Below are 288,358 nucleotides of genomic sequence, written 5' to 3'. Positions count from 1 at the left end.
GTCCATATTTCAACTGTCCACAGCAAATCAGGATGGCTCAGCAGATACCCTGTTAGTGGGGCCCAGAAATCCTTAGGCTGCAAGGCTTCGGGCTGTTCCTCTGCATAAGCCTCCAACTCGTCCCTACAGTACAACAGTTCATGGATCCATCCTTTCACCGTTGGGCGAGTTCTAGCCCCCCCAGCATTTCGCAACGGCCCTCTTGGCAAATAAACTGGAGATAGCTTTGGGTGTGCGATTGCATGGCTTGAAGTTTTTGGCCCATCCAAGAAGACAGACATCAGGCGCACACCTCACATCTTCCAGCACCACTTCTGCGAGTACCTTTGTGACTTTAACCCAGAAGGTCTGTACACCAACACAGCCCCATGCAAGATGCGAAAAGTCTGCATCATCCTTTCCACACCGCACACAACAAGCGTTCTCTCGCAAACCAAATCTATGCAAATGTACTGGTGTATAATAGAGTTGATACAGGTATTTGAAATGAATGATGCGTAGGATGCAGTTCGCTGTCAACCGGCCTGTTAGCTCACAGCAAAATTTCCAAGCCTCAGCGGACATGATGGCCCCTAGTGTCGTGTTCAATTTATTGTAGGAAGGGCTGTCAATTGGATCCGCTCCCTCAAGGATGCATTATATAGTTGTGTTATCAGTCTTCCACGCTTGTCGTTTGTTAACACCGCCTGCAGTGCTCTGAGCGCTCTTGGCTCGGATGGGTAGCCGGGGTATATCGCACGTACAGCTTTCCTTACCCGCATGTATGTGAATCCCCGCACAAGGACCTGCCTCGCCCTTTCTGCATATCTGAGAGTGGTCGGAACTTACCCTGCTGGTAAAGGTCACCCGGAGTTGTAATACCCACTTTTTTCAGTGTGTGCAACACAGTCTTTTCTTGCGCAGCAGAGATATCCAGATGTGCAGAAAGTGGTAGCGCCGAAGCATGGATATAATCTAGTTGCACCTTACGAGCCATTGCCCTCCACACCCATGCAGTGCAGTGCATCGGGTTGATTTCAGCCCGTGGTCCACCATGCCCACCCAGTAGTGCGTCCGCCTCCAGTGAACAGGCAGTACAGAGTCTTCCTCAATGGCAGTATGTGGTTGGAATCTTTGCAGGTGATACCAGAAATGCGCAAACTGCACCTGGGCGCATAGATAAAAGAACCTGAAATCGGGGGCCTCAAAGCCTCCATGCTCAAACGGCTGCACCAATACTTCCCAGCTACAGCAGGGTTTCCTACCACCCCATACAAAGGCAAGTATAGCTGATTGCAGTGTATGAAATAGTGCAAGATTCAGACAAATTGGGATTTTAATGAATAAATAGAGTAGCTTAGGGAGGATCGTCATTTTAACTACTGCTATTCGATCCCCTAAAGAAAGTGGCGGTTTAGCCCATCTTGTCGCCTGGTCTGTGATTTTAGCAATAGTGCGGCCATAATTTGTGGAGATCACCACCTCTGGGTCTCTATGCAGCCACACCCCTAGGTACCGAACTGGGTCGATTGACCACGCAAGTGGAAAGTCTAGTTCCACCTCGCGGGTGCCGGCCGTCAGCAGAAACACTGTAGATTACACCCAATTGATACCCAGGCCAGAGTACCCTTCGAACTTCACATATTCACTGAGCAGTTTTGATAAATAGGTTGCCGGCTCTCGGACATATAGGAGCATATCGTCCGCATACAGAAAGACCACCAATGGACCCTGATGGAACTGCAACACCGCCTTAGCATGCCGTTGGCATAGTCTACAACCCAGTGGCTCTAGTGCGAGTGCGAACAGTATGGGCGACAGGCGGCAGTCCTGTTGCGTGCCTCTGTGTATTGCAAAAGCTTCTGACAGCAGGCCATTCACCTGTATGCGCTCCAGGGGTGCGTAGTACAGCAAATGGACCCATTTCAGGAAGAAGGGAGGCATGCCCATGCGCAACAGCACCGTGAACATGTACTCCAATCGCAGAGAGTAGAACGCCTTTGCGGCATTGAGTAGTACTGCCACCGCCTGAAAGCCTGGTTCAAAATAGTGTAGTGTGGCAAACACAGTATGTAAGTTGTGCATAGTCGATCGAGCTGGCACAAACCCTGACTGATCCGGGAGCACTAGACTGGGAAACAGGGGCTGTAACCTGCTCGGAATCATCTTTGCCAGTATTTTGGCATCTATATTATTCATGGACAGAGACCTATAGGAATCACATACATTGGCTTATTTACCAGGTTTCAGGAGCATTACGATAAGTGCCTCTCTAAGTGCGGGTGGAAGAGTGCCAGTCTCGTACGCCTCTGCAAATACATCCAATAGCCGTGGGACTAGGTCATCGACATGCGCTTTATAGAACTCGCTCGGGAGTCCATCCAGGTCCACAGCTTTACCTGTCGGGAGAGACATTATAGAGAGTTTAATGTCCTCAATGTCAAATGATATTCTCACTGGCCCTCCGACAGCCAGCCCAGTGCGATATCTTCCAATTGTTTGTTAATGTCTTCTTATCGGGCGTGCACCCTCTCTCCATACAGATCGGAGTAGAAGGCAAGTACTCGGCGCAAGAGATTGACTGGGTTTTTCGCCCACCCCATAATAGCGTGCCATGGTATGGCGCGATCTATGTGCCATCTCGTGGTCTTTGGTCTCCTGGTCTAGGTCCCATATCGCAGTTAATTTCTCTGGGGTGGGCTTCCGCTCATACTCATGCTCCAGATTGGAGATATCCACTGCTAGTTTACTGATCCGATGACGTATATCTTTTAGAACCCCAGCTTGCGCACCTATACATACACCCCTTATCCTGACCTTAAATGCTTCCCACAGTACACCCGCACTATTGACCGTGCTCTCATTCCCCTTAAAAAAATTGTTGATTGCCTATCCCACTATGCACCTGAAAACCTGGTAAGTCAATGAAGTCTGTTGAAGTCGCCAGGTGAACGAGGGTCCATCACATTCAGGGACACACACTTCCAGCTGTACTGGTGAGTGATCTGAAAGCGTCTTCGCCAGGTGCCTGACATTAGTCACCCATGTGCAGACAGTTTCCGATATGAGCCAGTAGTCCAAGTGAGACCAAATGCCATGCACTATGGATATAAATGTGCTTTTCTAGCCTCAGGGTGTCGCATCCGCCACACATCATGTATGCTCCCAGCTTCTAGCAAGCCGATCAGTGCATCTGTCGGTAATCTGTGTCGTGGGGCCCGCTCCCCAATCTGTCAATATCTACATCTAAGCAAGTGTTGAAATCCCCTCATCAAAGGATCTCGACAGGAAGAAACTTGGAGATGTGCCTCCATACATCAGTAAAAAAAGAACGGTCATCCACATTCGGGTCATATACATTTGCCAAAAGCACCCCCACACCTCCAAGCTTACCATGCACAAGGGCCAGCCTACCTTGGTCGTCTGTCTCTGAGCTGATGACTGTGAAGGGGACTCCCTTCTTAACCAGAATCAGTTACCCACAGGAGTAGGAAGAGTATGAGGAAGCAATTCTCAGCATTCAGCTCATCGCCCGCCCATGTTTCTCTCAGACTGTGATGTGAGATGCGTTTCTTGTAGGAATGCTACTTCAACATAGAGCCTGTCTAAGTAGGCCAGTACTGTACGGATTTTCTTGGGGCTGTTTAAACCACGCAAATTCCATATAAGGAACTTTATATTACCACCAGTGCCATGTATCAGTAATTATATACATATGACTGACTGTAATGACTAGTTGCAGAGGTATGTTGCCTGGATGCGAACTTAGTGCAAGAACATAGTGCCAACCAGTTCCCCCACATCCCCCTCCACCCCCCCCACCCACTTCAGCAACCCCAACATTCCAAAGCCATTCCTTCTCTGTTTAAACATTCCCCAACATTCAACTCTAACAGTGTGCAACATGTGGGTTACTCCCATGTGGGGCTTCCAGAGAGCTACTTGCCTCCCATAGAGTAGGAGGAGGCTGATCAGGTCTAGGTGTCTGTGCTAGAAATGAAATATCATGAGAAAATGTAGACTGCATCAAAGTCAGCCATTCAGAATGAACCTGCCATGCTACAACATTTCTGAAGCGGTGAGTGGTGACACCCCAGAACTATAAATCCAAGCATATCACTTGTATGACACATCAATCGAACCAAAGCTCAGCATTGCACTCTTGATCATTGTTCTTCCTCATCCGAAACATTCTGGCCTCTTGTCACCGCCGCTTCAATTTTTTTGCATGCTCCATCGCCGCCTTCAGGGGTGGTGAAGATTTTAATGTGCCCCCCTGGCCCACACGTAGGCGAGCGGGTACAGCATGGCATAGGGAATTCCCGTGGATTGCAGGAATTTCTTAACAGGGCCAAACTTTCGCCTTGCCGCTTGAACTGTAACAGTAAAGTCTGGAAAGAAGGATAGCAAATTCCCTTGATGGTTCTCTGGCCAGCCTTAAAACAAAATCACAGTCCCTGTAATTTAGTAATCTGGCAATTATAAGGCGAGGTGGGGTGCCCTGCGCAGGTCTCGCTGCCAGGGAACGATAAGCCCGCTCTATTGTAAACATGTTGGAGAAGCTCTCAGTGCTAAAGAAGTTTTTGAGGAGGGCCTCAATGAAGGTCTCCATCTTCCCAGTGTTGGTGGCGTTTGGAAGTCTCGTGATCCTTATGTTTTTTTGGCGAAACCGGGCCTCAAAATCCTAGTTCTTTGCTTGGATGAGTGCCAGCACCTTCTCCAATATGAGAGCTTTATCTGCCACTTCACTTAAACCCTCCTCTGCAGTGGCGACCCGTTGTTCCACCTCCCCCATTCTTGTGTTTTGTTTCTCGAGTTGGGGGGACATATGGTCAAGTCTATGGTTTATGGCAGCCATGTTGCCTTTTATGGCTTGGAGGCTCTTCTGCATGGCCAGTAGCGTCAGTTCTATTGTGGACAAGCTATCTCCCTGGGCGTCGGCTTCAGAGTGGGATGCCGCCTTTTGCGGCTTTCCAGTTTTTCATGCCTCGAATGTAAGCTGAGGCTGGGATCTGTCCGCTTTCCCCATAGTTGTTTTAGGGCAATATACATGAGAGTTCCCACCACCTCCAAGCAGAGGCAGCATGTTGACCCCAGTGGTCGAGTGAGGCGCAGATCTACAGTCTGGTTATGTGCACTACAACAATAATGGCATCCCACGTGCAGCTCCCGCAACGCCTGAGATTCTGCTGTTATGTGCCCAAGTGATAGCCGAGCCTGTTTGGCGCTGGGTGTCCACTAACTAATGTCGTTGAAGGGGCCCCTGCACCTAGGGCATTGCACTGCTTGGGAACTGCTATAATTCAGCCAGCAATAGGGCCCAGTGGGCATATACTGCTGCATGTGTCTTGTGCACTCCTCTGCGTGGCCCGTTATACCCCACTGTTCTGAGCAATGGTACACTAGACCGGCAGATGTATGGTGTGGTGGTGCACTCTGGGGTTCCAACAGCAAGGCCCGAGTAGACAACTATGACCAAATGAGTGTGTGGGCGGTATCTGGATTTGATGCACAGCAGCACGTAGGGATACACTGGAGTTCCCTGAGGTGGGCAGAAAGGATGCAAGGCCCCTCGGTCTACTCGATCCACAGTCGCAGGCCTCTCTCCAGAGCTCCACAGCCAGACGTCCTCCGTCCGCATTATTGCCAATGGTGGGTGAGAGCACTCAGGAGGGCCCCTCCGCAATGCTCCGGTTCCTTAAAGATTATGCCAGGCAAGGGGGTCGACAGGATTGGCCGCACGCCGGGTCCCCACAGCGCCGGTTGATGTCACAGCCAGGCCCCAGCAGCACACATGCACTGCAGCCGGCCGCAGCTCGCAGGGCACGGCACGGCCCGGCTCCCAGGCCCACACCAGCCCCAGCTGCCAACCCAGGTCAGACCGTACTCCACTTACCGCCACCGGCACCAGACACCGCCGGCAGTGCGATGGTCCACAGCTGTCCTCCTGGTTGCTTGCTAGTGGCAGTGCTCAGAACCTCAGAATCTTTGCTTTTACTGGTTTCAACCAGCCCCCTGCCGGGCGCTTCACATAGCTCCGTCGCCTCATCTCTATGCCACCTGGTCTGTCAGCACCCCGCTGTACATGCGCCAGTGGGGGCCTCAGCAAACACAGTCCTCTCCTGTATCGTGCCGAGACATTATTATGAGCCAGCTCACAGCTGCGCTCCAGCAGCCGCCATTTTGTTCTCCCTGCAACGAGGTCGGCCCCAGCCGGCAGCAGTCGAATGTGGGGGTGCTGTCCATCTACAAAAGCACCATTACATGCAGGAATGTTATTAATTGCAAGTCTATGGAGTTTGACGCCAGGATTCCGCATTTTCTAGCTTATATATGCGGCATTGATGATCAGCCGAGTGGAGCTGCACTAAGGCGCAGCCATCTTGCTTTGCTCCCTGTAGCGTCCTCCTTTCAGGGCTATTTTGAAGGTCTATTTTGGCTTCTTGTTTATTTCTAGAGATTTCTTAGGCAAGAATTTCTTTCTTATCTTAAATTTGACATATTCTTTGTCCAAATCTTGAATGGGGGACATGTAGAAAATATGAATAGGGATGCCTTTAGTTAGTTTTGATGTAAATGAAGATTTGGTCCTGATTTTGCTGTTTAATGTAGTATCTAGTCCAAGTTCATCTGCAGATTGAGATGTCAGAGGATCCTTCATGGCTCAATCAATCAAAGACATTTATAGAGCGCACTACTTACCCGTAGGGTCTCAAGGCGCTGGGGGGAGGGGGTGCCGTTACTGCTCGAACAGCCAGGTCTTCAACTTCTTCCTGAAGGAGAGGTGGTCTTGGGTCAGGCACAGGTCGGTCGGGAGGGAGTTCCAGGTCTTGGCGGCCAGGTAGGAGAAGGATCTTCCTCCTGTTGTCGCTGTTCGGATGCGGGGGACGGCGGCGAGGGCGTGGTTGGCTGATCGGAGGTGGCGTTTGGGAGCGTAGAAGTTGATTCGGTTGTTGAGGTAGCTCGGGCCTTGGTCGTGTAGGGCTTTGTGTGCGTGGGTGAGGAGGCGGAAGGTGATTCTTTTGTCGACGGGGAGCCAATGCAGGTCTCTCAGATGTCCGGAGATATGGCTGGTTCGTGGGATGTCGAGGATGAGTCTGGCTGAGGCGTTCTGGATCCGCTGGAGTCTCTTCTGGAGCTTGGCGGTGGTACCGGCGTAGAGGGCGTTGCCGTAGTCCAGTCGACTGGTGACGAGGGCCTGGGTGACGGTCTTCCTGGTCTCGGTGGGGATCCACCAGAAGATCTTCCGTAGCATGCGTAGGATGTTGAAGTACGCCGAGGAGACGGTGTTGACTTGCCTGGTCATGGAGAGGGAGGAGTCCAGGATGAAGCCCAGGTTGCGTGCGTGGTCTGTCGGTTTGGGTGCGGTGCCCAGGGCGGGAGGCCACCAGGAGTCGTCCCAGGCGGAGGGCGAGGAGCCCAGGATGAGGACCTCCGTCTTGTCTGAGTTCAGTTTCAGGCGGCTGGTCGTCATCCACTCGGCTACCTCTTTCATCCCTTCGTGCAGATTGGCTCTGGCGGCGGCGGGGTCGTTGGTCAGGGAGAGGATCAGCTGGGTGTCGTCGGCGTAGGAGATTATGCCTGTATTGGATAAAGTTGAAAGTATGTGGATATCCCCCAAGCCCTGAATGGTCAGCTGGCTAGCTGTTGTGCCTCCTGTCTCTTGTATGGTCTTCGGCGGTTTATCAAGGAAAAAATGAAACTTCAATTTCAGTTTTCTAACTAACATGAAGAGGTCTAGCCATGTATCTACCATGTTCCAAAAGAAAGTGGGGCAAAATGTGAGGCCTTTATTCACAATTTAAATCTGATCTGGAGAGAAAATTGGTGGTCTAGTAGATTCACAATGTGTTGGTTGTCTATTTTCGTTCCTTCTTATGTTCACTTTTTTAGACAAATTATCATCAAATCATAAATTACAAAAAGAAAGATTAGTAGTCTATACACAAATATGTGCAAAGCATTTTTCTTTGAGGTGTGTACACAGCTAAGCAGCCTGCCTTTTTACTTTTTTTGATGACAGAACATCCTTTTTGCTCACAAACATTGTCACATGGCCTCATGACCACCTTTTCATTACTAGATATCAAATGTAATGACTTGACCACATTACCAGTACAAGTAAATCCCAGTAACACTATTTTAGGAATACCTTTAAGAACACTGGGAATGATCTTCTGACACATTGCAACCACCATGTCATCTATCACTGTCAGGACACACGCAGCGCGATTGCACTGACGACAGCTGCGGCAACGATCGGAAATGAAAACTACAATTCCCGTCATCCGCTGGTGACGTCAGAAGGACGCAATGACGCGGCACGCTGGTGACGTTCCATTCCTGGAAATGATTATCTGGGGAAAGCGCTGTAGAGAAGACGCCGATTATTCTTCAGACGTCTTGTGTATTGCAGAATGGTCCTGGTAAGGGTGCGATACAGCACCACTTTAAATCTTGATTTAGCACTTTGTGGTTTTTGGAGCAACGGAGGCTTCCGCTGCTCACAACCTTGATTTCTCCAGTTGGAGAGACCAGCATCTTCCGCAGTCTCATGAGGGAGGCAAAGTAGAAACTTGTTGTGTTCTACGCTGTTGTACCAGTGATTCCTCCCGTTGGAGAGACACGCATTTCCAGGCAGTCTCATGCGGGAGGTGTAGTAATACCTTGGTGAAGCAATAACCAGGGCATTAAGACTGTGACTTTTCCTACGCCCTCTCTCAGTATCAAGAGTGGGAACCTTTGTGTTTTCTTTGCACTGCTGATGCAACATATCATTATTACTTTGACACCAGAGTTATGCTGTCGCATTGAATCCTGGAGATAACAGTATTTGCTTGAATGCTTATCTAACATTTACGGATACATACATGGATATTTAACATTGGTATCTACGTATTGTCTGCAACAAACTGTGGCTTGCGGGTGTTGTATCATTATCCTTTTTAGGGGAGATCTGTTGAGGGAGTCTGGTAAAGGCAAGCACCTTCTCTGACAAAAGGTAGGAGAGATATAGTCTGGAGTATAAACCTATGTACAGAGGATGTATCGCTCTATGGTAAAGGAGACTCAATGCTAACCATACTTATGTCTTTAATAGAATGAATGTGCTTTTACCCTGTACTCACCGTCACAACTCGCCTGATAGAAAGCCCTCTGTATTTTACTTTACAGGCAGAGTGGGTCCTCCTTACCAAACATCTATTCTGACTACCAGCCTAGAGACATTGAATTGTGTTGTTGTATTGTTCTCTCTCTCTTTTCTCTGTTCTCAGGTCTCCCGCCCTGCTGTTCCTACCCTTTCCTTCTCTCGCTTGACCATCTCACTAGTCCGAGGGGATTTATTCTATCCAGACTTGGGGCTGTCAAGAGGTGGACCCTATTTTGGCTTCAATCCAATCCTGAGGATAACCTGGTGCCCGTGACAATCAGATGGTTTCCAGTGCATTGCCCATTCCAGAGTTTGCCCATACTTGGCTGGGTTTCTCTCTATACACCTCACAGAAAATTGTTTTGCGTATCACAATTATGTATAGACTACTTATCTTTCTTTTTGTCATTTATGATTTGATGATAATCGGTAGCCTTGAGAAAGCCACCGGCCAGCTCACCACGAAGGGGCAACGTGAGCATTGGTTGTTATTGTTCAGCTTTTTGAAGAACTTGGCATAAAATTAATCTCAACTTACATTGAACCCTAACTACTCTGAGTGGATGAATGTCTTCACACCTCTACATTGAAATTTTGCTTGTTTTCTACGCATTAATTGAGGAATATAGGGGCATATTACCAAGCAATAGCGATAATTATCGCTATTGCTTGGTTAGAGACAAAAATTTACCGCTGAGCTGCGGCGATTTTTATCGCAGATAAACCTTGGTATTACCAAGGTTTATCGCAAATGCGATAAAAATCGGCCGCAATGCATGAATATCGCTGAAAACTCAGCGATATTCATGCATTACCGAGCTAATGCTCTTAGCCATGTTATCCACCTCCCATTGGATAACATGGCTAAGAACTGCTCAGGGCAGGTGTTAGCTTTTGGAGATATTCGCGCTTAGCGCGAATATCTCCACAAGTTGGTAATAGGAGATAGCGATGTTAGCGACTGTTTCCAGTCGCTAACATCTTGGCACGCCCACTTTGCATGTCATTAGTGATAAATATTACTGACATGCAAAGAGGGGCCCAAGATGGTCGCTATCTCCTACTAGCTGTTGCTAACTGGTGTTAGCGACAGCTAGGTAATAGGGAGATAATTTTATCTCTGCTTTCTTGGCTTTTAAAGCCAAAAAAGCGGAGATAAACCCCCTTGATAATATGCCCCATAAATTCTGATTGTATTTAAATATTGATTTAAATTTTGTATTATTTACCCTTTAATATATGACAGAGGGTATTTTATTTTTTACAAGACTTCGCCACACCATAGGCCTTTCCATGAACTGCTTAAATCCTTGGTGTCCTGCATTTTTAAATAAAGTGATTGTATGAGAAATGAAGGAATAAACAAAAAACTATAGTGCAAAATCAAACACTCCAAAAAGCAGCTATTTGTTGCACAAGGATATTAGAATCATCTTATGTATGTCAGAATTTAAAAATTCTGTTTATCTTATGTATAAATATGCAGAAAGATTCTGTAATTACCCACAGAATGAATATTAAAAAAGATCATCTTGTTTAATCTTCAGCTGCAATAATGCCCCATGGCCTGACTTCAGGCCTGGCTGCTTCTGGCCGGAGGAATCATGACATCGAAATTCAACTATAATAACTTATTACAGTTGAGGAGCTTTGTCATTTCATTATTATAGCTGACTAGACATGTCAACGGTAATATAGAAATTAGGATGGGCTTTTAATACAAGGATTGCAAAGGCCTATGTATTATATACTGCTATTTGTAGGTCTGCTAAAGTACTGACCTCTACTTGGTGTGCCCCCAAGGAGCTGGGGAGAGCTTTGCTGGTCTATGGGAGAGATTGCTATTAGTTAAATAAACTACACTGGATTTTTGGTAGTCACCCCCCTCTCAAATGTTTTCATTGGCTTAGATTGTTGGATTTCATCATGTTCCTTTGCTTTTAGACATATAGTATGGCCTATTGTCCTGATTGGACAGATTAATTATTTCTTGAAGCTTAAGTCTCTCATATGTTTGTCTTAGAATGATTATTATGTATATGAAACTGTTCAGATATTCAAGTGTTGTCTGTATAGCTATTAGATGGAATTAGGCTGCCCATTAAACCTTTGTTTGAAAGCTGAAATGAAAACATACATTCCGGATGTCACTTCTGAATGGTCTCTTCCACCTTCCCTGGTGATGAGCAAATAGTTAAAGGCATCTGATTAAAGGTGATGCTGTCCTTATAAAAAATAATTGACAACCTGCGCGGCAGGGGTCCTGTCATGACGCATGCATCAGCACCTAATATAGGGAGCACCTGACAGATGTCTACAGCACCTTCCGTCCGTCATAGTGTTCATTAGCCTGAGTTCCACCAGCTACTTTCCAGAGATCACAGCGGTTACAGTAAGAGAGAGGCTGAAGGCCTACAATGCACGACTGTCCTTTATACTTTGGAAGGCAGGACAAGAGCAGACATTTGAAAGACATGTACAAACATGCTGGAGAGGCGTGGTGGCATGATCTTTCAGGAAACAGCACTCGCAGAACTGCCCTCGATCATCCTCCATATCAGGTCTGACACAAAATTCACACGTCTGTACTTGGATTTTCATGTGTACTGCAAATAGCTTCAAAGCAGGTGCAAAGTTTCAAAAAGTAAAACATAGCCAGTGATACTAAAGCCATCAATACAACTGGAAAGGTATTCCCCATTACCTGCCAGTGACTACCGTTACCGGCCCTGTTGGAAAACACAAGGGGCCTCATTTACTATATGTTGACGCATGGCAGAACGGCAAGCATTTCTGCTGTGCAGCAGTGCCTCAAAATAAAAATTCCGCAATGAGCCATATCTACAAGATAGGGCACATTACTGTCCTTTCTCCCTGTGCCAGCACACAAACAGCAGCCGTGCGCCAACACAGGCATGCCATGGTGCAAAGGTGCCTGCGTTGCAGGGATGATTGCTGTTGAGCAAGGAGGTACACTCTCCTGCACAAAAACAATAACTAATGGTGTTTTGCTCGTTCTATGTGTGCTGCAGAATGCATAGAAAGGGCAAAAAACAAGGAACAACTCTGATAACTTCCCCTAATTTATCTACCCCTGCCTTGTCCCTTGTCTCCTAGTTACATGTGTACATTTCTCTGGCTAGAGAGTCACAAGTGATCCTGTTGATCAAGGGAAATAGTACAGGGCAGTATACAAGAGATATATAGGTACATAAAGAAGGAGAAGAGGGTGTAGACAGAGATGATTTGGAAAGATTTATGAGACAGGGAGAGAAGTAAAGCAAGCAAAGCTAGGTGACCTAGCTAGAAGAAAAGATAAGGAGTGGTGAAAAGAGACAGTCTAGGTGGAAAAAGAGAGTCAGTGAAATAGGTGTGCTTTTAGGGTAAGGTAGAGAGAGATGGGTATAGGGAAAAAGAAATGTAAACACGAGGCAGAGAAGTACAGTACTCAAAGAGGTGAGATAGAGATAAAGGGAATATAGACAGGGGTGAATTAGAGAGAGGTGAAGGCAGAGAAGGGCAGACACAGACAGAGACGAGCAAAATCCAAGAGATGAAAGGTAGAGAGAAAGCAAATTTAGAAGAGATATTAAAAAACAGCTCAGGAAAAGTGCAGAGCAGAAGTGAGAAAGGTAGAGCAGGGTGAAGGAATAATGCGGTGTAGAGCAAAAAGAGAAAATTGAGAGACGTACGTCAAATATCGAAAAAAATGAGTATTACACAGCGGTAGAAAAATGTGAGACAGAAAAGAAGGAAGTGATGGTGATGTAGAGAGACCTATTAACTCCTTCCACGCTTCATGAATTTTCACGCTGTTCGGGGGTTTTATTGAGTGGGCGGGATTCGGATGGCTCCCGGCCATTGTCAGCACACGCCCATCGTGACGTTGGATGGCCGGGGGCCATCCAAAGCACACAAGTGGTTAAGAAAGGTTGAGAGAGACTGTTGTGGTGGCGGAGTGAGTTGAAATGGAGAAAGAGGTCCAGAGAGAGATGGAGAGAAGGTGAGCACTGGGGCTCACGGTAAAAAAAGAGAGGCAGATAAATACAGTTAGCCAGGATGGAGTATAATACTTAGGTTTTGGAAAAGGGGGTGGTGATGGACAGAGTTTCTGAATGATGCAGAATACTCCTACCCAGTCAAGAGATCAGGGCTTAATCCATCACCATTTTTGAGCTCACTGCACCATCCCAGCTCAGAACTTGGCTACATGCAAATTAGTCTGTTCCTGTCCCAGTGCATGATGGGAACAGGGCAAACCAAACTACCAAGCCAATTCTTATACTGGGAAGGAAACAAGCTTCCGGGGACCGGTTTCTGGCATTTTAGCCGTCGTCGGCCCGGCTTGCTTGAATCCTGATGGTGCAATGAGCAAGGGACTCACGTCTGAGTATACCCTCCCACACTAAGTGTGGACAAAATCGATTTTGGAAAAGGGGGTGGTCGGTCGCTCCCCCAGCTCCCTGCTCTCACAACGGAAGCTTCTCCTCGCTGCCTGCCTTGCCTGCCCTGATACCTGCTGCCTGCCGCCCCGTTACAGCGCACTGCTCAGTGATCAGCGCTTGGTATCGTTTTTTGCCCTCTTAATTCAATGTAATTTGTATACAGCCACGAACTGCATAGCGGCTGAGATAATTTACTTTAAAAGCGTCTTTGTGTACTTTTGTAATATTATATCGAGTTGAGCTCCGGCTGTGCCCCAGTTTCTGTTTATTACCAGGCGGCCATTTCACATTGTATTTACTTCCACCCGTGTCTCCTCCCAGACCCGCCTCCCAGCTGACCCTCCCACACACTGTCGACTACACTCGCCCCGTCCTCTCCTATCCTGTGACCGTCTGGATTTCTTCCACTACGGTCGCTCCCCCAGCTCCCTGCTCTCACAACGGAAGCTTCTCCTCGCTGCCTGCCTTGCCTGCCCTGATACCTGCTGCCTGCCGCCCCGTTACAGCGCACTGCTCAGTGATCAGCGCTTGGTATCATTTTTTGCCCACTTAATTCAATGTAATTTGTATACAGCCACGAACTGCATAGCGGCTGAGATAATTTACTTTAGAAGCGTTTTTGTGTACTTTTGTAATATTATATCGAGTTGAGCTCCGGCTGTGCCCCAGTTTCGGTTTATTACCGGGTGGCCGTTTCACATTGTATTTACTTCCACCCGTGTCTCCTCCCAGACCCCGCCTCCCAGCTGACCCTCCCACGCTCCGCCCCCTTCCAACTTCATTTATGCCCAATGTCCCAACGCGCAGCGTCCACGCGCTGCGGCCGCGCCGAAGGTGCGCCAAAGGTAAGCCCGTCTACGCCCGTCTGCGCCAAGACCGCGCCCTGCGCCAGACCCCCTGGCCCTCGTACCACCCACCCCACCCGCATTACTTATGACACATCCACCCTCCTAGCCCTAAACCCCGGCCGACCCCCAAACTGCACCCAAGCCGCTCCTGGACACACCCAGGGACCCTTCTCTTTCTACTACTGTAAGTACAACGGCTCCAAGACCAACTCCCCATCCACGAACACCAAACTGAGCTCCGACACTAACCACCTTAAATGCATCCTGCTCAACACCCGCTCAGTCCACAGACACGCCATCGACCTTTGGAATCTACTAGACACCATCTCTCCGGACGTCGCCTTCCTAACAGAAACATGGATGAACGCCTCATCAGCCCCAGACATCACCATTGCCATCCCGGACGGCTACAAGATCATCCGTAAGGACCGCATCAAGCAAACTGGAGGAGGCATCGCTACAAATCCACCATGGGAGGAAGATCCTTCTCCCACCTGGTGGCTAAAACCTGGAACTCACTTCCCACTCACCTTCGCCTCACACAGAACCACCTAGCTTTCAGAAAACCTGGATATTCGACAAGTAACTCCCCACCCTTCTCCAAGTGCCTTGAGACCCTCTGGGTGTGTAGCGCGCTATATAAATCACTGAATTGAATTGAATTGAATTGAATTGAATTGATGGACAGAGTCTCTGAATGATGCAGAATACTCCTACCCAGTCAAGAGATAAGGGCTTAATCCATCACCGTTTTTTAGCTCACTGCACCATCCCAGCTCAGAACCTGGCTACATGCAAATTAGTCTGTTCCTGTCCCAGTGCATGATGGGAACAGGGCAAACCAAACTACCAAGCCAATTCTTATACTGGGAAGGAAACAAGCTTCCGGGGACCGGTTTCTGGCATTTCAGCCTTTGTCGGCCCGGCTTGCTTGAATCCTGATGGTGCAATGAGCAAGGGACTCACGTCTGAGTATACCCTCCCACACTTAATGTGGACAAAATCGATTTTGAAAAAAGGGGGTGGTGATGGACAGAGTTTCTGAATGATGCAGAATACTCCTACCCAGTCAAGAGATCAGGGCTTAATCCATCACCGTTTTTTAGCTCACTCGACCATCCCAGCTCAGAACCTGGCTACATGCAAATTAGTCTGTTCCTGTCCCAGTGCATGATGGGAACAGGGCAAACCAAACTACTGAAGGACTGGGTTTTTCTAATACCCAGCGGTGCCAGGGGACAACACCTGAAACCTTCGTGGGTAACCTGTTCCGGCATACAAATGACAGAGGCACGGGACACTTCCTTCGGCGTCAAAGATTTGAGGTTTATTACTGCAGGGAACACAGAAGTCACAAGAAGTACAACACGTGTAAGTTCTGGGAGACTGCTTCAAATTGCTACTGTGGGTCGCTCCTTTTATACACATTTCTCTCATAGATTAACATGATACACAAAGGTTTACAACTTGGTTCCCATAATAAACGCCAGAAGGGGTTGCCTTCATGTATTCAGGGCCCGGAACATAAGTACGGAAACATTTGGTGGTTCCCAACTGTAAAAACCCATCTTCCCACCATTGGTACATTCCAATTGGCAGTAAACAGATCGAAGGAAGAACAGAAACAGGTGCAGAGGAAGGCAGAAACAGTGGGGAGATCGGAAAGGGTGTAAAAGGGGTGGTATCGGGAAACACGAGTTGCAAGCATCAAAGGGACGCGCCTAATGAGATGCGCGGCTAAGACAATAGACCGGCACGGCAAGATGAGCCTCGAGCGGGGCCATCTGCCTTACAGTATCATCCCCCTCATCATAAAGACACTTTCAAAGGAAACGTGTCTTCCGCAAGAGTCTTGGGAATCCCAGGGTCGCGAAGCGGACAGCGTCCGTTCGCTGGCTACTTGAGGGCAAGAGACAAAATGGATGCCGTATCTAAGGTGGAACCCGTGGGCTCGGATGTAGAAACCCACGAAACAACCGAACGGTTTAGGTTAGCACAGCGAAACTGCGTACACCCACTAAACTCGTCATTTGCGGTTCATAGATACCAGACTCGACCATATTCGTGCGAGTCAAAAACACCACTTACGATCATCACGGAACCTCACTACCAAGCCATTTATACTGGGAAGGAAACAAGCTTCTGGGGACCGGTTTCTGGCATTTCAGCCGTCGTCGGCCCGGCTTGCTTGAATCCTGATGGTGCAATGAGCAAGGGACTCACGTCTGAGTATACCCTCCCACACTTAGTGTGGACAAAATCGATTTTGGAAAAGGGGGTGGTGATGGACAGAGTTTCTGAATGATGCAGAATACTCCTACCCAGTCAAGAGATCAGGACTTAATCCATCACCGTTTTTTAGCTCACTGCACCATCCCAGCTCAGAACCTGGCTACATGCAAATTAGTCTGTTCCTGTCCCAGTGCATGATGGGAAAAGGGCAAACCAAACTACCAAGCCAATTCTTATACTGGGAAGGAAACAAGCTTCCCGGGACCGGTTTCTGGCATTTCAGCCGGCGTCGGCCCGGCTTGCTTGAAACCTGATGGTGCAATGAGCAAGGGACTCACGTCTGAGTATACCCTCCCACACTTAGTGTGGACAAAATCGATTTTAATACTTAGGGCCAGATGTACAAAGGCCTTTTGCATTTCTTAATAGTCTGAATCACAATTTCCATCCATTATGAAATGCAAAACAGCCTTTTGCTATACACAAAGGCCTTTAGGGAATCGTAAAATGTAATTTCTATCCAGTTGAAATCACATTTTGAGATTCCCCAAATTGGAAATTACAAATAGAGATTTCCTATTTGCGATTTCTTAGCACAGTTCCCAAATCCAAAATGAGCTTCTAGGAAATGCAACTACCATCGACTCAAAGTTAATGATAACCATGTGAAATTTAAAAAAGCACCACAAGATACTATTTTAATGTGCAATAGAGCACCCACACTGCCTAGGCCATATGTGTACTCTACATGTACGTGTACAAAAAGAGGGAGAGCGGTAGAAGGGCAATTTCCACTCACCAGGAATGGTAGGTCCAGCTACAGCAAGTGCCCTCAGTGAGTAAATTGTACAAAAGGAGCTGCGCTGTTCCTCAATTAGGGGAATGTACGCATCACCGGGTTGTCTGGATGCTGTTGGTCTCAATGAGTCCTACAGTTGGCCATCTATTTTGTTGGATGTAATGCCCTCACACACCCTTTCAAGTGTCATGCTTCATCATCTGGGCTGCTCCTCGTTGGGTCGGCGGTGCAATACCCAACGGGCGGCACCTCAAAGAAGGGCACGTTGGCGGAGATCTTTTATCCAACAGCCGTTTGGTGAAGTGTAGGTGTGGGGCCAGTAGTGCGTAGACTTATTGGTGAGTTAAAATAAAGCTGGGAGTACCAGTGCAAAATTTATTCTGGGGGTCTCCTGCTCTAGTTAGCACTACAGGATTACTACAACCTCTTAGGTACAAGAACTTATTAGACTGTGGTATTACTGTATACAGATCTGTACAGGGTGGTTTGTTAGTAATAAGAGATGGTTGTTCGTATATAGGATTGTAAAAATACCCCAATGGAACACCACCAACCCAATCCACTCGTCTTATCATAATTATATTCTGGAAGAGAAGATATATATTACAGTTGGAATTAGAAGCAAACCAGTGACCGGTCCTATTCTCTAGAGTCTTCCAGGTCTCTATAGACTTATCTATCAACTTCGGAACGTTTTTTTAGAACAATTACATATGGGGTAGCCTGAGGAGGTAGGTGTAGGGAGTCTGGGCTTCATTGGCCTACAGATTATATCGAGTTGATTACCATGATTATTACCATCGGATATTGCTCCTGCTTGGTCGTGCTGACTTTCCACTGGCAGTAGAGTTCACAGTAAGCTTCCTTTTGCCCATTGATAGGCGACTTACTCACCTATATAATGGTTTACAAAAATGGAAGATAGATTTCTTTCTTACCCGTGTTTTTTTTAGTAAATTCATGGGGGGTGGCCCAGCCCAGCCTTGTTCGGCCTCAGACAGGCGCAGATGGGCCTGCCCTTTGCCTGGGCACAGCCCAGGCAGGCCTGCATGCATGCCGCACTGCAGGAGTGCGCGGCTGATGTTATGTCGTCGGGGGGAGAAGTCACCTCCCACCCAGGGACTGCTGAGGGACTGAGTGCCACCCCAGCGGTTGGTAGGCTGTAGTGGTGGAAAATGCTGGGGGCCTCAGACGGCCTATGGAAATGCCCCTCCACTCTGTACGAAGAGCAGGCAAGCAAAAATCAATGTTGGGGCTAGAGCAACCCTTGAGGCAGTCCCCCTCAAGATCCTGTAGATAAGTAAGAATGCAACTTAGATGTTACCAAGACTCTTTTCCAATACAGGCCTGACATAACAGCAATTCCCTCAGTAATGGACCTAAGCCCCATATCCATCTGTATAGGGAGCAAAGGAGTGCAGCCTTATGCCTCCATAGCTGAGCACCATAAAGTGAATCACCAACTGCTTGGTATGTATAAAACTGTATTACCAGGGAAATAGGTCTAAAAACGAGGCCTGATGGAATTTCGACCACCTCCCCACAATAATGGTCCATAGTAGGTCTGCACCCAGAGAAGTGTGTGACCCAATCCATGGCCCATTGAGAGTAATCCCAAGGTATTCAAAACATTGAACCCATTCTAAAGGTATATCTTTTAAGGTGGGGTTTGATCTCATTGTGCAGGATGGTTTAAACACCATTTACTTTATTTCTGACATATTCATTTTCAGGCTCCATCTGCTTGTAAAAGCTACTGAATTCATCAAGGAATTTCTGAATTGCCATGGATGATCTACATAAAAGGAGTGTATCATCTGCTAACATTAGGGTGGTTACGTTCATGCTGTCAAATCTTGGGGTATCACTCTCACACATATTAAAAAGGGCAACCAAGTCATTAAAGTACAGCATGAACAGAGTTGGGGCAAGCAAACAGCCCTGCCTAACACCTGCCTTTACTGAATATGTGGCCACATTGACCTGGGCAAAGTTCTGCTCATGGTGCCTTACGATAATTGCAAGGAGGTAAGGTGGAACTCCCATGTTGGCTTGCACTTGCCACAGCATGTCTAGGTACTAAATTAAAGGCCGCCCACCGGTCTACAAACACTACATACAAACATTCACCTTCTAGGACTACCAGTTTCCAAATTAACAACTGAAGACTATTGGTCAATAGATGTGCATCCCCAAACCCCAACTGCAAGGGAGTTAAAACGTCATTAGCTAACATCTACTCCTGCTATCTTCCCAAAATGACTCTACTGAAAAATGTGTGTGTAGTGTCAATAAGACTGATAGGTCTATAACGTGTTAGCAGAAGAGGGGAGCCCTTTTTGTGTGTTAGTATCATTTTGCCCACGCCCATGATGGAGGAATGGGCATCCCTTTCATAATTGCACTAAACAGTACCACAAAATATGGACCCCAAATGTCTGGCTTGGCCAAGAATAAGTCACCCAAGATCTGTCAATCCCTGGTGGTTTGTGGGGAGCAATGTTTTTAAGAACCAAACTCACTTCCTAACTTGAAATGAGAGGATTCGCCACATATTTAGGTGTTTCTCTAAAGCCAACATTAAGGGGACCCAACTGATCTGTTGGAAAGGGGCTGGTACCTGTTATTGAGAAATACAAGCTGGAGAAATGCGTAATTCATACCTCTGCAGCAATGTCAATGGGGGCACTGCCCTCCTTGCTCCATGTGGCCACTAAGTTCCAAAAGGTACTAACTACAACATTGCTAGGCTAGACAGGATCTCCAACAAAAAAGGTGGAGGCATTGCCTGCATCTACCGATCCTCCCTCTTGGTCACGGAACTCCTAGCTGACTCCACTGAATCCTGCGAATACCTCAGCCTCTCCATTTCCAGCAACTCACCACACCTTTGCAATTTGCACATCTTCTACCACCCCCCTGGCTCGAATGACTCTTTCACTGACCTCCTCTTGGATATCAGCACAACCAATATACCCTCCAATATGAAAGAAATCTTCCTTGGTGACTTCAACCTACATTGGAATGACCCTAAAGACCCCCACTTTAACGCTATCAAAGACATCCTCTCTGATCAAGCCCTGTCCTAGGCCTGCTCGCTGCCTACTCACTCAAAAGGGGCCACCCTCAACTGGATCATCTCTAAAGAATCCGCAGTCAATATTGTCTCCTTAGACCCATGCGACTGGTCCGACCACCACACCATCTCCTTCGTCCTTCCAGGGACCCGTAAGTCAAAGACACCGCAATCGGTGATCCCCAAGCGCTGGATCAGAGACACTAAAAACCTTGACCTTATCAAATTGGAGAAACAAAGGTCCTAAGCCTAGAACATTATTTCAATTCAATGTTATATAGAACACAATAGGAAACTATATATTCTTTTCCTATACCCAGCCGGGTAAGGAATTTATTTGTACAATATAACAAGTATTTAGAGTTTGAAATGCAATTTCACAACAGACATTTTCGTGTGAAGTAAAGCACAAGCCTGTGCCGTACTTAGAAATACGAGAAAATTAAAGGAAAGGATATAGAAGAAAGAACAGTTTACTTCAGGCAAGAAGAGGTGAGCGAAACTGGGTACTGCTTTACATCAAAATTGACAGTAATTCCCAGAGTAGTACATACATACAGGAGTATTCACAAATTAACTGTATGTCTACTGAACAAAGTCGACGGCGTTTCGATCCCGGCTCAAATTATTATGAGATCATCATCAGGACTTAATATTTATATTGCCTGGTACTACAAAATTATATACGCCTGTAGGGAAAAACAGGGAAGAATCAGAGAAGCAATAAAGATTTAGATTACTAGTCTGCGGCAAGAATTCGAGGTCAACCGAGTCATATTCAATACTTACATTATTCGGAATCGCGGTGCCAATAGGGGTTTTATTTGCCAGAAATTATCCGTGCTCGGTGCCAATGGTTGTATGGACACTCAGGTATTGTGTATACGGTCCATCAGAGATAACTGGTTCTACACATGGTTATAAGGACACAATACCTGAGTGTCCATACTGCGTGAATATCGCTGTATTCTCAGCGATATTCACGCATTTCGCCGCTATCGCCGGATGTTTTATCACTTTAGAGATAAACGTTGCTAATAGCACGTTATCTCTGCGATAATATCTGGCGATGCTTGCCGATAAAAAAAACCTCGCTAAGTCCATTTAGCGATAAATATCGCTAGTTGTTGGTAATATGCCCCACAGTCCTTTGGGAACTCACCTTCACATTCTAGTGGAATAGTAGAGCGCCCTGGCACTGGTCGTGTAAAAATAAACCTGGGCACAGATTGCTTGCAGAAATGATTGTCTCAAGGACAGACAATTTCAGTGGTGGGTGCAAGTAATTAAACCTATTCCAAGCTTTAGTCTAGCATGAAACTTGGGGCATTTTTATGTTGAGGAAAAGCACCTTGCAGTGGCCGAAATTAGATCAAGTTTTCTCAGTTAGTATTTTTTTCTGTTTTCCGAATGGTTTACTGTATAATCCAACATACACCTTTCAAACACTCTAAATACATAGGCTCTGATGTCACAAAGAGATACTGTTTTGCTGATACATATTTAAAAAATAATGGGGCATATTACCAAGCAATAGCGATAATTATCGCTATGCATGGTTAGCAGCTAAAATTATATTGCCGCGTTCCGACGATTTTTACCGCTGAGATACCTTGATATTATTAAGGTTTATCGCAAAAGCGGTAAAAATCCTGCGAAATGCTGAATATCGCTGAAAAATCAGCGATATTCATGCATTGTTATGAGCTGGTTTTTTTAATTAGGCGCCTTGACGCCCACTGGGCTAAGTTTGCGCACGACAAGACTCCTTTCATCATTTCACAATGCTCTTAGCCATGTTATCCCCCTTCCATTGGATAACATGGCTAAGAACTGCTCTGGGCAGGCGTTAGCTTTTGGAGATATTCGCGCTTAGCGTGAATATTTCCAAAAATAAGGCTTTGTTGATAATTGGAGATAGCGATGTTAGTGGCTGTTTCCAGTCACTAACATCTTGGTACGCCCACTTTGCATGTCATTAGCGATAAATATCGCTGACATGCAAAGTGGGCCCCAAGATGATCGCTATCTCCTACTAGCTGTCGCTAACTGGTGTTAGCGACAGCTAGGTGACTCCTGCCCTTATGTTGCAAAATTTGTCTGGATTCCCATAGCTGCAGGAGTATTAGAAAGAGTCACAAGATGAACCTGCAAATACATTGCTAAAATGGCTTTTTCTAAACAAGAACTTTCTCATTTCAATGCCAAATAATATACTTCTTTCACACAGGGTGGGGTGGATTGGGCCAGGACCTGTAGATCACCCAGGGGATTGTGTGATCATTAATTTGAGAGACCTGCAACTGGTATGAAGGTTGGTTTCTGGTTAAGTGACCAGTCGAGAAGGTGGGGTTAAACATTGTTCTTCTGCTTCTAGGGTACTTTTGCAAACACAGGCATGTTGCCAAACATGATCGCCTAGTATCGGAGCCGTACCCCCCCTCCTGTTACACTGCCAGCTCAAATCAAACAGCAACACAATATAGTGGTATATAGAGTTTCCGTCTTGAACCGCTTCAATAGGCTAGAAGGGGTTGAATGCTTAATGATAAAGGGGATTCAGAACTTACCCCCTACTCCATGGCAACTAGCAGACAGCAATGTAAACTTTGGCTCTGCCATAAGGTAGGAGGGGGAAAGATCACTTCAGAACACCAGGTCATTAGAGGAGATGGGCCCCAAGTTGAACATTACCCTGAGCCTCAGGCCAACACTGAGATGAGAGCTGGGATAACAACAGAATCAGACTGCTCAACTGATCTACCCTCAGAAGTGATTTCCTTAAAACAAGGATATGAGGGCAGTGGCCTTAGTGATCTATTCAATCCATCCATCAATCCATAAATGCCTTTAGGCAGGCCTAGATCCCATAATCTTATTAATCTAGGGAGGAAAGGGAGTTCCAGCTAAGTGCCCATCTCTTAGACCCTAACCTGTCGATGTATAAGGTGTCCACCCAGGGAAGGTTCCCGAAGGTGTAAGGTGCAAATACATTTTTATATTCTGTTAAGTTGCTCTCGTGGAATGTTGCTGGATTGGGTTCTAAAGTAGACTGCACAGACTGGGATAATTGTATAAAACTGTTTGATTTTTGCCTCTTTCAAGAGGGCTGGCTTACCACACAGGTGAAATGAGCCGCGTTTGCAACTTTTAGTAAAGAGGCAGCTGTAAGTTGTTGGGGTAGACCCTCAGGGGGACTGGTGACCTGGGCTAGTTCAGTTACTTCATTCTGTATGTATATAATGTCTATTCAAGACCTATGGGAAGCAGATTGGAATCACCAACCATTGATTTCCTTACTGCTCGTGGCTACTCTGCCAGAAGGAGGATTAAAAGTTGTGAGTAGTGATTTCAATTGCCATTTTGAGCCCCTAGATGCTAGAATAAATGATTGTGCGCAGTAGGAAGATAAGACCTTGGTCCGTACCGGATCTGGTTATCCCTCCCATTCAAAAATGGTCTCCTCTGGCCATCCAGATCATGGCCCTAGCCCTAAATCAGCCAGTCCACACATGTAATGGGAGAACACCATCTGACATTGAAGGGAAGCACACTTTTAATCATGGTTTAAGCACCAGTCTGATAAATTATATAATAATAGATGATAGACTTTGGCCACACCATATTGCTATGATGGTTGTGCCCAGACATGACAGTGACATTAAAGTCCTACCTCTTGTCATGGTTCTCCCAATTTGCAGAGAGTCAGCTAGTTGACCTGAATCACTTGACGGTAGGCACAAACTAACATCACATCGGCGCAGATAAATGGAGCGCAGTGACACATTCCGTGGAGGTAGTTTAGTTGATATACAAACTAGTTGAGGGAAGTTTGGGGGGGCCTGCTCAATTTAGACCCAGCTATGAAACATGATTCTTGCCTAGTGAAGATAGGGGAATTAGATACATAGCTCTTTGAGGGTCTTAAGAACCATTTCTTTGAGGAAGTCAAACCTGTGGGAGTCGAGAAAATCCCTCTTTTTTGGTTTTATAGTAACCCTGGGCGAAGAACTACGCTCCGTTTGCGGAGTTTGCGGAGTTTGCGGAGTTTTGGCAACTCCGCGTTCCGCGGAGTTCGCGTAGCTGCCGATAACGCCGCTATCCGGTGCAGAGCGTAGTTGTCGCGCGCTAAATAACATTGTCGCGCGCTAAATAACATTATCGCGTGCGCGGCAATGGCTTACCTTGGTTCTGCGTTCGCTTTTTCCCGGTCGCGTCTGCCACCATGTTTGTAAACCCTTCCGTGCAGCTGTGCGAACACGATAACGTCATTGGAAGCGCGATAAAGCCATAAGGACGCGCGAGTATGTTTGTTGGTAAGATTGAGTTGCCGAACACGCAGAACCTGCAATCTTGCACAGAATAACTCGCGAGCATGTTAAAAGTTAAACCATAATAATAAATTACCATTTTGGTTAGCAAACAAGTGAAAAACCCCTCAAAGTTGTACCTTTGGATGTATTTTTTGGGGGGAAGGAGTCCTCTTTCTGTTTCTACTCTATTTTTGAATATTAAGGAGGAAGGGCTCTGGAGTTTACAACTTCCTGTCCACCAGGCTCCTCCCAGTGCTTTGTCCATGAGGTGGTCACTTTCATTTGGATTTTGAGCTGGCAGGATCACTTTCTGTGTGTGTTGGCTGCATTACTGCTTTTTTTGAATCTTACTGAGGACTTTTGGATTTTGAATTCTCTTTTTCAAGTAAGTTCAGTAATGTATGAGTGAGTATGATGTTGTAGACTTGTGTTTGTTTGATTTAAAAAATTTTAACTACAGTATTCATTCCTTGATTTAAATTATTGATGGGTGCCTACTTTTATGAGGTCCCAACTTGTATTTCTTTTTAAATTTCATCCAGGCTACATAGAGGGGTACCCATGGGTAAAATCATAATTCTGTGTTTAAATTTTTATTCAAGTTTGTAAACAAACATCATGGCTGGCATTGGATTATGGTCATCATTATGCAATAGCAATGTCTGCTGTGGAATTTCTGTTTGTGTAATGAAAAAGTTTTTTATTTTTTTAAGCCAATAGCTGACCCTAGTACTCCATGTAGTTAGTGTGTAGGCATGTTTGAGTTCATTGTAATAACTTTCTGTGGTTGGCCTGGCCATGTGTTGTTGGCGGCCATTTTATGTTTCCCAGCCACTTTGGTCTTGCCATAGGCCTCCAAACTTGTGGCCTACTCTTCCAGTAGGCCAGAGGTACTAGTCATAGGGTCATGAAAGGTAATCAACTGTTTTTCTGGTGTACCTCTAATTAGGAAATCATGGATGGACTGGTTTGATTTAGAAAATCTTATGTTTATGTGTGGGGTATGTCAGGTTTCGGGTGTCTGTCAATTTCTGCTATTAGGTAACCCTAGGAATACAGCTCGGGTAGTTTTGGTAACGTCGCACCGTGTGAGAACGCGACCTTACCTTTTTTGTCTTGTTCGCGCGCTCAATGTACTGGCTCGGGAACGCGATAACGACTTTTTACTCAATTCGCGTTGCCGAACACGCCGATTTTGCATTCTCGCGAACAATATGTCCCGAGTTGCATAAAAGTTCCTCGAAAATGTTTAATGTGTCCCCTGTGCTACCAAAAAGTCCTCATTTTTGTTATTTGGTTGTAGTTTTGTCTTCCTGGAGCATGGGCCACTCCCAGTTCCTTTCTGTCCTCTATGTAATGATTTCTTGTTTATGGTTGGGGTGACCAATTTGGGGGGTGGTGTCTGGTGTGTCCATTTTGTGAAGCTAAGCATTGTCCCTTTGGCATAGGCATTTATTGTCTGTCCTCTCTTTCTTTTCATGTAGTGGTGAGGGCCATTTTGTGTGTACTTACTTCCTTTGTGATGATTCTGCTATGTTGTTGTTGGTGGGCAGGCCATGTGGTGGCGGCCATTTTGTGTATGCTTCCTTTGTGACTGATTTTGCCATGTGGTGGAGGCCATTTTGGGTGCATCCCCTTTCCATGTTGTTTTTGGGTGTCCCTGTCCTCCTGGCCCTATGGAGGCGGCCATTTTCTGTGTCCTTCCCTGGTTCTCTTCTTTTGCCATAGCCATCCAAGGCTTTTGTAGGTACTACCACTCACAGCCATAGGTGCATTCAAGTTAATCAACTATTTTTGTGGAGTAACTTTAATTACACCGTGTATGGCTTTGGATTGCTTCGCATTTTTTGTAATGGTGGTACTTTTAGTTTTTGGTTGCTTGTGTGTAGCTAATATGGCACTCCCTGCCAGTAGGTAACCCTAGGAATACTGTTCGCGTACTTTTGGTAACGTCGCACCGTGTGAGAACGCGACCTCACCTTTTTTGTCTTGTTCGTGCGCTCAATGTACTTGCTCGGGAACGCGATAACGACTTTTCACTCGATTCGCGTTGCCGAACACGCCGATTTTGCATTCTCGCGAATAATATGTCCCGAGTTGCATAAAAGTTCCTCGAAAATGTTTAATGTGTCCCCTGTGCTACCAAAAAGTGCTCATTTTTGTTATTTGGTTGTAGTTTTGTCTTCCTGGAGCATGGGCCACTCCCAGTTCCTTTCTGTCCTCTATGTAATGATTTCTTGTTTATGGTTGGGGTGACCAATTTGGGGGGTGATGTCTGGTGTGTCCATTTTGTGAAGCTAAGCATTGTCCCTTTGGCATAGGCATTTATTGTCTGTCCTCTCTTTCTTTTCATGTAGTGGTGAGGGCCATTTTGTGTGTACTTACTTCCTTTGTGATGATTCTGCTATGTTGTTGTTGGTGGGCAGGCCATGTGGTGGCGGCCATTTTGTGTATGCTTCCTTTGTGACTGATTTTGCCATGTGGTGGAGGCCATTTTGGGTGCATCCCCTTTCCATGTTGTTTTTGGGTGTCCCTGTCCTCCTGGCCCTATGGAGGCGGCCATTTTCTGTGTCCTTCCCTGGTTCTCTTCTTTTGCCATAGCCATCCAAGGCTTTTGTAGGTACTACCACTCACAGCCATAGGTGCATTCAAGTTAATCAACTATTTTTGTGGAGTAACTTTAATTACACCGTGTATGGCTTTGGATTGCTTCACATTTTTTGTAATGGTGGTACTTTTAGTTTTTGGTTGCTTGTGTGTAGCTAATATGGCACTCCCTGCCAGTAGGTAACCCTAGGAATACTGTTCGCATACTTTTGGTAACGTCGCACCGTGTGAGAACGCGACCTCACCTTTTTTGTCTTGTTCGCGCGCTCAATGTACTTGCTCGGGAACGCGATAACGACTTTTCACTCGATTCGCGTTGCCGAACACGCCGATTTTGCATTCTCGCGAACAATATGTCCCGAGTTGCATAAAAGTTCCTCGAAAATGTTTAATGTGTCCCCTGTGCTACCAAAAAGTCCTCATTTTTGTTATTTGGTTGTAGTTTTGTCTTCCTGGAGCATGGGCCACTCCCAGTTCCTTTCTGTCCTCTATGTAATGATTTCTTGTTTATGGTTGGGGTGACCAATTTGGGGGGTGGTGTCTGGTGTGTCCATTTTGTGAAGCTAAGCATTGTCCCTTTGGCATAGGCATTTATTGTCTGTCCTCTCTTTCTTTTCATGTAGTGGTGAGGGCCATTTTGTGTGTACTTACTTCCTTTGTGATGATTCTGCTATGTTGTTGTTGGTGGGCAGGCCATGTGGTGGCGGCCATTTTGTGTATGCTTCCTTTGTGACTGATTTTGCCATGTGGTGGAGGCCATTTTGGGTGCATCCCCTTTCCATGTTGTTTTTGGGTGTCCCTGTCCTCCTGGCCCTATGGAGGCGGCCATTTTCTGTGTCCTTCCCTGGTTCTCTTCTTTTGCCATAGCCATCCAAGGCTTTTGTAGGTACTACCACTCACAGCCATAGGTGCATTCAAGTTAATCAACTATTTTTGTGGAGTAACTTTAATTACACCGTGTATGGCTTTGGATTGCTTCACATTTTTTGTAATGGTGGTACTTTTAGTTTTTGGTTGCTTGTGTGTAGCTAATATGGCACTCCCTGCCAGTAGGTAACCCTAGGAATACTGTTCGCGTACTTTTGGTAACGTCGCACCGTGTGAGAACGCGACCTCACCTTTTTTGTCTTGTTTGCGCGCTCAATGTACTGGCTCGGGAACGCGATAACAACTTTTTACTCGATTCGCGTTGCCGAACACGCCGATTTTGCATTCTCGCGAACAATATGTCCCGAGTTGCATAAAAGTTCCTCGAAAATGTTTAATGTGTCCCCTGTGCTACCAAAAAGTCCTCATTTTTGTGTTATTTGGTTGTAGTTTTGTCTTCCTGGACAGGCCATGTGGTGGCGGCCATTTTGTAGGTACTTCCTTTGTGCATTTATCATTGGCCTCCCTGCTTTTGGTCTGATCTGATAGTAGGACAGAGTCCCAGAGGTGGTAGTTAGTTACTAGTTAGCGGGGCTGCTTTATGTAGCTGTTTCTATTTGGTCTATTTAATTACCATCATTACGGCATGTGTGTATGCCATTGCATTTCCAAGTTGGTTGTCTGGGCAGGGGGGGTAGGTAACTTTTTTGTCTGTGTAATAATTTTATGACTTGTATGTGTTTTTGCAGTGAAGTTTTACAAACTCTTAGCCATGGGGTATTTTGATTTTCCTTGCATTAACCTGTCATGACTCATGTGTAGCAGGCATCCTCCTTTTTCTGTCCATATTGGTATATGATAGGCCTGCTTGACTTTATTATTGGTTATTTCTGGACTTCATGTGGCTGGGAGCTGTGGTGCTCGTAGTATTAGTCTTCTTTTTTGTGTTTTATACATTGCCCTGTGTGTCTTTCAATTTTTCATGTGTTGGCTTACTGCTTGTTTGACTGACGTTTTCTGTCTTCTTTGCTTGTAGGTGCACAGAAAAAGACTGAGGAGGTGCTGGCTGTTTTCATCCATCGCCCGTTCAACTGCCAGACGGACGTCCTTCAATTGTACGCCACGTGTGGTGTGTGACTCATCTGACCACACATCTCTGCAATTTGTGCTACTGAGTGCTGCTGTGTGCTGCTGACATCAGAAGAAGATGGGTCCTAAGAGAGCAGGTACCAGGTCCTCCACCACCAAGAAAGTTGCAGAGAAGAAGGTACAGAAGAAGGAAGTGTCACTTAAGGCTGGTATGGACCCCCAAACCTTTTTTGGGCCCCCAAAACGTACGCCTGCAGCAGCGGTGTCCGTGGTGCAAGCTGGAGCCAGCACATCCGCATTAGCGGGGGCAAGCCACCAACCCAGGGCCAAGCACATGAGGGTCGAAGAGGTAGCCGGCCTAGTGTTCCCCACCGAGACCAGAAAGACCGTCACCCAGGCCCTCGTCACCAGCAGACTGGACTACGGCAACGCCCTCTACGCCGGTACCACCGCCAAGCTCCAGAAGAGACTCCAGCGGATCCAGAACGCCTCAGCCAGACTCATCCTCGATATCCCACGAACCAGTCACATCTCCGAACATCTGAGAGACCTTCACTGGCTCCCCGTCAACAAAAGAATCACCTTCCGCCTCCTCACCCACGCACACAAAGCCCTACACGACCAAGGCCCGAGCTACCTCAACAGCCGAGTCAACTTCTACGCTCCCAAACGCCACCTCCGATCAGCCAACCACGCCCTCGCCGCCGTCCCCCGCATCCGAAGAGCGACTACAGGAGGAAGGTCCTTCTCCTACCTGGCCGCCAAGACCTGGAACTCCCTCCCGACCGACCTGCGCCTGACCCAAGACCACCTCTCCTTCAGGAAGAAGCTGAAGACCTGGCTGTTCGAGCAGTAGCGGCACCCCCCCCCCCCCCCAGCGCCTTGAGACCCCACGGGTATGTAGCGCGCTTTATAAGTGGCATTGATTGATTGATTGATTGATTGTTACAAAGCAGTGATACTGAGCCTGAACTTAACTTATCGCTGTCTCAAAGTAGCACACAATCCACGCAAGATGAAAGTGCTGAACAACCGCCGCCAGCAGTAGATGTTCAACAACCACAACCACTTTCCGCAATAGTTGTTGAAAAACCACAACCACCGCCCGCAATAGTTGTTCAACAACAACAACCAAATCCCACAATAGTAGTTGTTGAAGAACCACAGCACGCTATAGTACTTCCTCAAGAACAACAACCACCGTCTCCGCACGCAATAGTGGAAGTTGTTCCTCCCGATGTCGGGGCAGTTCAGGAAGTAGAGCCTCATTCCGAGCAAGAAGAAGAGGAAGCCACTTCTGGAGGTGATCTACTGTCTTTAAATTTACGAAAGGAAAGGAGGGTTAGTGGCAGTGCATCGAGTTCTTCGCATAGCATCCCTTCAGATGACCTTGATAAGGATTGGCATCCACAACGAAGAACTGAGCATTCAAAGGAGAGGCATCAAAAGACCAGGCTGGGAAAAAGGAAGGATCCGTCAAGGCTTGAACTTCCGGAGTTCGATGTAGGTGAACAGGATACTGATGGTGATAAAGACGGGTCTGACACTGACAATGTCATCATCACAAGCGTTATTCCTGGTGCAGAGGATGTAGAGACCAGCATTTTTACCCTATCCAGAAGGGCTGCGATTAGTGATGAGCAGATAGCACGTGTAACTCCTACACACTCAGCGCCCAAAGTAACACCAGCTCCCATTTTTGCATCAGCGAAGGCCCGGCAGCGTGCGACATCCAGCGCAAGCGCCACCTCAACAGAAGGAGGTAGTGGCAGTACTAGTACTGAACTGTTACATAGGGAAATTCAACAAAAAGGCTCCAGTTCATCCGGGATTGGAAGTGGGTCCTCCTCTTCCTATGGCAGGAGACAAAAGTTTAGCTCCCCAGTCTGGGATTTTTTTACGGTTCACCCACATCAGGAGAACATTGCTATATGCACCATTTGTCACACCAATGTTAGTCGTGGTAAGATTGGTACAAACTATGGTACTGGAGGCCCAACGACCCATATGAAAAAAACACACACAATTGTATGGGAGAACCACCTTGCAAGCTTACAAAAAGATGTAAGCACTGGTGTTGGTGGGGAGGATACAGTACTACAAGGTCCACTCATGGAAGAAGAGGGAGACGATGACCTTCTATCTGGGAATGGTACACAAATGAGCCCTGTCGCCAGCACTGGAGTGGTGCAGTCCAAATCCTCAGCATCAGCAACTTCTCAGTGGCACCAGAGTCAGCCGGAGACACCAAGGGCAAGGAGTGAAAAGTCTGCGTTGAAAGGTGGTCCGTCTAGCAGAACAGACAGAATTACCAAGCAGCTTACCATTACTGGCATGTTTAGGCAGGAGGGAAAGTACGAGCGGAACCACCCAACAGCACGTTTGTACAATGCGAAACTTGCAAAAATGTTGGCACTGGACCTTCTCCCATTTTCATTTGTTGAGGCAGTGGGATTTCGGCAATTAGTGGCAACACTCGCCCCAAAATGGGACGTTCCCAGTCGCTACTATTTTGCAAGAGTTGCTATTCCAGCACTACACCACGACGTGCTGGGATTGATTGGGAAAGCCTTACAACAGAGTGTTGTCCATTGTATCCACCTGACAACCGACATGTGGAGCAGTCGCGAAGCCACAGCAGATTACATGTGCATCACCGCACACTGGATCTCTTTTGCAGGTGTGAAAGACAAGTTAACATCAGGCCTTCTTGACGTTGCTGGGATTTTCAATGACACTCGCAAACATGCAACTGTAGCCATGTTTGGTATGGAGAAAAATCATACTGCTGACAACATTTTGTCTGACTTTAACAGCAAGGTCTTTGAATGGCTGAAACCAAGAGGCCTTAAGATTGGTTTTGTTGCCACCGACAATGGCAGTAATGTAGTGAGGGCAATGAAAGATGGACAGTATTTCAGGGTACCCTGTTTGGCACACTGCATTAACTTAGTCGTGCAAGACTTTCTGAAAAATGAACTCCAAGTCAGCACCATACTGACCATCTGCAGAAGAATATGCACGCATTTTAACCATTCTTTCAAAGCGCGGAAGCTGCTACGCGTCATTCAGCGGGAGCATAATTTGCCAGTCAAAGCACTGATCCAGGAGGTCCCAACACGTTGGAACTCGACTTATTTCATGCTTGAGCGTCTCTTTGAGCAGTACATACCACTGAATGCTTATGTAATGTCAAGAAGATTAGTGGATCCTACTGTTAATCTTAAAAGCCTGACCGTTGAGATGTGGCAGTGGGACATCATTAAATGCTTGACAGAGATGCTACAACCTTTTGAGGTGTTCACACGTGCAGTTAGCAGGGAGGACTGTACTATGGGCCAAGCCATCCCATTGTTGTACATGCTCGAGCAACAGCTGAAGGAGGTCTGTGAAACATACGAAGGTGACGAAGAAAAAGTTGATGCATGTACCTTGGCCAAGGCCTTACGCAACCGCTTATCTGTAAATGCAAGGCTTAAAATGATTGTGTCAGATCCAAATTACATAACTGCAACAATCTTGGATCCACGGTACAAATTGTTTGTCAGCAGTAGCGCAGTCATTCCTTTTTCAGATGGGGATGTTGCCAATTACAAAAGTTCCATAGCTGTGGAAGCTAATGATTTCGAAACTGAACGGCTGTTACTTAAAGGCCTGACAGTGCCAGCCCAGGACAGTCAAAGTACTCCAGGCCATCCTCCTGAGGCAACTCAGGCAAGTTCATCACAGCATGAGAGCGGTGCGTCCGCTTCCCAGCAGGCACCAACAGTACCAAAAGCAGCACCTACACGATCTGATTCAGCAGACACAACCAAAAGCATAACTGCTTTTTTTCTACAGAAGGGGATGGGTAAGTCCGTTGCTGTTGCAAAGGGGAAAGAGGAGCAGCAAAGCCGAGCACCAATGAACACTGAGCGGATGGTTCAGGCCTATCTGGATGACACAACAGAGGTGTTCATGGAGCAAAGCCCATTGGTCTATTGGTATGAAAGAAGGAGACAGTGGCCAGTGCTGAGCAGGCTGGCGATAAGGTATTTGGCTTGTCCTGTAGCCAGTGTCGCCTCTGAGCGGGTTTTCAGTGCTGCTGGTGCCATTGTGACATCGAAAAGGACCAGTCTCTCCCCCAAAAGCGTCGAGAGGCTGACAATGATAAAAATGAATCAACACTTCATACCACCAGACTATACTGTACGTGAATCAGAGCAGGATGAAGAAAGCGAGCCCGAAGAATTCATCACTGCTGGGTTACATGACCTACTGCTGTCCGGACCCGCAGAGTTTGAGGACGAGCACCTCTTCCCTGACCAATAGGCTGTTAAATTGTGACTTTTTCCCTTCTTTTATTTGTGTTATTTATTTTCTTATTAAAAATGACTTTCTGGTGCAAAACTGCTAATCTTAAAATAAAAAGCTCAACCAAATCCATCCCCACCACTCATTCTTTTAATGTACCTACTGGAGTTGCACACCTGTGCATTTATTTTCGCTGTATCTTTTTTAGTTACCTCCTGGAGTTGCACGCCTGTGCATTTATGTTCCATGTTGACTGCACTCCTCAGAGTCTTGCTGCATCTTCTTGACTCCCACTCAAGTCAATACAATTCCATCTTGGCAGCCATACATTTGATGTTGTAGATGGAGTATAGTACAATAACAATAATGTAGCCTCTAACAGTCCCTCCATAATAAGTGAACCGTACATGACTACAGCCATCCTCTATTTCATTTGAAATCTGCAACTCATAATAACTGCCTTGCTGAGTCTTACTGTTAAGGCTACCACCTCTGTCTGCAGGCATTCAGAGACGACTCTTCTGTGTCAAAAGAAACTTGAGCAGGCATCCACAACTGAAGTCAACTTGTTGTGATGACTCGCATTACAAAGGCTCGGCAGCATCTGTGATCAATCTTCTGACAGTGAAAGAGAAGAAGAGCAAAACAGGTATAAAAATGAATGATGCCATGCATTGCATTGGATGTATTTTTTGGCTGACTCTGAGCTAATGTGCATGGAGTTGAAGTATACTAGTAACTTCAGTTCAGACTCACGTGATAGCCAATTCTTCCATGTTATTTACTAATAATAGAAATTATTTACGCACTTGTGTTCCTACTACTACAGATGCAGTCAGGACTTAATTTATCGTAGTCACTCACTACAGACTGAGTTGCTGATGATAATGATGGTGACCACCATATCTTTGCTGTCAGGCAGTTGGATCTGAGCTGATTGATGCACAATGTTTCTTGGAGTGGAATACAAGGTAATAAATAAATACAAATAAGAGTCACAGCACAGTAGACCCAGGCTACTACATGTTTGTGCACAGTGCTGTGGTAGAGTACAATAGTGGTATGATTGATGACTGAGAATGACGCATTGATTTTGTTGATTAATTTTGTAAATGCTAGGTTGCTTTTTCAATTTCATTCACCTTTCTGTGGCTCTGAAATTTTTAGGGAAATGCAGTTTGTATAACGGCCAAACCTGTGTCGTCGTGGGCCTGTTGTTGTGTGCTGGCTCCTGTCTTTTTTTGTACTTCTACATTAAAAATGATATGCAACTAGTAGACTTATACAAATTGTATCCAAGCCGCCTCAGTCTGAAAGTCCTCTCATACGACTACTCCTCTTGTATTGTTTTTTTTATCTTCACTGTATTACAATTTGTTTAGGTCATTCACATTCTTTTGTATTTGCCTTTTCTTTTTCAGGCTGGACATCTTTCACGGTTCACCCACTGCTTTATAGTATGAGCATCAACTCTCACCCTTACCACAGATCCTGACCACCATATCTTTGCTGTCAGGCGGTTGGATCTGAGCTGATTGATGCACGATGTTTCTTGGAGTGGAATACAAGGTAATAAATAAATACAAATAAGAGTCACAGCACAGTAGACCCAGGCTACTACATGTTTGTGCACAGTGCTGTGGTAGAGTACAATAGTGGTATGATTGATGACTTAGAATGACGCATTGATTTTGTTGATTAATTTTGTAAATGCTAGGTTGCTTTTTCAATTTCATTCACCTTTCTGTGGCTCTGAAATTTTTAGGGAAATGCAGTTTGTATAACGGCCAAACCTGTGTCGTCGTGGGCCTGTTGTTGTGTGCTGGCTCCTGTCTTTTTTTGTACTTCTACATTAAAAATGATATGCAACTAGTAGACTTATACAAATTGTATCCAAGCCGCCTCAGTCTGAAAGTCCTCTCATACGACTACTCCTCTTGTATTGTTTTTTTTATCTTCACTGTATTACAATTTGTTTAGGTCATTCACATTCTTTTGTATTTGCCTTTTCTTTTTCAGGCTGGACATCTTTCACGGTTCACCCACTGCTTTATAGTATGAGCATCAACTCTCATCCTTACCACAGATCCTCATCATCAAGCAATTGGATTGCGGGAAATCAAGAATCATATTCAGCGTGTCCTTTTCTTACGTCCATTGCTTACAATCATTAGCTAGCTGATCAACATCATAAATCATCGTCTTCATTGTTTTGCTTTTGTTGTCTCCAATCTCCATGCGTACTGTTTTTCTTTCTCAAACCTTTCCCAAAACCCCCGTACCCATCCATTAAACAATCCCTAACCCTCTTCCCCCGGGCTGCGTGGTTACATTGAGGTGTGATGTTTCTTACATTAAATATACACCAACAATTTGATCACGCGCTTGCTGGGGCAGATGTGGTCAAAGCAACAATAGTGAAATGTCAACAAGGCATGGCCAGGATCTTCTGCGGCTTCCCAACTCAAGCTCTGTGTATAACACCAAATAATTTACCATTAACATCAAACAACGAATGCATCTAATGAATTGGCGTAATTTTTTGGGTAACAAAGCATTATGATTTAGAAAAGTTTGACGTTGCCGTGAGTACTACAAGTAAAGTTGAACTTCTTATCTTCTCTTGCACTTTGTTTCCAGTCCCCAAAACCATTGTTTTGTTTCAGTTTAGCAGTTGCAATATTGGGTCACCCATGCAATGTACTGTACTTACTTATACTACCCCCACATTGTCTGTCACGCAAATGACTGTCTCTTTCTTTTTGTTGCTACTGGCAGGGTCTGTCTACTACTATCACAGAAGTTCTGATTCTGAACCACAGATTCTTCGCCATTGTCTTGGAAATCAAATGCAGCCCTTGCAGTGCCACACTTGATAAATCATCATCATCTCATCAGCAATCACAGGTAAGATAAGTTTGCAGTGAGGTATAACGCAAGACAGACTGGTCGTTCTTCTAATACTACAAATATAACTCGGTGAGGGTTTACTGCATCTATCTGTTTGCATGTTAAAGATGTGGGCAATATATTTTATTATTAAAAAGCACTGTCCGCCGACCTGCATGGCCAAATTAAACCTTGCGAGGTTGCACAACGTACATTATTTGGTGAAACACTCCCCCCTCCAACCCCACAAGAAACGCAAATGAACTTCAAATGTTTTCTTTTTAACATAACTTTGTGTCTCGTTTATTTTAACATAATGTAATATATAACTAAAGATGATACAAAAATAAAATATATATAAATCCTACACCAAGCTGTCCCCCTACCCGCCTCCCCTAACCCCAACCAAATTCCCACGCTCAATGTCATGTAAAAAAAAAGTAAAAACCCAACACCCAATTCCCACCCACCAACAAAAGGATTGAAAAAGGGGCAAACAGGGTCCATCTCATAGCCGGCGGGCTTTTAAGTGTTGATCCACCAGGATCTTTACACGCTCCTCTATCTGTTTTTTAGTCTGACTGCTTTGAGCCTCCAGCCTGGCTACCCGGAGGAGAATTTTTCGCTGGAACTGGCGGCACCTACATTGGCAGCCATGTTGTTGTGGGGGGGTGGACGATGCGGGGAAAATCTGGCGGCGGGCGGCTGCCTGAGCACGCCGACGTACTCCTGCAGGCTTGGGGGCCGGGGCATTGGAAGAGGCAGCAGCTGCTGCCGCCGCCTCCTCCTCCTCCTCCTCGGCCTGAGCCACCAGCCGGCGGTAGGCCTCAACGATGGCCTGCAGTTTCCGCTGACGGGCCCGGACTGCCAGCTCCTTCCTCGTTGGTTTAGAAGGAGTAACTATAAAGAAAGAGACAGAATTGTTGTAATCAAAAATCCCAGCAAATAAAGAACGCAAAATGGATCCAACACATAGTGGGCGGCACAGTACAGTAGCAATAGCAAGCAAGTTGAGTACCTAAAATGTTGTTTTATCTATCTTGAACATTCTACGCCTTATATACTTCATTTGTCTGCCTTTTTGGCACGGCATTATGCCTGCCCTAGTAACATAGCATGGGTGTACTTCAACGGTCACATACGAACACCTGTCTTTTTCATATCTCGTTTTTTTATATCATATACTCTGTGCTTCCGGGAAAAGTGACAGTCTCAAACTAACATTAAATTAACAGTGGCCAGCTAGTACTAGTAAATGTCTACTCTAGAGACTATCATTCTTTATATCGCCAACAAACGTTAGGTGGTTTGTGTTTCGCCAGCAACGACCCGGAATGCATCCAGTCATCCCCTCCTTCCCTTGCCTTTGTGTTTAACCAAAACACCGCTGCCAACACTAGTATCCACTATCCACTAACCACCAATATTGGATGTGTCTCCCACCCACGCAGGCAGCTGTGTTTTCCACTTTCTCTGCTTCCACAACAACCCACGCATCCAACTGCTCTCAAACACCTGCATTGCTGATTCCAAAGTATCCTTCTATATTATATGATTAGAGCTTTTTCCTTGCACCTTTCATCATACTTAAAATCAATCTCATGTTAATCCATCGCGGTCATGTAATGTTGTGGATAAGACTTTTTTAGTCTGCCACCAACCTTTCACAGCTGAGTTGTAGTCACATAGAAGAGGCATGTATAACTAATTTTATCAATTCTGGCCGGTGGTAATGCTTTTGCTAAGCTTGGTAATGAGAACAGTGGCGTCATATATTGTCCAGTAGAACTTCAAGTTCATTATAAATATCAGAGTACAGTGAGGAAGTTTTCCCCACCCACCAAGTAATGCGGATCACTATTGAATGTAATTTACCATCGCCCACCGTTGTTGTCTCCTCCCCCGCTGCTGCCGGTGCTGCTGTAGGTGCCTCTGGTGGTCCTCCATTCCCCTCCGGGATCGCCTCTGCTGACGGCGTTGCAGCGCCGCTGCCCCCGTCGGCACTGGTGGATGGTACCGGTTCTGCAAAAATAAAAATAAGTCATTAAGTACACCTTTTTAGATGGATGCACAGCCCCCATTGTACTTGTTCACCAAGAACGGAGTTCTGCAAAACAGTTAAGTACAACGTAATCACTAGTAGTCCACATTGCCTAGTACAGCAGAGTAAGTAACACACTACACATATCAGCATTTATTTGGTATGGTATGGTACCCAAGCTCATCTCATCTATACTGCTACTCTAGTCCTTGGAAAGTTAGACTGAACCATGTAACCTAACCAGTTTACTTTGTACATCAATGACATGTCTACAGTTTTGCGCATGCTACCTCACAGCTTGTTGCGCAGTACGAGAAGACGCCTTTGAGGCCACATGATAGTTCAAAGCATACACCTGAAGAGTTTGGAAAATAGAGGCCCGTATTTACTTTTTGAATGTGGATTGTGGAATCCAGTTTCCTTACAGCCTCAGGTTACACCTTTTTTTAGCATGACAGCTAAAAAGTTGAATAAATGTATGTAATGTTTTCATACTGTCTAACGTGCACCACTTTTGTCATTATCTTTCGGCAGATGAGAAGATTTACTTCTACGAAGCAAAGATTTGCAGAGCTTACCAACAAGAGGCATATGCAACCAGTATACGTTCAATGGTGAGGGGTCTCCGACATTTCCCACATTTCCCTATCGTGCACTGGTAGCTGTACAAATGTAGAATACTTTTTATTGAGCCTTTTTTAACTCTGGATTTCTTCTGGTGGCCCTGCCCTTGACGTATTTGACAGAACAACTTAAAAACATTGATGTTACTTACTTAGTTACTTCTAACAAAATAAAGGTTTTGAAGTACCACATTGACTCAGAAGTATATTTTCAGTGTCTGTTGTCTTGTAGACTTACACAAGAGAGTGAGAAAAAGGGGGTTACTTAGGTTATGGATTGTGTAATAAAAGCATTTGGCATCTTCATATTGGGGTTCAGGAAAGGGGTAATTGAATAATTGACCAATGACTGAGCCCATATAGGTTGTCGTTCATTGAATTGTGGGTTCCTCTGAGTTCTGTGACTGAGGTGTAAGACTGTAAGTAAGTAAGGTCCAACCTGCCTATCAACAACAACATCCAATTTTGGGGTGCATACATAGTTATGTATGTCACTGCATAGAAGAATACCCGCAAGAGTAGTAGTGGTATTCATTACTAACGCTTACAAAATAGTAGACCAACATCTGCATGCATACTTGGTTGGTGTCAATTGCCAAAGAAGAGACATTACAGAGGAAAAAGCATAAGACAGGAGTGGACCCTGTGCCTTCCGCTATTCGATCACAGATTTTTTGAAAAGATTGATACCTTAACTAAACAGTTAGGTGAAATGTCATTAATCGGTTGGAAAAAAAGCTCCGTTTGAAAGTTAGGGAAATATCATTGTTCCAAAAGAAAACACTGTTGGACTTACTAGGGACAGCAGCAGGATCCTCAGTAGAGGAGCTCTGTGCCTGTGGTTCACAATCACGTTCACCCGCCGACTCGGTCCCAGCCTTCTGCTTGCCCCTGGGTTCTGTGGTTCATGTAAGAAATAATAAAGAAAGAGAAAACATTGAGTGCTGTGAAACATAGACAGCAAGCATTTCAAAAACCACTGCTACAACATTAAAAGAAACAAACATTGGTCTACCAAATGACTACTGCCTTGCATGATTCACTGACTAGTGTACTTGGTGAAAACAAATCAAATGTTCCATAAACATTCTGATTGCAGATTACTAAGTAACACAGAGGCAGTAAAACCTGAACAACACCACAGATTCAAGAATGGGGTAATCAATCAATTATCTGTAAGTAGCCATTTCTTTTTCATTTTTTGCCAGCAAAATGCATAGATCGCAAGGAGGAGACATGCTTAACTTTGTGCATACTAACTAACACGGAATTGTACGTTCATGGCATCATATTTTGTTTTGCTACTGACTGAATGCTACTGCTGCCCTACCCACTCAATAAACAAACTACATCAGTTCTATGGAGGGCTGAGGCAGGGGCGGCTATAGGCTCATGGTGGTCCTGGACTCCTGGCCAGGGAGCGTAGGTGGGGGGCCCGGAAGAGGAGGTCGGGGCGGAGCACGGAGGCCAGTGAAGAGGGGGGAGTCAGGGTGTTTGGAAGTGGAACAGAGCCGGAGGCACCAAATCCCTGCCAGGAGCCGCCACGCAAATATGTATCCATCCTCTGAGGATTATTAAATTAAGGATATATATTGGTGGGGTGGCCCCTGGCGTTTGGTGGCCCTGTGCAGTTGCACAGCTTGAACATGCCTAAATCCGGCCCTGGCTGAGGTAAGAAGAACAAAGTAACTTTTGCATTCATTGCCAGAGGAGTATTATTCATGCAGAAGAGAAGGCCGTGAAAAAAAGATACAATATGCATTGCAAACACGTACAATTATCCATCAACGGCTATTTCACTGACGGACAAAGGAAGGACAAGACTCTATTAATAGCATTAACTAACTTCAGTTCTCTACAATAAAGAAAATCTCACACCAATAAACAGCAAAAGCTAGCGCCAAATTGAACACGCAAGAGTCAGTGAGGATGAAGAAGCGCAGCATAGACCAGTGTCATACAATTACAGTAGATATAATAACGGAATACATCGGAAATGTAACTAGGAGCACCAGTCATCGCGTTACTTATTCAGCCAAGATTTACAAAGATACAACAACAATACTTATACTACTATAGAGATATATTATACACACACTTTTTTTTTTGGGTAGCCACTCACCAAGACCCACGACCTCGACGCCAAGCAGGTCCAACAGGTCCTGCTCCCGGTCCAAAATGTCTGCCCAACGGTGGGTCAGCTGGTGGTGGGTACGCCGGATACCGGAGCAGCGGAAGACTGCCCGACGCACCTTCACCCACCGCCGGAGACGCTCCTCAATATGCTGGTAGCCGGAGCCGGGCCTGCCACCTGCTGCCAACATCAAGAGGAGGTAGCGCTGGATAAAGAAAACCAGGGCAGCCACCTCCTCCTCCCCAAAAAGTTGGCGGGGCCTCACCCCTTGGGGGCGCATTCTGCCGCAAGGCAGCCTAGTTTTTTGGGGCACTGGCGCCTTGCCCTTTGAGCCGCCGCTGCTGCTGGCGCCCTTGACCATGGTTCTGGGTGGAGGGTAGAAGAAAACTAAAAGTTCAAGACAAAAAGGTAGGGGAAAGAAGAAGCAAGGTAAAAGAACAAGAAGGAAGTAAAAAGCAATAGAAAAGTTGTAAAAGTAGAAATAAAATGAAAAATATAAACCTAGGCACAGAGAGAAATAGGTAATAACTAAAGAAAGTTAGAAAAAGTGGGTAAAAAGACAAGGATTAAAGAGATTTTAACAGGATGCAAAAGTAGGCCCAAAACCATAGCCAGAGTGTGTGATCCAAGATGGCTGCGCCCATCGCGACCGCATGGGTAGGTTCGCGCGATATTTAGCGCGATCACGCACTTTTGTAGTGCGAACGAGAAGATGAGTTCCCGAACATGTCTTGCACAACGCGACCACGTTAATTGTGACCCGGAACAGGAAATAAGGGAACGCAAGCAGGCGGGACAAACCTCTGGGGTAATTTAGCGCGCTAGCCATCCCGAGCATGCAGGCAACGCCCCGAACACGCGCACCGCGCTCCCGAAGACGAAAAACGGCGCGCGAACGGGCCCAGCAAGCAACTCCGCATGCTTGCGGAGCTACGCGTAGTTCGCGGAGTGCAACTACGTCTTCGCGTAGCTCCGCGGAGTCCGACTCCGCGAACTACGCCCAGGGTTATTTTATAGTCCCTGCAGAGAGACCAAGCGTGCCTTAATTGCCTCAGTTAAGGTGCAGAATAGAAGAATAATACAAATTAGATAGGTGGAATATAAAAAGGCTGTTAGTAAGGCAAGGAAGGGTTGGGAAATGGAAAATTGACAATTGCAGGAGAAGGCGACCATGGTATTTATTTATTTATTTTATTTTTAATGTTTTATAGAGCACAAACGTGACCCGTGAGGATATCAGAGCGCTTTACACAGTTACACGGTAAACAAAGCAACAAAGCAAGATAACAAAGCAACATAAACTTAAGTGCAGAAATATACAGAGTTTGGGGAGGGATAGGGTAGCTGGGGAGCATAGGATACAATTATAGTTGTCCAAGTAAAAGCAGAAACAAAAGCCACACAAATACATATCAGGGCGATTTGGTAGGCAGTGGGGGAGGCAGTAGTTATGTATTCGATGGGCACACTGCGGTAGGTGCAAGCAGGTCATTGGCCCAGAAATTTGCCCATGAGAAAGGTTTTGGTCACCTTCTTGAAACATGATAGAGAAGGGACTTTTTGGATGTCAGGCGGGAGAGAGTTCCATATTCTTGGTGCTGTTCCGGAGAATGCCCTATTGTAGGTTCTTTTTTTCTGAAAGCGAGCAGGTTGGAGCAGGTTGGAGATAGAATTATCACTGCTTAGCGGCCGAAAACGGCCGCTGAAGCGGCGATAATCTCTTATTTCCATCCTTGATAATATGCCCCCTAGTTTGTATGCAGAGGCCTAGGCCTATCCCATGTCGAGAGTGAGACCCCTTTACGTCTTGTGACCTGGAGGGGTGCACCTCGTGTGCCCTCATTGCCTTATCAGTGGACTACTGGCATAGGTTTTAAACACAGAGCAGTTGTGGCAGCATACCGTGTTCTGTTAATCTATAATTGTGAGTAGAACATTTTATCTGGCCCACTCATGTAAACTTCTGTTTTTATTAAGCATGGGCGGAAAATCCGTTCCGCTCGCGGATTTTGCGGATTTTCGGTAAATTCGCAATCCGCGAACTCTCGCAAATTTACCGAAAATCCGCAAATTCGCACGCAGCAGATTTTTTTTCTTGGTGATACAATATTGCGGCATGCGGCGTTCACTTAGCGTCATTCAGCATTTGCCGAGTTGTTTTTCTCGATATTTTGCAAGTGCTGCGCCATTTTGAATCTTGCTGCGAGATCCCGCGGGAGTTTGGCGACGCATCGCTAAAGTTCGCAATTGCGAACATGTAGGTGTGGCGGGCAGCAACAATCTTGCACTCGCGAAATTACAAAATTTGCAATTCTGCACAAGAAATCCACTAGCAAGCAGCATAGACCTTCTGAAAATGATGATTTCTATCAGAATAACTCCTCAGGTTGACATTTGCCTGCACTTTTTTGGATTTGAGGCCTTTTGACTTTCTTTGGATTACTTTTGGATTAGAAATCAACTTTCACAAGTAAGTTTGTTTGGGGCATTACAGTTGCTGTTCTGCAGAAAAACGAGTTTTGCAAAACTGAAAGCACTCAGCAGGTGCAAAAGTTCACTCATCATTAGTAACCATTCCCTGTAGTACATCCTGAGGGGCCCCTCCGGAGTTCAGTTGCCTATGTTTGTTTGGGGCATTACAGTTGCTGTTCTGCAGAAAAACGAGTTTTGCAAAACTGAAAGCACTCAGCAGGTGCAAAACTTCAAACTCATCATTAGTAACCATTCCCTGTAGTGCTTCCTGACTGGGGCCCCTCCAGAGTTTAGTTGCTAGTTGCTAGTTGCAACAATTCTATGACCCTGCTCTGACCCTCACAGCAGACTCATAGAATAGCTAAGTAGGCCACAAAGGTCCTGGGAAAAAAAATTGCACTGCAACAGAAAGCAAATTACAGATAAGGAAGCAGGTGCCAGACTGGAATTTTAAAACAGTGACACATTAATAAATCAACCCCAAATTAATTCATGTCAGTTGAAGCAGGGCAGGTGTGCTTGCTTTTCCCCCCCATAATCTACAGTGATGAACCAGAGGGTGGCATTGATGTACCAGAGGGTGGCATGGGTGAAACAGGGTGGCAGTGGTGAAACAGAGGGTGCTGTGAACCTGTGATGATGAACCAGACGTAGAAACAACATAGTCGCGACCGTTGCGAGTCGACAAGTAAGTTCGCAATTGCGAACTGGTACAAAACCCTCGCGAACTGGCAGAAACCCTTGCAAACACAAAAAAAAATCCGCAAATTCGCGAGAATATGCGGATTTTGAGGATTGCGAGTTCGCAAATACGCAAATTTGTGAACGCCAGATTCGCAAAATTCACCCATGCTTAGTTTTTATGTGCTCACCCATTTTTTAGAGTCAGCTGTGTATGCTGTGCATGTTTGCTAATTTGGCCTGCATGGTAAAATGGGTGTGCATTGGGTGTAGGAGTGAACCAGATTATTGGAGGGCACTGGGATCTATTTTGGATGCCTCAGGCTTGGACATGTGCACCAGATGGTGGTGAAGTTGCTTTGCCTGATTGTGAAACTGCATTGCAGACATTCCTGAGGTGTTTGGACAAAATATCGAATTAGAAATATTGCGATACATAAATATTGTGTCAAGAATATCCCGATGTCGAAAATATCATGGACATGTATATCAAAGGTAAGGCTGTTGTCTGAAGTGCTGTTTTAATTAGTGTTGTATATTGTTTATACAATATCGTTGTATGTTGTATCATTTTTAGGAGGTAATTTATAAGTGTCTTTTGTAAGATTTTCATTATCATTTACCAAAATATAATCCCATATGTGTTAAAAATCTGAAATCTACAACCAAAGGGACAATATTTTTGTTAAACGATATTTCTGAAATTAATTTTCTCCCACACAGCCCATCAGACAAGGTAGCTTAAAATTGGAGTCATAAGTCAGATCTTGCATATGGCCCTTAGAAAGTTTGTAGAATAAATCAATTGGACATTCCAATCCACAGTCCGCTCTTTCTGTGGACTGTGCTGCTTCCAGGTCTTTGGTTGTGTCGTTCCAAATTATTAATGAAATTCCACATCATCCTCGAAAAGTGGATGATTGTTATTAAAAATGTAAAGTGCTGACCTGTGGGAAACATTTGCATTCATGAGTAGGTTGGGATGAAGTGACAACATGTTTGGATGAAGAGCACTGCTGAAATGCGATGCACTCTAGTAGGCAGGTGCTTGGTATGGACACGACGAAAGCAGAATTGTTGATTTTAAATATGTTATACTAGCTGACAAAATAGTGTCATGTTATCAACCTAGACATTGTACATTTCTAATACGTTTATGATATCTTAAAGATCCTGGAATGTGGATTCTCTTCTGCTCAATTCTGGAATTGGGGATACTGACTTGATGCAATATTACTCTCAACTCAGAAATTCTGCCCCAGTTTATGAAAGCAGGAGAAACAATGGTGGCACCGGGCTTAATGTACACGGAGAAAGCGTCACATATGGTAAAATATGATGTAGACCTAGCTGACTGCAATATATACTTTAACCCTAGCCAACATATGCCTTAGCCATATATAACTGGGCCCTACCTTCAAATACTCTATTCTATGCAATGATATTACCGCAGGAGATACCACCCTGTACAATAATTATTTTGTCAGATGCTGACTTGCACAGAGTAAATACTCCTTCTTTTCTTCTACGATTTCAATGTGCTGAAGGCAGGTACAATATGGGACAACAAGACAAGGAATTTGAGAAAACCTGCAAAAAGAGCAAGGTAATTCTAGGTCCTGTGTGCTATTCCCTATTTTGTGGCTGAAAACGTGTGAGTGTCTAAAAAGGGTTTGGAATACTAGCCAGAAGCAGTAATTCCAGACCCAGCATTCTTGTGTACCCATGCTCGATGTCATGCCACTGTGATGTTGCCACCTCGTCCATAGCAAGATCAGTGCTCTACACAGCCACTGGCCTCTCAGAAAGCGAGACCTGGTGGGCAGGAAGTGGGAAGGGGCCTGTTGGCAGAGGAACAAGGCACAAAAGATAACTTGTACTTGTGGCAAATCGGACCATACACCAGTAAGCTCAAAGGTTTGCAAAGTTAGGGTAATGGACATGGAAATAAAAGAAGTCTTGTAAACTACCCTTGGTCTTAGAAGTATCAGTGTAAATGTTGTATACTTGTAAAGCGCACAGCTGCCCCACCAAAGGGGCGTCCCGGCGCTGTATACCGCTGGGGAACCCGTCCTGGCTTTCCCTGTGGGATGGTCCCTACTGGGAATCCCCAAGGTGGAGCCAGGCATCCCCGGCGTTGATGGGGCCGTTGTGGAGATTAGGCAAGCTAATGCCCAGAGTTGCCGAGTGGGACTGCAGGTTAGAGTAGGCACCGAGGCAAGATTTGTCGAGTCTGCCGACCCTGGTCCACGACCCTGCCGCATCAGGAATTGAACCCTGGTCCCGGGCCAACTTCTGCTCCCAGGTCTGCCGCCTCTAAACCAGTGAGCCACACCACTGTCAACCCCTGCACACATTAATCATTGTATTCGACGCCGAAATAGTTATGACCTCATTCATGAGGTTTTGGCATGGGGCATAGCGCAAGGAATCTTGCTGTGCTGCCATACTTCAAAACGAATGTCTGACATAATATCGACAGACAAAATATCTACATACAAAAATATCGGCCCAAAAATATCGAAATCAAAAATATCGGAGTCATATCTTCATAAAGGTAAGTACAAAAATATCGAAATTAAAAATATAGTTTTTTAAATGTATTAATAATAAGGTAAAAATAATTTTAAAATACATATAATTTTACAAATATTACATAAAAATATTAAAATATAATTAAAAAATTAAAACTAATACATATACATTTAAAATAAATTAAACACTTAATAATTTAATGTAATTTTATTTTTTTTAATTTCATTTAATTGATTTAATTTAAATTTATTTTATTTTTACCCTGTACGCCTGTACCCCAAAATCCCAAAAATGACCCTGAACCCTAAAAATATCCCTGTACCCCAAAAACCCAAAACTGACCCTGAACCCTAAAAATACCCCTTTACCCAAAAACCCAAAACTGACGCTGAACCCTAAAAATACCCCTTTACCCAAAAACTGAAAACTGACCCTGAACCCAAAAAATACCCCTTTACCCAAGAACTGAAAACTGACCCTGAACCCAAAAAATACCCCTTTACCCAAGAACTGAAAACTGACCCTGAACCCTAAAAATACCCCTTTACCCAAAAACTGAAAACTGACCCTGAACCCTAAAAATACTCTTTTACCCAAAATTAATTATTATTATTTAATTACCAATTAATTATTAATTAACAATAACAATAAAGTAAATATATTAGCACATTAGCTGTAATTTATTTAATTTAATAATTAATATTATTTTTTCCCAATTAATAATTAAGAATAACAAAAAATTATATATATCAAAAAATTACTCTAATTAATGTAATTAACTAATTAATATTAATTAATTACCAACTAATTAATAATGAAAAATATGTACAAAGTGATATTAATTAATTAACTAATTTATATTAATTAATTACCAATTAATTATTAATTAAAATATTTACAAACATATATTAATTAATTAATTATTATTAAATTACTTCCCTCCCTATTCCCCTATAAACCCATAACCCGCTACAGAACATATTTATCAATTAATCAATTAATTAAAATTAATTAAAAATTAATTCTCAATTAATTAATTAATAATTCCTACTATTTAATAATTAATTTAAAATAATTAAATTACTTCCCACCCTATTCCCCTATAAACCCACAACCCGCTACAGTACTAAAAGACAATATTTAATTAAATTACATTAAAAATTAGTAATAAAACATAATAAATACAATATAATATACAAAAAATGTATTTAAAAATTGATATTAGTAACATCGAAATTATTTATTTCGATATTATTGACATCGATATTTAAAACTTCGATATTACTAATATCATACTAATATCGATATTAAGACTGTCGATATTACTTACCTTCTATATTATGTCCCATCGATATTTAAACTTCGATATAATTGTATATCGAAATTTAAAACTCAATATTTTGTCTGTGTACCCTTCAAAACACAAGGGCAGGAGTGCACCGTATCTAGGTGATCCAGTGCATTCTTTTCCTTTTTTGCAGTGCCGGAACACTATGGGCTGCAATGCGCCAACACAGGCACCCTTGCACCGTGGTACATGGGTGCCTGCCTTGCAGGATTGATTGATTTTGGGCAGGAAGGGACACCTTCCAGCTCAAAATCAATCAATTCAGGAAATTTCCTCTTACTATGGATGCTGCAGAATACAACACACATAGAAAAAGGAAAAAATGAGGAGAAATAAAAATATTTCTCCTGGTTGCGCCTCCCTAACGCCACCCCTGGGGTGGCATTAGATTCTGACACATCCCAGGTTTACAATTTTTCATAAATCTGAGAATACTTCAGATTCCTTGGGTGCTGCGCGGGAACACCCACAGCAACACTCATGGAACGCCCCTTTCATGCAGTGTTTTGCATGAATGGGGCACATATTCACAAGGCCATGAAAAGCCATGTAAAGTGCCTTTGTATGACTTTGTAAATATGCCTGGGCACATTTTGCCACCGGAAAGTCAAAAAAGGGACATTCCGGTGCAGCAAGCGGCCTCCCTAGAGCTTGAATCATCCACGCCTCTGTTGCAGGTTCCCGCTTATTGTAACTGTCTGGACACGTAAGGCCAAGGTTTGGGTCTGGGAATTCCAAACCCACATGTTATTCTGCATTCTGGGCCTGAAAGTGTGTAATTGCCCTACACAGAAGAGGGCATACCTCCTGAAAGCAATATGCCACCAGTATCCAAGGGAGAGGTGTGGCGCTGCAGCTAGAGCGATTGACTCCGATATTTGGGGAGCACGGTTCGATCCCCCGCACCGGCGACAGATTAGCCCAGCACCATTGACTCTGGGCAATAGCTTTCTAAATCTTCCCAACAGCGCCAAGAGACCCATACTCTCTGGGCAATAGCTTGCTAAATCTTCCCAACAGCGCCTAGAGACCCTTACGGGTGATTGTGCGCTTTACAAATGTGGGTTATATCTCTGTGTGCTCTGCACCCAACCTTAAATCGTTTAAACTGGTGCCCTCTGCCTCTAACTGTTGTTTTGGTAAGCCGATTGCCTGCCACGCGCATGGCCAGGATTTTGGCCCGGTTATCAGCGAGAGGGATGCTCGTCAGGCACACACAGTTCAGTGACTCCTTTGGTTTTACAGCTCAGACACAGGCCGTGGTTTCGCGCTTCTTTATTTCCAGCCTCCAGATAGAAAACAAAGCCTTCCTCTGTCTCAGCTAATCCGAGCACTGTCTCGCGGAGCAGATACGTTTTTGTCACTTTCTCCAGCAGATAAGGCTTGTATTTAGATTGCAGGAGAAGAGCTTTGCCATTTTTCAATTTGAAGTGACTGCTCGTATCGTCTCTCGCTAAAACAAATCTCCGGGGAGCAGAAAGATAAAGTCTCCTCGATTCGTGTATTAAATAGAAAAAAAATGTGTTTGTCGTCGGATACTACAAAAAAATCCGAATTCCTTCCAGCCAGCTCTGATAATTGCTCGTTAAGTTGTACAATTAGCAGGCTCCCTCATCAATTTCGCTGACACATATGTCAATCTTTGCCTCTTGTTGTTAAACGGATGATGCTATGGCCCAGATGAGTGGTGTGCCTCGGATGACTCAGCTCCATTGTCTGAGTAGCCAAGATGGATGTGTGAGAGGCTGTTCCCAGTGGCAAGGTACGGCCACCTTGGGTTCGCTGCTGATGCCTTGAGCTGTTGCATGGTCAAAGGTGCCAAGGTGATGGACGGCAAAGGAGTGACATCAAACTGGGTTTAAATCAAAAGTGCTAACTGAAAAGAGAAACTTCTCAGGTGTGCTCATGTATGACAATAAAGCAGCCAAGAATACACGCTATGATCCCTGGATAGCCCTTCGGCACCCAGGGCCGGCTTTAGCTTTGGTGGCACCCGGTGCGACAATCATTTTTGGTGCCCCCACAGCCTTGACTTCCTCTTTGGATTTTCTCACTATCACAGAACAAAAGTGCCCCTCATCTCTCCAATCATAAGTTATTCCTAAACACAACAGACCCCCTGAGATCAGCGTCCCCTCCAGAGGTCATCACCCAGTGCAGCCGCACCAGTCACACTGCCCTAAAACCGGCCCTGTTGGCACCACTGGAGCTACCTTCACCACTCTTTTCATTTGCACTGGAGGGAAATTAAGGGCTTCACTTGGAGTTTGGGGGACACATTACTTTATCTCAAGTATATCGGAGTACTTCGTCTGCCAAGCGTATCACCCATCCACTTAATTTAGAATAGGTCAGACCATCATGCTTCTGTTGGCAGTGATCTTCACTGGCTTCACCAGCGGAAAGCTTACACTAATAGCCCAAGTGACTTAGGGGCATATTAACAAGATGTGCGTTAAAAAACGCACATCACACATTTCACTATCGCCGGCTATCACTGGATTTTTTTGCTGTGTTAGCGCGTTATTATCAACGTGCAACACGTAGGCGATAGTAAATCCTGCGATAGCCGGCGATAGTGAACATTAGCGCGTGAAAACAAGCGTTGTTTTCACGTGCTCATGTGTGCCTTGATAATATGGAGTGGTGGATTCAGCTTTATGATCCACACCCCCATGTTATCAATGCCCTAACACCTGGTCAGAGCAGGCGTTGGGAGACCTGCGATAAACAAGTTTATCGCAGGTCTTTTCCTCCCAACACCTGCCTTGGTGATAGGGTGTTCCCACCTCCAACCACATTTTACATGTGGTTGGACGTGGGAAGGCCCACTTTGCATGTCATTAGCGATGTTTCTCGCTGACATGCAAAGTGGGCTTGAGGCAGGCGTTGCAATGACCTTGTTAATAGGGCGCTGGAAGTATCGCCGCTTTCTCGGCGTATTGTGCCGAGAAAGCGGCAATACTTCAGCTTGTTAATATGCCCCACAGGGCCATCGGTGAACATATCTCAGACCATCCATCCAACTTGGGGCACACAGTCTGATGTTCTTTTTCCCTATTCAGGACCACTAGGATAACAAATTGACCCCCATACCCAGTGTCAAAGTCAATAGTTTGGAAATTTTTGTAAAAAGAAAAAAAGTTTGTTGAACGTAGATAATGGAACGTGGAGGCCACTAAGCAAACTTTCGGTGCCTTCAGAGGAGATGCCATGGTGGCGACTCCTCAAAGTCAGGGACCTCCGCCAGACAGGGGGAGCTCTATGAATATGCTGAGCTGAGACTGTGTGTAAGAGGGAGCAAGTAATCACAAAGTGTGATTCTGACTTGAATTGAGTGAGAATTCAGATGTCTGGCAGAGGTCAACTTTTTGGCCTATTTTGATAAACTCCACTGAGTTCAACCAACCTCAATGCAAGTGAAATTGGGGAGAGTTGCAGAAAACATTATTTCCTTAAAGGAATTGGCAAAAGGATTTATATTTGGACAATTTCAAGTTTCATACATATGAGCTAATCAATTAAATTCAAAACCCTAAATTTGGATTGATGTCCAATAATATACCATTGCAGCTACCATGTTCCTGGAGCTGCAATGCATGGCAAAGCCTATAGGATCATATAGCAAGTCCTCGATCTAATCTCAGAGGCCTACACATTCTAATAGGAAAAGAGATGTCCCTAACTCACCAAAGAGGCATGTAGAGCATGCTAACCAAAGAGGTGGTTTTGACCATCAACAAGGATGCAAGTACAATGAAGCAAAGAGAGGTATCTTTAACAGATTGATACAAAGAAATGTTCTGGTGACTATGTTATAGACCAGGGGTCTCCAAACCGGTCCTGGAGGGCCGGATCCATGCCAGATATGTGGGATATCCCCATTGAGATACATGTAGTAATTTTTAAAATCTGGCATGGATCCGACCCTCCAGGGCTGGTTTGGAGACCCCTGTTATAGACCATCCAATGCTGCAGCATTAACAATAGCTTGAAACGGACTAATATTAAGTGATTTATTGCATTGACATAGTACACACTGCACAAATTATCTCTTGGTGTGTTATACCTATATCCCAGAAAGAGACTCACTGAGGAAGCAGTAAAGTGGGTGAAGAGATCGGCATGGGCTTTAATTCCTTGAAATTGTATGATTGGGACCTCTTACCTAATTTCCAGAGTTGGGGCATTCCAATATCTTGGACCTAAAAAAGAGAAGCTCCTTCCTCTGGTCTTCTGACCTTGACATTTTAAGTGTTGGGCGCAGTTTATTTACCAGATGCACTAGTCATTTATTGTGAATACGATCTTATTCTTTCAACAAATGAGGATCTTTATCCTTCTTACACGATTTTATCTTATTAGAACTGTGGAGTGCAATATTAGGAATAATTATTGAGCTTGTTGATTCAAAACAAAGCTCAATACAGTTGTTCTCAACACGAACATTTTATTTCTAGAACAATATTTTTTAAATCAATGGAAGAATGCACCTGGCAAGAGAGTCAAAACTATTGTGTAGCTACCATCAACATAGAAACAGCTGGGAGTTGTCTGTGCATTATCACACATGGTCCCCAGGCTTCGCCTATTCAGTGCTATAGTTTTCCTGTGCCCCTTCCAGGCATGATAATTTGGGATGGGCGAACTCATGACATGTTTTTCACAGAATCATGTATGAAAAAATGCAATTGTCTAATTATAATACATGATCATATTCTGACCACAGCTTGTACTGGAAGAATGTTTATTTCGTGCATTTACTACAAATCTAAATATATTTGATGCTAGGGTTTACGTGCCCATTATTAATTTTACTAAGAATTTGCCAGCCCAAGTGCAAATGTCTGGTGGGAGATCAGGAAATTAAGTTTGGATTTTTATTTCTATACTTCAAGGGATCATAAAGTCCCAGTCCAGAAACTGGCATCAAAACAAACCTCTGTGAGCTCAAGTTGTAATAGTTACTTATGCATAAGACAAACAACTTGCTGTTCATTTTTGCATTGTACAATCAAGGATACTGCTCTGAATGATACAGTACCAGAATTTCATAATCACCTGCAAGTAATATCATGTTCTAAATATAGTTTACAAAAAAACACCCCTTTGGAGTGAATATTATAAGATCTTCAGCCAATTAGACATTATTTTAGCAATTATATTTAGGATGCAATATTTCAGTATTTTTGTTCATAATATTATGACGTCCAACTTTAAAAAGTAGTAGAAAAGCTGTACATACTGAGGCATATTTACAAACTGCTTTTTGTCGTACGGCTATTAGTACTATAATGGTACTGCTTTTACTACTTATATATTATAAAATGCTATTCACAAACTTACAAATGAAGATTTTTGTCTCTCCCTCTCCTATCTTTATGTGTGGAGATCTCTGCATACATAGGTATACAGTTCAGTAGTAAATGTGGGAGTGACTGAGTAGTGGCAGGAAAATGGGGGAAACTTACAACTAAAAGGGAATGGGGTTTGGGAGGATTAAGGTGTATTAAGGGACATATCTGGGGAGTTTTAGGAGGGTCATGCACCCACCTACAAAAGCACAAGACCATTGCTATTCGCAAACTGCACTTATGTAGTTACTATAGGCAAAAAGGACCTATTACAGTCAGAAATATACTCCATTTCAGAGCTGAAGTAAGTTCAGCACTACCAATAGCCACTCACAGGTACTGTAGCATCCTCCCATAGAAAATATAAGAAGCAGAGGCAAATGGCCTGATTCATAAAGATAATCCTATACTTTTGTCTATGTTTACTATTGTATTGATATTCACAAATCAGGAGTTTCATTTTATCAATTGTAATTTTACAACAGCAGAGATTCCACAGTCAGGGTGGAGCCGCACATATAAAGATAGGAAAGCCCAAACTTTCTATGTGCAGAGTCTTCACCACGAGTGCAGGGCCTCTGCAGTCATAACATTGAGGGTTGATAGGGAGGGTAGGTGGATAGTGGCTAAGCTCTGGGTATGTAGCTCGTGGTATGGTCTGGCAGGTTTTCATATCCCCAGTGAAGACAATCCAGGCCCCCTACAGGAGCTATATCACCTGCGATTGATTGTCAACACACCGATTTTAAGAGGTGATACACCGATTTTAAGGAGTGATTTCAATACTTTAGTAGATGCATCCCTGGACAAATGATGGTGAGGTAGACAGTAAGCTCGACCAAGGTGCAGGCATAATTGAGGATGAGGATTAAAGAACTGGCCTAATGTGATGTGTGGAGACAGAGGGAAGGAAGAGGCAGGGAGTATACTCGCCATAATAGGAAGTATGGTCACTTTTCCAGAATTTACTTCTTTTTTTAGTAAATTAGAGAGATGAAGTCAGTTGAAAAAGAGGACTCATCTACCAAAGCACCTGTCAGACCATTCAGCTTTCATGCTGGAGATTTTTGTAACTTAGAGAGATGCCTCCGAAGGTGGACATTGAGTAAAAAGCTTGAGTATTTGGAATGGTGCACCACTGAGCTTCTGCTCCACGATTCAATAATTCAAGTTTCTCCTTTATTAGAACAGAACAAAGTCTCTCCATCAACGTACAACATCCAGCCAACGCATTTCATTCAATTGGCATTGAACTTCATCAGGACTTTTATAGTAATGCGTAGGTCAAAAATCCAATTTGAGTGGCAAGAGTAATACCATAGCATATGTAACTTGGATCAATTCTCCATACACTCGTGTATCACAACCAGAGCTGTTAGGTTTCAATGAAAACCGGCCCCACGTCAGGACCCTTGATGTGTTGGCCCTTCACAAATAGCGTAGCGGCACAGCATGACGCCCAGTCACTGTCCGGCTAGAAAATCCGATTTTCTAGACAGACGGATATTGGGCGTATCGCTGTGCCGCTATGGTATTTGTGAAGTTCTAACACACCGGGGGCCCTGAAGTGGAGCCGGTTTTCATTGGAGAGAAGGAGGGGTAAAGCAGCTGTCCCCGATGGAGTGCCTATCGAGCTTTATATAGCCTTGGATGAGAAGATTCTGCTTGTGTTTACTAGTTTGATAGAGGACATATATACTGCAAACATGGGTGGAGGTGCTAATTAGTGTACTCGTAAAACCAGAATAAGGACCCAAAGCTGTGTAAATCGTAAAGGCCAATTTCGCTAATAAATTGTGATTATAAGCTCTTTGCACGTTTAGCTTATTTGGGCAATAGACTTGGCAACAGCAGAGTGACTCACATTGGCAGTATTAACTTTTGATGCTGGAAAAGCATTCAACAGCGTGAGCTGGCAGTATCTAAATTCTGTCCTCAAGAATAATTATCTGGGGGAGAGGTTTTTTCAGGCAGTACAGCAGATATACAGGGAGCAAGACGTGAGAACACATAACGTCGGTCTCACAACTTGCATCAAAACAGGGAGAGGAATGAGATAGGGATGCCCACTCTCTCCTTTCCTGCTCAATTTATACAGTGCACCATTAACCAGGAGGTTGCGAGAGAATACTGGTATCATGCCTTTTTCCTTTAACCCGTTGACCGCAGCGCGTATTCCGCCACTGATTTAATTAGTGGGGGTGGTTCAGAAGACCCCCCCGGCCGTCCTCCGCACACGCCCACTGTCACGTGGGGCTGTTCGCAGCACTAAAGGGGTTAAAGGTTGTGAAAAGAAGGTTGCATTATACGCAGATGATTTGATGATCTACACCTTGGATTTTGCAACTTCTTTATCCAACATACACCATGTAATCTTTGAGCTTCAGGAGATCACATGGTACAGTGTGAACACTGAGGACGTAGCTTGGAATACTTCCTGTGATGTCCCTTGCTAAAGAGCGAGATTAGATATCTGGAGGTGCTGATAATATAAGACCTGGATAAGCTGGCACAGTTTAATTTTGATATGGTTGTATCAGAGACAAGTGGGCTTTTAAGAGCTTGGATGAATCTTTCTCTTACAATGTTTGATAGGTCGAATATAGAGATGTTGTTTCTTTCCAAGTTAATCTTCCTTTTTAACACTACTCCACTGTTATTTAAACAAGCATTTGCAATGCAATAGGTCTCGCATTCGGAAAGTTTGAGCTATTGGTATTGTAAATGATAATTTTTTAATTATTGTGTTGGTTTTGAAAATAGCTAAATTAATAGCTTTGTCATTGACAATGCCAATTGTTTTAACTTTCGCAAATGTTACACCTATAGCATTTGTACTGCAATATGTGTTGTATTTACGTGACTTAGATGTATTGATATTACAAAAAACAATGGCTTTTAATTTTTTTAAAATAATTAATACTTAAATGAAAGTTATTGTAATTTATAATGCCAATAGCTTAAACTTTTGTAAATGACTTTTGTGAAGATTATGTTCAATGTATTTTATTGTGACAAAAATCCAAGAACAGAAGTGAAATAGTAACATCTTTTTGTGACATTTGTAATAAAGCTTGAAACATTGAGAGAACTTTTTTGAACCAGTTGTTGTTGAATGGTTGCATAGATTGATGCTGTGGTGGTGCTGAGTGATGCGATAGATAGATAGAGTGAGTGCGATAGATAGATAGATAGAGGGAGGGTGATAGATAGAGGGAGGCCGATAGTGGTGGCCCCGAGTGATGCTGTGGAGGCCCTGAGTGATGCTGTGGAGGCCCTGAGTGATGCTGTGGAGGCCCTGAGTGAAGCTGTGGAGGCCCTGAGTGATGCTGTGGAGGCCCTGAGTGATGCTGTGGAGGCCCTGAGTGATGCTGTGGTGGTGCTGTGTGATGCTGTGGTGATGCTGAGTGATGCTGTGGTGGTGCTGAGTGATGCTGTGGTGGTGCTGAGTGATGCTGTGGTGGTGCTGAGTGATGTTGTGGTGGTGCTGAGTGGTGCTGTGGTGGTGTTGAGTGATGTTGTGGTGGTGCTGAGTGATGTTGTGGTGGTGCTGAGTGATGTTGTGGTGGTGCTGTGGTGGTGCTGAGTGATGTTGTGGTATTGCTGAGTGATGTTGTGGTGGTGCTGAGTGGTGCTGTGGTGGTGCCGAGTGGTGCTGTGGTGGTGCTGAGTGGTGCTGTGGTGGTGCTGAGTGGTGCTGTGGTGGTGCTGAGTGGTGCTGTGTTGGTGCTGAGTGATAATGTGGTGGTGGTGGTGGTGAGTGGTGGTGTGGTGGTGCTGAGTGGTGGTGTGGTGGTGCTGAGTGATGCTGTGGTGGTGCTGTGGTGGTGCTGAGTGATGCTGTGGTGGTGCTGAGTGATGCTGTGGTGGTGCTGAGTGATAATGTGGTGGTGCTGAGTGATAATGTGGTGGTGCTGAGTGATAATGTGGTGGTGCTAAGTGATGCTGTGGTGGTGCTGAGTGGTGCTGTGGTGGTGCTGAGTGATAATGTGGTGGTGCCGAGTGATGCTGTGGTGGTGCTGAGTGATGCTGTGGTGATGCTGTGGTGGACCCAAAGATGTCATTAAATAGTGAGGAAAAGTAAAAGTAAAGGAAGAAAAACGACGTGTTGCACAATCTGCATGCTCAAATCAATATGTGTAAAGAATAAAAGACTTGATCACCACCACCAAGTGCACAATGCACTATAACATGTGTTAAAAACAAGGGCATATAAACCCATATGAATAAATATACCTTATGTGGCGCAATAAATCTCGGCTATCAAAATAGAAAGCTGTGGCAATATCCTAAGTGAGCAATATCTGCTGTAATAGCAGGGAAGTATATTAGTTTGTATCCTGGCCTTAGTTATTAAAAACCAACCGCTTTCTGTATGTTACAGCCACATTTCTTATGGGCAATTAAACCCAAAAAACAATTTCACCTAATGAGCATGAATGTGCTGCCTCTATTTACGAAGATAAAAACCAGCCGCTTCCCCAATTTAAACAAAAATGACCTCAACAAAGGGTTCTACAGCCTTAAAATTGCACCCCAATTAGGGAGTCGACAAGGTCACCAAAGCAAGAGCAGGAAAAAAAGATCGCCCAGCATGAAAACAAAGTCGATCTCACACTTGTCAAAGTTAGATGGAAGCTGCGTTGTCGTCAACATGCTGACGCACCTTACCGTTTGTGATTGGCAGGATCACGATTCAAAATGATCAAATTTTAGAAGCCACCTATAACATAGCATAGGTATGGTCTCTTCAGCGGGGGGAGTTACACCAAAAATACTTACTTAATGGAAAGAAGCATCATCCCTTTTGTGCAAGACCTCAATAAAGTCACTGGGATAGCTGTGACAAGTTTGAGAATGAGCCATGAAACTCCATCAAATGATGCGTTCAAAAATGGTAAAGAGGGAAATTGTTTTCATGCATCTAATTAGGCACAGAAGCTGGAGTGAGGACAGTGCACCAAGGAATGAAACCCTAACGAAGTCTATGGTAATAAGGAGGTAAAAGGGAGACAGGAATCAGAGATCTAGTTAAAGTGTAATGCGCCTTGATAGGAGTGAGACTGAGCGCAATGTTGTGAGCATTTATCAATGGCTGTTCAGGAGTGAGACTATGCACCAAGAGAGAGAGCTCTTCTTAAGGCTTAAGCAATGCAGTGAGTGCAGAAAAACAATGGTTTTTGTCAGGAGTCTGCTGTCTGTGCTGTCGAGTGGCAGGGTTGACGAATTTCAGTGTTGCCTAATCTCGATTCCACCTCATGCCTCCTTCTTACACCACCCTGCACTTCCTGCCTTGTATCCTTTCTTGCTCTGTTTCTATCCTTCCTTTCTTCTATCTTTTACCTTTTTCTGAATCATCTCGCTCTCTTGCTCCGAGTCACATTATGATGCTGGAAAGTGAACCCTGATTTCTCAAAGTACCAGTGCCCACCACCTGCATCCAACAACACAAATTAAGCACTATCTCAGGGGCCATTAAGCCAGTGCAGAAATAAGGCTCCTTAAAAATCAAGATGGCTGTTCAGGAGTGCAACTGTTCATTTGCATGAAGCTTCATAAAGCTCTCCGGGATCACTGAAGAAGGGATAAGATTGTGCTCCAAGCTCTGAATACCGAGTAAAGGTTACTGGTCTCTAGAGTAACTCCAGGTGTGAGGCTTATTTAAGGTCTCTGCAGCCATAAAAGCTGAGCAAATATCAGAATGTGACTGTTTCATATTATTTACATTTGTCTAAAATTACTCAGTTTCAAACTCAATTTATCATATATATTGTTTTCTTTTCCAACAAATTGATCTGGTCTCGAAAAGGGAGCTTAGTACTGAAGAATAATTCAATTTCAAAAACATTCAGTTTAATAACAAAAAAGGAGCAGACAAGCAATTTATCACATCAATAAACAACATGAGACAGTGAGCAAGTGCAGAAAAGAGATTTAGTCTCCTTAGGTTTAAGAAACAAATATGGGGTATGGAAAAGGAAGCCGGGGGATCTTAACATGGAAATCTTTTCGCAACCCTGGAATATCAAGCTATAGTTTACCATTTCAATGGGAAGAATACCATCATATAATAGACAATAACAGCAATAAGAGTGGATTTTGATTAGCTTATGTGATTCAATCAATCTAATATTGGTAGAACTGTAGTGGTTTCTTCTGAATAGGTCCTGAAATACCTGGCAGGATTTGCGTGGTATTCAAGATACGAATTTGGAGGATTCAGAAGCGTCCTTGTTAAGATGGAAAATCAGGGGGTGGAAAGAACGAAGAAAGAGTCACAAATAAGATAGACCCTTTGTGGGGAATCAAGACGGGCCTATCAGTGTTCCTGTCAGGTTGGGGATCAAGCTTCGAATAGACTATATACTCACCTATGCCGGTGGAAAACACATCCAGAATAGGAAGTATCTCGGTGTATGAAGAAGGCGAATGGTCAAAAGGCAAAGGGGGAAGAGAACTTACGAAAGATCTCATAATCCCTAGGTTTTAGGGACAAAAAATTAGTTTGACCGTCATTTCATATAATGCTATTACCGTTTGGTCCTACAGTGGAAAACGGGGTGTAAGCAATGCCGGCCTGAAGCAGTCACGAAATTAGTTTCCTGGCATAATATTTTAGAGCAAACCATAATAGTTAATGTTTTATGCCTTGCCGCAATCTAGTTACCTCAAGAGTTGGGCGCCATCCACACCAGGCAATAGGATAAGAAAGTCAGCAAGAAGATTCGGTATTTGTTCATGAGGCTGTAAATACAAAAAATATACATATCCAAATAGCAAAGTAGTCGAAACTGATATGCCGGTACAGGAATCTAAAGTCAGGGTATCAGGTGTCTTAGGAGGTGAAAGTGATAAGACACAAACAACACGGGTGGGGAGAAAAAACATCCGGTCTGTTAGAGCTACTCGCCAAAGATTAAAGGTGACGATTAATGCGGTCAAACAGCTACATCCATGCAACGGCGGTGCAAGTGTGAGCGGGGCCGAATGGATCCAGGACATATGGCCATAGAGCGTGCATAGGTGTAGAGAGAAGATCGAACATCGCGCCGAGGAGGTGAAAGTGATAAGACACAAACAACATGGGTGGGGAGAAAAAACATCCGGTCTGTTAGAGCTACTCGCCAAAGATTAAAGGTGACGATTAATGCGGACAAACAGCTACATCCATGCAACGGCGGTGCAAGTGTGAGCGGGGCCGAATGGATCCAGGACATATGGCCATAGAGCGTGCATAGGTGTAGAGATAAGATCGAACATCGCGCCGAGGAGGTGAAAGTGATAAGAAACAAACAACACGGGTGGGGAGAAAAAACACCTCCTCAGTCTCCTGGCCGACTCCTGGCCTCTCCAGTGTCTGACTGCACTCCGTCAGATCTTGCCCCCGAAAGAAATCACCGCCGCAGCCCTGCTCCGTGAAAACCGGAAGTCAGGCACTTTTGGCCGAGACGGGGGCGGGCCTGCAATCCGGCAGGAAGTTCCGCCCGCCGCTGAGGAAGAAGTGAAGCCGGCCGACTGATGGCCTCTCCGCAGCCCGGGGCTGCCAACAGCAAAACAGCCAGAGTGTTGCGGGGCTCCCAGATGCTGGAGGGAGCCCCGGAAGTGAAGTCCTGCCCCCTGGTGCCGCGACGAGACTAGACTGCCGCAGAGAGGAGCCTGATCCCCAGCAACAGCCCGGTGAGTGCCCCACCAGCGCTGCAGAGGAGACACAGAACACGCCGAAAGAGCCCGGTGAGTGGGAGGGGAGGGGGTGTACGCGCGTGTGTCTGTGTGCGCTGGTGTGTGTGTGTGGGGGGGTCTCTGTGTGTGCGTGTAGGTGCGCTAGTGTGTGTGTAGGTGCGGCGGCGACGGGGGTGTGTGTGCCTGTGTATGCGTGTGGCTGTGTATGCGTGTGGCTGTGTATGTGCGCATGCGTGAGTGTGGGTGGCGGTGTGGCTGTGTATGTGCGCATGCGTGAGTGTGGGTGCACGTGCACTCAGTCAAATCCAGCAAAGGAGAAGCGGGTGGCACTTTCTTGTCCTTCATTCCCCCGAGACAGGCAACTAAAAGTCTCCAGCCTGGACGCATCCTTCGGATGCTAATTCCAGGCGAGACCTAAAAAGGAGTGATTTAATAGCCTACATGGCAAACTTAGTAGCCTCTTTTGGTCTGTCAAAGGGGCCAGAATTATTTGGAAGAAGCTGTGAAGAAAAGGGAGAAGGGGGGTTAGCGACTCCTGAGTTTAGCTGTATTGTTGGGCATGTCAGTAGAAAAACTCTAGGTTGCTCTGATGGCCATGGATCAATTGCAGATAGGGCTCTTACTACAGGCCATGTTAAAAAGTGTCCATCCGGGAGAATCACGGGGAATATTACCAACAAAGTGGAGAAGAGAGGTGTTAGCCGCCTTGGCTTAACGCCTCTCTTCGCCACTTCGGAAACGCTAGGCTGCACCATATTACCAAGGATATGGTGCAGCCTAGCGTTTCCCCCTGAGATGGCGATAAGTTTTACAACTTAACACCAGCCCTGGCAGGGAAGGTTTGTTTATGTACAGGAAGGTGTTCCTTCCTGCACATAAACAAAGCTTAAATGCCATTTTGTAACTTACATGTGCGCTGCTTCATGCAGCACACATGTAAGTAACAAATTGGCATTTTTAAAAAGAGCTTTGTTTATGTACAGGAAGGGACACCTTTCTGTACATAAACAAACCTTGGCATTTTGCTTTTTCCATGTGTGCTGCACAAGGCAGCACACATAAAAAAGGCAAAAACGAGGAACAATGAAGCATTTCTCCTCATTTCGCCACCTTAAGAACAGGTCTTTCCTCTTCTTAAATTCCGCGCTGCCACCTATTATCGCCTCTCTTGATAGTAGGTGGCAGCGTCGAAGTGAATGGGTGCTGTGGTAGAACACCCACGCAACACCCACTGCACGCCCCCTTTCACGATGAGTTTATCGTGAAAGGGGCCCTATTACCAAGGCAGCGTTAAGTCAATTAACGTGGCTTTAAGCCACGTTATTTGACTTAACGCTGCCTTGATAATAGGGCGATGCAAATATCGCCACGTTATCGGCAGAAAAGTGCTGATGACGCGGCGCTAAGGGGCTTGATAATGTGCCCCCACATTTCTTGTTTACGTTTTACCACGAAAGAGGGTAAACATAACATAACCCAAAGTCCCAAAGTTCATGTTCCCCGGGAATATATCCGTGCTCAAGCACCAATCATAAAGAAAACTCAGACGCGGTTGGTTAAAGAAAAGGTTTCAATATTTATTCTACATTTTCATGAAAAAGAGAGCAACAGCTCAACCCGCGTCATTCCACAGGGCTCAGGTTCTCCTTTTCTGTTGTAACTAGAGCAGGGCTTGCCTCGCTGGGCGACATTTCTGGAACAGCTGGTGGCCTCATAATTCACTGGCAGCTCCCGAGCTTGGGGCTCTCTCGACTCAAAAGACTGCTATGAAAACCCCAGCTACACCCCTCAGTAATGGTTTGAACTGTTGTCGCTTCTCAGATCAAGTGAAGGTACTGATGACGTGCCATGTAGGGACAAAATGCATTAGCGAGGCCTTTCCTCTCTGTTTTTAATGAAGATGAAGAATAAAGATTGAAACCACTTTTTAACTGGCTTCATCTGTGTCTCCTTTATGATTGACACTTGAACACGGATATTCACTGGAGAACATGAACTTTGGGACTTTTGGTGATGCTTAAACACATTCTTAATTATTCCTAATAAGAGAACTAAAAATTATTCAGGTGCTCCCCTTCTTGTGGTATTTCTTAAAGGTGATTCAGGGGGTTGTTAGGTAGTTTGGCCCCGGGGATGAGGCCCTATTTCTATTGAGTTTTTGCGTTGACACTTTCGCAGTAAAGGTTAAACCATTTCTGTCAAGGTTGTTAGAGTTAATTTTGTATAAGTAAGGCGACTATAAACTTTTCAAGAAGGTGAAATTAAAAACGCTTCAAGCAGCATCTAGTCTTTGGGTGCAAATCGGGAAAATGTGTGGTATAACATATTACAGTGAATGTGCCCCTATATGGAACTAGCCAGGGTCTTCAGAATGCTCGAAGGACTGTCTAGCAATACCTCTGATGAATGCAGGCATAGATAGGTGTGGCCAAGTATTGCAGGGGGCAATCTTTTGCCGTGCCAAGTGATTCGGCGAGCCATGGGTAAGCTATCTCGGTCTAACCATTATTAGTTCACTCATTGGGTGAAGGAATTGAGACAAGGAGATCAAGATGACCCAGTTTGGGAGCCCCAACTACATGAAGGGACCCTTTAAAAGAAATGTATGTAAATGTAAATGTATTGGCATTTATATAGCGCACTACTTACCCGTAGGGTCCCAAGGCGCTTCGACCGCTGCGAAACCCTTCCTGGCTTCCCTGAGAGATGGTCCCTTAATGGGTATCTCCAGGGTGAGACCAGGCATCCCCGGCGGTCTGGTGGGGCCGTTAGTGAAGATGAGGCAAGCTAATGCCCAGAGTTGCCGAGTGTGATCGCTGATCAGAGTGGGCACCGAGGCGAGAGAATTATCGAGTCCGCTGACCCTGGTCCAGAAACCTGCCGCGCCGGGAATCGAACCCTGGTCCCGGGCCGTCCTCTGCTCTCGGGTCTGCCGCCTCTAACCAGTGAGCCACACTACTTCAAAAGAGGTCAATCTGTGGTATTGGGGACCAATGAAGGAAGAAGATGGAGACGTCATGCTGCCAGAGGAGCTATGGAGGAAGGATTTGAAATGGCTGGAGGTAAGTAACAAATGGCAAGTGTCTATGTGCACTTTATATGAAACTGTAAAATTTGAACCTTTAAGGAACAACCATCTGCTTACCCTGTGCAGAGTATATTGGACCCCACGAAGGCTGTTGGAACTGGGTAGCCGTGTGGTGAAGCTGTGTCAGAAGTGCAGGATGGTGAAAGCGGATGACATTAATATGATGGCATAGTATCCCAGCATACAGCCATTCTAGTCAAGTACGAGTAAGGCAAAATCTGAGATAATGAGTCAAGAAATAAAGGTAAGCCTATTGCTGGTCATTACCAATGAGAATGAGCTGACCTCTCAAGTACAAAGGAAGCACCTCTTCTTGCTTTTTTCTGCTATTGCTTGCCATGAGGTAAGTTTATGAAAGGTGGCCATGCTCCCCCCACCCCAAGCTTTGCAGAATGAACACTTTCACTTCTGAAGGTTGGTAGAGTATGTAAGACCTGCACACTGACTGAAGGGGTGTATATACGTGGATCCCGGTGGATGAATGTTCTGACAGGAGGAAGGTATATGCCTGTGGCGATACAACAAGAGGAAGTGGCTCTATGATTACACCTCTGGGCTGAATTGCTTAGACAGTATGTTGCAAGTTGGAAATTCTGATGAGGCTTCCCATCAGAATGGTGTGCGCAAGTATGCGGGCGCTGTAGAGCATTGCACTCAATTTGGTTGCTCACTAGCTGAGGTGCTGTGATGACTTAAAAAGAAAATAAAATTCACAAGGATAAACATGAATCTATGTCTGTGGTTCTTTTCACACTGTGTATGAACACATGCCCAGCTGCATTTATTATGATTCTTGGTTGAGTTTGATTCTGAGGCATCAATTATGTCTTCACAATAGAGCTGCTGTCATCTCTGGTAATTAAAGAAGAGCCATCAGTAGTGGGTGCAGGTTTTGTTTTCAGATGTAGCTATGTGCACCGCTGACATAGCAAGAGACAATTCCTGTATCTAAGAGGCCTAGTATTCGACCACAGCTTTGAATGTATTCATGACTTGCCAAATTTCCATGTAGAATCATATCTTGCGGTTGTCTCTCAGACAGCTAAGCAAAAAAGTGATGCATATATTGCTTGAATTAATCTCCATCACCGGTAAATACTAGGCGGCAATTATGTCCTTCATTATTTTTGCCCACTAATCGAACTCAGGTTAAAACAGCCCTGTGCAAATCACCTTTGGTCCTGTTCCAATAGGAACAGTCCAACCTGAACTGCAAATCCAGCTCCACTTTTGAGAGAGGATACAAACAAGCCCAGACCAGTTTCAGCCTATTTGGACCTCGTCAGTTGGGTGCTTCTTGATTCCTATGTCACAACAATCACAGGACCCACATCCTCTGCACACCCACTGCCAGGACACAACGAGACTGGAAATGAAAAAGTTTAAAATAGAAAAAATCAAAGCAACATGTCTTTTCCGTCTACGCATCTAGAATCACATACATACATACCACATACTTACATAGCATGAAATAACAATGGTATCGCTATTGACTTTTTTAGTGAGACCAACAGTAGTATTCTAGTTGAATCACCTTTGTTGATATGGTGCACAGTGTTTTTTCTAGGCCATGATGAATAATATACATACAAGGTAATGGAGTAATTGAAAGTCACCCCTTGGGGGAACCTTCTTTTTCGAGGCCTCTCAAATTTTTCGTGTCTCAAACACGAGTGAATTACAGATCTACAAGAGGAGGATGTAGAACCCTTCACAAAGTTTTGCCTAATTTGAATTTTTCACAGTGCTCATATAGTTATGCATGAGCATAATATGTATTTGCTTAAGGGTGTTATACTGGAGGTACATGCATTTAGAGGCATCTGGGGGCATATTACCAACAACTAGCGATAATTATCGCCATGTTGGCTTAGCGACAATATTTTTATTGCTGAGCTGCGGCGATTTTTATTGCTTAGGAACCTTGCTATTATCAAGGTTTATCTCCTAAGCGATAAAAATCGGCCAAAATGCATGAATATCTCTGAAAAGTCAGCGATATTCATGCATTACCGAGCTAATTCTCTTAGCCATGTTATCCACCTACCATTGGATAACATGGCTAAGAACTGCTCAGGGGCAGGTGTTAGCTTTTGGAGATAATTGCGCTTAGCGCGAATATCTCCAAAAGTTGGTAATAGTAGATAGCGATGTTAGCGACTGTTTCCAGTCGCTAACATCTTGGCACGCCCACTTTGTTGTCATTAGTGATAAATTTCACTGACATGCAAAGCTCGGCCCAAGATGGTCGCTATCTCCTACTAGCTGTCGCGAACAGGTGTTAGTGACAGCTAGGTAATAGGGAGATAATTTTATCTCCGCTTTCTTGGCTTTTAAAGCCAAAAAAGCGGAGATAAACCCCCTTGATAATATGCCCCATGGTTCCCTTCATTTGTATGTTTCTTTGTTTACATTGTTCATTTATACTTTATATTATTTTTTATTTTGTACTTAATTTATACAAAGCACCTTTCTATGCACACTTGCGCATGTGTATTTGCTGGGTCGCCCTTTTATTTTCAAATATTTTTATGGGTGGTAATTTTTTGTAGTATGCGGATCCACGTGTGATTGATTATGCTTACACCATGCAGAAGTCTGTTTAATTGTGGATTTGTTATGGTTTCTCGATCGCCTTTTTCAAGTCCTCGGTGATCAAGAGCACACTCCCATTTGATTGCTGTGATGTTCTGTTTATTACTTGGGTACTGTGGATTTAATGACTGTATGTGGGAAGGCAAGTGTGGGAAGACAAGTCTGCAATTGGACTTTTTGGCATTTCTGGCATTGCAAGATCACATCCACACACTCACATAATAAGAGAAGTCTCTTACAGCCTGATTCATCAAGGTGAGTATTTGCTATTCCTTAAAAGCGATTATTAAGGAATCGCTATTAAGGAATAGCAAAATGCTATTCACCAAGAAATCGCTAAATAAATTGCGAGTTCTAAGTATTCCTTAATTGCGATTAGCAAATTGCTAATCGCAATTAAGGAATATCTCCCCATTAATTCCTATGGGCCCAAAGGCCCATAGGAATGAATGGGAAGACATTTCAATGTGCGAATCGCAATTAGCGATTCGCATATTGAAATTGCGATTTCAAGGGTGCAGGGGTGTCCAAAGGACACCCTGTAGCACCCCTGAAATGTATGCTACATTGGTGTTGCGCACACACATGTCCCAAGGACATGTGTGTGTGTAACATGAAACTGCATTTATCTAAGTTTCCCCTATTTACCACGAGGTTTGACCTCGCGGTAAATAGCGGGAAATTTTTGCGAATTCGCAATTTAAAAATGTTTCAAGAATAGCATTTAAGGAATCTCTAATAGAGATTCCTTAAATGCTATTCCTCGCAAATATGCGAATTCTGAAATAGCGATTTTTTGCATTTGGGATGATGAATCCCAAATGCAAATATACCGCTCGCAAAGGGCCAGATTCTCAGAATCTGGCCCTTTGCGACCGGATTTAACAATGATGAATCAGGCTGTAAGTAACCACAGGAAATACGTTTGCCTTATGTTTACATCGGTACATGCCTAACGAGACAGAGTTATACGTGTATTTTAACTTAAAGTTGTATTGATTTTGGAGTCAAGCACATCTAGTAATGATAATAATTAAGAAAGAAACAGAAGAGTAATTCCCTGAAGTTACTTTCGGGGACAATGTTTTGCTGTGCATTGATTTTTATTTTCTCAAACATAGTCTTCTGTGACACTATGATAACATATACCAGACGTACTTCTGCTTTCTTCCTTTTTACACATTACTAGATGTGAATGTCAATTACAATACTGAACAAAGGATGACATTTAAATTACGTCAGAGTAATTTTCATAATTACGTAAATATCACATTTTGCTTGCTACATGAAATGTTCCAAAAGGACTTTATTATGCTGCTTCATGTAATTATGTGTCATTTGCGATAAAAATTAATGCAAAGGGCACCATCACAAATGCACAGGAACAGCAGAACGCAATAGGCTGTTGTTCGAGGTGCTTTTGTTTAAACGCATCCTTGCACCCAAAAAGGAAGCAATGGCACATTTCTCATTAAAACATAGTATGAAGTGACAGATTTGAATTTTGCATAATTAGATATAATTTTGCCATCATTTCACGTAAGAAAATAACACTAATTTCGCACATCCCTCCTAAACAAAAATGATTGATCCCCATTCACCTTTATCACAATATACTTTGGGGGATATTCTCAAGAATGTGTGATAATCATCGTCAAAATCGGTTAACGCAGTATTTCATATCGCTGTCTATCGCAGGAAAATAACTCTGTGTCAACATCATATTCTCAACTTGGCAGTAACATGCTATAGTATCCCGATAAAGCGTCAAATGTCTGTGATAAAAGTCCCTGGATGGCGATAAAAATCTAAACCCCAATGTGAAAAAACTTGAGATGGGCACAACTGCGATAAAAAATCCAGTGAGAAGCAGCGCCAGCCTGCAAGTCCCACAAGTCAGGCGGCCAAAGTCAGTATAAAAGCGGCAACCAAAAACACAAACAAGACCCAAACAACTCCGAAGCAACATGGAGGTAGCCGGAGCAAGTACAGAGGACAAGCAGAACCCCACAAGCCCCATGGAGGACCAGTCTGTGACAAACATTGGGGAGACGGTGGCAGGAGTTGGTGGACCAGACACTGCACAACATGACCTGAGCCAACAGCAACAGGGTGAGTAACGACAAGGGACTGGTGGGACGGGGGGGGTGGTCACAATGGCTCATATGCAACAGGAAGTATAGCACATCTGCAGACAAGAGATTCCCAAGAGTCACAACTCTGACCAAGAGCCCAGTTTACGCAAGTCTGCAACATCTCAGCACTGTATAAGCACAGAAGTAAAAGGCATACATCCTGAAAGGGATAAGGGCCAGCCAAATCAGAGCCGAAGGGGCAACTCACCCACAATGCAGCACACACACATAAGATGCAGAGCACCCCGACATTGACAACAATGTGGTACAAACTGCAACACTTTCACAATAGAGCAGAGGACACAACTGCTGCCGCTTGTGTGTAGGAAATGGCCATTCACACATGGCATTGCAAAAAACTGTGAGATGACAATGTCCAACTACAACCTCACATCCCTGATGGTGTAGAAATGGCAAGTGTCCTGCTTCAAATAGGCATCTCGTCATAAACGATCACAATGTACATTGCCATGCTGTCTGACAGTAAACTTGTACAATGCGTGAACATACATGTGAACACAATGTCAATCTGCTTTTCCACTTCACATTGCAGAGGGAGAATTAACACCTCTTGCAGAGCAGCCCCAACAAAATAACACAGCAGTGATGATGAAGAGGACCTTCCCAACATCTACACCAATGCACTTGAACAGCTCAGGGACAGCTCTGGCACCCCACCTCCAGGAGCAGGGCAGCCCAGCAGCATCCATGACACCCTACCCCCTGCACAGACCACACAGCAAGAAGCACCCACTACCACGGCTGTCTCCAAGGACCCCCACGAACAACACATGGCCTTCCAATGCTGTGTGTTAGGGTGCCAGGAGGAGATGTCTGACCAGCTGCGGGTGGGGTTGGACCTCATGGCAGCCAAACTAGATGCCATACGTGGGTGTCTAAATCCCATCAGGGACCACTCACAGTCCCTAATGGACGCCCACTGTCTGCTCCTTGCTCTACAACAAGCCATGGCTGACATCGCTGGAGTCATGATTCTGAGCCAAGAACAACTATCTAGTAAGAGTGGCTCCAGCGATGTCACACGGGAGTTGGGACACATGCAGAGGATCATGGAGAACATGGAGCGGATGCAGGTGGAAATAAATGTTGATACGTCTGCACACCAGTGAGATGTAGCTGTGATCTTCCATGCCCTGCAGATCCTCGTCATGGCATTGTCACCACAAGGCCTGGCACGGATGGATGCTGGTGCTACTACTACATCCACATCTGCTCCCCCTGAAGTGTCAGTGCCACACAGTGTGGCAGATTTTCCACCTCCCTCCCCTGATGTGTCACTGCCACACAGTGATACAGACACAATACCACTACCCACATGTGTGGCACCTGCCACTTCAGAGGATGAAGATGATGCTATAACTGGCTTTGTGGGTAGAATGAAGTGGTAGCATTCATCTCCGCCATATGGCCGGGTTCAGCATGGTTCTGCCCTCTACATCTTGCCCTGTAATAACACCTCAATCAATCAATCAATCAGAACATTTGTAAAGCGCAATACTCACCCATAGGGGTCTCAAGGAGCTGGGGGGGGGGGGGGGTGCTACTACTGTTCAAATAGCCAGGTCTTGAGTAGTCTTCTGAAGGTTAGCAAGTCCTGGGTCTGCCGAAGTAGGATGGTGAGGGTGTTCCAGGTCTTGGCGGCAAGATGGAAGAATGATCTGCCACCGGAGGTCGCTTTTTGGATGTGGGGGATGGTGGCGAGGGAGAGATTGGAGGAGCGCAGCTGGCGGTTGTGCGTGTAGAAGGTGAGACGTCCGTTGAGGTATGCTGGTCCAGTGTCATGGAGTGCCTAGTATGCATGGGTGAGGAGCTTGAAGGTAATCCTCTTGTTTATGGGGAGCCAGTGCAGGTCTTTCAGGCGGGGTGTGATGTGACTGTGACGGGGATGTCGAGGACCAGGCTTGCAAAGGCATTTTGAATGTGCTGTAGTCATTTCAGAAGTTTGGCCGAGGCTCCTCTGTAGTCCAACCTGCTGCTGACGAGGGCCTGGGTGACCGTTCTTCTTGTTTTGGTGGGGATCCACCTGTAGATCTTGCGGAGCATGCGGAGGGTGTTGAAGCAGGAGGACGAAATGGTGTTGAGCTGCTTTTTCATGGAGAGAGTAGAGTTGAGGATGAACCCCAGGTTGCGTAAGTGGTCGGTGGGTGTCGGTGCTGTTCCCAGTTCAGTCGGCCACCAGGAGTTGTCCCGGCCGAGGGGTGGAGCCAACGATGAGGACTTCTGTCTTGTCAGAGTTTGGCTTCAGGCGGCTGTTCTTCATCCACTCGGCGACTGCTTTCATTCCTTTGTGAATGTTGGTTTTGGCGGTGAGGGGGTCCTTGGTAAGGGATAGGATCAGCTGGGTGTCGTCAGCGTAGGGGATGATGTTGAGGTCATGCAGTTGGGCGATGTGGGTGAGCTGTGCCATGTAGATGTTGAACAATGTCGGGCTGAGGGAGGAGCCCTGGGGTACGCCGCAGATGATCTTGGTGGCTTTGGAGAGGAAATGGGGAGGCAGACACTCTTTGTTCTGCTGGAGAGGAAGGATGTGGTCCAGTCCAGAGCCTTGTCTCTGATCCCTGTGAATGAATGAATGAATGAATATTTTTATTTGTTTGGTTACTAAAAACCATTACATTAAACCAAAATACAAAAGTGACAACATTACAAAAGTTAAAATCAAGAAAAATTGCAAAAGTTCAGTTTATCTAATTGCTCCATGGGTGCTGGATGTGCGGGGGAAAGGGTTCCTGGGCCGGCAGGAGAATCTGGAATCTGGCCTGTGGAAGCCATCAACATTGCCCGTGCTTGAAAGATGAACTTTCCATAGGCTGCCATATGTTTTACCGTGGACAGGGTATAAAGGTGAGTGATCCCCTCCTCTGCCGTGCGTGACCCCGATTGTCTTAATAATGGCCTAAGATAAGACTACGGGCCAGGCGGAGGGCTGGGCAGCAGAAGAGGAGGTGGGCCAAGGACTCACGTTTATACCTGCAGAGCCTGCATTCCCGAACCCCTGAGCTGGCCTGACCACAGGAATACATCTCTTTGAGGGGCAATGGGTGTAGTCTGTAAGCCAAAATCTTGTGGAGGGCGGCACGGCCCACAGCCTGCGTGAGATGATGTTTAGGAGTGTGCAGGGTGTGCGGGAAACACAGGGTCTTATGCAAGTCTTTTCTTCTCAGAGACTCCAGATCCCTGTGTCATGGAGGCGTGTGCGTAGGGCATGGTGGCAGACAGTGTCGAAGGCGGCTGACATGTCCAGAAGGATGAGACAGCGGTTTTGCCATTGTCTAGCAGGGCACTGATGTTGTCGGTGGCGGCGATGAGGGCAGTTTCGGTGCAGTGGTTGCTGCGGAACCCGGACTGGAACGGGTCCAGGGGGCTGTTCTCTTCAAGGTAGCGGGTCAATTGTCTGTTGACAGTCTTCTCAATGACCTTCAATGGGAATGGGAGCAGGGAGATGGGCCGGAAGTTCTTGAGGTCCTTAGGGTCAGCCTTGTTTTTTGTTAGTAGGGCGTTGATCTCGGCGTGCTTCCAGCTCTCCAGGAAGGTTGCTGTCTTGAAGGAGTTGTTGATGGCTTTCCTGAGGTGGGGTGTGATGGTGGTGCTGGCTTTGTTGAAGATGTGGTGTGGGCATGGGTCTGACGGAGATCTGGAGTGGATGGTGTTCATGATTTTGATGGTGTTGTCATCACTTATGTTGGTCCAGGAGAGCTGGGGATTGGTGCAGATGGTGGCCATGGGGATGGGGTCTCAGTGGCTGTCGCAGCAGTCGTGACATTGAAGCTGTCTTGGATGTCTGCGATCATGAGATGGAAGAAGGTGGCAAGGGAGTCGCACAGGTCTTGCGAAGGTCCCCCTATACACTGAGCGACACTCACCTTGGACCTCAACTTGGACTGCCATATTTGGTTTGATTACCCATGACACAGCAATCACACTCGGACTGTGGTCTTCCACTCCCTATGAACTTGTCAATCCTGAAAGGACTCTGGTTTGCCCTCCATGGGCCCACAGTGTAAAATGGGGTGTGCATGGCCCTGTACTGGTTCAGCTTCAACACTCCACTGAATGTGAATAAAACATTCCAATACACACAGATGTGTCAAACCCATGATCAATCAAGAATGAAAGCATGGATGAATGTAGAGACAGTGATTTCACAAAAAGCACTCCCTGGGTAATGCTATCAATGTGCAGGTATGACTGTGACCCAGAGAGGCATTGAGACACACATTGTCATTCAAATCAATACTCATTACAATTGAATACAAATGAAGGTGTGTGGACTTTATTAGCATATGCTGTCAGTACGGGCAAGATAAGTGCCATAACATGCAGACCAATGCAGCAGTATGTCAGAATGAGGAATGTTGCCAAGTGCTGCTGTCCACTTTGGGGGAGTGGTTCACCTTTCGCAGGTGTGTGTTAAGCCACGTTGTTGCCGCTCATGTATTCAGAGTCCAGGTGAATGCAGCCATGTCCACTGTTGTCGTTGGATATGTGACCAGATCTCCAAGATGCAACAAGGTGTCGGAACATGTGCAATGTGTTCCAATCTGTTGTGACTGCAGGTACATAGTTTCTCGTCCATGAAAGCGATTTCAGCTTCGTAGGCTAACATTTCCAAAATGAGGTCGGTGTCGACTTCATCAAACAGGACGGCAAGTCTATCCATTTGCAGGTCCAGGCAGATGTGCTGCGTCTACCCCCTTACACCAATTTGCACTACAGCCCATTACGGGAGCAGTTCAATGTGGTCACTGCACATGAGGATTTGTGCAGTATCCCAGGTCCAGGTGCCAGCATGTATGCCAAGTATCAAAGCATCCCATAAACGGGTATCACTGTGACACTCCTGGTCATGGACCAACAGGGGGAGCACACACATGTCAAAATCCAGTTCAGCTCCCGACCTGTTGGATAGGCACGATCGACAATGCAACACAGGCTGAACGCAGGTGACGTTGGCAAGGCGGAAGCTTAGACAGTAACTGATCCGCATCACTGCCAATGGCAGTGCCCCGAGTAAATACAGCATACATGCACAGTACAGTTCCACGTGACAGGGGTTGTTCATGTTTCTAGGATGTTCTACCATTGTGTCCATGGCTCTGGTTGAAGCAGCACTTTTCTGACCTGCGCCAGTACTGTGGATGAAATGCCACAGCTCGGCTCAATGAGTTGTTTGAGTGTGCAACAGTTGTATGCTGGGTATGGTGTGGGAGTAAGTGTGAAGGTCATTCCATGCAAGATAACTTCGAGCAAGGACTTTTGTCTTTGGGGTGTATATACCATGTTTTTTCGTCGGGCTATGCGTAGTGTGGGAGTCATCATCAGCTGCTATGGTATCTGTCGAGGGTGCCGGGCACATGCAATTCCGAGGTCGAGGTGCAGATGTGCTCCTGCCTGATAGTTCAAACAAAGGAGCTTTCTTCCCTAATGTTAGTTTGTCATCTGCTTGCATTCAGGAAATGTAATGTGGCTTGTTGGGAGTGGGGTCTGGGATGTGTGTGACTTTGGGATTCATGTTTGACATGTCTTGCATGTGGCATGTGAGCGGCATCACTGTGTGTTATGTTGCCTCACAGCTGCTCCTCCCTCCCTGAACCCAATTACTTATGTGCGCTGTGCGATTGCATTACTTGCACTCCTACGGCACAATATTGTCATGCCTCTCTGCGCATGTCCACAAGCCGGACAATGAAACTGTGATGTTGGCTGTTGAGGGTGGTGGGACACTTGAGTGTAGGCCTATGGTAAGGATAGCATAGAAACAATGGCCCAACCCGAAATCGATTATTACCTCAATGAATCAGTACTCACAGTTAATCATTTTTTGTGACTGAATAGGTGTTTACAGTTAATCACCTCTTGTAGATTTTATCAAACAACTTAGAAATGCATCCACCTTGGAAAACTTAATTTATTCAAAAAAGGAGTTTTAATGAATTACTCCAACACAGCGAGGAAATTTCATATATACATTAATAAAATTATTTCAACAACGAACGGTAACAAAGAGAGCAGCGTGCTTCTATAAAGGTGCCGGAAAAACAGAAAGAAAAAGTGATTTTGATAGAAAGGGTGTAAGCCTCAACAGAATAGTGACATAGGGTTATTTATAAAATTGAAAAAAACACAATGCTGTACAAAAAACAGCAAAATTATGTACTAAGGCCACTGATTGCTTATTTCTCTTTTAACATTTATACATTCTTTTACTGGCATGTATAATGTTTGAAAACGGTAGTGGTCCTATTTTTAGGAGTTTCGCGTCGACGTTTCGACCCGTCTGGTGGTACTAGGGTAGCTGGGGACCTCGACCTGCGGGTCTTCCTCAGGACGTGTGTGGCACAAAAGAACTCCGTACCGTGGTTAGTAAAGCTGTGGGCCTACAATGAATTACAAAAGGCAATATTCAGGTGGGTGCATGAGATAGGTATTGAAGAAGAGGTGACCTCGACCTCAATTACTTCCTTACCCAAAATTTCTTTTGTGGGATGATCAAGAACCTCCTACACCTGGATGGTTATAGACGACTGATTGGTCACAGTCTCACTCCTTCAGTACCTAGGGAGGAGTATTATGTGTCAATCCTTCATATGATTAGATATCCATTAAATTAATTTCTCAAGTCTCATTTACAAAGGCTTACCGAATTAGTGGTCGATGGCCTTCCACCAAAGTTATTCAGTTGATGATATCAAGAGTAACATATACGATTTAATCCGTTACTGTAAGGGAACATATAATGCATGTATTTAAAATGATGTCAATCGGCGTATTCGTCTGTTTTTATGGAGAATAAGGGGGTGGTTCATACCTTTTGGTGTTCGTGTACAGGCATCTTAGTGAATCTAGAGGAGGCTCAATAAATGCGCCAGAATTCCTGCAAAAACATGCAGAAGTCGAATGTAACCTTTGCTATATTATTTTAAGAAGAAGGTACAGCGTGTATGTAAGTAACTGGTGATTTTCGATCCATTGTTTACCTTGCGGAGTGGCGGCTCTCGCTTAAAGTTGTTCGCAAAAGTCGAGAAGATCTCACCCGGCAGTTAAGGGCGCTGCATGAGAACACAAAAGGAGGGGTCAAGTCAGAAAACGGGTGCGGTTATCTCGCAACCTTAACGGACATTAATTAGGTTTAGGGAAATAGTCTAAGGGGGATAGTGTGTCTTACCGGGAGTGTGGCTTTCCTGGCGGCGACTGCTCAAGTCAGGGGGCCTCGTAACGCGGTGACGTCATACGGACGTTTTAAGCGTTCGAAAATGCGTCGACATAGAGAGCGGACTCAGTGGAGCTCTCGGTTAGATCTTAGAAAAATAATAGGTTTTGACCTATACACCAGGTATTAGTTAACAAAGAGAAGGGACTCGGTGTAGTTCTTAGTGGGCCCAGGGTCATGGCATCGGTGATACCGTGAATTGGCCAGACGTGAGCAAAAATAAATGTTATTAGGGCGCTTATTCGACGGATCAATTGTTGTTTTAATACTACTATTAGTTATTTTGTTTAAAAATTAGGTTGGTTTTAGATCGACATCGAGTGCTCTGAGTCAACAATTGTATGAGTTTATCCAATGCACCAGGGATGAGGCTCAGTGTAGTTCACAGTGCATTGGTAATACAGTATACCAGAGATTGGTCAGACATGAGCAAAAATGGAAAACTGTAAGGGCGCATCATCTGTTGTTTAACACTGCTACTTGTTTACTGATTTCTTCGTATTCGTTTAGCCCCCGTTTTATAGTGTCGAATAGATGGATAAAGCGGCACTCTCGAAGGCTCAATACATGACTGAAGTCTCCTCCTCTAGGGTTAGGTGTTACCTTTTCCAGGACACACCATTTGAGACTATCAGGAGTATGTTCAAATTTTGTGAAATGCTCCACAAGTGGTGCCCCCTGGGTCTTGCATTTGATACGACTTACATGTTGCAATATGCGACACTTTACTTTTTGTATAGTTTGACCAATATATACAAACCCGCATGGGCATGTGATCGCATAAATAACCCCACTTGAATTACAGTTACTGTGTTCTTTTATCACGTGTGTGTGGTTATTATGTTTGAAACTTTTAATTTCTTGAGATAATGGGCATGCTTTACAATTTCCACATTTCACGTGGCCCTTTACTGGTGGAATCCCCCATAGGACAGTTTGACTCGGTGGATTTTTGCTGGGCAGGAGAGCTTTCACTACATAATCTCTTATATTTTTCGCCTTCTTAAAAGCATGTAGTGGCAATGGAGCATTACCTATTTCATCAGCAATCATATGCCAGTGCTGATTGATTATTTTTTTGATCTTGTTACTCTTCGTGGAGTATGTAGTCACACACACTATTCGGTCTTCTTTTCGTTTCTGATTATCTCTCACTTCTAAGAGGTGTTCTCTGTGATTATACCAGGCACGTTTGCGTGCCTGTTTTAGAAGTCTGATCGGATAGCCTCTATCTATCAAACGTGATAGGAGGCCCGCTGATTCATTGAAGAAGTCCTCCTTCTTGGTGCAGTTTCTCCGCAACCTCAGGAACTGCCCGAAGGGGAGATTGTCCCTGAGGTTGCGAGGATGGTGGCTACTATACCGGAGTAAGGTGTTCCGTTCACTACTCTTACGGTATAGGCCAGTGTATAACACACCTTGATCAGCATTAATTGTAATATCCAAAAAGTTGATTTTTGACTTATCAAATTCTACGGTAAACTGGATGTCTGTGGACCGTGTGTTAAGCCATTCATGAAAAGAAATTAATTCCTCTGTGTTACCATTCCATACAATTAAAACGTCATCTATGTAACGACGCCATAAACCTATATGGTTTAGGTACGGGTTGATATCATTGAGGACATTGTGGGACACCCCCGCGCCGCACGGCCACCAGCTGCTGCGTGTGCCACTCCGCTTTGCCCTCTGCCTCGCTGCCTGCCTCGTGGCCGGCTGACGCCGCTGCCGTCTGTTTTGCTCTGTTTTGTTTAACCATTGTGCTTGTTTTTCTCTCTGCCTCGTGGCCGGCTGACGCCGCTGCCGTCTGTTTTTGCTTTGTTTTGTTTAACCATTGTGCTTGCTTATTTTCTCTGCCTCATTGCCGGCTAACGCCGCTGCCGTCTGTCCTGCTTTTGTATATCATTTTGTGCTTGTTTCTTCCTGTATTACCGTCCTGTTTTTGCACCTGTGCCTCTTGTTTTGGTAACGTTCGCCCGTTTTTCGCGCTCTCCTTCCTGTCTGCCCGCCTTCCCTCCCCGCTCCCCGCTTCCCGCCACCACCGCTGACCACGCCCCTTTTCCCTCTGCTCCCGCCTCCCAGCTGCCCCGCCCACCCGCGCACTTGGCCTTAAATGGCGACCGTGCGACGCAGGTGAGTGTGACCCACTTGTGGGACACCCCCGCGCCGCACGGCCACCAGCTGCTGCGTGTGCCACTCCGCTTTGCCCTCTGCCTCGCTGCCTGCCTCGTGGCCGGCTGACGCCGCTGCCGTCTGTTTTGCTCTGTTTTGTTTAACCATTGTGCTTGTTTTTCTCTCTGCCTCGTGGCCGGCTGACGCCGCTGCCGTCTGTTTTTGCTTTGTTTTGTTTAACCATTGTGCTTGCTTATTTTCTCTGCCTCATTGCCGGCTAACGCCGCTGCCGTCTGTCCTGCTTTTGTATATCATTTTGTGCTTGTTTCTTCCTGTATTACCGTCCTGTTTTTGCACCTGTGCCTCTTGTTTTGGTAACGTTCGCCCGTTTTTCGCGCTCTCCTTCCTGTCTGCCCGCCTTCCCTCCCCGCTCCCCGCTTCCCGCCACCACCGCTGACCACGCCCCTTTTCCCTCTGCTCCCGCCTCCCAGCTGCCCCGCCCACCCGCGCACTTGGCCTTAAATGGCGACCGTGCGACGCAGGTGAGTGTGACCCACTTGTGGGACACCCCCGCGCCGCACGGCCACCAGCTGCTGCGTGTGCCACTCCGCTTTGCCCTCTGCCTCGCTGCCTGCCTCGTGGCCGGCTGACGCCGCTGCCGTCTGTTTTGCTCTGTTTTGTTTAACCATTGTGCTTGTTTTTCTCTCTGCCTCGTGGCCGGCTGACGCCGCTGCCGTCTGTTTTTGCTTTGTTTTGTTTAACCATTGTGCTTGCTTATTTTCTCTGCCTCATTGCCGGCTAACGCCGCTGCCGTCTGTCCTGCTTTTGTATATCATTTTGTGCTTGTTTCTTCCTGTATTACCGTCCTGTTTTTGCACCTGTGCCTCTTGTTTTGGTAACGTTCGCCCGTTTTTCGCGCTCTCCTTCCTGTCTGCCCGCCTTCCCTCCCCGCTCCCCGCTTCCCGCCACCACCGCTGACCACGCCCCTTTTCCCTCTGCTCCCGCCTCCCAGCTGCCCCGCCCACCCGCGCACTTCGCCTTAAATGGCGACCGTGCGAACGCGCAGCGGTCACGCGCAGCGGGCGCGCCGTTTGTGCGCCGAAGGCGCGCCAAAGGTAAGCCCGTCTGCGCCCGTCCGCGACCGGATCGCGACCAGCGCCAGGACCCCTGGCCCACGAAGACCCCGACTGACCCGCCGGACGTACTCCGCCGCCACCCTCATCGCTCTCAACTCCGGCCGACTCCCTGAATGCCATCAAGCCACACCACGACACACCCACGGACCTTTCAGCTGCCACGCCTGCAAGTTCTCCTGCACCCGGACCTGCCTCGCACCAGCACCCGCCAAGTCGAACTCCAGCAGCACCCACCTCAAGTGCATCCTGCTCAACACCCGCTCCGTCCACAGACACGCCATCGAACTCTGGAACCTCCTAGACGCCACAGCCCCTGACGTTGCCTTCCTCACGGAGACCTGGATGAACGCCTCTTCAGCTCCCGACATCGCCATCGCTATCCCGGAGGGCTACAAGATCGTCCGGAGAGACCGAAACGCCAACCAGATGGGAGGAGGCATCGCCATCATCCACAGGAACACCATCCGTCTCACGACCAGCACCGACAACACCCTGACCAGCGCCGAACACCTGCATTTCCAGATCCACACCAACCCGAACACCACCCTCAGAGGCACCCTGATCTACCGACCCCCTGGACCACGCACGCAATTCAGCGAGGACATCGCCGACTTCGTCAGCCCGCATGCCCTCCCCTCCGCTGACTACATCCTCCTGGGAGACCTGAACTTCCACCTGGAGAACAACAACGACCACAACACCAGCACCCTGCTCGACAACCTCGCCAACCTGGGACTCAAGCAACTGGTGTCCACCCCCACCCACCTCGCCGGACACACTCTCGACGCCGTCTTCTCATCCAGCACAGACATCAACTTCAGCCACGCCACAGAGCTTCAATGGACGGACCACAGCTGCGTCCACTTCACCTTCAAGAGAACGACGACCCACCAACACCAGCAACACACCGCCCGCAGAAGCTGGAACAAGATCACAGCAGACCAGCTCGTCACCGCCCTGAGCCAACACCCTCCTGCCAGCTCAGCGAACCCCAGCCAGGCCGCCGATAACATCACGAAGTGGATCAGCAACTGCGCGGACGAACTCGCCCCGCTGAGGACCCCGCCCAGCAGACCCGGCAGCAAGAAGGCCCCATGGTTCACCGACGAACTCAAGAGCTCCAAGAAGAACTGCCGAGCCCTCGAGAAAGTCTGGAAAAGGGACCCGACACCGGACAACAGGACCTCCTACAAACTGGCCACCCGGAAACACCACCAGCTGATCCGAGCCGCCAAGAGAACAGCATTCAAGGACCGGTTGGACAACAACGCACACAACAGCAAGGAACTCTTCAACATCGTGAAAGAACTCTCCAACCCCAGCGCAGGAAACAACGACATCACCCCATCGCAAGACCTCTGCAACTCCCTCGCCTCCTACTTCCACAACAAGATCACGGACATACACAGCAGTTTCAACAACCAACCAACACACACCACGACCGACCAGCCACCCCCCCCCACCACCACCCTCCACGCCTGGACCCCGATCAGCACAGAAGACACCATCCGCACGATGAACTCAATCCACTCCGGATCACCAACCGACCCCTGCCCTCACCACGTCTTCAACAGGGCCGACGCTGTCATCGCACCCCACCTGCGAGACATCATCAACACATCCTTCGACACCGCCATCTTCCCCGAAAGCTGGAAACACGCCGAACTCAGCGCCCTACTCAAGAAGCCAACAGCGGACCCCACCGACCTCAAGAACTACCGCCCCATCTCGCTTCTCCCGTTTCCAGCCAAAGTCATCGAGAAGACCGTCAACAAGCAGATGGCCGCCTTCCTCGAGACGAACGGATCCCTCGACCCCTCACAGTCCGGCTTCCGAGCCAAACACAGCACCGAGACCGCCCTCATCGCCGCCACCGATGACATCCGAGCCCTGATGGACAATGGAGAAACAGCGGCCCTCATCCTCCTAGACCTCTCCGCGGCATTCGACACGGTCTGCCACCGCACCCTAATACGGCGCCTCAGCAACATCGGAATTCAGGACAAGGCGCTAGAATGGATCATCTCCTTCCTCGACGGAAGAACACAGCGAGTCCGCCTACCACCGTACAAGTCAGAGGCCTCCGAAGTCATCTGCGGCGTCCCCCAAGGATCATCACTGAGCCCCACCCTCTTCAACGTCTACATGAGCCCCCTCGCGGCCATCGTACGCAAACACCACCTCAGCATAATCTCCTACGCCGACGACACCCAGCTGATCCTCTCCCTGACCAACGACCCCGCCGCCGCCAGAGCCAACCTGCACGAAGGAATGAAAGAGGTAGCCGAGTGGATGACGACCAGCCGCCTGAAACTGAACTCGGACAAGACGGAGGTCCTCATCCTGGGCTCTTCATCCTCCGCCTGGGACGACTCCTGGTGGCCTCCCGCCCTGGGCACCGCACCCAAACCGACAGACCATGCACGAAACCTGGGCTTCATCCTGGACTCCTCCCTCTCCATGACCAGGCAAGTCAACAGCGTCTCCTCGGCGTGCTTCAACATCCTACGCATGCTACGGAAGATCTTCTGGTGGATCCCCACAGAGACCAGGAAGACCGTCACCCAGGCCCTCGTCACCAGCCGACTGGACTACGGCAACGCCCTCTACGCCGGGACCACCGCCAAGCTCCAGAAGAGACTCCAGCGGATCCAAAACGCCTCAGCCAGACTCGTCCTCGACATCCCACGATCCAGCCACATCTCCGGACATCTGAGAGACCTTCACTGGCTCCCCGTCAACAAGAGAATCACCTTCCGCCTCCTCACCCACGCACACAAAGCCCTACACGACCAAGGCCCGAGCTACCTCAACAGCCGAGTCAACTTCTACGCCCCCAAACGCCACCTCCGATCAGCCAACCACGCCCTCGCCGCCGTCCCCCGCATCCGAAGAGCGACTACAGGAGGAAGGTCCTTCTCCTACCTGGCCGCCAAGACCTGGAACTCCCTCCCGTCCGACCTGCGCCTGACCCAAGACCACCTCTCCTTCAGGAAGAAGCTGAAGACCTGGCTGTTCGAGCAGTAGCGGCACCCCCCCTCCCCAGCGCCTTGAGACCCTACGGGTATGTAGCGCGCTTTATAAATGTCACTGATTGATTGATTGATTGATTGAGGACATTGGCTTGTTCGAAGGCATCCATGAAGATTATGGCCAGATTGGGGGCAAAGCTTGCCCCCATCGCCACTCCCTTAGTCTGAACGTAGTACTTATCCAGAAAGATGAAGAAATTTTTTGTCATCGCCAAGGTTAAAAGTTCAATGATAAATTCTGTCGGTACCCGATGGGGTGCCGGACGTGAGTTTAGCACATGCTCAATCACTGTCAGAGCTTGCTTTTGCGGGATATTTGTATATAAGGATTGGATGTCCATTGTAGCAAGTAGGCTTGTTCTCGGGTCATATGAACGTCCATCTAGGAGCAAGATGGTTTGCATCGTATCTTTAAGATACGTACTTGTCTCCTCTGCTAAGGGTTTCAGGAATGTATCGATGTACTTACACAGTGGCTCCAAGAGGGAGCCACACCCTGAAATGATCGGTCTGCCCGGTGGATTCTGCATTCTTTTATGAATTTTTGGCAGAGTATAAATGGTTGGTGTTCTGGGATGTTTATTATTGAGATATTCATGCTCGTGTTTATTGATGAAGCCCAAGTCTAATCCTTGTGTGGTGATAGAATTGATTTTCTTTGTTATTTAATTTGTCGGGTCTCCTTTTAATTTTGAATAGTTGCCTTCAACTTCTAACTGGGCAAGAATTTCATTTGTGTATTGGTCATAATTTTGTACGACAATGGCTCCGCCCTTGTCGGCTGGTTTAATTACTATATTGGCATTTTCTTTTAGCGTGGTGAGTGCTATTCTTTCTGCCTTGGTAATGTTGTATTTAACATATTGTCTCTCTGATACGGTGTTCTCTACATCTCTCAATACCAGTTGTTCAAAAGCCAAGATTTTTGATGACATTAGGTGGGCAGGAGGGTTGAATTTGGATGGTGGTCTGAGACCACTTCCAGAGAAAACAGGATTGTGTGGGACTTTCTGAAAAAAATGTTTCAGTCTTATTTTTCTAAAGAAGTGGTGTAACTCCACTTTAAGATTGAAAGAATTGGGCATTGAGGTTGGTACAAAAGACAGGCCTTTTTCTAGTACACTCTGCTCGTCTTGGTGTAACTCATAATTTGAGAGATTGATTATTGGATTCTCTGGTTTTCGAACTACCATCTGTAGTGTTGTCTCCTGGTTTGTATCTCTCCGTGTGATGTCTGTTGGAACTGTGTCTGACCCCTGCCTCTGGTCTTGCCCCTGCCTCTGTTCCAGTTCTGTGATCTCGGGCCCCTGGGCCTCCCCCAGGGACGTCCTCGTCCTCGTGGTTCCCACCATTGATCCTGCTCTAAAAAATTGGTTTGGTCTGGGTATTGATTACCCGAGTTTGTTGTGTCAGTGCTAGTGCCTGCTTGTTCGGAATCACTGTCTGTGTTGCTGCCAAAAGAGGATCCTGAAAAAGTAGTGAATTGTCTATATCCTCGTCTACCTCTACTGGAATAAGTCCCCGGTTGTTCTCTTGTATAGTACCCTTCCTGTAGGTATGGGTATACCACCTTTTTATCAAAAAATTTGATGTCTTTGGCTACCTTGTCTAGCTTTGTGGCTTGGGCATATAGGTCAAATTCACGTATTGTTTTTTCCACACGTTCTAAGGCCTCTTTGGCATTGATTAGGGCTTTATCTTCGATGATCTCTTTTTTGAGGTCAGCTATTTCTTTTATTAACCTCTCAGCTTCTATCACAGCTGTCTCAATCCCCAACACCATCCAGTGGCGTGAGCATGTATTGGAAACAAAGCTGAAATGTTCCTTAAACTTGGGGTTATCAACAAAAATTGCTGGTTCGTTTCTAACTCTTAACCCTACTGGAATCACGTTTGCTTTAAGATATTTTGCCAAAATATGCCCGTGGAGTCTCGTTCTTATTAATTTTTTCTCCAGACGTTCTAACTTGGCAACTTTCTCATTTAATGTGATATCGGTACTGTTAGTATTATTTCCCAAGATACCACTGGCTCCCTCTTTGCTCAATAGCTGGTCAATATAGTCTTCTGTGTAAGACAATGTTTCTTTTTCAGACATGGTATTTTTAAAGGGGGGCACTCTGAGAAGGATTCCCAAACATATAATCATGTACCATGAACAACAGATGGACAAAAATAGTTCAACAATTACATACAACAGTTAGACATTTAGACAAAATAACCCTCGCAGGAATCCCTGCACAAGGTAACCATTATAGAAAATGGGGTAACCCAAAACGGTTTTGTTGGACCTGGGTAGTCAATATTAGCATAGAAACAATGGCCCAACCCGAAATCGATTATTAGCTCAATGAATCAGTACTCACAGTTAATCATTTTTTGTGACTGAATAGGTGTTTACAGTTAATCACCTCTTGTAGATTTTATCAAACAACTTAGAAATGCATCCACCTTGGAAAACTTAATTTATTCAAAAAAGGAGTTTTAATGAATTACTCCAACACAGCGAGGAAATTTCATATATACATTAATAAAATTATTTCAACAACGAACGGTAACAAAGAGAGCAGCGTGCTTCTATAAAGGTGCCGGAAAAACAGAAAGAAAAAGTGATTTTGATAGAAAGGGTGTAAGCCTCAACAGAATAGTGACATAGGGTTATTTATAAAATTGAAAAAAACACAATGCTGTACAAAAAACAGCAAAATTATGTACTAAGGCCACTGATTGCTTATTTCTCTTTTAACATTTATACATTCTTTTACTGGCATGTATAATGTTTGAAAACGGTAGTGGTCCTATTTTTAGGAGTTTCGCGTCGACGTTTCGACCCGTCTGGTGGTACTAGGGTAGCTGGGGACCTCGACCTGCGGGTCTTCCTCAGGACGTGTGTGGCACAAAAGAACTCCGTACCGTGGTTAGTAAAGCTGTGGGCCTACAATGAATTACAAAAGGCAATATTCAGGTGGGTGCATGAGATAGGTAGTGAAGAAGAGGTGACCTCGACCTCAATTACTTCCTTACCCAAAATTTCTTTTGTGGGATGATCAAGAACCTCCTACACCTGGATGGTTATAGACGACTGATTGGTCACAGTCTCACTCCTTCAGTACCTAGGGAGGAGTATTATGTGTCAATCCTTCATATGATTAGATATCCATTAAATTAATTTCTCAAGTCTCATTTACAAAGGCTTACCGAATTAGTGGTCGATGGCCTTCCACCAAAGTTATTCAGTTGATGATATCAAGAGTAACATATACGATTTAATCCGTTACTGTAAGGGAACATATAATGCATGTATTTAAAATGATGTCAATCGGCGTATTCGTCTGTTTTTATGGAGAATAAGGGGGTGGTTCATACCTTTTGGTGTTCATGTACAGGCATCTTAGTGAATCTAGAGGAGGCTCAATAAATGCGCCAGAATTCCTGCAAAAACATGCAGAAGTCGAATGTAACCTTTGCTATATTATTTTAAGAAGAAGGTACAGCGTGTATGTAAGTAACTGGTGATTTTCGATCCATTGTTTACCTTGCGGAGTGGCGGCTCTCGCTTAAAGTTGTTCGCAAAAGTCGAGAAGATCTCACCCGGCAGTTAAGGGCGCTGCATGAGAACACAAAAGGAGGGGTCAAGTCAGAAAACGGGTGCGGTTATCTCGCAACCTTAACGGACATTAATTAGGTTTAGGGAAATAGTCTAAGGGGGATAGTGTGTCTTACCGGGAGTGTGGCTTTCCTGGCGGCGACTGCTCAAGTCAGGGGGCCTCGTAACGCGGTGACGTCATACGGACGTTTTAAGCGTTCGAAAATGCGTCGACATAGAGAGCGGACTCAGTGGAGCTCTCGGTTAGATCTTAGAAAAATAATAGGTTTTGACCTATACACCAGGTATTAGTTAACAAAGAGAAGGGACTCGGTGTAGTTCTTAGTGGGCCCAGGGTCATGGCATCGGTGATACCGTGAATTGGCCAGACGTGAGCAAAAATAAATGTTATTAGGGCGCTTATTCGACGGATCAATTGTTGTTTTAATACTACTATTAGTTATTTTGTTTAAAAATTAGGTTGGTTTTAGATCGACATCGAGTGCTCTGAGTCAACAATTGTATGAGTTTATCCAATGCACCAGGGATGAGGCTCAGTGTAGTTCACAGTGCATTGGTAATACAGTATACCAGAGATTGGTCAGACATGAGCAAAAATGGAAAACTGTAAGGGCGCATCATCTGTTGTTTAACACTGCTACTTGTTTACTGATTTCTTCGTATTCGTTTAGCCCCCGTTTTATAGTGTCGAATAGATGGATAAAGCGGCACTCTCGAAGGCTCAATACATGACTGAAGTCTCCTCCTCTAGGGTTAGGTGTTACCTTTTCCAGGACACACCATTTGAGACTATCAGGAGTATGTTCAAATTTTGTGAAATGCTCCACAAGTGGTGCCCCCTGGGTCTTGCATTTGATACGACTTACATGTTGCAATATGCGACACTTTACTTTTTGTATAGTTTGACCAATATATACAAACCCGCATGGGCACGTGATCGCATAAATAACCCCACTTGAATTACAGTTACTGTGTTCTTTTATCACGTGTGTGTGGTTATTATGTTTGAAACTTTTAATTTCTTGAGATAATGGGCATGCTTTACAATTTCCACATTTCACGTGGCCCTTTACTGGTGGAATCCCCCATAGGACAGTTTGACTCGGTGGATTTTTGCTGGGCAGGAGAGCTTTCACTACATAATCTCTTATATTTTTCGCCTTCTTAAAAGCATGTAGTGGCAATGGAGCATTACCTATTTCATCAGCAATCATATGCCAGTGCTGATTGATTATTTTTTTGATCTTGTTACTCTTCGTGGAGTATGTAGTCACACACACTATTCGGTCTTCTTTTCGTTTCTGATTATCTCTCACTTCTAAGAGGTGTTCTCTGTGATTATACCAGGCACGTTTGCGTGCCTGTTTTAGAAGTCTGATCGGATAGCCTCTATCTATCAAACGTGATAGGAGGCCCGCTGATTCATTGAAGAAGTCCTCCTTCTTGGTGCAGTTTCTCCGCAACCTCAGGAACTGCCCGAAGGGGAGATTGTCCCTGAGGTTGCGAGGATGGTGGCTACTATACCGGAGTAAGGTGTTCCGTTCACTACTCTTACGGTATAGGCCAGTGTATAACACACCTTGATCAGCATTAATTGTAATATCCAAAAAGTTGATTTTTGACTTATCAAATTCTACGGTAAACTGGATGTCTGTGGACCGTGTGTTAAGCCATTCATGAAAAGAAATTAATTCCTCTGTGTTACCATTCCATACAATTAAAACGTCATCTATGTAACGACGCCATAAACCTATATGGTTTAGGTACGGGTTGATATCATTGAGGACATTGTGGGACACCCCCGCGCCGCACGGCCACCAGCTGCTGCGTGTGCCACTCCGCTTTGCCCTCTGCCTCGCTGCCTGCCTCGTGGCCGGCTGACGCCGCTGCCGTCTGTTTTGCTCTGTTTTGTTTAACCATTGTGCTTGTTTTTCTCTCTGCCTCGTGGCCGGCTGACGCCGCTGCCGTCTGTTTTTGCTTTGTTTTGTTTAACCATTGTGCTTGCTTATTTTCTCTGCCTCATTGCCGGCTAACGCCGCTGCCGTCTGTCCTGCTTTTGTATATCATTTTGTGCTTGTTTCTTCCTGTATTACCGTCCTGTTTTTGCACCTGTGCCTCTTGTTTTGGTAACGTTCGCCCGTTTTTCGCGCTCTCCTTCCTGTCTGCCCGCCTTCCCTCCCCGCTCCCCGCTTCCCGCCACCACCGCTGACCACGCCCCTTTTCCCTCTGCTCCCGCCTCCCAGCTGCCCCGCCCACCCGCGCACTTGGCCTTAAATGGCGACCGTGCGACGCAGGTGAGTGTGACCCACTTGTGGGACACCCCCGCGCCGCACGGCCACCAGCTGCTGCGTGTGCCACTCCGCTTTGCCCTCTGCCTCGCTGCCTGCCTCGTGGCCGGCTGACGCCGCTGCCGTCTGTTTTGCTCTGTTTTGTTTAACCATTGTGCTTGTTTTTCTCTCTGCCTCGTGGCCAGCTGACGCCGCTGCCGTCTGTTTTTGCTTTGTTTTGTTTAACCATTGTGCTTGCTTATTTTCTCTGCCTCATTGCCGGCTAACGCCGCTGCCGTCTGTCCTGCTTTTGTATATCATTTTGTGCTTGTTTCTTCCTGTATTACCGTCCTGTTTTTGCACCTGTGCCTCTTGTTTTGGTAACGTTCGCCCGTTTTTCGCGCTCTCCTTCCTGTCTGCCCGCCTTCCCTCCCCGCTCCCCGCTTCCCGCCACCACCGCTGACCACGCCCCTTTTCCCTCTGCTCCCGCCTCCCAGCTGCCCCGCCCACCCGCGCACTTGGCCTTAAATGGCGACCGTGCGACGCAGGTGAGTGTGACCCACTTGTGGGACACCCCCGCGCCGCACGGCCACCAGCTGCTGCGTGTGCCACTCCGCTTTGCCCTCTGCCTCGCTGCCTGCCTCGTGGCCGGCTGACGCCGCTGCCGTCTGTTTTGCTCTGTTTTGTTTAACCATTGTGCTTGTTTTTCTCTCTGCCTCGTGGCCGGCTGACGCCGCTGCCGTCTGTTTTTGCTTTGTTTTGTTTAACCATTGTGCTTGCTTATTTTCTCTGCCTCATTGCCGGCTAACGCCGCTGCCGTCTGTCCTGCTTTTGTATATCATTTTGTGCTTGTTTCTTCCTGTATTACCGTCCTGTTTTTGCACCTGTGCCTCTTGTTTTGGTAACGTTCGCCCGTTTTTCGCGCTCTCCTTCCTGTCTGCCCGCCTTCCCTCCCCGCTCCCCGCTTCCCGCCACCACCGCTGACCACGCCCCTTTTCCCTCTGCTCCCGCCTCCCAGCTGCCCCGCCCACCCGCGCACTTCGCCTTAAATGGCGACCGTGCGAACGCGCAGCGGTCACGCGCAGCGGGCGCGCCGTTTGTGCGCCGAAGGCGCGCCAAAGGTAAGCCCGTCTGCGCCCGTCCGCGACCGGATCGCGACCAGCGCCAGGACCCCTGGCCCACGAAGACCCCGACTGACCCGCCGGACGTACTCCGCCGCCACCCTCATCGCTCTCAACTCCGGCCGACTCCCTGAATGCCATCAAGCCACACCACGACACACCCACGGACCTTTCAGCTGCCACGCCTGCAAGTTCTCCTGCACCCGGACCTGCCTCGCACCAGCACCCGCCAAGTCGAACTCCAGCAGCACCCACCTCAAGTGCATCCTGCTCAACACCCGCTCCGTCCACAGACACGCCATCGAACTCTGGAACCTCCTAGACGCCACAGCCCCTGACGTTGCCTTCCTCACGGAGACCTGGATGAACGCCTCTTCAGCTCCCGACATCGCCATCGCTATCCCGGAGGGCTACAAGATCGTCCGGAGAGACCGAAACGCCAACCAGATGGGAGGAGGCATCGCCATCATCCACAGGAACACCATCCGTCTCACGACCAGCACCGACAACACCCTGACCAGCGCCGAATACCTGCATTTCCAGATCCACACCAACCCGAACACCACCCTCAGAGGCACCCTGATCTACCGACCCCCTGGACCACGCACGCAATTCAGCGAGGACATCGCCGACTTCGTCAGCCCGCATGCCCTCCCCTCCGCTGACTACATCCTCCTGGGAGACCTGAACTTCCACCTGGAGAACAACAACGACCACAACACCAGCACCCTGCTCGACAACCTCGCCAACCTGGGACTCAAGCAACTGGTGTCCACCCCCACCCACCTCGCCGGACACACTCTCGACGCCGTCTTCTCATCCAGCACAGACATCAACTTCAGCCACGCCACAGAGCTTCAATGGACGGACCACAGCTGCGTCCACTTCACCTTCAAGAGAACGACGACCCACCAACACCAGCAACACACCGCCCGCAGAAGCTGGAACAAGATCACAGCAGACCAGCTCGTCACCGCCCTGAGCCAACACCCTCCTGCCAGCTCAGCGAACCCCAGCCAGGCCGCCGATAACATCACGAAGTGGATCAGCAACTGCGCGGACGAACTCGCCCCGCTGAGGACCCCGCCCAGCAGACCCGGCAGCAAGAAGGCCCCATGGTTCACCGACGAACTCAAGAGCTCCAAGAAGAACTGCCGAGCCCTCGAGAAAGTCTGGAAAAGGGACCCGACACCGGACAACAGGACCTCCTACAAACTGGCCACCCGGAAACACCACCAGCTGATCCGAGCCGCCAAGAGAACAGCATTCAAGGACCGGTTGGACAACAACGCACACAACAGCAAGGAACTCTTCAACATCGTGAAAGAGCTCTCCAACCCCAGCGCAGGAAACAACGACATCACCCCATCGCAAGACCTCTGCAACTCCCTCGCCTCCTACTTCCACAACAAGATCACGGACATACACAGCAGTTTCAACAACCAACCAACACACACCACGACCGACCAGCCACCCCCCCCACCACCACCCTCCACGCCTGGACCCCGATCAGCACAGAAGACACCATCCGCACGATGAACTCAATCCACTCCGGATCACCAACCGACCCCTGCCCTCACCACGTCTTCAACAGGGCCGACGCTGTCATCGCACCCCACCTGCGAGACATCATCAACACATCCTTCGACACCGCCATCTTCCCCGAAAGCTGGAAACACGCCGAACTCAGCGCCCTACTCAAGAAGCCAACAGCGGACCCCACCGACCTCAAGAACTACCGCCCCATCTCGCTTCTCCCGTTTCCAGCCAAAGTCATCGAGAAGACCGTCAACAAGCAGATGGCCGCCTTCCTCGAGACGAACGGATCCCTCGACCCCTCACAGTCCGGCTTCCGAGCCAAACACAGCACCGAGACCGCCCTCATCGCCGCCACCGATGACATCCGAGCCCTGATGGACAATGGAGAAACAGCGGCCCTCATCCTCCTAGACCTCTCCGCGGCATTCGACACGGTCTGCCACCGCACCCTAATACGGCGCCTCAGCAACATCGGAATTCAGGACAAGGCGCTAGAATGGATCATCTCCTTCCTCGACGGAAGAACACAGCGAGTCCGCCTACCACCGTACAAGTCAGAGGCCTCCGAAGTCATCTGCGGCGTCCCCCAAGGATCATCACTGAGCCCCACCCTCTTCAACGTCTACATGAGCCCCCTCGCGGCCATCGTACGCAAACACCACCTCAGCATAATCTCCTACGCCGACGACACCCAGCTGATCCTCTCCCTGACCAACGACCCCGCCGCCGCCAGAGCCAACCTGCACGAAGGGATGAAAGAGGTAGCCGAGTGGATGACGACCAGCCGCCTGAAACTGAACTCGGACAAGACGGAGGTCCTCATCCTGGGCTCTTCACCCTCCGCCTGGGACGACTCCTGGTGGCCTCCCGCCCTGGGCACCGCACCCAAACCGACAGACCATGCACGAAACCTGGGCTTCATCCTGGACTCCTCCCTCTCCATGACCAGGCAAGTCAACAGCGTCTCCTCGGCGTGCTTCAACATCCTACGCATGCTACGGAAGATCTTCTGGTGGATCCCCACAGAGACCAGGAAGACCGTCACCCAGGCCCTCGTCACCAGCCGACTGGACTACGGCAACGCCCTCTACGCCGGGACCACCGCCAAGCTCCAGAAGAGACTCCAGCGGATCCAAAACGCCTCAGCCAGACTCGTCCTCGACATCCCACGATCCAGCCACATCTCCGGACATCTGAGAGACCTTCACTGGCTCCCCGTCAACAAGAGAATCACCTTCCGCCTCCTCACCCACGCACACAAAGCCCTACACGACCAAGGCCCGAGCTACCTCAACAGCCGAGTCAACTTCTACGCCCCCAAACGCCACCTCCGATCAGCCAACCACGCCCTCGCCGCCGTCCCCCGCATCCGAAGAGCGACTACAGGAGGAAGGTCCTTCTCCTACCTGGCCGCCAAGACCTGGAACTCCCTCCCGTCCGACCTGCGCCTGACCCAAGACCACCTCTCCTTCAGGAAGAAGCTGAAGACCTGGCTGTTCGAGCAGTAGCGGGACCCCCCCTCCCCAGCGCCTTGAGACCCTACGGGTATGTAGCGCGCTTTATAAATGTCACTGATTGATTGATTGATTGATTGAGGACATTGGCTTGTTCGAAGGCATCCATGAAGATTATGGCCAGATTGGGGGCAAAGCTTGCCCCCATCGCCACTCCCTTAGTCTGAACGTAGTACTTATCCAGAAAGATGAAGAAATTTTTTGTCATCGCCAAGGTTAAAAGTTCAATGATAAATTCTGTTGGTACCCGATGGGGTGCCGGACGTGAGTTTAGCACATGCTCAATCACTGTCAGAGCTTGCTTTTGCGGGATATTTGTATATAAGGATTGGATGTCCATTGTAGCAAGTAGGCTTGTTCTCGGGTCATATGAACGTCCATCTAGGAGCAAGATGGTTTGCATCGTATCTTTAAGATACGTACTTGTCTCCTCTGCTAAGGGTTTCAGGAATGTATCGATGTACTTACACAGTGGCTCCAAGAGGGAGCCACACCCTGAAATGATCGGTCTGCCCGGTGGATTCTGCATTCTTTTATGAATTTTTGGCAGAGTATAAATGGTTGGTGTTCTGGGATGTTTATTATTGAGATATTCATGCTCGTGTTTATTGATGAAGCCCAAGTCTAATCCTTGTGTGGTGATAGAATTGATTTTCTTTGTTATTTAATTTGTCGGGTCTCCTTTTAATTTTGAATAGTTGCCTTCAACTTCTAACTGGGCAAGAATTTCATTTGTGTATTGGTCATAATTTTGTACGACAATGGCTCCGCCCTTGTCGGCTGGTTTAATTACTATATTGGCATTTTCTTTTAGCGTGGTGAGTGCTATTCTTTCTGCCTTGGTAATGTTGTATTTAACATATTGTCTCTCTGATACGGTGTTCTCTACATCTCTCAATACCAGTTGTTCAAAAGCCAAGATTTTTGATGACATTAGGTGGGCAGGAGGGTTGAATTTGGATGGTGGTCTGAGACCACTTCCAGAGAAAACAGGATTGTGTGGGACTTTCTGAAAAAAATGTTTCAGTCTTATTTTTCTAAAGAAGTGGTGTAACTCCACTTTAAGATTGAAAGAATTGGGCATTGAGGTTGGTACAAAAGACAGGCCTTTTTCTAGTACACTCTGCTCGTCTTGGTGTAACTCATAATTTGAGAGATTGATTATTGGATTCTCTGGTTTTCGAACTACCATCTGTAGTGTTGTCTCCTGGTTTGTATCTCTCCGTGTGATGTCTGTTGGAACTGTGTCTGACCCCTGCCTCTGGTCTTGCCCCTGCCTCTGTTCCAGTTCTGTGATCTCGGGCCCCTGGGCCTCCCCCAGGGACGTCCTCGTCCTCGTGGTTCCCACCATTGATCCTGCTCTAAAAAAGTGGTTTGGTCTGGGTATTGATTACCCGAGTTTGTTGTGTCAGTGCTAGTGCCTGCTTGTTCGGAATCACTGTCTGTGTTGCTGCCAAAAGAGGATCCTGAAAAAGTAGTGAATTGTCTATATCCTCGTCTACCTCTACTGGAATAAGTCCCCGGTTGTTCTCTTGTATAGTACCCTTCCTGTAGGTATGGGTATACCACCTTTTTATCAAAAAATTTGATGTCTTTGGCTACCTTGTCTAGCTTTGTGGCTTGGGCATATAGGTCAAATTCACGTATTGTTTTTTCCACACGTTCTAAGGCCTCTTTGGCATTGATTAGGGCTTTATCTTCGATGATCTCTTTTTTGAGGTCAGCTATTTCTTTTATTAACCTCTCAGCTTCTATCACAGCTGTCTCAATCCCCAACACCATCCAGTGGCGTGAGCAGGTATTGGAAACAAAGCTGAAATGTTCCTTAAACTTGGGGTTATCAACAAAAATTGCTGGTTCGTTTCTAACTCTTAACCCTACTGGAATCACGTTTGCTTTAAGATATTTTGCCAAAATATGCCCGTGGAGTCTCGTTCTTATTAATTTTTTCTCCAGACGTTCTAACTTGGCAACTTTCTCATTTAATGTGATATCGGTACTGTTAGTATTATTTCCCAAGATACCACTGGCTCCCTCTTTGCTCAATAGCTGGTCAATATAGTCTTCTGTGTAAGACAATGTTTCTTTTTCAGACATGGTATTTTTAAAGGGGGGCACTCTGAGAAGGATTCCCAAACATATAATCATGTACCATGAACAACAGATGGACAAAAATAGTTCAACAATTACATACAACAGTTAGACATTTAGACAAAATAACCCTCGCAGGAATCCCTGCACAAGGTAACCATTATAGAAAATGGGGTAACCCAAAACGGTTTTGTTGGACCTGGGTAGTCAATATTAGCATAGAAACAATGGCCCAACCCGAAATCGATTATTAGCTCAATGAATCAGTACTCACAGTTAATCATTTTTTGTGACTGAATAGGTGTTTACAGTTAATCACCTCTTGTAGATTTTATCAAACAACTTAGAAATGCATCCACCTTGGAAAACTTAATTTATTCAAAAAAGGAGTTTTAATGAATTACTCCAACACAGCGAGGATATTTCATATATACATTAATAAAATTATTTCAACAACGAACGGTAACAAAGAGAGCAGCGTGCTTCTATAAAGGTGCCGGAAAAACAGAAAGAAAAAGTGATTTTGATAGAAAGGGTGTAAGCCTCAACAGAATAGTGACATAGGGTTATTTATAAAATTGAAAAAAACACAATGCTGTACAAAAAACAGCAAAATTATGTACTAAGGCCACTGATTGCTTATTTCTCTTTTAACATTTATACATTCTTTTACTGGCATGTATAATGTTTGAAAACGGTAGTGGTCCTATTTTTAGGAGTTTCGCGTCGACGTTTCGACCCGTCTGGTGGTACTAGGGTAGCTGGGGACCTCGACCTGCGGGTCTTCCTCAGGACGTGTGTGGCACAAAAGAACTCCGTACCGTGGTTAGTAAAGCTGTGGGCCTACAATGAATTACAAAAGGCAATATTCAGGTGGGTGCATGAGATAGGTAGTGAAGAAGAGGTGACCTCGACCTCAATTACTTCCTTACCCAAAATTTCTTTTGTGGGATGATCAAGAACCTCCTACACCTGGATGGTTATAGACGACTGATTGGTCACAGTCTCACTCCTTCAGTACCTAGGGAGGAGTATTATGTGTCAATCCTTCATATGATTAGATATCCATTAAATTAATTTCTCAAGTCTCATTTACAAAGGCTTACCGAATTAGTGGTCGATGGCCTTCCACCAAAGTTATTCAGTTGATGATATCAAGAGTAACATATACGATTTAATCCGTTACTGTAAGGGAACATATAATGCATGTATTTAAAATGATGTCAATCGGCGTATTCGTCTGTTTTTATGGAGAATAAGGGGGTGGTTCATACCTTTTGGTGTTCATGTACAGGCATCTTAGTGAATCTAGAGGAGGCTCAATAAATGCGCCAGAATTCCTGCAAAAACATGCAGAAGTCGAATGTAACCTTTGCTATATTATTTTAAGAAGAAGGTACAGCGTGTATGTAAGTAACTGGTGATTTTCGATCCATTGTTTACCTTGCGGAGTGGCGGCTCTCGCTTAAAGTTGTTCGCAAAAGTCGAGAAGATCTCACCCGGCAGTTAAGGGCGCTGCATGAGAACACAAAAGCAGGGGTCAAGTCAGAAAACGGGTGCGGTTATCTCGCAACCTTAACGGACATTAATTAGGTTTAGGGAAATAGTCTAAGGGGGATAGTGTGTCTTACCGGGAGTGTGGCTTTCCTGGCGGCGACTGCTCAAGTCAGGGGGCCTCGTAACGCGGTGACGTCATACGGACGTTTTAAGCGTTCGAAAATGCGTCGACATAGAGAGCGGACTCAGTGGAGCTCTCGGTTAGATCTTAGAAAAATAATAGGTTTTGACCTATACACCAGGTATTAGTTAACAAAGAGAAGGGACTCGGTGTAGTTCTTAGTGGGCCCAGGGTCATGGCATCGGTGATACCGTGAATTGGCCAGACGTGAGCAAAAATAAATGTTATTAGGGCGCTTATTCGACGGATCAATTGTTGTTTTAATACTACTATTAGTTATTTTGTTTAAAAATTAGGTTGGTTTTAGATCGACATCGAGTGCTCTGAGTCAACAATTGTATGAGTTTATCCAATGCACCAGGGATGAGGCTCAGTGTAGTTCACAGTGCATTGGTAATACAGTATACCAGAGATTGGTCAGACATGAGCAAAAATGGAAAACTGTAAGGGCGCATCATCTGTTGTTTAACACTGCTACTTGTTTACTGATTTCTTCGTATTCGTTTAGCCCCCGTTTTATAGTGTCGAATAGATGGATAAAGCGGCACTCTCGAAGGCTCAATACATGACTGAAGTCTCCTCCTCTAGGGTTAGGTGTTACCTTTTCCAGGACACACCATTTGAGACTATCAGGAGTATGTTCAAATTTTGTGAAATGCTCCACAAGTGGTGCCCCCTGGGTCTTGCATTTGATACGACTTACATGTTGCAATATGCGACACTTTACTTTTTGTATAGTTTGACCAATATATACAAACCCGCATGGGCATGTGATCGCATAAATAACCCCACTTGAATTACAGTTACTGTGTTCTTTTATCACGTGTGTGTGGTTATTATGTTTGAAACTTTTAATTTCTTGAGATAATGGGCATGCTTTACAATTTCCACATTTCACGTGGCCCTTTACTGGTGGAATCCCCCATAGGACAGTTTGACTCGGTGGATTTTTGCTGGGCAGGAGAGCTTTCACTACATAATCTCTTATATTTTTCGCCTTCTTAAAAGCATGTAGTGGCAATGGAGCATTACCTATTTCATCAGCAATCATATGCCAGTGCTGATTGATTATTTTTTTGATCTTGTTACTCTTCGTGGAGTATGTAGTCACACACACTATTCGGTCTTCTTTTCGTTTCTGATTATCTCTCACTTCTAAGAGGTGTTCTCTGTGATTATACCAGGCACGTTTGCGTGCCTGTTTTAGAAGTCTGATCGGATAGCCTCTATCTATCAAACGTGATAGGAGGCCCGCTGATTCATTGAAGAAGTCCTCCTTCTTGGTGCAGTTTCTCCGCAACCTCAGGAACTGCCCGAAGGGGAGATTGTCCCTGAGGTTGCGAGGATGGTGGCTACTATACCGGAGTAAGGTGTTCCGTTCACTACTCTTACGGTATAGGCCAGTGTATAACACACCTTGATCAGCATTAATTGTAATATCCAAAAAGTTGATTTTTGACTTATCAAATTCTACGGTAAACTGGATGTCTGTGGACCGTGTGTTAAGCCATTCATGAAAAGAAATTAATTCCTCTGTGTTACCATTCCATACAATTAAAACGTCATCTATGTAACGACGCCATAAACCTATATGGTTTAGGTACGGGTTGATATCATTGAGGACATTGGCTTGTTCGAAGGCATCCATGAAGATTATGGCCAGATTGGGGGCAAAGCTTGCCCCCATCGCCACTCCCTTAGTCTGAACGTAGTACTTATCCAGAAAGATGAAGAAATTTTTTGTCATCGCCAAGGTTAAAAGTTCAATGATAAATTCTGTCGGTACCCGATGGGGTGCCGGACGTGAGTTTAGCACATGCTCAATCACTGTCAGAGCTTGCTTTTGCGGGATATTTGTATATAAGGATTGGATGTCCATTGTAGCAAGTAGGCTTGTTCTTGGGTCATATGAACGTCCATCTAGGAGCAAGATGGTTTGCATCGTATCTTTAAGATACGTACTTGTCTCCTCTGCTAAGGGTTTCAGGAATGTATCGATGTACTTACACAGTGGCTCCAAGAGGGAGCCACACCCTGAAATGATCGGTCTGCCCGGTGGATTCTGCATTCTTTTATGAATTTTTGGCAGAGTATAAATGGTTGGTGTTCTGGGATGTTTATTATTGAGATATTCATGCTCGTGTTTATTGATGAAGCCCAAGTCTAATCCTTGTGTGGTGATAGAATTGATTTTCTTTGTTATTTAATTTGTCGGGTCTCCTTTTAATTTTGCATAGTTGCCTTCAACTTCTAACTGGGCAAGAATTTCATTTGTGTATTGGTCATAATTTTGTACGACAATGGCTTAACACACGGTCCACAGACATCCAGTTTACCGTAGAATTTGATAAGTCAAAAATCAACTTTTTGGATATTACAATTAATGCTGATCAAGGTGTGTTATACACTGGCCTATACCGTAAGAGTAGTGAACGGAACACCTTACTCCGGTATAGTAGCCACCATCCTCGCAACCTCAGGGACAATCTCCCCTTCGGGCAGTTCCTGAGGTTGCGGAGAAACTGCACCAAGAAGGAGGACTTCTTCAATGAATCAGCGGGCCTCCTATCACGTTTGATAGATAGAGGCTATCCGATCAGACTTCTAAAACAGGCACGCAAACGTGCCTGGTATAATCACAGAGAACACCTCTTAGAAGTGAGAGATAATCAGAAACGAAAAGAAGACCGAATAGTGTGTGTGACTACATACTCCACGAAGAGTAACAAGATCAAAAAAATAATCAATCAGCACTGGCATATGATTGCTGATGAAATAGGTAATGCTCCATTGCCACTACATGCTTTTAAGAAGGCGAAAAATATAAGAGATTATGTAGTGAAAGCTCTCCTGCCCAGCAAAAATCCACCGAGTCAAACTGTCCTATGGGGGATTCCACCAGTAAAGGGCCACGTGAAATGTGGAAATTGTAAAGCATGCCCATTATCTCAAGAAATTAAAAGTTTCAAACATAATAACCACACACACGTGATAAAAGAACACAGTAACTGTAATTCAAGTGGGGTTATTTATGCGATCACATGCCCATGCGGGTTTGTATATATTGGTCAAACTATACAAAAAGTAAAGTGTCGCATATTGCAACATGTAAGTCGTATCAAATGCAAGACCCAGGGGGCACCACTTGTGGAGCATTTCACAAAATTTGAACATACTCCTGATAGTCTCAAATGGTGTGTCCTGGAAAAGGTAACACCTAACCCTAGAGGAGGAGACTTCAGTCATGTATTGAGCCTTCGAGAGTGCCGCTTTATCCATCTATTCGACACTATAAAACGGGGGCTAAATGAATACGAAGAAATCAGTAAACAAGTAGCAGTGTTAAACAACAGATGATGCGCCCTTACAGTTTTCCATTTTTGCTCATGTCTGACCAATCTCTGGTATACTGTATTACCAATGCACTGTGAACTACACTGAGCCTCATCCCTGGTGCATTGGATAAACTCATACAATTGTTGACTCAGAGCACTCGATGTCGATCTAAAACCAACCTAATTTTTAAACAAAATAACTAATAGTAGTATTAAAACAACAATTGATCCGTCGAATAAGCGCCCTAATAACATTTATTTTTGCTCACGTCTGGCCAATTCACGGTATCACCGATGCCATGACCCTGGGCCCACTAAGAACTACACCGAGTCCCTTCTCTTTGTTAACTAATACCTGGTGTATAGGTCAAAACCTATTATTTTTCTAAGATCTAACCGAGAGCTCCACTGAGTCCGCTCTCTATGTCGACGCATTTTCGAACGCTTAAAACGTCCGTATGACGTCACCGCGTTACGAGGCCCCCTGACTTGAGCAGTCGCCGCCAGGAAAGCCACACTCCCGGTAAGACACACTATCCCCCTTAGACTATTTCCCTAAACCTAATTAATGTCCGTTAAGGTTGCGAGATAACCGCACCCGTTTTCTGACTTGACCCCTCCTTTTGTGTTCTCATGCAGCGCCCTTAACTGCCGGGTGAGATCTTCTCGACTTTTGCGAACAACTTTAAGCGAGAGCCGCCACTCCGCAAGGTAAACAATGGATCGAAAATCACCAGTTACTTACATACACGCTGTACCTTCTTCTTAAAATAATATAGCAAAGGTTACATTCGACTTCTGCATGTTTTTGCAGGAATTCTGGCGCATTTATTGAGCCTCCTCTAGATTCACTAAGATGCCTGTACATGAACACCAAAAGGTATGAACCACCCCCTTATTCTCCATAAAAACAGACGAATACGCCGATTGACATCATTTTAAATACATGCATTATATGTTCCCTTACAGTAACGGATTAAATCGTATATGTTACTCTTGATATCATCAACTGAATAACTTTGGTGGAAGGCCATCGACCACTAATTCGGTAAGCCTTTGTAAATGAGACTTGAGAAATTAATTTAATGGATATCTAATCATATGAAGGATTGACACATAATACTCCTCCCTAGGTACTGAAGGAGTGAGACTGTGACCAATCAGTCGTCTATAACCATCCAGGTGTAGGAGGTTCTTGATCATCCCACAAAAGAAATTTTGGGTAAGGAAGTAATTGAGGTCGAGATCACCTCTTCTTCAATACCTATCTCATGCACCCACCTGAATATTGCCTTTTGTAATTCATTGTAGGCCCACAGCTTTACTAACCACGGTACGGAGTTCTTTTGTGCCACACACGTCCTGAGGAAGACCCGCAGGTCGAGGTCCCCAGCTACCCTAGTACCACCAGACGGGTCGAAACGTCGACGCGAAACTCCTAAAAATAGGACCACTACCGTTTTCAAACATTATACATGCCAGTAAAAGAATGTATAAATGTTAAAAGAGAAATAAGCAATCAGTGGCCTTAGTACATAATTTTGCTGTTTTTTGTACAGCATTGTGTTTTTTTCAATTTTATAAATAACCCTATGTCACTATTCTGTTGAGGCTTACACCCTTTCTATCAAAATCACTTTTTCTTTCTGTTTTTCCGGCACCTTTATAGAAGCACGCTGCTCTCTTTGTTACCGTTCGTTGTTGAAATAATTTTATTAATGTATATATGAAATTTCCTCGCTGTGTTGGAGTAATTCATTAAAACTCCTTTTTTGAATAAATTAAGTTTTCCAAGGTGGATGCATTTCTAAGTTGTTTGATAAAATCTACAAGAGGTGATTAACTGTAAACACCTATTCAGTCACAAAAAATGATTAACTGTGAGTACTGATTCATTGAGCTAATAATCGATTTCGGGTTGGGCCATTGTTTCTATGCTAATATTGACTACCCAGGTCCAACAAAACCGTTTTGGGTTACCCCATTTTCTATAATGGTTACCTTGTGCAGGGATTCCTGCGAGGGTTATTTTGTCTAAATGTCTAACTGTTGTATGTAATTGTTGAACTATTTTTGTCCATCTGTTGTTCATGGTACATGATTATATGTTTGGGAATCCTTCTCAGAGTGCCCCCCTTTAAAAATACCATGTCTGAAAAAGAAACATTGTCTTACACAGAAGACTATATTGACCAGCTATTGAGCAAAGAGGGAGCCAGTGGTATCTTGGGCAATAATACTAACAGTACCGATATCACATTAAATGAGAAAGTTGCCAAGTTAGAACGTCTGGAGAAAAAATTAATAAGAACGAGACTCCACGGGCATACTTTGGCAAAATATCTTAAAGCAAACGTGATTCCAGTAGGGTTAAGAGTTAGAAACGAACCAGCAATTTTTGTTGATAACCCCAAGTTTAAGGAACATTTCAGCTTTGTTTCCAATACATGCTCACGCCACTGGATGGTGTTGGGGATTGAGACAGCTGTGATAGAAGCTGAGAGGTTAATAAAAGAAATAGCTGACCTCAAAAAAGAGATCATCGAAGATAAAGCCCTAATCAATGCCAAAGAGGCCTTAGAACGTGTGGAAAAAACAATACGTGAATTTGACCTATATGCCCAAGCCACAAAGCTAGACAAGGTAGCCAAAGACATCAAATTTTTTGATAAAAAGGTGGTATACCCATACCTACAGGAAGGGTACTATACAAGAGAACAACCGGGGACTTATTCCAGTAGAGGTAGACGAGGATATAGACAATTCACTACTTTTTCAGGATCCTCTTTTGGCAGCAACACAGACAGTGATTCCGAACAAGCAGGCACTAGCACTGACACAACAAACTCAGGTAATCAATACCCAGACCAAACCAATTTTTTAGAGCAGGATCAATGGTGGGAACCACGAGGACGAGGACGTCCCTGGGGGAGGCCCAGGGGCCCGAGATCACAGAACTGGAACAGAGGCAGGGGCAAGACCAGAGGCAGGGGTCAGACACAGTTCCAACAGACATCACACGGAGAGATACAAACCAGGAGACAACACTACAGATGGTAGTTCGAAAACCAGAGAATCCAATAATCAATCTCTCAAATTATGAGTTACACCAAGACGAGCAGAGTGTACTAGAAAAAGGCCTGTCTTTTGTACCAACCTCAATGCCCAATTCTTTCAATCTTAAAGTGGAGTTACACCACTTCTTTAGAAAAATAAGACTGAAACATTTTTTTCAGAAAGTCCCACACAATCCTGTTTTCTCTGGAAGTGGTCTCAGACCACCATCCAAATTCAACCCTCCTGCCCACCTAATGTCATCAAAAATCTTGGCTTTTGAACAACTGGTATTGAGAGATGTAGAGAACACCGTATCAGAGAGACAATATGTTAAATACAACATTACCAAGGCAGAAAGAATAGCACTCACCACGCTAAAAGAAAATGCCAATATAGTAATTAAACCAGCCGACAAGGGCGGAGCCATTGTCGTACAAAATTATGACCAATACACAAATGAAATTCTTGCCCAGTTAGAAGTTGAAGGCAACTATGCAAAATTAAAAGGAGACCCGACAAATGAAATAACAAAGAAAATCAATTCTATCACCACACAAGGATTAGACTTGGGCTTCATCAATAAACACGAGCATGAATATCTCAATAATAAACATCCCAGAACACCAACCATTTATACTCTGCCAAAAATTCATAAAAGAATGCAGAATCCACCGGGCAGACCGATCATTTCAGGGTGTGGCTCCCTCTTGGAGCCACTGTGTAAGTACATCGATACATTCCTGAAACCCTTAGCAGAGGAGACAAGTACGTATCTTAAAGATACGATGCAAACCATCTTGCTCCTAGATGGACGTTCATATGACCCGAGAACAAGCCTACTTGCTACAATGGACATCCAATCCTTATATACAAATATCCCGCAAAAGCAAGCTCTGACAGTGATTGAGCATGTGCTAAACTCACGTCCGGCACCCCATCGGGTACCGACAGAATTTATCATTGAACTTTTAACCTTGGCGATGACAAAAAATTTCTTCATCTTTCTGGATAAGTACTACGTTCAGACTAAGGGAGTGGCGATGGGGGCAAGCTTTGCCCCCAATCTGGCCATAATCTTCATGGATGCCTTCGAACAAGCCAATGTCCTCAATGATATCAACCCGTACCTAAACCATATAGGTTTATGGCGTCGTTACATAGATGACGTTTTAATTGTATGGAATGGTAACACAGAGGAATTAATTTCTTTTCATGAATGGCTTAACACACGGTCCACAGACATCCAGTTTACCGTAGAATTTGATAAGTCAAAAATCAACTTTTTGGATATTACAATTAATGCTGATCAAGGTGTGTTATACACTGGCCTATACCGTAAGAGTAGTGAACGGAACACCTTACTCCGGTATAGTAGCCACCATCCTCGCAACCTCAGGGACAATCTCCCCTTCGGGCAGTTCCTGAGGTTGCGGAGAAACTGCACCAAGAAGGAGGACTTCTTCAATGAATCAGCGGGCCTCCTATCACGTTTGATAGATAGAGGCTATCCGATCAGACTTCTAAAACAGGCACGCAAACGTGCCTGGTATAATCACAGAGAACACCTCTTAGAAGTGAGAGATAATCAGAAACGAAAAGAAGACCGAATAGTGTGTGTGACTACATACTCCACGAAGAGTAACAAGATCAAAAAAATAATCAATCAGCACTGGCATATGATTGCTGATGAAATAGGTAATGCTCCATTGCCACTACATGCTTTTAAGAAGGCGAAAAATATAAGAGATTATGTAGTGAAAGCTCTCCTGCCCAGCAAAAATCCACCGAGTCAAACTGTCCTATGGGGGATTCCACCAGTAAAGGGCCACGTGAAATGTGGAAATTGTAAAGCATGCCCATTATCTCAAGAAATTAAAAGTTTCAAACATAATAACCACACACACGTGATAAAAGAACACAGTAACTGTAATTCAAGTGGGGTTATTTATGCGATCACATGCCCATGCGGGTTTGTATATATTGGTCAAACTATACAAAAAGTAAAGTGTCGCATATTGCAACATGTAAGTCGTATCAAATGCAAGACCCAGGGGGCACCACTTGTGGAGCATTTCACAAAATTTGAACATACTCCTGATAGTCTCAAATGGTGTGTCCTGGAAAAGGTAACAGCTAACCCTAGAGGAGGAGACTTCAGTCATGTATTGAGCCTTCGAGAGTGCCGCTTTATCCATCTATTCGACACTATAAAACGGGGGCTAAACGAATACGAAGAAATCAGTAAACAAGTAGCAGTGTTAAACAACAGATGATGCGCCCTTACAGTTTTCCATTTTTGCTCATGTCTGACCAATCTCTGGTATACTGTATTACCAATGCACTGTGAACTACACTGAGCCTCATCCCTGGTGCATTGGATAAACTCATACAATTGTTGACTCGGAGCACTCGATGTCGATCTAAAACCAACCTAATTTTTAAACAAAATAACTAATAGTAGTATTAAAACAACAATTGATCCGTCGAATAAGCGCCCTAATAACATTTATTTTTGCTCACGTCTGGCCAATTCACGGTATCACCGATGCCATGACCCTGGGCCCACTAAGAACTACACCGAGTCCCTTCTCTTTGTTAACTAATACCTGGTGTATAGGTCAAAACCTATTATTTTTCTAAGATCTAACCGAGAGCTCCACTGAGTCCGCTCTCTATGTCGACGCATTTTCGAACGCTTAAAACGTCCGTATGACGTCACCGCGTTACGAGGCCCCCTGACTTGAGCAGTCGCCGCCAGGAAAGCCACACTCCCGGTAAGACACACTATCCCCCTTAGACTATTTCCCTAAACCTAATTAATGTCCGTTAAGGTTGCGAGATAACCGCACCCGTTTTCTGACTTGACCCCTCCTTTTGTGTTCTCATGCAGCGCCCTTAACTGCCGGGTGAGATCTTCTCGACTTTTGCGAACAACTTTAAGCGAGAGCCGCCACTCCGCAAGGTAAACAATGGATCGAAAATCACCAGTTACTTACATACACGCTGTACCTTCTTCTTAAAATAATATAGCAAAGGTTACATTCGACTTCTGCATGTTTTTGCAGGAATTCTGGCGCATTTATTGAGCCTCCTCTAGATTCACTAAGATGCCTGTACACGAACACCAAAAGGTATGAACCACCCCCTTATTCTCCATAAAAACAGACGAATACGCCGATTGACATCATTTGAAATACATGCATTATATGTTCCCTTACAGTAACGGATTAAATCGTATATGTTACTCTTGATATCATCAACTGAATAACTTTGGTGGAAGGCCATCGACCACTAATTTGGTAAGCCTTTGTAAATGAGACTTGAGAAATTAATTTAATGGATATCTAATCATATGAAGGATTGACACATAATACTCCTCCCTAGGTACTGAAGGAGTGAGACTGTGACCAATCAGTCGTCTATAACCATCCAGGTGTAGGAGGTTCTTGATCATCCCACAAAAGAAATTTTGGGTAAGGAAGTAATTGAGGTCGAGGTCACCTCTTCTTCAATACCTATCTCATGCACCCACCTGAATATTGCCTTTTGTAATTCATTGTAGGCCCACAGCTTTACTAACCACGGTACGGAGTTCTTTTGTGCCACACACGTCCTGAGGAAGACCCGCAGGTCGAGGTCCCCAGCTACCCTAGTACCACCAGACGGGTCGAAACGTCGACGCGAAACTCCTAAAAATAGGACCACTACCGTTTTCAAACATTATACATGCCAGTAAAAGAATGTATAAATGTTAAAAGAGAAATAAGCAATCAGTGGCCTTAGTACATAATTTTGCTGTTTTTTGTACAGCATTGTGTTTTTTTCAATTTTATAAATAACCCTATGTCACTATTCTGTTGAGGCTTACACCCTTTCTATCAAAATCACTTTTTCTTTCTGTTTTTCCGGCACCTTTATAGAAGCACGCTGCTCTCTTTGTTACCGTTCGTTGTTGAAATAATTTTATTAATGTATATATGAAATTTCCTCGCTGTGTTGGAGTAATTCATTAAAACTCCTTTTTTGAATAAATTAAGTTTTCCAAGGTGGATGCATTTCTAAGTTGTTTGATAAAATCTACAAGAGGTGATTAACTGTAAACACCTATTCAGTCACAAAAAATGATTAACTGTGAGTACTGATTCATTGAGCTAATAATCGATTTCGGGTTGGGCCATTGTTTCTATGCTAATATTGACTACCCAGGTCCAACAAAACCATTTTGGGTTACCCCATTTTCTATTATGGTAAGGATAGGGCGGACACAGATGTAAAGTACATGCCTGGCTGAACTGGCACTGTTAATGTAGCTAGGCATTTGGCTCATGCTGCAGCAATACAGATACACACAACACTTGGCATATAAGATCCTGGACCCCGAGCAGTCTTGCACTCCTTCATTACTCTGTTTGTGCGAGCCCGCCCTCCGGGTGCATGCTACATTGCAACATTGTTGCTTACAGCGGGGGACGACTTAGCTACATGCTCAAGCTCCTACCCACTGCCTGAGGTGACATAGTTGCTTCCGCTGTCCACAGCACAATGTAAAGTGGTAGGACCCGGGGCCATCATTCATACATAATGGACACACAGACACACTTGCATAAGTAGTGGAACAGGCTATAGGCATGTGCACCAGGCCGCTTTTCTTTACCAGGATCACATATCCAGTGACGCCTCTGCTGGATGGGTGTGGGGTGTGTGTGAGCCAGCCCTCAGGGAGCATTTGGTGCTGGCAACAACTTGAACAGTGATCACTATAAATGCAGAAACAGAAAACAACAACATAACACAAACAACTGTGAAGCATCGTGAAGGTAGCTGGAGCAAGTACAGAAGTCACCCAATATTCAATCAGAAGGGGCCATGACTTGTGGTGCACTGAAGTAGGGGCACCATAGCTGAGCATGTTCATGTGAAGAAATTGTCAATGATTGTGTCCCTTCGGAGTATTCCTGCTACAGCTGCAGTGGGGTGTGTTACACCTGCCTCATCTTAATCTTCCCAGGTCTTCCACACTGCCTGAGGTGGCATTGTAGCGTCCGCAGTACATAACTCAATCATAAAGGGTCCATGGGTTGTGGTGAACAGAGTTAGTTGCATCTGTGGTGCTCAGCGGGTGTGCAGCCTGCGTTGATGCGTCGTCCGTGAAGGTTAGAAATGGATTTGATGTGTGTGAGCCCTGCTGGCCACAGTGTAGGCTGGAGGCAGATGTCAGCATGGGCCCACAGCCATGTGGCATTGCCTTGTGCTGCCCAGAGTTAGTGGCACCTGGAGTGCTCAGGGGGTGCGCAGCCAGCAATGATGCGTCATCCGGGCAGGTCCCACTGGGAGCAACTTTTGCCTACTGAATTCTGCCTCAATAAGGCCATGTGACATTGACTCTTGGTGCACAGAGTTAGTGGCACCTGTGGCGCTGTGGCGGGGTAGGAGAAAGGGACCGGAGACTGGATCTAGGAAGGTTAGGTTTTATTTTTAAGAAATGACTTCTTTTTCTTTGACAGTCTTTCCCGAGTGGGCACAGCTGGATCCGTGGTGGCCTTGTTGTTTGGGGTCCACTGCTAAAGGCTACTTTCTCCGCTTGAAAGGCAGGAGCTCCGGTTCTTGGTGAGCAGGACATTCCCTCCGTTACAGATATGCAGGACACTCCCTCCGTTACAGATATGCAGGACACTCCCTCCGTTATAGATATGCAGGAGAGACACAAAAGACATAGGGGTACAATCAGATATCCGTCTGTGTTCTCAAATGCCAGGGAACCCGGGGAGCGAGGGAGACACCGGTGCTCTTGCAGAGTATACACAAGATTAGAGCAACTCAATTGCTGTAATGTGAGGGAGGTGAATTTAGGAGGGGGGGAGAAAGGGATGGTGGGTGGAATCATGGGGAGAGTGCTTCGGATTTAACTATGCTGGCACTAACTCTTTGTGTACCTGCCCCACTTCTCAACCCAGCTTGACATCCTTTGTCGTACCTGGGAGAGCCACACTCCTTTGTGAGTGTGGCTGGGTGGCTCGCGGGAACGTTGGCCTCCAGGAGGGTCCTCTTCTTCGATTTCTTCGCTTCTTTTTTCAGCTTCGCATCCTCTGTCTTCTTCTTCACGACTTCGGCACTTCTCTCCAACTTCCTCCTTGGTGTCGTCACACCCCGAGTCTAGGGCATCCTCCTTTTTCTCAAACCGGCAGGTTGCAATGTCACACCAAGGCGGTTCTTTCAGGTCGACACAGGGCCCCTTAAAGGAGTTACCCTTGTCCTCTTCCATGTGGCTTCCCCATAGCGTCTCCGTGACAGAGTTCCAGGCATTCTGGGTGGATTGGAAAGAGGGGAGAGTTGAGGTGTCAGCGACCCACCATTCCATTGAGGTAGCGTTATTTTCCTCCATTTGGGTCTCCCGGCTACAGGCGCTCAGCCTTTGCGCAGCCTCCGATGATGGGTGGTCCGGGTGGGCTGCCCTGGTAGCAATGTCTGTTGCCTACTGGACTGCATCATCTACAATCGCGACTCGATATGAATTGTTAGCCCTGCTGACTGCAGTGTAGGTCGAAGGCAGTAGTCAGCACAGACATAACTCCCTGGTGCTGTGCCGCTGGGTTCGCTGGGGGCCTGTGCCAAGGCACAGCGGCGGCCTCATGGCAGGCTGAGGAGCGCAGCCCTGGCAGATGCGTTGGCCATCCCAGAAGTGAACCACGCCCAGAGCCCCGGCCTATTTATTCACACTCCTACACTGGACTGGCATACGCTGGATCAGCCCACTGTAATTACGCTTGCAGGGGGGGCACAGCTACATGACCGAGGTCTTCCCCACTGCCTGAGGTGACATGGTTGTGTCCACTGTCCACAACAATACAAACACCAGCAGTATATGGCCACATGGACAGATCTGTGCTCTGCATACTGAGGTCTGGCCAGCACATCACCACCACACTTGGCATTGTGTGCATTTTTATTTATGGGTGACTTGCCTCCTTCACACATACTTGGTTCCTACCTCTCCCTACATTCTGCAATTGTGTGGCTGGGGGCCATGCCATTTCCGGAAGGTCAGCTGTCTTGTTCTGCGCTGCCTCTGTGGTAGTCCGGGGGGGATCCGCGGGGAGGCATTGGGGTGGTGGCGGAGGGTGTTGTGGACCTCTTGAGTCTCCGAGTTGCATGATCAGTAGCTCCATGACGTGTTGGTCTTCAGATGTGGCTCTGGGCTGGGCTCCCATTTCATACTGCAGGTTGTCGTCCTGCTTTACACCAGTAAAAGGCAGGTGTTAAATCCCTTCTGCTTACGCGACTTATCGCCTGTTTTTGGATCGCATCACAGATCTGGCTGGTCCTTGAGAATATCACAAAGTGGTGTTTTTGTGTTTTCGCACTGGAACGCATACTCTGCATATCATTAGCGTTAGTTGTCTCTCTCATCCGTGGAGATGTTTTTTGCTTAAACTATCGCAGAAAAACTGGCTGTATCGACAGTTTGCACAAGCTGAGAATGGGGGGAATATTCTTTCACCACTTTTGCTGCGCTAATGTGCAGATAACTCTGCAATAAGTCTTTGAGAATATGCCAGGTAGTATGTTGTTCTTTATTTTTGGTTGAGCAAAAGACAGGGGGAAAGCACATGTAAAATGAAACCAAACATCCACAGCGCATAGTCACTGTCCACATCCAGTCTGTCGATCCTGTCTCAGGTGCACCCCTCAAATCAACTTTATGAGAATGGCAGCAAAACGTTGAATCCATATCGTTTATAGAATTACCTGACGTCATGGTGTTGGAGCAGTATTTCTTGGTTGAACAACAGATGCACTACCATTTTCTGTTCGGGAAACATAATTTACTACGAAGGCATCCCCACGCATAACGTTTACCACGGTACACTTACCACGCAAACGTTTTTTCAACGTGGCTGCCTTCCACGACCGTCTTTACCACGAAAGTACGTTCAGCGTGGGTTGGGGGGAGACGTGGTATTCCGTCCAGTCGTGCTGGGGGGGCTGGGGGAGGGTTGGGAGGGGGGCTAGGGGGGCTGGGGGGGTCTCCCCCCCAAAAAATAACAACAATTAAGGAGCCAGTTAGATAAAAAAAAAAACGCTCTGTGGTATTAAAGAAGTAAAAGGAAAGAGCCTCCCCCAAAGACGTGCAGTGTACGTCAAAAAAGAAGTCCTTTTTTTATTTTGGAAGACGTGTTTTGACGCTTGTTTCCATGGTAGATGGAAGTAAGGGCTGCTGGAGAAAGACGTGCAGGTAAGACGTGGTACAATCCTTCGTTGTAAATTCCAGCGTGGTAAAGCCACTTGCGATGTAAAATTCGCGTGGTTATGCCATGCGTGGAACTTGAAATCGTTGAAAAATCATATATTCTTTCTGTTCTTACCACGGGCCTTGAACTTACATTGTAATAATATTCCAACACCTTTCAACAACGCTGTTCTGCCTCTGAATGTCAGGAGCACCTCCTACCGACGTTTACAGCACAGCAGTGAGTATTTTCCTTCAACAGTATTTCATTAAAAATCCATGTATGTTTTCACCACTGGGAAAACACGGAAAGAGAGACAAAGTTTAAGTACACACAGATTGAAGCACGTAATCGGTCACATCGGCAGGCAACAGGCCCACAGAGAGAGTCAGAAGCACACCAAGACCCACACAAGCCCACGATGGTAAACTAATGAAATATACTTATAAAGACACACTGAGAGGCACAGAAACACATAGCTGCTCTCACTAGACCATGAAAGCACTTTGGCACTTGGACACCTAGGTATAGACTCTAAAGCCGGAACTGTTCAGCACTGGACTGCCCTCCGCGTGGAGACGGCTCATACCTAGACAGACAGCTCTCTGCGAGGATGTGTTCAGCACTGGACAGCTCTCTGCGAGCATCTGTTCAGCACTGGACTGCTCCCTGCGAGAGCTGTACGGCACTGGACAGCTCCCTGCGTGGAGACGGTTCATCCCTAGACGGCTCACTGTGATGACCTGTTCAGCACTGGACAGCTCCCGGCGCAAAATCTGTTCAGCCCTGGGCGGCTCATCGCATGGAAAGAGGTATTTTACGTCATATTCCAAAAAACGTCTGAACACATTGCTTGGTAAATACCTGTTTTTCAGTTAAGAAACCTTTATTTTGGCAGTTTTATTATAGTGCGAACCTGGCCCAAGAGTACTACAGCGCTATGCTTCAGAAGGTGCACATTTGTCCCCATTATCTCGCTAGGCTCAGGCTGAGTAAGTGATTTGCCCAGAACCAGAGGATGAACCAACGACGGTATTCGAAACCAGTTCCTCCTGTTCAAAAGTCGGTAACTGTAGCCACTAGGTCATATACCCGTTCTCCAGCCCTTAATAAAATCTTAAAGAATGCAACAACGTATTTACAGAAAGACACAATGGTGTGATCCCGCTTTTGCACACGCCTCTGCTAACGAGAGCAGGGTTGTGTTTTTCATTGTGTAGCTCCTAGTTTGAGTACATGCACAGCTGCTTCGACGTACAACCAGTACTAACGTTATTGCCTTTTCATTGATACTTTTCAATGATAAACCCTTTTGACAAGAGGTATTCAGAGGCAGCATTCACACTGCTGAGCCTTTCTAAAGAGATCTTTCATTGGGGAGAATATCCTCTCTGTTTCTTTAACTCATTGACTTTTCGTGTCATGCTTTTATCTGTGTGAGCTGTCTGTGTCTTCATTCTGTGATGCTGTTGTGTGTCCTCCCGATTTTTGGGGCATATTACCAAGAATAAGCGATAATTATCGCTAAGCTTGGTTAGCGGCTATAATTTTATCGCCGTGCTTCGCCTATTTTTATCGCTTAGGAGCCTTGTTATTATCAAGGTTTAACTCCTAAGTGATAAAAATCGGCTGAAATGCATGAATATCTCTGAAAAGTCAGTGATATTCATGCATTACCGAGCTAATACTCTTAGCCATGTTATCAACCTACCATTGGATAACATGGCTAAGAACTGCTCGGGTCAGGTGTTAGCTTTTGGAGATATTTGCGCTTAGCGCAAATATTTCCAAAAGTAGGAAATAGGAGAAAGAGATGTTAGCGACTGTTTCCAGTCGCTAACATCTTGGCACGCCCACTTTGCATGTCATTAGCGATAATTATCGCTGACATGCAAAGTGGGCCCCAAGATGATCGCTATCTCCTACTAGCTGTCGCTAACTGGTGTTAGCGACAGCTAGGTAATAGGGCGATAAAATTATCGCCGCTTTAGCGACAAAAATTCCTGCTAAAGCGGTGATAAGGCCCTTGGCAATATGCCCCTCTGGTTTTCTTTTCAGTTACCATAGTTCCCCCTCACACAGTCCTCTGCTCTGTAAAACACACAAAATAGCGGTAAGATAGATAGATAGATAGATAGATAGATAGATAGATAGATAGATAGATAGATAGATAGATAGATAGATAGATAGATAGATAGATAGATAGATAGATAGATTGATAGAGTGAGGGGCGATAGATTGATAGAGTGAGTGGCGATACATGGATAGAGTGAGAGCAACAGATATATAGAGTGAGGGCTATAGATTGATAGAGTGAGGGGCGATATATGGATAGAGTGAGAGCAACAGATAGATAGAGGGAGGGCGATAGATTGATAGAGTGAGGGGTGATAGTTAGATAGAGTGAGGGAGATAGATAGTTAGATAGATAGATAGATAGATAGATAGATAGATAGATAGATAGATAGATAGATAGATAGATAGATGGATAGATGGTTCAATAGATAGATAGATAGATAGATAGATAGATAGATAGATAGATAGATAGATAGATAGATAGAGTGAGGGCGATAGATAGATAGATAGATAGATAGATAGATAGATAGATAGATAGATAGATAGATTTATTTTCCCTTAAAAATACAGCTGCAAAACAAATCTTAAAAACGCTTTAGTTCGATAGTTATGGTTATGCAAAATTGCCATCATTCATACTCTTGTCACGCTGTGCTTTAGACTTCACACATGACACAATAAATGACATCTATGGTGACATCACTGATTAAATCACAAGTGACATTGATGACATCACTGATTCACTGATGACATCATAAAAAGATACCACTGGTATGCTTATTGTGCATTAGGAAACATCATTTTATAAATATAGATGCACTCATTATTAATCTTACTTCACATACTTTACCTAAAAATACACCATGTAATAATTGCATAGCCACTAATAAAGAAAAATATATCTGGGTAATACATTATTGCAGTGATACATAAAAAGCAAGCTTTCTATTAAAAGACCTCCAGAAGTATGATTCAAGCTAAAATTTCTATGGAACACTAAACAAGAATGTTTTGACCACTGGGAAAACAAGGAAAGAGGGACAAAGGTTGAATACACACAGATTGAAGCACGAAATTGGTCACATCGGCAGAAAAAAAGGCACACAGAGATAGGCACACCAAGACCCACACAAGCCCACAGAGGTACACTAATGAAATATACTTATAAAGACACACTGAGAGGCACATACACATAAGCTGCTCTCACTAGACCATGAATGAATGAATTAATTAATTAAATTATATTTATATAACAAGTTTCTACCCTGAGGCCTCGTAGCACTTGTGGAGTGCTGAGGGACGATGGATCAATCAGGGCACATTACGGAACAGGTGGGGTTTGAGGAGCTTGCGGAAGGCTAGTATGTTTGGTTCACTGCGGAGAGAGGGGGAGAGGGAGTTCCATAATGTGGAGGCGTTCAGGTAAAAAGAGCGGCCACCCCATTTAGCGTGGCGGACTTTCCTGGTAGTGATGAGGAAATCTGTGCTGGACCGGAGGTTTCTCGAGGGTTGATAGGGCGTGATCAGGGAGTTTGTGATGGCCGGACCAGTGTTCCACATGGCTCTATGAGCCAAGCACAAGGATTTGAATTGGACTCTGGCCCGAATAGGGAGCCAGCGCAGCATCCTTAGGGCGGGTTTGGCAGATTGTCTCTGGGGAATTTGGAGCAAAAGGCGGGCTGCGCTGTTCTGGATCACCTGCAGTCTCTGTAGGGTTGCCTGTGGGGGGGCCAGGTACAGTGCATTCCCGTAATCAAGGCGTGAGAGGATTAGAGCCTGTACCATGATCCTTCTGGTTTTGAAAGGGAGGCAGGGGGAGAACTTTCCAAAGCATCCTTAGTATGCCGTAGCAGGTGGCAGCTAGCTTAGTGGCCTGGTGGCCAAAGCACAGCGAGCTGTCGAGCCATACGTCAAGGCTCTTAATCTGCTGCTTTGGAGGAGGCATTGGGTTGAGGCAAGATGGCCATAAATGTGTAGACAAGGGGGATGGCAGTTTGCCCAAGAACATGAGCCCAGTCTTGTCGCCATATAGTTTGAGGTGGGAGAGTTTCATCCAGTTGGCTACTGCCTCTAGGCAGCGGCTGAGGGAGCAAGATGATCCTTCCGGGTGGTTCAGTGATACCACCACCTGGGTGTCGTCAGCGTATGTTATGATATGTATGCAGAATGGGAGAACTACTTCGGCTAAGGGTGCCATATAGGAGTTAAAAGGTGTGGGGCTCAGGGAGGAGCCCTGTGGGACCCTACAACTGAGCGGCCAGGGGTCTGATGAGGCGTTCCCTTCAAAGACCTGAAAGACCCGGTCCTCAAGAAAGGATTTCAGCCAGGAGAGAGCTAAATGGGTCACTCCTAGACCAGTTAGCCGGCTTAGCAGGATCTTGTGATCTACAGTTTTGAAGGCGGCACTTAGGTCTAGCAGGATGATGGCTCCTGAGCCGCCCTGGTCCATGAGTCTTTGAGCCTCTTCTGTCACGGCCAAAAGGGCCGTCCCTGTCCCTAAAAGGTGGCGGAAACCTGTTTTGTGATGGGTGGAGTAGTTTGTTGGTTTCTAGGTGCTGTACTAGGATGGAGTTTATATGTCTCTCAGTTAGCTTACTTAGCCAAGGGAGGAGGGATATGGGTCTGTAGTTGGTGAGGTTAGAGGGGTCCAGGGAGGGTTTTTTCAGGAGGACCTTGACCTGAGCGCACTTCCAGGCTTGGGGGACCGTACCTATTAGGATGGAAGCATTTATGATAGCCAAGATGACTGGGCATATGATATTGGCGACTGAGGGAAGGTATCGGGGAGGAGCAGGGTCCAGAGGAGACCCCAAGGTCACCTTAGGCATAATTGCTTTCAGAGAATCTTGGTCTAAAGGGGAGAATTCTTGAAGGGTGCAAAAGGGGGAGGGAGGAGGACTCCTGGTGTCGACCTTGGAGGTGTCGTTCAGGGGCAAAGGGAAGGAGTTGGCGATTAGCTCAGTTTTTTGGTAAAAGAATTCTGCGAGCTTGTTGCATCGATCTTGTGCCTCATCGGGATTGAGTTCTTTCTGGGGTATAGAGATCAGGTTTTTTGCGATGCGAAAGATCTCCTTGGGGGAATTTGCGGCTGCACTAATTTTCTCCTCATAGAAGGAGGATTGAGCAGTTTTGTTTTCGGACTTATAGTTCCTTATTGCCTTCCGGTATATTGATTTTCCTTCTTCTGTTGGATTTTGTCTCCAGGTCCGTTCTAATTTCCTACAGGTTTGTTTAAGCACTTTGCTACTTGAACACCTAGGTAGACCCTAAAGCGGGAACTGGTCAGCACTGGACTGCCCTCCGCGTGGAGACGGTTCAATCATGGACAGCTCTCTGCGAGGATTTGTTGCACACAGGACAACTCTCTACGTGAGCCAGTACAGCACTGGACTGCTCCCCGCGAGAGCCAGTACGGCACTGGACAGCTCCCTGCATGGAGAAGGTTCATCCCTAGACGGCTCCCTGTGATGACCTGTTCAGCACTGGACAGCTCCCGGCGCAAAATCTGTTCAGCCCTGGGCGGCTCATCGCATGGAAAGAGGTATTTTACGTCATAATTCAAAAAACGTCTGCACACATTGTTTGGTAAATACCTGTTTTTCAATTAAGAAACCTTTATTTTGGCAGTTTTGTTATAGTGCGAACCTGGCCCAAGAGTACTACAGCGCTTTGCTTCCGAAGGTACACATTTGACCCCATTATCTCTTTAGGCTCAGGTTGAGTAAGTGATTTGCCCAGAACACGAGGATGAACCAACGACGGTATTCGAAACCAGTTCCTCCTGTTCCAAAGTCGGTAACTGTAGCCACTAGGTCATATACCCGTTCTCCAGCCCTTAATAAAATCTTAAAGAATGAAACAACGTATTTACAGAAAGACACAATGGTGCGATCCCGCTTTTGCACGCGCCTCTGCTAACGAGAGCAGGGTTGTGTTTTTCATTGTGTAGTTCCTAGTTTGAGTACATGCACAGCTGCTTCGACGTACAACCAGTACTAACGGTATTGCCTTTTCATTGCTACTTTTCAATGATGTACCCTTTTGACGAGAGCTATTCAGAGGCAGCATTCACACTGCTGAGCCTTTCTAAAGAGTTCTTTCATTGGGGAGAATATCCTCTCTGTTTCATTCACTCATTGACTTTTCGTGCCATACTTTTATCTGTGTGAGCTGTCTGTGTCTTCATTCCGTGATGCCGTTGTGTGTCCTCCCGATTTCTGTTTTTCTTTTCAGTTACCACAGTTCCCCCCTCACACAGTCCTCTGCTCTGTAAAACACCCAAAATAGCGGTAAGATAGATCGATAGATAGATAGATAGAGAGAGAGAGAGAGAGAGAGAGAGAGAGAGAGAGAGAGAGAGATAGATAGATTTATTTTTCCTTAACCCGTTGCATGCTTGTGACGGAACCGCTCCGCCACAAGCCACGGGTGAGCTGTGCTTGTGACGGAACGGTTCCGTCACGGCCCGCTCGCCGTGCCTGCGTGGCGCTGATTTCGCGCCCGCGCTGACGCTTTAATGGGCGGGCGGGTTCGTGACGGAACCGTTCCGTCACAAGCACAGCTCACCCGCGAGCCGTGACGGAGCGGTTCCGTCACTAGTATGGAGCCGCCGCGCGGCCGCCCCACCCCCTTAGCGCTGCGGTGGAATAGCCGCCGCAGCGAAGGGGTTAAAAATACAGCTGCAAAACAAAACCTAAAAAACGCTGAAGTTCGATAGTTATGGTTAGGCAAAATTACCATCATTCATACTCTTGTCATGCTGTGCTTTAGACTTCACTCATGACACGGTAAATGACATCTATGGTGACATCACTGATTAAATCACAAGTGACATTGATGACATCACTGATTCACTGATGACATCACATAGAGATACCACTGGTATGCTTATTGTGCATTAGGAAAAATCATTTTATAAATATAGATGCACTCATTATTAATCTTACTTCACATACTTTACCTAAAAATACACCATGTAATAATTGCATAGCCACTAATAAAGAAACATATATCTGGGTAATACATTATTGCAGTGATACATAAAAGCGAGCTTTATATTAAAAGACCTCTAGAAGTATGATTTAAGATAAAATTTCTATAAAACACTAAACAAGAATGTTTTCACCACTGGGAAAACAAGGAAAGAGGGACAAAGGTTGAGTACACACAGATTGAAGCACGTAATCGGTCACATCGGCAGAAAAAAAGGCACACAGAGATAGGCACACCAAGACCCACACAAGCCCACAGAGGTACACCAATGAAATATACTTCTAAAGACACACTGAGAGGTACAGACACATAAGCTGCTCTCACTAGACCATGAAAGCACTTTGCCACTTGGACACCTAGGTAGACTCTAAAGCGGGAACTGTTCAGCACTGGACTGCCCTCCGCGTGTAGACGGTTCATCCATGGACAGCTCTCTGCGAGGATTTGTTCAACACAGGACAGCTCTCTACGGGAGCCAGTTCGGCACTGGACAGCTCCCTGCGTGGAGACGGTTCATCCCTAGACGGCTCACTGTGATGACCTGTTCAGCACTGGACAGCTTCCGGCGCAAAATCTGTTCAGCACTTGGCAGCTCATCGCATGGAAAGAGGTATTTTATGTCATGATCCAAAAAACGGCTGCACACATTGGGGCATATTACCAACGATAAGCGTTATTAATCTCTAACGATGCTTAGCAACGAATTTTTTAACTTTAAGCATCGCCGGAAATTATCGGAGAGATAACTTGCTATTAGCAAGGTTTATCTCAGAAGTGATAAAAATCCTCACGCTAACTGCCAATTGAGAGATTATCGCTGGAAAAACAACAATAATCTCTCAAAGTTTGGCGTTACCTTGATGATAGGGGCTCACAAACTTAGCCATGATATCCACCTTCCATAGGATATCATGGCTAAGTCAGGAAAAAACCAGGTGTAAAAAAAGCAGTGCAAACCGCTGTTAGCGCTGCTTTTTTTTATCACTAACAGGGTTAGCGAAATCCTTGATAATAGGAGAAATGTCGCTTAACAACATTTCTCCTATTATTTTTCTCTGGATCGCCCCCTTTGCATCTCATTAGAGATGCAAGGGGAAGCGTAGAGAAAAAGGGTGCTAACATGCAAATTTACGTGTTAGCACCCTGTTGCTGATAGGGAGATAATTTTATCTCCGCTTTCTTGGCTTTTAAAGCCAAAAAAGCAGAGATAAATCCCTTGATAATATGCCCCATTGTTTGGTAAATACCTGTTTTTCAATTAAGAAACCTTTATTTAGGCAGTTTTGTTATAGTGCGAACCTGGCCCAAGAGTACTACAGCGCTTTGCTTCAGAAGGTACACATTTGTCCCCATTATCTCTTTAGGCTTAGGTTGAGTAAGTGATTTGCCCAGAACACGAGGATAAACCAACGACGGTATTCGAAACCGGTTCCTCCTGTTCCAAAGTCGGTAACTGTAGCCACTAGGTCATATACCAGTTCTCCAGCCCTTAATAAAATCTTAAAGAATGCAACAACGTATTTACAGAAAGACACAATGGTGCGATCCCGCTTTTGCGCGCGCCTCTGCTAAGGAGAGCAGGGTTGTGTTTTTCATTGTGTAGCTCCTAGTTTGAGTACATGCACAGCTGCTTCGACGTACAACCAGTACTAACGTTATTGCCTTTTCATTGCTACTTTTCAATGATGTGCCCTTTTGACGAGAGCTATTCAGAGGCAGCATTCACACTGCTGAGCCTTTCTAAAGAGTTCTTTCATTGGGGAGAATATCCTCTCTGTTTCAATCACTCATTGACTTTTCGTGTCATACTTTTATCTGTGTGAGCTCTCTCTGTCTTCATTCCGGGATGCCGTTGTGTGTCCTCCCGATTTCTGTTTTTCTTTTCAGTTACCACAGTTCCCCCTCACACAGTCCTCTGCTCTGTAAAACACCCAAAATAGCGGTAAGATAGATCGAGAGAGAGAGAGAGAGAGAGAGAGAGAGAGAGGGAGAGAGAGAGAGAGAGAGATATTTATTTTTCCTTAAAAATACAGCTGCAAAACAAAACCTAAAAAACGCTGAAGTTCGATAGTTGTGGTTAGGCAAAATTACCATAATTCATACTCTTGTCACGCTGTGCTTTAGATTTCACACATGACACGATAAATGACATCTATGGTGACATCACTGATTACATCACAAATGACATTGATGACATCACTGATTCACTGATGACATCACATAAAAATACCACTGGTATGCTTATTGTGCATTAAGAAAAATAATTTTATAAATAAAGATGCACTCATTATTAATCTTACTTCACATACTTTACCTACAAATACACAATGTAATAATTGCATAGCCACTAATAAAGAAACATATATCTGGGTAGTACATTATTGCAGTGATACATAAAAAGCGAGCTTTATATTAAAAGACCTCCAGAAATACGATTTCAGCTAAAATTTCTATAAAACACTAAACAAGAAAAAATAAAGAGATGCATATCCATACTACTTTCACTGTCACACATTCAGCAACTCACAATGAAAGAACAAGCATAATACATTATACAATGACTATAAAAAGTGACACTATTACAAGCCCACACTCATTTAAAAACAAACTCATGTGTCATACCAATCTAAGCAAAACTATACAAGAAAACATCACTTACTGAGCAAAATCTCTGAATAAAAATGTGTACACTCTGTAAATTTAGAACAAGCATGAACAGATATATCATAATGCACCCAATCACCTTCTCATATACAGTTGCATGTATACCACCATACACAGTCATTGTGTTAGACACCATTTCACCCATTTTAACATATATTCAAACACTATTCAATATTAACTTATATATAACTCTTATATGAACATATATGTTCTATTATTCAACAAGAAATGCATATTAATATTACAAAACACAGACATGTCATTTAACATATTATCAGTGATGTCATGTGTGAATGAGGTGATAATCAGGGCGGGTCCAGGGTGAAATTTATGATTTCCTAACCCAAATATAATTGATGCATTTCAGGAGGTTGTATGTGTTCTTGTGTAACTTTAACTTCACTTTTGCTGTTTTTCGGTGATTTTCAGAGGTCTGAAAAGTATCATTTTATATTATTTATGTGTGTACTAAGCTGTGATTTTTTTCAGTGAATGTTTGAGGTTTTATTAAATAAACCATAACTTAACTTTGACTTTGTTATTTTCAACGAACATATGCTACATAGAAGATGCATTTTTGGATTGCTACTAACATTGGCATTGTTTAGCATGCCAAATTATTATTATTATTATTATTCTGAGTTTTATATAGCGCCTGGTTACCAATAGGCATCCCAGCAAATATACTGCAGATTCATGTAGGTGGGGAAAGATTAAATTGGGGGGGCTCTGTTTTTCCCATTTTAGTTTCCATAGCAAATAGTACTGTCAGTTACAGTAAAAACATTCAAACAGTATTACAACAAGCATAGTATGATAGTAGAACTTTGATAAGAGGAGTTCCTTTTGTTTGTTTGTTAGTTTTTAGCATTAGTATACATTATCAGAGGCAAGATGGCGGCCGTAACCGCGGCCGAGTGAGTGCGATGTGCATGGTCCTCTGTGGTTCTCCCCCATCTGACCCAAATGAGCCGCGAGAAGCGGTGCATTACCGGGTGATTCAGCGCAGTGGTTCATTCTGTGGTAGCGGCACTGTGTGAGGATCCGCGTTGGATTTGGGCTTGGTGCAGCACAAGAGGCTGTCGTGGTTGGCTGATCTGGAGGGAGGAAAAGGCTGATATGGAGGGAGGAAAAGGCTGATCTGGATGGAGGAAAACATGGCGGCCGGCTAGTTAGCAGGTCGCGGATGTCAGGAGCAGTGGCGGTGCCTGGTTGGGGCGATATTCGGTAACTGACCGTATTACGAGTAGATTCAAGGAGGCGCTTACTTGTCTGAGCGTACGGGTTCTGGTTGCAAGAGCTTGCAGTGAGTTTTGCTGTAATTTTGGAGGCTGTTTGCTGGCGTTTCACAGTGTACGGCGTATGGCGGAGACCTCCGTGCAGCTGATGGCGGAGAGTGAGGAGGCGGAGTCGCGTCTGCCAGCGGGACCGCAGAGCGGGAGCTGGGGAAGAGCGGCTCAGGAAATCGGCAGAGGACGCCGAATGATAGCCAGGATTGGAACACAAACTAGCGGAGGTCGGGGGAGAGGAGAAGAATCTTTGGCAAAGTCCGTGTCCTTGGAGGTAAAAGGCGCCGAGGGTTTGTTGGTGGCTACACAAATATTGCTCCCAGAGGATACTGACTCGGAGCAATTAAGGAGTGAGGTAGATACTAAAAAATTGGTGTTGGGGCGTCCCAGGTACCTATTAAGGAGTACTAAGTCTGACAATAACGAACCTGTTCTGGGTAAGCCTAAATAATTACAAAAAAGCTTCAAAAAGTGCTCCATTAAAGAGGCCAAAACCACTAAGTTAGGAGAGTGTTCCTTAAAAAAAGATACGAAAAAAAGGAAAGCAAAAGGGGCCTGAACATAAGTTAGTTTCGACCCCATCGCTTAATTCATATTTTAAGCCAGTTCCCAAGGTATTGGTTTTGAAACCACACCCTGCACTGCCAGTTCAGAATCTCATCCCCGTCTCTGTTAAGGGTGGAGAGATAGTGCAGCCTCTGCTCGGAGGCATAGAGGAGCAGGATTGGTCTGCGCACTTAACCCCAAATCCCTTCCAGGCTTTGGCAATTGAGATGGAAGCAGAGGAGGGAGAAGTTATGCTAGTGACCACAGAAATGACTGACGCAGAGATCTCTCAACAGATGAATATACCACTAGCAGTTGACGGAGTAGCAGGAGCAATAGGAGGAATAGGTGAAGAAGTGATGGAAAGAGGGACAGAGGTAGGGGAAGTGGATAAAGTGATACCCCTAGTGACAATAGACAATATAATAACAGGGAAAACGTTGATACCTCAGGAAGAATTGGAGAAGATGCAGATAGCCCTTCAGCAGAATAGCTCAGACACATCAGATAGGTCGGTACTGGCACTGCTAAGAAAGTTGGAAAGAGATATCCATATGGGTTTTGAAGCTTCAAAAAGAAATCAGGAGCGTATAAGTGCTACATGCAGTCTACTAGAGGAAAAACTTGATAAATTAAGTACTCGTACAGAAGTGATTAAGACAGAGATGAAAGTGATGCAGGGGAGAATTTTGGATAATCGTAAAGAAATCGAGATTATATAATGTAAAGAACGAGAGACTGACGAGAGAGTTGAGAGATTGGAAAATATGCGAAGGTGTAATATTTTGAAGATCTTAAAACTACCAGAAGGAAAGGAGGGGTCAGACATAAAAAGTTATGTAGTCCAATTGTTAAAAACGGAGCTACAGTTAGAAGAGACAGAAGAAACGTTGCTGCGTGACATTCAGAGAGTTCACCGAGACCTCTTCCGGTTAAATCCAAATCGCTCTAAACCAAGAAAAATATTAATTAATTTCTTAAGGTACAACTTAAAAGAGAAGATTCTGACAGCAGCCCTCAAGAAAAAGAATATAATTGTGGATGGAATTGCAGTAGACATTAGTTCAGATTTATCACCAGCCACAGCAAGTAGACAATGGGAATTAGGAAAGCGTATGGCGCCACTTAGAGCAATGGGGGCAACTGTTCAATTGAAATTCCCTGCTTTTCTAAAAGTAATGTGGCAAAATAAAATGTACACGTTTTGTGCAGTTGAAGAGGTAGATGCCTTTTTGGATCAATGTCAAGAAGAATAGTATTAAAAAGGTCAGATTACTGTTTAACACCCATAAAAAACAATGAATTAGTGCTACAGGAAAGTAGAGGCACCACTACTGCGGCATCAACTGGCCTAGGCCATGGGAGTTTTGGTTGGGTTTTCCAGGGAGGGAGAAGGGGGGGAAGGGGGAAGAGGAACAGGGGGGCTTTGAGGTAGGGGTAGGGGCAGGGGGAGGTAATGGGGGGGGGGGCAGGGAGGGAAGTGGGAGCAAAAAAGAAAAAAAATCCTCAGGAGCATCTTCGCCACCAACAAAAAAAAAAGGGAACTGTGGGCTAGCTTTTATGAGTGGGGTTAAGACTAAGGAGCTAAGGTTCCTCACATGGAATGTTAATGGTTTACGGGTAAAATATAGGAGACAATTGATATTGAAATATCTAGAAGACTCCCTTGCTCATGTGATTATCTTACAAGAGACCCATTTAACTGAAAAAGAAAGTAAGGAGATTTTTTCTGCTCAGAAATGGATTGCTAGCGTTGTTTTTACACCCCAAGAGATAGTAACGAAAGGGGTGGCAATTTTGATTAGGAAAGGGGTTGATATTGTTATGGAAGACAAGTTAGCAGATAAAAGAGGCAGATGGGCGATTGTTAAGATAAGAGTGGCAGGGGAAGTATTGGTAGTAGTTGGCTATTATGGACCAAATGTCGATGACCCAACGAGTTTGGACAATCTAGCGACAGAATTATTAGATTTTTCATGAAAAATAATTATGGCCGGAGATTTCAATACAGTTTTACACTGTAAATTAAATAGGACAGGAAATAGCAGGGCTGTGGTAAATGGTAAAATGTCGTCTAGGTTAAGGTCGATTATGGCACAGCAAGGGTTATGTGACATTTGGAGATTGAAAGCAGGCCAGCAGTCAGGATTTACCTTTCATAATAAAAAATATAATCATAGTTCACAAATAGATTTTTTTTTTTAGTAGATATTAGGTTGAAAGATCGGGTTACGAAAGTGATACATTTAGGAGCGCATATGTCAGACCACTCAGCTGTTGGGTTAAATTTGGAATCAGGAACAGACGGTTTGAGTTCAATCTGGAGGCTTGACCGTACCATTTTATTTGATGAAGACTATTTAGAAACCCTAAAGGTTGAGTTACAAGTCTTTCTGGATATAAATGAAGGATCAGCTAAAGAAGATATAGTATGGGATACATGTAAGGCATTCTTGAGAGGAAGATTGGGAGCTCAGGGTGCTAAAAAGAGGAGATTATATTACAGCAAGGTTTAAGAGTTGGAGAAAGAAATACGAGTTTGGGAAGGTAGTGGAATTAGATTAGGAGGAAATGTAACTGAAGAGGAAGTCAAAAATAAGCTCCTGGATTTAAAAATAGAACTTACAGCAGTACTCTCACAAAGAGTTAAAGAAAGATGGGAAGCTAGCCATCTGGCCCACTTCTCATATGGAGAAGGGTGTGGCAAACTGCTAGCGGGAAAAGCAAAAAAAGATCTAGTACGTAATCAAATAAAAGAAATTAAAAAGATGGATTCAGGAGAAATTATAACAGATAGCAAAAGAATTGCAGAAGCTTTTCATGGTTACTTTGTAAATGTTTACACAGAAGATCTTTGTCCAAGAAAAACTGAAATGGAAAACTGGTTACATCTCTTGAAACCTCTCTCCGATGAGTGGATGGGAGCACTAAACAGGGAAATTTCGCAAGATGAAGTGGTTAAAGTGATTAAAGATAGTAAAAGAGGGAAAGCACCCGGCCCGGATGGCCTTCCGGCTGAAGTATATAAAGTCCTAGTGGATTCAATTGCTCCCACACTGTGTCAATTGTTTAACCAAGTTTTTAGAGGGGAGGTAACTATACCTAGCTCTTGGAATGAGGCAACAATCTCTCTAATACTTAAACCAGGAAAAACACCTAGCAGCTTAGATGCATATAGACCTATATCACTTTTGAACTGTGATTATAAGTTTTTTTCAAACATTTTTGCCAACAGACTTAGTAAGGTCATTCATAAACTGATCCATGAGGATCAAAAAGGTTTTGTTAAGGGGAGATATCTCAAAGAACTAACTTTTACTTTGATTGGAATAATTGATATGGCTTCTAGGCATGAGTATCCCTTGGCGGTGATAGCTTAGACGCCGCCAAGGCTTTTGATCGAGTTAATTTTACTTATTTGAAAACACTCTTGCAATATCTCAACTTAGGAAATAACTTTACTCATTGTCTCTTCTCTCTGTACTGTTCTCCGATATCACGCATTTTAGTCAATGGAATTCTCACTCACCCTATTAAAATAATGCGTGGTACTAGACAAGGGTGTCCTTTATCACCCTTGCTCTTCAATTTATACATAGAGCCATTGGCATGCAGAATTAGAGCTTCAGAAGAGATACCCCCTTTTATAATTGGTGATTGGTAAAAAAAACTGGGTTTATGTTATGTTATGTTATGTTATGATATTTAGTGTCTTTTATAGCGCTCGGCTACTCAAAAGAGTGTCCCGGCGCTTTATTGACAACCTAGGAAGACAAACACAACACAACAGATTAAAAGAAAACAGGGTCAACAGAACACGAAAAAAAAAACTAGGAAGCAAAAAGCCAGGTTTTCAGACCCTTCCTAAAGGCCAACAGATTTGAGGTGCTGCGTAAAGTCAGGGGCAGAGAGTTCCAAAGCTGAGGGGCCCGGAGCATAAATGAGTGACCTCCAATACGGGCCCTCCTCACACATGGGACAATGGCAAGGAACTTCGACTCTGACCTCAGAGATCAGGCAGGGAGATAGGAAACTAGCCTCTTCTGAAGGTATTTTGCCCTCGAGGCGTAGAAGGCCTTGTGTTCAAGGGTTAAAGCTTTGAAAACTATCCGCTGTCGGATAGGCAGCTAGTGAAGCGACTGCAACAGGCCAGAGACTTTGACTCGCCTATGCAGGCCAAAAATGGTACGTGCTGCCGCATTCTGGACCACCTGCATCCGTTGCAGGAGATATTCGGGCAGGCCAAGATATAGGACGTTGGAGTAGTCCAGTCTTGACCCGATCAAGGCCTGTACCGTAATCGTCCTGTGGTCCTCGGAGAGCAATGGAAAAAACCTCCGAAGCATGCGGAGAAGCCCAAAGCAGGTGCCAGTGAGGGTGAGGATCTGAGATCTTAAAGTCAGACCGTTGTCAATTTGAACCCCCAGATTCTTAGCTGACTGAGACGACCGCCCCGGGGGAGACATGTCAGCAGGCCACCCTACCTGCCAGTCCGGATCGGATTGACAACCGAAGAAGAGCACCTCCGATTTATCTGAGTTGCACTTGAGGCTGTTCAGTTGGAGCCATTTAAACACAGCCCCAAGGCACTCGCGGATACTCTCTCCATCGAAATCCTCTCCTTTCCGGCAGGTAAAGAGCAGCTGGGTGTCATCTGCGTAGGATACGATCTGGGCCCCGAAGGACTCGGCCAGAGCTGCCAGAGGGGTCATAAAGATATTAAAGAGAGTCGGGCTCAGTACAGAGCCCTGAGGGACTCCGACTCCCAATGGCGGCATCTCGGCAGAGCTAGAGGAGGCCCAGACCGTCTGTCGACGGCCAGCCAGAAAAGATGTAAACCAGCTGAGCACCGTCCCCCTCAGACCGATCTCATGAAGCCTGACGAGCAGATCCTCATGGGGGACGGTGTCGAAGGCCGCCGACAAATCGAGCATGATCAGCATGGCTCTACCACCCGAGTATAGCGTCTCCTTGATGGCCTCAGACACCTCCAGCAGCGCCGTCTCCGTACTAAGATTGGGACGAAAGCCAGATTGGGTGGAATGGAGCAGGTCGTGTGATTCCAAGAAATTGGAAAGCACGTTATGCACGTGCTTCTCCACGGTCTTGGCCAAAGCGGGGAGAAGAGAGATAGGCCTGTAATTAGCCAAAACCTCGGGGGCCAAGCCGGGCTTCTTAATAAGGGGGATAACCATCGCTTGCTTCCAAGCCAACAGGACCACACCCTGGCTCAGAGAGAGATTCAGAAGGGGGTTGACCAGCGGATTTACGACTGCCGCTATCTTCGCCAAAAATTTGGCCGGGCATGGATCGAGCGGCGATCCAGATTTAAGATTGGCCAGAAGTGTCAGGGACGAAGCAGTTGAAATAGGCGGGAAGTCAGATAAGACAGGCCCTGAAGGAACCGATGGAATAAGATTTAAAAGAAAGAAGTCCCAAAAGAATGGACAGTGTAGGGATATGTCCAATTTCAATAAGTACTCCTGGGGGTAAATCTATGTATCTAAACAACAGCATGCCATCAATTGGGCGGGAAAGGCAAAGGTACAATGTGGTGTGTTCAAGTATTAAAGTATTAACAGTCTCTTAAAGCAGGGCAATTATGGATTATCATAAAATACTGTAACAATTACTATTTAAAAAGATGGTCATCACAATACATGTTTGGTAAAACTCTGTTTGGATTTATTCATATACAAAATTAATTCATTATTCACAATCACAACATTAAAAACAACATATTATGCATTTTATTAAAAAATTTAAAAACACAAAGAATCAAAAAGAGTCGACGCAGCGTTTCGGTTTTCTGTTAGTACACCTTCTTCAGGACTGATTCTAAATGAATTTAAAAAACACAGAGTTACCAACCATTCTTTGGTGCAGTTTTAAAAGTACATCTCTCTATGTCCGACACAGTATCACAATATTGATTGCCCTTTCTTATTGTCATATTATTTTGATAACTATTTACAAACAATAGTCCGTCTTTTTTCACTGTTGTTGAACACCAACAAAATCAATTCCTTTTTCTCTATGGTCTCATGTACATGTAATCCCCTCCAGCATTTCTATAATTCATTGTCTCCACACATTTATACACTTATTACACAGCTAAATTTGTTTGCCTCTCCCTTGGACCTGTTGTCCAATGCTGTTACCCCCTATATTAGATATTTAAGAACATTATGATAATGTTATCAGCACTCATACCTTGTTCCAGATGGAGGTTATATCTCTACTGGAAAGTGCTGATTGACAAAATTCCTATGGGATTTTTAGATGATTGACCCGTCACAGGATGCTGTATTCAATTAGCAAAGTGTGGTGTCTCTAGATAGAAAAACAATTCTTGTTTTTTATATTTATTTTTAGATCCTTTGATACTATTTTCATATATCTTTGCTAAATTTGGGCGGACTATATCGTCTTTACATACCTCCCTAGTAGAGAAGTGTTAACAACGTTCCTTTATGTTGTCATCTGTCTCTATTCATTAATCTCAATAAATGTCTCTAAAACATAAGAAACAAAGAAAAGAGAACCCTTAGTTTTTTAAGTTATATGGCTCATTACCCCTATTCGTTTTGATTTAGGTCATTACGTTTTGTACCTGTAACTAGGGCGTAGTCTTGCTGGATATTAGACTGCCAGGGGGAGCCACCGTTTTTTTAAAATTTTTTTATTGTTACTGTCGTTAGTTTACCTAAGGGATTACAATTTATACTTTAATTACAATTCTAGTGATTCACTACCAAGGGACCTTATTTAGTACTAACTTGTTACTCACAATTCAATCTAGGTAAAGGATTTTTTGCTAGAATCTCGCTTCCAAAACGGTCCGCTTTCAATTGGGTCCGTTCTTAGTGGAGAGCCCAAAGACAAAAAGGGGGGCTGGCCTCATCAGTTTGTCCTTGCCTGTAGAGGTGCAACAAGTTGTTTAATATTTAGTGACTGCTTATCGCCATATGTGCCACAATATTACAACTATCACTGACATCCTCTACAATATGTTCGGTTTCGGTTTTTTTAAAACAATTCTATACCGGCAAACATAACTATATACATCCATCTCCGATATGTTCCCATCCTTTTTATTCAAACAACCTCACTTCTTTATATTTCGAGTAAGGCATCTCATGGCTTAAATATGAATATGAGGTTTACTCTTAGGTAATCGCGAGTGAAGACTATGTCTTCGTTTCCCTTCGAGTGTAAAGTTTGTTCCTCAAACATCGCGGGAAAAACTATGGCTTACCCGCAATCTTTACATCGGCCTCCCTGCTCCTGTATCCCGGCAGTCCGTCCGCTATTCCTTAAGTCGATGTATGTCGAAATGAAAGGAACGGTCAAGACTGTTCTTCCGGGTTTTTAAGCGTCCCCTTCTTTGATTGGGCGCACGTCTCCTGTTATCTCATTGGTTTAAAATTAACCAGTCAACGCGGCGTTGCTATGGTGAACGGACGCATATCGCTACCTTTTTGTTTGCTCTTCCTGTTGGTTAATAGGGTTTATCCTGCTCAACCTCATTGGTGCTTGCCAAGAACGCGTTTCTATGGCATTTCACGGTGTTTCTATGGCGCTACTGATTTTAGTTATGAGGAGACAAAGTCGCACGTTTATATGGCATTTCTATAGTATATTCCTGGCAATATTAGCATAACTTATGCGGGGTCAAAAAAAATATATACCGCGCGGCTAGGATATAAATATATAGACTCGTTATTATCAATTCTCGTTTTTTTGTCAAATCTCGTTTTTTCTAGCAAAAAGTCTCATATTAGCAGCTATAGTTAGATGGTGAATATGTACATTTAAGCAACCGTTTGGTCATACCATTTATTCTTAACCTCCTGCGGGCTCACTAGATTTCATATTCACCTTAAATCCATTTCTATTAAGCTCATTGGTGTATCTAATTCTCTGTGCTGTGTTAACATGCTCCCCAAGTTTCATATTTACCTCACACCCAGTTCTATTCAGTTCATGGGTGTATCTAATTCACTGTGCTATGCTAACAGGTACTGGTGATTTCTTTGCATTGTCTCTAGATTATGTCTGACCCTATTTGATGATTTTCTCCCAGTCTTCTCTTGAATTTAAACCACATCTTACACTGTTAAGGGTGGACATATAAAATTGTTCCCTTCTTTTCCTCTTATCATCTTGATTGCCACCTCTCTTACTGCCAGTTATTTTTTCTAATCCGCACCATTTAATATCATCAATTGCATGTCCAGCTATCCTCCAATGTTCAGTGAGGGGTGCTCCTATTTTGTTTGTTCTCAGTGCTGATTGGTGCTCATTTAATCGTAGCCTAATTTCCCTAGATGTCTCACCTACGTATGATTTTTGACAGGGACATTGGATGAGATAAATTGCATTTTTTGTCCTGCAGTTGATGAAACTTTTAATGTGTACTGATTTGTCATTAGCTGTAATTTTATTACCTTTGATAATACTAGTGCAGTTTACACATCCCGCACAGGGGTGTGTCCCCGTTGGTAAGGGGTTACCATCCACAGTTGTCTGTAGATTCTTGGGCATTTCTCTATATGTGTGCACTAGAGAATTTCTGATTGTTCTATTTCTCCTATATGAAAACATAGGCTTTGGGATTGGCACTTGTGTTTTGTCTGAGATCAAATGCCAATTCCTATTTATAATATTCTTTACTTTATGACTGACTTGTAAAAAGTTTGTTACGAACATGATAGGTTGTGGACCAATATGAATCTCATTTTTTGGCATAAATTTTTTTTCTCTATTAAAGTATTTTGCCCGTTTGTAGGCGTGCCTCACCATCCTTTTAGGGTAGCCTCTCTCTAGGAATTTTGTTTTCAGGTTTGTTGCATGTGTCTCATAATCCTGTATCGAGGTACAGTTCCTTCTAAGACGAAGGAATTGTCTGAATGGGATATTGTTCTTTTGTGATGCAGGATGGTTACTATCAAAGTGTAGCATACTGTTTCTATCTGACGGCTTCGTAAATAATTCCACCGTCAGGTGGCCATCTGTGTGCTTAATGATAATATCTAGGAATTCCACATAGTGTTTGCTCATGTGTGATGTAAATTTAAGATTCACATCTCCCAGATTAAGCCAAAGGAGGAACTCATTAAGAGTGTCTATTTCTCCTGTCCATATAAAGAATATATCATCTATATACCGGCCCCATTCCGAGATGTTTTGGTAGAATGGGGCGGTTATATTTTAGATGTGTTTATCCTCAAATCTGGACACATATAAACATGCCAGACTGGGGGCACATGTGGCCCCCATGCTGGTCCCCTTGATCTGTCTAAATAAGTCGTCCCTGTACATAAAAATATTGTTTTTAAGGATCAGAGTAATACAATCTATAATGAATGTTTGATGGTCTGTTAGATCTTGTTGGTTATCTCTTAGAATCTCTTCCATAATCTCAATGATGTTGTCCTGGGGGATATTAGTGTACAGTACTTCGATATCCAAAGTCACTAACACTTGTGTCTCTGGATTAAAGCTCAACCCCTCTACTTTTTTAATCATAGATGTTGTATCTTTTACATAAGCTTTTTGTTGTTGTACTAGGGGTTGCAAAAAAACCTCCACATATTTGCTTAAAGGTTCAGTGAGGGACCCTATGCATGATACTATGGGCCTCATGGGGGGGTCAAGGATATCCTTGTGCACCTTGGGAAGACCATACAGTGCCGGGATTAGAGGATCTGTATTTAGCATAAATGCGAACTCTTCCTCACATATAATATCATCGTCTTTAGCCAGCCTTAACATTTTACCTATGTCTCCCTTTAAGATATGCCATTCTTCCCTACTAGATTTACTATAGTGTTCGCCATTGTTTAAAAGTTTGAACATTCTGTTATCATAATCGTGGCTGTCCATAAGTACTACGCTGCCCCCCTTGTCTGCCGGTTTTACTGTCAAGGCTGTATTCTGCTCCAGAAGTTCTAATGCTTTTTTCTCTTCCTTCGTCAAATTAAAGGGTGCCCAATTTTTCTGTTTTAAAAGATTATCTACACTTTTATCTACAGATCTCTCAAAGGCTTCTACATCTTTATGTACAGTGTTAAGTGAAGGGGTCCATGTGGATTTGTTTTTTAAACCTGACTTGTTTTGTCTCAGGGGTTTCTCTTTACCATCAAAGAAAATTTGGAGTCTAACTTTTCTGAAGAAGTTTTGTAAATCCCTCTCTAAAGCATACCAATCTACAGGCGCACATATCGCATATCCTAAGCCCTTTTCAAATAATTTAGTCTCTATTGGAGTTAACTCATGGTCTGATAAGTTTATAACAGCTGCTTTTTTGGTATTGCTTAGTCCCATTGTTTCTGGCTCCTGGTTCGTGGACGTTGAGGGTTTTGGACTTGTGCATATTGTGTTTGGTGATTGTAATTGTTTCAGCCTCTCCCTCTCCCTCGTTGTTGATCAAACGTTTGATTGCGTTTGTCTAAAAAAGAAAGACCTTCTTTCAAGGTTGATTGTTGTTGTTTATTGGCGTCCCTACTTTTATACTTATCATTTGTTGATTCCCCCTCTGAGTCTGTGCTCGTATATGAGGAATCAAAAAACCTCACCCGTCTCTTGGGTTGGTTTCTTGGTTGATTCTGCCACTGCCTACGGGATTGAATTAGATACACCAATGAGCTTAATAGAAATGGATGTAAGGTGAATATGAAATCTGGTGAGCCCGCAGGAGGTTAAGAATAAATGGTATGACCAAACGGTTGTTTAAATGTACATATTCACCTTCTAACTATAGCTGCTAATATGAGACTTTTTGCTAGAAAAAACGAGATTTGACAAAAAAACGAGAATTGATAATAACGAGTCTATATATTTATATCCTAGCCGCGCGGTATGTATTTTTTTTGACCCCGCATAAGTTATGCTAATATTGCCAGGAATATACTATAGAAATGCCATATAAACGTGCGACTTTGTCTCCTCATAACTAAAATCAGTAGCGCCATAGAAACACCGTGCAATGCCATAGAAACGCGTTCTTGGCAAGCACCAATGAGGTTGAGCAGGATAAACCCTATTAACCAACAGGAAGAGCAAACAAAAAGGTAGCGATATGCGTCCATTCACCATAGCAACGCCGCGTTGACTGGTTAATTTTAAACCAATGAGATAACAGGAGACGTGCGCCCAATCAAAGAAGGGGACGCTTTAAAACCCGGAAGAACAGTCTTGACCGTTCCTTTCATTTCGACATACATCGACTTAAGGAATAGCGGACGGACTGCCGGGATACAGGAGCAGGGAGGCCGATGTAAAGATTGCGGGTAAGCCATAGTTTTTCCCGCGATGTTTGAGGAACAAACTTTACACTCGAAGGGAAACGAAGACATAGTCTTCACTCGCGATTACCTAAGAGTAAACCTCATATTCATATTTAAGCCATGAGATGCCTTACTCGAAATATAAAGAAGTGAGGTCGTTTGAATAAAAAGGATGGGAACATATCGGAGATGGATGTATATAGTTATGTTTGCCGGTATAGAATTTTTTTTTAAAAACTGAAACCGAACATATTGTAGAGGATGTCAGTGATAGTTGTAATATTGTGGCACATATGGCGATAAGCAGTCACTAAATATTAAACAACTTGTTGCACCTCTACAGGCAAGGAAAAACTGATGAGGCCAGCCCCCCTTTTTGTCTTTGGGCTCTCCACTAAGAACGGACCCAATTGAAAGCGGACCGTTTTGGAAGCGAGATTCTAGCAAAAAATCCTTTACCTAGATTGAATGGTGAGTAACAAGTTAGTGTTAAATAAAGTCCCTTGGTAGTGAATCACTAGAATTGTAATTAAAGTATAAATTGTAATCCCTTAGGTAAACTAACGACAGTAACAATAAAAAAAAAAAACTGTGGCTCCTCCTGGCAGTCTAATATCCAGCAAGACTACGCCCTAGTTACAGGTACAAAACGTAATGACCTAAATCAAAACGAATAGGGGGTAATGAGCCATATAACTTAAAAAACTAAGGGTTCTCTTTTCTTTGTTTCTTATGTTTTAGAGACATTTATTGAGATTGATGAATAGAGACAGATGACAACATAAAGGAACGTTGTTAACACTTCTCTACTAGGGAGGTAAGTAAAGACGATATAGTCCGCCCAAATTTAGCAAAGATATATGAAAATAGTATCAAAGGATCTAAAAATAAATATAAAAAACAAGAATTGTTTTTCTATCTAGAGACACCACACTTTGCTAATTGAATACAGCATCCTGTGACGGGTCAATCATCTAAAAATCCCATAGGAATTTTGTCAATCAGCACTTTCCAGTAGAGATATAACCTCCATCTGGAACAAGGTATGAGTGCTGATAACATTATCATAATGTTCTTAAATATCTAATATAGGGGGTAACAGCATTGGACAACAGGTCCAAGGGAGAGGCAAACAAATTTAGCTGTGTAATAAGTGTATAAATGTGTGGAGACAATGAATTATAGAAATGCTGGAGGGGATTACATGTACATGAGACCATAGAGAAAAAGGAATTGATTTTGTTGGTGTTCAACAACAGTGAAAAAAGACGGACTATTGTTTGTAAATAGGTATCAGAATAATATGACAATAAGAAAGGGCAATCAATATTGTGATACTGTGTCGGACATAGAGAGATGTACTTTTAAAACTGCACCAAAGAATGGTTGGTAACTCTGTGTTTTTTAAATTCATTTAGAATCAGTCCTGAAGAAGGTGTACTAACAGAAAACCGAAACGCCGCGTCGACTCTTTTTGATTCTTTGTGTTTTTAAATTTTTTAATAAAATGCATAATATGTTGTTTTTAATGTTGTGATTGTGAATAATGAATTAATTTTGTATATGAATAAATCCAAACAGAGTTTTACCAAACATGTATTGTGATGACCATCTTTTTAAATAGTAATTGTTACAGTATTTTATGATAATCCATAATTGCCCTGCTTTAAGAGACTGTTAATACTTTAATACTTGAACACACCACATTGTACCTTTGCCTTTCCCGCCCAATTGATGGCATGCTGTTGTTTAGATAAATAGATTTACCCCCAGGAGTACTTATTGAAATTGGACATATCCCTACACTGTCCATTCTTTTGGGACTTCTTTCTTTTAAATATTCCTCCCCCCAGTCCCCTACAAGTCTGCGTGGGGTCCTCCTTTTCTTTGAAAATTACCGATGGAATAAGACCAGCCTCAGAACAAAGGAAGGCACCCGCCTGCCGCGGCGGAAAGGAGTCTTGTATCAGCTTGATCTTTGTCGTAAAGAAGCATGCAAGATCCGATGCCCACGACTCTGTGGGAGCAGTCTGAGCCGCATTCGACCGTGGGGCAGTAAATTCCCTAACGATCTTGAAGATCTTTTTGCAGGAGTTTGAAGCATCCTCAATCCTCCTAGCAAAGTAGCTCTTCTTCTCAAGGAAAATATCTTGATGGTAGGCTTTAACCACGGTTCTGTATTCGAGTCTGGCGGCTGGATTATACTGTGCTCGCCAGGCTCTTTCTGCCACCTTGCACTGCCTGCGAGAAGCAAGTAGCGCACCAGTAAACCAAGGAGCAGAAACCCATTTAGGCAGTGAATGGGGGGTCCTCAAAGGGGCCAGGTCATTCAACCTGTCCACAAACCAGGCCTGCAAGAACTCCAGGTCCCTCTCCAAAACCCCTGTAAGAGGGCAGGTATGTTCACACAGTGCCTGTGACAGCATTTCAGGAGTCACCCGGTGAAATGCCCTTGACGCTGATCCCAGCTGCCTGGGGTCACTACTCGGGGGTTTCTTCCTGGCCGGTATGTAAAAGTTAACCAGACGATGGTCAGTCCATAGAACCAGCAGAAGTGCCGTCACCTCTATAGGGGAGGAAGAAAAGACCTGGTCCAAAGTATGGCTTTTGTCATGCGTTGGTTTAAAGAGGAAGGGGACTAAGCCCAGAGGAGCCGTGATATCAGATAGTTTAATCACGTTTATATGTGGATGACATTATTATTTATTCTTCTAATTTGCATCATTCTTTGGAAAATTTGGTGAAAATAACGAAGGAATTTGGAAACGTTTCAGGCTATCAGATAAATCAGGATAAAACCGAGATAATGGCTTGGAGTAAATCAGAAATGAGGTATATGGGGGTCAGGATAACTCAAAATATTGAAGATCTTGCTAAAACCAACTTTCTCAAGACTATGAAAGAAGTCGTGGCCATTTTAAAAGGATGGATGACTCTTCCCCTGTCATTATATGGTCGGACTAATCTTGTGAAGATGGTGATTGTGCCAAAAGTCACGTTTTTGTTTGAGACTATCCCACTCGGTTTTAGAAAAGAATGGTTGGCCAAATTACAGAGCGAGATAGTATCATTTATTTGGACATCAAAAGGTTCACGACTATCTTAGAAAAAGTTAAGGAGGAGAATCAACAAAGGTGGTCTGGCTGCTCCAGATTTACATATTTACGCATGGGCTTTTTGTTTAAAGAATTGTAGGATGCTGCTCGGTGCCCTAACTAAATCAACGATTGGAGAAATATTTGGTGTGCTGCTGAAAAGTTGCGGATATGATGATTTAGATTTTTTATATAGGTTTGCAGATCCTAAATTTTTCAAAAAGGTGAGACTTAAGGTTTTACGGGACCTGGCGGAGGTATGGTACAAAATAAGAAGAATATTGAAATTGCCTTATTTTAGTTATATGGCCCCAATATGGGACTCTCCTGGAGCTCCACTTTGGACAAAAGATGTTTTGGCCTTTCAGTTGAAAAAGGAGGATGCTTTGCAGAGATGGAAAGATTTGTTCCAGGATGGTGAACTGCTGCCTTGGGGCCTTTGCCAACAACTGTGGGGTCAGGTCTTCTCGAGATATAAGTATTTACAGATTCAGAGTTGGGCAAATGATTTAGAAAATGTAATTGGGACCCAGAAAGATTTTGAGTTGAAGCTGGGGATAGGGACCTTTAAGAAGGAAGTGGCCACATGGTACTGGATGATACTGGAAATGCAAGATGGACCATTTATGCTTCCGGAGGCTCTGTGGATGGAATGCTTGCCGAAGATCGCGACAGAGAACCAATGGCAAGTAACAATGTCTATGCTTTACAGTATTGTTAAACCCGCAAATTTAAGGCCAAATCTTTTGTTTACTATCCATAGGGCATATTGGTCCCCTCGTAGATTATCCAAAGTCAAAATTGGCGGAGTTGTGGGGTGTCCGAAATGCAAGACCCCAAATGTGGATGATCTACACATGTTCATCTTTTGTCCAAATATAAGACAATTCTGGCTGGATGTAAGTAACTGTTTATCTAAAACTCTGAATCTGCGGATGGAGGTAAGCCCTGAATTAATAATAACGGGGAGATATGATTTAGAAAACAAAAGCATGAATGATAATGTAAGACTTACCTTTTATGCCGTGTTGCTAGCTCGTAGAGAGATATGCAAGTTATGGGTCTCACCATCTAGCCCTAATTTAATGGACTGGATTTTAGCCATAAGGTATATGGCTAAGCTTGATACTTCAGATCACACCATGAGAAATCGAGGATTTGGGGTACCCTTCCTTGCATGTTTTGGTTGAATAATATTATTTGGTATGATTTTCCGATGATTAAGCCCGCGCCTATCTCGCTGGTATTTATTATATGGGATTCCAGGTCAGAAACAGAGTAAGAGGAAGACACACTTGGTGAGTCAGATGGCCAAGAAAGATCGCTCGATGAATGGCCAGACTCAAAATAGGTGGAGTTTATGCCTCGCTACTCTAACCAGCTTATGAGATAAAAAAGCCCAGTGGTGGACTAAGTTAGAAGATATGGGTGGCGAGACGGCAAATGAGGAATAAAAAAAAAAAAAAAAGAGGCTGTCGTGGCAGACGGAGAGGGGCGGAGCCAGCGTAAGCAGAGCCGAGCGGGGCAATTAGAGCGCTCTCACCTGTGGCGGATTGAGCCGCGCTGCTCCAGTGGAGATTCATTGTGGTTCGCATAGCAGACAGCGGAGCGGAGCGGAGTAGAGTAGAGAAGGAACACGCAGTGAGCCAGAAAGATTCGGACGGTCTCTGCTGTTTGTCGGATATAATGGCGCCGAAAGGGAGAGGTGGTGTGAGAGCCCACGGTGGAGCATCAGCAGACACAAATGCAACAGTAAACGCAGCCGGTATCGGGCGGAGGGAGGTTGTGCTGCTTCAGGACAGTCTGCTGACACGGAATGCGTGATACTCCCCGGGACGCCCAGAAGTGGTGATACCGGGAGTAGTAGAAACAATGTTAATAAGACGCCTCATAAAATAGGGGGTCCTTCTAACAATGTGAGTGCAAACGAGCCGCAAAGTACTGGCACGGAGTCGTACCTTTTGGTACCAGAAACGGCCATAAAACCCAGGACGCACCTCAAAGGCAAGATAATGTTGCAAGATTTCGGACTGTTCCGGCAATTTTTACTAGGGTGCAGAAAACTAAAGCAGGCACAGAAGTGAATACCGCTGGACCTGCTGCTGACCAGAATACTCCTAGAACAAATACTGCGCTTAATAATGTAGAAAGAGACATGGGTGCTGCTGGGCTCTCTGATGAAGCTGACTTGGCAAGTTAAATTACTAATATACCCACTCCACTTATAAGTGAGTCATTAGTACTAGATACTGCAACACACACTAGCGGTATCTCGAAGGGCTTGGGCTCGGCTATAGCCACTGATAAGGACAGAGATACTGAATACGCTGGGTCAGAAGGCAAGTTCTACTCCATGTGGGATTTATCAACAGCCTCAGGCAGAGATAATGAAGTGGATGAGGACAATGATAGATTCAGCAATATAGGGGATTGGGGGGATGCTCCGGACGAAGATGGCGATGAATTAGAGCAATCGCCTTCTCATGAGACTGTGAGAAAGTTGATTGAATCTGGTGAATGTCCCTCGCACGAGCTGAGCTTGCCTTTTGCACAACCCAATCTGGATGATGATATTGAGGAAGACACAATCACGCTGAGTCTAATTTATAAGAGTATTATGGCCCATCGGGCAGAGACTAAGGCAGTGGGATTACGCACACAAGGGGCTGTCACAAAACTTCAAAATACAGTACCACGTATGGCTAAGTCCTGTGCAGAAATTTCTAATCGAGTGGTTGAGGTGGAAGAGCGGGTTTCCTCTGCTGAGGACTCCTTGGTGAAACAACAATCAGTTATAGACACACTTCAAAAGTCTTAAGTAGATGTGGACTGGAAACATACCGACTTGGAAAACCGCTCTAGGCTGAATAATTTGCTCGTCTTGGGTATTGCTGAATCCAAGGAAGGGCAGGACACAAGGAAATTCATTGTTGAACTTTTTAATGAGGCTTTCCCAGAGCTTAAAGATTGGAGCTGGGAGATTGAGGTGATCAGGGCGCACAGGTTTCTGTTTTCAGTGCGGCAAAGGAAGAATGAACGCCGAGCAGATGCAAATACATACCCGAGGGCAATCTTAATTTGCTTAAACAATTATCTACTTCGTAAGGCAATCTATGATTTAGCACGCCCTGAGAAGAGACGAGTAGGTATGGGGTGTGAATTTTTTGTGCGTCCCGACTTTTGCCCGGCCACGGTACAGCAGCGGTGGCAATTGCGGAAGTTAATCCTACCTTTTCAATCGAAGGGAGCTCAGGTATTCCTCCTTAATCCAGCCAAATTAAAGGTTATCTTTCTGGAACAAACACGCTACTTCACATCAGAGACTTTGGCACAAGACTTTCTGAACATTATAGGCACGGATTAAAGATGGTGATACTGGTCTTTTTTTTGTCTTCTCGCATAATCAATCAATCAATCAAGGCATTTATATAGCGCGCTACTCACCCGGAGGGTCTCAAGGCGCTTGAGAAGGGGGTCCGCTACTGCTCGAACAGCCAGGTCTTGAGCTGCTTCCTGAAGGCGAGGTGGTCTTGGGTCAGGCGGAGGTGGGTAGGGAGGGAGTTCCACGTCTTGGCTGCCAGGTAGGAGAAGGATCTTCCTACTGTGGTGGCTCTGCGGATGCGGGGAACGGCGGCGAGGGCGAGGTTGGTCGATCGAAGCTGGCGTGTGGGAGTGTAGAAGTTGAGGCGGTTGTTGAGGTATCTTGGGTCTTGGTTGTGTAGGGCTTTGTGTGCGTGGGTGAGGAGCCGGAACGTGATTCTCTTGTTGACCGGGAGCCAGTACAGGTCTCTCAGGTGTCCGGAGATGTGGCTGTGTCGGGGGATGTCCAGGATGAGTCTTGCTGAGGCGTTCTGGATCCGCTGGAGTCTCTTCTGGAGTTTAGCAGTGGTTCCGGCGTAGAGGGAGTGGCCGTAGTCCAGTCGGCTGGTGACGAGGGCCTGGGAGACCGTCTTCCTGGTCTCGGTGGGGATCCACCGGAAGATCATCCGTAGCATGCGCAGGATGTTGAAGCACGACGAGGAGACGGCGTTGACTTGTCTGGTCATGGAGAGGGAGGAGTCCAGGATGAAGCCCAGGTTGTGTGCGTGGTCTGTTGGTTTGGGTGCGCTGCCCAGGGCAGGAGGCCACCAGGAGTCATCCCAGGCAGAGGGCTACGATCCCAGGATGAGGACTTCCGTCTTATCTGAGTTCAGTTTCAGGCGGCTGTTCATCATCCACTCGGCTACATCTTTCATCCCTTCGTGTAGGTTGTCTCTGGCGGTGGCGGGGTTGTTGGTGAGGGAGGGGATCAGCTGGGTGTCGTCGGCGTAAGAGATGATGTTGAGGTTGTGTTGGCATGCGATGGCCGCCAGGGGGCTCATGTAGACATTGAACAGGGTGGGGCTGAGCGAGGAGCCCTGAGGAACGCCGCAGATGACTTTGGTGGCCTCTGATCTGAACGGGGGAGGCGGACTCTCTGTGTCCTTCCGGCGAGGAAGGAGATGATCCATTCTAGTGCCTTCTCTTGGATTCCGACGTTGCTGAGGCGCTGCACTAGGGTGCGGTGGCAGACAGTGTCGAATGCCGCGGAGAGGTCCAGGAGGATGAGGGCCGCTGTTTCCCCGTTGTCGAGCAGGGCTCGGATGTCATCAGTGGCTGCGATGATGGCGGTCTCGGTGCTGTGGTTGGCCCGGAAGCCAGACTGCGAGCGGTCGAGGGATCCATTCGTCTCGAGGAAGGCGGCCAGCTGCTTGTTGACGGTCTTCTCGATGACTTTGGCCGGAAACGGGAGGAGCAAGATTGGGCAGTAGTTTTTGAGTTCGGTGGGGTCCGCTGATAGTTTCTTCAGTAGAGCGCTGAGTTCGGCATGCTTCCAGCTCTCCGGGAATGTAGCGGTGTCGAAGGAGGTGTTGATGATGTCCCGCAGGTGGGGCGCGATGATGGAGCCGGCTTTGTTGAAGACGTGGTGAAGGCAGGGGTCGATTGGAGATCCGGAGTGGACGGAGTTCATCGTGCGTAGGGTTTCCTTGGTGTTGATCGGGGTCCAGGCGCGGAGGGTGGTGGTGGGGGGTGCAGGTGCTGTCGTGGGGTGCGTTGGCTGTGTGCTGAAGCTGTTGTGTATGTCCGCAATCTTGTTGTGGAAGTAGGAGGCGAGGGAGTTGCAGAGGTCTTGTGATGGGGTGATGTTGTTTCCGGCGCTGGGGTTGGAGAGCTCTTTGACGATGTTGAAGAGTTCCTTGCTGTTGTGGGCGTTGTTGTCCAGTCGTTCATTGAATGTGGTTTTCTTGGTGGCGTGGATCAGTTGGTGGTGTTTTCGAGGGGCGATCTTGAGGGTGGTCATGTTGTCTGGTGTCGGGTCTCTGCGCCAGGCTCTCTCGAGGGCTCGGCAGTTCTTCTTGGAGCTCTTGAGTTCGTCGGTGAACCATGGTGCTTTCTTACTGCCTGGTCTGCTAGGCGGGGTCCTCAGTGGGGCGAGTTCATCTGCGCAGTTGCTGATCCACTTCGTGAGGTTGTTGGCAGCCTGGCTGGGGTTCGCTGAGCTGGCGGGGGGGTCTTGGCTCAGGGATGCGGCGAGCTGGTCGACTGTGATCTTGTTCCAGCTTCTGCGTGCAACCTGTTGCTGGTGGTGGTGGATCATGTTCTTTCTGTAGCTGAAGTGGACGCAGCTGTGGTCCGTCCAGTGGAGTCCGGTGGCGTGGCTGAAGGTGATGTCCTTGCTGGAGGAGAAGACGGGGTCGAGTGTGTGTCCGGCGTAGTGGGTGGGGGTGGTCACCAGCTGCTTGAGACCGAGGGTGGTGAGGTTGTCCAGCAGGGTGGTGGTGTTGCGGTCGTTGTTGTTCTCCAGGTGGAAGTTGAGGTCCCCGAGGAGGATGTAGTCAGCGGAGGGGAGGGCGTGCGGGCTGATGAAGTCGGCGATGTCTTCGCTGAATTGTGTGCGTGGTCCCGGGGGTCTGTAGATGAGGGTGACTCTGAGGGTGGTCTTGGGGTTGGTGTGGATCTGGAAGTGCAGGTGTTCGGCGGTTGTGAGGGTGTCGTCGGCGTTGGTCGTGATGCGGATGGTGTTCCTGTGGATGATGGCGATGCTTCCTCCGGTCTGGTTGCCGCGGTCCCTCCGGGAGATCTTGTAACCGTCTGGGATGGCGATGGCGATGTCGGGCGCTGAGGAGGTGTTCATCCAGGTTTCCGTGAGGAAGGTGACGTATGGTGAGGTTGTGTCGAACAGGTTCCAGAGCTCCACGGCGTGTCTGTGGACGGAGCGGGTGTTGAGCAGGATACACTTCAGGTGGTTGCTGCTGGTTCTCGGCTCTGTGGGTGCGGGTGCGGTGCAGCTCCGGATGCAGGAGAACTTGCAGGAGTGGCAGCTGAAGGGTCCGAGGGTGCGTCTCGGGGTGGCTCGGTAGCATCCTGGGATCCGGCCGGTGTTGAGTGCGTAGAGTTCGGTGGCATCGTAGGTCCTGCGGGTGGGCTGGTGTCTGCGGGGGCCAGGGGGACGGGCGCTGGGCGCGGTCCAGGCGCGGGCGGGCGCAGACAGGCTTACCTTTGGCGCGCCTTCGGCGCACAATCGGCGCGCCCACTGCGCGTCAACGCTGCGCGTACGCATGGTCGCCATTTATGGCGAAGTGTGAGGGAGGGAGGAGCAGCTGGGAGGCGGGAGCGGGGAGGGCACAGAAGGAAAAGGGGGCGTGGCCGCTCTCACGGCGGCGGGAAGCGGGGAGCGGGCGGGTGGGCACAGGGGGCTGAAACTGGGAGAACAGCAAAGGGGGCCACACAATAACCTGACAAAACCGGGATAAAAACCATAGTATGGTGAAGTTATACGTTCTTCCAGTGATGGTTTTCTTTTTCCCTTGATTTTTCTAGGCTCCTATTAATATGTATATGAGGGAAATCTCCGCTTAGATAAAGTAGAGATCTAATAGGGGTGTTAGGAACCTAGTAAATAAAAGTATACTTTAGTACATTGTGACACTGGGAAAGAGGTGGTCGGGATGGTAGTGGATCCAGGGGAGAGGGCAATGCACATTACACTTTCCATCGCAGAGGACATGGTCCTTAAGCCTCAGTTTGGGTGGTGGGGGTGTGGGGCATGGGAGGGGTGGGGCTCGGGGAGTGGGAGGTTGATGGGGGGAGGGATAGGGATAAAAATATAAATAAAAGCAATACATGAGCTCAACTTGTTGCAGAACTTGCAGGTTTTTTGTATTTGGTACATGCGTCTTTCTTGGGGTGGCATTTTAGGATTTGATGTTGGCTAAGGCTATTAGATTTGGCACATTTAATGTTAGGGGCTTGAATGCTCTCAGCAAAAGGCAGTGTGTTCTAAGAGAGCTCCAGATGCTGAAGTGTGATGTTATCTCTCTTCAAGAGACTCATATACCGTGGTCCAAAAGGAAAATGCTAGATGAGCCGGGTTTTGAGCTTCTGGTATGTACCAAACAGACTTGCACATCTAGGGGCGTAGATATCATGGCAAAAAAACATATCGGTAAAATGGGTAGGACTGCGATGGATGGATTAGGGAGGTGTGCAATTGTAGAGCTTAAGGTAGGGGCAACGACAGTCACACTATGTTCTATATATGGCTCTAATTTAGATGAAGCAGAAATCTTGGAATTTCGAATATCGAATTAGTAACATGGCCTAGCCCGCTTATTATATGTGGCGATTTGAATATAAATTTGCAACCAGATGTATTACGGAATAACCTTAGGTATACTGGTAGGAAACTAAAAGTATTTAAGGCATCACAGTTATTGAACATGGCGCATGGGTTGGTGGATGTTTGGGCGCATTTAAGGGGCTCCGAAGCGGGGTATACTTTTTTATCTGGACCACACAAAAAATGTGTTAGGCTTGACTGTTTCTGTGCTCCACAGCATCTCTTGAATAGTGTATACATTCAGGTATATCCAAGGGTAACATCGGATCATGGTCCAGTGGTGATAACTATTCCAGGTGTCAAAGCTGTCAACAAACCTAGGGCATTTTCTTTTGACCGGAAGCTTCTTTTTGATGAAACATTTTTTTTAGTACATATGAAGGACTGGATTGATGAATTCTTTAGCATTAATCGTGGAAGTACTGACCCAGGGTATGTCTGGGATTCCTTCAAGGCTGCTTTAAGGGGAGAAACTCTCAGCTATGGATTGCATAATCAAAGCCAGCTGGGTTTAAAGGTACAGGTGCTGTATCAGGCACTTGTAAGGGCTGAAGAGGCTCTAGCTCAGTGTATACATACAGGCATAGACATTGGGGAAGTAGCAACAGAAGTGGCATGTATTAAGGCGAAAATAAATTTGCAATGGAGCCAAGAGGCCGCCAAAAAATACGCTGTTAGACAGCAGCTTAATTATGAATATGGGGAGGCTAGTGGTAGATGTTTGGCTCAAAAATTAAGGAGGAAAGAGGCAGCTGAAAGAATTAACTGTATTCTGGACATCAATGGTCGGCGTATTGAGAATGAAGTGGGTATATTAGAGGTGTTCAGAAGTTTTTATGAAACATTATATGTGGACGATCAATATGATTTCCAGAAAGTTAAGGAATTTGTATCGCAACATTGTGAGCAGGATCTTGGGGAGTAGGATGTAGCGAGACTAGATGCCCCTATTACAATGCTGGAACTGGAACAGGCTGTAAATGAACTTGCAGCTGGAAAAGCTGCAGGCCCAGATAAATTACCCCTAGAGATATATAAAGTTTTTTTTGAGTCTCTAAAAGAAGATATGTTAGCTACAATCAGAAGAGCACAAAGTGGGGTGTCCCCGTAATCATGGGGCGAAGCTAGTATTGTGGTATTCAGGAAAAAAGACAAACCTCCGGAGTTACCAGCATCATACCGCCCTATATCTTTATTGAATACGGATGGTAAAATGTATTCAAAGATTTTGGCCACTAGGCTAGTCACGGTAATAACGCCACTTGTATCTATTAGACAACATGGTTTTATCCCTAATCGGGGCACTACAAATCATGTCAATAGAGTTATAGCCTTATTATATTATGCTAACAGTACTGGAGACCCACTGAACCTCATTCTATTAGACGCCGAGAAGGCTTTTGATCAAGTCTCTTGGTGCTTCTTATGGGAAGTGATGCGACATCGCGGTTTTGGACAACAATACATTACAGTACAAACACTATACTATCAACCTGTTGCCAAGATATGCATTATGGGCCTCAAATCAAAAGTAGTGGCTATTTGGCGGGGTACCAGACAGGGTTGTCCCTGTTCTCCATTATTATTTTTGGTATATATCGATCCTTTTTTGAAAATGCTGGAACCTAGCCCACGGATACAGCCTGTAATTGTTCAACAGCAACAATATTGTGTTTTTGCTTACACGGACGATGTTGCTGTGGTCTCTCCCTAACCTGCGGTAGCAATGCAGGAGATAGAATATCTACCTGTAGAATATGGGTCTGTATCTGGGTATAAATTAAATACAGCCAAAACACAAATTCTGTGCCACAACGTAGGTGGTTTTAACGATCCAAGGGTATTACAGGAGGTAACATACTTAGGAGTCTCAATTAGGACTTCCGCATCTGCGCTGGTCGATGCCAACTGGCGAAGGTTGTTACACGGGGTGCGCAGGCAATTGGATCATTGCGAATGTTTGCATCTGTCACTAGTTGGCAGATTTAATGTTTTAAAAATGATGATTTTGCCAAGAATTTTGTATTTTTTTAGATGTGTTCCATTGGAGGTACCACGTACTCATCTGGCACAATTACAGTCAATATGTATGAGTTTTATTTGGGCATGCGGGAAAGCCCACAGAGCAATGCGATACATGGTGTTACCTAGAGCTGTTCGGGGGTGGTCTGTCCCGGATTTCACTCTTTACTATTATGCATGTATGCTCCAACACATGAATATACTGCTCACTGGGGAGGGACCAATAGATGTTGCTGAATCTCCTTCTATATATCAGATGTTGCTGGGGTCTGACGCAAAACGCTGCCTATTTATTAGTTTAGATTGGAGCTACTACAAACACAGGAGATTGGAAGGTTTGGAAAACCATTAAGAAAATGTTTGTGGTACAAAAAGTCTCCTGGTATACTCCATTAACAGCGACTGTCTTTTTTTCGAGTGTATTCTGGGATAGGACCGTGTATAATTGGCGGAGTAATGGTATAAGAATAGTCGGGATTTGTATATGGAAGGGGGCTTAAATCATTTGACCAGATCAGGGAGCAATATCACGTGTCCAGGGCAGATTTCTTTAAATTTTAACAAATTAGAGATTATTTGTTCAAAGCCTGGTGGAATATACAGACTAATCCTCTTGTAGAAGCTATTCGGAAGGCAGCAAGAATTGGGGTATTGTATACCTTGATGTTAGAAACAAAACCTAATGACTTGGAAGAACATAGTCGTAAATGGGAAAACAGGCTAGACCGCTCTGGTATTCATCTGGAGACTTCTATTGAATTAGCCAATCGATTATTCATATCTGCTAATTTATCTGCCCAACACTATGAAACTATATTTCATTTATATCTCACACCTCACAAAATTGCTAAATGGGGGGGCGGACAGGAGGGGAAATGTTTTCGATGCGACAACTTAGAGGCAGATGTGATGCACATTTTTTGTACATGTCCGCAATTAAATAAATTACAGGAGCATATAGACAAATTTTTAACGGCTATCCTGGGGTCTCCAATAGAGTTATCGCCTATGCAGATTCTGTTAGGTATAGAGATGGGTGTCAATGCTGACAATGTACCTAGGAATTCTATATATTTAATTTTCTTAGCCTCAGGTGTGGTAAGGCTGTGCATTGCTTCATGTTGGCTACAAAAAGATCCGCCATCTTTCGAGGCGTGGAGGGCTAGGCTTTTGGCAAATTTTAACATAGCGTATAGTCTGTATGCTCTCAAAGGCAGGCACAAACGGAAATTGGGCCTGCAAATCTGGGGTCCAGTTTTATCGTATTTGGATATAGATATGTAATGCCCTTGGATAAATATATTCTTTATATGTTAATGTTGCCGTATGGTGGATGAACTCTATGCAACATGTAATATGATGATTTTGATGTTTTGTGTTGAAGGTCGTCATAAGATAATGATGTATGTACTAAATATCCTTTTTCTTTGTATGTTGTGTACTCATGAATTGCTAATAAAATACATTTTAAAAAAAGTATACATTATTATTTGAAGGTACTGATGATATGAAATAAAATTGTTATCATTAAATAATAACAAATAACAATCACTGAAATAAAAATAGGTAAACACATTTTTGAGGATCAAACATTTAAAACCACTATAATGTATGTTTGAGGCTCAAAAGCTCAACTGAAATTTGTCAGTTATATTAAGAAATAACACATTACAAGACATAATTCACAGTTGTCCACCATGTTGAACTCCAGTTAGATACAAACAGACAAGGTACAAAAATATATTTATTCTAGTTAATTGAAACCATTGCATATAAAAACAATTACTCACATTTACAAAAAACACCTATCAAAGATTGAGTTGTAGATAACAAGAGAGTGTATTTAAAAAAAAGATTTCCCCTGTTTAGCTCATTTACCAAACTAACTCCAAGTTGTTAGTTGTCCCACAATTTCCATAAACCTTAAAAAGCGCAGAGTCAGATGGATATTTGTTACTTGAATATATGGTATTATTTTGTGCCTGCACTAGTGGATTTCCATTGAGTTAAATATTTGCGTTTACCCACATCCTCTTTTGTATGCCAACATTGTGCAAATGCAAACCATGCGAGCAATCTTCTCCAGTCAAGGCTTCTGTTCATAGAGGTACCCCATAACTTATGCTGTGTTGTATTGCATGACTTGTGAAGTTCAGGGGCATATGTACAAGCCCCTGTCATCACGGGAATGTCATTTTTTGTGATGTTACCATGGCGATAGGGGCCTTCCCTTCTGTACAAGGCACCGTTAAACCACTTAACTTGGCTTAAGGCTGCCTTGTACATAAGGCACCCTTTCATGGTATGTTCATCTTGAAAGGGGCATGCAGTGGTTGTTGTGGTGGGCGTTCCAGCACAACACCCATTGTATTTGACACTGCCCCCTATGTACAAGGGTGGCGTACATAGGAGGCAGCGCCACATTTAAGACCAGGAAAACCCTGGTCTTAAGGTGGCGAAACGAGGAGAAGTGCATTATTTCGCCTCGATTTTTCTTTTTCCATGTGTGCTGCCTTGTGCAGCACACATGGAAAAGCAAAATGCATGTTCTGTTTATGTGCAGGAGTGTGTCCCTTCCTGTACATAAACAAACCTTTTTAAAAATGCCATTTAGTAACTTTCATGTGTGCAGCATGAAGCAGCAGACAAGAAAGGTACAAAATGGCAGTTTAAGATTGTTTATGTGCAGGAAGGGACATCTTCCTACACATAACCAATCCTCCCCTGCACAGAGACACCCTTGGACTTTGGTGCAAGGGTGCCGGTGTTGGCATTAAGTTATGAAACTTAGCGCCATCGCAGCGGGAACCGCAAGGCTGCACCACATTCTTCTACATATGGTTTTTCCAAAGTGGTGGAACATGTTGTTAAGCCCAGGAGGCTAACGACATGCTCCGCCACTTCATCAAACATATGGCCCTCAGTGGTTTCTGGTGTCATTGTCTTGATTCTCAGTCCCCGAATTGAGACAAAAATTATTGTGCTGTTCTCATCAGCCTCTGGAAAGTGTTGGACAGACTTTCTGCAGACCACAAGCTGTGTTAATTGAACTGGCTCTACATATTACCAAGGAACCGATTGGCGTTGTGGCACGGTTAGTCCAAGGCAATATATATTTTTTTTTTTTTTTAAACTACAGCCTTGCATTGCCCGCTGAAGCACTCTCAGGACCCAGTTTAAAGGTGTGGCACTACTTGATGGGTCTAGCTTGAATAATCAAATATATTCTTATTACACTGACCCTCTGTGTCATAATATAATAGATACATTTGTTAAGCGCTGGGATACCCAAGGGAGTCTTGATGCTAGGTACGGTGAATGACATGAAACTGGTGCTTCAGGTGGTGCAGAGACAGAATATGGAATACAAAATATGGATTTACACAAATATCAAGTTAAAAATATTGTGGGTCATAATAGCGACTGACAAATTCTTCAGGTCAAGAATATCGAATTTACGTAAGTAATATCAATGTTAAAAATGTCGAAGTGTAAAATATAGTTTGCAAACATATCGGGGCCTATTATGATGGCAGCGGATCGCCCGCCATCTGAACCTGATTTACTCCCACCATATTAGTATGGTGGGGGTACCGCAGCAGACGGAAAGACCGTCCGCAGCTTTTCCACCGGATCTGGGGCATAATATGGTGGCTGTGCTGAGCAGGCACCGCCATCCATATTATGAAAGGCCTTTCCACGGAGGTGATGCTGTCATGGAAATGCCGTCGGATATTGCTTTGGGGTCCCGCTATGGGTCCCCGGGTGTTGAGGGGGTGTTTGGCTGCACTTGGGGGTACCTATGGTACCCCCCTACATTGCCATACACATTGTGGCAGGGACTGCGCGGTGCCTGCTACGTTGTGCATGGCAATGCAAACCATGCACTTTTAACATTGAGGACAGAGCTAAACCTAGCAGCACCATCCACAATGTTAAAGGCCAGAATTTGCGCCCCAATGTGGTGGGCGCATGCTAATTGGCCTTGTGGGACCACCGCGCCTCTGGCAGTCGATCTCATTTTCTGTTACAGTGGCGGGCGGCCAAAGGCCGCCTGCCATCGTAATGGGGCCCATAGTTATTAAAAATATCAATTTTTTTGATCAATGTTATGTATTTAAGTATATATTTTATATGTATGCGATGTATGTTTTTTGTATAAGATTTATTTGTATTTTTAATATATGTGTTGAACAATTAGTAGCTTTAACTTTTTTTTATTAGATTTTTGCATTTTTAGTTACGTAGTGGGTTGTGGGTTCATAAGGGAAGAGGATGGGAAGTAATTTAGTTATATAAAATGTATTGAATATTTTTAGTTGTTATTATTAGTTTTTATTTGCATTTTGTATTTTTAGTTCCATAGCTGGTTGTGGGTTTATAGGGGAATAGGGTGAGAAGTAATTTAATTTTATTAAATGTATTGAATATTTTTTATTTATTATCAGTTGTTTAATTGAGATATTATAGTGTTAAATGGGTAAAGCAATTTATTATAAATTATTAGTAATTGGCTGTTGATTAATTTTAATTAGTTAATTGGCAAATAATTATGGTAATTGTGTAATTAATTTTAGGTGTGTGTTCTGGTGTTTATAGGAGTAAACGGTGGTAAGTATTTTGTGTGTTTAATTATGATATAGTTGCTAATTAATGTTAGTTGATATTTATTTTGTGCAATTGTTTTTTTGGTGTGTGTTTTTTACTTCTAAAGGGGTAAAATGAGGTTATTAAATACATTTTTGATTATTTAATTATTAGTTGTAATAGTAATAGTTTTTCTTTTAAAAATATTATTTAATTGTGTTTTATTATTTTATGGTTTAATTTAGGTGTGTGTTGTGGATATTATAGTGTTAAAGCATATGTACTCAATGTTTATTATACTTTTTTTAGTAATATTTTTTAACTGACTATTAATTATTGTAATTATGGAAATAATAGTAAATAAAAATGTTGAAGTGTTTTGCTATTGGTGTGGTGTTATAGGGTGTGAAATAAAATAAATTCATTTATGTTTTAAATAATTTTTTGTGTGTTAATATTTGCTACTTTTAAATAATAATTATTTATAAATTAATTTATTAATTTATTTTATATATTATTCCTAGGTTTGTGTTATATGTAAATAATATTATAATATGTGTACTTTTTATATGTTTAATATATTTAATTTTATATTTTTTAAATACTGTTTATTTATTTTTATGATTTTAAAAATGTGTAATATTTTTTTTCAATTGTTTAAGTGTTATTAGTAATTTTTGTTTCTCTGCTATCCATCACGTTCCCTAAAGTTGCATCCACTGGAGTGGGAATAGTAACTTTTACCTCTCCACTATCCAGCAATTTCCCTACAATTGCACACACTAGAGTGGGGATAGTAATGTTTGCCCATCCGCTATCCAACCTTTTGCCTACTGTTGCACTCACTGGAGTTGAAATAGTAAAGCTAATTACTCCACTATCCTACACTTACTCTAGTTTTGCACTCACTGTAGTGGGAATAGTAATTTCTACCCCTCCGCTATCCAACACTTTACCTACTATTGCACTCTTTGGAGTGGGAATTGTATTTGTTTCCCCTCTGCTGTCAAACAATTTCCCTACTATTGCTAGCACTGGAGTGGGAATAGTAATTTATATTCCTCTGCTGTCCCACACTTTACCTATTGTTGCACTCACTGGAGTTGGAATAGTAAATTTAATTATTCTGCTATCCAACACTTTTCCTACTGTTGCCATTATTGTATTGGGAAATGTCAGTTTATTTATTATAGAATGTTTTTTAATATTATTGATTTTTATTTTTATATAATTTTAAAATTTCAAAGTTAAATAAAGATAATAGTTAATAAAGTATTTTTAATATACGTATATTAATATATGTTTGTGTTTGTGTGTTTATAATTTTTGTAATTAAGTTTATTTGTTATGGTTAGTTAAAATGTATAGTAAATTTAATTAATGTTGAAAATAATATTAATATTTAATATATTTATTTTATATTATTTTATTTGATATATATTTTTAAACCAATATTTTTACATGTTTGTGTTTGTGTGTTTAACATTTTTTAATTAAGTTTATTTGTTATAGTTAGTTAAAATGTATAGTATATTTAATACATTTTGGTAAAAATAATATTAATAATTAATATATTTACTGTATATTATTTTATTTAACCTCATGCGCGCTAGCGGAATTCCGCTACCGCGCTGAGAATTCGAAAATCGCATGTTGCGTGACGAGCTGGGCTCGGCATCAGCGTGCGAGGAGGCTACGCGATGACGAGCCCAGCTCGTCATCAGCCCCGAAGGGGTTAATATATATTTTTAAACCAATATTTTTTACATCAATATTTTTTACCTCGATATTTTTAATTCAATATTTTTGTACTTACCTGTCAAGGTATTGGAGTCGATATTTTTGCATACAATAATTTTTTTTCGATATTTAGAACATTAATGTTTGTTACATAGATATTCTATCAGTGAACCGCTTCGGGTGACTATAAAAGATCAAATAGCCAGGTTTTTACCACCTTTCTAAAAGATAGAAGATTAGAGGATGATTTGATGTATATTGGGAGCTTGTTCCAGTTAGTGCAAGCACAGAGCATAAAGCTGCGTTCTCCCCAAGATGCACAATAATATTTGGGCACAATCACCTATTTTGAAGTAGAAGACTGTAAAGGACTGTTTGGGGTATATCAGTTCATGCTGGTCCTCACGAAAATAGGACCTTCATTATGTCATGCCTTTAGGGTGACGCATAGTGCCTTACCAGATAATTCTGGCCTTGATTGGCAACCAATGAAGTTTTCCCAGATGTATTGAGACTGACTGAATTGTAGGGATGTTAATAGGAAGTTGGCCCACCATATTCTGTAAGGTTTGCAGCATGTTAATCACTGAGTGATGGGAATTAAGATTCAATGCATTGCTGTAGTCTAGCCTGGAAATTTACAAGGAAATGACCACAGATTTTTGTAAGTGCACTTGAATATACAGGAGGAATTTCTTTATCATTTTAACGTGTAGCAGATGGAGGAGGAGACAGCATTAACTTGATCGATAAGGTAAAGTCTGTAATTTAGTACAACCCCAGGTTACGGACTTTGTTTACTGGGGTGGGTAAAGGACCCAGCTCTGTAGGCCACCGGTTCTGAGTCCAGAATGAGGAAATTTCACCAAATACCAGAACTTCAGTTTTACTTGAGTTTAGCTGAAGACAATATCTGCCATCCAGTCACTAATGGCTTTCATGCATCCACAGAAACGGGCACCTAAATCAGGCCCTTCCTTCCCAATGGAAACAACGATTTGTGCGTCATCTGCATAGGAAGTAAAAGCGAACCCATGAGAATTCACTAACTGAGTCACAGGGGTAATATAAATTTTAAACAATGATGGACTGAGCGCTGAACCCTGTGGAAGAGCACATGGAAAAAAGAAGGGTGGAAAAAGCATTATTGTTCATACAGACTGATCGTTCTCTTAAAGATAAAAAACAACACAAGTAGGTCCCACGCAGATCCCTTTATGCCAATTTCTCTCAAAGAGGAAAGTCATTTATTGTGTCACCCTTTTCACTAAACTTTGGTACAGTAAAGACATATTAAGCAATTTGGCCACTCTAACCACTATGGTGTCCCAAGATCACCAGTCCTGAGAAGTCTTCAATGGGACAAATGAAACACCATCAACATTCCTGCACACAGAATTATTGATTGGCTAAAACAAAATGCCATTATTAGAGACTTAGGGCTTCAGTAGGATGTCAGTGGGACCACAACTGACAGGCCATCTGTGGCAGTCTCACATACATGCAGGCCATCAGTCTGACCACTGCAATACTATGCAATAGTCGGAACCCAGCAGTCTGGGGTAAGGACAGCCGCCTCTGAAAGGATCAAGGATTCCATCAAAGCTGCGGTCGGAATCCTATTCCTTAAATGGAAGCAGTGCCTGCGCAGGCACTGCCGTAGGGATTAGGATGTACCTTTCCGACTGCCAGACCACCATGAAAAGGCAAACAGAAATGGACTTTGTGGACCCCAAGTGGGGTCCCCATTTCCCATAGGTCACTGCTAAGTGGCCCGGGGGGGCACATGTGGTGCCTCTCCACACATCCACACACCATGGGCCAGGCACCACATGATGCCTGGCACACAGTGCATGGGTATGAACAAAGTGTTTTTTTGTACTGTGGCTCATGCTGTGGCTCCTTTTCTGGGTCGCAGCACAGGCTGCAGTACAAAAAAGCACTTTCCAACCGCCGTGCTGGCTGTCATATTATAACAGGGTAGAAGAGACCGCCAACTCATTGTCGGACGGATTTCTTCCTGATATGATGGCGGTCTGTGGTCTGAAGGATCGCCATCATAATGAGAGCCTTTGTTGTGTGCTTTAGAGAAACACATACAAAAAGTGTTTTTGCTTCATGTATATTACTATTACTTTTTCACCTCTGTGTGTTTCCTTTGACATTGTACAGAATCCATGTGTCAGTTGAATAACTGATGTTTGTTCCATACCTAACCCTGTACAAATTAAAACTACTGATAAGGCTATAATACAATTATGTTTTTTACAAAGATTGCATTAGACCGGACACCCTTGGGTAGTAGTCCCCAACGATTTTTGCCTTCACTCCTTCAGTTTGTTAAACCCATTTTAGTTGGCTGTAAGGACTCGGTGCACTTTACCACTGCTGAGTAGTGCTGATGTGCTTGTGCTCTCTCCTGTAAACACAGTAAAATTGACTCAATCCCAATTGTACTTTTAAGTGTTTACATGTCCTGGTAGGCAAAACTCCCAAATACATTTTTCACTATAGAAAGACCTACCTCTCCCATAGAATAACATTTTGGACACCTTATTACATTTAATAAGTGATAACTTCTGTTTTGGAGCAGCAGGTAGGAATGTCATGTTTGGTGTCTGATGATTTGTAATTTTAAACCTTCTTTAATGGTAAATTCGGATTTTAAGTCTCAACACTGAAAATGACACTTTTAGGAAGGTTACATTTTCTTGTCCTAACCATTTGGTGCTGCAGCCGGTTCCTGGGTCACATGACTAGGTGTAGCTGGCAATTGGTCTTTATGTATTTTTCCCAGGCAGCCCCATATTTGAGGCTCTGGGTATTGGCAGGAAGGGAGATCCTGACTTGATTGGAGAAGCAGGGCTGTCCAGAGACATTGCTTTGACTCACACATAAAGAACTTCACACTAACCAATTGTGCCTTTCGACAGGCAAGGGTCAGGACAGTGGGTCAGGAATTCCAGATACCTCTATAGGGGAAAATACCAGACATTTCTTCTACTATAATGAGGGGACCAGGCATAAAAATGTGACTCCACAGTACACTCCTGGACCTGTGGACCCACAGAAGAAGGACTGCCCTCCCTGACAACTGCCCTGCTGTCTGAGAAGGAAGACTGAATCTGCACCCTTCAGCCTAGGCTACTTGAGTGACTCCAAGGGCTAGTTAACATGCTGCCTGTTCTGAGCTGCAGGGACACAACAAGCTCCAGAGGTCTGCCTGCAACTGCCCAGCTGACTTGCTGCACTGGACATGACTGGACCTGCAACTGCACCTTTCTGAGCCCTGCTGGCCTCTGTTGGATTGAGTTCCTGATCCTCAGGAGGTGCCTCCCAGTCCTAGACCCCTGGTGTCACATAAGTTGACCTCCTCATAGAAGAGAGGAGATTTCCTGAAGTTTTGGGCTCTTTGTGACCACAAACTGGCCCTTTTGCACCAAGATCTTACCACCAGCAACAATCATAAACATGAAGCTCTGGTGAATCTGACTCTTCACGCTACAGTGACTGCCAGCAATGACTGTCAGAGAGATATCTGCACTTTGCACTGTGACAATGACAGCCTGCGGTGACTGCCAAAGTGAAGCTTCAACATCGACCAATCACCACACCTAAGAGGATCTATGTGCAACAGCGATAACCATCCACACTACCCGGCCTGCTCTTCGGGCTACATCGATGACCATCTGAAATGCTCCACCTGCTTCTCGCAGCCTCCCCTACCATGAACGGAATTCTTCAGGCTGGACGTCAGAAGGTAACTTTTCCAGCTGGACTAACCTGGTCCCTGTATTCAGCCCGTGTTTCATCACAGTCAGTCTGAACTTGTGACTTGCATTCGGTCTCGCATAACCAGATATCTGCGAGTGGTGTTTTATTTTTTTAGGTGCTATACTTACCGTAAATCTTTAAAATTGCATATCTCTTGTTCTACTGATTGGATTTTTGTCTTTTTGGAATCACATAATGTATTAAAGTTTCCTTTATTTTTTCTAAAGTGATATGGGAATGTTTTGGAGTAGTGTGATCACTTTATTTCCTTTTGTGTGTTGCATAAATACTTTACACATTACCTCTAAGTTAAGCCTGACTGCTTTTGTACCAACCTACCTGAGGGATAAGCACAGGTTAATTTATTGACTTATTTCGATTTACCCTGGCAGGAAGTGTGGCTGCTGCTTGAGAAGGGCTCACACCAACAACCCAATTTCTCACAATGGCCCTTCTGTAATATTATTCATTAAATGTTACTCTATTTTTCTAAATTGGTTTGGAATTTGTCTTGTGTTGTGTTTTTCATTGTTTGAGAGCTGCATAAAATACTTTACACATTGCCTCTAAGTTAAGTCTGACTTTTTTTGTGCCAAACTACAAGAGGGTTGAGTACAGGTAAGTTTAGTGACTTTTGTGGTTCACCTTGACAGAGATTGTGGCTATTGCTTGAAGAAGGGCTCCCACTCCCCCAAACAGCAACCCAATTTCTCACTGAATATGTGGGGTAAATTTCTTTGTGCCAAATATTAATTGCTTAAGTAATACGTTTCAGATGAACCACTGTTTTTATATATAGTATATGTCCAGGTTCCCACTGATGTACAGGCTGTTCTTGTCCATTACAGTACTTTTATAAAGTTTGGCAGATGAGATGCTCTGTGACAAACGTAGAAAAAATCATGTCCACTGTATTATAAATGCATTTTAACCAAAGGGGCTTGTAATACCACCGTCTGATTAAGTATTTTTTTCTGACATACTCTAAATAAGTCCCTTATTGCTGATGTAGTGTTATGCTGGGCGCAAAACGTGGATGTAAATTGTGTACTCACTTTTTGTGGATCCAGCATTTGATTTTGCCGAGCTAATTATACACTATTAGGACGGTTTGCAAAATCACCAATCACAGGGGGTTGCAAATCTTCCGGCTTCATACATATTAATTAGACAAGTCACAATTAATGACTTTCCGTGATTGGCTACTAACACAGGGAGGATGCCCAGCACTGGAAAGCAGACTACCATCCCTATGTTTTTATTTTTAATCCCCTTACAAATTGCAAACCCCATTGTATCAATCAGAAAAAGTTGTCCAAAATGTAAATTGGGATTTGACATAAGAAACAGACACTTAACAGTTACAAACCCTGTGATTCAGTGAACTGCGGGGTTTGCAACCACAAACGTGCTTGGACATCAGGCCCAAAGTCCTTTAATTGCCATATTAAGGCGTTAGCCCTGAAAAGTATTTACACATCCTTCTTCTAGACTATTCAATCCCCTTGTGTAGCAAGGGACCATCATTTCTAAATCACTTTACTTTATTGTTCTTTATTTCGGCAAAAATGTTTACCATAAAAGACATTTGTACATTTTAAACATTTAAAATATAATAATTTAGCAGATACGGCCAGTCCAATACAAAAAAAATTTCATCACATTGCAATGTAAATTGTTTGCTAAGCAGCCTTGATACATTTACTCCTAAGAGACCAGACGGCACCAAGGTACTTGGCTACTGTCAATACAATTTGGTTGGACAGGTCAGTTTTAAGAACTCTAAAAGCTGCTGAACATTCCGTAAATTTCAAGTTTCTGCACAGAGGAATAATCCATTTCCTACGTAACGCGTGATAAACAGGGCAAAAGAAAGTTATATGGAGCTCAGTCTCATCAGCCAATTTGCAAGCAGGACATATACTGTTTGCATGTTCACTCCACTTGTTTGTGAATACTCAGAGCGGAAGAGTCCCATGTCTCCATTGTAAATAGAGTTTCCTGAGCAGGGAGGGATAAAGATTATCTAGTACTGGCTCGAAAATATAAGTGTCCTTAGTCCAAAGAAATGAATCAGTTAGTGTCCCGTTGTTTTGGTGGCGGTACAGTGCCGTTAATTTGCAATCATAGTATGTTTTGGCCAATAGCTTTTTAGGAAGCAGTGGGCAGGTGGTTATGGGGTCGGACCACAATTTCAGAAGGCCCAGATCCTCCTGCTCTGTTTTTATAAATTTCAGCCATTTGATTTCTCCCGCGTTAGGGATTGCAAGTACCTCCTGAAGCCCTTGTCTGTAGCTCTTTAGTTCCGGGACAGACCATATCCTGAGCCAATATGCTAGTGGTCGGAAGGCCAGTTCTTCGTCAAGGGGTCGCATCCCAAGATCCATCCTTAGGGGAACAAGGGGAGTGCTGGGGGGAAGGGCTACAATCCTCCGGATAAACTTGTTCTCCTCTTTTATCAAATCCTGAGAGGGTACATGACCCCAGAGCTCGCACCCGCACATGGCAGCCCCCCTTGCCTGTGCCCTGTAGATCTGCAGTGGTGGGCCCACAGGCCGGATGGATGACTTGTTATTGCACAGAAGCTTCATGATGCCACCCGAGTACTGAGTCAGTTTAAGGAGTGCTTTCTCTTAGTGGGTGCACCAGGTCATTCTTTCATTTAGGATAATTCCTAGATACTCAAAGGTCCTCACCCTTTCCAGTCTCTTATGTTCAATGGTTGGGGAGGATCGGAGTTTTGGGGGGGATTAAACACCATAAATTTGGTCTTTAAGGTGTTAATTTCTAGACCATGTTCCCGCAGAAACCCACAAAACCATCGAATACTCTCTGGATACCCATCATGGACTTTGAAAGCAACAAGATATCATCGGCGTACATGACCGCCGGAACTCGGGATCCTGCTAGCTTGGGAGCGTCAGAGTTGGCCACCCCATTGAGGTGCGGGATAACCCCGTTGACGTAGAGGCAAAACAGGGTTGGTGCAAGTACACAGCCCTGCCTTACCCCCCCGTCAACGGGGAACCTATTTGACAAGGCGCCATCCTTGCCACACCTTACTTGTGCAAAGTTGTCATTGTGGAGATGAATGATCATCTCCAGCAGGCCCTTGGGGACACCCAATTTGGCCAGTACATCCCAAAGTTTTTTACGAGGGACCAGGTCGAACGCCGCCCTCAGGTCCACGAATACAGTGTAGAGGCTGCCACCCCCAACTGTACCGTTTTCCAGTGAATGAGGGCAAGCCGAAAGACCTGGTCCATCGTTGAAACTTTTTCTCTAAAACCCGCCTGGAGGGGACTCAGTATGTCATGTTCCGTCATCCATTCAGACAGACGATCCAACAATAGCCTGGCGAATAGCTTTTGTGAAACGTCTATCAGGCTTATTGGCCTGTAATTGACCGGGAGCAGAGGGCAGCCCTTTTTAAAAATGGGTACGATCTCTGCCCCCAGCCATGTAGGGGGGATCATCATACCATTCAGAATAGCGTTAAACAACACCTTGAGGTACGGGGCCCAAATTTTTGCTTCATGTTTATATAGGTCACCTGGAAGCCTATCGAGGCCTGGCGCCTTTTCGGGCGCCAGCCCCAAGATCGCCATAGTAACCTCTTCCGAGGTGAATTCGTCTATGGGTACCACGTTTTCGGTGTGTTGGTCCATTGTATGTTCTAAAGGAGTCGCTGGTTGTTCCAAATTGTGTGGACTATATAGATTTTTAAAATGTTCCTCCCAAACTGCGGGTGCTATATTTGCTTCGACTGCGGGTAAGGGTTCTGCTGATCCATGCTTAACAATTTGCCAGAATTTCCGGCTGTCACCAGTGTTAAGGGCGGCTGTCATATCAGAACAATTTCCCTCATCCCACTCTATTTTGGCATTATGTAGGGTGGATTTATAGGCAAGCCGTTTTGCCCTGATTTTGCTTAGGCTCTCCCTTGTTTTTAGTGACTCTAGCAGTGCAGCCTTTGCTCTCCTGCAAGAAGCGTTAAACCATGTGGCTCTTTTCTTCTTAGGTTTCTTAGGCCTAGACACAGGGTTTAGTACTTCTGCCAAGTTAGTACATAGCTCAGAGTGGATAACCCCAAGCAAAGGAAAGTCAGCAGTGTTGATTTCAGTGTTATTAGGTAACTCAGGTTCTTCTAAGACAGGAGGATCAGTGGCAGTAACCAAGTGCGGAGTAAGGACCTCGACTTGTTCTAGCGCGTTGACCACCGCTGCATACAATCTTTGAATATTATTTGGGTTCTCTCGGAATTTCGGCCATTTGATTCTGCGCCTACTGCTTTGCAGGACCAAAGCAGCCGGGGAGGCTGAATTTTCTTCTGCCCTACCCATAGGTAGACCCTGAGCCATAAATGTTAATGAGAGAGCATTATGGTCGCTATCCATCTTAGAGACTATCCTAAAGTCCTGCCCTTTATCCCAGTCCTTCAACGAGACCATGATATAGTCTATTCTAGACTCATAGCCTGGCCTGTTGAAGGTGTATTTAGGTGGGTTATCTCCTTCGGCTCGGCCATTACATGCCCTCAATGAGTGGCAAAGCGTTAGGGAGGTAATTTGGGTGGCGATAGGTGTCCAAGCCTTTACCGGTGGAGCCACCAGGGAGGGGATCCCCCAAAGATCATCCTCATCACTCGTGACGCCCACTAGATGTTCTGGGAGAGGCTCATATTGGGTATTGAAATCTCCCCCCACGATAAGTGTGGAGCTTAGGCTAGCGGAATCAAGGAATAGTGCTAAATCCTCAATTGTTCTCGAGGTGCCTGCTACCCCTACCGATCTTGCATATACATTAATTAGTGCTATGCTAGGACCGTGTGCCCATTCCAACACAACGCACTGGAAGTCAGCTGAGTCCGTTTCGCGGAGTGTTGCCCTACAGCCAAGATGAGAAGCCACCCAGATCAAAAGGCCCCCAGATGGGCGTCCCTTCCCACACCAATTTGCCAAAGTTTCAAAAGAAGCATATCCTGTATGGGATTGCTTCTCCCTGGCCCATGTTTCTTGGAACAAACATATATCGTAGCCTTCTATTAGTTCCAGCCACTCAGAGGAGCCTATTTTATTAGCCAGCCCTGCGATGTTCCAAGAGAGTATGGAGAGTCGGCCAGGGGTCACAGACTGATCAGTGTCGTTTTTCCCCTGGGAAGCCCCACTTGCCCTTAGGTGACTGTGTAAATAATGAGGCGTGCTTTCTTTTGCCAGTGAGGTTGATTGAAACATTTCCTCTAGAGGAGAATTATACTTAGTAATTAAACCACTAAGTGACTTATTGATTGAGATTATCGGGGTGTGTATAGTGCCTGCAAAATGGTCAACGGAAAGATCCTCTTCATGCCTGTTCTCATCTGCAGATTGATTGGAGTCTCCAGACCATGAGTGTGATGGGATGAAGGCAGATCGTATCAAAGGGTGGACAGAGCAGTTAAGTAAGTCTACTTGTGGTAGTTTAATTGTGAGCCTATGAGAGAGTCAGTCCACTTCCTCAAGGCACCCAAATCTGTTGTAGACAGGGGCTCCTGACCACCCACTATGTGTGTTTGCCCATTGGTTGTAAGTCCCACCATGCATACGTTTCCTCTCTGGGATCCAACTCCAGTTTCCTCCTGTGTTGTAATGAGGAAGTGGAGGATAGAAGAAAGTTAGGGGTCTAGATGCTATGGGTGAATTCGCACTGTTATAATTCCAGGAATAAATGTGGCGTGCGGTATTAGGATTTTCGAATGAGACAATCACACAATCACCATCAATAGACTTATGCGAGGTGCCTATCCAGGGTACCCGACGCACAATGAGAATTTTACTTCTCAGTGTAGGAGAGTAGGGTCTGCTATCCTATGGTCACCCCAAATTTTTGCTTTTTGCTTCACTGGTTTATGACTTAATGTGGCTGTGGGCCTGCTAATCCGACCCACAGCCTGCTGTTCTCTCTCTAAATTACTGCCAATGCACTCTAGGTGCATTACGAATTGGAACTGGTTCACCTTATAGGCCCCTGTAACAGTGTACCATAGGTACCCAGGGCATAGGTGCATCCAAGGCCTACCAGGGGCTGCAGCATGTATTGTGCCCCCCTGGCCTGGCCTCCATATTTGACACAACTGGCTGATCACTCAGCTGGGGTAAGTTGGTGTAATCACCTCTTACTTAGATATAGTATCCCTATATCTAACCTTAAACTGGACACATGTTAACCTATAAGCCATTCCTATGGAAGGCCCCTGCAATCCTGGGGGCAGAGTGCGTGGTTACATGTGAGATGGTGCTCTAGCATGAGCTGAGCCTGTCTGCAGCTGTCGGGAACCACTCCCTAAGCTGTTCTGGGATATTGCCATACCATATACTCTTAAGTGCATTATAATCCTCGCGGTTATATGCTATCTTTGGTTTGGCTTTATCAAAACATGTTGAGTAAGGTGTCATACGAATTGGAATACTATCCCCTCGACAGTTCTGTCGACGGGGATAGCATTCCACCCTTCTAGAGGGACACGACATGTGTGTAGCCTTAACCCCGGTTAAAGTTAACCAGAGCCTCAGCATCACAAAATGGATGCTGCCACCACAGACACGAGTCTGGCCTCCTGCTGCTGACCGAAACTCAGCAAATGGTGGCCTGGACAAAGGGTTTCCTGCCTTGGGAGGTGCGAGCACCACCCCAGACAGGGTTTTGTGTATTGGGTAGGACAGGGCTGAATAGAAACAGACATGCCCGGGGCACACAAGGTGTCCCCGTGCATAAGCCAGTCCAAACCGGTCCTGGGACTTTCCAGACCCAGGCCTGGCGAGGAGCTGGACAAAGGAAAGGGGGTGTAACCGCCCCCCTTCCTGGTTCCTCCAAGAGGAGGGACCTAGTAGGTGATCCACCCCTCAGATTGGGAATAAGAGTGGGAGCAGTGCCATTGCACAGCAGATCATCCTGAATCAACTTTAAACAAAGAAGAAGACTGGACTTCAACATTCTGCTGCTCAGAAGACTGAAGAGAATCTCCCTTGTGGCCTAGGAGTGGCCACCCTGTGAAAGCAGGTACCAACCAGCGAATCGACGTCTGCTTTGCCGCCGCCTCCCGCCGGAGCCCGAGCCCAAAGCCTGACAAGACCCAGACTCCCAGACTTCTCAGAGCCCGATCCACAGTCCCTGCAAAGAAGGGACCCGTGGAGGCACCGAGAGACATGGGACCGGCCATCTTGGAAGACACCCGAAGAGCTGACAGAGCAGCAACCGAGGCACCCTCGATGTTGTGCTTTGGGGACCGAGAACCCCCACCACCGAGCAGCCCTAGCACCGAAGATCAGCCCCCCAGCATCTCCACGATCTGCGTGGGGCCCTTTTGCATTGTGCCACTTGACGCGCCATCTCGGCCACTAGCCACGTGGCCAGCGGCCATCTTGGCGACGAAACCGACAAACTACACTGCGGGTCTGGTTGATCCAGACTTGCCCTAGCTCCTGTAAAAAGGAGCTCCTGCTCTGACCTTGCTGGTCCGAGTAACTAGCATTTCCCGATTCCTGCGTAGCTTGCATTAGCCAAGGCCTGTTTGCTCCAATCGAGTTGCCGATACCGCCAACTGCGAGAAGCCTGCGTGAGACAGCTTGTGACCGACTCCTGGATGTCCTCAACCCCCGGTGTCCACGTGGCTGCAGAGAGAAGCTACACCTCAACGCCTGTCTGCACCCGACATCTCCTGGTTCCAATCTGGTTCCACGGTAGTCACTGGCTAGTGACTTTGAACATTGTCCCCTCTGCTTTCAGGTCTTCACATCCTCAGATCCATCCTTGGATCCATCGGAACTCTTCACATCGAGCCGCCTGCAGCATCTTCAGCTCCAAGCACCATCGACCAGCATGACGAAACCCGACACTACTTCGACCCTGTGCATCCGCTTCCTGTGGGTGAGGTAACTCAGCTCCGCCAGTGTTCCTTCACTAGTACACATCCCAAGGGCCTGTGCCTTTAGTTTCAGCGTTCTAGGTCACTCGGAAGGTTCCGAACTAACTAACTTTGTACTTTTTACGCACCATAGACTTTACATTGGTGAGTGCGTGCACTTTAAACACTGCACCCGAGTCCCGCGGGCCTTTCCCGACTTAGTCACTGCTAGTCTCGAATAGCTCCAGCGATTCCCAAGGCCCTAGGCCTGTTCCCGTTCTGATTGGTATCTCTTATACCACTTTCTTAGTATATGGTTTACGTGGCCCCTAGGGCTCATCCATATTGTGCAACTTTTGTGTATTTTAAACTGTCTTGTGATTTAACGCTTGTGCTTCTGTGCTCATAAAGAGTCCAGGGGATTTTATAGTTAATAAATCAATATATATTTTCAATATATATCTGTGTGGTGTCCTTTCATTTGGTATTCAAGGGGGTTGTGTATGGTAATACAGCTGGCTTCACATGCCTTTCAGAGTTTAGCCTAAGACTGCTTTGTCCACGTTACCACTAGGATAACTGGTCTACAAGGTTGAATTACAACCAATCATCATAAGGGTTGCTTGGCATGGTACAAAGTGATCACTAGAATTAGTGTGTTTGTTAAAAACAAGGGGACCCCATACAGTAGAACCTGGGGTAACGAGATGCTTTAGAATAACAATGGTTCGGGGTAGGCCTCAAGAGGTCCTCAGTGGGAAGTAGAACAGAAAGCGAGTACTTAATAAGTCGCTTGGGAGCAAAAGTAGTAGGTACAAGTAGGAGTATTTTATTTTACTCTTTGTTCAAGGATATACATAAATAATCATACTGTTCTGCAGGTGCTCAAGTGAATAGTGTGGTGCAGGAAGTGACATAAGTGATCAAAGTGAACGAACTGTCACACAACAACAACAAGGATAAAAACACAACAATTATGTACAAATGGAATGGGTGAAATTCCTTGGGTAGGTCGACGGCGTTTCGATCTATATAGCTTTAGATCATCATCAGGACAGATGAGCCTCCTGAAACTATAAGAATTTCAATTATAATCTGTTATCCTACATGTATGCTTAGCTGGCATTCCTACATGTGTGCTCCAATTTACAGATATTTTGGGTGCTCCTGTGACAAAGAAATTAAGTTAAAACCATGCACATGTTCAATATTTCTGCGCATTGGGTGAAATTTAATTAAATTAAATTAAGATACAGAAAGGAGGTGTATAGTTTAACCTCAACTTGGGATGTGGCGCTTATTTTAGTCAATGATCCTGTATAGGCGCATGCATTATTTGGCACAGTTATTTATAACCCAAGTAAAATAAATTAAATTATATTATACCTTGCTTTAACTTAATTAGGCAAGGGTGATTGTTTGGTAGTACAGTTGATTGACTGTCGTTGTTCTCAATGGGATCTGCAAGTAATGAAACAGTACATTTGGACATGGGAAGAACTAGTAAACATTCTGTTCAGGTTAAGGAACCTTATTATAAGGTTGGACAGGGGATTAAAACTGGAGCCAGTTAATAAAAGGCTAGAGAAATTAACCTTATTCGTTATGACTTACAATGTATTTAGAAAAACGGACTTCTAGTATTGGAAGTCACTGCTACTGGGACGTGGGTCCTACTCGAAATTCTGTAGTGGAGAAAACACTAAGTTAGGACCTATGAAACGCTGGTGGTTGGTCGTTCCTGGGCTGAGTTAAGTCAAGGCTACTTACTTGAGGGATTAGCCTAAAATCCCAAGTTAATGTGAGGGGGTTCCGTGTTTAATGTTCGTCGCTTTTGTATTAGGACGAAGGAGCCTGAAACTATAAAAACAATTTGGTAAATGCGTGGCTCAAAAAAGGTTCACCCCGCCAAGCGAGGACCCGTGATCGGCGGTGCACTTACTTAATCTGGCTGGGCTTCGGCAGGAAAGGGGGTTCTTAGTACCGCATCCGTGGCTGCTCACGACTTTGTGAACGCCCGGTCCACCATTATCAGCGTGTAGAAACCAATGCGCGCGCAGGCGCGGTAGTGTTTCATACGACGCGTGCGCAGTGGGGACTAACTGCGAGCATGCGCTGGGAGAGAGTGTTAACTATGGACAGCTGCGTGGAAGGAGTTTAGCGAAGGATATTTATCGTGTAAGGCTAGAATTACCACGAAATAAGAGAGATAATGAGAGAGATAATCTCTAGTGGGCTGCAATTCACATTCTTAATATGAGAGATAGTGAGAGAGATAATCTCTAGTGGGCTGCAATTCACACAATCATACTTGGATGATATTCAGTACAAGTCTTGAAAAAACATTCATTTACTGATCACATGCAAGAAGGTGCCATCGCAGCTTGGTCACTAAGCAAACATAATACAAGGCTTAATGGATTCTAATAAAACCTTCACTAGGTGTGATTCAGGTACACATGTTCCATTCATCAAGTGAGTTGAGTCCTCTCTCAATTGTTTTACAGTAGAATATCCATTTGCATTCCAGGCGATTTAGTATTGTTTGTTGATTGCCTCCTCTGGCATTAGGCATCAGTTTGTCAATGATCTGCCATTTCATGTCGTTTTCATTGTGTCCCAATTCGAGGTAGTGTTCAACCAACGGGGCCGTTGTCACCTTGCATCGGATCCTACTCCTGTGTTGGGATATTCTGGTCTTTATTTGTTGTGTCGTCTGTCCGATGTATAGTAGTTTGCATGGGCATTCAATACTGTAAATTACATTTTTTGAATTGCAATTTGTGAAAAAATTAAGGGTGTGCTTAACGCTTCCATACTCGAAAACTTTAGTGTTGGTGGTGAATTCACATGCCATGCACTTATTACATTTGAAATGCCCTAGGACTGGTGGTAGATTCAGTCTCGTTTCAATTGTGCTATGAGTGGTCGGGTTGCTAGCTGCTCTCACTAGATGGTCTTTCAAGTTACGACCCCTTTTAAATGAAAAAAGCGGGAGCCCGGTGTTTAATTCTAAAGGGTCTAGTACATTCCAATGTTTCTTTATCATTTTTGTGAGTTTGTTGCTAGCTGTATTGAAGGTAGTGACACAGGTAATTTTAGGAGTGGTTTCCTTGGGGTGAGGTTCAAGTAAATATTCCCTGTGTGAATACCAGGCCCTCTTCATGGCCCTTCTTACCAATTTTCTAGGATAACCTCTTGTCGTTAGTTTTTTGCAGAGGACTTCTGCTTCAGAGAAGAAATCTGTTTTGTGTTTACAATTTCTCCTAATTCTCAGGAATTGCCCATAGGGTAATCCATCCCTCAGGGCCCTAGGGTGAGCACTATGGTACTGTAGGAGGGTATTGCGTTCCGTGGGTTTTCGAAATAGTGTGGTGTATAGTTGTTCTTCTTCGCATTTGATGGTCACATCTAAGTAGTCGATTTGATGTTTATCATGTGAGTGGGTAAATTTAAGGTCTGTTTGGTAGGTGTTAAGCCATCTGCAGAAATTTTCTAGTGATGCTTCATCACCCCTCCAAATCATGAGGACATCATCGATGTATCGATGCCATGACTTTATTTGGTTGCGAAAGGGATTCGTGTTGTTTAGGATGATATTGGTTTCTATGTCATCCACGAAAAGAATCGCAAAGTTGGGGGCAAAAACAGCCCCCATGGAAGTCCCCTTGCATTGCCTATAGAAGGTGTCTTTAAATAAGAAATAGTTTCTGGTTAAAGCTATTTCCAGAAGATTTATTATAAATTCTGTGGGAACTTGATGGGGTGCTGGGCGCTTGTTAAGATGTTTTTTGATAACGTTAATTCCTTTCTCCTGGGGGATATTGGTATACAGTGACTCTATGTCTAGAGTCACTAGTATCTCACTATCAGGGTGGAATGGTTGGGATTCAATTAGGTTGATCAGGTGTGTAGTATCTTTAACATACGTGGCAGTGTCTTGGACCATATCCCGGATAAAAAAATCAATATATTTACCCAGGGGTTCTACAACTGAACCACAACCTGACAGTATGGGTCTACCAGGAGGTCGTTCTGTGTCCTTGTGCACTTTAGGCAATGTGTAAAGCACAGGAGTGCGTGGGTTTTTGTTATTTAGAAATAGAAATTCATTCTTACTCAGAAATCCTGATTCAAGTGCCTCTTGGGTGACACTAAGTATAGTGTCACTTATATTCTTAATGGGGTTGCCTCTAAGTTGTTCGTAATGATCTTTATTGTTAATCTGGCGCAGGATTTCATTTTCATATGAGGCGCGGTCTTGGATGGCTATCCCGCCGCCTTTGTCACATGGTTTTATGACAATGTCGTTGTTCTGTTTGAGTTTAATCAGGCTGTTTCTCTCCTCCCTGCTGATGTTGTAAGGTGTAAATCTATAGTTGTCCTTTATTTTATCCAGATCGCGTAGTACTAGGTGTTCAAAAGTGAGCACTTCTGGTGGCATGGTGCCACTGGATGGACGAAATGAGGAGGGTGGGCGTAAGCCTGTAGTGTCATTCTTACTAGTGCCATCGCGGTTTTTAAAGAAAGTTTGCAGTCTTACTTTCCTGAAAAATTGCATGATTTCAGCTTGGATATTGAACCAATTTGGTTTTTCAGCAATTACAAAGGATAAACCTCTGCTAAGCAGGGCTATGTCTGTTGAATTTAATTGATGTTGGGACAAATTGAATATTGGTATGGTCTCAGGATTAGTCGCTGGTGAGTTTAATTGATAGGATAGATTCAGTATTGGTATTGTTTCAGGATTGTTATTAGTTGCCGGTTCCATGTCTAATATTGGTAACCCCATTGATAGAATCTGTTCCTGGTCTGGCGTTCCCCCGGAGGGAAGTTGTACCTGGGTTTGGGGCGTGTTTTCCCTCTCCCTCTCCCCCGAGGAGGGTCTGTGTGCCTCAACTGGCCTCTCCCTAAAAAATGGGGATTTGTACCAGTGGAGGTCCCTGGGCCTTCTGCCCCCTCTGAACCTTCTGATTCTGCTGAGGATTCAGAGAATGTTACTGGGGCTCGGTTTCTGAACCTGCCCCACGAACCAGTAGGAACTCTTTGCTGGTCTGAGGGACCCGCAGTGAAGTAGTCCTCCCGAAGGTACGGGTAGGTTTTTTCTTTATTATATTGGTTGATGTCTTTAGAAACTTTTGTTGTTTTCTTGTGATGCTCAAAGCTCTCAAAATCCTTAATAGTGCGATCTATTTTTTCTAAGGCAGATTTGGCGTCAGCTAGGCTGTCTAAATCACGGATTGCCTGTTCTAAAGCTGCTATTTCTTCTAGCTCTTTCTTGCTGTGTTCAAGGGCGGTGTCGATGCCCAAGACCATCCAGTGGCGTGAACACGTTGTGCCTATATGGGAGAAGCCTAGTTTAAATTTGGGATCTTGGATAAAAATAGCTGGTACGTTACGCACCTGGAGGCCTATTGGGATTACTTCTGCTCGTAGATAATCTGTTAGCATTCGAGCATGAAGTTCTGTGCGTATATGTTTTTTCTTGAGATGTTCTAGTTGGTCCTCGCTTGGCGGGGTGAACCTTTTTTGAGCCACGCATTTACCAAATTGTTTTTATAGTTTCAGGCTCCTTCGTCCTAATACAAAAGCGACGAACATTAAACACGGAACCCCCTCACATTAACTTGGGATTTTAGGCTAATCCCTCAAGTAAGTAGCCTTGACTTAACTCAGCCCAGGAACGACCAACCACCAGCGTTTCATAGGTCCTAACTTAGTGTTTTCTCCACTACAGAATTTCGAGTAGGACCCACGTCCCAGTAGCAGTGACTTCCAATACTAGAAGTCCGTTTTTCTAAATACATTGTAAGTCATAACGAATAAGGTTAATTTCTCTAGCCTTTTATTAACTGGCTCCAGTTTTAATCCCCTGTCCAACCTTATAATAAGGTTCCTTAACCTGAACAGAATGTTTACTAGTTCTTCCCATGTCCAAATGTACTGTTTCATTACTTGCAGATCCCATTGAGAACAACGACAGTCAATCAACTGTACTACCAAACAATCACCCTTGCCTAATTAAGTTAAAGCAAGGTATAATATAATTTAATTTATTTTACTTGGGTTATAAATAACTGTGCCAAATAATGCATGCGCCTATACAGGATCATTGACTAAAATAAGCGCCACATCCCAAGTTGAGGTTAAACTATACACCTCCTTTCTGTATCTTAATTTAATTTAATTAAATTTCACCCAATGCGCAGAAATATTGAACATGTGCATGGTTTTAACTTAATTTCTTTGTCACAGGAGCACCCAAAATATCTGTAAATTGGAGCACACATGTAGGAATGCCAGCTAAGCATACATGTAGGATAACAGATTATAATTGAAATTCTTATAGTTTCAGGAGGCTCATCTGTCCTGATGATGATCTAAAGCTATATAGATCGAAACGCCGTCGACCTACCCAAGGAATTTCACCCATTCCATTTGTACATAATTGTTGTGTTTTTATCCTTGTTGTTGTTGTGTGACAGTTCGTTCACTTTGATCACTTATGTCACTTCCTGCACCACACTATTCACTTGAGCACCTGCAGAACAGTATGATTATTTATGTATATCCTTGAACAAAGAGTAGAATAAAATACTCCTACTTGTACCTACTACTTTTGCTCCCAAGCGACTTATTAAGTACTCGCTTTCTGTTCTACTTCCCACTGAGGACCTCTTGAGGCCTACCCCGAACCATTGTTATTCTAAAGCATCTCGTTACCCCAGGTTCTACTGTATGGGGTCCCCTTGTTTTTAACAAACATTATATGCGCAGTGGCTACACTGCAAGGGTATCACTCCTCGAGTGTTTTTTTCTTAGAAACGCAAAAAACTAAGTTCATCTATCCATATAATGTCTATAAATACAGCCGTTACTTACACAGAAGAATACATCGCCTCAAAACTTGCAGGCCCCTCACTGTTTAAAGATCCCGTAAGCAATCCTAGAGCACCTACAGACACAGCCAGTGAAAAACTTGCCCAACTAGAACATCTCAAGAAAAAACATATACGCACAGAACTTCATGCTCGAATGCTAACAGATTATCTACGAGCAGAAGTAATCCCAATAGGCCTCCAGGTGCGTAACGTACCAGCTATTTTTATCCAAGATCCCAAATTTAAACTAGGCTTCTCCCATATAGGCACATCGTGTTCACGCCACTGGATGGTCTTGGGCATCGACACCGCCCTTGAACACAGCAAGAAAGAGCTAGAAGAAATAGCAGCTTTAGAACAGGCAATCCGTGATTTAGACAGCCTAGCTGACGCCAAATCTGCCTTAGAAAAAATAGATCGCACTATTAAGGATTTTGAGAGCTTTGAGCATCACAAGAAAACAACAAAAGTTTCTAAAGACATCAACCAATATAATAAAGAAAAAACCTACCCGTACCTTCGGGAGGACTACTTCACTGCGGGTCCCTCAGACCAGCAAAGAGTTCCTACTGGTTCGTGGGGCAGGTTCAGAAACCGAGCCCCAGTAACATTCTCTGAATCCTCAGCAGAATCAGAAGGTTCAGAGGGGGCAGAAGGCCCAGGGACCTCCACTGGTACAAATCCCCATTTTTTAGGGAGAGGCCAGTTGAGGCACACAGACCCTCCTCGGGGGAGAGGGAGAGGGAAAACACGCCCCAAACCCAGGTACAACTTCCCTCCGGGGGAACGCCAGACCAGGAACAGATTCTATCAATGGGGTTACCAATATTAGACATGGAACCGGCAACTAATAACAATCCTGAAACAATACCAATACTGAATCTATCCTATCAATTAAACTCACCAGCGACTAATCCTGAGACCATACCAATATTCAATTTGTCCCAACATCAATTAAATTCAACAGACATAGCCCTGCTTAGCAGAGGTTTATCCTTTGTAATTGCTGAAAAACCAAATTGGTTCAATATCCAAGCTGAAATCATGCAATTTTTCAGGAAAGTAAGACTGCAAACTTTCTTTAAAAACCGCGATGGCACTAGTAAGAATGACACTACAGGCTTACGCCCACCCTCCTCATTTCGTCCATCCAGTGGCACCATGCCACCAGAAGTGCTCACTTTTGAACACCTAGTACTACGCGATCTGGATAAAATAAAGGACAACTATAGATTTACACCTTACAACATCAGCAGGGAGGAGAGAAACAGCCTGATTAAACTCTAACAGAACAACGACATTGTCATAAAACCATGTGACAAAGGCGGCGGGATAGCCATCCAAGACCGCGCCTCATATGAAAATGAAATCCTGCGCCAGATTAACAATAAAGATCATTACGAACAACTTAGAGGCAACCCCATTAAGAATATAAGTGACACTATACTTAGTGTCACCCAAGAGGCACTTGAATCAGGATTTCTGAGTAAGAATGAATTTCTATTTCTAAATAACAAAAACCCACGCACTCCTGTGCTTTACACATTGCCTAAAGTGCACAAGGACACAGAACGACTACCTGGTAGACCCATACTGTCAGGTTGTGGTTCAGTTGTAGAACCCCTGGGTAAATATATTGATTTTTTTATCCGGGATATGGTCCAAGACACTGCCACGTATGTTAAAGATACTACACACCTGATCAACCTAATTGAATCCCAACCATTCCACCCTGATAGTGAGATACTAGTGACTCTAGACATAGAGTCACTGTATACCAATATCCCCCAGGAGAAAGGAATTAACGTTATCAAAAAACATCTTAACAAGCGCCCAGCACCCCATCAAGTTCCCACAGAATTTATAATAAATCTTCTGGAAATAGCTTTAACCAGAAACTATTTCTTATTTAAAGACACCTTCTATAGGCAATGCAAGGGGACTTCCATGGGGGCTGTTTTTGCCCCCAACTTTGCGATTCTTTTCGTGGATGACATAGAAACCAATATCATCCTAAACAACACGAATCCCTTTCGCAACCAAATAAAGTCATGGCATCGATACATCGATGATGTCCTCATGATTTGGAGGGGTGATGAAGCATCACTAGAAAATTTCTGCAGATGGCTTAACACCTACCAAACAGACCTTAAATTTACCCACTCACATGATAAACATCAAATCGACTACTTAGATGTGACCATCAAATGCGAAGAAGAACAACTATACACCACACTATTTTGAAAACCCACGGAACGCAATACCCTCCTACAGTACCATAGTGCTCACCCTAGGGCCCTGAGGGATGGATTACCCTATGGGCAATTCCTGAGAATTAGGAGAAATTGTAAACACAAAACAGATTTCTTCTCTGAAGCAGAAGTCCTCTGCAAAAAACTAACGACAAGAGGTTATCCTAGAAAATTGGTAAGAAGGGCCATGAAGAGGGCCTGGTATTCACACAGGGAATATTTACTTGAACCTCACCCCAAGGAAACCACTCCTAAAATTACCTGTGTCACTACCTTCAATACAGCTAGCAACAAACTCACAAAAATGATAAAGAAACATTGGAATGTACTAGACCCTTTAGAATTAAACACCGGGCTCCCGCTTTTTTCATTTAAAAGGGGTCGTAGCACAATTGAAACGAGACTGAATCTACCACCAGTCCTAGGGCATTTCAAATGTAATAAGTGCATGGCATGTGAATTCACCACCAACACTAAAGTTTTCGAGTATGGAAGCGTTAAGCACACCCTTAATTTTTTCACAAATTGCAATTCAAAAAATGTAATTTACAGTATTGAATGCCCATGCAAGCTACTATACATCGGACAGACGACACAACAAATAAAGACCAGAATATCCCAACACAGGAGTAGGATCCGATGCAAGGTGACAACGGCCCCGTTGGTTGAACACTACCTCGAATTGGGACACAATGAAAACAACATGAAATGGCAGATCATTGACAAACTGATGCCTAATGCCAGAGGAGGCAATCAACAAACAATACTAAATCGCCTGGAATGCAAATGGATATTCTACTGTAAAACAATTGAGAGAGGACTCAACTCACTTGATGAATGGAACATGTGTACCTGAATCACACCTAGTGAAGGTTTTATTAGAATCCATTAAGCCTTGTATTATGTTTGCTTAGTGACCAAGCTGCGATGGCACCTTCTTGCATGTGATCAGTAAATGAATGTTTTTTCAAGACTTGTACTGAATATCATCCAAGTATGATTGTGTGAATTGCAGCCCACTAGAGATTATCTCTCTCACTATCTCTCATATTAAGAATGTGAATTGCAGCCCACTAGAGATTATCTCTCTCATTATCTCTCTTATTTCGTGGTAATTCTAGCCTTACACGATAAATATCCTTCGCTAAACTCCTTCCACGCAGCTGTCCATAGTTAACACTCTCTCCCAGCGCATGCTCGCAGTTAGTCCCCACTGCGCACGCGTCGTATGAAACACTACCGCGCCTGCGCGCGCATTTGTTTCTACACGCTGATAATGGTGGACCGGGCGTTCACAAAGTCGTGAGCAGCCACGGATGCGGTACTAAGAACCCCCTTTCCTGCCGAAGCCCAGCCAGATTAAGTAAGTGCACCGCCGATCACGGGTCCTCGCTTGGCGGGGTGAACCTTTTTTGAGCCACGCATTTACCAAATAGTTTTTATAGTTTCAGGCTCCTTCGTCCTAATACAAAAGCGACGAACATTAAACACGGAACCCCCTCACATTAACTTGGGATTTTAGGCTAATCCCTCAAGTAAGTAGCCTTGACTTAACTCAGCCCAGGAACGACCAACCACCAGCGTTTCATAGGTCCTAACTTAGTGTTTTCTCCACTACAGAATTTCGAGTAGGACCCACGTCCCAGTAGCAGTGACTTCCAATACTAGAAGTCCGTTTTTCTAAATACATAGTAAGTCATAACGAATAAGGTTAATTTCTCTAGCCTTTTATTAACTGGCTCCAGTTTTAATCCCCTGTCCAACCTTATAATAAGGTTCCTTAACCTGAACAGAATGTTTACTAGTTCTTCCCATGTCCAAATGTACTGTTTCATTACTTGCAGATCCCATTGAGAACAACGACAGTCAATCAACTGTACTACCAAACAATCACCCTTGCCTAATTAAGTTAAAGCAAGGTATAATATAATTTAATTTATTTTACTTGGGTTATAAATAACTGTGCCAAATAATGCATGCGCCTATACAGGATCATTGACTAAAATAAGCGCCACATCCCAAGTTGAGGTTAAACTATACACCTCCTTTCTGTATCTTAATTTAATTTAATTAAATTTCACCCAATGCGCAGAAATATTGAACATGTGCATGGTTTTAACTTAATTTCTTTGTCACAGGAGCACCCAAAATATCTGTAAATTGGAGCACACATGTAGGAATGCCAGCTAAGCATACATGTAGGATAACAGATTATAATTGAAATTCTTATAGTTTCAGGAGGCTCATCTGTCCTGATGATGATCTAAAGCTATATAGATCGAAACGCCGTCGACCTACCCAAGGAATTTCACCCATTCCATTTGTACATAATTGTTGTGTTTTTATCCTTGTTGTTGTTGTGTGACAGTTCGTTCACTTTGATCACTTATGTCACTTCCTGCACCACACTATTCACTTGAGCACCTGCAGAACAGTATGATTATTTATGTATATCCTTGAACAAAGAGTAAAAAAAAATACTCCTACTTGTACCTACTACTTTTGCTCCCAAGCGACTTATTAAGTACTCGCTTTCTGTTCTACTTCCCACTGAGGACCTCTTGAGGCCTACCCCGAACCATTGTTATTCTAAAGCACTAGAATTAGTGAGCATTATATACCAGGCCAACTTCTCACATTGGTGGCAGCGGTGGGATCTGAGCTTGCTGTTGTTTTACCATTACAATCTTTTGAGAGTATCATTTGAAAGATCATACAGGTACCTGCTAGGTACATATAAAACAAGACTAGTATACTTAAGTTCTACTGAACTTAGTTGTTGTAGAGCAAAGGGAGTAGCACACCCTGACTACAACTACTAGATAGGTTTAGTAGGTAAACACCAGTGTAGGTAGATTGCAACACATCCACCCACACTAGAGCAATGTCTGGAGCAGAGGGTTCCACTGGGAACATCCCTGTTGAGAGTGACCCTCCAAGGGCACCATCCAAATTTGCTATTTTTTCCTTTAAGGAATTAAGACAGCTTTGTGTCTTAAGGGGTCTGAGGACAGGGCCTTCCCCTGCCACAGACCACCTTAGAGAGATCTTGGACCAGTCTGAGACTCTAAAGACCTCTAAGGCAGACCCCACAGGGGATGCTGAAGGAGGCCATCCTTCTGAGGATGATACTGTAGAAACCCCAGTCCCTATCATCCTGGTAGATGAGGAAGCCCCCATCACTGGAGCTCCTCAGGTAGATCCAGAGGAGGAAGAGGAAGAAGAGACAGAAGGGGAAGCAGTGAGTCAGATGATGACAGAACTAGTCAGGTGCTGGTCAGTAGACTGAACCAGGTTAACTTAAGCCTATTTGGGACTGAATCAGGTAACAACCCATTCAGACCCCCAGGTGGACTTAACCAGATGCCTAGGAGGAGAAGGACTCACCCAGGTGACTCTAACAACTCCCATGCTTCTAGAGGTTCTCATGGTCACTCCAGAAGAGAGATGACTAGCCCTCAGAGAAGGGAACATGAGGCCAAAATGAGAGAGGCTGAATTGAGGATCCAGAGACAAGAGTTAGAGGTTGCCCTGGCCCAAGAGAAACTTGCTAGAGCAAGACAGCCTAGAGAGAGTGGGGTAATAGAACCCACTGGTGGCAGCAATATCCAAAAGGATAAAGACAGGTCTTTTGATAACAGAAACCTGAGTAAGATTGTGCCCCCCAACAAAGCTGGGGATGATATCCACAAATGGATGACTGCACTTGAGAGAGCCTGCAGAGTACAGCAGATCCCTCAGGAGCAGTGGGCAGCAATCTTGTGGCTCTCCTTTGAAGGTAGAGGCCGAGACAGACTCCTCACAGTTAGTGATGGGGATTCTAGAAACTACCTGGTCCTGAAGAGTGCTCTGATTGATGGGTTAGGCTTAACCACTGAACAGTACAGGTTAATGTTCAGAGATACCCAGAAGACACAGACTCAGGACTGGTCTGAATTTTTTGAGTGTGCCACTAAGGCTCTGGAGGGATGGTTGCTGGGAAGCAAGGTTACAGACTATGAAGGATTGTATAATTTGCTGATGAGAGAACAAATTTTAAATAATTGTCAGAACCAGCAGTTGCATCAACATTTGGTTGACTCAGATTTGACCTCTCCCCAAGAATTGGGAAGAGGGCAGATAAATGGGTAAGAACCAGAGTTAAGCAAAAGAACCAGAACCAGAACCAGGGTGGTGACCAGAAGAAAACAGACCAGAAGGGTGGGGAGCAGAAAGCTAAAGACCAGAAGTCTTCAACAGGGCCCCAAACTGATACAGAGGGTGGGTCCCAAACTTCCAAGAAAAAGAAGAAAGAAGGTCAGAAGAAACCCTGGTGTAAAACTTGTAAGAACACCTCTCACTGGACGAGTGAGTGTAAAAAGGGTGGAGCCCCCAGCACTGCAGCCCCTAAGGCAACTGCACCCACTAGTACAGCTAGTAGTGCTGGACCACAAACCAAGGGGGTAGTGGGTATCACTTTGGGAACTGAAGGAGATTCTGACCTAGTCAGAACCCTTACACAGGCTGTTCTGGTTTGTGAAGGGGACATAGATTTGACCCCTGACATAAGTCCCAGTAACTTGGGCAAATACAGACAGACACCTTTAATTAATAACAAAGTGGCTCAAGCTTACAGGGACACATGTGCCAGTGTCACTATGGTGACACCTAACTTTGTGGACCCTGGACAGTACATGCCAGGTGATAATTACCTGGTGACCAATGCCAGCATTGTCACTACTACACATTTCTGACCGAAACCTGGTTCACTATTGACTCTCTCCCTGATCTTCTAGCCATCCTCCCTGACACCTATTATGCCCTCCGAGCTGACCGCCCGGATGGCAAGGCCGGCGGGGGGGTGGCGATGATTGTCCGGTCGCCACTTAAATTTCAGCTCCTTCCTCACCCCCGTGGACTACCTGGTGGCCCGTTCCCTCAACCTTCCTTCCCCCCTCACTGTGGTTCTTGTCTACCGCCCCCCTCAATCGATGCCTTCTTTTGTAGCCTCTATCCAGGAGTTTCTGGCCACCCTGGTGGTCAACAACTCCTCTGTGCTTCTTCTTGGTGACTTTAACTTCTGGCCAGGAGACCCTAAGGAAGATCTTTCTTCGAAAGACTTCTCTGCCACTCTTCACTGTCTGAACCTTACCTCCCATGTCACAGCCCCGACCCACGTGCATGGCCATATACTTGACCAAATCTGGTCGTCCTGTCCCCTTGCCTTACTTCCCTCTATCTCTCCTTGTGTCTGGTCCGATCACTCTATTATTTACTTTCCGGTTCACTTAGGTGTGGTTGACAAACCCTCTCCCCCTAAAAACCTTCTAGCCCGCAACTGGAATCAAACCGACCTTGATTCCCTTTCACTCTCTTTGGTTTCTTCCGCTCCTGATCTTACTTGTCTCCCCCTTGAATACCAGGCCAAAGCCTTAAGTACATGGCTTGCTGCTTCGTGTGACCGTGTGGCCCCGCTAAAAAAGATCAAAGCTGTTCGTCCATACGATGCGCACAAATGGTTCTCCACTGAGCTCAAAGCACTAAAACTTGATCTCAGGCGTGCGGAACGCCTCTGGAGACGTCAGTATTCCCCTCCTCTGCGCGTTCAGTACAGACAACTCCTTACCAACTACAAAAAAAAGCAGTCCTTAATGCCAAAACCTCTTATTTCACGGAGAGAGTATCGCTCTCCGTGAATAAACCCCGCGAAATCTTCTCTTTGGTCCGCAATCTTGCCACTTCTGATCGCTCCTCCCCCGGCTTGGTTCCCTCCCAACCCCTCTGTCTTTCACTCAATAACTTTTTTATCGACAAGATTGCGAAAATTAAAACTAACATTCCTACTAAGCCTCAGCCTATCCTCACCAGCCCTGCCACTCCCCCTTCCTCTTCCCTCGACACTTTCCCCCCTATCTCCCCTGACTTGTTTCACAACTACCTGTCTAAAGTTAAATCTGGTTCTCCTTTGAATGGCGCTCCTGCGCGTATCCTCAAAACCCTTTTCACCAATTGTCCTGGTCCTCCCCTCACTCTTCTCAACTCCTCATTGGCCTCCGGTGCTGTCCCCTCTTCCTTTAAATCTGCTGTTGTTCTCCCTATTCTAAAAAAACCTGGTCTAGATCCTTCCCTCCCCGCTAATTTCCGTCCCATTTCCCTTCTCCCCTACCTGGGTAAGATCCTAGAGACCCACGTCACCTCCTGCCTCTCCTCATACATCGAGGACAATGGCCTTTTAGCTTCCCACCAGGCGGGCTTCCGCCCTGGCCATTCTACAGAAGCGGTGGTTCTCGCGGTCTTGGATGAACTCAAGGGCAAGGCAGATGTTAACCTTCCCCAAGCCTTGATGCTTCTCGACTTGTCCGCTGCGTTTGACACGGTCGACCATTCCATTCTTCTCGACCGTGTCTGCGCAGCGGGCATTCGGGCGCGGCCTTCTCCGGGCTAGCATCCTTTCTTCAGGATAGGCATCAGGCCATTCATCTCTCTGGTTTCTCTGCCCCCTCCTGTCCGGTCACCTGTGGTGTTCCTCAGGGCTCCTCTCTTTCCCCTCTCCTCTTTAATCTGTACATCTGTCCCCTTGTTTCTTCTCTTCTCAAGCTGGGGGTCTCTGTATATAATTACGCAGATGACCTCCAGCTTGTCTTTGATCTGTCTTCCTCTGTTCGTACCCTTGGCATTAAAGTCAGCTCTGACTTAACCATGCACAGCCAGATCAGCTCTGTTGTGTCTTCATGTTTCCTTTCCCTCCGTCTTATTCGGAAATTTTTTCGCTTTTTCACCATCGACGCGCCTAAAACCATAGTCTTGGCTTTAGTCATCTCTCGCCTCGACTACGTCAATGGCCGGTACGTGGGCATCCCCTCCCACGAATCCCGACGTTTACAGGCCATTCAAAACCAAGCTGCCCGTCTCATTCTCTCCCTCCCCAAATCCTCTCACATCACCCCGGCTTTGAAATCCCTTCACTGGCTCCCCATCCGCTTCAGATCCCTTTTCAAACTAGCTGTCTTTGCCTTTCGTGCCCACTCTTGCTCTGCCCCTGCTTACATCACTTCCCTCATTTCTTCCTATGTTCCCAGTCGCACCCTCCGGTCTTCCTCTCTCTCCCTTCTTCACATTCCCCGCTTCCGCAAATCCAGATCCGGGGGCACTCGTCTTTCCGTCTTGGCTCCCCAGTTCTGGAATAGTCTCCCACTTCATCTTCGCTCCATTCCTATTCTTAGCCATTTCCGTAAAGCCTTAAAAACTTTTCTTTTTTCTTTGGCTTTCCCTTCTTAGGTTCCCTTGTGTCCCCCTCTGTGAGTTCTGACCCAGGTCCCCCAGCGCCAGGAAGCCGCTTGGCAGCAGTGCGCTTTATTAAATATTGTTTTCATTTCATTTCATTTCACATAGTGTGGCACTTGTTAACTTTTCCTGGGGAGGGGTAACTGGCCTAAAAAGAGTTGTGGTTAGTGCTGATCTCCCAGTTGAATGTTTGTTGGGCAATGACCTGGAGAACTCTCTATGGTCAGAAGTTGAGTACAGGACTCATGCAGAGATGTTAGGGATATCATCACATGTCCTTGCTGTGACCAGGTCACAGGCCAAAAAGTGCCTCTCTGAACCTCAGGTCTTGGATCCTGGAACAATGGACCAAGAGCCTTCCAAGAAGAAGAACAGGAGGGTTAAGGCTGTGCCTTCCCACCTGCCTACAAGTGAGGATCAGCCTTCACAGGAAGCTGATCTTGAGACCCCTGAAGGAACTGTCTCTGAAGAACTTGAGCCTGATCAGGTTGAGTTTCTGGGGACAGGGGGACCTTCTAGGGCAGACTTGGGGCAGGCTCAGTTAACCTGTCCTTCTCTTGAACCCCTCAGACAGCAGGCTGCTGCTGAGGCTGCTGGGAATGCTCAGGGTGCCCATAAAGTATATTGGGACGATGGACTCCTTTATTCAGAGGCTAGAGACCCCAAGCCTGGTGCTGCCAGGAGGTTGGTTATACCTCTGCAATTTAGGGGCTTCCTACTCACCTTGGCCCATGATATTCCTTTAGCAGGACACCTAGGCCAGAATAAGACTTGGGAAAGGCTTGTCCCTCACTTTCACTGGCCTCACATGTCTGAAGACACCAAGGAGTTTTGTCGCTCCTGTGAGACCTGCCAAGCCAGTGGCAAAGCAGGTAGCACTACAAAGGCCCCCCTGATACCACTACCTATGGTGGGGGTCCCCTTTGAGAGAGTGGGGATTGATATTGCTGGTCCAATGGATCCCCCTACAGCATCTGGGCACAGATTTATACTGGTGGTGGTGGACCATGCCACCAGGTACCCAGAGGCAATTCCACTTAGGACCACAACAGCTCCTGTTGTGGCCAGGGCCTTACTTGGAGTTTTCTCCAGAGTGGGGTTTCCTAAGGAGGTAATATCTGACAGAGGTGCCAACTTCATGTCAGGATATTTGACAGCTATGTGGAAGGAATGTGGTATCAACTACAGGTTCACCACTCCTTATCATCCACAATGTAATGGGCTTGTTGAGAGATTTAACAAGACCCTAAAGGGCATGATCAAAGGATTACCTGAAAAGCTCAGGCGAAGATGGGACATCCTACTGCCCTGCCTTTTGTTTGCTTACAGAGAGGTCCCACAAAAGGGGGTTGGCTTCAGCCCCTTTGAATTGTTATTTGGGCACCCTGTAAGAGGACCCCTGTGTCTGGTGAAGGAAGGATGGGAGTTACCTCTCAAAAGGCCTAAACAGGACATAGTGGACTATGTACTTGGTCTCCGCTCCAGGATGGCTGAGTACATGGAAAAGGCATCCAAAAACCTTGAGGCTAGCCAAGAATTACAAAAAGCTTGGCATGACCAAAAGGCTGTCTTGGTTGAGTTTCAGCCTGGACAGAAGGTATGGGTGTTGGAGCCAGTGGCCCCAGCAGCACTCCAAGACAAGTGGTCTGGACCCCATACAATTCTGGAAAAGAAGGGAGAGGTTACCTACTTGGTGGACCTAGGAACTCCCAGGAGACCCCACAGGGTGCTCCATGTCAACAGACTAAAGGCATATGTCAGCAGGGCAGACATGGGCTTGCTCATGGCTACAGATGAGGGACAGGAGGAAGAGAGTGACCCTCTCCCAGACCTGCTCACTCAGAACCCTGAGGATGGCTCAGTTGATGGTGTGGCCTTAGGTGGCAGCCTCACTGAACATCAGCAACATGACTGTAGACGAGTTCTGCAGGCATACAGGCATATGTTCTCCTTGACACCCAGTCAGACTAACTGGTGTACCCATGTGGTGGACACTGGTGACAGTCTTCCTGTAAAGAGCGAGATTTACAGGCAACCTGATCATGTCAGGGACTGTATAAAGACTGAGGTGCAAAAGATGCTGGAATTAGGTGTCATTGAGCCTTCGGAGAGCCCCTGGGCTAGCCCAGTGGTTCTGGTCCCCAAACCTCACACCAAAGATGGCAAGAGAGAGATGAGGTTCTGTGTGGATTACAGAGGACTCAATGCTGTCACCAGGACAGACGCACACCCTATTCCAAGGGCAGATGAGCTCATTGACAAGTTGTCTTATGCCAAATATTTGAGCACATTTGATTTGACAGCTGGCTACTGGCAAATCAGGTTAGCTGAGGAGTCTAAAGCCAAAACTGGATTTTCTACCCCTAGTGGGCATTATCAATTTGTGGTGATGCCCTTTGGTTTGAAAAATGCACCTGCCACCTTCCAAAGGTTGGTGAATCAAGTCCTTACTGGGTTGGATGACTTTTGCGCAGCATATCTGGATGATATTGCTGTCTTTAGCTCCACCTGGGAGGATCACCTGGTCCACCTGAAGGAAGTGCTTGAGGCTCTGCAAAAGGCAGGCCTCCCTATCAAGGCAACAAAGTGCCAGATAGGGCAGAGCAAGGTTGTATACCTGGGCCACCTTGTAGGTGGAGGCCAAGTTCAACCACTGGAGAGTAAGATCCAGACCATCAAGGACTGGTCCCCTCCAACTACCCAGACTCAGGTCAGAGCTTTCTTAGGCCTGACTGGGTACTACAGGAAGTTTGTTAAGAACTATGGGTCCATTGTGACTCCTCTTAATGATCTGACATCTAAGAAGATGCCCAAAAAGGTTCAGTGGACAGAAATCTGTCAAAAGGCATTTGATGACCTGAAGAAGGCCATGTGCTCTGCACCTATCCTAAAGAGTCCTGACTACTAAAGAGAGTTCATTGTCCAAATAGATGCTTCTGAGTTGGGAGTGGGAGCAGTGCTTTCACAGCTTAATGTAGATGGCCAGGACCAGCCCATTGCTTTTATTAGCAGAAGGCTGACCCCCAGAGAGAAACGTTGGTCAGCTTTTGAGAGGGAGGCCTTTGCTGTGGTGTGGGCCCTGAAGAAGTTGAGACCATACTTATTTGGCACTCACTTCAAGATTCAGACCGACCATAAGCCCCTCTTATGGCTTAATCAGATGAAGGGTGAAAACCCCAAACTACTCAGGTGGTCCATTTCCCTACAGGGGATGGACTTTACAGTGGAGCACCGCCCAGGGACTGACCATGGCAACGCAGATGGTCTCTCCAGGTACTTCCATTTAGAACATGAAGACACAACTGGTCAAGGTTAGTCTAATGTCCCTGCGTTTGGGGGGGGGGTTGTGTAGGAGAGTAGGGTCTGCTATCCTATGGTCACCCCAAATTTTTGCTTTTTGCTTCACTGGTTTATGACTTAATGTGGCTGTGGGCCTGCTAATCCGACCCACAGCCTGCTGTTCTCTCTCTAAATTACTGCCAATGCACTCTAGGTGCATTACGAATTGGAACTGGTTCACCTTATAGGCCCCTGTAACAGTGTACCATTGGTACCCAGGGCATAGGTGCATCCAAGGCCTACCAGGGGCTGCAGCATGTATTGTGCCACCCCTGGTCTGGCCTCCATATTTGACACAACTGGCTGATCACTCAGCTGGGGTAAGTTGGTGTAATCACCTCTTACTTAGATATAGTATCCCTATATCTAACCTTAAACTGGACACATGTTAACCTATAAGCCATTCCTATGGAAGGCCCCTGCAATCCTGGGGGCAGAGTGCGTGGTTACATGTGAGATGGTGCTCTAGCATAAGCTGAGCCTGTCTGCAGCTGTCGGGAACCACTCCCTAAGCTGTTCTGGGATATTGCCATACCATATACTCTTAAGTGCATTATAATCCTCGCGGTTATATGCTATCTTTGTTTTGGCTTTATCAAAACATGTCGAGTAAGGTGTCATACGAATTGGAATACTATCCCCTCGACAGTTCTGTCGACGGGGATAGCATTCCACCATTCTAGAGGGACACGACATGTGTGTAGCCTTAACCCCGGTTAAAGTTAACCAGAGCCTCAGCATCACAAAATGGATGCTGCCACCACAGACACGAGTCTGGCCTCCTGCTGGCGACCGAAACTCGGCAAATGGTGGCCTGGACAAAGGGTTTCCTGCCTTGGGAGGTGCGAGCACCACCCCAGACAGGGTTTTGTGTATTGGGTAGGACAGGGCTGAATAGAAACAGACATGCCCGGGGCACACAAGGTGTCCCAGTGCATAAGCCAGTCCAAACCGGTCCTGGGACTTTCCAGACCCAGGCCTGGCGAGGAGCTGGACAAAGGAAACGGGGTGTAACCGCCCCCCATTCCTGGTTCCTCCCAGAGGAGGGACCTAGTTAGTGATCCACCCCTCAGATTGGGAATAAGAGTGGGAGCAGTGCCATTGCACAGCAGATCATCCTGAATCAACTTTAAACAAAGAAGAAGACTGGACTTCGGCATTCTGCTGCTCAGAAGACTGAAGAGAATCTCCCTTGTGGCCTAGGAGTGGCCACCCTGTGAAAGCAGGTACCAACCAGCGAATCGACGTCTGCTTTGCCGCCGCCTCCCGCCGAAGCCCGAGCCCAGAGCCTGACAAGACCCAGACTCCCAGACTTCGCAGAGCCCGATCCACAGTCCCTGCAAAGAAGGGACCCGTGGAGGCACCGAGAGACGTGGAACCAGCCATCTTGGAAGACACCCAAAGAGCTGACAGCGCAGCAACCAAGGCACCCTCGATGTTGTGCTTTGGGGACCGAGAACCCCCTCCACCGAGCAGTCCTTGCACCGAAGATCAGCCCCCCAGCATTTCCACGATCTCCGTGGGGCCCTTTTGCATTGTGCCACTCGACGCGCCATCCCGGCCACTAGCCACGTGGCCAGCGGCCATCTTGGCGACGAAACCGACAAACTACACTGCGGGTCCGGTTGCTCCAGACTTTCCCTAGCTCCTGTAAAAAGGAGTTCCTGCTCTGACCTTGCTGGTCCGAGTAACTAGCATTTTCCGATTCCTGCGTGGCTTGCATTAGCCAAGGCCTGTTTGCTCCAATCGAGTTTCCGACACCGCCAACAGCGAGAAGCCTGCGTGGGACAGCTCGTGATTGACTCCTGGACGTCCTCGACCCCCGGTGTCCACGTGGCTGCAGAGAGAAGCTACACCTCAACGCCTGTCTGCACCCGACATCGCCTGGTTCCAATCTGGTTCCACGGTAGTCACTGGCTAGTGACTTTGAACATTTTCCCCTCTGCTTTCAGGTCTTCACATCCTCAGATCCATCCTTGGATCCATCGGAACTCTTCACATCGAGCCGCCTACAGCATCTTCAGCTCCAAGCACCATCGACCAGCGTGACGAAACCCGACACTACTTCGACCCTGTGCACCCGCTTCCTGTGGGTGAGGTAACTCAGCTCCGCCGGTGTTCCTACACTGGTACACATCTCAAGGGCCTGTGTCTTAAGTTTCAGCGTTCTAGGTCACTCGGAAGGTTCCGAACTAACTAACTTTGTACTTTTTATGCACCATAGACTTTACATTGGTGAGTGCGTGCACTTTAAACACTGCACCCGAGTCCCGGGGGCCTTTCCCGACTTAGTCACTGCTAGTCTCGAATAGCTCCAGCGATTCTCAAGGCCCTAGGCCTGTTTCCGTTCTGATTGGTATCTCTTATACCACTTTCTTAGTATATGGTTTAGGTGGCCCCTAGGGCTCATCCATATTGTGCAACTTTTGTGTATTTTAAACTGTCTTGTGATTTAACGCTTGTGCTTCTGTGCTCATAAAGAGTCCAGGGGATTTTATAGTTAATAAATCAATATAGATTTTCAATATATATCTGTGTGGTGTCCTTTCATTTGGTATTCAAGGGGGTTGTGTATGGTAATACAGCTGGCTTCACATGCCTTTCAGAGTTTAGCCTAAGACTGCTTTGTCCACGTTACCACTAGGATAACTGGTCTACAAGGTTGAATTACAACCAATCATCATAAGGGTTGCTTGGCATGGTACAAAGTGATCACTAGAATTAGTGAGCATTATATACCAGGCCAACTTCTCACACTCAGGTGATTGGGTATAGGCCTGTGCATGTTAAGCCAGTGTATAACTTTGTTTTTAAGTGACCCATAGTCTTCCTGCTGATGATATGACAATTCTGCACCCCCGTGAGCACAACTACATATGGCCTAACATCAGGGGGAAGATCTACATAGCCCCTATAATAATTTGTGTTAGGTTTTGCTCTCAGTGTTGTTGGATGAGGGTTATTGTGCTCGCTAGTGGTAGCTGTCGTGATCGTCGTAGCAGGAGCAGGAGAGATCACCTGCTGATTTACGCCTGCCGCTACCTTATTAGCAGGGATATCATTGACACCCTTATGCCGAGGTTTTGGGATGGGTTTGGCTTTCAGGGCCTTTGTGGGGTTTGGTGCAGGTAGTGATGTGGCAACAGGTGGTGGTGGTAATGTGTTATTGGTAGCGGTCGGTGGACAGGGTGCTTTATTTTTGTCGGTTATACTGAGAGTGGCTAGATTTAGGATACTTCTTTCAATCTCTAGCAACTGGGTTTCTATTCATATTAGTCTGGCTTCGACGGGCGTTAAAAGTTTTTTAAGTGTTCCCCACACAATTGTCAGGAATTCCACATCCTTCCCTTTTATAGTACAGAGTGGAACCCCGCCATCCTCGCTATCAATTACAAGATTATTTAGGTCACTCTCATCCTTGGAATTTGCAGCGCTGGGTTCTATTTCTGGATTGGAGGGAGATTTGGGCGGTGTGTGAGGCAGTGCCTTGGTGGGTAGTTGAGCTTTAGCTACCTTGGCCTTTTTTCTTGAGTAGGCAGAGGTTTGTTTACGCTTTCTTTTGAGGTTAAAATTAGGGCCCTTTTGAATGGGGTGCGGAATCCCCCCAGTATTTTCCTTAGTTTTGACAGTAGGGACCGTGTTCAGCGGGGCCCCCTCACCAGTTATATCAAACCCGGCCTCCCCGCTTGCTAAAGATGTTTGGGTGGAGGGTATTACTTGTGAGCACTCCGCCTTGGGTATATGTAACATAGGTTCTAGTGGCTGATGGATTTCAGCCTGTGTAACAATCAAAATAGGAGTAGGTTCAGTTGTACGGTCTGGTGATTTGGCAAAAGCGAAGTGCCCTAGAGAGGATTTTTTAGCCATGGCCAGTTCCTGGGATAACCTTCTCGCTGCTTCTAGTTCACAAGACACCCTACGCTGCATTTTGCCAATTTCCTTATCTATGGCAATATTGGTCCTGGAGATGAAATCATCTAAAGTTCCGTTTTTCAACTTCCCCTCCGCTTCCCTACTCTTGTATTCTCGTGTTGACATAATGCGTGATCTTGGAAAGGTTTTGGGCAATGTAGCTAAGGTCAAGTTTTGGAGCCAAGAGCTGTGGCCCAGTCCAGTCTCAAACAGTCTCTAACGGCCTCAAACGGCCTGCTCTTTGCCCGGTCTTCGCCCCGTGCTGCGTCCCGCGCTGCGGGAGTCTAAAACTAAGATATAGGGGGCGTGGTGGGTGGGGGGCGGGTCAGCAGGGAGAGCGGACCGGAGGCTGGCTATCGGTCACGCAGGGACTCCTGGTTGTTGGAGTCCCCGCTACGCTCGCAGCCCCGCTGGAAGCCTCTGACCCGGAACCGCCTTTCCTCTTCTCTCTGTTGGTTGTGCTTCCCCACTCTCAGCAAGGCGATGCGGCACCCGCGGAGCGGGTGCGGCGAGGTGTGGGCTTGGTGGGTGTGAGAAACGCCGCTAAACTTCTCTCCTTGCCGATAATGCCTCCGTGAAGAACAAACTGCTATCCCACAGAGGGAAGGTGAGGGACGTTTTTAAAATCCTCTGGTGGGCGGGGGCGGGCCAGCAGGGAGAGCGGACCGGAAGCTGGCTATCGGTCACGCAGGGGCTCCTGGTTGTTGGGAGTCCCCGCTACGCTCGCAGCCCCGCTGGAAGCCTCTGACCCGGAACCGCCTTTCCTCTTCTCTCCGTTGGTTGTGCTGCCCCACTCTCAGCAAGGCGATGCGGCACCCGCGGAGCGGGTGCAGCGAGGTGTGGGCTTGGTGGGTGTGAGAAACGCCGCTAAACTTCTCTCCTTGCCGATAATGCCTCCGTGAAGAACAAACTGCTAAATTGCATATGGTTTAATTTCAAATTAAATTGTAAGCTGGGAAGGAGCTTAGATGCACAGTTCCATCCACGGTAGGGTTTTTGTGTTACTTTACCATTCAAATCGGATATAAATAATATTTTCTTAACATGAAGGGTTAGTGGAGTGCACATTTTCGGTGAATGCATGGCGTGAAGACCAACATGTTAAGAAACTGTTTGCACTGCAGAGCATGGCACCAAGCGCTCACCTTTGCTGAATTTCATTAACTCTGACTCATGGCCAAGTGCACAGTGCTTGTCTCATGATTCGAATCAGTGAAGAAAGCTTCACCACAATAAGTACACCAGAGCCTGAAAGAGGTAGCAGGACATGTACTGGGCTCTGCTTCCATTCACTTTGTGTCTCGCTTGTCTGTAGGCAGAAGGCAGAACCGACAGCTTTTCAAAGGGCCTCTGTAATCTCTGCTGCCGGCTCATGCCAATAGATTAAATCTCCTTTTTGAACTGAGTTTCTTGGCCGCCTCCGTCATGAAGGATTTTTCTCTATATGCAGATTTTTGGTGGGATAGCACTCAAGATGTGCCTCCTGGATAATATATAAAAAAGGATTTCCCGAAGGAATAAATATCTGGACAGTGTTAAACCGAACACATGTTGTAATTCACACTCTTTCCTTTTTTTACTTATACCTATTTCCATATGTGTCAACATCTTTGACAAATGCTAAACAAGCTGATGTATTTTTATTTCACTGTTGTGAATATGTTGTGTACAGACGTCATACCTATCAATGATTATGCACACCCCAGGGAGAATTCTGATAATTATTAAATCATCCAATTTTCAAAACGAAAAATCTTCAGTCCGCTTCCTTTTTTATTAGGATGTGATAAATTACTTTTGAGTCTGAAAAGAATTCCCATGTAACAGACCGCAATTCAATCCACATTAATTTATTTCACCCAGAGTATTTATGGGATCCTTGTTTTTGTGGGAATACTGCATAATTTTGTTATTCTGAAATACCAGGTATGGATGATCTGTTTTGGCCCTTTAGGTATTAATCTGTCATTCTTCTGGATGTACATGGATCTTGTGTCTCCATCATTTTGAATGTGAGAGTTTTGTTTGCAGTGTTACGATCCTCACATAATTCCATGTAATCTCAGGTAATTTTGTTGTAAATGAATGTAATTACACTACGTCAATTTACACACGATAACCCCACCCCTGGTGCTGGCCCTTTGTCATGGTCATAATCATAATGCTTTCAGTTTTAGAAAACAGGTACAGCATGATGGCACTTTAATTCGATCCATTCGACTGTGTTTACTTAAATATGCAGATTTGCACTGTTTACATTCCTTCTGACGAATCATTTTTGATGCTAAAACGTTATACCCATTATTGTTAATAACGTTCTCATTCCCTTGTAAATTGTTGTTCCATATATTAATTTAACCTACAGGGCATGTTCATTCTTCTTGCAAATTGTTAAATAGCATCACCCAATTTTCATAGAGTTTTCAGGAATATATGTCTGTTATTTTACAGACACTAGTTTTGGCAATCTTTCTATTTAGAAGGGATCTTGTGTTTTGCACTCGTCTAAGTCCTTATCTTATTTTGACTTGTTTTGAGACAACAAGGGTACCCTACACTTTTATATCAAAATATGATCAGCTGGAAATATGGAAGAGCTTGAAAACACGGATGACCTATTAGAGGTTAGGGTATTTGCGATCAGTATTCATACATCCATATTCATCAATGCCACATGTAGAGGTATGTATGTGATGTGGGAACACGTGCTATTCTAAATACTATGCTGGAGGTGCTCTGAAAGGTAGATGCTCAAAAGTGTCTCCAAACACTTATTTCTGAAAGTCCTGTTAGCAGCTAAAAGTCGCGTTTCAAAAGAATCTCACATGCTTTTTTTTTAAATCACCGTCGTCTGGTCACCTCCCCTGTTGTTTACGAAACAAGTCATTATTTTAATTGACCAAAGTGGAACTGTACAAATAAATACTATACATAATATACAATATACATGGATTACCATGATTAATACAATACAAGTTTGAAAATTCATATATTAAAATAAGGAAAAAAGAGCTTATGCCGTTGATATGTACAGATACATTATTACAACAATTGATTGCAATGGTCATCCCTTCTGTCCGTGGGTTGGCACCTCTATAAAGCTAAAATTACAGTCAGAATCCTGAATTTTATTCCCTGCTTAGCCAATTCGATATTGGGAGCCAAATCCTTTCTCCCACTTCCTGGCTTGTCACCCCTTACATCCGTTTAAGGTTTGCTCTAGATTGTGAATGATGATTGCTTGGAACATAGGGGAGTCAGAAACTTTCCATCTAGATGCAATAAGCAGTCTAGCAACTGCAATCGAAATAAATATGAAGCAGGTCTGCCTAGAATCCAGCCCACAGCTGTTATGTCATTATAACATTAAAGAGGGGGTCAGAACAACCCTTCTTAACTCTCCCAAAACTTATCCAGGTCACTTTATAATAGTTTGTTACAACCATAAAACATACGACCCACCTCGAATGGGCCAGTCCCACCTCTGGGTCACTTATCAGTCTCCCTTTTTTCCCCTTAAAAAATTAGGCAGGAGTAAAAAAGAGATTAAAAACCATTTTAAAGTGTTATGCCTTCAGATTAGATGAGAGGTTTTTTTACCAGTTCTAGTGACCTATCTAGGTCAATATTTGCATTCTCTTGTTTGCTAGCCTACTTTACTTAAGTTTTCTCCATATCAGCAGTAGATCCAGAAATATACCATATAGATGTTTTATATTACAGTCCATATCACCAAGTGCAGGGGGATCTTGGCCAGAGTTTTCACAAGTCTGCTTTTATTAAAGACATCCTTTATGTGAAGACATTTTAAATAAGTCCTGTCGGGTATGTCATAGTCCCTCTGTAGAACAGAAAAGAGCACAGTTGGTCTATTAAGTAGATTTCCATGATATTTATAAGGCCAAGCTGCTCCCATTGTTTCCCCATCATATCACAGAAAATTGGGGGGGGGGGGGGGGGGGGAGTGCTGAGCACCAAATTGGTGCATTCCTAGTATAGTTTTTAATCTTCATAAACTTTCGGATTGTCCCCCAGATTTCCCAGGTATTTCAAGAAAGTTTGATTCTAAAACAAACTTTCTTGAAATACCTGGGTTCTAGTTGGCGGAGTAGCCGTGCCCCTGCCACTTCTCCAATTGCAAGTTCATAAATAGTTGGGTGCTCCCCAATCCCTTCGGAGCACTCGCTGGAGCCTATTTCAAAAAGGAATGTATTCATTTGTTGTAGTAACGAGGCCCAGCAGTGGAACATAAGCCTAGCAGCAGACCATCCACCTAGCATTTGAAGGAGAGTAAGACATTTCAAGGATTTTCTGATCTTGCCATACTGCCAGATGAAATTACTAAAGATAGAATCCAATGTCTTCAATACAGATCCTTCAATTTCTACGGGCAGGGACCTAAACAAATATAATACCTTAGGTAGCATCACCATCTTAAGGACATTGATCAGCTGGTTGAAATTAATCTGAGTGATTGTCTCTACCTTTGAATTTATCTTTACCCCCAAATAAAGGGCAGTGGGCACTTGCTGAATGTGATGAAAAAAATGTTATCTTTACATAGTGTCTGTGTCTCTGTTTTGTTCCATAAATATCCTGAATTACGGCGGCCATATATTTCAGCCATACTCTAATTCTTTTAGAGCCGCCTCGGGGTTAGATGTTATTATGGCAATATCATCAGCATATGCTAATACTTTTGTTTCATAGTCGTTGGTAATCGTCAGAGTAATTACCATGTTGTGTAATATCTGCTCAATAAATGAAATGAATTCGTACTTGTATAGCACACTTATACCCTGAGATTCCTTGCCGCTGTACTCATACCGCTGTGGAACCCTTCCTGGCTTTTCCCGGTGAAATGCCCACTCCTGGGCACCCCCAAGGTGAAGCCAGACATCCCAGCGCTGTTGGGGCCGTTGTGGAGATTAAGCAAGCTATTGCCCAGAGTTGCAGAGTGGGACCCATGATTAGAATAGGTACCGAGGTGAGAATTATCAGGTCCAAAGAAATTGAGCCCAAGACCCGCCGAGGCGGGAATTGAACCCTGGTCCCAGGCCAGAACTTCTGCATCAGGGTCTGCCGCTCTAACCATTGAGCCACACTTCTCCACAAGGGATCAATATAAAGGGCACATAAAATGGGGGAACACAGGCACCCCTGCCTTCTTCCTCTGGCCACTGGTTCTGCTTACATTGCTTTGACAGCAGTAATCTTCCCATAAATACTCCCATGCCACCCTATCAAATGCTTTTTCAGCAACGAGGAGGACCATAGCCATCTGGCCACCGGTTTCTCTGGTAATGTCAAACAGTGCCAGAGCTCATCCTATATAAACCGTGCTGCATGGTGTGATCAGATGGGCTATGACCCTCCCTAGGTGGATCGCCAAGACTTTAGGTACATTTTAGAGTCTGTATTCATTAGAGATATAGGTCAGTAAGAGATAGGGTTGTCCAGGGACTTATCTTTTTTAGGAAAGATAACAATATGCATGCCTTTCCGAGACTCGGGCGGACAGCAGGTGTATTGTACCACTAAGAATAGATCTAATAGCAGAGGGGCTAATACTGTTTGAAATATTTTTGTAGAACTTGTAGGAAGGTGGATATCTGACTATGGTTACCCCCAAACTTTTTGCCTGGTGTTTAGCTGGTTTTTGACATAGTTGGCCTGGGATCCTGCTATTCAGGGCCCCAGACTGATTGCTCTCTCCTTAAAATGGACTCCATGTACCCTAGGTGCATAACATAATTGGAACTGGTTCACCTTATAGGCCCCTGTAACAGTGTACCCTAGGTACCCAGGGCATAGGTGCATCCAAGGCCTACCAGGGGCTGCAGCACGTCTTGTGCCACCCCTGGCCTGGCCTCCAGATTTGACACAACTGGCTGATCACTCAGCTGGGGTAAGTTGGTGTAATCACCTCTTACTTAGATATAGTATCCCTATATCTAACCTTAAACTGGACACATGTTAACCTGTAAGCCATTCCTATGGAAGGCCCCTGCAATCCTGGGGGCAGAGTGCATGGTTACATGTGAGATGGTGCTCTAGCAGGAGCTGAGCCTGTCTGCAGCTGTCGGGAACCACTCCCTAAGCTGTTCCGGGATATTGCCATACCATATACTCTTAAGTGCATTATAATCCTCGCGGTTAAATGCTATCTTTGGTTTGGCTTTATCAAAACATGTCGAGTAAGGTGTCATACGAATTGGAATACTATCCCCTCGCCAGTTCTGGTGACGGGGATAGCATTCCACCCTTCTAGAGGGACACGACATGTGTGTAGCCTTAACCCCGGTTAAAGTTAAACAGAGCCTCAGCATCACAAAATGGATGCTGCCACCACAGACACATGTCTGACCTCCTGCTGCTGGGAGTCCTTCCAGCGAGGAGGGCCTGGACAAAGGGTTTCCTGCCTGAGGAGGTGCGAGCACCACCCCAGACAGGGTTTTGTGTATTGGGTAGGACAGGGCTGAATAGATTGAGACATGCCTGGGGCACACAAGGTGTCCCTGTGCATAAGCCAGCCCAAACCGGTTCTGGGGCTTTCCAGCCCCAGTCCTGGCGAGGAGCAGGACAAAGGAGAGGGGGTGTAACCACCCCCCTTCCTGGTCCCACCCATAGGGGAGGGACCTAGCAGGAGATCCACCCCTCAGATTGGAATAAGAGTGGGAGCAGTGCCATTGCACAGCAGATCATCCTGAATCAACTTAAAACTAAGAAGACGACTGGACTTCGACATTCTGCTGCACAGAAGACTGAAGAAGAATCTCCCTTGTGGCCTAGGAGTGGCCACCCTGTGAACACAGGTACCAACCAGCGACTCGACGTCTGCTTTGCCGCCGCCTCCCACCGGAGCCCGAGCCCAGAGCCCGACAAGAACCAGACTCCCAGACCTCTCAGAGCCCGATCCACAGTCCCTGCAAAGAAGGGACCCGTGGAGGCACCGAGTGACGTGGGACCGGACCTCTTGGAAGACACTCGACAAGCTGACTGCGCAGCTTCTGAGGCATCCTCGACGTTGTGCTTTGGGGACTGAGAACCCCCACCACCGAGCAGCCCTTGCACCGAAGATCAGCCCTCCAGCATCTCCACGATCTGCGTGGGGCCCTTTTGCATTGTGCCACTCGACGCGCCATCCCGGCCACTAGCCACGTGGTCAGCGGCCATCTTGGCAACGAACCCGAAGATTTACACAGCAGGTCTAGTTGCTCCAGACCTACCCAAGCTCCTGTGAAAAGGAGCACCCGCTCTGACCTTGCTGGTCCGAGTGAACAGCATCTTTCAACTTCTGCCTGGCTTGCCTTTGCCAAGGCCTGTTTGCTCCGATCAAGGTGCCGACACCGCCAACAGCTAGAAGCCTGCGTGGGACAGCTCATGACCGACTCCTGGATGTCCTCGACCCCGGGTATCCACGTGGCTGCAGAAAGAAGCTACCCGACAACGCCTGTTTGCACCCGACATCGCCTGGTTCCAATCTGGTTCCACGGTAGTCACTGGCTAGTGACTTTGAACACTGTCCCCTCTGCTTTCAGGTCTTCACATCTTCAGATCCACCCTTGGATCCACCGGAACTCTTCTCATCGAGCCGCCTGCAGCATCTTCAGCTCCAAGCACCATCGACCAGCGTGACGAAACCCGACACTACTTCGACCCTGTGCACCCGCTTCCTGTGGGTGAGGTAACTCAGCTCCGCCAGTGCTCCTGCATTGGTACACATCCCAAGGGCCTGTGTTTTAAGTTTCAGCTCCGTAGGTCACTCGGAAGGTTCCTAACTTTCTAACTTTGTACTTTTTACGCACCATAGACTTTGTATTGGAAAGTGCGTGCACTTTGAACACTGCACCCGAGTCCCGTGGGCCTCTCCCGACTTAGTCACTGCTAGTCTCGAATAGCTCCAGCGATTCCCAAGGCCCTAGGCCTCTTCACTTTCCTATTGGTATCTCTTATACCACTTTCTTAGTATATGGTTTAGGTGGCCCCTAGGGCTCATCCATATTGTGCAACTTTTGTGTATTTTAAACTGTCTTGTGATTTAACGCTTGTGCTTCTGTGCTCATAAAGAGTCCAGGGGATTTTATAGTTAATAAATCAATATATATTTTCAATATATATCTGTGTGGTGTCCCTTTCATTTGGTATTCAAGGGGGTTGTGTATGGTGTAACAGCTGGCTTCACATGCCTTTCAGAGTTTAGCCTAAGACTGCTTTGTCCACGTTACCACTAGGATAACTGGTCTACAAGGTTGAATTACAACCATCATCATAAGGGTTGCTTGGCATGGTACAAAGTGATCACTAAGAATTAGTGAGCATTATATACCAGGCCAACTTCTCACAGAACTTCAATAGGATCTTGTCAGGGCAGACTACTTTCCCTGAAGCAAGCTGCAGTATAGCATTTTGAACCTATTCTAATGAAAAGTCAGCTTCTAACTCCTCTCTAGCAGTCAAATCTGACTTCCTTAATTCCTTTCTTCTTCATACCGATACCCCCCTGGGGAGCATCTGATAGCCCCTGGCCACCCTCATTATATATATCTGCTGTGATTTTCAGAGTACAGTGAGTATTTAACTTTGCCTTGGTCAACATGATTTCTAACAAGGGAGTCATTAGGATCGCGGACGGACTTGAGTCCGTCCGCGATCCCTGAGGAGGAGGGAACGTCCGCAGGGGCTGCAGCGTTCCCTCCGTGCAGATTAGGATGTTACCGCCAGGGTGGCGGTCACATCCCCTATCTTTAACATTGCAGCGGGTGCAGCTTCAAGCTGCACCCGCCGCAATGTTAAAAATGCATGCATCGCATTTGCGTGCACAAAGCGGCAGGCACCGCACGGTGCCTGCCGCTTTGTGCACGCAAATGCAGGGGGGTACCATAGGTATCCCCCCATGTGCACCCCCCACCCCCCTTCACCCAGGGGGCCCGCAACAGGCCCCCGAAGTGAATGTCCGTATGCTTTTCCACGGTGGAAAAGCCGCCGCGGAAAAGCATGACTTTTACACCATCCTAATATGGCTGGCGGTGTCTGATAGACACCGCCAGCCATGTTATTGCTTTTCCACCGCGGTCGGAAGCCGACCGCGGCGGAAAAGCTGCGGATGGAATCCCAGTCCCACCGCCATCCTAATCTGGCGGTGAGTCTTTTGAGGCTCCGCAGAGGATTCTCCGCATCCTCCGGGACGGCGGTGGCTTCCGCCGGCCCGGAGGATGCGGAGAATCCTCCATCCTAATCGACCCCTTAGTTTGGGTTATGTCCGCCCTTGCACAGTCCTTAGAAAATGTTCCTTCTCAAGCTCAGTCAGTTTTGCTAATAATCTTCTGTTCTCCAAAATCCTGTTGTTTCCTAATTTGAGAGACAAAAGTAAACATTTCCCCCCCTTAACGCCTTAAAGGCATCCCATACCATGATACATGATGCACTATATCAAAATAGTCATTTATCCACTTATTTGTTTGCCTTTTTTTGTTTTTTTTTGTTTTCCGTGCCCTGTACCCATACCCCTGCCCATTCCCCCCCAGCTCCCTTCCCTCAGAACCCCTCCCCCTTACAGGCAAATAGGTCAATCCTGACCTATGTGTGACAGATAAAGCCCCAGGAAGTCTTGCCCTCCCTGCCCCCCCTCCCTATGTGTCCCCCTCCCTATGTGTCCTGCCGTAGTGTCCTCGTGCTGTGGTGGTGCTCTATCTAACAAACATAATAACTCATCGCTTAAGTTAATTACTTCATTATACTGATTAACTCAAAGCGACAGCGGCGCCTCTTTGCTCCCTTTTCTCTTTTAGCTCTACTAGGTATACTTGGGCCTTTATTTCTGAGAAGAACATCCTGGCTTGGCCATTTTCCAACACTTTAAGGCGAGATGGAAACAACAAAAAAAAGCTGAACACCCCAGTTTCCGAAAGGGAGATATCAATTGTCTCATTCGTCACCTTCTCTCCACTGTGGCGTGGTAGAAATCCGGGCGGGCAAAGAATGTCATGCCATTGTAAGCTCGTCTGGCCTCAGGTTTGGCTTTGTCCATGACCTCCTGTCTGAGTAGGTAGTTCCCCACGTAGAACAATATATCCCTTGGCTTATCAACCTGGGATGCTGCATATCCTTTCCTCTGGGTTAAAGGGAACCTGTGGGCTCGTTGTACTTTGTTCTCCCAGTTCCAAGCTGTTATATCGGGAAAAGCCCCCCTGAATAAAGCAATGACATGTGCCCGAACATCCTGCCCTTCCTTCCCCTCTGCCACACCTAGCAGTCTGATGTTATTTTGACTCTGGCGGTTCTCGAAATCCTCGAGCTTCCACTGCACATCCGCCGAGATTTTCTCCTGATCCTCCTTAAATTCCTGCCACTTAGAAACTTCGTCCTCCAGCATCCCCATTCTCTCCTCCACCTAAGTAACTCTTCCTGCCATATCTACATAAAGTTTGTTCATTTTCCTTAATGACCCCTGTATTTTTTTATTTACTTGCTTGGCCCTTCGACTTTCTGATCTAGTCTCTCCTTGCATTTGTTTCAGGGTGGTAGATAACAAGTCCATGGTGGGGGTCTGTGGCGGACTGGTTGAGTGAGGCTGGCGTGTATTATTACCTCCACCCTCCTGATATAACTGGGAGGTAGCGGAGTAATCCCAATCTAACTGCTTAGCCACCTCTGAATGCAATGGATTCTCTGCCACCTTTGATTTTGAACAAGGTCTGCCTTTTTTGTACTTAGACCTCTGAGCAGCAGAGGCCCTCTGCACTGAGGCAGTTTCTACCGCCGAGGGCTCAGAATCCGAGTCCGAGTCTCCTGTGTAGCTCTCCCAACTTAATGGTGATGAGGGTGAATCGTCATCGCTTACGGAGAAAAAGCAGTCATCGCTGCGTGAACCCGGTACTGAGTTAGCGGGGACGATTCTCTGTTTCGGGACCGTCTGCTTAATGGGAGGATTAATTTCCTTTGGTGGAGCAGAGATTTTTTTGGGTGGAGCTCTTCGTTGCCCCCCTGTGAAGAGTTCCTCACCTATATCACGCACTCCCTTCAATCAATCAATCAATCAATCATCGCATTTATATAGCGCGCTACTCACCCAGAGGGTCTCAAGGCGCTGGGGGGGTCCGCTACTGCTCGAACAGCCAGGTCTTGAGTTGCTTCCTGAAGGTGAGGTGGTCCTGGGTCAGGCGGAGGTGGGTGGGGAGGGAGTTCCATGTCTTGGCGGCGAGGTAGGAGAAGGACCGTCCCCCTGTGGTGGCTCTTCGGATGCGGGGGACGGCGGCGAGGGCGTGGCTGGTCGATCGAAGCTGGCATTTGGGAGCGTAGAAGTTGAGGCGGCTGTTGAGGTATCCTGGGCCTTGGTTGTGTAGGGCTTTGTGTGCGTGGGTGAGGAGACGGAAGGTGATTCTCTTGCTGACCGGGAGCCAGTGCAGGTCTCTCAGGTGTCCGGAGATGTGGCTGCGACGGGGGATGTCCAGGATGAGTCGCGCTGAGGCGTTCTGGATCCGCTGGAGTCTCTTTTGGAGTTTGGCGGTGGTTTCGGCGTAGAGGGAGTTGCCGTAGTCCAGACGGCTGGTGATGAGGGCCTGGGTGACCGTCTTCCTGGTCTCGGTGGGGATCCACCGGAAGATCTTACGTAGCATGCGCAGTATGTTGAAGCACGACGAGGAGACGGCGTTGACTTGTCTGGTCATGGAGAGGGAGGAGTCCAGGATGAAGCCCAGGTTGCGTGCGTGGTCTGTTGGTTTGGGTGCGCTGCCTAGGGCGGGGGGCCACCAGGAGTCGTCCCACGCGGGGGTGAGGATCCCAGGATGAGGACTTCCGTCTTGTCTGAGTTCAGTTTCAGGCGGCTGTTCTTCATCCATTCGGCTACCTCTTTCATCCCTTCGTGAAGGTTGGCTCTGGCGGTGGCGGGGTCGTTGGTGAGGGAGAGGATCAGCTGGGTGTAGTCGGCGTTGGAGATGATGTTGAGGTTGTGCTGACGTGCGATGTCATGGAGGGGGCTCATGTAGACGTTGAAGAGGGTTGGACTGAGCGAGGAGCCTTGAGGGATGCCGCAGATGACTTCGGTGGCTTCAGATCTGAACGGAGGGAGACGGACTCTCTGTGTCCTTCCGGCGAGGAAGGAGATGATCCACTCCAGTGCCTTCTCCTGGACTCCGACGTTACTGAGGCGTTGTACTAGGGTCCGGTGGCAGACAGTGTCGAAGGCCACGGAGAGGTCGAGGAGGATGGGGGCCGCTGTTTCTCCGTTGTCGAGTAGCGCTCCGATGTCATCGGTGGCTGCGATCAGGGCGGTCTCCGTGCTGTGGTTGGCTCGGAAGCCAGACTGCGAGGGGTCGAGGGATCCTTTCGTTTCGAGGAAGGCGGCCAGTTGCTTGTTGACGGTCTTCTCGATGACTTTTGCTGGAAACGGGAGCAGCGAGATGGGGCGGTAGTTCTTGAGGTCGGTCGGGTCGGCCGATGGCTTCTTGAGTAGGGCGCTGAGTTCGGCGTCCTTCCAGCTCTCCGGGAAGGTGGCGGTGTCGAAGGAGGTGTTGATGATGTCCCGCAGGTGGGGTGCGATGACAGCGTCGGCCTTGTTGACGACGTGGTGAGGGCAGGGGTCGGTCGGAGATCCGGAGTGGATGGAGTTCATCGTGCGGACGGTGTCTTCGGTGCTGATCGGAGTCCAGGCACGGAGGGTGGTGGTGGGGGGCGGTGGTTCGGTCGTGGCGTTCGTCGGTAGAGAGCTGAAGCTGTTGTGTATGTCCGCGATCTTGTTGTGGAAGTAGGAGGCGAGGGAGTTGCAAAGGTCTTGCGAAGGGGTGATGTCCCTTAACACCAAGATTAGCCTCAACCTCATTAAAAGCCTCGTTAATATGTCCGTTTGTCCCCGCGTCAGCAGTACTAGACAAATCAACCATGGAGGTATGGATTTCCTGGACTGTAGACCCCCCAGCGCTTGTGCCGGTATGCGCATCCAAACCCTCATCAACTCCTACAAGTAAACGCGGTTGAAATTATGACCCCGTGTTCACATCACTAAGTACCTGTGACGCCTGTGACGCCTCTTGCTCTGTCACTTGGTCAGTGTGGGCTGGAAGCTGATCCGTGGGCTGAGTCGCGAGCTGCAAAATCTCCTCAGAAGGAGCCATCCAATTCTCAGCATCCACGCAGCTCCCTGGATCACCTTCAGTCGTCTGCGTGAGCAGCTCTGTTCTCTGATCATCTGCGCTGTCATCGCTCGGCTCACCTTGCCTTCCAGGATTCCTGCGTGTCGAGTGAGCATTCTCAGGAAGAAGTGCCTCCGATTTGGCGAACCTGCTACAGGAAAGGATTCATACAGGGTAGGTTGCCGCAAGCTGTTCTCCTTTGTTATAGCGCCTTCATTCTGGCGCGTTTTAGTAATTCTTTTTACGGTGGTTCCCTTTTCTTTTATTTTATCGCCGCTGAGCCCTTCTCGTGTCTCATCAGGATTCTTGGCAGTCTGCCTCCGTGCTTGCGTCGCTGCTCTGAGATTAGGAGCAGACACCGGAGCTGGTGCGCCGGGGTCACCAAGAACCGATGTATCCTTCTGCTCTTTCTGAGCCTTTGCTCCTCTCGGCGCCATACTTTACATCAGGATACACGAGTTCAGAGAGGAATCAGACTCCTGTGTTCCACTCTATAGAGAGATAAGTCACTGATATGGCAGTTTAGTTTCACTTTTAGATAGCCAGTTCATCACGCACCGCAGCAGTCTAAAAAGGCGCCGCATACTCCAACATACTCCAGCATACCACAGCAATTCATATATTTCCTAGGGAAACAGTGTGACTACTCCCTACGTCCGGTCAGCAGCCATCTTGTCCCTGATGGAACTATTTATCCACTTCTTAATGTGGTCAATAAAGTTCAGTTCTACCAATAGTTTCCTATCGAATGACCATTGATATCATTGCTTTAGATTCTGCTAGATCGTGAACAAGGGGATTGTGGTCCAACAGCAATTTTGGTAATTTATTTATTCCTGCCTTAACCATATTCTGCCTTGATATTTAAAAGAAGTCCAAACTGACATATTTTTTAAGCGGATAATATGTATAGCCTGGGTCCGAGGGAAATTTAGAATCCCAGACATCAGTCAAGCCATGGCTGGAATTTAGTTAAGATAGAGCCGTATAGACTCTAGGTTTCCTTCCTTGATATCCACTAAATGAGGACCTCCCTACAGCCTGATGGATATTTAGGTCCCCACACATAATCAGGGGAGTGGGCCAAGATGCTAGTTACAGCTCCAGGTCTTCTAGCACTTTAGGACCATCTTGATTTGAGCCATATACAGTGCCTACTGTTACCCCAACCTCTAGCTCCACCAAGGCCCATCTACCACATGCATCAACAAGTCTCTGTTTCGCCTGTCCTAGTTTATTTCTAGCTAAAATAGTGACTCCTCTAATATTAGAGCTCTGGGAGGAGCAAGCCAGTAGTGTATAGCCCTTAACTGATATTAACCCCCTTTTACCCCATGAGATATGCATCTCTTGTGGGCAGATTATGTTGGTTGCTATGGATCTTAAGATTTCAGCGAACCATAGACTCTTATTTCTATCAATTATTCCCCTACATTGACTGGTCAAATAGTAATCCTACCCATTTGGGCCTAGTAAGCTGGCCTTTTCAGTTTTTCTCCCATCTTTATCATTCCTCTATAGAAACCTTGCATACCATCTCTTAACCATATTCCATTCCATTCCATTTAATTCTTTTTTTTTTGGGTCCTTTTCTGAAATTGTTCCCCCCTTTTATCTACCCAAGTGCCCCCATCCCTCCTCCATCAACCCCTGCCCATTCCCACCCGTGATCCCCATCCCCCCTCCCCTGACCCTTTCCCCAGCTCCCTCCCTCCCCTGATCCCTGGGAAGTATCCAGACTGCACATCGGTCTGTGTGAAGATGGAAAGTAGTCCCAGTAGACCGTGAATATAATGTGAGCACACTACCAGCAGGTTTTAGATCAAGTTATAGTATAAATACGAAAGAAAAAGATTCTTCATTCTGGCTCCTGTAGACCCTCAGGCCCCCCTGTATTAATTCATCTCTTCTAAAGTTGAGCCCAAACCTAAACCAACATTAGAAGAAGAGAATAGAAAACAGGTAGAGAAAAAGAGAAAGAGAATACCCAAGAAAAAGTTTATCTAAATATATGCATCATCTGATAACTTAACTTAACATACTATGACTTTTATGATTTTAGTCCTGTCAGAAATTCATTGGCTTTTATTTTGGAGGTAAAGAATTTTGTCTCACCCCACCAGACCACCTTCAGAGATACATGCTTATTTAGAAAAGCTTGGGCCCCTTTATCCTGAAAGGTTTGATTAATGGACGTAATCGCCACCGCCTTTTGCCTGTGACATGACAGAAGTCTGGTCTAACAAAAAATGAGACATCTGCAACATTTTGCTTGGCCTCAGGTCTAGCTTTTTCAAATATTAGCTGTCTTAAGAGGAAGTTCCCAAAGAAAAGCAAAACAGACCTTGGTTTGGAACCTTCTCTGACCAGCTGTCTCAAGGTAAAGGGAATCCTATGGGTTCGCTGAATCTCTTACTCTCAGTTCCAGTCAGTGAGTTCTGGAAAACTTTGATGAAAAAGATCTATCATATACGCCCTGATGTCTGCTCCTTCCTTTCCTTCGGTCACTCCCAGGACCCTCAAGTTATTATGCCGCTGGCGGTTTTCCTGTTTCTCCATTTTCCACTGGATATCAACAAGCTGCTTTTCTTGTACTTTTGTCTTCGTGTGATTGTCAACCAATTCCGTTTCAACGCTGTTGACTATTGCTTTGAGCTCCCCTATGGCGCTACAGGTCTTAGTTAGCTTTCTGATGGCATGCTGTATCTTTCTTGCTGCATTTTCTTCTTTACGTGCATCTTTTCTTGTCTCTTCGCAGCGCAGCATTATGGATTGGAGGATGGGATCTAATGTAGGAGGGTTCACACCAGGAGTACCTTGGAGGGTGGTTGTTTAAACATTGGTTAGAGAGTCCGTAAAGGAATAATCCCATTTAAGGCTCCCAGCCCCTGGCATATGGCACCCCACTTTTTTCCAGACCCTCCCGTGCTGTCATGAAGGGGGGATCTCCGGTTGTGTCTGGATTGCTATTATTCTCACTTGACAGTATTTAGGATCCTGATCCTTCTGCTGACCACTCGGCCCCATCCAAAAAAAAAAGAAGCAGTTATTGGGATCCATTTTTGTCTCTTGATTTGTTTGTATAACATTCCGATTCAGGATGCCTGGTTGCTGAGCAGCTTTAAATGTTGGGGGTCTTCCGCATTTGGCTGACTCATTAAATCCAGAGAGGGGACTTCTTCCCCTCCTAACTGTTGAGGCCCCCAGTCACAATACTAGCCTGCAAGCCCCTTATCTTGTTCACATAAACCTTCTCTTCACCAGACCCAATTATTTTTTCAAACATCAATTCTTCTGGGCCTCATTTGGAGAAGTACTTATAGCTCCTGGTAAAGTTGGTAACTTCCCCCGCTCCCACCGTTCCTGATCTTCTTGCCTCAGCATGTTTCTCAGCTGGAGCCTGAAGCAGCTTTAACATAGTACTGCCGGGTGGGTGTCGACAAATGGATGCCTCGCCTTTTCCTTGCTTCTCCGGGACCACCTCAAGCACGGCAGCAAGCTTTGCCAGCAGCGGTGTTCACCTTGTTCACTGCCCTGGTTTCACTCCTCCTGAAGGGTAGCCAGTAAGATCAGAAGAATCCAGTGGGGGGGGCTCCAACAACCTTGGGACCCATCTTTCCTGGCACCAAACAACTTCAGCACAGATCCCAGCCGCAGTGAGCGAGGACCGCGGTGTGCAGTCGCTCGAGAGCCAACTGGTACTCTCTAATCAGCACTGCTCCAGGGCAATCACTGACAGCTAACCGAGCCCCCGATAGTACACAAAGCATCCAAGGACATGAAAAGCCGTAAGTAGTTGCAGCCCTGTTCTTTTTCTTTTCTCCACATTCACGGTTCAGGACACTGGTTCTATGGCCACCTCAAGCAGCCGCCATCTTGCTTCTCGCGTCCCTCGTCTTCCACCCAAACAAGTCATTTTTAACTAAACAGGCTCACACATTCTGGTGAAATCTATTGGTTCTTTGTCAGTTTCTGTAGACCGTCAGTTTCTCCACAGCGCAAACAGTGTGTACAAACATGTGAAACAAGCACTGCAGCATCGAGGGCGTGCTCCAAGTATCAACCTATTTTCTGTCTGGGATCTAGATGGTCTAAACATAACCCCCAACAGCAGAAAAAGCCAAATAACAGTGCCAAGAAAGTTATTTTTTTTAAATTTCAAAGTATTGGTATTGAGACCACATAGTTACTATGTTATGTTACTGGGTACTTATAAAGCGCAAGGCCACTCCCTGGAGTGTCTGGGCGCTGGGAAAGAGAACCAGTGACAGAGCAGTACAGGCAACCCCAGGGCAGCTGACTTATTGTGAAAAAGCCATGTTTTTAATCTGCGTCCAAAACTGACGTAAGGCTGGAGCAGGTTGTTCCAGAGCCGAGAGGCTACCACCTGAAAGGAACGCCCGCCCAGGCGAGAGCGGAGAACCTAGGGATCAGCGAGAACAGCTGATTAGAAGACCTCAGACCTTTGGATGGAACATAGTGCTGGCATCTGATTCTCAAATATAAGGCCCCAACATTATGAAAGGTCTCATAAGCCAGCACCAGGGCTTTGAAATGTGTCCTATTTCGTTCCGAAAGTCAGTGCAAGGACTTCAGGTGAGGGGTCAGGTGTGTCCAAAGGTCGACCATAAGTGTGGCTCTTGCCGCGGCATTTTGCACCACCTGTAGACAGCCAAGAAGATAGTCAGGAAGGCCGACATATAGAGCATTCACATAATCAAGGCGGGACAAAATCAATGTTTGCACTACTGTTTTCCTATGGGAAACCGGGAGTAGTGGGAGGAAGTTTCTCAACATTTTCAGTAGGCCAAAGCATGTGCCCACCACAGCCTGGACCTGGGACTTCATGGACATGTCTGCGTCCAATTTCACCCCGAGGTTCTTAACAGTGGTGGCTAATTTTGCAGGGAGGGATATATTCTGTGGCTACCATTTATGCCACTCCTCCCCCGGATTGTGACCAACAAAGATTTTTTCAGATTTTTCAGAATTGCACAGCAGTTGATTCTGTTTAAACCACTCAAATACTGCTGACAGGCAGGTGTTCATCTCATTCCCATTCAGGGCCTCATCCTTACTGCACCTGAACAACAATTGTGTATCATCAGCATAAGATTTGACTTTGGCACCATATTGTTCTGCCAACAGCGCCAGGGGGCCATAAACACATTAAACAAAGTGGACTTAAGATAGATCCTCGTGGAACGCCTACATTAAGTGGCGAGATAGGGGACAAAACTGTTTGCTGGCGATTTTCGAGGTCAGATGTGAACCACTGAAGGACCGTGCCCCCTATACCACATCCTTGAAGTCTGTCCAAAAGGAGGGCATGGTATTGAAAGCTGCAGAGAGGTCCAACAATATCAAAACAGCCTTGCCTCCTTTATCAAGTGTGGTTTTAATAGCTTCAGAGATTTCCAGAAGGGCTGTTTCAGTACTGAAATCAGCTTGAAACCCTGATTGGCTAGGATGTAATGCGCGATTGGTTTAGACAAAATCTGCAACAACCTTATTTACATATTTCTCCAGGACCTTGGAGAAGAAAGGTAGCAACGAAATTGGCCAGTAATTGCTGGCTACAAAAGGGTTGGTGGGAGATTTTTTTAGAAACGGGAGGATTTTCCCATGCTTCCAACTGTCTGACATCACCCCTTCTGACAGAGAGAGGTTCAGAACCTTGTTTACAGCTGGGTTTATCACTTCTGCAACAGATGCGAGTATTTTAGCGGGACAGAGGTCCAAGGGGGAGCCTGATTTTTGTGTTTTCATTATCTTCAATGAATCGTCCAACGTGATTGAGGAAAAATGCAATAGGGTTCAACCAGCGTTGGGTAAAGCAAAGGATAGCTTACCAATAGTGGCTGTATTAGCAAGGGGTGCTTCCCCAAGTGATGCTTGAATGGTGGTAATCTTGGTATAAAAATAGTGTGCATTCATTGGTGGGGGTGAAAAGACTGTTTGTTGCGCAAGGAAAGGATAAATCTTTAACAATTTTGAACAGTTCCTTCCTTACTTCTGTACCCTGCTTTCTCAATTTTTAAAGACAGAAAGTTCTTCTTTTGCAAGCGGATTAGATCATAGTGGGCTTTTAATACACCTTTACACCAATTTATACTCAGAATTAAAGTTCCTTCTCCAGACTCTCTCCAGACGTTTGCAGGTACTTCTGCTTTTCCTAAGAGTCTCAGTGAACCATCAGGCTGAGGTTCTGCCGCCATTAGCTGCACGGGACTTAGGAGGGGCAAGCTCATTCGCACAAGATTCAAGCCAGTTTTCTGGTGAATATACATTGTTTATTAAGTTGCCACTAGAATAGATAGGATGAGTTTTAAGTGCTCTAGCTAGTGCTAACACAGTCATCTGATTGTAAGGTCTAAAACTCCTGGTGTGTAGCATACATTGAGTTTGAGGCTGGGGGGATTTTTGGCTTAATCTAAAAGTAAGTAAGCCTTGGTCTGACCAAACAATAGGGCAGGGCGGATCCATTTCAATCGTTTAAGTTGAAAAAATCTGATCAATGATGTGGCCCCTCTCATGTGTAGGGGAGAGAAAATAAGGGGTCAGATCTAGCATACTGAGAGACTCACCCAGTTTCAAAGGCTCAGGGTACGTGCATTGATCCATATGGATATTAAAATTGCCAAGTACCAGGCATTGTTTATATTTTGCAACAATAGGTGCAATAACGTTGCCTAATGACTCCAGAAAACGGGCGGCCGGCCCTGGTGGCCAATAAATTGCAGTACCTGCAATTGACCAGTGTGCATATACAAGTAGCAGGAAGCTGAGACTCTAAGCACCTTCCAGCTCTAGAGTGGGTAGAACTGTGCAAGAGAACGTGTTTTTATAAAAACACCTGGGACTGAGGACCAGGTGCGAGTCCCAAGGGAGGACAGGCTTCGTCCCACAAGTCTGAACCTGGGGGGAAACAAATGGAACGAACACTGCAGGACATTCTGGAAGCCATCACTACCGTCTGCACATCCTTGGAATCGCGCATAGACACGGTGTCCACTGAGGTGTCCCTTATCAGAGAAGACATGCGATCAATGAATTTGCGCCTCAATGTTGAAATTAAGGCAACCTCCCTGGTGGACGACACATCGAAGTTGCAAAGGAAGGTGGACCCCCTGCAGACGCACGCTGCGCAGTTCGAAGTGCAGTTAGATTACTACGAAGGGCGTTCTAGGCGTAATAATGTCCGCATAATCGGTGTTCCGGAATGAGCGGAGGGGCCTTCAGTGGACATCTTCGCGGTAGTGCTGATCACTACTCACCTCAAGCTGCGGGGACTCTCCAACTTCTTCTCAGTGGAGCGGGCGCACTGGGTGCCAGGCAGTTGGCTGAAGCCCGGGGTCCCTCAGTGTCCGCTCCTTGCCCGGATCTTCAAACTTCCGCGACAGAGATGTTATCCTGTAGTGTGCCCACTCTGCTCCGCCAGTGGAATTTCAAAACAGGTGCATCACTTTCTTCCCGGACTTCACACTCAAGGTACAAAGGTAACAATGGAGCTTCTTGGAAGTTAAAAAGGCACTATGTGACAAAGACTTGAAAATGCTATGATGTTCCCTGCCAAGTTAAGAGTGGAATCGGAGGGTAGATCCTGGTTTTTCACCACCCCGGAGGAGACCTGGGACTGACTCGAAGGATGGCGCATGGCGGGCCGCCGTAACAACCAAGGCCAAGGTGTGAGGATGGGTGGCGATGTCTGAGCTTTGGGTGGTGGCTCACCACCACAGGACTTGAGTGAAGCGGCAGGCGGTGCCGAGTGACAGGTCTGTATGTTTTTACCTGGGGGAGCGGGAACGGTCCGGATGGCTGGTGGGTGGTGGGGATAGATTTTCCTCTGCCATAAGTGTCAGACTTTGTTCCTCTCAGTTATTTTGTCATGTATGACTTGGTTTGTCTGACCTCCCCAAATTTTGCTGTACCCCGCCTGGATAATTGGGCGCTGTAGAATGTATCCTGGGCCATGGCCGCTGTTTTTGTTAAAAATGTGCTAGGCATTAATTGTGATTGTTGATATTGCGACCTTTTCTCAAAATTGTGGGCTCAGTTCAGCTGCACGAGTGCTGAATAATCAATCAGTATCCCTTTCCTTGGGGGGAAGTAAACTGTGTTCGGGGGGGGGGAGGACTGTGGGGAGGCTGCTGCCCCCGTCAATTGCAATAGACTTTTTTTGCCCTGGGTTTGAATGTCAGGCATGACTTTGTCGACTCTCTCTCCTTAACTTTGTCTGGTCCCCTGCACATTAAGTGGGCAGTATGGGGGACAATCTTGGGCCCTTGCCAAGGCTCTTAGTGTAGACATGGTAGGCCTCACGGTGCTCAATGGTGAGACAAATTATTCAGAGACGAGTGCTCGGTTCGGCTACACGAACCCGTACATTTTTGGTAGGGTGGGCGATAGGCACTCTGCTGGTTTGGGGGGCAAGAGGTTTTTGTTACCGCCTAGCAGGAAGGCAGGGTGGGGGGTTGGGGGATGCAAGGTGCGTTAGTAGGGCGGGTGGGAGGGGATTGGATTTCGGGGGTTGATTTTTGTGTTACTTTTGTTTTGGCATGTCACTTTCTATTGGTCTAGTGAGCAGGACTCGGCTGCTGAGGCGCTTGTGGTGTTCTCATTGACAACAGTATTCAAGATTGCAAGGACATCCTTCCCTTTCTCCCCCTTGCTGGTCTCCTCAGAGGGGTATTTCGTATCTACGACATCGGGTGATGGGGACCACATATCTGTTATCCTGGCATGTGAATGGGCTGGGTGACAAAATCAAAAGAGGGGTGGTTCTCCAGTTCTTGAAGCAGCAATTACCTGATGTTGTCCTTTTGCAGGAGACCCATCTGTTTGGTAATGGTTGTAAGGCCCTGTCTCGGTGGGGATTCCAGATGGTCGTCCATTCTGCCTTTGGTTCTGGTTCTCAGGGGTGGGCATTTTAGTTTGCAAGTCCTTCCCCTTGTCTGTTAATATGGTCCACACGGACCCCCTGGCCAGGTTCGTAGCGGTGTCCAGGGTGTGGGAGGGGGCTGCCCTCAATCTGGTATCGGTGTATGTTCCACCAGGCCTACACACACAGGCATTTATAGATCTTGGTGAACTCCTCCTGAATCTACCGGATGGGAGATTGCTGGTTGGGGGAGATTTTAACTCTATCGTTTCTGATTCCCTGGATCGCTGGCCCCGGAAAGACCTGCTGACATTATGCAAATGCATACATAGCTTTCTGGGGGCTATGGACCTGGTGGACGTCTGGAGGTATTTGCATCCCAGCGAGCTCCAGTACACATCTCTTGGACCCCCATCGTAGCATGTCATAATGTCAAAGAGATTCTGCATTTGGCTAGGGGAATTTCTGATCACTCACCCGTGCTGTGCAGGATGGAAGTGGGGGAACCCACTGTTGGCCGCGTGGCACAACTTAACCCCAGGTATATCACTATTTCCTCAGTTAGGGATAAAGTATTGGATGAAACAGACCTCTATTATGAGATGAATCAGGGTTCCGTCAGCTCGTCCGCTTCCCTTTGGGAAGCCTACAAAACTGTCATTCAGGGGGTAGTGTTGGGACAGATTGCTGGGCAATGCAAGGAAAAAGCTGCGGACATGGTACGCTTTGAGGGGGAGGTCCTGGTCTTGAAATACGCAGTTCGAACGCAGGAAGAATCGTGACACAGGCTCCGAACTAAGATGATAGAATTTTCGGACCTGGCCACTGACGCAGCTAGGGCACAATACAGGGCGACTCTCAGCAGGATCTATGATGTAGGTGATAAGGCAGGCAAACTGCTGGCATGTTAGGATCGTAGAGAGGAGGCGAGGTGAGTGGTGGTGGAAATTGAAACGGACCGGCATTCTTGAGTTACCGCACCACAAGACATTGTGGACGCATTTTGGCAACACAACTGCTCCCTATATATTTCCAGCGCGATCTATGCGGAGCAGGATTCTTTATCTCCACTCCACGATATAGACATGCCGACCCTTACTGCGGAGGACAGCTCCGATCTGGAACGAGACCTAACTGTGACTGAAGAGAAGAAGGCCATCCATGAATTTTGGGGAGGGAAAGCATTGTGTCCCAATGGGATCCCCATAGAATTATTTAAGCTGATGGCGTATACCAATGCCCCTTATCTTACCGATATGTACTGGGAGAGAAAAGAGATTGGAATCCTTCCGGAAGACCATAGGCAGGCCACTGTCTTCGTCATCCACAAACCGGGCAAACCTGCGGATCAGTGTTCTTCGTATAGGCCTATTTCGTTGCTAAATTGCGAGGCAAAAATCCTTGCGAAAGTCCTCGCCACTCGTCTGTTGCAGGTTCTTCCCACCCTGATGCACCCGGATCAGTCTGGGTTTATGCCGACAAGAAACACATCTCTTAATCTCTGTTGATTACATGGAGTGCTTTGCAGGGTGGATACTATAAGAGAGGATGCCGTGGTGGTATACCTTGATGCTGAATCAGCCTTAGATACCATATAATGGCCCTACATGTTCGCAGTGCTCCGTAAATTAGGCTTTGGCTCAGAATTTATTAATATGGTGCACCTTTTAAATTGCCAACCATTGGCGCAGGTGGTTGTCAATAATCAGAAGTCCCCTGTTTTTCCCCTGGGATGCGGGCACCAAGCAGGGATGTCCCCTATCACCACTCCTATTCACTTTGGCATTGGAGCCCCTGGGGGCGTGGATCTGTTGGGACCCAGCTATCAGGGGCCTGAGATGGACTCACGGCTGGGAGGACCGCATACCTTTGTACGCGGATGACATCCTGCTTTATCTTGCCTCCCCGGAGAAATCGGTCACCGTGGTGATGGACATATTTCACATCTTCGGTAGATTCGCAGGTTACAGGATCAACTGGTCCAAATCTGTTCTCTACGTCCTCCATAGACAGAAGACCCAACTTCCCTGGGATTGTCAATTGACCGAGGCCGTGGCTGGGTTCAAATATCTGGGAATCTGGGTATCCAAAGACTTGTCTCAATTTTATGAGACTAACCTCCGGCCTCCACTAACGCACCTTAAATCAGATGTCCAGCACTGGAAGTCTCTTCCCCTAACTCTCTTGGGGCATGCAGCACTATTTAAAATGATGTCGCTTCCCCGACTTTTATGTGTGCTAAAGAATAAGTCAATTCCAGTAGCAGCGTCGTATTTCAAGGAAATAGAGTGCGGGAATTGCTTGGGAGGGTAAGCCCCTCCCGCATTGCACGCAGAAGCTTACGCTGGGTTGGTTCGATGGTGGGATTGGGCTTTCTGATATGAAACAGTACTACTGGGCTTCACAGCTCGTTGCCATCAGCCAATGCCCGTATAGGCGACACGAAGACCCAGCCTTTCGGATAGACCGTTAGCTCCGACCAGGTGGCGGTTTCGAGAGGGCGGTGTATAGTAAATCTCCAATATCTGTCCTGTCCGGTCAGACTAAACATGCTGTGCACATGTGGAAAGACGCTACCAGGAGTCTGTGTTGGGAGGGTAAACTCACCACGGCCACACAGCTCTGGCACTGTTACCGGTTGGGTTGATTGTGCCGGTCTCAGGGATTCGACAAATGGGAAACCATTGCCATCTCCAGAATTGGGGACCTATGGAAATCGGGCGAGGTCATACCATTCTCCCAATTGCAGCAAGAATATGAAATGGCCAATTCCGAACAGTTTCGGTATCTCCAAATCAGACATGTTTTGCTCGCAGTTCCCCCAATAGGGACTGACCTCCCTGAGTCCTCTCCGCTGGAGGACAGGATTTTGGATGGCGATTTGCCAGAGAATGCTCTATCCCTTATATATAGAAAACTCATTAACAACATGCCGGATCCCTTGATCCGCCTCAGATGTAAATGAGACCACAATGTGGCTGGGCTGGATGAGGAGGAGTGGCGGGCTGCAGTGGCATCTCCGCGGGAGGTCTCCATTTCTTCTAGGTTCTGATTGGTCCAACTCAAAATCCTTCACAGAACATATCTGCCTGGTCCCTCTCTGGTCCATATGGGCGACGCCCAAGACGCTAATTGTGTCCGGCACTGTGGGCAAGAGGGCACCTTTATTCACACACTGTAGGAATGTGCCACAGTACAGAAATATTGGGAGAGGGTGATACATATGATGGAGGAGGTGTTGGGACAGCAGATACCATGTAACATCAAATTGATTTTGTTGAATATCTGGGACCCCACAGACCTCAGTGCTAAGGAGAGAATTTGGGTGGCGCTGGGCTTCATGGTGGCCAAGCGAAATATTGCACGTCTATGGAGGGCCCCGAACCCATCCAATATTGGCGATTGGGCCAAAGACATGGACTGGTATATGGTGACGGAGGTGCCTATATATGTCTCTAGAGGGTGCCTGATGAAATGGTCACAAATATGGGGGTCATGGAAGACATTTTTGGAGGGATATATGTGAACCACCTGGGAGCGGGGAGGAGGGTGCTGCTGTAATGGTATAATGTGTGAGTTTTGATGACATTTGTAATGTACTGTGCCATGAGCAATTGCTGCTGTGTTAATGTGCTCTACAGGCCCTTTGAACATTGTGGTGCTTCGATTGTTTACATGCCTTTTTCAATAAAAAGAATTATAAAAACAATGTGCAAAAGGCAATAATTCAGTAGCAGCGAGGAGGTGCAGCTGTCTGCACTACCACAGGTTCGAGCATGCTCGTGCAGCGTCCAATTTTAAAGGCCCCAGGGTTAACAACTAGACCATGCCTTGACTAAAATGGCGGGTAGTTACGTTTCACCACTATTCCTCCTTCTCAGGGTTCGATTCCCACCATCCACCACACATCAAATTCCCAGTCAGAAGAAGTAAAGTGCAAGACATTTTTTTAAAAAGATTTCTAAAAGCACAATAGAAAAACATACCAGCTCACAGAGTTTAAAAACAGTGTGCAAAAGGCAATATTTCAGTAGCAGAAAGGAGGTGCAGCTGTCTGCACTACCACAGGTTCCATATTAAAATGTGATACCATAAAATATATTAACTATGAGCAACACAGTCTTAAAACATTTCTTTACAATAATCAATGGTGTCTTCTCAGACACGATTCTTAACTGTTTTCTCTGTAGAACACGCTTTAAAAACAAGACCCCTGTACATGCTACTTTAGTAGTGTTTATTGCAAAACGATTTTTGCATTCTGCACAGTTCTTATGCCTATATCTTAAACTAATAATCCTAAATAAAGGTACTATAAGTATTACATGTATTAATTTATCTGAGATATGACATTTGTGTGATCACTTAGCAAGTACACCTCTTCTTTTACATATTTACCCTGAGCAGGAGCCTTGCTAACATAAGTAGTACGTTTCTTCTGATTACTGGGCATGAAGTAATTAATAAGTAGGTTGAAATTTTTCGGTCTACTTTCAATTCATTTAAAAATCATAATGATACTTTTCTATTAATGTATTTTTCATCACAAGCCCGGGCAAATTCATAAGAGTTGAATTTTACACCTTTTTTTTAAACCATTAGTTGCTTTCCTCGTAATGTTTTTTTACTGATTGAAATAAAAACTATATCGTAAAAAGAATATCTAAACGTTCATTCTACTCTTTGAAGGTAAATGTGTTTTACTAGCAATCGTAGGCATAGTGTGCAGCACGTCCGAAAATACACTTTGGCATCCTACATATGTGTACGAAGCAATATATATATGCCGACTACAAGATAATGTTCTTCAATGTATTTCTTTCTGCAAGAACTTAGCAATCTAATAAATACTCATTGTTACAGCCTCAAATTCGAAAGCGCACATACACAATTGGAATCTCATGGGGTACAACCACCACCATCTAAAGGATGATGTAAATCTTCTTAAGACACTCAGGGGCATATTTAAAATTACTTAACGCCACTGTAGCAAAAATTGTTTGACATTACGGAAGCTTTTTTTATCACGGTATTTACAAATTGTCACTAACTCATGTTAGCGGCAGATGTCCCGCGTTAACAGGAATTTTCAAGATTGCCACTTCTGTTAGCGGGACTTAATGAAAATGAGATGCAAGGTAGAATCTCCCATGTAACAACTGCTGCAAAACACACAACACAACTTTTACAAGGAAATCCCAGTACGTCGATAATCCCCAAAAATGGCTGCTAAGTCAAATTAGCTGTAGTTTTCTAACGTCAATAATTCCAAGGTAATAAAAAAAAATGAGGCAAACACATCTGTACATGAGAAAGACAATACCAAATCATCAATGGCAACTTCAACAATGCCATGGAGCTTCTGCTACAGCAACTTTGAGCACGAAGAAGACCACCAGCCCAGAGGCAGCACCACGGAAGAGAGAGGGTCTACTACCAAAGGAACATCCTCATACACCTCTATCCTGATGAGGTCATAGCCCATTACAGGCAAAAAAAAGTCTTCCATTCTACGCCTTCTCACCCAGATTACACCAATGCTGCAGGCCACATCCCAGTGCTGCACAAACATCAGTCCGCTGACAAAGCTACTTGCTGTGCTGCACATGTTGGCCTCAGGCACTTTCCAACCTACCACTGCTAGAGTGGATGGAGTTCCCCAGGCACCCTTCTCCAGCTTTCTCCCCACTGTCCTGGATGCCATCATCAGCCTGACGCAGCAGCATCTACACTTTCCCAACACTGTGCAATAACTCACCAACAAGCAAGGCTTCCATGCCATTGCTGGTTTTCTGCATGTGTTGGGGCAATGGACTGCATGCATGTGCAACCTTTACCTCCTGCAGACACTGCACACATCTACAGGGACAAGAAGCACACATACTCAATGAATGTGCAGGCAATAGTTAATCATGTTGGGGTGTTCCTGAATGTCATGGCCAAGTACCCAGGTATTGTCCATGATTCATTTATATTCCCCCAATCGTTCATCAACCAGTGGTTCCAGAATGGCATCTATGGAATTGGACTGCTTGTTGGTAAGTACAAAATGAACACACCACACACCTCAAGTCACTCAATTATGGAGGTCAACAATGTTAAAATGCATGTGAAGGGAATTGCATTGTACTCATAATATTTCTGGACCAACTATGATACACAAACACATAATGGCAAATAACAACATATATGTAATTAGTTCTTACCAGGGAGTAGGCTAGAAATGCACTCACAACCCACTATGTCACTCCAGGAATAGAGGTCTTGCAGAAGTCATTAGCCAAAAATTGCAAGGAATCAATGCAGCGGGTGCCAAAAGCCATATGCCTGCGCCGTGATGTGTTAATTCTGAAACAAAAAGATGCATCCTATGTACAATGAGATCATAGATCACTCTGATCTCCCCTGTGCTGGTGCACAATTAGCTGACATGCACCAACGTAGGCACCACTGCACCATGGTGCAGGGTGCCTGCATCATGGGGATGATAGTATTTCTGTATGAAGGGACATATTATTGCACATAAATAATCACAAAAGGTGATTTTCTCTTCCTATGTGTTGTTTCAGAATGCAAAATGCATAGAAAGAGCAAAGAAACAAAGAGAAATGTAAAAGTATCGCCATGTTGTGCATCCCTATCCCTCCCTAGTGAGGCATATCAGACTAATGCATTTCCAGGCATATGATTTTTCAGTAAGCTGGAAATGTTGCCAAATAAATGGGTCTTGTGTGGGAACACCCAAATCAACACTCCTGGCACGCCACCAATATGCAAAATATCTGGTTTAAAGTTGCCATATGCCCAAGGACATGAAAATGCATGTGCTTTGGCTTTACATGTCCCAGAAAGTAGAGTGCAGCCACTAGCTCTGCTTGTGGTCTCAAACAGTGACCCACCTGTGTTGCAATGGGCTTATAAGTAAACCTCATTGAGTTCAAGATTTAACATTCAATTTCCTCTTGTGCCAGCTACCCTTAGTACAATGTCTCACAATCTGATTGGTTTGCTTACCATATTACTCTGACCATTTTTTTATTCCTTCATATCAGGTCACATTTTCAAAATATGTGTATAACACAATCCATTTGTTGAAGTTGACTGTTTACAGGCCTCACACTTGCATCATCAAACCATGATCTATGATGCATGTGCATTCAAGGTCTATCCATCTCAAAATACCTTAGCTTTTACACTCATTTTCAGTCTATCAATATTCTGTCCTTCTGTTGTATTGTCTCTGTAAGTAACAGTGTATCTATCAAGTGTTCATAGTTCCTGTTTAGTGGGTCATAGTCCATAAAAACTCAGAATCACAATTGCAGCCAAATATTATTTTTTTGAACTGTTGTTAATCCCTTCGCTGCTAGGCCTCCCCCGTGCTAAGCCTTTTCTTGGCTATTTGGGGAAGGTCACGCTTAGGCCCCTGTAACTTTTTCACCACATAAGGTCTCCACGCCAAATTTGCGTCCTTTTTTCCAACATCATGGGGATTCTAAAGTTACCCAGGGTTTGTGGATTTCCCTGGAGGGGACCCAGAAATTAGCCAAAATACAGCTAAATTTTTTTTTTGGGGGGAAAAATGCGAAAAAAGGGCTACAAATGAAAGCGTCTGGTTTTTCCCCTGCAAATGGTATCAAAAAAGGGGTTGTGGTGCTGAAAACACCATCTTACCTGCTTTTCTGTCAGAAAACCAACATTTTCTACACAGTTTTGGCATTTTTCTGGGACATTGCCTATATTTGTTATTTTTTGTGCTTTCAACCTCCTTTCAGTTAATGGTAGAAATGGGTATGAAAGCAATAATGGATCCAGGATAGTTATACCTTTTAAACATGTAGACAACATTCTGAATTCAGCAAGGGGTCATTTGTGTAGATCCTTCAAGGTTTCTTTATAGAAACTAACAATTAAATATAGGAAAAATTGAAAATTAGTTGAAAAAAACAGCCTTTTGTGTCAACGTTTTCACATGTAACTTCTTCTAATTATGACGACTCTTTAAAAGCAATATACTGTTACATCCGCTGGACCTTCTTGGTTGTTGGGATATATAGGACTTGTAGGTTCACCAAGGATCCGATGAACCCAGATCCAAAAACCGAGCAGTGACTTGCAATGATTTTTTATTATGTACCGGGTATATAGCAAATATTCTGGGAACATGTATACATGGAAAAATTGGTGTGAAAGACACCTATGTATTTCTAAAATAGGAACAATGTGCGGTTAGGCCTATTGCCCGCAACAGGAAACGGAGCAAATCACAACGTGCTTATTTTTAATTTATCTCTTTGTGAAGAGAGGTCTTCACTTTTTACGAAAACATTATAAAGACTGTGAACGTTCATTTTTAGTGTGGAAATCCATTTCTGATGTTTGATTTTTATAAAATTCTTCCCTTAAATGTACTTATAAGGAATAAGTGTATGATTGGGCAAAACACACACAGTAAGATAACACGCATTTGCTTCAGTGCACACCTAGGGAATTTCCTTTGACTAAGCTGTCACTGTACCCTGTTCCCTGGTGATAGTGGGGTACTCTCTCTTGTGTTTACAAATCACAACGTGGACACACCACAATTTCATGGCGAATAATGACCCTTTTTTGGCAAAGTACCTAGCTGTAGTTTTTTAACCCTAGCTCTACCGGCACCTAGGGAAACCTAGCAAACCTATACATTTTGTAATACTAGACACCCAGGAGAATCAAAGATGGGGTGATTTGACTGGCTCACACTAGGTTCTGTTACCCAGAATCCCCTGCAAACCTAAACAATTGTAAAAAAACACATTTTCCGCACATTTCTGTGGTGGAAAGTTCTGGAATCTGCCTGGATCCCCAAATTTCCTTGCACCCCGCATTCCCCAGAGTCTTATAAAAACATTGTACCTCACTTGTGTGGGTAGGCCTAGTGGCCACAACAGGAAACGCCACAAAACGCAACGTGGACACACCACAATTTCACAGTGAAAAATTACCCTTTTTTGGCAAAGTGCCTAGCTGTAGTTTTTTAACCCTAGCTATGCCTGCACCTAGGATAACCTAGCAAACCTATACATTTTTGAAAACTAAACACCCAGGGGAATACAGTATGGGGTGACCTGACTGCCTCTCACCAGGTTCTGTTACCCAGAAACCCTTGCAAACCTAAACAATTGTAAAAAAAAACACATTTTCCTCACATTTCTGTGGTGAAAAGTTCTGGATTATGCATAGATGCACACATTTCCACTCACCCCGTGTTCCCCAAAGTCTTCCAAGAACAATGGTACCTCACTTGCATGGGTGGGTTAAGGACCCGTGACAGGCATGGGCCCAAAACCTATTGATGCGACATCAAAATTCCTTATCACAAACCAACCTAGTTTTGCATGGGGGTCCCATAAGTTTTCTGCCCTGGGCTCGGCGACCATATAATGAAACCTACCAAACCCACACATTTCTGGAAAGTAGACATCCGGGGGAATCCAGAGAGGTATGGCTTGTGTGGGTCCCCTAAAGATGTCCTACCCACAATCACCTGCAAATCCTCAAATTTAGCTGAAAAATCAATTTTTTTCAGAAATTTCTGTGTGGGAAAGTTCTGGAACCTAAGTGGATCCACAAATTTCCTACCACCCAGCGTTACCCTAGGTCTCCCGATAAAAATGATACCTCACTCGCGTGGGTGGGTAAAGTACCCACAACAGGCAAGAGCCCAAAAGATATTGAGGCGACATCAAAATTACCTACCACAAAACAATCTGGTTTTACAAGGGGGATCCCATGCGTTTTTTGCCCCAGGCTCGGCGGCCTTCTAGGGAAACCTACCAATCCCATACATTGCTGAAAACTAGACACCCAGGAGAGTTCAGCAAGGAATGGCTTGCGTTGGTCCCCTAACTCTTTCCTACCCAGAATCCCCTGCAAACCTCAAATTTAGCTGAAAAAATCACTTTTTTCTCAAATTTCTGTGTGGGAAAGTTTTGGAATCTCTGTGGATCCACAAATTTCCTTCCACCCAGCGTCCGCCCGGTCTCCCAATAAATATGGGGCCCCTGGGGGGCGGATTGGGGGCTAATGCCCCCATATGCCCCCCAAAGGGGGGACAGAAAGCCCACTAGATGCCATGGATTTTTTTGGGCATATTTTAATTAGGGTGGGGCTGCCCAAAATGGGGATGCCAATGCACCCACCCTAATTAAAATTTGTCCAAAAAATCCCTGGCTTCTAGTGGGTTTTTTGCCCCCCCGGGGGAAGATTGGTGGCTACTGCCCCATCTGCCCCCCAGGGTTGGCAGGAAGGCTGTAATTTTTACGGGGGAGTGGTTGGGGGCATGGGCATGCCTGTTTTGGCCAGCCCCCACCCTAATTCAAATTTACCCCCAAAAAATCCCTGGCATGTAGTGGGCTTTTTCCCCGCCGGTGGGGCAAATTGGGGGCTAATGCCCCCAATCAGCCCCCCAGGGGGATCAGAAAACCCACTAGACGCCAGGGATACTTTTGGGCAAATTTGAATTAGGTTGGGGGCTGCCCAAAACGGGCATGCCAATGCCCCCACCCTAAGTAAAATTTACCCCAAAAAATCCCTAGCTTATAGTGGGCTTTTCGCCCCCGGGGGCAGATTGGGGGCTAATGCCCCATCGGTCCCCCTGGGGCAGAAAGGCTGTAGGTTTTGTGGGAGAGAGTGGGGGCATTAGCAGGCCCATTTTGAGCAGCCCCCACCCTCATTCAGATTTGCCCCAAAAAATCCCTGGCATCTAGTGGGCTTTTGCCCCCAAGGGCAGATTGGGGGCTACTGCCCCCATCTGCCCCCCAAGGGGGGCAGAATACTGACATTGCTCTAGGGGGACATTGCCATGCCCTTTTCTGGGTGGCCCCCACCCCAATAAAAAAAAGAATCCCTGGTTTCTAGTGGTCTTTCCGCCCCTGGGGGGGGGGCAGATTGGGGGATACTGCCCCATCTGCCCCCCAGGGGGAGCAGAAAGACTCTAATTGTGCAGGGGCATGGGAGCTTTGACGTGCCCATATTGGGCAGCCCCACCCCTATTTTGCAGTATCAAAAATACCTGGCCTCTAGTGGCCTTCCTGCCCCCCCGGGGAGCCCAAAAACATGGGGTGCAAAGGCCCTTGTCCAAGGGGCCTCTTTCCCTCCCTGGTGCTAGTGGGTGGATCCCTGCTTGGGGATCGCCCTCCTGGGGTGATGCCCAAGCAGGGATCCACTAGGGAAGGATACCATTGGAAAGGGAAGATTCTCCCCTTTCCAACAATACCTCTCCCCAGTGTTTCAGTGCTTGGGGGCTGAGATAGCCCCACAAGCACTGAAACATTGAAACTGAAACTAAGTCTCAGTTTCGTTTTTGTTTCAATGGCGATAACGCACCATGCGCGCGATCGCCATTGCAACAAAAACTAAAAATAGGCCTGGGGAGGTTGGGAGAGCTCTTACCTACCTCCCCAGGCAAAAAAAGGGAAATCCCTCTGCTGCCTGCAGCAGAGGGCATCTCTGAGCATGTGCTCATGACGGAATGGTTCCGTCATGAGCACAGCAGCACTTGTGCTCATGACGGAACCATTCCGTCATGAGAACTGAAAGGATTATGTTTCTCCTTTCTCCATACAACAGCAGTCTCTTGCCACAGATGACAAGCAAGTATGGAATGTCAAACATATCTGTCACAAGCTCAATTATGCTTGTGTGTGCTAACCTATTCCCTGATGTTGGTCATGGTGACATTCAACAAGACATTGTGGGCCACAGTAACAACTCTCATGGGAAGAGAGATAGTCATCTAGCATGTTGCCATGGTGGAGGACATGGCTATTGCCCAGTGACCTGATCATGTGCAGAATTAATGTTGAGCGTACAAAATAGCAATAGGTAGTCATGTAAGGCAACCCCCTAGGAAGAACATCACACATTTAACAATTGGTAACATTGGTTTACATTGACAATTTGTCCGTTCGTAACATATAGTGAGACCACAACTTCAACAAAGCCTGCAAATGCAAAGTATACATTTAACAGGCTCCAAGTGTTGGGTCACCCTCCTGAATCCCAAATTTAGTTACAGAAGCATAGGGACCATCCTCATTTACACCATGATTAGTCCATGGAACTTGTATCACATAATGTAAGAAAAAGTAACTCAGCTCGCATAGCAAAATTTATTACATATGTATCATATTACCTAATGTCAATTCCAGACAACAAGATAAAATGTCCACAAAGTGCCAACGCTGACACCTCATGAGGTTCCGTGACAATTGTAAGTGGTGTTTTCGACTCGTTCGAATATGGACGAGTTTGGTATCTATGAACCGCAAATGACGAGTTTAGTGGGTGTATGCCTTTCCGCTATGCTGACCTAAACCTTTCGTCCGTTTTGTGGGTTTCTTCATCTGAACCCACGGGTTCCATTTTAGATACGGCATCCATTTCGTTTCTTGCCCTCAAGTAGCCAGCGAACGGACACTGTCCGCTTCGTGACCCTGGGATTCCCAAACTCTTGCGGAAGATATGTGTTCCTTTGAGGGTGTATTTATGACGAGGGGGATGACACTGCAAAGGCAGATGGCCCCGCTCGAGGCTCATCTTGCCGTGCCGGTCTATTGTTTCAGCCGTGCATTCATTAGGCATGTCTCCTTTGATCCTGCAATCGTGTTTCCGATGTCACCCCCCTACACTCTTTTCAATCTGTTGACTATCTTTGTCTTCCTCTGCACCTGTTTCTGGCTCTTCCTTAACTCGTTTACAGCCGGAATGGAATGTACTAATGGTGGGAAGATGTACTTTTACAGTTGGGAACCGGCGATGCTACTGTAATTATGTTCCGGGACCCTGAATACATGAAAGCGACCCTTCTGAAGTTTTACTGTGGGAACTAAGTTGTAACCTTTTGTTCGCCATGTTGTTCTATGACAGAAATCTGTATAAAAGGAGCGATCCACAGTTGCAATTTGAAGCAGTCTCCTAGAACCTACACGTGTTGTACTTCTTGTGACTTCTGTGTTCCCTGCAGTAAATAAACCTCGATCATTGACGCCGAAGGAAGTGTCCCGTGTCTCTGTCATTTGTACGCCGGAACAGGTAACCCACAAAGGTTTCAGGTGTTGTCCCCTGGCACCGCTGGGCCTTAGAAAAGCCCAGTCCTTCAGTTGGCGCCCAACGTGGGGCGACATCAGCGGTACCGGTCTAAAGCCCGACGATCATGAGGAACTTCGTGTGAAATCTCCGAGGGAAGGTGCACCCCGCTTCATCGATCCTGTTGTCGAAACAAGTGGCCCGAAGACTTTTCCCGCGAAGATCCCCGCCTCCTGACGGCTGCGACGGACTGATGCCCTGACTGTCGACCTGTTTTGGCGCCTGGCGTAGTCCTTGGTACAGCGAGACGATTGACGGGCCTTCCTGGTGACGCCATTGTTCTTTCAGTTAAGTATTTGTGGGTCGCTCCCAGAGTCCTTGGTTGTTGTTGGTGCTTGGTTATTTTGCATGGTTCCATTGCATTTGTGGTTCTTAGTACTTGGTTCTTAGTGGGTTTTTTTTGACGATTGCAATTGCCAAAAACCGAGGGTTTTGCATTTTTGCAAGGACATCGTAATCCAGTAACCCTTGATGTTTGTGAAACTCGGTTAGTGTGCACGATGCCTGGCCGTAGTACTTTGTTTAGCTGCTTTAAAGGTTGTGGTGCGGATTCCCGATTGGAGGATTCATGTCCGATACCTCCCGTTGGAACTCCTGTCTATGAGTTATATAGTCGACATGGAGTGGGTCCTATTGCATATAATGATTGCTGGGTCCGCTACACTAAAAATGACGGTGTCCTTAGTTGGCCACCTCATGGTAGTTTCGAAACAGCATTTTTGGATAATCTAGAAGCAAAATTGTTCAAACGGAAAGCTAGGCCGGCCATGTTTTATTCCTTTCGGCTATGGCGAAAAGAGGCCAAGCAGAAGGAAATCAAACAGCTTAAAAGAAATAAGAGGGAAGGTATCGTTACGACGATGAGAAATGCAGAGCAGTTTCAGCGAGACAAAGAAGAGAAGGAAAAGGAAGTTTTTGATAGACTACAACGTATGGCGGTGGATAAGTGTTATCCCGTTTTACCGTTGAGTACTGATAAGGAGGAAGAGGAAGCAGTAGAGGACTCTTTGTTGTCCTACCTACTGAAGTCGCCACCCCCATACGCACAGGATACTACAGCTCCTGCGGTTCCTCCTGTCCCTCAACCCGTCGTTCCGGCAGCTGCTGGTCAGCCTGTCGCTGGTCCTGTTCTTCCGAATCCTCTTATTCCTATTCCTTTACCTGCTCCTGTTCCCACTGCTCCACTGCCTATACCTTCTCAGTCTGCTGTCCCCGCTACTTCTGCTCTTTTGACTACTCCTACTGCCCCTGCTGCTCCTATGTTTGGTCCCCACGTTGTTGCCCCTTTACTTCTCTCCTCTTCTCCGTCTGTTCGAAGACGCATTCCTAATATTGTTGCTAACTTCTACTCTCCTTTTGGACCGATTCTTGGGTCCGATGTTTCTGGTGTTTCCCAGCGACGAAGTCAGCTCCCTGGCGGTAGGGAAAGTGATACGCTAATTAAAATGGCACGTAATTGGATTAGGTATCCTGTTAAAAACACCCCACGCATAATTTTTGAGACATTTTCTCAATTCAATGAGCCCACACAGAGATTTGTGTTTGAGGAAATGTGTAAATGTTTACGTGAGGTGATAGAAAATGATGAGATAAACAATGTACCGTCCGACTTAACTGAACTTCAGCATCAGTTTTCGAGCGGTATGATTGTGGGTAGTAATGTTCGATGTGCTGTAGAACATCTTCTATCTTTTCGTCCTACTGTAATACCTCGAGCATTGTTTGAAGATGAAACTGAGGAGTGGATGGCAACACCTGGACAGTATCCCATGCGAGAAGTCCCTCCAGTTTGGATGCCAGGTGATGCTAATGCCAATCCTGCTATTCCGCCACACTTCCAGAGAGTTTGGATACACCTCCCATGGAAACGATCAGAAGTTTTGCAGGTGAAACAAACTCTACCTGACCCCCGTAAAAATCGAGCTGGTTATTATAAGGAGTTATCCCAACTTGTGGATGCTACTATCATGAATCTTGCCGACATCGATATGTTGTTCGGCAACGTAGTACCTCAACCGGTTTGGGCGAAAATTCGTCAAGAAGATCATGCAGCTGAGTTAGGTGGTGATTGGGCTGCACTTACAGCGGCTGATGCATTGCAGGTTGGTGGGGCTAAGCCCGAGCAGTTAATTACGGCTTTGCCTCAAAGAATTATTACACTAATGAAAACACTTATGCCAGCAATGAAAGTCAATTGGGATAAACTGTCTGCGTGTAAGCAAAAGAAGGACAAGAGTGTCTCCGATTTCTTTACGAGATTTGAGGAGGCATTCATCGATCACAGTGGTCAGGACATGAGCACCGAGGGAGGTCAGAGGTTGTTTGTTGATAAATTTGTATCGAATTTGTTGCCTGACCGTAGCAACAAATTGAAAAATTCAGAGAGTTCGTGGGCTGTTTCTACCTCTGCTCAGATATTGGCCACGGCTCAATATTATGAAAATAGGGAGAAGGAGGAAAATGATCGTGCGGATAAAAAAACGAAAGATCTCAAAACGAAAGTTCTGTTACAGCAAGCGTATCCTCCGCGTTCAAATCAAAATGATTCTCAGCAGCGGAATAGACCGCGATCACAGTCTTCTAGGTCGCAGTCGCGTAATCACTCTTCCACGCCGAGATCTATGCTCGGGTATAATCAATGTGCGTACTGTAGAAGTGAGGGTCATTTGAAGTTTGATTGTCCGGTCTTGCGTGACCAAAATAGTGGTGGTTCGGCCCGAGGAGGTCGTAGTGGTCCTCTGCAGGCTTCGCGAGGTAGAGGTCGTGGTGTTACTCAAAATCAAAATGAGCGTTCTAATAATTCGTCTGATTCCAATAATTGCTTTGATCAGCGTGGTTCTTCGTCAGGTAGATCTGCGCAGTATCATGTGGATGATTATTACATCGAGCATGATATTGATGACGGTAACTACTAGGACAGCCATAGACAAAGAGAGGGAGTAGTATCAGTTCCGGTTGATCAGAGAGGGCCTTACGTCGCAGTTGCCACATCGGGCGTAGTTGAGCCTTTTCTGTTGGACACTGGTGCAGCGAAAAGTTCCATCATGCATTCGAAACTCCCTGGCGCACCTTTGTCTGGCTTAACGAATGTTTCCGTTGGATTCTCTGGCGCCCCCGTTAGCAATCCGGTCTCTAGCCCTTTGCCCATTACAATAGGGCCTCGTGAGCTGAAAGCTCCTTTGATTTTGACTACTGGTTGTGGTGAAAATCTTTTGGGCCTGGATTTGCTGAAACGGTTATATGCGACTTTGTACTGTTCTCCTGCGGGAGTGGAGCTTACTTTGGGTCAGAGAGTGATCTCTCCTATGTATTTGTCATCTGATAAGCTCCCACCGGAATTGAGTTCTCTTCCTAAGTCTTTGTGGGCAACAGGTCCCAATGACGTGGGCCTGCTTGACATCTCTCCTTATGTTGTTCAACTGAAATCGAATGTGCGATTGCCACGTATTCCCCAATATCGTATCTCCCTTGATGGAGAACGAGCGTTGTTAGCGATCATCTATGATTTGATCAAGAAAGATGTTATCGAGGAAACTCGGGGAAACGTGTGTAATAGTCCTTTGTTACCTATCTTGAAACGCACTGATCCATCTAAGCCTCCTGTTTACCGTTTTGTTATTGATTTACGGGAGGTGAACAAAATTGTCATTCCACAATTCCCTGTGGTGCCTGACATTACGGCTTTACTGACTCTGATTCCAGCCTCTGCTTCTTGGTTCTCGGTGATCAATCTGAAGAATGCTTTCTTTAGCCTCCCGATTGCGGAGGGAAGCAGAGACCTATTTGGCTTCTCATTAGGTGGTCGCAGCTTTAGGTTTAAACGTGCTCCTCAGGGCTACTGTGAGAGTCCATCGATATACAGCCAAGCCCTGAAGAGTCAACTTGATGCGTTTGTGTTACCGGTTGGTGCGGCCTTGATCCAGTATGTTGATTACTTGTTGGTGGCTGCTGACACAAAAGAGATCTGCAAAACTGCTATGGTGTCGCTGTTACAACATCTCTGCGACTTACATCATAAGGTGTCACCTTCTAAACTGCAATATTGTTGTCAAGAAGTAACCTATCTAGGTCACTTATTGTCAAAGGAGGGAAGAAGGTTGACCCCAGAGAGAATTGCAGCGATCGCTCGAATGACTGTGCCAACAACTCAGAGAGATGTGCGTGCCTTTCTAGGTATCACGTCATACTGCAGGCAATGGATTCCACATTTTTCATTGCTAGTGAAACCATTGGTAGCCCTCACGTGCAAGGATGTTCCAACTCCTTTGCCATGGACTGAAGAGTGTCGGAAAAGTTTTTCTGAATTGCGTGATGCGTTGTGTTCGGCTCCTGTGTTAGGTACTCCTGACTACAGCAAGCCGTTTACACTATACGTTCACGAGAGAGAGGGTTGTGCGTTGAGTGTTTTGACACAGCAATTTGGCGGTAAGCAGCGTCCATGTGCATATTTTTCCTCGACCTTGGACCCAGTAGCCAGAGCATTGCCGAGTTGTCTAAGAGCGACAGCGGCGGCTGCGGTGTCCATTCGACAATCTGCAGGATTGGTTATGGATAATATGCTTACGGTGATGGTTCCGCATGCAGTTGACACTCTCTTAAATCGTACGAAAACCCAACATTTGACGAGCGCAAGGTTGTCCGGTTACGAGTTGACGCTTTTGGCGAGTCATATCCAAATAAAGCGCTGCAATGTCTTAAACCCGGCCATGTTGTTGCCAACTAATACGGAATCAGACGATGTACCACCACATGATTGTTATTTGCGAACTGAGGAAGAAACAAAGGGTCGTGTTGACCTAAAAAACACCCCATTGGCAGATCCCGATGGTACCTTGTATGTTGATGGTTCGTGTTTTAAGTTGCCGAATGGTGATGTGATGACTGCGTATGCTGTGGTGACGTTGAGTACGGTTGTGGAAACTGCGAGATTGAATCAGAATTCCGCGCAGGCGGCAGAGTTGATTGCGTTGACGAGAGCGTGTGTTTTGTCGAAGGGAAAGCGAGTGATTGTGTTTACCGATAGCCAATATGCTTTTGGCGTTGCACATAGCTTTGGTCGATTGTGGCGAGAGAGAGGCTTTATGACATCGCATGGCGCAAAGATCCAACACGGACAGCTCGTGAACGATTTTTTAGACGCACTTACATTGCCCAAGCAGGTGGCGATTATTAAATGCAGCGCACACCGAAAAGTGACGGATGATGTTGGTCGTGGTAACGCGTTTGCGGATGAGATTGCTAAAGAGACAGCTAGAAATCTTGCAACCCGAATGTATGTTACGAGTTCAGTGAGGTGGCCTGCAGAGACTGGTATGTGTGAGGACACTGTTGAGAGCGTGAAATCGATTCAGAATGAGGCCACCGAAACTGAAAAGACTAAGTGGAAAGAAAGCTCAGGAAAGTTAGATGCGCACGGATGTTGGATTGATTTGTCGGAACATCAGAGATGGATGTTGCCGGATGCATATGTGCTAGCCGTTGTGACTATGGCTCACGGCTTGTCACATATTAGCGCGAAAGGTATCTGTAAGTTGCTGTCCCCTGTATGGAAGAATGATGGTATCGCTAAGTGTGCTGAGAGAGTGGTTAAAAATTGTATGGTATGTATGATGTACAATCCTGGCAAGGGCACTCCTACCCCACCTGGCCACATTGCTCCTCCTACATGTCCCTTTGAGGTTATCCAACTGGACTTCATCCATATGGAGAGATGTAATAATCTGAAGTACGTTTTAGTTGTGGTTTGCGCATTCTCCAGATGGATCGAAGCCTATCCTCTCAAAGACAATAATGCCTTGTCCACAGCGAAAGTCCTACTGAAGGAATACTTTCCTCGGTATGGAATGCCACGGATTGTATGGTCAGAAAACGGAAGTGAGTTTGTGGGGAGTGTGATGCAGAGTGTGTGTATGGGCCTTGGAATTAGACAAAAATTCCACAGCGCCAACCACCCCCAGTCAGCAGGTTTAGTTGAAGGGTACAATGGCACTCTGAAACTGAAACTTGCTAAGATTCAAGCTACGACTGGTTTATCATGGCCTGATGCCTTGCCTCTGGCTCTTTTGTCGACCAGTGCGACTGTACACTCTCGAGTAGGGCTTAGCCCATATGAGATTGTGTTCGGCCGTCCTGCGAATGTTTGGGGAGTCCCTAGGCCTGGGTCCTTCGATAGTCTTGAATACCCAATGTTAATTGATTATCTTCATGATCTGACTGCTAAACTGAGGTTAATTCATCAACAGGTCTTTGAAGCACAGACAGAGGGTCCTGGACATCGGCTCCAACCAGGTGACTGGGTTGTCACCAGACATTTTGGCCGGAAGCGGAATTTGGAGCCGAGATTTGTGGGCCCTTACCAGGTCCTTCTCGCCACGAGAACTGCAGTTCGTTTGGAAGGCCGCAAAAATTGGGTGCATGCCACCCACACGAAGAAGGTGCCTATACCTTTACCAGCAGATTCGTGGGTGAGAACTGGTATCACCGCAACAGAAACAGAAACTCCGGTGAAATTTGTGCCTTTCAGTGACGCTCAGCCTGTAGGAGACACTTCAGTGCAATCAGATAACTTTGTTGAACCTTCATCATTGGGAAACTCAAGATTTGAACTATCACCTGACCAACAGGACTCTGGTCCGCAACCTGAACAATTATTTGAAGAGCAGACTCGTCCTGGAAGAAGCAGATATTTTCTTCGTTCTCATTCCAAAGACTAATAAATATCTTTTTGCTTTTTCCACTTTTTGAAAATTCACGTTACCCCCTTATTGTCATTTTGAACATTATGAGCAATTGCAGCCTCCTTTAATTCTTGAGTTCTTTTCCACATGTTTTTTTCCACAGCTAGGAGATTTTGTATTACATTGTTTGATTAAAAGAACCTTACATCCGGGTTGACCGTAGGGCCGTGCGGGTACTTCCTTCTGTTTAGCAGGTTCCTGACACTAGGTCGGTACTTTTGTCGATTCCTAGGAACTCCTGGGAATTGATAATCGCTACTCAGAACGAAGTGCGTCAAGAACGTTGCCGACGGTTTTTTAGAGGATGGAATTCTCAAAGTTGTCGGAAGTGGAGAAGACTCTAGCGCAAAGATCAGTACTGCACAGGGTTGTTTGAACTAAATGCTTTCTGTTTCAGGTGTTCCTGCTGTTCTTGACTGTTTCCATGCTATTGGTGGGTGGAGTATATTATGGAATACAATCGTTATTGCCTTCTGCTTTACCTACTTCTTCTCCTGAGCCAAAATCTGCTCCCACTGTTTCTCCACATTCCTTTCACCCTCTACCTCAACACGAACAGGTTAGACGTGCGGAATTCATGAATAACTCCTTTGTCCAGCTTCTTCATCAACATCAGTTGGTGATGAATACTACCAACTGTTGGGTGTGTGGTTTAATGCCACATACCATGGATAGAGGAATTCCGTACTTGGTCCTTCCTTATAGTTCCCAGGGGTCAGCTCGAGCATTCCAAACTATGTTTCGTAGCACACTAGATTCCTACCCCCATCGAGAGCCACGCACTGCAGATCATGGTACTGGCCCGTATCACAAGCCTTTGGCAAGAGCGATTGCCGATTTAGATAGAGATATCTTTGACGCATCGCTTATCCCAGAGGAAGAGGTGCGAGCATACAGAGATCTGAGTGAGGCTGAGTATAGCATGTCAGTGGGTGATCCGCAGCTTAAAAGCTCGTCTCCGATCTGGATCGTACCCCATCTCGGTAACTTCTGTTTGAAAAGTCTTGGGCGAAGCCCGCAAGCTCAGCTTGGGAGGAGTGCCCGTACTGAAACGTATGTTTTACCAACTGCCTCTTCCCCTGTTCTTTTGACTGCCAAGGGCACATACTTTGTATGTTACGACCGCGCATATACATGGTTGCCTCGTGACTTCTCAGGCACCTGGAATATTGCGAATCTGTTGCCGCCGACCTTTACAGTTGGGTCGGATTATCACAAGACCAGAGTTGTGAGAGGCGTGATTAGCGAAGAAGACACTGCCGGTCAAGAAGCAGGAGACTTCTTTAAGGGTTTCTTGCCGTTTTGGGGACCTATGATCAATAGTAGGAACCTGAGACAGTTGACTCGAGTGGTGGAATCGACTGCTAATATCACTGCAAGTGCCCTTGGTAATCTGACAGCAGAGCTTCAGGCGGACAGGCTTATGAAGTTACAAAACCGTATGGTTTTAGATGTTGTCCTTGCCGATAGAGGTGGTGTATGTAAGGTGATCCATTCGAGTTGCTGCATTTTCATCCCTGATAACGCTCCAACTGTCTATCAAGCCATCTCGAAGTTGCATAAGATCTCCGAGTCCATACACGTGGACGTAGGTGATTGGACGCTACTAGGATGGTTTTAGGGCCTGATGTCGACGTGGGGTTGGAAGATTCTGATGATCATTGGGGTTGTTGTAGCATTCCTGTTCACGTGTTGTCTTTGTGTACAGTGTGGTCCTGTCTTGTGTGGCCTCTGTGCTACGACGTGTATAAGACGGCCATCTGTTACCAAGGAAGCATTGATGGATAGAATGATGTTGCAGCAACATCTGGATGGTCTGATGAATATCGAGATCGATTCTGATATCGACTAGTGCTTGCCTACATGAGGGCAAAAGGAGCGTCTGAGGTTTCGTGACAATTGTAAGTGGTGTTTTCGACTCGTTCGAATATGGACGAGTTTGGTATCTATGAACCGCAAATGACGAGTTTAGTGGGTGTACGCGTTTCCGCTATGCTGACCTAAAAAGTTCGTCAGTTTTGTGGGTTTCTTCATCTGAACCCACGGGTTCCATTTTAGATACAGCATCCATTTTGTTTCTTGCCCTCAAGTAGCCAGCGAACGGACACTGTCCGCTTCGTGACCCTGGGATTCCCAAACTCTTGCGGAAGATATGTGTTCCTTTGAGGGTGTCTTTATGACGAGGGGGATGACACTGCAAAGGCAGATGGCCCCGCTCGAGGCTCATCTTGCCGTGCCGGTCTATTGTTTCAGCCGTGCATTCATTAGGCATGTCTCCTTTGATCCTGCAATCGTGTTTCCGATATCACCCCCCTACACTCTTTTCAATCTGTTGACTATCTTTGTCTTCCTCTGCACCTGTTTCTGGCTCTTCCTTAACTCGTTTACAGCCGGAATGGAATGTACTAATGGTGGGAAGATGTACTTTTACAGTTGGGAACCGGCGATGCTACTGTAATTATGTTCCGGGACCCTGAATACATGAAAGCGACCCTTCTGAAGTTTTACTGTGGGAACTAAGTTGTAACCTTTTGTTCGCCATGTTGTTCTATGACAGAAATCTGTATAAAAGGAGCGATCCACAGTTGCAATTTGAAGCAGTCTCCTAGAACCTACACATGTTGTACTTCTTGTGACTTCTGTGTTCCCTGCAGTAAATAAACCTCGATCATTGACGCCGAAGGAAGTGTCCCGTGTCTCTGTCATTTGTACGCCGGAACAGGTAACCCATGAATGTTTCAGGTGTTGTCCCCTGGCACCGCTGGGCCTTAGAAAAGTCCAGTCCTTCACTCAGTCATGCAAATACATCAATTGTCAAATATGTTTGAGTGTAAACAACATGGATATTGTGTATGTCAGACAAAAGCACATCCTTACACTTTGCTCAGCCCTCTACACAATTACCAATGTTCCATACCCATCAATTATAATGAGAAACATCTGTACATTCAATTATTGTTTGGGACATGTATGTAAGCACAATTCATATTAAACAGCTACAGCTAGCCAATGAAAAAGCACATCCTCCCTGTTGTGAATTCTGTGGCTCTTACGCTATTCCCATGGTCAAGAGGAGACATGACATAACACATTCATCTGAGCAAACACATTAATTGCAGACACGTGTACTGCTCTAGTCATACTAGACAATACTGTTTAACAAAACAGAAATAATGACATTAATAGCAGACAAGGAACAAAACAAGAAAATATGCTAAGAAACAACATCACCCTAGTTCTCATCCAGGGGACAGACTGTGCAACCAGTACACATCACATTGCATACGCACAACACATCTCATCTAATCACAACTGAGAACAACGACTACAAGGGCATTTTGTATGTGTCATAGTGGTAAACAGAATTGCACATGCCTGTGCAAACACACAATGAATGGATAAGTGTCCAAGATATTATATACAATAGCGCCAAGGTGTCTTGACTTGCAATGTATGCAGTATAGTTGTGACAATGTCAATGTCCAAACTCCATATGCACAAAGGAAAATGTATGGGATCCCAAAAAGGTGCAGTATGCACTAACAAGCGCTGATCAAAACTCACAGGTTAACAATTATCTGCTTTCATGTCCATGCCTGACCCATTGCAAGTTTAACATGAAGATTCTCAAAGCCAATAACACATTTGGCACAAATTGAAGTAACTGCTACACCCTTGCCATGTGAACGTAAGGATGATGAGTGATAACTTTTTTTAAAGGTAACCATACATCCTGACAATAACAACATGGAAGTATTACACAGGACCATGCCAATGGCATTATAGTGATGTGTAGGCTGTAAACTATAGGCAGTTCAATGGCATAGAGGCAGGTCGTTTGTATGTACCATACTATGTGGAAGGATAATGTAGAAAGCCGCAAAATGGACACAAATTCCAAAAATCTACACTGCTAAAAGCATCAGGTTAGTAAGCTAATGTACCCTTTTCTCCATTTTCTGTTTCAACTGACCTAGGGTATGCACTATTACCATCGGTTATGACCCCCATCTAAGTGCGCCACACAGAGGCCCAGAGGGACTATAATGTGGCATGGGCTGCAGAAGGGCCATTGTTGAACTTATCTTTGGAGTCCTCAAATGCAGATTTCATTGCCTGAACATTTCTGGCGGAAGACTCATGTACAGGCTGGAATTGGTATGTGAGATCATACTAGTCCGTTGAATCGTGCATAACATTTGCGTGAGGACAAATACACCTCTGCCTGAAGACCAGGTAGAGATGGTCAATCCTGAGGATGGGCAGGAGGAAGAAGTTGATCCAAGCCAACCTACAACTTCATCAGCTGCAACATCAAGGACAGATGCCATCATCCATAACTTCTTTTCCTAATGTCATCTCTCAGATTTCTTGTATCACCCTTAGCTTTAAACAAATGGTCCCACCTTGTGATGTAGCATAATAAACAATCACTTCACTAATATCTTGTATGCTTGGTTTGTGACTTCAGAAGGTGAATAATCATGTAAAGTTAAGTGATCAAAACATTAATATAGCACAGATCAATCACCTACCAGGGGTTATGACACTAACTAAAGTGTGACCGGGAACGGGTTATTGTTTGGGGCATCAGAACTACAGACTGCATATGGTTAATCATTCAGAAATAAAATAAGTGTTGGTTGTGTGGTGTCCTAAGCACAATCAGGTCTGTGTTCCCAAAAGAGTGTAGGACTCTACAATGTGTGATGATCCATCAATATAGCTGGGGCTGCACAGCTCTAATTCGTTCTAAATTTTTGACAAACCATATTTCTGTGAAACCTGTGTCTTTGGAAATATGGTTACTGACAAAATCACAAAGATAGATGACAATGGTGAAATGGATCAACTTTAGGGTGTGGAGTAAGAAGAGTCAAAGGATAGTAGAGCCAGACTAACAGATGTGCCAATACAGTGTAGGTAATTCTTTTAACACCAAGCATTTTCACACATATTTAGTATTAGTAAGTGACACTACCCCCCTAGCCGACGTGTCACTGTAATGACAAAAAAGCAAATGTCTTGCATCATAAACACTGTGCATGACTCATCATTTAACACTGTACTGATTTAACAATGCTATATTTTATCTGCACAAACAATGACACATAGGTCCGCCATGGGACAATTGGGAAATCATCAGCAATCAGCAACATGTATGTAATACTTTAGACATGGCAATGCAATGACAAGAAAGTGTGGATGTCACATGTCCAACAACATGAGTGTGTCATGGCAATAAATGTTGGGAACTGGCAATATCCTCATCCCATCACACATACTCTGTGTTGACACCCCAGAGACAGAAAACAGACATGAGTGAAGTGCAACAGGGATACCAATAAGTAGAGCCAAAACATACCAGTCACATACAACCCATCACATTAGTAATGATCAATGTGTTGTGTAAGACATGAGAGCACAATGAAGTTGCATCACCTCCCTCTGGACTGCCACTACAGGCTTACCAATGCCAATTGCTTAATGTGTGTAATCTAGGGATTAAGCACAACACCGCAAGTCAAAATATCCCTACATCTGCAGGCACAGTTTAACACAAATTTGAACATGCATCCTGTTGTAACTATCAAGGAATGTACCAAATACTCATGAACACACATTGTTGCACCAGAGAGCCAGGCACTGTGTATGACATGCATTGCAATCCAGTGTGGCCAGCTGACCACTCTCATCCAGTCCGGTGTATGCTAGCCAGAAATCATCCTTCAGGTGCACTAAGGGAAATCCCCCGTAAAAACACACAACCTCACTACCATGGAGTAAGGAAAGGCTGCACAAGCCAGTCGCCTCCTCCGATCTAACTTTGGCAAGCAGAATTCATGCACCCCAGTGCACCAGGAACTCACAGTGGTACAAGCAATGCGTCCATGGTTCTTGGCCAGTTATGACCCATGGGCATCCTCCACTCACAGATCATCGTACTCCTAACCTGGATAATGACACCAGGCTTTAAAACGCCACACTCTCTATGAATCTGTGACTCAGCCAGCAGAATCCTGAGCCAGGCTGGATTTCACAAGCCTAGATACAGCAGTGCACTCCCAGTTTGCAGGGGAAGCTCCTGATGCAGGTGAAGCAATTAGATGGGATATACCAGGTTTTCGTCAGGACCAAAAAACAAGGAAGTGGGCAGCGGAGGAGAGGTGTAGGTAACTGGCCACTTCCACCACGACATAACTAATACGTTGTACACGAGGTGATACCACCCCCTGCCCTCCGATGCAACAGACACTAGAATAGGAGTTTTTTGATTTTTACTTCACATGCTCGCCCACCGAGGTTAGAGCCTTCACCAGTAGCGATTTTTGCGAACTTGGTAACGAGGATTTAGGATTGGGTGCGCCTTGTAGGGGGCACGTACCGTCCACTTCCTTGTTTTTTTGTCCTGACGAAAACCTGGTATATCCCATCTAAGGTTGAAACATGTAGACCAGATCACATACAGAGATACTGTTGGCCGTAACTATCCTCATAGTATCTCACCACACTTTTTTAACATTGTCCAGTTGCTTGTAAATAAAATGTATCTTCCCACTAAGTTAAACCAGGACAATTTTTAACACACCTTTTTTGCACTTACACCCACAACCAGCTCCACTGTAATTCAGGTGTTGTAGCACACCCTGGTGACGCTAGGCCACCATGGTGGACCCCGATGATGAAGCATGTCACCACTAGGGTGGTGAGTGAGGGGTTTTTAACAAAAGGATAAATTCTTTCCTTTTGTCATTTACACACCCCATTAGGAATTTTTCTTGATTCTCTACGGTGGTACTCCTCTCTTTGTTTATTTAGTCCTTAATCAGGGGAACAGGAGTACTCTCCGTTCAGTCTAGGTAAACACGATCCCTTGCTCTCCCTTTTGTTAGTCTAGGAGGGGTTTTGCCTCCATTTTCGTTCAGTTGATCTGAGTTTGCATCTCTTCTCATTCAGGTTTTCGCTGAACCATGGGTTTTTATCCTTGTCAGGAATTCTTTTAAGTATTGGTGGTGCGGCTTGGTCGAATATTTTGGACATTGTGTGGTTATAGTGATCAGTGAGGGCAGAGACGTCTTCTATGTTGTTGGGGGGAATAAGAGCCTTCTCACATTGTGTAGTAAGCTTGTTCCAGTTAATGTTCTTTGTGTCTCTTATCCATTATTTAGGTTTAATTTGTTGAGGGAGGATTTTCTTGTGACAGGATGGGATTTGGAAGGTGATAATGTGATGGTCAGACCAGTCACAAGGGGTAATCGAGATCGATTCAATAGAATTTAGTTTAGAAATGAGCCAGTCTAGCGTGGCACCTTTTGAGTGAGTGGGCTCTGAGACAGCTTGGATCAGGGAGTCGTCTGTAAGGAAGATTTGAAGGGTGTTGACCTGTTTGTCCAGAGTGTTCTCCCAGTGGAGATTGAAATCACCCAGAAATATGTCATTCGAGTGGTGGGACAAGTTTGCTGTTTAAGAATATGACTTCAATAACGAAAATGACGCATGTAAAAAATCATGTCTGAAACCGCTGCTAGACCACTGATCACTCAGGCTGACGTTGATACCTTCATGGACCCACATGCCACCGGTGAGTGCCTTAGGCCATGTATTTAGTATTTCTTTTTAAATTATAATTTTAGATGAATGTTGTTTGTTGTTAAACACAGTCTGGGTGTGCATTACATGGACATCACCTCTAGTATGAAGAGGCATCATGATGGTGAGATTTATGCACACATTTATGATGTACTGATGTAGCACTGCATTAGCCTTCTTGAGTTTGTGTTGCACATCCCCAGTTTGCAAATTCATACTTGCACTGTACTATCAACTATGTCGCTTAGTTCAATGTTTTGCCCTGTCATGTAGCTTATTTAGCTGCATCCAAAACATGTAGGCACTCTGCCACCATTGTGCAAGGAAACATTGTGTGTGCCCCTTATGATGGCACATTTATTGCTCCCATGCTTTTGCAACGTATTGGAGCAGATTGGCAAACAATTGGGAAAGACACTACCCTACCCCATTCTCTTCAAACGGTTCCCATATACAACCTTTTATTCTGATGTTCTGTCCTTAGGTATCCATTGTGTCTCTCCTTTACATTTTCTTTGGATGCTGTGGGTACTGGGTGCTTGTGGCAAGATCAATGCTGTATGAATTCTGTCTCACCATGGGCCTGCATTTCCCATACTATTATGATTTCAGGTGTATATTCTCATACAATTCACAAAGTGAATATGCCTTCTTGGTATAGTATTGTCTGTATGAGGCAGCATTAGTTCATGTTCCCTGGCCACAGCTACATGCCATATGATTGGGTTAGTCTGTATTGACTAATTAAGCCAGTGAATCTTGTGACGTTACGGTAGCACTTTCACTGAGGCCAAAAGTAATAATTATGTATGTTACTCCAGCCAATGCAGGTGGGTTTCACAGTGTACGTACAGAAAATAAAACATTTGAGGGATGTTGGTGATGGGTATGACCAGACATGGAATCCATGTACACACTGGCCTGATGTAGCTGTCACAGATGATCAGATCATTGGAAAACCAGCTGTCAGTGACAAGTAATATTCAAAAGATACAATTTTGGATGAGTAGCCTAACACCTACTCACAACTGTCTTGAATGAGTCAATACAATCATACGACATAGGTAGGTGCCCAACTTCATCATCAGACATTAACCCCTGTCTTGCTTCAAATCTAATTTTACCACCATGTTACATTTCCCAACTTTGTGATGGTGATCTGGGCTTACCATAGTCATAAGGCAGCGTTAAGCCACTTAACGTTGCTTGAAGCCAACTTGTGCATAAGGCCCCCTTTCACCCTATACTTAGGGGGAAAGAATCAGGCAGTGTTATACCACAAACGCCATTGTTTTCTACCCTGCCCCATATTAACAAGGGCAGCAAAAATATGGGGAAGTGCGGAATAGTTAAGACCGAGGAAAACATGTTCCTCAACATGCGCAGGATTAAGATATGCATCATTTCTAATTCTATTTGCTGTTTCGTGTGTGTTGCTTTGTGCAGCACACATGGAAACAGCAACAAACTATTGATTGTTAATTTGCAGGAAAGTGACGCATTCCTACACATAAACAAACTTCTGCTCAATGCAGACACCCTGACACTTATAGTGCCAGGGTGCCTGCATTGGCAAACGCCTGATAAGTTTTGCACCAGTGCAGGGAGAAAGGCAGTGCTGCACTAAAATGATATAAATATGGTGCAGCCCTGCACTTCTGTAGTGGCAGAGCGCAGAGTGATGCCAAGCAGGCTAATGCCATGCTCCACCACTTCTTTGTAAATATGCGATGTTGTCTTTCAAAAAGCAGAGTTGTGACATAAGTTTACTCTTTCAGATAGATGTATACAGCATGACTCATGGATGTGTAGCTGTTGAGACACACCCTACTATGTAGTGAATTGATTAACATTGATTTGGTGTACTGTTGTACATGAGTAGCACTGTGGTGCTTAGTGGTCTGCCACTAATTCAACCAGTGCATCCTATGTCTTGGTGTAAATATCATGCCCTGGCTCTGCAATGGGGCTGCAAAGCTGTCTCCTTGAAGACATTTCCCTTGCAGACTCAGTCTGAATCTGTGTCTGTGTCATAATTAAACTTAGCTAATCTACCACTGTTGCTCCTCTACTCTGCCCTTGATATGTAACATACCATACATTTCCAGATCAGTATCACTATCAGGTTGTGATAAGAGTTTTCCTTCACATTGAACTTGCCAGGTCATGTCAGAAGTAGCAAACAGTTGTTAAGAGTGTAGAGTTCATGTTTTAGTACAAATTTGTTTGTGAAGTACATGCTGAATGTTGTTATTTGCCTTGGATCTTACATCTTGTCATGTGTGTAGTCCTTTACTGACAACATGTCACCTAAGGAAGTCAGACATTTCAATCTGCGGAAGGAGCGCTACAAGCACATTCATCGAGTAGCGAAGGGTACCATGCCACGGCAAAGAGGTACTGTTAGGAGACTGCATCCGGATGTTGGAAGTTCATTATGGATATTTCCCAAAAATCTGGACAAAAGATTGGTGTCCTGCCTGCTTCTTCAATACAGCAGAGGGACACTGATGCTATTGCTGGCCCTTCCAGTGTACGACGTGGAGGCACACATTCTCACCCGTCTACTGCTCAGAAAACTACCACACCTGCCCAACCTGCACAAACAGCAGCAGCTCTGCTATTGGCTGGCCCATCACAACCTGCCCCACAAAGCACTGCAGCTCAGTCGGCGGCAGCAGCACAAGCACAACACAGACAGACAATTGGCTACACCAATGAGGAACAAAGGTTACTTTTGGAACTTAATGTGCCCATGGCAACTGTGGAGCATGTACATGCTACTTCAGCAGTGTTTATTGCAAAAAGATGTTTACATTCTGCACAGTTCTTATGCTAATGTCTTAAAATAATATTCCTAAATAAAGGTACTTGTAGACAGATAAGTATTACATTGATTAATGTATCTAAGATATTACATTTGTATGAGCACTTAGCAAATACCTCTTCTTTTACATATTTACCCTGAGCAGGAGCCTTGCTCACTTAAGTAGTAAGTTTCTTCTGATTGCAGGGCATAAAGTAAATATTAAGTAGTTTGAAATTCTTCGGTCTACTTTCAATTCATTTAAAAATCGTAATGATACTTTTCTGATAATGTATTTTTCATCACAAGCACAGGCAACTTCATAAGATTTGAATTTTACACCTCTTTTTTTAAACCATTAGATGATTTTCTTATAATGTTTATTTAATGATTAAAACACAAACTATAGAGTAAAAAGAATCTCTGCACTTTCATTCTGTTCTTTAAAGGTAAATGTGTTTTATTAGCCATCATAGGTGTAGTGTAGTACATGTCCGAAAATCCACTTTGGCATCTCACACGTGTGTATGAAGCACTATATAAATGCCCAATACAATATAAAGTTCTTCAATGTATTTCTTACTGTAAGAGGTTAGAAATACAATAAATATTCATTGTTACAGCCTCATATTCGAAAGCTCACATACCCAATTGGAATCTCATGGGGGGACAACCACCACGATCTAAAGGACCATGTAATTCTCCTTAAGACTCTCATGGGCATATTTACAAGAACTTAACGCTGCTGTAGAGCAATTTGCTGACATTACAGGGCTTTTTTTATCACCATATTTCCAAATGGTCGCTAACTCATGTTAGCAGCAGATTCCCAGCGTAAATGGGAATTTTCAAGATCGCCACTTCTGTTAGCGAGACTTAACAAAATGAGATGCAAGGTTGTCACTCCCGTGAAAAAACTGCTGCAAAACACACAAAGCAAAATATAAAAGGAAATCCCAGTACATCGATAAACCCAAAAAAATACAGCTAAGACAAATTAGCTGCAAATTCCTAACATCAATACCTACCTGGTTTTACAAAATTGTGCAAACACATCTGTAAATAAGGAAGACACTCCCAGATTATCATTGGCCACCTCCACAACACCATGGGGCTTCTGTTCATGCCCATGATTCATTTATCTTTCCCCAATTGGTCATCAGTCAGCGGTTCCAGAATGGCATGTATGGAAATGGACTGTTTGTTGGTACGTACAAACTGAACACACCACACACCTCACGTCACACAATCATGGAGGTCAACAATATTAAAATGCACATGTAGGCAATTGGATTGTGCTCATATTGTTTAGACCAACTACCATACACAAACGCATAACGAAAAAAAATAACATATATGTAATTAGTTCTGACAAGGGAGTAGGCTAGAAATGCACTCACAACCCACTAAGTCACTCAAGGAATACAGATCTTGCAGAAGTCATCAGCCAAAGATTGCAAGGAATCAATGCAGTGAGTGTCACAAGCCATATGCCTGTGCCATGCTGCGTTAAGTCTGAAATACAGGTAGGCATCACATGTACAATGAGATGATCGATCACTCTGCTCTCCCCAGCGCTGGTGCACAATTACCTGACATGCACCAACATAGGCACTCCTGCACCTCGGTGCAAGGGTGCCTGCATAATAGGGATGGAAGTGTTTCTGCATGAAGGGCCACCTTGTTGCACATAAACAATCCCAAAAGGTGATTTTCTCTTCCTATGTGTTGTCAGAATGCAGCAAGCACAGAAAGAGCAAAAAACAAAGAAATGTAAATGTATCTCCATGTTGCACATCCCTACACCTCCCCATTTCCACGTGTATGACTTTTCAGTAAGCTGGAAATGTAGCCACGTAAATGGGTGTTGTGTGGGAACACCCACTTCAACACACATGGCATGCCACCAACAAGCAAAATATCTGGTTTAAAGTTGCCATATGCCAAAGGACATGACAAGATATGTGGTTTGGCTTTACATGTCCTAGTAAGTTTAGTGCAGAAGGTAGCTCTGCTGGTGCTTCTCAAACCGTGACCCCCTTGTTGTGAAAGGGGCTTGTAACTAAACCTCATTGAGTTCAACATTTAACATTGAAGTGTCTCTGGTGCCAGCTACCCTTAGCACAATTTCTCACAATGATAGATATTGCAGATGTACATTCACAGTAATGTGCAAAAATTGAACATTCAGCAGTGACATTTGATCACCATACACCTCAACCATTCAAAATACGGCCCGCACAAAAACATTTGAATCAATCCCTCCAATCCCATGTGCAGCAGAATCTCATTTAGAGTCATACCTCACCTTGGTCCAGTCTCTCAACATATTGTCCACCTCCTAGCTTTCGGCATTGCTCATTTTCATGTTCAAGTAATCTGATCGGACTCACAATGAATAATTTATTTCCATGTTGTCGAGTTCCATTAGATGAACAACCTCCATCCCTTCCATCATCACTTCTTACCTTCATTCATCAACTTTGGTTGACCTCCATTCATCCAATCTCACTGTGCCTATGTTCATCCCATTGCCCTTCCACCCATCACTCATTCCCATGTGAAATCTGATTGGTTTGCTTACCATATTACTCTGACCTTTTTTGTATTCCTTCATATCAAGTCACATTTTCAAAATATGTGTATAACCCAATCCATTTGTTGAAGTTGACTGTTTACATGCCTCAAACTTGTATCATCAAACCATGATATATAATGCATGTGCAGTGAAGGTCCCTCCATCTCCAAATACCTTAGCTTTCACACTCATTTTCAGTCTATCATAATTCTGTCCTGCTGTTGCCATGTCTCCATATGTAACAATAGTTTATCTTGCAAGTGTTCATAATTCCTCTTTAGTGGTTCATAGTCCATAAACCCATGGAATCACAATTTTAGCCTAATATTATGTTTTTTCTATTGTTAACTTTCTCCTTTGTCCATACAATGCCAGTCCTTCCACAAAGGACAAGCAAGTGTGGGATTTCAAACACATCTGTCACAATCTCCCATGCTCAATATTCTCTAGCATATGCTGCAATGGTGCAGGACATGGCCATTGTCCCACAACCTGGTCATTAATGTAATTATTGCTGAGCGTACTAAATAGCAATAGGTAGTTAAGTAAGGCAACCCACTAGGAAGGACATCACACACTTAGCAAATGGCTTACATGGACAATTTTAAGCCGGCAACATTCAAGATATCATGAGACCACAACGTCAGCATAGCCCGCAAATGCAGCTCATACATTTAACAGGCTCCAAGTGTTGGGTCACGCTCCTGAATCCTAAATTAGTATACAGAAGCATAGGGGTCATCCTCATATACACTATGATTAGTCCATGGAACTTGTATCATATAATGTAAAAAGGAGTAACTCTGCTCAAAAAGATTTATGACATATGTATCACATTACCTAATGGCAACTCTAAACAACAACGTAACATGTCCACAATGTGCCAACGCTGACAGCTCAGTCATGCAAATACATCAATTGTTAAATATGTTTGAGTATGAACAACATTTATTTTGTGTATGTCAGACAAAAGCACATCGCTACACTTTGCCTTGGAATCAGGTCAACTTAGCCCTATACACAATCACCAATGGACAGTGGCACACCAATTATCACGAAAAACATCTCCACATCCAGATATTGTCTGGGACATGTATGTAAGCACAACTCATATTCAACAGCTACAGCTAGCCAATGAGAAAGCAAATCCTGCCTGTTGTGAACTCTGTGGTTCCTACGGTATTCCCATGGTCAAGAGGAGACATGATGACATTACACACTCATCTGAGTAAACAAATTAAGCCCAGACACTGGTACTGCACTAGTCATGCCAGGCAATACTGCTTAACATAACACAAATAATGACGTAAATAGCAGACAAGGAAAAAACAAGAAAATATGCGGAGAAATTACATCTCCCTAGCTCACATCCAAGGGAACAGACTGTGCAGCCAGTACACATCACATTGCATACACACAACACATCTCATCTAATCACAACTGAGAACAGCAACTGCAAGAGCATTTTGTATGTGTCACAGTGGTAAACAGAACTGCACGTGCCTGCGCAATTAATGGATAACAAATAGTGTCAAAGATATTACATACACTTGCACCAAGGTGTCTTGCCTTGCAGTGTATGCAGTATAGTTATGACAATGTAAATGTCCAAAATCCATATGCACAAAGGAAAATGTATGTGGTCCCAAAAATGTCCGGTATGCACTAACTTGATGATCAAAACTCACAGGCTCACAATTATCTGCTTTCATGTCCATGCTTGACCCATTGCAAGTTTAACATGACGATTATCAGAGCCAATCACAATTTTGACACAAATTGAAATAACTCCTACAGCAATTGCCATGTTTCATGTGAGGGTAAGGATGATGAGTGCAATTTTTTTTGTAAAGGTACCCATACATCAAGACAGTTACAACATGGAGGTATTACACTGGACCGTGCCAATGGCATTATAGTCATTTGTAGGCTGAAAACTATAGGAAATTCAATGGCATAGATGGAGGTCTTTTCTTTGTACCACACCATGTAGAAGGAATACGTAGAAAGCGACACAATGGACACTAAGTCCAAAAATATACACTGCTAACACATCAGGATAGTATATTAATGTATCATTTTCTCCATTTTCTGTTTAAGCTGACCTAGGATATGCACTATTACCATGGGTGATGACCCCCATCAAAGTGCCCCACACACAGGCCCAGAGAGACTATAATGTGGTACTGGTCCACACAATGGCCATTGTGGAAAGTAACTTTGGAGTCCTTAAATCGAGGTTTCATTGTCTGGACATTTCTCGTGGACGATTGCTGTACAGGTCGGAATTGGCATGCAAGATCATATTAGTCTGTTGAATTTTACCCAACATTTTTGTGAGAACAAATACACCTTTGCCTGAAGACAAGAAAGAGATGGACAATACTGAGATCCTTAATAACTCTTAGACTTTCTTCCTCATCACTACAGAACCCAGAACCCTGTGGTTTTACCCCACATGAAAAATTTACAAAGGAAGGATGCCAGAACCTGGAAGATTCATAGTTTTAAAATCACTATCCCAATTTACAGACTGGTTCCTGAGACCATTGGTAACTGAGGCCTGATCATACATAAAAGACACAAAACATTTACTGACTATTCTACAAGAAACAGAGTATGACCCCGCATATGAAACATTACTTTGCCATGATATGGAGGCATTATATACGAGTATTTCACAGGAAGAAAGGCTACGAGTCATTAAGGATCTCATACATGAACAAAATTGGGGATGGAGAGCCTCCATTAGCTGGATTATGGACCTAGCAAAATTGACTCTAACAGAGAATTTTTTCTGTTTTGAAAACCAGATCTACCGTCAATGCTACAGGACATCGATGGGCAGAACTTTTGCCCCCAGTATAGCCTGTCTATACATGAGCTGGTTCGAAGAACAAACATCTGAACCAATAACCCTTTCAAAGACTAGATACGCTTTTGGAGATGTTATATTGATGATATTTTGGTGGTCTGGTGCAACAATGAAATTACGAGTGAAACATTCAACACGTGGCTCAATGAAAGAAACACATACTTATGCTTCTTCATGACCTGCAACAACAGACAGGCATCCTTCCTCGAGGTGAACATCATCGCAGAAGATGTAAAATTGTGCAAATCATTCTATACCAAACCAAAAGACCATAACTGTTTGTTACAATTTAATAGTGCACACCCTCGTGCACTTAAGGAAAACCTACAAGTAGGCCAATTCTTATGCATTAAACGTAACTGTTCAAATACTGATGTCTACAAAAAAGAAGCTAACAACCTCTCTAAAAAACGAAAAGACTGAAAATACCCAGAACATATTATCCTTAAAGCAGAAAAAGAGCATGCAACATCCCTAGAAAGGCCTTACTTGAGATGAGGACCAAGCCAGAGCCTAAATCACTGATCTGTGTAAGCACATATAACTTAGCATCAAACATGATTAAACGTACCTTTAGCAAACATTGGCACATTTTAACATCTATCAAACTCATGTTTGAAAAATGACTCAGTATCGGAGACAGACTAGTACCTAGTAACATTGCACAGGACCATACTAACTGTGATACAACACTATGGGCCCTGCCCCCTGGACAGGGCACTTCCCATGTGGGAACTGCTCAGTCTGTCCATTTACGTCCCACACTAAAACTATAGCCCTTGAACTAACTACCTCCTGGGAGCAAGGAGCACACACCAATAGCAACAGTAACAATGTAATATACATTATATTCTGTCCATGTGACCTAAAGTATGTTGGAATGACTACAAGGAAAATCAATAAATTTATTAGTGAACTATAACATGCAAGAAGATAACAACCAAACTCATTGCCCACTTACCTGAGATGCAACATAATGATACTGACATATCTTGGTCAATCATAGAGAAACTGGAGGAGCCAAGGCGGCGACTAAGATGGCCGCCTAGGCGTCCAGCTCCGCCGCTCGCCCTCGCCTTCCCTAACATCCTGACGCCCATCCTGCATTTCAACCGCACCCCCATACGGCTAAGATGGTGCGGTGCCTGGCCGTGTAACTCCGGGCTGGCGGCCGCCCCGGATGGTTGAGAAACGTCGCTGCGAAGTTTGCGGCCTGAGCCGGTGATAAGCCGGGACCTCAAGTGTGGCGCGGCCGGTGAGGAGGTGATCAACAGCGGCCTGGCCTGGCAAAGAGGACCGGTGAATCTGGACGGTAATTACGGCTCGCCGGTTTGAAGGGCGGACGCAGGCTGTGCACGGCATGATAACCCGGATCCTTGCCGCATTCATTTTGCTGACTCCCTCTGAAGCGGCTGTCCCGGAGATCGAAGACAGTTCCTCCGCCCGTGACGGACTTTCTTTGTGGGCTGTCCGGGGGTGACCTGGGCCCCGGAGGGATCGCTTATCAGATGTAACAGGCGTCGAGATGTGTTCCTTCTCCTGGACACGGCCCGTAGGAGGTGGGTGTTAAAGCGCGATTGAAAGCTTTTGGTATGCTCCGCCGTAACCCACCCCTACAGCAACAATAGTATCCTGCCTACCTGATATGATGTGCTATATCTCATCCGAGGGGTCCCCAGAGATAATGGGCTCGGCTTCTACCGGCAGTGCAGAAATGGAGCTCACGCTGAGAGATGTCCTTCTGGCTATCCACGATTTTCACTCCTTCCTGAACCACCGAGGGCGGACTATCCATGATTCATTGGCGGCCATTGCTCCTGAGATGAGAACTGGAGGAGCAGATGCAGATATTCTAGACCTGGCACGTGGCTATGCCCACTCCTTAGACACCGGAGACTCCCAAGGGCACCCAGCGATGGATGATGGGACTAATGAACTCATCGGCCGGATTTGCGCGATTGCTGACTTTTCTATTCTCATGAATATTGTGCCATTTATCACACAACAACGCCGTATACTTTCGATGATGGAAAACGCAACTTGGAGTAGAGGTGACGGCACTGTATTGCTGCCTTTGCTGAGCGCCTGGGTGGCTCTCACAGGCTTATTTGCTTACGGAACTATCGAGTCGGGGAGTTTGTTTACATCTGTTCGAACTGGCCAAGGATGAGCGCCGACTGATTATTGTACTATGTGGATGGCCCCGGTAGGCTGCAGGGCTCGGCTCACTACTGTGCTTTTGGGGGGGTTGAAATGGACGTAAATTGATGCCCGCTTCCCATCTTGGTGGGCTTACATATTTTTCTGGGACGCGGTGGAAGGGGGAGGGGGGGGGGATTGGGGCCGGCGCGAGGGCCTTCCTCCTTTTCCCTTTTTCGGGTTTTCTTTGTTGGGGCGACAGGCATGCCTATGGGGGGGGGGGGTAGGCCGTAGCCTTCCGCTGGTATGCAGGGTGGGGGGTTGGGGGGTAGGGCTTGGCTTTCATTTTCTCTTGTTTCTATGGCCCTTTTCTTTTTCTTTCTTTGTATCTCTTTCTTATTTCTTATATATCTTAGATCAGACGGGGGGTCGGATATTGTTTTGTGGGAAGGATTTTGCACTTTGTGCTCATGTTTTTTCGCACTGTTTATTGACTCTATGGATAGGGCATCGTTATTAGGACATAGCCACTGAATGCTTGCATATCCTGTTTTTACTTCCCAATTATACTTCTTTGAGGGCGAATATCCTGTTGCATAACTTGTTCCATGTAAGGCTTTGCTTTATTGTATGTCACTAGATCCTTCTATTTATGCTATAAGATTGAACCCTTTCAAATCCTGTTATATCGTGGACAAGTTTCAATATAAATCCTGAGGTGATATATCGATTGGGTGGGCACTGACTGGTGCGAACTGTAATTCCGCGCTTGCGTATCTTGTTTACAATATCTCATGCCAGAATCCTGACTATTGCCGTTCCTCTAGTGGATATCCTGCTGTATGGCTCGCCCTTTCGGCTCTCTGGTCTGAATGTATGACACTTCATCAAAATTACAAAATGAAACCTACGTTATTTTTCTGATGTTTGATGCACATATACCGTAGCGTTCTTTATTTCTGGCTTTTCCGCAGCATTAGGTGGCTTGGGATGATGTCGATTGTCATAGCGGCCGGCCCGAAGTGGTTGTAGGCAGACGCTGTGTACCGTGCATTCGATAAATAAATGTTTTAAAAAAAAAAAAAAATCATACTAACCCCACAAAGTGGGATTAGCAAAATACTCCTTATCCAAAAACAATTTTAGGTGTACAGATTGTAGACACATGTAGGAGGATAAAATGACCATATTCCTTGGATCCAGCTGAATAATTTATCCTGAAGTGCAGGATTACCATCTAGTTTCTGGATCAACATGATACACTTATACACGTGATACGCAGAGACATCTTTAGTTGTCCACATTTAGATGACAAATACATATTTATATCAAGCAGTACTCACAGAGTATCATATTTAGGAAATTAGTTGCCCCATCTCTTACCTGCTGGGACACTTATATATGAACAATTGTAGACATTTTTATGTGTCCCCAATGAGACAATGAACGTATATTTTTATTAAGCAGTATGCACAGACAAACTAAATGGCATACGCTTTTAAATGTTATAATCAATCAATTAACACTCCTAGTGTAACTTGCTGGGACACTGATATGTGGATACATGTAGACCCCTTTAGCTGTCCACAAACTGACAATGAATATATATCTACATCAAAATATTAGTCACAAAGTAACCCAATGATATGAGTCCCTCATTACACAATCAGTTCACATTCTTGTTAAATGCTGAAATACCTTCAGTTACCAACTACGTTGACCCCAACCATCCTTGCTAAATACATCAATAATTTGGTAAATGGTGGGGTCAGTCAAGTGCAGCAATCGGTATGCCTGGCCCGCCCTCTCCCAAAGGGAGGAGTTCTACGCAAGTATACAGTCCATGTTTTAGCATGCTTTTATACCTGGCTAGTGTTAACGACACAGAGCATCGCTAGGCAACCAGATACCCCAGCCTCCTTTCCCCAGATGGGCCCCTTCCCTCAATGTATTGGGAGCCGCTACTGCTCGAACAGCCAGTTCTTGAGATGTTTCCTGAAGGAGAGGTGATCCTGGGTCAGCCGTAGGTGGGTGGGGAGGGAGTTCCATGTCTTGGCCGCCAGGTAGGAGAAAGATCTTCCTCCGGCGGTGGCTTTGCGAAAACGTGGGCCGGTGGCGAGGGCGAGGTTGGCGGATCGGAGATGGCGGGTGGGTGCGTAGAATGTGAGGCGGCTGTTGAGGTATTTGTGGCCCTTGTCGTGGAGAGCCTTGTGTGCATGGGTGAGGAATCTGAACGTGATCCTCTTGCTGACAGGGAGCCAGTGCAGGTCTCTCAGCAGGGCAGAGATGTGGCTGTGACGTGGGATGACCAGGATGAGTCGTGCAGAAGCGTTCTATATGCGCTGGAGTCTTTCCTGTAGTTTGGCTGTGGTTCCAGCGTAGAGGGTGTTCCCATAGTCCATTCAGCTGGTGACGAGGGCCTGGGTGACCGTCTTCCTCGTGTCGGTGGGGATCCACCGGTAGATCTTTCGGAGCATGCGCAGGGTGTTGAAACAAGATGACGAGACGGCGTTGACTTGTTTGGTCATCGTGAGGGAGGAGTAAAAAAAAAAGTCCAGGATGAAGCCTAGGTTGAGTGCATTATCCGTGGGCTTGGGGGCCGTGCCCAGTGCAGGGGGCCACCAGGAGTCATCCCAGGCGGAGGGGGATGGTCCTAGGATGAGGACTTCCGTTTTGTCTGAGTTCAGTTTCAGATGGCTGAGCTTCATTCATTAAGCGACGTCTTTCATTCCTTCCTGGAGGCTGGCTTTGGCGGTGGCGGGGTCGTTGGTGAGGGATAGGATCAGCTGGGTGTCGTCAGCATAGGAGATGATGTTTAGGTTGTGCTGGCATGCGATGGCTGCGAGGGGGCTCATGTGGACGTTGAAAAGGGTGGGGGCTGAGCGAGGATCCTTGATGAACGCCACAGATGATTTCGGTGGCTGCAGATCGGTAGGGGGGAGGCGTACTCTCTGGGTTCTTCCGGAGAGGAACAAGATGATCCACTCCAGGGCCTTCCCTTGGATTCCAGTGTTGCTGAGGCGCTGTATTAGTGTGCGGTGGCATACGGTGTTGAAGGCATCTGAGAGGTCCAGGAGGATGAGGGCAGCTGTTTCCCCGTTGTCGAGCAGGGACCTGATGTCCTCGGTAGCTGCGATGAGGGCGGTCTCAGTGCTGTGGTTTGCTCAGAAACCAGACTGCGAGGGGTCAAGGGATCCGTTTGTCTTGAGGAAGGCGGAGAGTAGTTTGTTGACGGTCTTCTCGATGACTTTGGCAGGAAAAGGGAGGAGTGAGATGAGGCGGAAGTTCTTGAGGTCCGTGGGGTCCGCTGTGGGTTTCTTCAGGAGGGCACTGAGCTCAGCATGTTTTCTTCTCTACGGGAAGATGACGGATGCAAAGGAGCTGTTAATGATGTCCCGGAGATGGGGTGCGATGATGGAGTCGGCTTTGTTAAAAATGTGGTGTGGACAGGGGTCGGTTGCGGAGCCGGAGTGGATGGTGTTCATCATGCGGGTGGTGTCTTCAGTGCTGACCGGGGTCCAGGTGCAGAGGGTGGTGGTGGGGGGTGCTGGTTTGGTGGTTGGGTGCGTGGTCTGTGCGCCGAAGCTGTTGTGTATGTCGGCGATCTTGCGGTGGAAGAACGAGGCGAGTGCGCCGCAAAGGTCTTGCGAGGGTGTGATGTCGTTGTTGCAGGCGCTGGGGTTGGAGAGCTCTTTAACAATGCTGAAGAGTTCCTTGCTGTTGTGGGTGTTGTTGTCTAGTTGTTCTCTGAATGTTGTTCTTTTGGAAGTTCGGATCAGTTGGTGGTGTTTGCGGATGGCGTTCCTGAGGGCTGTCATGTTTTCTGTTGACTGGTCGTGGCGTCAGGCTTTCTTGAGGGTACGGCAGGATTTCTTTGAGTTTTTGAGGTCGTTGGTGAACCATGAGGCTTTCTTGCTGCCGGGTCTGCTGGGAGGATTCTTCAGTGGTGCGAGGTCATTGGCGCAGTTGGTGAGCCACTGTGTGAGGTTGCGGGCTGCTTCGTTGGGGTCCATCGTGTTGGTGGGAGGCTTCTGGCTGAAGGAGGTGGTGAGCTGGTTGGCGGTGATCTTGCTCCAGCTTCTTCGGGGAACCTGTTGCGGGTGATGGTGGGTCGTGGTTCTCCTGAAGGTGAAATGGACGCAGCTGTGATCTGTCCAGTGTAGTCCGGTGGTGTGGCTGAAGGAGATGTGGTTGCTGGAGGAGAAGACGGGGTCAAGCGTGTGGCTGGCGTAGTGGGTGGGGGTGTTCACCAGTTGCTTAGGTCCGAGGTTGGCGAGGTTGCCCAGCAGGGTGGTGGTGTTGTTTTCCAGGTGGAAGTTGAGGTCCCCTAGGAGGATGTAGTCTGAGGAGGTGAGGGCGTGTGGGCTGATGAAGTCTGCGATGGCTTCGCTGAGTTGTGTGCGTGGTCCTGGGGGTCTGTAGATGAGGGTGCCTCTGAGGGTGGTCTTGGGGTCGGTGTGTATCTGGAAGTGAAGGTGCTCGGCGGCAGAGAGGGGTCGTCGGAGTTGGTCATGATGCAGATGGTGTTTCTGTGGACGATGGCGATGCCTCCTCCTGTTTGGTTGATGCGGTCCCTCCGGGTGATCTTGTAGTCATCCGGGATGACTATGGCGATGCCGGGGGCTGAGGAGGCGTTCATCCAGGTTTCTGTGAGGAAGGCGATGTCTGGTGATGTTGTGTCGAGGAGGTTCCAGAGCTTGACGGCGTGCCTGTGGACGGAGTGGGTGTTGAGCAGGATGCACTTGAGGTGATTGTTGCTGGTGTCAGGCCTGGCCGGTGCGGTGCAGGTCGGGAGGCAGGTGAATTTGCAGGCTTGCCAGGTGAAGGGTCTGTGTGTGCGTTTCGGGGTGGCTCGGTGGCAGGCGGGGGTTCGGCCGGCGTTGAGTGTGTGGAGGGTGGTGGCGTCGCAGTTCAGTCGGGTGGGCTTGTATCCTCGAAGGCCAGGGGTCCTGGCCCTGGGTGCGGTCCAGGCGCAGACGCGCATAGACGGGCTTGTCTTTGGCACGCCTTCGGCACGCAATTGGTGTGCCTGCTGCGCATGATCGCTGCGTGTGATCGCTGCGCGTACGCGTGGACTCCTCCATAAATGGCGAAGTGGGAGGGAGGAGCAGCTGGGAGGCGGGAGCGGGGCGGTGAATGGGAAAGGGGCACAGGGGAGAAAGGGGTGGGCCGCAGGGGAGCAGCGGCGGGGAGCGGGGGGAGAAAGAGCGGGAAGGGGACGAAACAATAAACAAAACAACAAGTCACGGGCGGTGAATACAGGCACAAAAAACAAAAAGCAAGCCCAGAATCCTCAGCTGCAGGAGCAGCAACGATTCACAGGCAGAAACAGGCACAGATCACCAGGCCCAGAATCCTCAGCTGCGGGGCAGCGGCGAACTCGCGGCAGTAGTGGGGGAAGCTTGGGTACACTCATGGGGAGCCACGCAGTGTGTGGAGCGACCGGCCCTGAAGCAGGGTCACGGGTCACCTGAATGAATGACAGTACTCTTGTTTTCTCTGTCACCAGCTATACAGAGTGTGACTACAAGGGCTCCTTCTCATGCTCCCGTGGGAACATGTGTCCCAATTCACTTAGGTGAGTGGCCCCGCCCATGTGTATTATACCTTTTACTTAATACTCACTCAGGATAGACTGATTAGAGTGTTAGTAAGACACAAACTTGATTAGGTTACGATATGGAAAGATGATGTAGTGGCCAGTTTTCTATTGATATATGACTGTACTATCTGTATAGATAATGGCACACATCAATACCACAACAGTAGTGGCTGCTAAGACACAATGATGCATGCATGCATGCACAATTGTATATATAAATGGGATCACCAAATTAGGCGTAATCCCCTACATATATGCCTCTATGAGCTTCAACACTGAAGGCAATATTTGGGACTACACTGAGATGATTTACTATTACGGGTCTCTGCACCCAGCATGGCAGCATCTCCACTTGCATTTAATGGCATGCACATTATTCCTCTGTCTTGTTACAGGTAATTCCTAAACAGCAGCAAGTAAACTTTCCTTCATCTTGAATGCTAATTGCATGGTAACCATAACAAGCACACGTTAGTCACGTCAACGGGGGAGAGACCTCTTCGCTACCCATCCTGACAAAAGCCTCAAACAGACCGATAGAATGGAGCTGAAACATGTAGGTGTTTTGGGGTCCATCACACCCTTACACCCCTACATATTTTTACTCTTCCCTCCCACTCTTCCAATAAAGGATACTTTTAACATTGGTGAGGAATTTTATCTTTAAAGTTACGCCCCCACACATCCTTTCTTCATAAGTGATCACTGGAATATGGTTGAGCCCGCCCTGAACTTTAGGAGTTAGGGTGAACTCAATGACGAAGCATGCAACTACTAGAGTTGGTGAGGGTTATATAAAGAAAAGGTTCCATTTCCCTTCCCACTCATAATAGTGGGTGTGCTGTCACAAGGCCTACCAGTGGTCCCCCCAACTCTGAACTTCCAAAGGAACTGAGCAGGCTCTGGATGGGATGCTTTTCTGTTTAATAGTATGCCTCAAACAGGCCTTATCCCTCCACCGTCGCTTTAGAGGACATCTCTAATCTCCAAGGGCTGTTGGTCTCACCACCCCTTAACTTGTTAAAGATCCAAGCCAACCTACAACTTCATCAGCTACAACATCAAGGAGGGATGCATAATCCGTAACTTCATTTCCTAATGTCACCTCTAAAATTTCTTGTATTACCTATAGCTTTGCACATATGGTTCCACCTTGTGATTTAGCATAATAAACAATCACTTCACCAATACTTGGTTTGTGACTTCAGAAGGTGAACAATCACGTAAAGTTAAGTGATCAAAACAATAGTGTCACACAGATCAATCACCTAGCAGGGGATATGACACCAACTAAAGTATGACCTGGAATGGGTAAATGTTTTGGGCATCAGAACTACAGCCTGCATATGGTTCATCATTGAAAAAATAAAAAGAGCTTGTTGTGTGGTGTCCTAAACACAATTAGATCCATCTTCACATAAGAGTGTAGGACTCTAGACAATGTGCGTATGACCCATCAGTGTAGCTGGGGCCACACCGCTCTAATCCATTCTACATTTTTGACAAACAATATCTCTGTGTAACCTGTGCCACTGGAAAAATGGTTAATGACAAAAGTCACAAAGATACATGCCAATGGTGAACAGGATCAACTTTAGAGTGTTGAGTATGAAGAATCAAAGGATAGTAGAGCTAGACTAACAGCTGTATCAATACAGTGCAGGGAATGCTTTTAACACCAAGCGTACACATATATTCAGCATTAGCAAGTGACACTACCTCCCTAGCTGACATATGTGTCACTGTAATGACAAATAATCACATCTTGCATCACAAACACTGTGCATGACTCATCATTCAACATTGCACTGATCTAACAATGCTGTATTTTTATCTGCACAAACAATGACACATAGGTCAGCCATGGGACAACTGGGAAAGCATCAGCAATCAAAGGTTTATATGTAATACTATAGACATGGCAATGCAATGACATGAAAGTATGGATGTTACATGTCCAATCACATGAGTGTATCATGGCAATACATGTTTAGAACTGGTAATAGCCTCTTCCCATCACACTTACTCTGTGTTGACACCCCAGAGACAGAAAACAGACAGAAACATGAGTGAAATGCAACAGGGGTACCAATAAGTACAGCCAAAACATGCAAGTAACATATAACCAATCACATTAGCAATGGTCAATGTATTGTGTATGACAGACCAAAAAAAACATGGTACCCAATGAAGTTAAACACTAGAACCACTAGGGGTGTGGCTCCGCACTCCTTAAATGTTTGTAAAGTTCCAAATTTCTGATATTGATTTCAACAATGTGGTTGGTGCCTCATGCGATGCTCCCACTGAGCATGGGAGGTTTAAATACTGATTGGACACGCGTTACTTGAACCCAAGCTTCACAGTCACATAGGCACTCAAAATATCTCTTCATACAACGTAAAATAATTTTCTTCACATATTGTTCATGATTACTTCTTCTTTAATTTCCATTATCCTGTTAATTATTTCATCATTAACTTTTTAGTAGTTCACATGTTAATTTCACATTTCTTAACTGCCCAATGCATTTCAAGCACAAATGCTCTTCCTCAGGGGACTTTGTTCTGAAAAAATATAGCAATATGTCGGTACATTTTCATATGAGTATGCAAACAGGTATTAACTAATCATATCACAGTTCAGAATACAGTACAAGAAATCTCAACCACAAACTTCTCAACCAAAATTCTCAGCAAAAAATGAACAGTAAAAAATGAACAGTAAAAAAATTAACCATAGAACAGTTCACGTTCCTATTACGTTCTGGTACATGTTACACTTTATAACCCTTTTTGTGAAGAAATAAACCGTATTGCTTGGTCTTATATTGTATCGCATGCACTTGAAGCATGTGTGTACTCACTGGAATGTATTCTGTCGTTGACCTTACTCGAGGTTTCTCTAGGTTTCTCAATTGTTATTCAAAACTGTAAACAATAGACAAGGCACTAATCTACTCAAAGTATTATGGTTATGTTATACTAATCCGTGATTTCCTAATTACTAATTTTGGTCTTACCGAGTAACTTGTGCAACAACGTCTACAGCGGTTCATCCTCCTTTCCGAGTATTTCGTAAAGTTTAGCGTGCGTCGCTCTATCCTAGTTATACTCTATCATTATTTCAGTCCGATCACGTGGTGTGTGTTAGGGGAAACGAGTCCGAAAACGGACTACCGTTTGATGTGATTCCTTACGTGTCTATTTACCTCTGTGTAGTCATGGTGATTTACGATGTTAATCTGCATTGACCAGTGGAGAAATGTGCAATACGTATGGTAACTGTCACCTAAAGTATCGGAACGTTCTAGATAACTGCATCATTAGCATGTGTAAAAAACATAAATGAATGAATGAACATATATAAATGTAAATAAATGCTCGGAAAGTGTTAAATCATTCCTGAACAATTATTCTCTACATGTCATCAAATCTCATCTCGTCCATAATTTACAGTACTTATCACTTTATGAGTTTATAGAAAGCAGCTAAATTCCATCCGCTCATTTAACCCTTTAGGGTACAGGGTGCATAAAAAGTTCATCCAGAAAGTCTCTCTCCTTAACAGTAAATTGTTGTTGTCCATTCCTGGCCGGGTTGTCACCAATTCCAGTATACAGAATTTTAATTGTGAAGGATTGTGTTTCGCTTCATTAAAATGAACTGCCACTGTGGATTTAAGATTTTTTAATCTGATATTACTCTTATGTTCTGTAAGTCTGGTTTTTATCTTTCTTTGGGTTTTGCCCACATAGGACAATCCACATGGACATCTTAACATGTATATCAGATTGCTGCTATCACAAGTTCCTGATCTCTTTAACTTCACTGGTGTACCTTTAGTGGGGTGATTAATCACGTTCCCTTTGATGATAGCCGAGCAGTTACCACAATTATGGCATGGCATTGTGCCTTTGTATTTCTCTTTGTCTGTCTTTTTTGGAATTTTGATGAGTTCTTTGATGTTTTTTGTTCTCTCATATGCAAATATTGGAGAATTTGAAAAAATGCCTTTAAAATCTTCTTCCAGCGCCAATAATGGCCAATGTTTAATAATTGTCTTTTTGATGCTGTAACTGCGTGTGGAGAATTTTGACACAAATACAGATCTTTGTTCTTCTGTTTTTGTTTTTGCGGATAACAGATGTTATCTTTGTAATTTGTCTGCTCTTTCTGCAGCGGCATTCAGAATGGGTTCCGGATATCCTCTGTTTTTAAATTTGTTTAAAGTCTCCAGTTTGTGTTTATTGTATAACTCTTCTGTTGAGGCGATCCTCTTTATTCTGACCAGTTGTGAAAAAGGAAGGTGTCTCTTGAGTGGTGGTTGGTGAAAGCTTCTGTAATGTAAAAGATTATTTCTGTCAGTGCTTTTTGTGTACACGCTGGTAGTTATTTCCCCTTCCACATTAGATATTGCCACATCCAAAAATGTAATGGTGTTTTTGTTGATTGTGAACGTAAATCGAATTCGTTCATTGATTTCATTCAGATGTTGTAATGCTTCTTCTAGACTTTCCATAGTTCCTCTCCATAAAACAAAAATATCGTCAATATAACGCTTGTAAAGAATCAAGTTGTTCTGCCATGTTTGTTCATTCAGTATGTTGTCCAATTCAAATCTATACATGAAAGTATTTGCGTACGTGGGTGCCGCACAATTACCCATGGAAGTTCCAGAGGATTGTACATAATACTTGTCTTTCCACACAAAGTAACTGTGAAACAAAGTAAAATGAATGAGTTCCATGATGAAAATTTTTAGCTCTTCACTCTTTTCTTCGTTTACCAAAAAACTTTCCACTGCTGTCATTCCCAAGTCATGTGGAATGGATGTATATAAGGATTTTACAACCACTGTTGCCATGATCATGTCTTTAGTAAAGTTGGTCTTTTCTTCCTCCAGAATGTTTAAAAAATGAGTGGTGTCTTTTATGTATGTTGAAGATTTTTGAACAATGTTTTGTAAATGTTTGTCTATGAACTTCCCAATAGGCTCATGAATAGATCCTATGGTAGATACTATTGGACCTAACGGTGGTCTTGTAGCGTGTTTGTGGATCTTAGGTGTCATATAGATATATGGTATTGAAGGATTGGTGTTTAGTAAATACTCTTTGTCTTTTTGGTTGATTGTACCTTGTTCCAATGCATTGTCAATAATTTTTGTCAATATTGTCAGAAATTCTTTAGTGGGGTCCATTTCCATTTTTAAGTATGTGTCTTGATCATTAATATGGATTTCCACCTGATTTTCGTAGTATTCTGTGTCCATGATCATGAGAGCACCTTCTTTATCTGCTTGTCTGATTGTAATTTCCTGATTGTTTGCTAGTTTTTGTAGAGTTTGTCTGTCTTTCTCAGTAAGGTTTGTTTGTTTAGATTTCGTTTTTTTGAACGTTTCTTCAATTTCTTTCATTACGACCTTTTCAAACGGTTGAGAAGTTTGTGGTTGAGATTTCTTGTACTGTATTCTGAACTGTGATATGATTAGTTAATACCTGTTTGCATACTCATATGAAAATGTACCGACATATTGCTATATTTTTTCAGAACAAAGTCCCCTGAGGAAGAGCATTTGTGCTTGAAATGCATTGGGCAGTTAAGAAATGTGAAATTAACATGTGAACTACTAAAAAGTTAATGATGAAATAATTAACAGGATAATGGAAATTAAAGAAGAAGTAATCATGAACAATATGTGAAGAAAATTATTTTACGTTGTATGAAGAGATATTTTGAGTGCCTATGTGACTGTGAAGCTTGGGTTCAAGTAACGCGTGTCCAATCAGTATTTAAACCTCCCATGCTCAGTGGGAGCATCGCATGAGGCACCAACCACATTGTTGAAATCGATATCAGAAATTTGGAACTTTACAAACATTTAAGGAGTGCGGAGCCACACCCCTAGTGGTTCTAGTGTCTATTCATTACTGAGCAAGTGGTCTTCATGCACCACAAATATGCTATTCGAAGATATAGCACACACTACTGAACAACGAGCTGAAACGCTAGCTTTTAACGAATCGGATACAGACAGAATATACGCACTGATTGAGGATTCTGATGAAATATGTCAAGGTACAGGATCAAAAGAGGCAAACATAAAACATTTACTTTACATGTCAAAAAAGATCATCAACCAAAAATTACATGCGAGCACATTGATTAAATACCACAAAACACAACGGATTCCGCGTGCTTTAAGGATATCACTGAAATCAACATTATGTAAAAACAATGCCAGGTTCACGGAAAGATGGTTTGCAATCTTAAACAAATGTTCGCTCTATTTAATTCTGTTAATATTGGAAGAATTGGCAAAGCTTTTGGGAGACTTAACGAAAGAAATAAACATATTGAAAGACGATCTCACTAAAATGACAACCAAGGAGGAATGGGACCAAATTCTTATAGACACTAACAAAAAAGTGGAGGAATATACTAAAGAAATCAATGACCGAAAATTAAGGAAATTTAAAAGGGACACCACAGATTACCGTTTAGGAGAGGTGTACACATGGGCTGACATTTATGCCAAAAGGAGACAACAGAAACCAAACTATGACAGATCCTCGGACAAAACATCATCAGATGACACACAACAAAGAAGGGCACCATTTGAGAACAGGAGACAACGTACAACTCCACAAAGTAAACAGACAAATATTCCAGATAAATCAATACCCACAACATCAAATATAGAAATTGAAACAACTTCAACTACACTGTCTCCTTTTTTAGAGAAGGCCACCGGACCCCAAACAGAACCAGGAGGGGTAAAAAAACAAACACCAGTAGCACCTGTAGCCAAAAATACAAGGAGTCAGAAACCTTAATAATCAACATATCCAAATATACCATGACCTCTAACGAAATTCAAGTGTTACAAAAAGGATCATCATATGTACCCACATACCATTCAAACTTACTAGAGACAAAAGTATGTTTATACAAATTCCTAAGATCACTAAGATTGCGCCATTTTTTCACAAACATCATAGAAAAACCAACATCTACAGAACCAAAAGAGGACATAATGATGGGACTAAAACCGAAAAGCAAATTCATCGCTCCAGTGAGCCATAAAGTATTAGATGCGTTTGAAAAGGTCGTAATGAAAGAAATTGAAGAAACCTTCAAAAAACCGAAATCTAAACAAACAAACCTTACTGAGAAAGACAGACAAACTCTACAAAAACTAGCAAACAATCAGGAAATTACAATCAGACAAGCAGATAAAGGAGGTGCTCTCATTATCATGGACACAGAATACTACGAAAATCAGGTGGAAATCCATATTAATGATCAAGACACATACTTAAAAATGGAAATGGACCCCACTAAAGAATTTCTGACAATATTGACAAAAATTATTGACAATGCATTGGAACAAGGTACAATCAACCAAAAAGACAAAGAGTATTTACTGAACACCAATCCTTCAATACCATATATCTATATGACACCTAAGATCCACAAACACGCTACAAGACCACCGTTACGTCCAATAGTATCTACCATAGGATCTATTCATGAGCCTATTGGGAAGTTCATAGACAAACATTTACAAAACATCGTTCAAAAATCTTCCACATACATAAAAGACACCACTCATTTTTTAAACATTCTGGAGGAAGAAAAGACCAACTTTACTAAAGACATGATCATGGCAACAGTGGATGTAAAATCCTTATATACATCCATTCCACATGACTTGGGAATGACAGCAGTGGAAAGTTTTTTGGTAAACGAAGAAAAGAGTGAAGAGCTAAAAATGTTCATCATGGAACTCATTCATTTTACTTTGTTTCACAGTTACTTTGTGTGGAAAGACAAGTATTATGTACAATCCTCTGGAACTTCCATGGGTAATTGTGCGGCACCCACGTACGCAAATACATTCATGTATAGATTTGAATTGGACCACATACTGAATGAACAAACATGGCAGAACAACTTGATTCTTTACAAGCGTTATATTGACGATATTTTTGTTTTATGGAGAGGAACTATGGAAAGTCTAGAAGAAGCATTACAACATCTGAATGAAATCAATGAACGAATTCAATTTACGTTCACAATCAACAAAAACACCATTACATTTTTGGATGTGGCAATATCTAATGTGGAAGGGGAAATAACTACCAGCGTGTACACAAAAAGCACTGACAGAAATAATCTTTTCCATTACAGAAGCTTTCACCAACCACCACTCAAGAGACACCTTCCTTTTTCACAACTGGTCAGAATAAAGAGGATCGCCTCAACAGAAGAGTTATACAATAAACACAAACTGGAGACTTTAAACAAATTTAAAAACAGAGGATATCCGGAACCCATTCTGAATGCCGCTGCAGAAAGAGCAGACAAATTACAAAGACAACATCTGTATCCGCAAAAACAAAAACAGAAGAACAAAGATCTGTATTTGTGTCAAAATTCTCCACACGCAGTTACAGCATAAAAAAGACAATTATTAAACATTGGCCATTATTGGCGCTGGAAGAAGATTTTAAAGGCATTTTTTCAAATTCTCCAATATTTGCATATGAGAGAACAAAAAACATCAAAGAACTCATCAAAATTCCAAAAAAGACAGACAAAGAGAAATACAAAGGCACAATGCCATGCCATAATTGTGGTAACTGCTCGGCTATCATCAAAGGGAACGTGATTAATCACCCCACTAAAGGTACACCAGTTAAGTTAAAGGTATCAGGAACTTGTGATAGCAGCAATCTGATATACATATTAAGATGTCCATGTGGATTGTCCTATGTGGGCAAAACCCAAAGAAAGATAAAAACCAGACTTACAGAACATAAGAGTAATATCAGATTAAAAAATCTTAAATCCACAGTGGCAGTTCATTTTAATGCAGCGAAACACAATCCTTCACAATTAAAATTTTGTATACTGGATTTGGTGACAACCCGGCCAGGAATGGACAACAACAATTTACTGCTAAGGAGAGAGACTTTCTGGATGAACTTTTTATGCACCCTGTACCCTAAAGGGTTAAATGAGCGGATGGAACTTAGCTGCTTTCTATAAACTCATAAAGTGATAAGTACTGTAAATTATGGACGCGATGAGATTTGATGACATGTAGAGAATAATTGTTCAGGAATGATTTAACACTTTCCGAGCATTTATTTACATTTATATATGTTCATTCATTCATTTATGTTTTTTACACATGCTAATGATGCAGTTATCTAGAACGTTCCGATACTTTAGGTGACAGTTACCATACGTATTGCACATTTCTCCACTGGTTAATGCAGATTAACATCGTAAATCACCATGACTACACAGAGGTAAATAGACACGTAAGGAATCACATCAAACGGTAGTCCGTTTTTGGACTTGTTTCCCCTAACACACACCACGTGATCGGACTGAAATAATGATAGAGTATAACTAGGATAGAGCGACGCACGCTAAACTTTACGAAACACTCGGAAAGGAGGATGAACCGCTGTAGACGTTGTTGCACAAGTTACTCGGTAAGACCAAAATTAGTAATTAGGAAATCACGGATTAGTATAACATAACCATAACACTTTGAGTAAATTAGTGCCTTGTCTATTGTTTACAGTTTTGAATAACAATTGAAAAACCTAGAGAAACCTCGAGTAAGGTCAACGACAGAATACATTCCAGTGAGTACACACATGCTTCAAGTGCATGCAATACAATATAAGACCAAGCAATACGGTTTATTTCTTCACAAAAGGGTTATAAAGTGTAACATGTACCAGAACTTAATAGGAACGTCAAGTGTTCTATGGTTAATTTTTTTACTGTTCATTTTTTACTGTTCATTTTTTGCTGAGAATTTTGGTTGAGAAGTTTGTGGTTGAGATTTCTCTGTACTGTATTCTGAACTGTGATATGATTAGTTAATACCTGTTTGCATACTCATATGAAAATGTACCGACATATTGCTATATTTTTTCAGAACAAAGTCCCCTGAGGAAGAGCATTTGTGCTTGAAATGCATTGGGCAGTTAAGAAATGTGAAATTAACATGTGAACTACAAAAAAGTTAATGATGAAATAATTAACAGGATAATGGAAATTAAAGAAGAGGTAATCATGAACAATATGTGAAGAAAATTATTTTACGTTGTATGAAGAGATATTTTGAGTGCCTATGTGACTGTGAAGCTTGGGTTCAAGTAACGCGTGTCCAATCACCCAATGAAGTTAAATCACCTCCCTCTGGACTGCCACTACAAGCTTACGAATGTGAATCGTATAATGTGTATAATCTAGGGATTAAGCATAACTCCACAAGACAAAATATCTCTACATATGCAGGCAGCATATGTCCCTCCCTGCCCGGACCTACGCCCCGCCCCCGCCTCCCAGCTGCTCCTCCCTCGCCCCTCCCCCTCCACTATCCACTTATGACAGATGCTTTTGCACGCAGCGTTCACGCGCAGCGAACTCGCCCCATGCGCGTCAAAGGTGCGCCAAAGGTAAGCCCGTCTACGCCCGTCCGCGCCTGGACCTCGCCCAGCGCCAGACCCCCTGGCCCCCACAAACCGCAATCCTCCAGCATAACGTATGACGCCGCCACCCTCCTAGCCCTTAACCCCGGACGCACACCTCAATGCTACGAAGCTGCCCCGGGACGTACCCACGGTCCCTTTACTTGCCACTCCTGCAAATTTGCCAGCATCAAGACCCATACAACATCCACTAACCCCAAACACAGCTCCGACTCTAACCACCTGAAGTGCATCCTGCTGAACACCTGCTCGGTCCACAGACACGCCACCGAACTCTGGGATCTACTCGACACTACATCACCGGACGTCGCCTTCCTTACTGAAACATGGATGAACGCATCATCAACACCCGACATCGCCATAGCCATCCCGGACAATTACAAGATCATCCGAAAAGACCGCACCGTCCAAACAGGAGGAGGAATCGCCATCGTCCATAAGAACACCATAAAATCACGACCAGCTCCGACGATAACCTTACAACCGCCGAACACCTCCACTTCCAGATCCACACCGACCCTAGGACCACACTCAGAGGCACCCTCATCTACAGGCCTCCAGGAACCCGTAAACAATTCAGCGAAGACATCACTGACTTCATCAGTCCACATGCCCTCGCCTCCGAGAACTACATTCTACTAGGAGACCTCAACTTCCACCTGGAAAAGAAAAACGACAGCAACACCACCACCCTTCTTGACAACCTGGCCAATCTCGGCCTCAAACAACTTGTTGACACCCCCACCCATGTAGCCGGACATACGCTAGACCAAATCTTCACCCAGAGCAAACGCATCTCCTTCGATCGCACCACAGCTCTCCATTGGACGGACCACAGTTGTGTTCAATTCAGCTACAAAACCACCTCGACCCACAAACCCCCACAACCTATTCCCCGAAGAAAATGGAACAAAATCACCACCGACCAACTCCTCACATCGCTCAACCAAAACCCACCCGCCCTCTCATCGGACCCAAACCAAGCTGCCATCAAATTCAAACAATGGATCACTCACAGCGCTGACGAATTAGCACCCTTGAAAAACCATCACACCAAACAAGACAGCAAAAAGGCCCCTTGGTTTAACGATGACCTTAAGAAATCCAAGAAGCTACGTCGTACTCTCGAGAAAACATGGAGAAAAAACTCAACCACCGACAACATGACCACCTTCAAGGCAGCCACCCGCAAACACCACCAGCTGATCCGATCCACCAAGAAATCAGCATTCAAGAATCGACTCGACAACAACGCCCATAACAGCAAGGAACTATTCAACATTGTCAAAGAATTCACCAACCCCACCGCAGCCTCAAACGACTTCACTCCCTCCCAAGACCTCTGCGATTCGTTATCCTCCTTCTTCTACAACAAAATTGCCAACATACATAACAGCTTCGAAAACAGTTCCAACAAACAATCCTCTCCACCCCCCTCAGAACCTAAACCGCCCTCTAACAACCTCAGCGCCTGGAACCCACTCACCACTGAAGACACTATCCGCCTAATGAATTCCATCCACTCTGGCTCGCAAACCGACCCCTGTCCCCACCACATCTTCAACAAAGCAGACTCCATCATCGCACTCCATCTCCGTGATGTCATCAACTGCTCCTTCAACTCTGCTACCTTCCCAGAAAGCTGGAAAAATGCCGAAGTCAGCGCCCTCCTGAAGAAACCCACAGCAGACCCCTCTGAACTTAAAAACTACCGCCCCATATCCCTCCTCCCATTCCCGGCCAAAGTCATCGAGAAAGCCGTCAATAGCCAACTCGCCACCTTCCTCGAATCCAACAACTCCCGCGATCCCTCACAGTCCGGCTTTCGAGCCAAACACAGCACTGAAACTGCCCTCATCGCAGCAACAGACGACATCCGAACACTACTGGACAACGGAGAAACAGTGGCCCTCATTCTACTTGACCTCTCCGCCGCCTTCGACACTGTCTGTCACAGCACCCTCATACAACGCCTCAGCAACATCGGCATAAAAGGAAAAGCCTTGGACTGGATCATCTCGTTCCCAGCTGGGAGAACTCAGAGAGTCCGACTTCCCCCATTCAAATCAGAGGCCACCGAAGTCATCTGCGGTGTACCACAAGGATCATCACAGTCCCACCCTTTTCAACGTCTACATGAGTCCACTCGCTTCCATCGCGCGTCAACACAACCTTAACATCATCTCCTACGCTGACGACACCCAGGTGATCCTTTCCCTCACCAAAGACCCCAACACCGCCAAAACCAATCTTCACAAAGGCATGAAAGAAGTAGCCGTATGGATGAAAAACAGCCGCCTAAAACTTAACTCAGACAAAACGGAAGTGCTCATCCTAGGATCATCCCCCTCTGCCTGGGACGACTCATGGTGGCCTTCGGATCTGGGCTCAGCACCCATACCCACAGACCACGCACGTAACCTTGGCTTCATCCTAGACTCCTCACTCTCGATGACCAAACAAGTCAACGCCGTCTCATCCTCCTGCTTCAACGTACTTCGTATGCTCAAAAAAATCTTTCACTGGATCCCCGCCGAGACAAGAAAGACTGTCACCCACGCACTGGTTACGAGTCGACTAGACTACAGAAACACCCTCTACGCCGGAATTACAGCCAAATTACAGAAAAAACTCCAACGCATCCAAAACGCATCAGCGAGACTCATTTTGGACATCCCTCGCCAAGATCACATTACCGGCCACCTGAAAGACCTCCACTGGCTTCCCGTCAACAAGAGAATAACATTCCGTCTCCTCACCCACGCACACAAAGCCCTCTACAAACTAGGGCCCGAATGCCTCAACACTCGACTATCCTTCTACACACCCACCCACCAACTAAGATCCTCCAATCAAGGCCTCGCCACAGTTCCGCGTATCCAAAAATCCACCATGGGAGGTAGATCCTTCTCCTACTTAGCGTCCAAGAACTGGAACTCACTCCCCACTCACCTCCGCCTTACACAGAACCACATCTCCTTCAGAAAAGATCTTAAAACCTGGCTATTCGAAAAATAATGAACCCCCTCCCCAAGCGCCTTGAGACCCTCTGGGTGAGTAGTACGCTATATAAATTCTTGAACTTGAACTTGCATAGTTTAACCAAATACGACCATGTATCTTGTTGTATCTGTCAAGGAATGTACCAAATACTCATGAATAAACATTGTTGCGCCCGACAGCTAAGCACTGTTTATGACAAGCATAGCAGTCCACTATGGCCAGCTGGCCATTATCATCCAGTCAAGTGTATGCTAGCTGGAAATATTCCTTTGGGTGCACCAAGGAAAATCCCCCGCACACACATGACTTCACCACTATGGGGCGGGGAAAGGCTGCACCAGCCGGTCACCTCCTACGATCTACCTTTGGCATCCAGATTCCATGTCTACCAGTAAACTAGGAACTCACGATGGTACAAACAGTGTACCCTCGGTTCTTGGCCAGATATGACCCCTGGGCCTCGTCCGCTCACAGTCCATCCCTCTCCTAACCTGGACAGCGACACCAGGCCTCAAAACGACAAACTCTCTACGAATTTGTGACTCAGCCAGCAGAATCCTCAGCCAGGCTGGATTTCACAAGCCTGGGTGCAGCAGTGTATTCTGAGACTGCAGAGGAAGCTCCTGATGCAGGTGATGCAACAGGGCCCTCTTAGGTGCATAGTCAAGGTTGTCTCACCACACAAGTTTTGCAAAGCTCAGGGGCTTTGCCCGCCAAAGTGATTGGCCAGTGCAACGTCTTCTGTCCTGATGATGCTGAGATCCTCAGCCCAACATTGACAATCTCCCCTGTCATACCAGTGTAGTGTTGATGCATGTCATGCAATGCAGACTTCCCTAAGTTGTTGTGCAGGAGCGCCTTTACTGAACTCATCTCCAAGGTGCACCATGCAGGCTTCTAAGGTCAGCAATATGTCTCCATGTGACATGGCAGAATTTGCCACCAGGTAAGGACGATCGCTGATGCCTCAATATCTACAGTCAGGTATTACTGGATTGTGCACATTGTGCCCCTCCTCGACCGTCAGTCTGCAGTAACTCCACAGCACCTGTGCCTACCACACTGGTTCTCAGTCAAAGACTCTGCATGATCTCCAGGCTCTGGGACTGTCTGCTCTTCCAGGCCTTGGACTCCATGGTGTCATAAGGATGGTGCAATGTAAAGTGCAGCATCATTGTTTTCCCAAATGATATGTCTCTTCTCAGACATGAGGCACAGATTTGGAATTTCTTCATCCCCTGAAACTCTGAATGGATATCCTGGCTGTTGCTGCTTTTGTTCGGGTTATTGACCAGTGCTGAACTTGGTCATGGTAATTTTCTTTTTAAATTTAGCTTCTAGATGTTTTTTTGCTGTTACGCTAAAGTGAGGGGCAGTTTTGTCTGCTGCTAACTGATCCTAAAGCCATGTAACGACGTATTATACATACGTCACTAACATGGTAATTGCTGTGGACAATACACCGTAAATAATATTTGCCACTAAGCTACATCTCAACTCTGTAGTGGGAATTCTTGAAAATATGCCAATTAGTGCCTTTGCATAGGCCATTTTAAATGTGCATGACTTTTCCTCCACCAAAGCAAATACTCCAATGAGATTCTGTTGTCAACATTCACATAGTATGCAGTATTATAACCTTCAATGCAAGTAGTAGTGAGTGCTTGTCCAACTGAGTTACAATGCAGGATTAATCTACTTCTTGTGGATTTACACTGGATTGTATAAAAGGCACCCTTGCATAGTCAAGTCTGAGTATGAGTGTTGGTCACTAGTGTTTGAGGTGGACATCTGACTGCACCCGCATTGATATTGGCACTGCCACCTATTTTGTAGTGTGGCATGATAAGGAGGAAACTCATGAACTTGAGACCAGCGATACAGTGATGTCCAAGTTGAAGAGACAAGGAGATGCGCTTTGAATCCCCTAATATGAGATTTATCTATGTATTTCATGGTGGACAACATACATTGACACAGGTCAATCCCATGAATGGATGATTATGTGCAGGGAGGAACACCTTTCTGTTTATTAACAATCATTGCCACTATCCAGACACCCTTGAACTTTTGTGCAAGGATGCCTGTGTTGATGCAAGGTAATTGCAAAATCCACAAGCACAATAGAAAACACATGGGTGCATTTTTATTTTGAATTAGTACAGGAGCATGATTTTTCTTCAATGTGAAGCATAATGTTTCCAATTTGAACTTGACCAGGGAAGCCTGCAAATCACACCAGGGGCCAGACGAGTTGTGAACCCCATTTTCCAGCGGCCCCAGCAAAAGGAGGGCCGCCACCATGTAAGCGATGCACCTGGTGATGCAGAAAAGCTTTGGCAGACTTTGCAGTGCGGGAAGGCTGCAAATCGCACCAGGGGCCAGAGTTGTGAACTCCATTTCCCAGCTTCCCGAGCAACAGGAGGGCCACCACCACATAAGCGACGCACCTAGAGGTGCAGAAAAGCACCAGCAGCCTCCTGCAAGGCGGGAAGCCTCAAATCACACCGGGGGCCAGACAGAATTCTAAACTTCATTTCCCAGCTGCCCCAGCAACAGGAATACTGCCACCATGTAAGCGACTTACCTGGAGGTGCAGAAAAGTGCTGTCAGACTCCTGCAGTGCTGGACGCCTGCAAATCGCACTGGGGGCTAGACAGAGGTGCAAACTCCATTTCCCAGCGGCCCCAGCAACAGGAGGGCCGCCAACACGTTAGCGACTTGCTTGGAGGCACAGAAAAGCACCAGCAGACTCCTGCAGTGCGGGACTCGTGTGGGCGTGCCCTGGCCATACCCGGGCCAAGGGCTGGCCAGTCAAAGCCAGGATAAGCCTGTACTGGGCCACCCCCCAAGGCCTGCAGCGGATTATCCGGATATTCTTATTGAACTCCCTGCCTGAGGTACTATGCTTTCATTTACCTAAATGTTTTGAGAGTAGCGTGTTTTTTTTTCCTGGTGTAAAGAATGCCTGCCAATTCCGCACATTCCACCTTTTGCATCTGAGTTACGCCTAACTTACACTATCCTCTTAGGAAAGTACCAAAAATTAGCAAGAGAAAGCGGGCTTCAAGCGTGTCCAGCATGTTACCACCTCCCTGCATGCGCTCGACAATTGATAACTACCTAACTTGAGCCGTGGATATGGTGTCAAGTGAGATCAGGCTGGTTGAATGCTGCCTTTCCCTTACAACTGAAGAGGCCAATCATCCTCACATTGCTCATAGTTGCAACAAGCCTTTACCAATACAGAGTGATGTTGGGGTAATAAGTCCACCTGAGGCACTAAGGATTTTGACCTCTTCAGTGAGGTAGTCTTATGTGGGGGCTGTGCTTGGAGGGGAGCCGGTGCCTGGCTCAACAAGTACTGATGGCAGTGATCAGCCCTGTGTCTCCGAAGGGGAAAGTGGTCCTAGAACTAAGCAGGGGAGGAAAATTGCTAAATCCACTAAAGCGAAAAGTTCTGTGAAAATTAGCAATCTTCATTCGCAAAATAAAGTTATAGATGGTGTTTTATCTGGGGGGGGTGGAGTCTAATAAGAATACATGGGGTGTTCTGAACAAATGCCTAAGTGATCTCTTGGACTTAAAGTTACGCCCAATTCTTGATTGACTGGATAAAATTGAATCCAATATGGCAAAGTCAACATATCTACGGTCCTCAATTTCCACTTGTACCCAGTATTTGGCCTGTGACTTTACCTCTACTTCCACTGACCAAAGCAAGGGTGCTTCCCATCCACTTGAAATTCTACCAACATCTCTATCTGCTATTTGTCCAGTAGCATGCCCCACAGACATGGCTATTTTTCCTGTGAGATACCTTCCTCCAGCATCGGCTCCGTAAGTCGTCGTATTGACTAACGTGCCTCGGCTCACAGAAACTAATGTGGAAACTACTAGAGGTCTAATAAATACATCTCTTCATTGGCTGAATAACAATGTGACTTGTAGCTGGGATATTTCAAGAGACATTTTGATGGCCAGGCGGGTGAGAGACATTGGGGGAAGGGGCCTGCGGAAAAATGGAGATGTTATTGTGGTAAACTTCTGCTCGCCAAAGGTAGTCCAGGAAATACTGTATGAAGTTAGAATGGGAATGGTTAAAAATAGTTTCATCAAGATAGTGCCCCTCAGCTTCTTTTATCAGAATTTTGTGAGTCACTCAGGTATTTCTGGTAGCTTTCTTACCAGAGACTCTGCACTGCCTGGACCCCCCCCCCCTTCACTATCACTCCACCTGTCCGATAGATTTTCCCCACTGGCTGGCTTGGAAGGAATTGATTGATGGTTTGGGGAGGTGTCCGCCTACCACTTCTCCCAGGAGGCGGGCAGATCACTTTCCAGCCCAGTCCTTGCCACCCAAACACCATCCTCAAACCAACTTAATCCCGCACTCTTGGTGTCAGGCTTAAAAGAGGTGGGCAGGGTTTCTTGTAATCCGGGTCCTATTGTACTAATGAATAACACTCTACCGCATGACTATCCATGGGTAGGACATTGTACTGGGATAAGTCTGGAGGATTCTGCTATTTTAACTTCTGTTTATCAATTGCCCCCCAGTTCCTTACTGCTTATCCCCCCCTGGGGTAAGTGTGAGTTTAAGCAATGACAAAGGTCATGAAGAAAAAGTTTGTCTGAAAATCCTAAATTGGAATATAGCGGGTATAGCCCCAAAGATCATATTGGAGGAATGGTGATCCTTTATTAAAACCTATGATAATAATAATCATCCACATTTGTAAAATGCAAACAATCACCTGTAAGGTTCTCTAGGCGCTGGGGGCCGTCAGGAAGATTAAGCAATCTACTGCTCAGAGTCACATGGTGCTGGGCTAACCTGCCGCTGGAGCCAGGGATTGAACCGTGATCCCCAGATTCCAGCGTCAGTCGCCCTGGCCGCAGCGCCACACCTCTGATATAGTTTTTATGCAAGAAACGTGGGAGTGTAAGGATATTGTATTTGATGGATTTATGTGTTTTAGCCTGCCCGATATTCCTTCTATATCAGGCAGAGCTAAGGGGGTTTGTCTGCCTGGTTTAAAGTGGAAATTGCTGGCATGATTGTTCAGTTATTTCAGGAGCATTGGGAGGTGCAGGCTATTTGTTTTTCCTGGAAAGATACTTTTAAGCTGTACCTGGTAAATATTTTTAATAAGAATTTCACATCTAGACAATTTCCAAGGGCTTTTTGTGCTGATTGACATGCTCGCGGAGAGAGAGGCTTGAGTGGATTGTCCTTTTAAGTTGTTTGTGGTGGGGGATTTCAATGCTAAACTGGGGCTTTCATTACCCCTCTCCCCGACCACCTTTGATCCAGTCGCCCCTGAGCCTGACCAAAATGGGATGGACGCTCGGGTAAGGGTTTTTATTTACCCACCTGCTAGAAAGAGGTATGGTTAATAAGGTGCCCAAGTTGACTGACCACTATATTCCCACCTTTACAGGATGTGGGACAGAAAGCACTATCAACTATGTATTTGTCTCCTGCAGCATGTTTTCCCTCATTAAGGACTGTGAGGTTCTTATCCAGCTATATAGTGATCACAATCCTATCTCTGCTAATATAGTGTTACCTTATAGGGAATAGAAGCCCAAGCCTTTATCCATCAAAGATGCTAGGCGTAGGGTGGTTTGGCGTACAGAGAATACGAATACTATTATGTCACACGTAATTCCGATTAGTTCTGCTCTGGTGTTTAGTTGCAATTACATACCATGAGTCAACTCATGTTTTACAAGGTTTTGCAACTCTGTTAGATAAAGTCAAACATCTACTTTCTAAACCCATTTCCCAGTCCTGAAATCGGGCTCATTCCTGGTTTGACCAGGCTTGCAGAGAGGCTAATAACACCCTACACAGGACTCAAAAACAAAATTCCAGCGATCAGATTGTGATCAGGTAAAGTAGGAAGCTATATACGTTTGCCAAAAAAGATAGAAAGCTAGCATTGAAGGAGGAGAAGTGGGATTTAGTGGTAGGCTCCTGCCTCTTAAAATATCCTAAGGCCTTATGGAAGGCTGTACGGTCAGTTCTATTGCCCACCCTACCAGCCGACAAAGTAACTGTCCATATACCTCCTGAGACTTGGGTGACTCATTACACTGGCCTTTACTCCGCAGACTTTGTTGCAGAGAATGCCCCATCACAGTTCATTTTAGCATGGCAAAATCTTCATTTTAATGAAGGGGAAGTCCAGAAATCAATTGTCAACAGTAAAGGTAAGAAGGTACCGGGCCCATGTGGAATTCCTTTGGATTCGTTTAATGAAGACCCAGTATGTACTTACAGCTGTCTTCAATTCAGTTTGCAGCAATGGTGGCCCAAAATCCTGGAGTTCATTTTTGATAGTGCCTGTTTTTTAAAAAGGGGGGAACATCACTTACAACGCATTTTTTACAACGCACTACCATTACATCGCAACCATTACAACGCATACCATTACAACGCATTGCACTGGGGGGCGCTCTAGGATAGGGAATATATTTAATTTACTATCCAACACCTTCCCTGCTATCCACGGGGACTGGAGTTGGAATAGTAAATTAAATAATTTACTATCCAGCGCCTAAAAGCATTATGCGTTGTAATGGACTGCGTGGTAAAAACCGCGTTGTAAAGGCATGCGATGTAAAAGCATGCGTTGTAGTGACACCAATCCTTAAAAAGGTGATGTGCATGATCCCAAATGCGATCGACCAATATTTCTTTTGAACTCCTAAGCCAAAGTAATTAGGAGAGTTATGCTTGACCGCCTTCTGATCTGGCTGATTGCCAACCATATCTTAGCTCCTACTTAGTATGGGTATCTTCTTTCTTAACTGTCAGGGATCTTCTAGTTGATCCTCATAGTTCCTCCTCTCCACCATACTCAAGTTCTCCACCAGCCACCATGAAGGCAACTGGAGATACTTGAACTATAAAATTGAATCCTCAGTGGCCTCAGTTAGTTCTTCCCTAGAAATTCAATCTGATCCCTTTTGCAGCTCTCCCCGGTATTTCAAGCTTGTTTTTATCAATGAGCGACTAAGATGATCTTTCAGAAATACTGGGGTACAGGAGGTCAGTTCCATATTGGAGCATTTTCTGTTTAATAGTAAATACTAAAATTTTTCCCAAAATATTCCATATCTCCAGGTAGGATCTAAGTTTTATCTTTTTATAGAATGTTGGGGAGCCAAACGTTTGAAGAAAGTATCCATCCCTACATTACTAAGCATAACTGAGAACAATTTCCCCTACATGAGCCGTCTGGACCAACTAGCAACATCCTACAGTTTTTTTATATTAAATGGAAAGCAGTACATCAGGAGATCTGGAGGCACCAGGAGTCCTTTAACTCCTTCTCAGACATTTCTTTACATTTCTGCTTCCTTTTAGAGGCCCAGAAATACCTGCCTGTCTTACCTTATTTATACTTAGCCCATGTGGGCTAAGTATAAATGTTAAATGACAATAACCGAATCAATTACATCGTGTATTGCCCTAGTGCATTGCATATTGAAATTTCCGTATGATGTTGTTGTTTTTTAAACTTGTTAACTTAACACTATATGCACTAAGTCACTTGTCTTGGTTTTAATCCACGTTCCGTCTCTGGTTTTTTACAGATGCTCTAGTGCTCTAATGCTCTCTCCACTGCAAGGATAAACAATTGTTTTTCATATTTTCTAAATAGTCAGATTTGGCTAGTGACATTGACCGACATGAAAAGCCACAAGATCATGAACTATTTCAGCCTGAGCCCACTAGGGCAATACACAATGTAATTGATTCGGTTTAAGTGATTGGGTCTGCAACAGTACATCCGCGTTCTTGTTGTGCATTACACTATCATACATGGAATGATATCTACACAAGTTTGATTACGCGGGTTATTGTCATTTAACATTTATACTTAGCCCACATGGGCCATGCAACCTTTGTTATGAGTATTATTTTCTCAAAAAAACTGGCTGAACACATGTGATTGCTAAGCGAGGTCTACATAGGGCCTACATTATTGTCGAGTTTAACAGGGCTCCATTTAGCTCAAGGAAACTGCGGGCGCAGTAATCTTTGAATGACACGGGTATCGGGAAGACGCGCCTGCACACCAGTGGAATTATGAAATTATGTTTTTTTACTAATTAATATCGCGAGCATGTAACATGGTGTTTATCAATATTAATTGTGGTACAACTAAACCGATTTGTGCAGCGTTTGCAATTGTATTTAACGTTGTGTAATAATCACACGATTACCGTGTTTTGGTGTACATTAACCAATGCATTTTATTCAGTTAGTTCTCCATAGAGGATGACAACTTCATAATTTCTGATGAAATAATCATGCTTTTCATGTATTATAAGCACTATCCTGCACAGTGTATGTTTGCTGCATTAGAGTTACCAAGACGACCACAGAGTCATATCCCCTGCGAGGGAGTCTGTTTACTTTATCTATGATCATGTGACTTTTCTTGACTTTATTTACTTGCACTTTAACATTGTTTATTGCCCGTGATGAAGGAGTGACTACAACTCCGAAACGCGTTGGACATCGTGCCTGAATAAACTTCCTTGCACTGAGTAAATTGTGGCCACGGCTCCTTTGTTGGCAACTCTACGTTTAACTTGGGAGTTCTCCTCGAGGTTATAGCGTGTCTTATACAGAGGGGGTGGCTACCCCTGCCGTGTGCCCGCCGGATTGGAGGCTTGGGTCAGCCGAACTTTTGTGTTTCATTGATCAAGAAAACCCTTGCCCGCCCTAAGACACCATTGAACAATGCCGGTAGCTGTGCAGAATCGGAGTCGGACCGGAACACGGAAGTAAGGAGGGTGTTTCATATGTTTCACATCTCACTGAAACCTGAAGTACGCTACCGCCATACCGGTAAGCAAGCATACTAGGCTGCTCTGTTTGTTTTTACAAACTTGGTATAATTTCTGGGAACCGGATTCCATGACTCGTTCACGTAAACAGTGAATGAGCTGTCAACCAGTGCCGTTTTGAAGCGTCCGCAGAGCATACCCTGGACGAATACTGTCAGTAACAAAACAGTATTTAATTAACAATGGCAGACACGAGAAACGACAAACGGAAGCAAGCAGCTTCTAAGCTGTTTGATTAAACCATGCAACAATCTATCACAACCACGGCAACTGGACAGGTTGCAAAGACAAGCACCCAAAAAGATAAAAAACAACTTTGGGATAATTTTTGGAAGGTGCTCAAAAAAGAACAGTCCAAATGGTGGGAGGCGACAGCTCTGCAACACTACGTGGATTGCAACAGAATACCTAGGGGGTTACGCATTTTTATTACCCCTACCCTACAACAACCTGATCCTGACATGATCCATGAATGGATGGAAAATAACCACATGTGCTCACTCACCATGTTAAAAATTCTTATAAAGTATGCTGAAAAAGAGAGTATTAAATTAACTGAGGAAAGTAAGGTCATCATACAGAAATTAAGGAATTATATACAACTAGTGAAATTGACAGAGAAATGGATAAAATGAACAAAAGACTTGAGAAAATCGAGGAAGAAATCAAAATGAAAAAAATTGAGTAAATTTGAAAGAGATGAAATTGATTATACCAATGGACAAATTCTGACCTTTGGAAAAAAGTTTGACAAACTGAGAGATGCCAAAACCAATCTCCAAGTCACACCAGCAGCTAATGAACAAGCAAGCACCCCAGTAAGTCCCACAGTAACGAGTTTAACACTGGCTAATACGGAATCACCAGGGCACACAACCAATGGAAATTCAAGCGCAGTTCCAATGGATGATTCTGAAAGGGTAAAAGCCCAAGTTTTAAAGGAGTTCACACTAATGGCCAGAGAACGGGCAAACGCCCAGGCCACAAGTGGCAGCCCGGCAAGAGGTCATGGAAAAGGAGGAAGAGGAGGCAACAGAGCAAACTACTCGAATCCAATAGACAGCCCGGTGGGAACACGCACAAGAGGCCGATTTGTGAAGAAGCAGTAAACGCCAAGACTGTGGTAAACCATTTGAATTTTCCTTTAAGTAAAGACCAATTTGATGTATTGTCTTTAGGCTTATCTTTTTGCCCTACATCTGGTTTCAGTTACACAGACTCCAGAATTGACTTATTTCACTTTACCAGAAAGTTAAAACTTAAAAAATAGTTCAGTACCCAACCACATAAACAAAAATCTACGGATATCACCAATGACCAACCGAACTTAGCCATAGAAGGCATGACCATGTTACAGACTGTGCATGAATTAGCTGATGTGGAAAATTACAATGTTGATCCATATGTTAATGTATTGAATAGCGATCTTGTATTGAATAACGATGGTCAAACCAATTTCAAACCCAAATCAGTTTTTCTTCCTCAGATTAATTGTGATGCAATTAGTTGTTTTGAGAAAGGGATGGTTGCTGAGTTTAAAAGACTCAACAAATGTAAACAACATGATAGGTATAACCTAACACGCACACAAAGAATAGCCTTGAAAGAATTAGAGGCGAACAAAAGTTTTGTCATTAAACAAAGCGATAAAGGGGGTAATGTGGTCATTTGGCCACTAGAAATGTAATTACAAGAGGGATTAGACCAACTATCAGATCATACCAGATACTGTATTTCCTCTAAAAATGAGTATGAGAAAGCAATGACATGTATTTCCGCCAAATTGATGGAGTGGAAGCTTAATGGCCTGCTCAGTAAGGACGAACATGCATTTCTATATTGCAAATACCCCAAATTACCTGTGTTATACCTACTCCCCAAACTACATAAAGATGCCACGAAACCACCAGGGAGACCGATTGTCTCGTCATGTGGTAGTGCATTGGAGAACACCTCTAAATATGTTGATTTTTTCATGCAACCCTTTGTTCAGGCAATCCCCTCGTTCGTCAAAGACACTACAGATTTCCTTGAACACATTGAAAAAATACATTGGCAAGATGATTTTCTTCTTATAGGCTTGGATGTGTGCAGTTTGTACTCATGTATTCCCCAAGATTTGGGGATCCAAGCATGTCGCACATTTTTCAAACAAAGACCATTATCCTCCCTTCTCCACACAGAAATGTTGCTTGACATGGTGCAACTATGCCTAGGCAACAATTTCTTTCTCTTTGACAAAATTATTTACCAACAAATCCAGGGGACGGCGATGGGAACCTGCTTCGCCCCCAGCTTTGCAGGGTTATACCTCGGCTGGTGGGAGGAGCAGGTGGTGTACCAATGTCATCTGTACAAAAACCACGCCGTCCTCTGGTTGAGGTACATAGACGATATTTTTTGTGTCTGGAAAGGCACAGAAGATGAAGCACATTAATTTTTAACAAACCTCAACTCCAATGACCTAAATCTCAAATTCACCTACACCATTGACTAATCTTCCTTAGAATTTCTCGATCTCAAACTGGAGATCATAAACAATAAAATCTGCAGTTCTCTATACAGGAAATGCACCTCAGGCAACAGTTTGCTACATGCAAACAGCTGTCATCCTAGAAGTCATATACGCAGTATCCCTTATGGGGAATTCCTGCGTGCACGCAGGAACTGCAGTACCAAAGAAACTTATGAATCTGAAAAACTTACAATGACGAAACGCTTTTTGGCGAGAGGCTATAATGCCAAACTTATCAAAGATTGCAGTAACAAAATTGACATCCTTGACCGCAATGAAATTCTGTCTACCAAAAATCTATCCCAAATGACAGATGACAAAACACCCATCAGATTCATCACCAAGTATAATACTCAAGCTTGGCAAGTTAGAAAAAGTCTCAAGAAATTCTGGGAGGTACTTAAAACTGATGAGGATCTTGATAGATATGTGGGAGAATATCCATCCATAACATTCCGTAAACCCAGATCCTTACGTGACGAGCTATGCAATAATATGATCTGCAGTCACAAAAGGTTGAATGACGTGAAAGGATTTTACACTTGTAATCAGTGTAAAGCTTGCAAATACAGCTGCAATCTCAAGTCCATAAAATTTAATGACCATGAAGTACCATTTAATATTGACAAACACACTAACTGCAACATTGAGTTTGCTATATACACACTGAAATGTCCTTGTGGGAAGTACTATATTGGTAGTACTATTCACAAGGGCAAGAAAAGAGTACTTGAACACCTGCGTGCCATCAACAAAAATGATAAAAACTATCCGGTGGCGAGACATTTTCACGAATTTCACAAGAGCAATTCAAACTTAGTTAAATTTGCAGTCATTGATTGTATACCACCCAATATCAGAGGAGGTAATAGGCTAGCTGAATTAAGATGCCTAGAATCTAAACTCATTATTCGTTTTAACACCTTGGCACCGAATGGTCTTAATAAGGATGAGGCATTAGCAGCGCATTTATATATCTAGTTGTCCCATTGTTGCATTGCATATTGAAATTTCCGTATGATGTTGTTGTTTTTTAAACTTGTTAACTTAACACTACATGCACTAAGTCACTTGTCTTCGTTTTAATCCACGTTCCGTCTCTGGTTTTTTACAGATGCTCTAGTGCTCTAATGCTCTCTCCACTGCAAAGACAAACAATTGTATTTCATATTTTCTAAATAGTCAGATTTGGCTAGTGACATTGACCGACATGAAAAGCCACAAGATCATGAACTATTTCAGCCTGAGCCCACTAGGGCAATACACAATTTAATTGATTCGGTTTAAGTGATTTGGTCTGCAACAGTACATCCGCGTTCTTGTTGTGCATTACACTATCATACATGGAATGATATCTACACAAGTTTGATTACACGGGTTATTGTCATTTAACATTTATACTTAGCCCACATGGGCCATGCAACCTTTGTTATGAGTATTATTTTCTCAAAAAGCACTGCTGAACACATGTGCTTGCTAAGTGAGGTCTACATAGGGCCTACATTATTGTCGAGTTTAACAGGTCCATTTAGCTCAAGGAAACTGCGGGCGCAGTAATCTTTAAATGACACGGGTATCGGGAGTTCGCGCCTGCACACCAGTGGAATTATGAAATTATGTTTTTTTACTAATTAATATGGCGAGCATGTAACAAGGTGTTTATCAATATTAATTGTGGTACAACTAAACCGATCTGTGCAGCGTTTGCAATTGTATTTAACGTTGTGAAATAATCACAAGATTACCGTGTTTTGGTGTACATTAACCAATGCATTTTATTCAGTCAATTCTCCGTAGAGGATGACAACTTCATAATTTCTGATGAAATAATCACGCTTTTCATGTATTATAAGCACTCTCCTGCACAGTGTATGTTTGCTGCATTAGAGTTACCAAGACGACGACACAGTCACATCCCCTGCTAGGGAGTCTGTTTACTTTATCTATGATCATGTGACTTTTCTTGACTTTATTTACTTGCACTTTAACATTGTTTATTGCCCGTGATGAAGGAGTGACTACAACTCCGAAACGCGTTGGATATCGGGCCTGAATAAACTTCCTTGCACTGAGTAAATTGTGGCCACGGCTCCTTTGTTGGCAACTCTACGTTTAACTTGGGAGTTCTCCTCGAGGTAATAGCGTGTCTTATACAGAGGGGGTGGCTACCCCTGCTGTGTGCCCGCCGGATTGGAAGCTTGGGTCAGCCGAACTTTTGTGTTTCATATATATATATATATATATTACTCACGAAAAGAAAAACCAGCACTCCGCTCTTTGGAATTGGAGATTTAATCAGACACTGTTACAGCCTACGCGTTTCGAACCAGATGGTTCCTTCTCACGGCAGTGTTACACAGTTGTCCTACTTTACTTACAACTATATATCTTTTAGTGCTTCTCATAGTGCATTGTGGGACATGCAGTACAAGTTTAATTTAGCTTGTTTGTTTACAACATTTCTATCATGTTATCATTTCTATGCATGCACACAGTTAGCTAGGTTGTAGGCTTAGTGCCATACATCGATTCAATGTTCTTTTGAGCACTATGAATGTGTGTCTCGGCAGTGTCTTTTGCTGTGCACTTGTGGAAATACGTCCTCCATATTTTTGCCATATGTTAAAGTCTCCGGCTGTGCACACAATTTATAATTTCTCGGGCTGAGTGCCCTTGTCACTGCCACTAGTTAGACACAAAAAAAAAAAATACATGCGCACCAAATAAGGAAAGCAAATTGTTTTCTTTTGGTCATATATGTTTTCCCGATGTCAGTTAGATCAATGATTTCCTTCGGCATATTATGAGAGTTCATTCGTTCAAAGGTGGAAATAGAGTTCTTCACTCTCGTTCAATCCTATCGGTTGTTTTGTTTTGAAACGCATGATTAGTCTTGATTCTAATCTTCTTAGGATTTGTTTTTTGTTTCCACCACGGTCATGTTGCTGTATTGCTGCCAGGCCAAAAAAGTGGGTATCTTTCCACGTTTTGTTGGCATGGGTTGCTATGTGTTTAGCCATAGCATATGTGAAATCTTTGTTCTCTATTGCACGGATGTGCTCCAATATTCTTTTCTTTAGGGTGCAGGTGGTACTTCCGATGTATTGCTTTCCACAATAGCATTGTAGCATATAGACTACAAAGCTAGTTTCACAAGTGATGTGTTCTCTTATAATGTAAGTCTTGCCTTTGGGATCATTGGTTGTTTTCATGTTTTTTCCTATCTTGCAGGCTTTACATGTACTGCATCTTACAAAACCTTTCTTCTTTTCTGTAAGCCAATTGGTCGTTTTCTTTCCTTCATAATGGCTATGTACCAGGTGATCCGCAAAATTGGGAGCTCTTCTATAGGTCATTAGTGGTCTTTCTCCTATGTTTTTGCCTATATCAGGGTCTTTCTGCATCAGATGCCAGTACTTGCTTAATATCTTGCGTATTTTGTGACATTCCTTACTATATGTGACGATCATCCTTGGGGGATCGGTCTTGGTTTGTTCCTTGGTCAGATCCGTACCTGATGATTTCGGTAGTAGTATTTCTGCTCTGCTTTTCGTTCTGGCCTTTATTTCTCCCTGGATGATGTCTTCATGTTTGTAACCGCGTTGTTGGAATCTTTTTTTGGTGTCATCGAAATTCCTTTCCATTTCTGTTTCTTCTGAACAGTTTCTCCGCATTCTTAACAATTCACCATACGGGATGCTTTTCTTCAATTTTTCAGGATGAAAGCTTCGTCCGTGCAGAATACTATTTGTGGCTGTTTTCTTCCTGAAAGTAGTGGTGTGTATTTGGTTGTTTTGAATACACACTTTTGTGTCCAGGAATTCCACTTCTTTTTTGCTTATGTTGTAGGTGAATTTCAAGCCAACTGTATTGTTGTTAAGCTCTTCGAAGAAAGTTAGAAATTCAGATCTCGTTCCTTTCCATAATAGGAAGAGATCGTCACTGTAGCGTAACCATAACGCTACATTGGCCATGTGCTGGTCGTTTTCTTCTCTCCAAGCTATGCTCCTCTCCCACCACCCCATCATGAGGTTAGCAGAGCTTGGAGAGAAGGAAACTCCCATCGCGGTTCCGCACTTTTGCATGTAGACCTTTTTATTGAAAAGGAAGACATTGTTGTATAGACAGATTCTGATCATGTCTATAAGCATTTTGGAATGGTCTCGTTCTGTGATTGGTCGCTGCATTAGGAAATAGAGTACTGCTTTGATGCCTATCTCATGTTCTATTGATGTGTACAACGAGATGACATCGATAGTTACTAGCATGTACGTGGGTTGCCATTGGGTGTCCATCAAGATCCGCAAAAAATCCCCAGTGTCTTTGATGTACGAACTGAGAGTAGGTACTATCGGGGCTAGGAAATGATCGACATATTGTGACATATGTTCATATAGACTGCCACAACTGGAGATGATCGGTCTCCCCGGGGGCTTGTTCAGAATCTTGTGGATCTTGGGAAGAAAATATATAGTCGGTGTGACAGGATGCTCTACCATTATGAATTTCTTTTCTTCCTCGGTTATTAGTCCTTTTTCTTGCCAACTATGTAATTTAATTGCCAACTCATTTTTAAGTCTTGGTGTTGGGTCATGGGCCAGACACGTATAGTTTTTGGTGTCACCTAGTTGTCGCATAGCCTCTTCCACATAGTCCACTTTCTCCATAATTACTATATGTCGCCAGTAGGTAGTTATAGTTAGGATTATTTTCAATGCAAAATCTCAACATTGTATTGTGAATAACTTTGGCGTCGGTTGAGGAATCTGCCTGAAAATGTCCTCAAATTTGCCTCGCGGCGCCCCGGTCCTTCCCTGAAAGTTTAGGGGGGTTTTGTCAAGGGGGGGCCGAGAAAAAAGGGGGTCCCAAAACGTGTTTTCCCCATGTTAATTTCCATAGGGCGGTCGACCTCACTTTTAGCCCGAACAGCTGAATGGATTTCCTCAAACTTGGCAAAATTGTAGGGACGGGTAGCCCGATGTGCCTTTGCTATGTCTAAAGATATGTGCTCCAGTCGATTTTGAGTGATTTAGGTTAAAAAAAATATATATATCTATGGCCGCGCCCCGGTACGTGCACCGGGGAGCGCTCCGGGCGCGCTACGCGACTTGCGTGCGGAAAGCTGATTGGCTCTCTGGTGTCTGTAAACATTCCAAACAGTCCGCAGCGGCCGCCATCTTGTGTCTCGGTAGGATCGAGACACAAGAGGTGGCAAAAACAAAGGGGGAATTGACCATAAGGGGGCAGAGTAGACCCCCCCTGACCCCCTAGGTTTGATGTGGGGGTTATAAAAGGGCCCCGCGGGAGAACAAATTAAAAAAAAAAAATTCGATTTGCGTGGGGGGAGCGCCTGGTACGCGCACCGGGGAGCGGACCGGGGAGCGTACCATGTTAAAAGTCCAGTGAAACAGTAAATTAATAATTTAAAGTGCTTAGAGGTAGTGATGCATTGCTGGAGTGTGTCACAAAAGTGATGCAACTCCGGCAATGCATTCTTTCACATGGGGCCAGCCCCATGTGAAAGGGCCTGCGTCAGTCTTACGCCTGCTGTGAGGCAGGCACAAGATTTTGACGCAATGGTGTCCTAAAAGTGACGCAGTGAAATCTCATAGATTTCACTGCGTCACTTCTACGACCCTTTCTTGCGCCAATACGCCCCCTTTGCATACATTACACCTGGCGCATGTATAATGTGAAAGGGCTTGCGTCAGTCTTTTCTTACCCTTCCACACCACCGTTCTTTTACTACATTTTCTTCACTTATCCACATTCCCCATGTTCACTCTCCTTCTCCTCACTCTCGTTCCCCACACTCACCTTCTTTCAGTCCCCCTACTTCCCTTCCCTTCCCCTCTCGTCCCTTTCTTTGCTTTTTCACTCATTTTCATTTCCTCTCCTCTCTCACTGAACTCCACTTCAGTTACTCATTTTGAATTTGATAGGAATATAGCTCTTTTTTGAGAACTGGAGGTAGTTCTAAAAATAACTGTTTATTTACTTCTTTTTTTATGTTTTTTTCAGAACAAAAACAAAAACAGGGAATGCAAAACTGCTCAACAGGAGCAAAAAAAAGGGGAAAAACTAGGGCTGGGGAAGGCAGCGGTGTTCTTGCCTCTTGGGTGCAATGAGCTTGATGCTCTGCTCACCATAGCAAAGCAGTACATCGCATTGCTTGCACTTTATAGTAATGTCACTAAAAACAGGTTGAATGTTCGGAATCATCTCCAATTCCGCTGCACGTCCTCTCCCTGATGTTGTGGCTTCTCCTGTAGATGTAGAGGTACCATCCCTTGGGGGATTACGCGCCAGGTCTCGGACACTCTCCCGGGCATAGTTCTGGGGGTGCCTGCATTGGACGTGGCAAATCATTGTTGAATTGCCAAAACTGTACTTCCTTTTTGGGTCTCCTTGAGAAAGCACAGTTTGGCAGATTTTGCATTCTACTTTGGGAGCATTCACCTTTTTTAATCCTTCAGGTATTGAAACAAATTTCCAAATAAAATGCTCCTTGATCTTGGGCTGAGGAGGCTCTTCCTCAATGAAACCATCTGAGTCCTCACTACTGCTGGATGGTCTAGCTGCCATTCTTTGCACAAAATGGTAGGACAGAAAAAAACAGGTCTTGCTGTCTCCAAAGTGAAAGAAGAAATGAAGGAAATGGGTGGGGTTTTCATTAGTTGTAACAAAACTGATAACAACCAATAAAAAGAGGTATTTTAAGGTCACATGACCAGGGCTTTCATCATTTGGAAACCAAACCTGTCCTGAAACAATAAAAAGTGTTATTTTTAGGTCACATGACACGGCGCGCTTACTCTACGCGCCCGGGGGCGCGCCTCGTAAGCGCGTCGGATGCTTACGTTGCGCGATCATATTCGCTCGAGTTCTTCTGGGTGCGCTTACACCGTGCGTATCATGCGGACGCGGATACGCGATACGTCACGATGATGTTTTCGTTCACGGTAATAGCGCTAACAGGACGCTCGGAAAAGTGTGCTTTCCGGTGCGCACACCGGGGCGCGCACCGGGAGCGCACCCGGGCAAAAACAATAAAAACAAAATTTTTTGTAAAAAAAAGTATTTTATAAATGTACAATATAGGATTCATTATAAAAAATATTACATTTCATAGGTTTGAGGCCCTATATATAGTTAGGAATTAGCATTTAAAAAATCTATGAAATTCACTGAAAAAAACAGAGTTTTCACACCAGTTATAGTTAGGAATTAGCATTTAAAAAAACAATTAAATTCACTGTAAAAACCATAGGTTTCACACCAGTTATAGTTAGCTGGAAATTTTACTGACATAAAACCATAGAAATTCCCACGTTATAGTTAGTTGGACTCACTATAACTTGCGCGCCTGCAATGCACTGCTGATGACGTCACATATTACATCACTCATGACATGGTCAGTGACATCACTCATGACATCACTGATGACACCATCCTTGTGACAGAGTGACAGACCTCCTTTCAGTGTAATGTAACCCTTGAAACACATATTCAAAAATAGAAACTAACATTTTCAAAAAAATGGACATACCATACCAGTTACAACAACCAATTCAGTAATTCCACCATCTATATACACATCCACTCATTCATCAACAGTTCTATATAGTCACTCATACATATACTCACTCATCATATGTAGTGATACACATATACATCCTGTTACACGCCGACAGTCATCCAAAAGTTACTCAAACACATACTCACACATGCAAATAAACTATAGAACATCCATTTATTTGCATATACAACTATACACACACTACCACCTTACTTCTAAGGAAACCTACACATACTTACTCTCTTAAACAAACACTTATAGAAACACATACTTTTTTAAACAGGAACTCTTACAATCTCTCACTCTCACATATACTCACTTATATACATCAATACTCACATATACTAGATTAAAACATATGTAGTTACTGATAAAAACACTAGTCAGACAGTCATTCACTCAGTAACACAGACATATACACACTCATCCACCCATACAGTCCTGCACATATGCTGTCTTCAAAACACATACAAACAGTGAGTCAGTCATTGATGCATCTATGTGCTAAGTAATACCCCCACCAAACCATACAGACACTCATACTGATACAAAAAAAACCATCTAATAACCCATACACACACACATGTAGCTACTCACCAACCCATGCAGCCACTTATACACAAAGTGAAACACTGATACATATATTTAAATATTTAAACATTACTCGCTAATATATATATTCACTAAGATACACTTAATAAGCCAGTTAACTAATCAATTAAAAAAAAAAACATCCATTTAGACACTTATTTAAAAATGTATTCTTCCATCAACCTTTACAAATACATATGTAAAACATATTTATTTTCAGAAAGACACACATTCACTGGATGGTGTCATCAGTGATGTCATGAGTGATGTCACTGACCATGTCATGAGTGATGTAATATGTCACATCATCAGCAGTGCATTGCAGGCGCGCAAGTTATAGTGAGTCCAACTAACTATAACGTGGGAATTTCTATGGTTTTATGTCATTAAAATTTCCAGCTAACTATAACTGGTGTGAAACCTATGGTTTTTTCAGTGAATATATATATATATATATATATTCACTGAAAAAACCATAGGTTTCACACCGGTTATAGTTAGGAATTAGCATTTAAAAAACCTATTAAATTCACTGAAAAAACCATAGGTTTCACACCAGTTATAGTTAGCTGGAAATTTTACTGATATAAAACCATTGAAATTCCCACGTTATAGTTAGTCGGACTCACTATAACTTGCGCGTGCAATGCACTGCTGATGACATCACATATTACATCACTCATGACATGGTCAGTGACATCACTCATGACATCACTGATGACACCATCCTTGTGACACAGTGACAGACCTCCTCTCAGTGTAAAGTAACCCTTGAGACACATATTCAAAAATAGAAACTGAAATTTTTAAAAAATGGACATACCTATATCAGTTACAACAAGCAATTCTGTACTTCCACTATCTATATACACATCCACTCATTCACCAACAGTTCTATATAGTCACTCATACATATACTCACTCATCATATGAAGAGATACACCTATACATCCTGTTACACACCGACATTCATCCAAAAGTTACTCACACACATATTCACACGTGCAAATAAACTATTGAACAACCATTTATTTGAATATAGAGTTATACACACACTTCCACCTTACTTCTATTGAAAATTACACATATTTATTCTCTTAAACAATCACTTATACAAACACATACTTATTTAAACAGGAAATCTTACAATCTCTTACTCTCACATATACTCACTTATATACATCAATATTCATATATACTAGATTAAAACATATGTAGTTACTGATAAAGACACTAGTGAGACAGTCATTCACTCACTAACAAACACATATAGACACTCATCCACCCATACAGTCCTGTACATATGCTGTCTTCAAAACACATACAAACAAAGAGTCAGTCACTC

The sequence above is a fragment of the Lissotriton vulgaris genome, chromosome 11, assembly GCF_964263255.1.
Source record: "Lissotriton vulgaris chromosome 11, aLisVul1.2, whole genome shotgun sequence".
Classification (NCBI taxonomy): Eukaryota; Metazoa; Chordata; class Amphibia; order Caudata; family Salamandridae; genus Lissotriton; species Lissotriton vulgaris.
Note: the sequence above shows the minus strand (reverse complement) of the source record.